This window comes from Hypanus sabinus, chromosome 5, assembly GCF_030144855.1.
Source record: "Hypanus sabinus isolate sHypSab1 chromosome 5, sHypSab1.hap1, whole genome shotgun sequence".
NCBI classification, from domain to species: Eukaryota; Metazoa; Chordata; class Chondrichthyes; order Myliobatiformes; family Dasyatidae; genus Hypanus; species Hypanus sabinus.
The window spans coordinates 13,838,946-14,088,686 of NC_082710.1; the positions used below are offsets into that span (position 1 = coordinate 13,838,946).

Below are 249,741 nucleotides of genomic sequence, written 5' to 3' on the forward strand. Positions count from 1 at the left end.
TACCCTCCTCCAATCACGCTGAAATTTTCACCCCTCATATTAGCCATTTCCACCCTGGGAAAAAATCTCTGGCTGCCCACTCGATCTGCGCCGCTTATCATTTTGTACAGCTCCATGAAGTCACCTCTCACCCTCCTTCGCTCCGAAGAGAAAGCCCTAGTTCATCAACCCTCCTTCGTGGTCAGTCCACACATTCCTCTGGCTGGACGACACTTGGAATATTGTGTTCAATTCTGGTCACTTCATGATAGGAAGCTTCAGAGAGGGTGCAGAGATCTACAAGGATTAGAGAGCATGTCTCATGTTGAGTGAGCTAGGGATTTTCTCTTTGGGGTGAAAGAGGTGACTTGATAGAGGTGTACAAGATAATAAGAAACATAGATTGAGTGGACAGCCAGACGCTTTTTCCCAGGGCAGAGATAGCTAATGCGATGGGTCGTACTTTAAGGTGTTTGCAGAAATGTATAGGGTGGATATCAAAGGCAGGTTTTTACACAAAGTAATGAGTGTATCGAATGCCCTGCCAGGGGTGGTGGTAGAGGCAGATATTCAGGCCAATCAGATAGACAAATGGATGACAGAAAAATGGGGGGATATGTAAGAGGGATGGATTCAATTGATCTCGGGGTAGGTTAAAAGATCAGCGGGCCGAAGGGCTATACTGTGCTGTATTGTCCTGGGTTCCATGATTCTACACTGTCCTGCCTGAACCAGATTCACCTGAACACCAATATGAATATCTGTGTCACTAAGGAAAATATTTTCTTCAAATTAGCAAAACAATACTGCCCTTTCGCTTCGGACAACAGCCTTTGAAGTACCTTTGTACTTTCTCAATTAAAACTACACACAGTGTTTAATTCAACAAAGCTATTTAATTAAATTACCAGAAAATTCACAAATTATGAAAATTTTGCATTCTTTTGTAAATGTGCAAAGCCTGTGAAACGATAGGTTGCCATGGAGAAAGAATAACGTTAGTGCTGGGTGGCAGAGCTGAGCGGCAGTTCGATCCAGCTCACATCACCAGAGACACGGGTTCAATCCGGACGTCGGAGGTGATGCTCTCTGAGTAGAACAGAAAGAATGCCTGAAGAACTCAGCAGGTCAGGTACAGAACTGTGCAGAAGTCTTAGGCACACATACATTTAGCTAGGGCACCTAGGACTTCGCACAGTATCTTAGTAATTTTATGTATTGCATTGTACTGCTGCAAAAAAATCATTCATGACCAGTGTGAGAGATGATAAACCTCATTCTGATACGGGTCTCTGTTGTGGACTGAGAGCGGGGAAAGGGAAATCATGGTTGAGAAAAGTCAAGGAAGTGGGAAGCACCAGTGAGACGTTCTGTAATGATCCATAAAACAATTGTTTGGAATCAAGTGACCTTGCCTGGTGCCTCAGGGCTGGGTGTGTCTGACCCACGCCACTCCCCACCCCTGGCACTCCTCTTCCACCTGACCCACACCCCTCCCGCAGCGCTCCACCCTCGCCATTCCGAACATCCTTTGCTCTCGCCAGATTTACAAACTCGTTCTCTGCTCCATGTTGACAAGTACTCTACTGTGCAAACATCTTCAAAGTTCAATGTATAACGTATACTTGAGATTCATCTCCTTCCAAGCAGCTACAGAACAAAGTAACCCAATAGTATCCATGAAAAAAAATGAAACACCCAAAGTGCAGAGAAAAAAATAATTGTGCAAACAATAAAAGTGAGCAAATAACACTGAGAACTGGAGTTCACAAAAGTGAGTCCACAGACACAAAGCCAGTCATCACTGCAACCGATTCAGGAGCCTGTTGGTTGCAGGCCACAGCCTCAGTTCAGTGCAGAGGCACCCTTACTATATATATGTGCCCAAGACCCTTGCGCAGTATTGTACCTGTTGAGACCCTACATCAGGACGAGAAGAGACTGCAGATGCTAGACTCTGGAAGACAAAAGTGACTGCTGAAGAGTCTCGACCCCATAACAGTGTCACACAACCCTGTGTTCAACCTGTTGAGTTCTTCCCTCATTGCTTTCCTACGTCGAATTCCAGCATCTACTGTCTCGTTCGTCTTCTCCCTACGACTGCATGAGCTTCCTCCAGACGTTTCAGCATCCCTCCACCCACCACCCCAAATCCCAACAGCACGCTGGTAGGTTAACTGTAAACAAAAAAATAAATTGTCTCCGTTGGTGTTACACTCTTAAAAACTTATAGCAACAAAAAGCAGCAATTAGTCTAGTGATTGATACACAAAGAATATTGCAGTTAACCAAACAGGTAAGTGCAATTACCAAGAGAGCGTAGCATTGCCTCTACTTCCTTAGGAATTTGTGACGATTCAGCATGACATCTAAAACTCTGACAAACTTCTATAGATGTGCGATGGAGAGTATACTGACTGGCTACATCACAGCCCGGTATGGAAACACCAATGCCCTTGAACAGAAAATCCTACAAAAAGAAGTGGATGGAGCCCAGTCCATCACAGGTAAAACCCTCCCCACCACTGAGCACATCTACATGGAGCGCCGTCACAGGAAAGCAGTGTCCATCATCAGGGGCCCCCACCACCCAAGCCATGCTCTCTTCTCGCTGCTGCCATCAGGAAGGAGGTACAGGAGCCTCAGGACCCACACTACCAGGTTCAGGGACAGTTATTACCCCTCAACCATCAGGCTCCTGAACCAGTGTGGATAACTTCACTCACCACAATGAGCCTCAGGACCCACACTGCCAGGTTCAGGAGCAGTTATTACCCCTCAACCACCAGGCTCCTAAACCAAAGAGGATAATTTCACTCAGCTTCACTCGCCCCCTCATTGAAATGCTCCCACAACTAATGGACTCACTTTCAAGGACTCTTCATCTCACATTCTTGATATTGATTGCTTATTTATTTATTACTATTATTTGTTTGTATTTGCACAGTTTGTGTCATTTGCCTGGACAAAAGGTTGAATGCCTAGTTGATGCAATCTTCCATTCATTCTATTATGGTTATTATTTTATTATGGATTTATTGAGTGTGCCCATGAGAAAATGAATTTCAAGGTCGTATATGGTGACATAGATGTACTTTGATAATAAATTTACTTCTAACTTTGAACTTTTGAACATTTGTGAAACTACTGCCAGTAGCTAGCGCAACACTATTACAGCTCGGGGGTTCAGAGTTCAGAGTTCAATTCCAACGCCATCTTTAAGGAGTTTGCACAATCTCTCTGTAACTACATGTTTCCCCTCTGGGTGCTCTGACTTCCTCCCGCAGCCAAAAAGACATACCAGTTCATAGGTTAATAGGACATTGTAAATTGCCCTGTTATTAGACTAGGATTAAATACGTGTGTTGCCAGGTGGCACAGGTCATTAGGTCAGAGGGTACCTCTAAACAAATAAATAAATAACACACTGCAGGCAGGAAAATAAAATTCTGAAGGACTCTTGAGGAGTGTTTGATGTCTCTGGGCCTGTACTCACCGAGATGTTCCAGTAGAATATGCAAGAACCTGACTGCAGGCAATTGCTCAAGCAACCCAACACTGTGAGGACGCACATGATAATTGCCAAGCCAATGACATACACTGGGTGCTGTTACTTACTTTAAAAGGAAAACAATTGTGCACCATTTTCTAACGTCAATATCCAATACTGTGCTGAATGTAGCCTCAAAAGGATACCAGAATCATATTATGATTTATTTTTCAGGTGTACAGTACATCAAAACATACACAATTTGCAAATTTATAGCAACACACACAAAATGCTGGAGGGACTCAGTAGGCCAGGCAGCGTCCTTGGAATAAAATACAATCGACATTTCAGGCTGAAACAGGTGAAACTGGGAGGGGGGAGGGGAGTTGATTGGTAAAAGAGATACAAGGCTGGAGAAGGGCAGTCCGATAGGAGGGAGGAGAGAGAGGCCATGGAAGAAAGAAAAGGTTAGAAGGAACACCAGAGGAAGGTGATGGGCAGGCAAGGAGATAAGGTGAGAGAGGGAAAATGGAATGGGGAATGGTGAAGGGGGGGGGTGGGGTGTGGAGATTTCCAGAAGTTCAAGAAGTCAATGTTCATGCCATCAGGTTGGGGGCTACCCAGACAGGAGGTGTTGTTCCTCCAACCAGAATGTGGGCTCATCAGGACCATAGACGAGGACATAGCTAGACATATTGGAATGGGAAGGAGAAGTGGAATTAAAATGGGTGGCCACTGGGAGATCCCGCTTTTTTAGAAGGAAAATTTATAGTAATTTTTTTATGTATTGCTGGTGATATTAAATCTGACTCTGAACAGATGCACAGTGAAATGCATCATTTGCATTAACAACCAACACACCCAAGGATGTACCGAGGGCAGCCCGCAAGTGTCACCACACACTCCGGCGCCAGGATTCAGAGCGGCCCAAACATACAACCACTCTCTGCTGAAGGGTCACAATGACCAGACGTCACCCACAACAATATTTTATGTCAACCTGTCAATCTCAGGCCATGCCATTCAGGGACTTGTGCTAATATTATTTTGTGACTGTGTGTGACTGTGTTTTGCAGCCTGGCCCCAAAGAAAAGATGTTTTGTTTAGCTGTATACACGTGTATCATTGAATGACAATAAACTTGAACTTGATTCTCTGAAGGCCCCGGGGCTTTACGCACCTTGAAGCCGTGACACTCGTCAGAAGCTTCTCCGTGTCCTCCGACAATTCCGGCGGGAGCAGAATTTCAACTGGCTGCAGACAGAGGATCCGGCTTTCCAGCTCCGACCGGGATTTACAATCACGAAAACAATCATAAAGCACGTCACCAGTGTTGGGCTGGACAGCCTGCCGAAATAAAACGGGGAAAGTCAAAATCAAAATAGGCCCTCACTCAATGTTAGTGTGTGAACTTTCCAAGATCCCAAAATAATTCTGTATTAAAAATGTCAATGTCTCTTTTTGCAAAAGTACGGATTAATCAAAATGGAGCCGATATCCTGATGATCTGAATAAATCACTGGTAGCAAGCGGTTCATTCAGACAGACGACAGAATTGGGATATTATTAGATTCGATTCAACTTTATTGCCATTGTGCCGAGTACAGATACAAAGCCAATGAAATGCAGTTAGCATCTAACCAGAAATGCAAAGAATAGTGTTATTTACAAAAGAACTGCGAATAAAAAGTGCTACAGCACACAAATATAAAAGTACTGGGACAGTACAATATAGGTGCAATACTGTGATGTGAGGTTCAGCAGGGTCACAGCCTCAGGGAAGAAGCTTTTCCTGTGGACACCGAGGAATTTGAAGCTTGATACATGCTCCACTATATCTCCCCTGATGTCGATGGGGACGCGAGTGTGGCTTCTAGCATGCCTGAAGTCCACAATGATCTCATTATTGTCATGTGTTCCAAGATATAGTGACAAAATTTGTCTTGTACACTGCTTATAGAAATCAAATCATTACACAGTGCACTGAGGCAATGTAAGACAATACAATAACAGAATTCTGCGTGCATACTTTGAAAATAAAACGAACCTCTGAACAGAATGCAGAATAAAGTGTAACAGCTACAGCCAAAGGGCAGTGCAGGTAGACAATAAGGTGTAAGGTCAAAACAAGGTAGATTGTGAGCTCAAACTGCAGATCCATTCAACAATCTTTCCAAACACAGTGAACCAAATCAAATCCAAAGTCAATCAATGTTAAGTCCTCCTCCTAATAATGAGAATGGGGAGAGAACTGTACACAGCTGTTCATAAACACAGAACAACCATAACCTGTGATGCATAAAAACAACAGAACCAACCTGAGAATTAAAGTCTACTGATGGGCCACAAGGGTGTACAGTTATAAAGCTGTGGTTACTGCCGTCTGCCCCTGTTGCAATGAGCGTTTCCTTCTCCGGGTTCTCCCTGTTGCAATTATACTGGAAGCAACGTCTGGAGTTCTGAATCTGAACTGCGGCAAGTGAGACCAAAATTCTATTCCAAGTGCAACGATTTAATCTGAATCCAAATCAGAATCATGTCGAACATCACTGTCATGAGACATGCTTTGCAGCAGCAGTACAGTGCATTTTTAATAAAACTATAAATTAGGAAAATAAATATATTCCTAAAATTATGTAAGAGAGATCAAAAATAGTGAGATGGTGTCAATGGGGTCATTGTCCATTCATAAGTCTGATGGGGGAAAGGGAAGAAGCTGTTCCTAGAACATTGAGTGAGTGTCTTCAGGCTCCTGTACTTCCTCCCTGGCGGTAGCGTAATGATGACTGATGACACTCGTTATTGTGTGTGATTCACAAACACCATCACTGAATTGTTGTATTGCATATGACGCAATGACATCAGTGTAAGGCGACTGCTTTTGTTTCTGGTCATAATGGATCTGCAGCTTTTGTTAAGCACATAAAGTAACTCCCACATAATTAAAATTCACAAAATCCTACAGTGGTAATGAGAAGAGGGTGATGGGTGTCCTTAATGATTACGTTTGTTTGCCCTAAGTTGCAATGATTTCCAGAACTTTGGATGTTCTAGAATACATGAAAGTGATTATTTGTGGGAAGTTTGCTGAGTTGATATAAAAATACTTCTAGTTATAGACTGATATCTGATTTGCAAATGTAAATTGTACTTGTAACATCTTGCAGGCTAATCGCTCTGTTACAAGGTGTGTTAGCTACTGTTTCTTAAGAGATAATTGATGAAACGGTTAGTAATAAGAAGAGAAGATGTCCTGAGTGAAGGGGGTTCTTAATGATGGACTCCACTTTTTGAAGGTAGCACCTTTTGAAGATTCAAGATTGTTTAATGTCATTTCCCGCACGGGAGTGTAAAGGAGAATGAAATAATTGTTATTTCGGATCAGATGCAACACAAAAAAAGACAAAGAACAAAATAATAGTAAAAAATACAATATCTATAAATACATAAGATAACTTATATACATAGATTGACTGTTTGTCCATAAAGTGACACTAGGCACAGGAGTGTCTGTATGTAACGTGGGTGACAGGAGATGATAAAGCAGTGATGGTGGGGGTGTGAAAGGCTGGGTTAGTGAGTGGAGGTGTTGATCAGCTTGGGGAAATGTTCATATGCTGGGGAGGTTAGTGCCCATGGTGGAACCAGCTGAGTTTACAACCCTCTGCAGCTTTTCCTGATCTTGTGCAGTGGCCTCCTCCATACCAGATGGCACAGCAACCAGTTAGAATGCTTCTCCACAATACCTCTGCAGAACTTTCCTAGAGTTTCTTGGCAAGAAACTAAATCTCCTCTACATCTGCCACGTTTTCAGAGACCATCAGCAGGAGGTCCAAAAGCGTAAAGTGCCACACCACCGCCAGGTTCAGGGACAGCGACTTCCCTTCAAACATGCGGTTCCTGAACCAACTGGCAGAGCCCATTGAGCTTAGCAACACCAGCCACTTTGCGCAAAAAACAGACATTTGTTTGCTCCAATTGTGTTATTTATTACAAAAATTGTGTACAATTTATGTTTAATTTATATTTTTCCTGCGACTTTTGTTTATCTGATGCTCTGTGCCAATGATGTTGCTGCAAATAGGTTTTTCATTGCACCTGCGCGTGCATGCACTTGTGCTGATAGCAATAAGCTCCATTTTGACTTATTTTCAATAATTACAAAGAGATTGGATTTTCTGACTGACTTAATTAATGATGCATAAAATTGACTTTGCTGGTATTTTCACCGATTACAACGGCATACTTGTTGCATGGCTCTGGGTTCCAGCAAAACAGGAAACCAAGACGGATTTGCTGTTTTAGCAATTGGAGAATCAGGTGTTGTCTTTTGCTGCCATCTTGTGGCTGCACAGCAAACATCACAAAAACTGAGCTCAGGTTAGAAGATGCTGGAGGAACTCAGCAAGTCGGGCAACATCTATGGAAAGGAATAAACAGTCAAAATTTTAGGCCAAGACCCTTCATCAGGACTGAAGAAGAGATTCCCAGCATCTTCAGAATCCCTTGTGTTTGACTTGGACGCCCAGAATATACAGTCGGCCCTCCTTATCCGCGGATCCCACATGCGCGGATTCAACCAACCGTGGATCGGGAAAATCCAGAAGTTCTCTCTCTCTCCAGCACTCGTTGTTTGAGCATGCACAGATGATTTTTTCTTGTTACTCTTCCCTAAACAATACAGTATAACAACTATTTACATAGCATTTACATTGTATTAGGTATTATAAGTAATCTAGAAATGACTTAAAAGTACAGGCAGCCCCCGGGTTATGAATGAGTTCCATTCCTGAGTCAGCCTTTAAGTCAGATTTGAGGTCAGAACAGGTACATCCGGTATTATTTAGCGCCAGTTAGTCAAACATTTGTCTTGGTATATAGTATATATTTTACCTTTCTATGCATATAAAACACTTAAGAAACATATGTATTTCAATAATTAAACCACTGCGTTGCTTAGTAATAATTGTAGCTTTCATCAGGGCAGGGCCTTTCACATGCTCCATTAAAATTGTTCCGATCGTTGACTGACTGTAGCCTAACGCTTTTCCAATGATTGATGGTGTTTCACCTCTTTCCAATTGCCTTATTACTTCCACCTTATCTTCAAACGCAATTGTGATTATTTTCATGAACAGAGACACTGCGGATTCAGAGCTGCGCCGGGTCCTAATGTCCACCGCACTCAGAATGTTAAATAAAGTCCAGGATTCCGCTGGGTCCTAAAGACCACCGTACTGATTCAGGTTAAATAAGGGACTTGAGCATCCATGTTTTTTGGTATCAGCAGGGGGTCTCAGAACTAATCCCCCACGGATAAGGAGGGCCGACTGTAGTTATTCTTGAGTTGTGATGAGATGGTAGTTATGTGCCCACATTGCAGGCCTGATTTTTTTTTTCCCCCTCAAGGGGGTGTTTTCTGTAAAGCTACAAACTTTGGTGAGATAACAGAAGGAGATTCCAGTGTGAATTCTGGAACTGTTTTCTCAGCAGTTGCAATAGTTGATGGAGAAACACACCAAACTCAGTTAAAAGAGTAATTCAGTTGGCTGCAGCACAGTCTAACAAAGGCATTACATGGATTCAGTCAAAGCAATAAGAAAGATCACTGATGGTTCTCTACAACGCACCCAAGTTCAAGAGCAGCACACTGTGCACGGTGGCACCGGAAGCTACAGTGACAACCTCGGGTGTGTTGGATGTTCGTGCAAATGTTGTATTTCACTGTACGTTTCAATGTGCATGGGGTAAGTACATCTGAATCTTGAGCAGGAAGTTGGATTTGGTTACTATCAGCAACAGAATCTCCACACGTCCCTTTCCACCGCAGGATCTAACTGGGCCAAGGTACACTGAATCTCCATAAGTGCCACGTTTTCCTTCTGTAGATTATTTTAAGAATCGGATAGCTTTAAAAACAGAGAAATGTGTCATTTGCATCAACAACCTACGCAGTCAAGGACGTGCTGAGGACAGGCGGCAAGTGCTGCCAAGCTTCCAGCACCAACATGGCATTCCCACAACTTACTAATCCCTACCCATGCATCCTTGGAATATGGGAGACAACCAGAGCACCTGGAGGAAAGCCACGCAGTCATGAGGAGAATACGTACAATCTCCTTACAGACAGCAGCAGGAATTGAACTCCAGTTGCTGATGCTGTAAACATAGAAACCAGGAGTAGGCCATTTGGCCTTTCAAGCCTGCACCGCCATTCAATATGATCATGGCTGATCATCCAACTCAGAACCCTGTACCTGCTTTCTCTCCATACCCCCTGATCCCTTTAGCCACAAGGGCCATATCTAACTCCCTCTTAAATGTAGCCAGTGAACCGGCCTCAACTGTTTCCTGTGGCAGAGAATTCCACAGATTCACCACTCTCTGTGTGAAAAAGTTTTTCCTCATCTCAGTCCTAAAAGGCTTCCCCTTTATCCTTAAACTGTGACCTGTCGTTCTGGACTTCCCCAACATCGGAAACAATCTTCCTGCATCTAGCCTGTCCAATCCCTTTAGAATTTTATACGTTTCAATAAGATCCCCCCTCAATCTTCTAAATTCCAGTGAGTACAAGCCTAGTCGATCCAGTCTTTCTTCATATGAAAGTCCTGCCATCCCAGGAATCAATCTGGTGAACCTTCTCTGTACTCCCTCTATAGCAAGAATGTCTTTCCTCAGATTAGGAGACCAAAACTGCACACAATATTCTAGGTGCGGTCTCACCAAGGCCTTGTACAACTGCAGCAGAACCTCCCTGCTCCTGTACTCAAATCCTTTTGCTATGAATGCCATCATCCCATTTGCCTTTTTCACCGTCTGCTGTACCTGCATGCCCACCTTCAATGACTGGTTTACAATGACATCCAGGTCTCGTTGCATCTCCCCTTTTCCTAATCGGCCACCGTTCAGATAATAATCTGTTTTCCTGTTCTTGCAACCAAAGTGGATAACCTCACATTTATCCACATTAAATTGCATCTGCCATGAATTTGCCCACTCACCTAACCTATCCAAGTCACTCTGCATCCTCTTAGCATCCTCCTCACAGCTAACACCACCGCCCAGCTTTGTGTCATCCGCAGACTTGGAGATGCTGCATTTAATTCCCTCGTCTAAATCATTAATATATATTGTAAAGCATTATGCTAACTGCTATGCTGCTGCAAAGTACCAGATGTAAAATCACAGAATTAAAAATAAATCTTAATCCATTTTCCCCACAAGCTTGTCCTGCAGACAGCAACCCTCACCATAAACAATAGACATATTTTGGATAAAGATCAACTTCTCAACAGATGTTCCACTTCTCTGGCGGGTATGCGTGTATTAGACGCGATTAATCTATTTGCTGTGCAGGGACACTTACCACAAATCCGATCTGAACTCCCTGCTTCTTACGGTCCTGTTTACTCCCCGCTTGTTCATAGATGCACATCAAGTAGTTGTTAGGAACGTCACCAGCTGCCTCTCCCACAGCACCCAACTCACCGTCCACGTCCGCATTCAACAAGGGATTAATATGTGACAATGATCAAGGACAAATTACTACATACCCAAGTAATTATATACCTGTCACTCCATCAGCGCGGTTAGCCCAGAAGATAAATTACAGTGATCTGGTTTTGGTCATTTGTTTCGGGGAGTGAGGGGAGTGTCTGCCTCAGACTGCATTGTGCCAGGGGAGTGGGGGCAGGTGGAGGGAGATGGGCTGGACAGCAGATCTCCATGTGAAATGCAGAGGAGGTACATTTCAATCAAAGGACCTGGAATCAAGAAGTGGAATTAAGTGAAAATATAGGATCAGCCAAGACTCATTGGCAAAGGAAATTTGAAGTATCCCATCATGATTCATTTATTGCCATTCTAGGAGCTCAGTTGGAGGCATAGCAGTGGGTCATGTGGAAAATGTTAACAGTGGAGAAATCCTTATGCTAGCACTCTGGAACCTCTGTGGAACAGATTCAAGGGATTTGAAATCAGGAAAGAGGCACTAAAGATCACCCCTAATTTTAAGGTGATTGTAGGCAAGTATAGATGGGGATGTCAGTGTTAAGTTTTTTTTAAAAAACAGAGGGTGATGGGAGCAAGAGCATAGTGTCAGGGGTGATGGTAGAGGGAGATACATTAGGGAGACTTAGACCCTCAGATGGATAGTCAAAATTGAAGGGTTATACGGGAGGGAGGGGGTAGATTGTTGGTTGGCACACTATTGTGGGCCGAAGGGCCTGTTCTGTTGTGTATTGTTCTCATTTATGTTCTTTCTAATTGAGTAATCTTACTTTACTTCAGGGGTTCCCAACCTTTTTTTTGTTCTATTGTAAATGGAAAATGCAATTTCACATAATCAATATAAAGCGTTACTTTTTTTGGGGATGTTATACCAGGACTGGTTAGACACAGTGAGTTGTAGACCTGAGAGATCAAGAGGGTGAAAGGTCATAGTTCCCTGGAGGTGACAACAGCCAGACAAGGTGGTGAACCACATTATTTTAGCTCAGTAAAACCTCTGTTAGACCACACTTGGGAGTTCTGTGTTCACATCAGGTCGCCTCATTATTGAAAGGATGTGGGAGCTTTTGAGAGGCTGCAAAGGAGACTTACCCAGGTGCTGCCTGGATTAGAGAGCATATTTTATGTGGAAAGGTTGAGCGAGCTAAGGATTTTCTCTCTGGGGTGAAACAGGACGATGGGTGTACAAGATGATAAGAGACATGGATCAAGCGGATAGCCAGAGACCTTCTCCAGGGTGGAAATATCTAATACAAGGGGGCATAATTCTAAGGTGATTGGAGGAAAGTATGGGGAGAAGTACGTGAGAATTTTCTTTATTTAATTGAGTGGTCAGAGTGTGGAACACACTGCCAGGGGTGGTGACACAGGCAGATATTTAGGGGCATTTAGAAAACTTTAGGGGCACATGGATAATAGAACAGTGGAGAGTTAGGTGGGAAGGAAGGGTTAAATTGATCATAGAATGGGTTAAAAGTTCAGCACAACATAGTGGGCTATAGAGCCCGTACTGTGATGTAATGTAATGTTCTATATTCTATGTAGATACATAGCAAGTTTTCATCTTTGAGCGGGGAACTGCGTACGAGAGTCTGCATGTCATGTTGGTGGCACCACACTTGCTTGTATTGTGTACGGTTCCAATCGCCTTACCATGCAACAGATGTGATCAAGCCAGAGAGGATGCAGAAAAGATTCACAAGGATATTGCCAGAACTGAAGGGCGTGAATTGCAAGGGAAGGCAAGATAAACTGCGTCTGTTTTCCCCAGGGGGATGGATGCGGACCTTAAAGTGGAGGTTGGTAGGTTCTTGATTAGTCAGAGTCTCAGAGGGAAGAAGGCAAGAGAACAGGGCTGAGGGGAAAAATTAGCCATGATCAAATGGTGGAGCAGACACAATGTGCTGAATGGCCTAACTCAGCTTCTATGTCTTATGGCTTTATAGAGATGTAAAAATCACAAGAGTTATAAACAAGGTGAATGGTCATAGTCTTTCATTGATTATTGTTAGTATTCTATTATAGATTTGAGTATGCTCGCAAGAAAATTTACTTTGAACTTGCTCCCAGATCCCTAAGAAGGGAGAATCTAAAACTACAGGAGATCGGTTTAAGGTGAGATGGGAAAAATTTAAAAGGGACCAGAGGGGCAAGTTTTCCCTCACAAAGGATGGTGTGTTTATGGAATGAGCTGGTAGAGCAAATAGTGGATGCTGATTTAATTATCATATTTCAAAGAGATTTGGACAGGTACACAAATAGGAAAGGTTTAGAGGGATATGGGTCAAACTGGACTGGGTCAGGTAGGCACGTTGCCTATCATAGATGAGTTCAGCCAAAAAGCCTGTTTCTCTGCTGTACACCTCCACAGGTCGCTTACTGATTTGATGTTGGACTTCTGTACCCTTATTACTTAGCTTTTATGTTCAAACCTCCTAAACTAGAAATTCCCATGCCAGGTCAGTCCAAACAGCCCAGAATCGAGAGGAAACCAGCAAGGCACGGAGCTGGTGGGAATGAAAGGATATCTTCTCCGATGAGCGTAGACTTGGTGTAGAGAGCAGTCAGCTTGCGAGTGAAAAGGCTGCCTTTGTTCTCGCCAACAGCTTTGAGAGCAGCAGTCTCGGTCTGTTTCACAACTCCTACCTGTAAGATACAGAGCCATCAGATTACACGTTCTGTACATTACCTTTACCACAAAGTAGCACCAGCCCTCATCTACCACCCTCCATCAAGACACTTTAAACGCCGTAAAACACATATGATGCGGGGTACATCATAAATATATGCTGATATTCATGTATTTATGCACATTTTATTCTAAACCCATATTTTATCCTCCAACTTATCATTATATAATTCTGGAAAGCACAACAAGGCTATTACAACAAGAAGTCACACCATCTTAAAAGCTTCCTGCCCCAGGCAGTTACTCTAATCAATCATCCTAGTGCGCCCCACAATCCCCTCCTCGATCTACTACCCCCTGCACCGTACGCACTTTAAACCACTCTTTATAATGCTGCTTACATTGTGAATACATGCTGGGACTTATGCACACTTTATTCCATATCTGTACATTAGTTTAATATAATTCTTTAGCATTGTTGTATGCTGTTTTTTGTAGCATGTCACAGCCTGACCAACACACCACTGTGAGTCCCTAATACATGTAAAAGTATATGGCCAAGAAAGCTGTTCCTTGATCTCAATGCATTTCTTACACCAAATCTTGCAGCGTAACTGAGTATCGAGGCTAAACTATGATGATGAATATAAATGCAGTGGATTTTGGTCAATTGGTCCATCGGCTAATTGGGGAAACACAAACAAGACATTGGAGGAACTCTGCAGGCCAGGCAGCATCTATGGAAGAGTAAACAGTCGACATTTTGGGCCAAGACCCTCCAGCATCTTGTGCGTGTTGCTTGGATTTCCAGCATCAGCAGATTTTCTCTTGTTTGTGGTTGATTGGGGCAGCTACTTATTTGGGCCAACTTAAAGAACAAGCACTAATCAAGAAAATATCCGGGATTACCGTTGTTTATTCGGGACCAGACACCGCTGCTGAACAGTTTCCAACTAGCATCAGTCATCGGGCACTTATGTGGCCATTGGACACTACACTGTGCTTCGAGCAGACAGTTTTTAAAAGGCATCAGTTGTGTGTGTTTGTGTTCAAAACACAGTGATTTTTGGCACTGACAGTTGTCAAGAAATAAGCAAATCAGAACTGTTTTGCTCACTGCAGTTTCAAGCATTCAAGCTTGGAGGATGCTAGAAACAGCCACAAGTGAAAATGAAATGATTTCACCGCTTCAACACGTTAGGAACTGCAAAGAATTTGACGGAATCAACAATCATCTTGAATATCAAGCAGTGGTAAATCAAGGCAACTGGACTTGCTGTGTTGTCTAGAAGACATTTCACTGCTCATCCAAGAGGCTTCTTCAGTTCTGATCCACAGTGGTTTGTTTTCCATCTTATAAATTCTGTGAGTTGTTCAAAGGTTTAGCTATCACATGAGGGTCGTTAAAGAGTCGTAGAGGTACTGAGAGGGTCATTAGTCTTATCCTTGAATGAATGAAGGTGAGAACTGTAATGGTGATGTCAGGGTAGGGATGTCAGGACAACATTGTAATTAGCTCACACACAAAATGCTGGTGGAACACAGCAAGCCAGGCAGCACCTACAGGGAGAAGCACAGTTGATGTTTCGGGCCGAGACCCTTCATCAGGACTAACTGTGAGGAAAGATAGTTCAGTTAGTCCTGACGAAGGGTCTCGGCCCGAAACGTCGACAGTGCTTCTTCCTACAGATGCTGCCTGGCCTGCTGTGTTCCACCAGCATTTTGTGTGTGTTGCTTGAATTTCCAGCATCTGCAGATTTCCTCGTGTTTGCATTGTAATTAACTGATGGATGGGGTCGTACCTCACCCCCTCCGTTCAGGGAGGCTTCAAGTGTTGCCACACATTCCAGTGCTCACACACACACACACACACCCCCTCCCCCCCCCCCCCCCCGCCCAAGTATGAAACTCTTCGCACCAGAAACAGTTTGGTCTCATTTCTGGAAAAACACAACACATCCAGAAATGACAAACATGAGGAAATCTGCAAATACTGTAAATCTAAAGGAACACACACAGAACGCTACAGGAACGCAGCAGGTCAGGCAGCGTCTATGGAAAAGAGTATAGTCGAAGTTTCGGGCTGAGACCCTTCAGCAGGACTGGAAAGGAAGGTGGAAGATGCCAGAATACTGTGCTGTAGTGTTCTATGGTTCTATTCCAATACTTGGAGGTACAGCATGAGACAGGCCCCTCCTGCATAGCCCAGCAGCCCATCTATTTGATGATGATAGCTAGTTCTTCATTTGCAAAAATCAGGAGGGAAAATCAGGGAGGGGAAAGAGGTCTAGCTAAAAGGTGATAGGCAAAGCGAGTTGGGTGGGAAAGGCCACGGGGCTGGAGAAGGAAGAATCTAATAGGAGAGGAGAGTGTGGACCATAGGAGAAAGGGAAGCAGTTAGGGGAAAGTGATAGGCAGGTGAGAAGAAGTGAAAGGTCAGAGTTGGGAATAGAGGTGGGGTGGGGGGGGGGGGGGGGGGGGTTGGATTTGCTCACTGGAATCCAGAATAGTTATCACCACATTTTAGTCACGCAACTGCATTCAAGCACATAATGCAAAAACAAATAGCAATCTTATTTCCTGTCAAATGCTTACTTAAACTGTCCATCTGTATCAGCACTTTCTTTAAAACAGGCTGCACATTTCAACAAGTATAAACACATGAGATTCTGCAGATGCTGGTGGAACTCAGCAAGTCAGGCAGCATCTACAGAGGGGAATAAACTGACTCTAAAGTCCCGATAAAGGGTCTTGGCGTGAAATGTCAACTGTTCATTCTCCTCCATAAATGCTGCCTCACCTGCTCCTCCAGTATTTTGTGTGTTTCTCTCTGGACTTTCAACAACTGCAGAATCTCTTGTGCAAAACAGTGAGGAACTGTTCGTGGGCAGTTCAGAAACCTGACTATGTCAATGAGCACTCTGATTAATCATTAAAGCACCATATTAACATTTCAATAATTTAAAAGCTCCGGTTACTGGCACTGGGAAATATTTTATACAAATAGTGACCTGCGTTTAAATAAACTCTACTGGCCTCTACAGTGAATCAGCTTGCTTATAGAATCATAGAACCTACAGCACATCACAGGGCCTTCGGCCCACAATGCTGGGCCGACCACGTAACCTACTCTACAAAATGCTTAGGATTTCACTACCGCAGAGTCCTCTACTTTTCTAAGCTCCTGTACCTATCTAAGAGTCTCTTAAAAGACCCTATTGTATCCGCCTCTACCCCTGTGCCTGGCAGTGTATTCCATGCACCCACCACCCTCTATGTGAAAAACTTACCCCTGACATCCCCTCAGTACCTATTTCCAAGCACCTTAAAAACCTTGCCCTCTCACGTTAGCCATTTCAGCCCTGGGAAAAAGCCTCTGGCTATCCAGATGATCAATTTTATACACCTCTATCAGGTCACCTCTCATCCTCCATCTCTCCAAGGAGAAAAGGCCAAGTTCACTCGACCTACTCTCACAAGGCATGCTCTCCAACCCAGGCAACACCCTTGTAAATCAAACATCAGATATATTAATCATTTCAAAGCCACTTTAGACTGGGGGGAAAATCCAGGGTCAAGCAGAAGGGGAAAGCAGGAATGGAAAAACCTGCAATGGTACGGAACAGGCTTGGGCAAAAGGCACATTAGTACCGCCACCAGTCAGGGGGACCGAGCGGGCAGGGTCTTGGGCTTCTCCTACCTGAAAGGACTTGCAAATTGACAGACACGGGGAAGGATGTTGGCAGAGGAATGGGTTCCCATGGGACAGGGGTAAAGGGAGGGGCAGGCTAGACAGCATTATGGAGGTTGAACAAGGTGATCTTGAAGCAGAACGGGACACAAGATAGGAGGGGGCAATAATGACGGGGGGGGGGAGTGAGAAGGAACCTCAGGATTACTCAGCTCAGCAGATAAAAAAAAAAGTATTGCGTCGAAGCATTTGTGAGTGCAAATGGTGACAAGTGCCAAAGCAAATGGCAGCTGGGCACTTCCCGTACTCCCCAAACTCACCCCGTTCTCCCTGCCGAAGAAATTACACTGGATATTTCAGCTCAGAAACCATTCTTACTTTCTTACTAGTACATCAAGGTTGAAAAACTGCAGATGTTGGAAATGAGAAATGAAACTTGAAAATACTGTAAACATTGAACACCTGTGGAGATCAAAGGTCCTGGATCGGAAACATTCACCACAGATACCACTCAACTATGCCTTCTTGCTAATGTTAAATACAATATCAATATTAAACAGGTTAGCACTTTGGATGTCACCTAATCAAATTAGGCATTACTTCCCTCGTGATACGAAAGCATTTGCACTTCAATCTCAATCCCCTTCACCTCTCACATTGAGGGCCCACTGCACACACAAGTATTTGACTACCAAAAATAAATAAACCATTTATAACCTGCACATATTTTAGGAGTGACAATCGTTCAGTAAATTTGAACAACATAAACCCCTGCTTTCTCCATCTCTTGTACCAACTCGCAGACACTTCTTCACTAAGAAACGGTTTTTCAAGTTCTACCAGCCTCCTTCTCCAGATGCAGTGTCTGAAGCAGGATGTCAAGCTGAAATGTGAACAATTGAGTGCCCGTGGAGAGGAAAATAACAGGTGCTTCTGATCTAAGGTCCTGGATCTGAAACATTAACTGTTTCTCTTTTCATAGATACCCAATGCTTCCAGCATCTGGCACATTTCAATGCACAGCTGATCAATGAATTGGAAGGTGAACCTGAACGGGGACCTCAATCATTTTATTTTTATTTCTTATCTCACCCTCTCAGTAGTGTCCCACTACCCATGATACCAAAGTCAGTAAGAGATAGGGGAAATTACACTCGAGCTGAATTGAGGGACATGAGTCCTAAGCCCTCATACCAAGGAGGAAGGATTTAAGGGAGTTGTGCCTCAGATTCCCATTTCCTCAACACACGAGATTCTGCAGACGCTGGAAACCTTGAGCAATTCACACACAATGCTGGAGCAACTCAGCAAGTCAGACAGCATCTTGGCTGGCACATCGTGGGCCGAAGAGCCTGCGCTGTGCTGTTGGAGGGAAATAAACAGAAAGCATATCAGGCCAAGACCTTTCAACAGGACTCCCAAGTCTCCTGATGACGGGTCTTGGCCCGAAACCTTGGCTGTCTATTCCTCTCCATTGATGATGCCTGGCCTGTTGAGCCCTCTATCATTTGTGTGCGTTACTCAGTTCTACCCCCTTTAGTGTGCTGTTTGAGGGAGACCCAAAGTGTGGCCTCAGAGGACATCTAGTTCCAAAGAGTAGCAGCACGTGTCAACATTGCTCCTACTAATCCTGCCCCATTCCTAAAACTATTCCTGCAAGCTTGGTGCAACCAAACAGCCAGAGGCTCGGGCAGCTTCACCCATCTCTGCTCTTCCAACGGGTGAAGACTGCAGAATCCCTCCACCCTTTCCTGTAAAAGGGAACAAGATTGATACCGCTTACCTTGTATCCCTTAGCAACCAGGCGCCTCACGTGGACAAAGAGCCGGTGCACTGGGATGCTGGCCGTCATGAAGTTATGGTCTGGGTGGCAGTAAATATTCAGCTCTCGAGCTGCAATCTGCAAAGGCAAGAAGTCACTACATTAAAACCTGATCCACCACTCTCCATGGAACAGACTGTCATAAGGAAAGCTCGAAGTAACACCCGGAGGTGCACTAATTCGATAACCACATTGCCTTTACCAACCCTTCAGTTTATTTCCTTTCCAAAGCATTAACACTGTCTTTCTACACGTTTTTCATTTGGCACAAGACCCTCTATCTTCCTACAAGGCATTGATTAGACTGCACCTGGAATATTGAGAGAGGTTTCGGGTCCCTAATCTAAGAAAGGATGTGCTGGTGTTGGAAAAGGTCCAGAGGAGCTTCAAGGGAATGTTTCCGAGAATGAAAGGGTTAATATACGAAGAGGGCCTCGAGGGCTCACTGAAGCTTAGAAGAATAACAGGGAACCTTATTGAAATCTACCAAATATTGAAAGGCCTAAAGTGGAGATGGAGAGCATACTTCCTATAGTGGGGGAGTCTAGGACCCAAGGCACAGCCTCAGTATGGAACGACTTACCTTTAAAACAGAGTTGAGAAGCAATTTCTTTAACTAGAGGATGGTGAATCTGTGCAATTCATTGACATAGACAACTATGGAGGCCAAGAGAGTGGGTATATTTAAAGTGGAGGTTGATAGGTTCTTGATTAGTAAAGTCAAACATCCTTATGAGAAGACCATGGGGTTGAGAAGGATAATAAATCAGCCGTGGTAGAATGGCGTAGACTCGGGCCGAATGGCTTAACTCTGCTCCTTCGTCTTGTTGGTCTGCGTGCTTAATGCAGCCACAGTGCAAGTCAGCCCCTGACTCCAGTTCCCAACAGCAGCTTTACTCCAGAGGGACTGTTAAAGATTAGCTTTATTTGTCACTTGTACATCAAAACAGACGGTGAAATGTGTCGTTTGCATCAACGACCAACACTGTCCGAGGACGTGCTGGGGAAAATCCACACGTGCCACCCTCCTTCTAACACAAACACAGCATGCCCGTACTAACCAGGCATCTTTGAAACGCAGGAGGAAACCGGAGCACCCAGAGAAAACCCAGACGGATGCCTTTTAAACCGCACCATAAATGAAATGCACAAACCAGCTCTGGGGCGCTGTTAGCCAAGGGAACAAAGGATAAGCAAAGAGAGGGCCACCCACTTCAATGGCCATCTGGCACCCCAGACAGCTGGACCGTACAGACGAGTCCTTGGGCTCCTCTGGCAGAAAGTCTTGCAAAGTAGTGGCTGAAAGCAAGAAGAGCAAGGTGATACTGTTAATTAAGAAAATGTTGTATCGCTATAGAGAGGCAGAGTACAGTAATGTAGAATCCGTTGGGATTGAAATCATTAATACAGGGAAAAGATACCATACACCAAAACATGACTTCCCGATAGGGCAGAGCACGCCCAGGTCATGTTTAAGATCAGAAGAAAATAAGGGCGGATTTAGGCCTTTCAGCCCATCTTTGTTATTCTATCACAGCTGATTTATTATCCCATTTCCTGCCTTGAAAGGGAACTTTAATTATGATGGGAGATTTTACCCTGCATATCAAACCAAAGTCGTAGATGAAGAATCTCTGGAATGCATCAGGGATTGATTCTTCAAACAACTTGCGACAGAGCCCACCTGGAACCAGGCTGATTTAGATTTGATAGTGTGCAACAAAGGAGGTTTAATAAGCAATCTCGTGATTAAAGATCCCTAGGAGGTTGAGACCACAACACGATAGAATTCCAGAAGCCACTTCAATCTGAATATCGTGGGACCAAGCTTAGTAGTTTCGACTGTAATGAGGGAAATTGCAATGGTCTAAGGTTGGACTAAAGGGAGGTTACAACTGTGCTGGGGATAAAGAAATGGAAATTCACCAGGATGTCCTGTGGATCGGAGGACTTTAGTTAAGGGGAGAGACTGTAAAATCTAAGGAAAAAAGTTAAATTTGTTTAGCGGGGTGGGGAGGGGGTGACATGCCACAGAGGCTGAAGATGTACGGGTCCAGTCACAGAACAGAAAGCATGTAGACACTGAGCAGCAGAACTACAATTGGAATGCAGCAAGAAAAGATATAGAAAACCGCCAAACTGGCACCCAAACTAGAACCAGAGACTGCAAGGCAAAATGCCCCCCCAATGTACTGGCTGCTCCTAAGTAACTAAGGTTTAGGCACACATGGTTAAAACTTCACTAGTTCCCAGAGTAAGTCACACAAGATGCTGGAGGAACTCTGCAAGTCAGGCAGTATCTATGGAGAGGAGTAAACAGTCGACGATTCGAGCCGAGGACAGGAAAGAAAGAGGGAAGAAGACAGAGGTGAGGGAGGGGAAGTACAAGCTAAAAAGTGATTGGGGGAGATCAGGTGAGGGGAAAGGTGGGTGGGTGGGGAGAGGGGAACAAAGTGAGAAACTGAGAGATGAAGGAGAAATCTAATAGGAGAGGAGAATGGACCTTGGGAGAAAGGGAAGGAGGAGGAGCGTGAGGGGGGGGGGGGGAAGAGTGATCAGCAGGTAAGGAGAAGAGAAGGGGTAAGGGGGAGCCAGAGTGATAAATGGAAAAAGAGAGCAGGGGAAGGGGCGAGAAATTACTAGAAAGATAGAAAAGTTGATGCTCATACCATCAGGCTGAAGGCTATCCAGACAGAACATGAGGTGTTGCTCCTCTACCCTGAGAGTGGCATCATGGTGGCAATAGAGGCCAAGGCCGACATTTTTTTCTGAGATACAGAAGAGGCCCTTCCAACACCTCAAGCCGTGCTGCCCAGCAATCCCTGATTTAACACCAGCCTAATCACAGGTCAATTTACAATTAACCTACCAACCGGTACGTCTTTGGACTGTGGGAGGAAACTGGAGCACCCGGAGGAAACTCACAGGGAGAACTTTCCAACTCCGGACAGGCAGTGGCAGGAATTGAACCCGGGTCATCTGCACTGTAAAGTGTTGTGCTACCCAATAGGCTACCATGCCACCCCCAAGTATCAGAATTGGAATGGGGAGTGGAAATGACAAAGCCGTCCAGTGGTAAATCCTTCCTGTTGTGGATGGAGTGAAGGTGTTTGGCAAAGCGGCCCCCTAATCTGTGCTGGGTCGCACTGGGAGCTCCGGTTACAGTAGACAACCTGAACAGACGTGCAAGTGAAGTGTTGGTTCACGTGGAAAGACTGTTTGGGGCCCTGAATGGTGGTAAGGGAGGAAGTGTAGGGGCAGGTGTAACATTTGTTCGGCTTGCAGGGACAAGCGTCAGGAGGGAGATAAGTGGACAAGGGAATCACAGAAAGGGTAATGCCGGTTAGGAATGCATTTATGAGAACGGCCTACCTCGGCATCTTCACCAAAGAACCTGTACTTGTATCCACATTCCACGCAGAGTATGGCATCTTTATGCTGCTTTTTAATCTCCAGGAACTGCAGCTCCAGCGGCGTGTACGCCATCTTCTGCCTGCGATGACTTCCCGTGTCTTCCGAACCATTCTTCACACAGGCTCCCTTGTTGGACGTTGAAAATCGGCTCCAGTCAAGGCTTGCAATTTCCTGGGAATGAGTCTGTCAGAAATAAAGCAAAGGTTCATTTCAGAGTTCAAATTTGCAAAGCTTAGGAAAGACAACTTGAGAGCAGGAGACAGGAAATGTGGGTAGCAGCACAGGTGAAAGATGGGGGAATACTTGCTTGAGAGAGATGAAAGAATGGTGGAAAGGACTTACAACACAAGAACATAAGAAATAGAAAGAGGAGTAGGCCATTTGACCCATCAAGATTCAATAAGATCTTTGACCTCAAGCATTGATCCTATCCCACAATTCCTTTAAAATTCAGAAATCTGTCAGAATCAGGATCATTATCACAGACATGTCATGAAATTTGTTGCTTTGTGGCAGCAGTACAATGCAATCCATAAGAAACTCTAAATTACATTAAGACATATATACATTGGATTCTGGTTAAATGAGCCAGTGAACAATCGGGGAAGCTGCTTATCTGGGACAACTCTTAAGAGCAAAATATAATTGGGAAAATACTCAAATCCAGTTAAGTTTATTGTCATTTAACTACATACATGTATGCTATCAAACTAGACAACATTTCTCCGGACTAGGGTGTAAAGCACAGTAGAAAAGCATAACACAAATTAACTGAGGAAAGTAAGTGTTAAATCTACAAAACAGCCGGGATTCCTTTCATTTTATTTGGGACGTTACGATGCTTAATTGGGACAGGAGGCTATTGCCAAACAGTTTCCAACTAGTGTCAGTCACGTGCACTTGCGTGGCCGTTAGACAGTACACCGTGTTTACAGTGAACAGCTTTTAAACAGCATCAGTGTTGTGTGTTTGTGTTCAAAAAGCAGTGGTGTTTTTTGTCATTGATGGTTGGTGAGAAATAAGCAGGAAGACAATTTGGAACTGTTTTACTAACTGCAGTTTCGAGTATTCAGACTTGGAGATGTCAGAGACAGCCATGAGTGAAAATGAAACCAATGCACTACTTCAATCAGTGAGAAACAACAAAGAATTTGAAGATATCAACAACCACCTTGAATGTTACAATGAAAACGAAGATTTGGAGAATGCAGTCATCAAAAGCATTGTATGAAGGCAGTGCACTAGGTGTCTGCACTGATCTTGTTCATTTAGTCAATCGAAAGAACACAGCCACATACACTAAACAAATACCTCTGTTGATAACTATTAGGAATTAATACAGTTTTGTAGCACTGTAGTACCATTGGTTGTGTTCTAATTTGTTCTGTATTTCATATAAATACATAATTTATTAGTTAAGTGGTAGTTTGTCTTTTTTATACCATTTTCCCTACCATCTTATACTTATTTAAACTTGGTTGGGCACCCCTTATCTGAAAATTCCAAATTACAAAAATTTTGGAAATTTCTTTGAGTGCTGACATGACATCACAAATGGAAAATTCTGCAAGGGACCAGGAAGGTTCCCAAGCAGTGCACAGCACCAGCAGTACTCAGCTGTGACCTTGCATACATAATAAACAGAAGTTCAAGACTCAAGTACATTTATTATCGCAGAATGATTGAATTATACAACCTTGAGATTTGCTAGCTCACAGGCAGCCACAAAGCAAAAAAACCCAAAGGAACCAAATTAAAGAAAAAAAAATAAAAGTCCAACATTCAACACACAAGAAAAAATGAAAAAAAATACAAATCATGTTAACAATTGAAGCAAATTGAATGAAAAATAGAAAAATACTGCACAACGCAAAAAAAAGCTCAAACGTGTATTGAAAAAGTGGATTTGTCACGACGGAGTGAACGAATGGTGCTTAATGGTATGCTGATCATGAAATATGCACAGATCTATCACAACGAACTGAAAATTGAAGGTAATTGTGAACCTTCAGCAGGCTGGTTGCCAAAATTTAAGAAAAGGCACGGCATTAAAATTTTAAAGACTTGGGGTGATAAAGCATCTGCTGATCATAAAGCAGCAGAAAAATTCATTGATGAGTTTGCCAAGATCGCCGCTGATGAAAATCTAGCCCGCTGAATGGCTACATCAATACATATGTGAGATGAACTGGTGCAAGGCAAGCCAATAGCACAAGCTGGCTTAGCAGTAGCATTTAAATTCAGAGTTGGGAGTGATGGCGCTGACTGTCCACCTGGGAGGCCAAGGTAGTGATAGCTTACCTTTCTGATGGTTCAATATACACATTATGGTTTCATGCACAAAATTATTGAAAATATTATATAAAACTAACTTCAGGGTATATGTATAAACTGTTTGAAGTACTGCACTCAGTTCTGGTCGCCTCACTACAGGAAGGATGTGGAAGCCATAGAAAGGGTGCAGAGGAGATTTACAAGGATGTTGCCTAGATTGGGGAACATGCCTTGTGAGAATAGATTGAGTGAACTTGGCCTTTTCTCCTTGGAGCGACAGAGGATAAGAGGTATATAAGATCATGAGGATAGTCAGAGGTTTCTTCCCAGGGCTGAATTGGCGAAAATGAGGGGACATAGTTTTAAGGTGCTTGGAAGTAGGTACCGAGGGGATGTCAGGGGTAAGTTTTTCACACAGAGAGTGGTGGGTGTGTGGAATGCACTGCCAGCGACGATGGTAAAGACGGACACAATAGGGTCTTTTAAGAGACTCTTAGATAGGTACAGGAGCTTAGAATAATAGAAGGCTTTGTGGTAGGGTAATTCTAGGCAGCTCTTAGAGTAGATCACATGGTCTGCACAACATTATGGGCTGAAGGGCTTGTAATGTGCTGTAAATTTCAATATGAATACATTTTGTGTTTAGATTTGGGTCCCATTCAAAAGCTATTTCATTATATTGATAGAAATATCTCAAAATCCCAAAAAAAATTCAAAAGCTGAAACACATCCAGCCCCAAGCATTTCCGATAAGGGATTGAATCTCATATTTCCATGAAACCGGCTAATTGGGGCAGTTGCTTAATTGGGCCAATATGTACAGATCCCAATGTGTCCCAATTAACCGCAATCCACTGTATATGCCATAAAATAAATAGTGCAAAAAGAGAGCAAAAAAAATAGTGAAGTCGAGTTCGTGGGTTGGTTTACCATCCATTCGGAAATCTGATGCCGGAGGGAAGAAGCTGTTCCTAAAATAGCTCTCCATATTAAATTCAAATCAGTGATTGAGCTTCCACAGGCTTCTGAGTAAAAATATCCTCTACTATGTTTTCCTAAATTAACCCTTACTCAGAGATCGTGAACCAGTTCGAAACTCTTTAGCCAAGACAAATACCCTCTCTGTATCTGCCTGCCACACCCTCCAAAAAAATCATACAACAATGGAGGTCACCTCCCAATGTATAAATTACCTAGCCTAGATAGAGCCTAGCCTGCTCTGTCTTAGGGGTTTAAGTTGCCTGGATTAGAGAACATCTTTTAAGAGGATAAGACTATTAGACATAGGGACAGGATTAGGCCATTCAGCCCAATGAGTCTGCTCCGTCATTCCATCAAAACTGATTTATTGTCCCTCTCAACCCCGCTTAAGGATAGGTTTGAGCGAATTAGGGCTTTTCTCTATGGAGTGAAGGAGGATGAGAGGTGACTTGATAGAGGTGTACAAGATGATAAGAAACAGAGATCGAGCGTTGACAGCCAGAATTTTCACCTCAGGGAGAAAATGGCTAATATAAGGGGATGTAATTTTAAGGTGATTGATAGTAAGTTTAGGGGGAATGTCAGAGGTAAATATTTTTATTTACACAGAGCACTGGGTGCATAGAATGCTCCTCCAGGGGTGGTGGTAAAGCCAGATATATTAAGGGCACTTAGGAGACTCTTAGGTAGCCCCATGGATGACAGAACAATGGAGGGCTATGTAGGAAAGAAGGGTTAGACTGATCTTAGAATAGGTTAAAAGGTCAACACAACATCGTGGACCAAAGGACCTGCACTCTTCTTCTAAAGTACATCCTTCTATAGGCAAGGAGTTCAAAATGACAGAGGACATAAGCACTTGACATAAGCAGAAAATGATACACCTTGGCAAGTCATTGTCTCTCTTAGACTCACGTCCTTTCACTATAATGTCCAACATGCCATTTGCCTTCTTAATATTCTCCACCACTCGCACATTGGCTTTCGGTGAACCTCGAGCATCTCCTAACCCTAACACATTCTAATCTACATTCCTCCAATCCAGCACTTTAGCGAAAAGAAATTTACTTCTGTGGATGAGCACATATTTCCACATTGTAATCCCATCTGCCAGACCAGTCCATTATTCTGAGGGACGCTGTTTCCCATGACGGCTCACAGTGCTGTCTCCTCACGACTGACATCACCACCCTATTACAGCTCATGGGCCCAGCTAATGCCACTTCATCGGAAAAACTTGGAAATATTACCAGGTCCACTCGGTCAAGATCTTTGAGACAGATTGTGAAGTGTTAGAGCAGAGTAATAACAACTATCTCACTATTCACAAAAGCAAGAGATTCTGCAAATGCAGGAAATCTAGAGCAACACACACAAAATGTTGGAGGACCTCAGCAAGTCAGGCAGCATCAATGGCAGGCCTAGATCCTTCATCAAGACTCAAACAGACAAACAGGGAGAAAACAAAAGACCTTGAGATATTGGAGCAGACTTCAGGAGAGGGTAACCAGAGGTCCATGAGCCAGTAATCATCAAAGGCTCAGAAGTGGAGAGGGTCAGCAACTTTAACTTCCTGGTGTCACTATCTTAGAGGATTGTCCTGGACCCATCATATAAATATAATTGAAAAGAAAGCACAACAGCACCTCTAATCCCTCAAAAGTCTCAAAGACTTGGCATGTCATCGAAAAACTTGCCAGACCTCTGTAGACGTGTGGTGGAAAGTGTGCTGACTGGCTGCATTCTGACCTGGCATGGGAACACAAATGCCTTTGAGCAGAGAACCCTTCAAAAGGAGTGGATTCGGCCCAGTACATCACAGGTAAAACCCCCGCAACCTTTAGCACATCTACATGAAACCATGCCACAGAAAAGCAGCACCCATCACCAGTGATCCTCAGGCCTTGCTCTTTTCTCACTGCTGCCATCGGGTAGAAGGTACAAGAGCCTCAGGACTCGCAGCATCATGTTCAGGAACAATTACTACCCCTCAGTCATCAGGCTCTTGAACAAAAGGGGATAACTAATCTCATTTAAGGACTCTTACCTTGTTATTTCATGCTCATTATTATCTGCATTTGCATAGTTTACAGTTCCTGATGTTTATGGTTTACAGTTACAGCTCTATAGATTTGCTAAGTGTGCCCACAGAAAAAGAATCTCAGGGTTGTAATGTGGTGGTATGTATATATTCTGATAATAAATTGTACTTTGAACTTTGAGATTTAGGCCATTTGGCCCAACAAGTCTCCTCCGCCATTTCATCATAGCTGATCCATTTTCCCTTTCAGCTCCAATCTCCTGCCTTCTGCCCCTATCCCTTCATGTCCTGACCAATCAAGATCTATCAACCTCTGTCCTAAATATACATACAGACTTGGCCTCTACAGCCAACTGGGGCAATGAACTCCACTCTTTGGCTAAATAAATTCCTCCTCATCTCTGTTCTAAAAGGACACCCCTCTATTCTGAGGCTGTATTCTTTGGTCTTAAGACTCTCCCACATTCTCTCCACATCCACCCTATCTAGGTTTCTCACCATTTGATAGGTTTTAGTGAGGTCACCCCTCATTCTTCTGAACTGCAGTGAATACAGGTCCAGAGCCATCAAACACACTTCATATGACAAGTTGTTCAATTCTGGAATCATTTTCATGAACCTCCTTTGAACCCTCTCTAGTTTTAGCACATCTTTTCTAAGATAAGGGGCCCAAAACTGCTCACAGTACTCCAAGTGAGGCCTCAGCAGTGCTTTATATAGTCTCAACATTACATCCTTGTTTTCCTAATAGGTTTACGAATTACATGAAGCAAGTTAAAATTCTGATAAACTGTTAGCATTTGGACAGATTAAATGAATTCTATTAAAGGCCTCAAAATGTGTTAGTGAACCCACCTGCTCCAGTTCTCTGTCTGGATCCTGCAGGAGCATTCCGTCGTGCCGTCCCGTGCCAACAGCGTCACAACTTAGATCAGCGTTGCTGCTGATTCTCTTCGTTTGGGCCTCCCCTTCCAGTGCCTGAGCGCCCGACGGTTCCCGGTGCCTGTTAACAGAAAATTCCTTCAGTCTGTCCAGGGTGCACGAAGATATCCTCGGCTGTTTACGTACTGCTGACGCATCTTAGAAGTTAAAAATAAAAAGAAATCTTTTGAATTTTAAAATAAACTGATGATTCAACTTAACAGTATTTATACATAAATAGATTCATAAAGCTCCATGTAATAGGATGGTGAAAAGATAACTATCAATGCAAGTTCATGGCACAGAAATTATCACTTTTCTTGAACAAGAGTATTCCATTTGCCATGTTACAATCCCCTTTCACCTTGCTTGTGTCGAGGAGGATTACGGTAATCTTTTCTACCTCCAACACACATTCTTCTGCAAGTCCACTGGAAAAGATGAAGCCTGGTGCCCGCGAATCCACGAATCCACTGCAGGCTGAATACGGCCTACCCTGGGCTTGGACGACTGTGTATGTCTGCGTGTGAGTGAGTGGGTGGGGCGGAGGAACATTGCTTGTTGTGCTCTGTGTAGTTCTGCTGAGCACTGTGGGCGCCAGCGTGCGTGGTGTCACTTGCACATCGTTAGGTTGTGCTGGTTCTTAACACAAACAACACATTTCACTGTATAGTACTGTGCAAAAGTCTTAGATGTATAGCTAGGGTGCCTAAGATTTTTGTACAATACTGTATTTGGCAACATGGAGTGGAGAGTGAGTTTGTAAATTTGGTGGGAACAAAGGATGTCGGGAATGGTGAAGGTGCAGTATGGGACAGGTGGCAGAGAAGGAGTGCCAGGGGTGAGGGGTGGCACAGGTGCAGACACACCCAGCCCTGAAACACCAGGCAAGGTTATTTGATTCCAAGCAATCGATTTATTGATCATTACTGAATAGCTCTTCGGTGTATCCCACTCCCCTTCCTCTCCCTTCCCCTTTTCCCAACTATGACTCCCCACTCCCTGTCCCCTTCCCACTCTCAGTCCACAATCGAGACCCATATCAGAATCAGGTTTATCATCACTCACATACATCATGAAATTTGTTTTATCTTGTGGCAGCAGTACAGTGCAAAACATAAAATTACGACAGTACGGTGCAAAAGTCATTGGCACACTAGCTAAATGTATGAGCCCAAGACTTTTGCTCAGTACTGTATGTTTCCCTGTACATGTGATTAATGAATAAGTCTGAATTTGTAGCCTCAGTGCAAGGTTTCTGAACCAAGTCAGCCACTTGCAGTGCAATATGCCTTCCCACTGCACCGATTAACCCGTCATTCCCGCTTCTAACTGTATTCTGTCAGCAATATTTTCCTTCCATGGTGCAAGCAAACATGCGACGCGCAAGCGATTTGCCAAAAGCGCGGTTTCTGCAAACAATTCTGCAAACAAACACCTAGACCTCGACCCGATTTGTGAGCCAATGCAGGCAGAATTCCTGACCACAGGCACGAAGTTCGCCACACAGCCAATCAGCAGCGAGATTTTCTCCCTACATCACAACTGAGTTTCCAAAATGACACATCATCAGGTGATTGAGAAATATATAAAGGCCAAGTATTCGGAGGACTCAACACCACACCGACGATGTCTGCTCACAGCATGGTGACAAAACGTTTGCAAGTAAATTGCCAAGACCGGAGAACAACTCAACCCAGCCATCGACAACCTGAGTTACACATCCTCCAAGTTATTTCCAATATCTTCCTTTATTACAACATACAGAGGACATATTAATTATTCTAGATTTGTCCTGTGCTTTTAAGCATCTGTTACTTCCTTTGTCCCTAAAAGATCTCACCCCACTTCTTACTTACCTTTTGAAAAGTTTCGGGTTCCCTGTTAAATGACCATTAAATCTTAATTACTCGCTTTACAGCACATCTCTCCTCCTTACTTCCTCTATTTCCTGCTTTCAAAAAAAAATCACCCAACGTATCATCCAACTTTTAAATATAATCACTACCTCCATCATCAATTATGAAACTTTGTGCGTTTTGATCAGCTCCAACTGCCCTTTTCTAGAAATATTCCCAGCACATGCCTTAAAACATGCCCTCCTTAAAGATCTCCCATTGTTTCAGCAACTCTAAATGAATAGCAATGGTGCGAGTCCTGAGACTCCTGTACCTCCTAGCTGATGGCAGCAGGAAGGAAGGAGCATGGCCTGGGTGTTGGGGATCTCTGATGATGGATGCTGCTTTCCCATGGCAGTGACTCATGTCATCGTGCTCAATGGCTGGGAGGGCTTTACCCATGACGTACTGGGCCAAACCCACCACCTTCTGCAGGACCCCAAATAGTGCGATCAGACCCTTTTTGCATCTCAGCTCCAAGCAAATGGATTCTGCTCTTCTCCTTCTCTTTCCTGCATTGCGCGTCTTCAACAGCATCACTTCTCTTCCTCACTATCATTGAATATTAGGCATTGAGTCTTCACCATGTTTAGAATCAAGAATCAAAAGAGTGGCCTATTTTGAACATAGACCATTGGAGGAAGCAATGAGGGAAGGACTGGGCAGCAGACAACTCGGTGTGGGAGAAAGCCTGGGGGCGTTCACAGCAGACCTCGTTCAGCATGGCTACCCCACCGTTCCCTCCCATGCCCAGGAAGAGTTTGGCCTCCATGCCTTTGTAAAGGCATTGATGCTGGAGCGCCTACACCAGCATCGTCGCTGGCCGAGGCGGAGAGAATGGACGCAATTTTAGCCGCCCCAGGGCATTCTAGCATCGCCTCGCACTCAGTGAGCCCGGGCTTGTGTTACCGAGGTAGAGGAGGAGCCCATGAGACAGATCTGACCGGCAGTGCGCCAACCCCACCGCGGGCCACGAAACGATCTCTGCTACCAGTGTGGTGAAGTAGACCATGTGGCCTGGGACTGCCCACACCAGCACCATCGAGAAACGCCGAGCAGGTGGTGCCGTCCGAGACCTCCAGCAGAGTCCCTCCGTTGTCGGCCCTCTGGGTGGGCCGTTTGGGTGAAGAGCAAGGCTTATACGTGGACCGTGTGGTGGGGGGCATCAAATGCCGTGCGTTGGTGGATACAGGGTCAACCATCACTATCATCCATCCCAGTGTCCTCCCCAACACGGCCAGCCATGGCGGTCCAGCTGGTTACGGTCACCGGTGAATAAGAGGGAAGAGGAGGCTGTGCATCGCAATGGGGAAAACACAGCAGAATACGGGGTGTGACTCTCTGTCATCCAAGGGTCCTGCATCATTGGCCTGGACCTGCTGTCCCACTGGGGACTCACAGGGATGTACCAGGGGCAATGCTCTATCTCGGCGCTGAAACTGTGGCTCTCCGGCAGGGCGGCTCCAGAAAGCGGACCAGGTGGGCACAGCAACAACCGCTGGTCTCACAGTGGCCCGCCGCCTTGCAGCGGCCCAACGCAACACAACACACCACGTCAAAACCTGCAATGGGGCGACGCACACCATCACCGGTCATCCCAGCACAGCTCACCGTGACCATCATCAGCAACCGCATCGGCGCAGTGACATCAGTAGCACCACGGCAACACCCTCCCTCCAGTGAGACCGTCCAGTCAGCCCGGAAGGTGTGGCCACAGAGCAGCGAGGGTTCAGACCAGGTCCAGCAGCACCTCAACATATTGCCAGCTGGAGACGAGGCCAGCAGATGCACGGGGCTGGTCGAACGCCACATTAATGCCAGGGACTCTCAGCCCATCGCCCGGCCCTCACCAAACGCCAGGCAGCAGTTCAAAGAGATGGCAGCGGCTGACATCATCGAGCCCTCCGACAGCCCGTGGGCAGCCCCAGTGGTGTCGGTCAGAAAGAAAGACGGGTCGCGGTGGTTCTGATAGACCGCCACTATCTCAGTGCCGTTTGCGGATTGTATTAATCCAGCATTTCTTCAGGATCCTGACGATTCCATAAGGAAGCTTAAATCGCAGCTCACACAGGTCAAAGATAACCTGGGGTTCAGGAAGGCTGGTGTTTACAGGATTTCCTGTAAATGCAGAGTAGCAGACATTGGCCAAACGGGGTAGAAACCCGTAATTTTGTGTGTGTTGCTTTGGTTTTCCAGCATCTGCAGAATTTCATGAGTATAATCTTTATCTAAAAATCTGGAGGCAACAAGACTGGTTGTCATGAGGAAAGCAGCCATGGGTCCACTCTAACCTACCACCATACAGAAGAGCTGGCCGTAATAAGCATCAACTAGACAGGAAAATACCCCGATGAATAGGCCTGATCATAAAGCCACATGGTTATAATGAGGTCTCTGTATGAACTAATGCAATTCCACACCTAATTGCCTCCACACCAATAACGAAGATGCCGAAGAACAGAAAGAGGAAGGACAATATAGAAACCAACAGTCTGGCTGTAACAGGACAAAGATAGATGGAATAAATGGGACGTGGACCGGATTATTATTGTAGCACTGTTAAACAGAAACAAGGCAGAAAAAATATGAGGGGAGTGAATCATGGAAACAGGAACTAACTCGGTACTGAGCCCTGGAATCAGACAGAAACCCAGGAATAGTTGTCACCAGGAGAGAACTTGGCTTTGAAACCCAGAAAACAAAGGAAAGCTACAAGGCTGACCAAGACAGGTCACCTCACATTTCTCTGTTATAGTGCTCTATGACTTGTCCTTCGACCCTCCTATTCTGTGCCGAAACGTTACTCTGCCTAGTCCCATCGACCCGCATCTGGACCAGGGCCCTCCATACCATTCCCATCCACGTACTTATCCGAACTTCTCGACAGATAGCATGCCACACAAGCTGTGATGCTAATACATCTTCTTTGCAATTACAAGTCTGAATAAAAGAAGAATATTCTCAAATATTCAAATTCAAAAACATGAGATTTAGAGGATTTTCAAGCACTGACAAATTAACAAAACTCATCTAACTTTAAAAGCACACAGATTAAAATTTGATTGGCTGCTTCTGTTACATGTGCGTCGAAACAGTGAAACAAAGAGTGAAATATGGTATTTGCATCAACGGCCAACACAGTCAAAGGATGGGTTGGGGGCAGTCTGCAAGTGTCACTACACATTCTAGCACCAACACAGCATGCCCACAACTCCCTAACGCTAACCTGTATGTCTCTTGAATGAGTAAGAAAACCCACAGTCACAGGGAGAATGTACAGTCTTTAAAGACCACGGCAGGAATTGAACCCAGCGATTCAGGATTCCCTTCTGCCATTCAATTTCTGAATGGACCTTACCTCACTACCACAAGAAAATATGCAGATGCTGGAGACCGAAATGAACATGCATAAAATGTTGGAGGAACTCAACAGGTCAGGCAGCACCTATGGAAGAGAATAAACTATCAATGTTTCAGGCTGAGATCCTTCATCACGACTAATGAAGGGTCTTGGCCTGAAACATCTATTGTACTTTTTTTCCATAGAGGCTGCCTGGCCTGCTGAGCTCCTCCAGCATTTTGTGTGTGCGACATTACCTCATTACTTCTTAAATTTCTATTTTTGCCCTACTTAATTCAACTATTTAAATATACATACTGTAATTTATGATTTTTTTCTTTTACTATGTATTTCACTGTACTGCAGTTGCAAAGACAAATTTCAGGACATATGCCAGTTATATTAAACCTGATCCTGACTCTGAACCGAGATCGCTGGGCGTTACGCTAATCACTACACAACTCTACCGCCCAGCCATATATCGCAGTACTTGCCCTCCACTTCAGCCAAATGGAGCTAAACAGCATCTGGAACATGGAGAAGTGTCACAGGGGGCAAGGAAATTAACAGACTTCGGTTATAGAGTCAGTTTGCCATTGACCAATAATAATAAAAATAGATTCCACTACATGTGTACTTACTGCAACCCATTTCAACTACATTTCCATTCTCTTCTTGGCTCGCCAACTTTCTGCGTTTTGTCGTAGGTTCCACCTGCTCCACCTCCGATTCCTTTCTCCTCTGAGAGTCCACGATCTGCCGGATGTGAATTTTCACAGTCAAACTCAGTCTGACTACGCCAAATTCTGTTACATCCAACTCACCTTTCACCATTTGAAGTTCTGGATTCACCCTAAATCAGACCAGTTAACGATTTATATGCACGAGTGAAATATAGTTTCCAAATACAAATCCTGAGAATCACTGACCCAGGTGAGAACTGCTCTCCACCCAGATGGAAACAACTCCTCAAATTAAACAGGTACTTGCTAGCTCTTAGTTCCCCTATTTCTGTACCAGGTTATATGGTCTTGAGACTCCTCACTGCAAGGCCATAAAATATTCAAAACTAAAATTTTAAATTCTTCTCATTCAAATTATCCAAAGCTTGATTTTTCTGTGGGCTGTTTCTGAGTTATGAAATTTCATTACCTGTAACAGAAACTGTACTATGAGGTATGAACTGGCTGCATCACCGTCTGGCATGGAGAAGGGGCAGGGGGTACCACACAGGATGGAAATAAGCTACAGACAATTGTAAACACAGTCAGCTCCGTCATGGGCACTAGCCTGCCCAGCATCCAGGACATCAAGGAGTGACGCCTCAAAAAGGCGGCGTCCTTTGTTAAGAATTCTCATCACCCGGGACATGCCCTCTTCCCATTGCTGCCGTCAGGGAGAAGCCTACGACAGTGCAAAGAACATAGAACAGTACAGGTCCTTCAGCCTCTAATGTGCCGGCCTTTTAACCTCTTCTGAAATCAGTCTAGCACTTCCTTCCTACGTTACCCTGAAGACCCACACTCAATGATTCAGGAATAACTTCCTCCCCTCTGCCATCAGATTTCTGAATGGACATTTAACCCATTTACACTACCTCACTCTCATTTTTGTTTCTCTTTTTGCACTACTTATTCAATTTAATACGTAAGTACTTATTGTAATTATGTTTAGTTGCCACATAACAACAAATTTCATGACATACACCAGTGAATTGAACCTGATTCTGACCCTGACCCGTTCATATGCAATCACTGAATCACAATTTCTATAGTCCATGAACACTACTTCATTATTGTAGCGGTGTGCTACACGCAGCGCTAAAATTATGACACGGAGTCGGTAACTGCAGTCGAAGGAAAAAACTTTATTCGAAATCCTTAGCCTCACTTTTAAGCCTCCCTCAACCTGCCCCCCGTGGCGCAGAGGCTCCAAAGCTCTGTGCTCGCAAACCCCCGTGGGCTATCTCCCTTAGCCGGAAAGCTGGCTAATTGTGAGCCGGTTCGGATGTGCCAGGAAATGGGTCGCCACATTATGTTCCTTTCTTTTTCCTATGTATAGTATATTTCATGTCTTTTAGAAGTGTACAAGATGCACAAATAGAGTGGACAGCCAGAGACTTTTACCACAGGGCAGAAATAGCTAATACAGGAGAACATAATGTTAAGGAGATGGTAGGAAAGTATAGGTGGTGGGTGGGGTCAGAGGTAAGGTTTTTTTTAAAAAACACAGAGTGGTGAGTACTTTCAACAGTCTGCCAAGGGTGGTGGTAGAGGGAAATACATTACAGACATTTAACGGACTCTTAGACAGGCACATGGATGAAAGAAAAATGGTGGTTAACGTAGGAAGGAAGCACTGGATTGATTTCAGAAGAGGTTAATAGGCCAGCACATTACAGGCTGAAGGACCTGTACTGTTCTCCATTCTATGTTCTTTGCACTGTCGTAGTAGTGTAATCACCCGAGTTGAGTATGATGTTCTCCTAAGGGGTTGTCTATTGGAGGGTTGTTCTGAAGTGGCTGCAGAGGCTGATCTAGGATTCACATATTCTGGTGCAGTGAGGGCAAGACAGGTAAGTGGCGGTTTGGGACTTTTGGTTGTTCAATCTATGCACTGTAGTGATGCTACAAAACAACAAATTTTCACAATATTTAGGACAGTGATAATAAACATGTTTCTGATTTGTATTAGGTAACATGTATTTGCATTGGATAGTCAAACGGATAAACACAGACTAAATGCTGGAGGTCATCAGGAGATCTGATAGCATTTCTGGAGGAAAAGGGTCTGGGCCCGGGCCCAAAACATTAACTATTTACCTCACTCCACAGATGTTGCCTGACCTGCTAAGTTCCTCCAAAATTAAAATCAGCTGTAAATATATGTAGGGAAATAGATTTTTAATTTCAAATTCATTGTCATTCAATCATACACATGTATACCGCCAAATGAGACAACATTCCTCTGGACCAAGGTACATATAACACACACATTACACATAAAGTAACATTATCACACATAAATTAAGATTTATGTGCATGTAAGATACAAGTCAAAAAGCAAATAGCATAACGCCACTGGTGCTGCATACGTGCTGAGACAGGGATTTCAGTAGTCTTACGGTCTGGGGGAAGAAGCTCTTGTCCGAATGCTGTGGTAGGGGCTCAAAGACAGACGGGAGGGATCACTGATACTATGAAGAGCCCTGACAATGCAGCACTCCTGATGAATATCTCTAATGGAGATATCTCTAATGGAGAAGAACCCCAAGGCTTTTTTGGGACTTGTGCTCAGATGCCTTATAATCCCTGTACCAGACAGTCAGGACACTCTCAATGGATAAGACCATAAGACACAGGAGCAGAATTAGGCCATTCAGCCCATCAAATTTGCACCACCATTATGGCTGATCCCAGATCCCACTCAACCCCCTGCCTTCTCACCACATCTTTCAATGCCTTGACGATCAACTTCCACCTTAAACATACGCATGTACGTGGCCTCTTCTGCAGTCCGTGGTAGAGCATTTCACAGATTCACTACTCTCTGGCTAAAAAAATCCTCCTCATCTCTGCTCTAAATGGACAATTTTGAGTCTGTGCCCTCTAGTTCTGGATACCCCCACCATAGGAAACATTCTCTCCACATCCACCCTACCTAGTCCTTTCAACATTTGGTAGGTTTCAATGAGATCCCACCTCATCTTCTAAATTCCAGTGAGTACAGGCCCAAAGCTGCCAAGTGCACCTCATATGTTAACCCCTTCATTCCCAGAATCATCCTTGTGAACCTCCTCTGGGCTCTCTCCAATGGAAACACATCCTTTCTGAGATATGGGGCCAAAACTGTTGACAATACTCCAAATGCGGGCTGACGAGTATTTTATAAAGCCTCAGCATTATCTCCTTGTTTTTTTATTCTACTCCCCTTGAAATAAATGCCAACGTAGCATTTGCCTTCTCTACCACAGACTCAACCTGTAAATTAACCTTCTGGAAGACTTGTACGAGGACTCCTAAGTCCCTCTGCATCTCTGATGTTTGAACCTTCTCCCCATTTATATAATAGTTTGCATTATTGTTGCTTTTTACCAAAACGTATTATCATACATTTCCTAACACCGTGTTCCATCTGCCACGTTTTTGCCCATTCTTCCAATTTGTCTTAGTCCTGCTGAATCCTCAGCACTACCTATCCCTCCACCTATCTAAATATCATCCGCAAACTTTGCCACAAAGCCACTAATTCCATAATCTAAATAACTGACAAACAATGTGAAAAGCAGCGGTCCCAGTACTGACCCCAGAGGAACACCACTAGTCACTGGCAGCCAACTAGAAAAGGCCCCCTTTATTCCCACTCACTGCCTCCTGCCTGTCAGCCATTCCTCTATCCATGCCAGTATCTTTCCTACAAAACAGTAAAATTTTATCTTGTTAAGCAGCCTCATGTGCAGCACCTTATCAAGCACCTTCTGAAAATCCAAGTAAATTGCAACCCCTGCCTCTCCTTTGCCTACCCTGCTTGTTACTTCCTCGAAGAACTCTAAGGAATTTGTCAGGCAAGATCCCTTTACAGAAACCATGCAGACTTTGACTTAATTTATCATTAGTCTCCAAGTAACCTGAAACCTCATCTTTAATAATAGACTCCAACACATTCCCAACCACTGAGGTGAGGCTAACTGGCCTGTAATTTCCTTTCTTTTGCTTTTCTCCCTTCTTAAAGAGAGGATGTTGATCTTTCACCAGAACTAAAGGTCTGCCTGTATACTCTGAGCAGAAAGTTTGGTTACAGGATCCACAAGGCACTGTCAAGCAAGATTTGAACACTCTTCTCCCCTTCCCTACACTCACCCAAAGCACAGATCATTCCATTTCACAGAACATGTCATCACAAATAGAACTGCTATGGGTGACTAAAAGTCACAATAACATTTCTTAATGTAAAACCTCACGATCAGGATGGAACTATGGGCATCACAGGCATGTCCTCATTCCTCAACCTCTCTTGCCTCTGCAGCGTCCACCTGTCAATGTTCTCACCCGGAGCAGCTATGTATAAAACCGTCTCACTGATGCCCAATGTCGTGTACTCACTTCCTCCAAAGATCACTCCTTCTGCCTGGTTAGCTGCCCACCAGTGCCCAAAACCCAGAGGAAAACAGTGGGGGACTTGCCTCTTCTTTCCCGACGTCTCTTTCACGTTTCATCATGATGTGGCCACCAACAGGAGCAGTATTTATCACCTTCCTAACTGCTTTTTATCAGTTTCAGCCTCGCTATTATGACCGTCATGTTTCAAATAGGGTGGCAGGGTGGTGACACATCTCTACCAAAGGAGGTGTAAGGCACTCCTTCTCCCCACTAGCCTGCAGGTCATCCATGGGTAAGGCATGGCACCTGCTTAGCCCCCCGATCAGGGTCACATGAAGCCACTGGAGCAGGTGGTGGATGGTCATCCTGATAATGTGACCACTGATGCCAAGCAGACAATCTCTGAAGAGTATTGATCATGGCTTCTTGTAAAGACACTGCCCAGAAGATGGCAATGGCAAACCACTTTTGAAGAAAAAATTGCCAGGGACAATCATGGTGATGGAAAGACCATGATGGCCTCCATCATACGACGCGGCACATAATGACGGTGATGATGTTCCAAATGCTGCATTGAACTTTGGAATCCATTACTGGGAAGTGAAAAGCAAATTTCTTGTCGAAGTACATGCATGTCACCCTATACCACCTTTCCTTCCACACTCCCTTGCAAACTGGATGTCTGGAGGACAGTCCTCAGAACATTTCATTTTCAACTATGGTGGCTTGAATCCGGTTTTCGGAATTTTCCATTGAACTTTAACCCCTTGTTGGTTATACTCAATGTTCAAAATACATAGTACAGAATACATACATATCACCACACACAACCCTGAGATACTTTTTCTGCAGGCATACACCAAATCTATAGAACAGTAACTGTAAACAATGGACAACATTCTGTGCAAATGCAGATATAAGTAAATAGCGATAAATAACAATGGGCCAAATGGCCTAACTCTCAAGGTGCAGAGTTCAAAGTAAATTTATTATCAGAGTACATGCATGTCACCACATACAACCCCGAGATTCTTTTTCTGTGGAAATACCTAGCAGATCTATAGAACAGTAACTATAAACAGGATCTGTAAACTAAACAGGAACTGTAAACTGTAAAAAGAAACTCTGCAAAAGCAGATAATAAATAAATAACGAGAATAAAAAACAAGATAAGATTCCTTAAATGAGCATAGTTAACCCCTTTTGTTCAAGAGCCTGATGGTTGAGGGGTAGTTACTGTTCATAAACCCGGTGGTGAGGATCTTTGATGATGGATGCTGTTTTTCTACAGCAATGTTTCATGTAGATATGCTCAATGCTTGGGAAGATTTTATCCATGACGTACTGGGTCAAATCCACCACCTTTTGTAGGGTTTTCCACTCAAAGGCCTTGGTGCTCCCATACCAGGCCAGAATGCAGCCACTCAGCACTCTTCCCACCACACAGCTATAGAAGTTTACCAAGATTTTTGATTAAATGCTGAACCTCTGCCGACAGTTTTTGTGCCCTTTATGCAGTCCTGGGTAGGTCTGTAGTCTAGTGTAGTTGTTGTGTTTTTTTTTAATTTTCTCTGTGTTGTTTTTTTTTACATAGCTCAGTCTAGTTTTTGTAATGTGCTATGTAACACCATGGTCCTGAAAAACTTCTCATTTTTACTGTGTACTGTACCAGCAGTTATGGTCAAACTGACAATAAGAAGTGACTTGACTTGATGATAATATTTATATGATGGGTCCTGGACAATCTTCTCAGATAGTGACACCTCTGAATTTAAAGTTGCTGACCCTCTCTACCTCAGATCCTCTGATGATTACTGGCTCAGAGACCTCTGGTTGCCCTCTCCTGAAGTCTACAATCAGTTCCTTGGTCTTATTGACATCGGGTGAGAGGTTGTTATTGTTATTACACCACTCAGTCAAATTTTCTTGTATGTTGATTCATCACCACCTTTGATACAGCCCATAACAGTGATGTCATCAGCAAACTTGGTGTTGGAGCTGTATTTAGCCGCAAAGTCATAGGTGTAAAGCGAGTAGAGCAGGGGGCTACGTACACATCCCAGTGGTGCTCGTGTGCTGATGGAGATTGTGGAGGAAATGTGGTCGCCAATGTGAACTAACTGGGCTCTACAAGTGAGGAAACCCAGTGGGGTAGTGAGGCCCAGGTCTTGAGGGGATGTTAAATGCTGAGCTGTCATCAATAAAGAGCATCCTGATGTGTGCATCTTTGCTGTTCCAGAGTTGAGTGAAGAGCCAATGAGACAGCGTCTGCTGTCGACCTGTTGCTTCGGTCGGCTAATTGGAGTGGATCCAAGTTGCCATTCAGTCAGGAGTTGATATGCTTCAACACCAGGCTCTCAAAACACTTCATCACAGTGGACGTAAGTGCCACTGGGCAATAGTCATTTAGGCAGGTTACATTGCTCTTCTTGGACACCGGTACGACTGAAGCCAGCTTGAAGCAGGTGAGTACCACACACAGACGGAGTGAGAGGTTGAAGATATCCGTGAATACACCAGCCAGTTGGTCAGCATGGATCTTCAGCCCTCGGCCAGGTACTCCGTTGTGGTAAGGTTATCATGCATTCCTCTCCGAGGACTGTAACCTCGTCACGGTGGAAAGGTCTGTGAATTCCTGAGGTGCCACCCATTGCTTACCTCCTGATAGGGTCACCCATAGCAGTTAAGTCAAGGCAGATGAAGAGCGATCCAACCAAGACCTCGATGATGGAGCTGGCTGAAGAGGATAATACATCACAGCGACAGTGAACGTGGAGGAATGCTACAGCAGTGAAGGTCCCCAGTCATCCTACATTCCATGCAGCGAGACCTTGACCCTGACCTGTCGTGGGACCTGTGGTGGCTCCCCATGACACACAGGTCTTCTCCCTCACGGAAGTGCACCCTAACATTTTGATCATGAGGACCCTGGATTGGTCTCTACAGCCACGAGGACCCACCAGCAGACAGACCCTTAGGAGAACATCACAGCAACTCCATCGATCTCAATATCACCACAATCGTTCATTGGTAGGATTATTGGGAAGATCTTTGACTTGGCATCCATGGGCCCAGAAGGAATTGGGTTTAATGAGCCAGCATTCTTCTGTCACGATTTATAATACAAAACCTCAACTCACAACCTTTCCCGGGCTGCGGGTTTTGACAATAGTTCCCTTCAGTGTAATCACAAGCATCAGTGCCAAGGTCACACACTCCCAAATTCCCGGGACAAATCAAACTGGCCCCACGTGAAAACCCGCGACCTTCCAGTAGATCTAGGCTGGAAAGCGTACCCAAAACCGGCAACAAAAGAAAGTAACAGCTCATGAACAAAGACACCTGGAAGTGGGATGTGCATCACCCACAGTACTCTACAATTTCTCTCCACGTGCCTCGGCATTCAGAATATTATATGCACATCAATCCCTTATTCATTAAATGTGCTGAAAGGAACAGAGACGCACGCTTAACGCGTCCGAGTGCTAACTGACCTGCAGCCCGGGGGCGAGGCAAGCTGCCACGGCCGCATTGTCTTCCCTCGCCTTCTGCCCCTTCCTCGCTACAGGGCGGAAGAATTTGCTGATAACAACCTGGCTCCCCGCAGCTTTCCTCCCGCGGCCTTTCGCCTGGGACATCGCGGCTGCAAGCGTCTTGCGCCCCCGGCCCCGGCCGAGTGATGGGCGGAGCGACGGCGGAGTGAGGCTGCGTCGGTCACCTCACCGGGCGGAGCGGGGCCGACCGAGGCTGCTCCCTTAAAGCGGCACGCACACTTCGGCCCGAGCACCAGGCGCGGCCGGAATGAACGGCGGAGCGTCCCGGACACTGGCCGCAAGCGTGTGCTCTCCACCTTCTGCTATCAGGCTGACAGATCAGCTGAAATTTGAAGCGGTACCGCAGGAATGACAGAGAACAGCAACATCGCCGGCATCTGGGACAAGCCCTCTTCCCCTTACTACCATCAGGGAGAAGCAACAAGAACCTGAAGCCCCACAACCGACAGTTCCTTCCCCTCCGCCACCAGATTTCTAAACGGGCCACAAACCCATGAATTTTTGTGCTAATTGCTGATATTGTAATTTGTAGCAATGTTTGTATCGCGCCATCCTGCTGCTGCAAAACATCAAATTTCAGGACCCTGTGTCAGTGACGGTAAACCTGATTTCTGACTGGTCTATGGACTCTATCTTGTTATTCCTTTTTTTGCGGTGTTTATTGTGGTTTGCAGGAAGTTTATGTCTTTGCTGCCACAAAACAATAAATGTCAGAATAAACTTGCTTCTGGACTTTGGACTAAGAGGAGAGACTGCAGTCTGAAGCAGCACATACACAGACTGCTGGACAGCTGGCTGACTGGGTGTGTGCTGCTGAAGAAGTCTAAACAATAATTATAACAAATAATAAATAAACTAATTTTTTTGTTGCTGCAGATTGATCCCTGCCGACCTGCCATTGGCTGTTTTGGCGTGACGTCACATTTTGGCGCCATTTTTCTGCGGCGCGGGTGTTTCAGAACAGTAGCTTCACTCTGCCGCTCACCATTGGATAGTTTTGTATGATGTCACTTTGGCGCCATGTTCCTGCCGCGCCAGGGGGCGGTTCGGTGGTTCACCATTGGCTAACTTGATGTGATGTCACATTGGCGCCAGTTCCGCGCGGTGCAGGGACTGGTGACATTGTTTAGCGGACGGAATGGGTCGGTTGATCAACTCCATCGTCGCCGTTTGCCCTAACATGGGCATAGGGAACAAGGGCAACTTCCCGTGGCACCCGGTCCGGCTGAGGCAAGTGATGCAGAAGCGAGACCCCTTCGAGTATGGGGAGGTTGCCCGGGTTGTCCAATACCCCCTCCCCCTTTGAGACCACCCACCGCAGACCCCAAGGATCTCCACCCCGTGTAGAGCCTAGGGAATCTCCATTGCCCCCAGGACCACCCTCCCAAGATAGAACTCAGGATATATTCACCGGATCGCCACCCACCCGGCTCGGACCCCAGAGACCCACCTTAATTCAGGAGATTCCTTTTCCTGTTCTTGAAGAGCTTCCAGCTCCTGTGAGAGGCTCTTAAAAATAAAGACCCTCCTCATCCACCTTAGTAGCACTGGGTATGGCCGTTGTTCTGTGATCCGCTCACCTGCATAATCGGTTCATATAGAGTTCGGCCTTGAACAAGAAAGTGTTGAGGGTCTAGAAACACAATACTAAATTAGACAGTACTCGAGAGTGATGCATTCAGTCTGCAAGATATTAGAACTGCTGGAATGGCTTTAGACAGGAAAGGTCACTAGCTGTCTCCGGTGAGGGGTTAGGGATGGACAATCCCGGTGAGTTCTTGGGACTCCGATGCGAGGCCTCCTTGGCGAAGGGAGACGGAGGAGATGAATTCTTGTGGTGGCCAGAGAAGGAAGGACGACTCCGATGCGTTATTGGGGCCTCCGGTGGGAAGTTTTGGTGAGGGAGGGGAAAGGGGGAGGATGGACAGCCTTAAGTGATCTCTTGACTGTGGCTGATCAAAGGTCCTTCAGCCGTTGTGCAACAAGCTGAAATGCTGTAACTTTCTAATTGTAGCAACGGCGGGTTGTTTTGTGTGTAATTTTAAACGTGGAGTTTGGAGAGTACATTTGGGAGTCAGGTTACTTCATTACGCCATGTCAAAGTGAGGGATTCGTATTTGCTTACAGGAACCCGATAGATGGCAGCGAGAGGCCATTGATCCTGCACTGCCACTCAATGATACTTTCCTGCACCAATCCATATCCTTTGTATCTGTTGGCTTTGAGCATATTTACAGCAGCCGCTTTGGATAGTGTATTCCTTAAAAATAACATTCCCGCAATGTGCCCTGAAACCCTCTTTCTCCACATCCTCCCAATTAAACATTTTTAGAAGCTCATCTCTCCTCCTGAGGCACAAGTTCCAACCACATCTCGCCAGAGTCCTCTGTAAGGGGTCTTTGAAATTGTCCCCAGGTGGGTCACCCATCTTGATCTTTCCTCTCCCAGGGATGAGGTCCTCAAAGTTTCTGTTGGTGTTTCTGTACCACTTTTTTTTATGGGATGGGGTTGCTCACCCCATGCCCCACCCTACTCCTCTCTCAGACAGTCCTAGGACCATCCATGGCAGAGTTCTGAGAGGGTAGAGGAGGCAGGTATTCTCATGACATCATTCTCATATCTGAACGGTGCTAGACTTATTTTGTCTTCCTAATTATCGCACGGACTTGACATGTAACTGTGTCTTTGCAAGAATCTGCATGTTGTGTGCTATATAAGCAGTTAAATGTAAACGTTCTTGGCTGCACTCTCTTAAAATAATTGTTTTTAAATTTGCACTTCTTAATTTTTTTTCTAGCAAAGAGTTCAGGCATTTCCAGAAGATGACATCCACCCCTTCAGTAGAAGGTATAGCAACATTTGCGAAGAATTACACTGAATATCACGCAGATTCCAGCTCCCGACCCCCTGAGTAATTCAGCTCATTGACAGTTGACAGCCTTCTCCACTTGAGGATCACAACTCGCATTCGGGAAGGTTGATTTGACTTGGTTCGTTTGAGCTTGGAGACTAAGGGATGATTTAACAGGAGTTTTAAAACTGGGTGAGGATTCTGCAGGACGGGGAAAGAGAAACCAGCACAAGGGATTGGGGATCTTCTTACAAATGGAGCCAAGCAATTCAGTGGTGAACTTGGGAAGCCTGGGACCGCCAAGAAAATTGGAACTTTAATTGTACTCAGATCAGAATCAGACTTTAATCGCCAAGTACCTGTACACGTACAAGGAATTTACTTCTGGCAGATGTTGTCTCTCTGCTCCACCTCCTCTTCTCTCTTTGTCATTCCCCTTTCTAACTCCCCTCTTACCCCTTCTCCTGACCTCCCCATCAGCTCCTTCTGGTGCCCCTCATACTGTCCCCTCTCCTCTCCTATCAGATTCCTCCTCCTTCAGCCCGTTACCTCTTCCACCAATCACCTCCCAGCTTCTTACTCCATCTTCCCTTCCCCTAGCCACCTGCCTTCTCCCTCATGTGGTCTCAACTATCACCTGCCAACCGGTACACTGTCACCTACCCTGTTTTATTCTGGCTTCTGCCCCTTCCTTTCCAGTCCTGATGAAGGGTCTCAGCCGAAATACCAACTGTTTGTTCCCATCCTTAGATGCTGCCTGACTTGCTGAGTTCCTCCCATATTTTGTGTGGGTTACTCTGGGTTTCCTGCAGAATCTGCACAATCTCTGGTCTTTAAGAGTGAGTTTGATGTTTTCTTAGCCTGGTATATTAAGGGGATCTGAAGCCATTTTAGGAAGATTAGGAGTTGTAAACAGTCTCAAAAGAGTTGTAAAAACTCCTGCTGCTCCAGTGTAATTTGATGCCTTTAGTGAGGTATTTGAAAGAGCAAGTGTTGAGCATCTGCAGTATTGATTTTCCACCACATTGTGTCACTGTTGCCCTGCACACCTATAGGTTTTAACATTCCTCTCTCCAATTCAAACCTCACTCCCACTGAAGGCACTGCTCCCCTCACCTCTCCTCTCCACACTAATCCCAACCTCACCATCAGATCTGCAGACAGTGGTAATCTAGTGGACTGACCTCTCCCTTGCTCAGGCCAGACAGCAACTCTCAATCACTTCTTACTTGCCCCTTGAACAGGACCCCGATGGGGAACACCAGGCCATTGTCTCCCACACCATCACTGACCTCATTGACCCTGGGGATCTCCCATCCACTGCCCCAACCTTGCCCCACAATTCCTGTTTCTACCTCCTACCCAAGACCCACAAACCTGTCTGTCCAGGTGGACCTAATGTCTCTGTCTGCTTCTGCCCCTCTGAACTCGTCCCCGTACCTCAACTCTATTTTATCCCCCTTGATTCAGTCCCTTCCTACTCGCTTCCTTGACAGTTCACATGCTCGCGATCTCTACAATGGCTTTAAGTTCCCTGGCCCCGATCGTCTCATTTTCACTATGGATGGCCAGTACCTACACACCTTTATCCTCCATCAGGAGGGTCTTTTGGGTCTCTGTTTCTTTCTGGACAACAGACCCAACCAGTTCCCCTCCACCACCACCACTCTCCTCTGTCTGGTGGAACTGGTCCTCACTCTTCAATAATTTCTCCTTTGGTTCCTCCCACTTCCTTCAAACCAAAGGTGTAGCCATGGGCGCTGGCATGGTTCCTAGCTATGCCTGCCTCTTTGTCGGCCACATGGAACAATCCACGTTCCGAGCCTACACAGGGATCGCTCCCCAGCTCTTCCTATGCTACGTCATTGGTGCTGCTTCCTGCACCCATGCTGAGCTCATCAACTTCATCAACTCTGCCTCCAACTTCCACCCTGCTCTCAAATTTACCTGATCCATTTCCAATACCTCCCTCCACTTTCTCAATCCCTCTGTCTCCTTTTCTGGAGACAATCTACCTCCTGGTACCTTTTATAAACCCACTGACTCTCACAGCTATCTGGGCTATACCTCTTCCCAGCCTGTCACTTGTAAAAACGCCATCCCCTTCTCTCAATTGCTCTGTCTCTGCCGCATCTGCTGTCAGGATGAGGCTTTTCAGTCCAGAACTGAGGTGTCGTCCTCTTTCAAAGAAAGGGCTTCCTTCCCTCCACTATCAACACTGCCCTCGCCCACATCTCTTCCATTTCACACGCTCATCTGCTCTCACCCCATCCTCCCGCCTACCACACCGATAGGATCCTCTTGTCCTCACCTACCACCCCACCAGCCTCCGTGTCCAGCACATAATTCTCTGTAACTTCAGCCACCTCCAACAGGATCCCACCACCAAGCACATCTTTCCCTACCCCCCCCCCAATTTTCACTTTCCACAGGGATCCCCCCCCCCAAGTGACTCCCTTGTCACTCATCCCTCCCCACTGATCTCCCTCTCAGTATTTACACTTGCAAGCAGAACAAGTGCCACACCTGCCCCCAAACCACCTCCCTCACTACCATCCAGGCCCCCAAATAAACCTTCCAAGAGAGGTGACACTTCACCTCTGAGTCTGTTGGGGTCATATACAGTATCCAGTGCTTCCAGTGTACCCTCCCGTGTGTTGGTGAGACCCGATGTGGACTGGGAGACCACTTCATCAAGCACCTTCACTCTGTACGCCACTAAAGCAGGATTTCCCGGTGACCACCCGTTCCACGGTGGTGTCCATGGCCTCCCCGACTGCCACAATGAGGTCTCACTCGGGAGGGAGGAGTGACACCTTGTATTCCGTCTGGGTGGCCTCCAACCTGATGGTCTTCTGCCCTCTCCTATCTGATTCCCTTGGGCTCCGCCAGGTTTCAGATGCCCGAGACGCGCCGTACGATGAGCAATCACCAAAAAGATCGGTGCAAAAAGCTTGTCATGACGGCGCCCGACGACTCCACCAGGAGTTAAGGGCACATGCACACTTAGATAATAAATTTACTTTGTACTTTTGAATGATCCTGAAAGGGTTAATGTATGCAGTGTGTTAGATGACTCTGGCCCTGTACTTGCTGGAGTTCAGAAAGATTGGGGGGGGGGGGGAAGGGGTGGAATAAATCCCGCAAATCACCATATCTGTGCTGATTACAATGCCAGTCCAAACAAATCCCATCTCCCTGTGCATGGCCTGTACCCATCTATTCCCTGCCTGTTTGTCTGCCTAAAATACCTCTCAGACATTGGTTTTGTACCTGCTTCTACCACCTCAACTCAAGTCAAGTCAATTCACTTTTATTGTCATTTCGACCATAACTGCTGGTACAGTACATAGTAAAAACGAGGCAACGCTTTTCAGGACCATGGTGTAACGTGACACAGTACAAAAACTAGACTGAACTACATAAAAAAACAACAGACAAAGCTACACTAGACTACAGATCTACACAGGACTGTGTAAAGTGCACAAAAACAGCGCAGGCATTGCAATAAATAATCAGTGTCAGGCCAGGCTCTGGGTATTGAGGAGTCTGATAGCTTGGGGGAAGAAACTGTTACATAGTCTGGTCGTGAGAGCCCGAATGCTTCGGAGCCTTTTCCCAGACAGCAGGAGGGAGAAGAGTTTGTATGAGGGGTGCATAGGGTCCTTCATAATGCTGTTTGCTTTGCAGATGCAGCATGTAGTGTAAATGCCACCTCCCCGGCAGCTAGTTCTAGGCACCTACCACTTAGAATGTTTTAAAAAAAATTTGCCTCATAAATCTCCTTAAAACTTCCCCCATCACCTCAAAACTGTGCCCTCTTTTGTTTAGACCACAAGACATAGAAGCAGATTTAGGCCATTTGGCCCATCAAGTCTAGCACCATTCGATCATAGCTGATTTACTTTCTCAAACCCATTCGCCTGCTTTTCCCCTGTAACCATATAACAATCACAGCACGGAAACAGGCCATCTCGGCCCTCCTAGTCCGTGCCAAACTCTTAATCTCACCTAGTCCCACCTACCCGCACTCTGCCCATAACCCTCCACTCCTTTCCTGTCCATATACCTATCCAATTTTACCTTAAGTGACACAACTGAACTGGCCTCTACTACTTCTACAGGAAGCTTATTCCACACAGCTATCACTCTCTGAGTAAAGAAATACCCCCTCGTGTTTCCCTTAAACTTCTGCCCCCTAACTCTCAAATCATGTCCTCTCGTTTGAATCTCCCCTACTCTCAATGGAAACAGCCTATTCACGTCAACTCTATCTATCCCTCTCAAAATTTTAAATACCTCGATCAAATCCCCCCTCAACGCTCCAACCTTTGACACTCTTATTAATCCAGGACCCATCAACCTACTCTTTAAATATACCCAAAGACTTGGCCCTCACAGCCACCTGTGGGAATGAATTCCAGATTCATTACCCTCTCCTGAAGAAATTGCTCCTCATCTCTGCTCTACTGACATCAATGGATCTGGGGTTGGGAGGGTAAACAGCTTCAAGTTCCTCAGCATCCACATCACTGAGGACCTCATGTGGACTGTACACACCTGCTGTGTGGTGAAAAAGGCACAACAGCTCCTCTTTTACCTCAGACAGTTGAGGATGTTTGGTATGGGCCCCCAAATCCTAAGAACTTTCTGCAGGGGCACAATTGAGAGCATCCTGACTGGCTGCATCACTGCCTGGTATGGGAACTGTACCTCCCTTAATCGCGGGACTCTACAGAGAGTGGTGCGCACAGCCCAGCGCATCTGTAGTTGTGAACTTCCCATGATTCAGGACATTTACAAGGATGGGTGTGTTTTTTTTAAAAAAAAGGGCCCGTAGGATCATTGGGAACCCAAATCATCCCAACCACAATCTAGTCCAGCTGCTACCATCCGGGCAACAGTGCCACAGCATAAAAGCCAGGACCAACAGGCGCTGGGACAGTTTCTTCCACCGGGCCATCAGACTGATAACTCATGTTGACTTGAGTGTACTCTATATTACACTGACTGTTCTATTTATTATAAATTTTTATAAATTACTATGATTGCATATTGCTCATTTAGTAGGAGACATAACATAAAAGATTTTTACTCCATGTATGTGAAGGATGAAGGAATAAAGTCAATTCAATTCTAAAGGGACATCCTTCTGTTCTGAGGCTGCACCCTCCAGTCCTAGATTTCCTACACAATAGGAAACGTCCTCTGTTTTCACTCTGTCTAGACCTTTTAATAGTCGATAGATTTCAATTAGATTTATTCCCCCCCCCACCCCCATTCTTCTAAACTCAATTGAGTACAAGACCAGAGCCATCAAACACTCCTCGTGTGTTAACCCTTTCATTCCCAGGATCACTCTCCTGAACCTCCTCTGGACCCTACTCAATTTGACATTTCAACCTTGGAATAATCTCTGGCAAAACTCTAAGTTTTTCGAGGAAGTTACCAGGAAAGTGGATGAAGGGAGGGCAGTGGATGTTGTATCCATGGACTTCAGTAAGGCCTTTGACAAGGTCCCGCATGAGAGGTTAGTTAGGAAGATTCAGTCGCTAGGTATACATGGAGAGGTAGTAAATTGGATTAGACATTGGCTCAATGGAAGAAGCCAGAGAGTGGTAGTGGAGGATTGCTACTCTAGTGGAGGCCTGTGACTAGTGGTGTGCCACAGGGGTCAGTGCTGGGTCCATTGTTATTTGTCATCTATATCAATGATCTGGATGATAATATGGCAAATTGGATCAGCAAATTTGCTGATGATACAAAGATTGGAGGTGTAGTGGACAGTGTGGAAGGTTTTCAAAGCTTGCAGAAGGATTTGGACCAGTTGGAGGAATGGGCTGAAAAATGGCAGATGGAGTTTAACGCGGACAAGTGTGAGGTATTACACTTCAGAAAGTCAAACCAAGGTAGAACATACAAGGTAAATGGTAGGATACTGAGGAGTGCAGTAGAACAGAGGGATCTGGGAGTACAGGTACATAATTCCCTAAAAGTGGCTTCACAAGTAGATAGGGTTGTAAAGAAAACTTTTGGTACATTGGCCTTTATAAATCAAAGTATTGAGTATAAGAGTTGGAATGTAATGATGAAGTTGTATAAGACAATGGTGAGACCGAATTTGGAGTATTGTGTGCCATTTTGGTCACCTAATTACAGGAAGGATATTAATAAGGTTGAAAGAGTGCAGAGAAGGTTTACAAGGATGTTGCTGGGACTTGAGAAACTGAGTTACAGAGAAAGTTTGAATAGGTTAGGACTTTATTCCCTGGAGTCTAGGAGAATGAGGGGTGATATGATCGAGGTGTATAAAATTATGATGGGTATAGATAGAGTGAATGCAAGCAGGCTTTTTCCACTGAGGCTAGGGGAGGAAAAAAACAGAGGTCATGGGTTAAGGGTGAAGGGGGAAAAGTTTAAAGGGAACATTAGGGGGGAGCTTCTTCACGCAGAGAGTGGTGTGAGTGTGGAATGAGCTGCCAGATGAAGTGAATGCGGGCTCACTTTTGACATTTAAGAAAAACTTGGACAGGTATATGGATGAGAGGGGTTTGGAGAGATATGGCCCAGGTGCAGGTCAGTGGGACTGGGCAGAAAAATGGTTGGGCACAGCCAAGAAGGGCCAAAAGGCCTGTTTCTGTGCTGTAATGTTCTATGGTTCTAATCTACCCAGTTAAACCCATTTATAATTTTATATTCTTCTGTGAAGTCTCTCCTTGGCTTCGAACTTGAGCTACAGTGTCAGGGAGCTTTCTGATTGGGCAGCAATTGACAGCAACGTTAGTTCAGAGAGAGGCTGTTTGGCAAGGGTACACTACAGTTTTAGGCTTTGTAATCTCCTATTTGTCCAATAGAAATGACTCCTGCTATATTTCTGTTGGTGACAGGAAAGTGCAACGCTGTTATTATGGGACGAAAAACCTGGTTCTCAATTCCAGAGAGAAATAGGCCACTTAAAAACAGGATCAATATTGTGCTCAGCAGAGAACTTAAGTGAGTATTTGAGAAGAAGCAGTATTGATATTGCTCTCATAAATTGTCATATGATCTATACATTATCGAACTCTTTATTCCCGATTTCAAGGTAAGAAACTATTTAAATGTTTACTTCGCTACCATTTATTTTAATACCACAATATATTTTAATGTAATTGTTTGATTTTTATAATTTAATGTTTATTTTTGTTTCATGTCACACTCTGACCAGCACACCACAACATCATCATTACATGCTGTGTCATGTGACGTGGGCAACCATGGTCTTCCATCTGTCTTTGAGAAGTTCTAATAAGCTCTTCAAAACTTTTGCCTGTCTGTCCCTTTGTGTAACTCATGAATGTTGTGCACTGCCAACTGCGGCATTTTCTTCTAAAGATTTTTCCTGTCCCTGAAAGATGTTTGAACTTCTGTTTCCTCATTACTTGTCCAAGAAATTCCAGCTGCCATTTCCTAATTGATGATATGAGCTCCCTCCTTATTCCTGTTTTTCACAACACTTCCTCGTTTGTTACTCTGTCCCTCCACGATATTTTCATCATTCTTCTTAAAAAAAACACATTTCTGCAACTTTGAGTCTTCCCTCATTTTGCTTTGAGATTGTCCGACATTCGCTTCCCCATGTTAGTGTGGAACAAACGTAGCACCACAGCACTGAGTTTCGTACCCATGGAAATTATGTTGTTATTTAGTATTCTGCTCAAACGTGCATTTGGCAATTTCTCTGGTTACAAAACACACCACAGAATATTCCTGAGACATGTAAATTTGCATATGTGGCAAGTAAGATAAATAAAGTAAATCCTCTTGCCCTCCCCCCCCCCCACCTTTTTATTCTGGTGCCCTACCCCCTTCCCAGTCCTGAAGAAGGGTCTCTACCTGAAACATCAACTGTTAATCCACTTCGACAGACGCTTCCTGACCTGCTGAATTCCTCCAGCATTCTTGGTCAGTTGCTTTGGATTTCCATCATCTGTACATTTTCTTGTGTTTAAAGTAGATCTGATGTCTTTTTCCAGGTGGTGTTTTAAATGCAGATTTTATTTTATCTTAATTTGCTTTTGTCGAAGTTGACAAGTAGAGTACTTTCCTATTTTTAGAAACTGATGTAGATTATTTGGTCAAATGATTTCAAGAGTGGTACTGTATTTTGCACCGTGCGGTGTTGTGTGCAACGTGATATTCATTCTTGTATGTTTCATATTTTCAATGCCTGTTGCTGTTTGATTTCTCTTATCTTGTTCTCTGTTGACCCTTTACTGGGTAGGTTCATGTGCTGTTTGTTTAAGACAACCAGTGATGAGGAGAACAAGGACAACCACACTCATGGGTGTGGAACTGCCCTTGTTGAATACTTCCACAGACCTAATCCAGAGATTTTGCTTCTATTTTACTTGGAGAACCCAAAACCATTTCTTCCAGTCGCCCTTCTTCCCTGCAGTGATGATGTGGAGATTAATGCTGAGCAAGCACAGATGTATGGTTAACAGCAGTTAGTCCACTGTCTGTGCTACCAGTTGTCAAAGCATTGAATCATTAGGGGTTTAAAGTTAGCTATGTGACTGTAATTTCTCACCTTTTTTTCCAGTGCATTTTTAAGCATTGTTTAGTGTGTTCATGAATCAGAATTAGCAAAAGATCACAAAAATGCTTAAGGCAACATTAATTTAGTAATTAAAATTTATAGAAATATGTTTGCTTTAATATTAATTTTAATTAAGTGAATTTGCATAAAAAAATAAACCGTGGGCACATTCAGGAAATTCTTCCCTTTGTCACATCAGGCAGTTTTATGTTGACCTTTTGCATAATTTTTCTCTGTGGAATACAGCAAATGTCTGTCATACATCTTGTGTAGTTGTTTCATATGCCAGGTGTTTTTCTCTTCACATTTCTAATTGCTTCTTGTCAAGCCTCTCCTCCAGCTTGCGGCCGCGTCGTTGGGCCACAGCAAAGCCCTCTCAGATCTTGGTGAAAGGGCATGCTTGGACCCGGTGGAGGATGCCCTGGGTTGGGGTGCTGCTGGGGCAAGCATATGTTGAAAAGTTTGGCTGGACTTATGATGAAGTGTGGTCCGGGAGGGGCAGACACGAGTCTGTCTGTTCGGGAGCCGGGGTTGGATCACCCACCCACCTTCCCCCTCACCCAGCTTCACCTATCACCTGCCAGTTTGTACCTCCGTGCTCCCCAAATCACCACCAACTGCTGTGTCATTTGCAAGTTTTAGTAATTATTCCATCTACACTCATAGCTGGAATGTTAGTAAGAGCTGAGGTCTGAGCAACAATCCTTGTGGTACACCACTGGTCACGAGATGCCAATCACAAATACAATGCCCTCTCCTCTTCCTCAGTACCTTGTTCTATCAGGTCATGCCCTGCCTGAACTCTTTTGCAAGACAATACAGCAATGCCGGTCGGGGTCGACCATGAATGTTGTATCCTAGCTGTCTACATGATACGCAGGCCAGGGCAGTATGATATGTAGAGCAAGCTGTTGCCCATGTAGCAGGCTCCCCCTCTCCACGCAGATGATGAATCCAAAGGCACGGCAGAGACAGATAAAGTTCAGCACCAGCGTCCTCACAGGAGTTGTCAGCCAGTGTTATCTCAACATAGGACTGCCTTAGGGACCAGCTCTGGGGTTTACTCCCCAAAGCCTTCCCCATGAGTGGGTATAGCCACAAGGCCGTGGAGGTTTGAGATCAGAGTTTTCCTTCTAGCTGGCCTGTCAAGCACAGCTGTTAGCTCCTTCTGCCCAAAACGATTGTTTTTAAGGCACCAGTAACCCACCTTTGCCCCTTCGCCTGTCAGTAGGAGTGGTTCCACTAGGTTAGGTAGCTAAGTCACACATGAAACCGGAGAGGTGGTCCTGGTGGTCGGAGGCTATTTGAGATGCACGCCATTGGGAGCATTTATTAGGTAGTGGGAGCTTGTCCCCGTTACCACCCCTGGCTATAACAGCGTTGAGAAACCAAAGCAGAGATAGCTTCTGTTTGTTCTTCCAATGAATACCAACACATTGCACTCAACAGTTATCAAATATCAAGCCAGAAGAAGGCCACTGACTAAGGCTGTGTGAGTAAAGAGGGTTTGGTGGGGGGAGGGGGTGTTAGAGATTAGAGCAATGAATGTGTGAATGCCAGAACAAAGTATTTGATAGCTGAAAGTGTGGCTGCCCCTGTAGGGCAGTCGTACGAGGAGTCACACAAATAGCCAGGATATGGCAAGTGTGCTCATCTCAAGGGTGGGTCGGTAATTTTGCAAATGTCATGAAGGTTAGTGGTGTTGTGGACTGTGTGAAAGGCTGTCAAGGATTACAACGGCACATTGACAAGATGCTGAGCCGGGCTGAGAAGTGGCAGCTGGAGTTCAACCCAGTAAACTGTGAAGTGATTCACTTCGGAAGATCGAATTTGAAGGCAGCGTACAGGGTTAATGGTGGAATATTTTGCAGTGTTGACTTGGGGTTTATGTCTCTAGATCTCTCGCAGTTGCTGCACAAGGTGATAGGCCCGTGGTGTGACGGCCTTCGTTAGTCGAGGAGAGAGAGTTTAAGAGACGCGAGGTAATGTTACAGGTCTATAAACCTCAGCATCCGACTGGCAACTGGAAGTCAATCTTGGCAAGCAATTAAAGTTCCCTGACTTCATCGCATCTTCCGTCACTGAGGCCTGGCATGGTCATTCTGTCAGAAACCTTGAAGCAGGTGGTCACGGTAGAACTGTCAGTTCCTTGGGAAGACTGGATTGAGGGGGCATTTGAACGCAGGAAAGCCAAATGCCAGGAGCTGGTAGACCAGTGCCAGAGACGGGGGTGAAAGGCACGATATGAGGTGCAGAGGTTTTGCTACTGCTCGCTGGACAGAACCTGCTCTCTCCTTGGCATTACGGGGGCTAAAAAGAAAGAACCGTGCAGACCGTCACAGAGGCTGCTGAGCGAGCCTCCAGATGGCTGTGGATCAAAAGAGGTGACCCGTGGACCGATGCTGCTGGGACACAAGCCGGGCCTGATCTACTCTGGCTGGGTCGCCTGGAAGAGGGTGTCTGACGTTGAAAGACCCGAGACACCAGATGACCCCAGTTTAAATTACTGTTGTGTCCCAACACATCCTAGGATGTCTCTCAGCATCTGGCTAAGCCTCAGCTGGAATATTACGTTCACTTCTGGTCAGTGGATGTCATAAGTGGGGACCAGCATAATGAGACCGTAAAAGAGACTGGGGTAAGTTTTATTTAGAGTTCAATGTAAGGTTTATTATCAGAGTGCATACATGTCACCACATGTAACCCTGAAATTCATTTTCCTGCCAGCATACTTGGCAAATCTATAGAATAGTAACTAAGCAGAATCAATGAAAGGGCAAGAGCATAGAGGTGCAAATACAAATGCACAAAGCTGTTAGCTGGGATAAGGTAGTGGAAGAGGCAGCTGGAAATCGGTTAACATGATGTGCCGTAAGTTCTGATTTTAAAGAGCATTTTCAAAAAATATGAGGTATTCAGTTAGAACAGCTTGCACTCGGATCTAAGTGGCTTTGTCAGCTTAATGGAAATAAAATGATGTGTAATCTTTAGAGTGTTTTGAGTTCGATGTGAAGTTCCATCCCACACGCTGGCTGTTGATGATGTAACTAATGTTGGTATGGTTATTCAACAGTACTCTTTTCGAAAAACATTTGCTCACACTTTGTGCCCAAATGAAAGGTGTGGATAAATAAGTCTTGGGTTTCACCTCGTGAGTTCAGTGTGGTTTTGAAAAGCCTTTTGAGTTCAGAAGTATTTTTAAATAAAACAGAATAAAAGCAAAATACTACAACAATGGTTGAGTTGATGCAGTGATGTGTAGTGGTCCAGTGATGTCCGGTGATGTGTAGTGGTCCAGTGATGTCCGGTGATGTGTAGTGGTCCAGTGATGTCCGGTGATGTGTAGTGGTCCTATGATTGCCAGTGGTGGTCCTTTGACATCCTGTAGTGGTTCTGTTGCTATTCCATCAGCAAATGGATGGAAGATCAGAAGATTGTATGTTTCAATGTAAATGTGACAAGTAAAGCTGATCTTTGAACTTCAACAATTGTACTCCAGAGTGAAGATGTTGTTTGGAGTCAGAGGCAGAAATGACATGTTATGTGGCAATTTTTTAAACACAAAGACCATAAGACATAGGAGCAGAATTAGACCATTCAGTTCATCGAGTCTGCTTCACCATTCAATCAAGGCTGCTTTATGATTCCTCTCAACTCCATTCTCCGGCCTTCACCCTATACCCATTGGCTCCCTTAGTTATCAAGATACTGTCAGCCTCTGCTTTAAATATAATCAATGACTTGACCTCCACAGCCACCTATGGCAATGATCCATCACCTTCTACCTAAATAAATTCCTCTTCATCTCAGTTCTCAAGGGAAATGCTATTCTCAGGCTGAATGCTCCAATATTGGAAATGTCCTCTGCACATCCATTCTATCTAGACCATTCAATATTTGACATTTCAATGAGATCTTCCCTCATTCTTCTTAACTCCAGTGAGTACAGGTGCTCAGCCATCAAATGCTCCTCATATGTTAACATTGTCATTCTCATGAACCTCCCCTGGACCCTCTCCAATGCCAGCACACCTTAGATAGTTTGTTCACTATGAGTTGTATGACGTGGGTGATCATGGTCTTTCCATGACTGTAGCAAATGTTTCTACTGAAGTGGTTTGTCATTGCCTCCTTCTGGGCAGTATCTTTACAAGGTAGTTGACCCCAGTCATTATCAATACTCTTCAGAGATTGTCTGCCTGGCATCAGTGGTCACATAACCAGGACTTGTGATCTGCACCGGCTGCTCATACGGCCATCCACCACCTGCACCCATGGCTTCACATGACCCTGAATGGGCGGCTAAGCATGTGCTACACCTTGCCCAAGGGTGACCTTCAGAGAAGGAGAACCTCATACCTACTTTGGCGGAGTCGTATCTCCACCCCCTCACTCATTTTCTTAGAAAGGGTAAGCCAAGGGAACACACACCTGTTCTCAGAGGGATCAGAAATGGAGGGAGTGCGCAATTTCAAATTCCTGGGTGTCAATATCTCTGAGGACCTAACCTGGTCCCAAGATAGTGATACAACTATAAAGAAGGCAAGACTGACTATACTTCAGTTGGAGTTCGAGGAGATTTGTTATGTCACTGAAACTCTTGAAAATTTCCACAGATATACTGCAGAGAGCATTCTAACTGGCTGTATCAGTGTCTGGTATGGGCGGTGGGGCTACTGCACAGGATTGAAGTAAGCTGCAGAGAGTTGTAAAATTAGTCAGCTCCATCATGGGCACCAGCCTCCATAGTATCCAGGACATCTTCAAGGAGCGGTCCCTCAAAAATGTGTTCATCATTAAGGGCATCCACACCTAGGACATGGTGTCTTCTCACTGTTACCATCAGGAAGGAGGTTCAGAAGCTTGAAGGCACATACTCAGTGATTCAGAGCAGCTTCTTCCCCTCTGCCATCCGATTCTTAAATGGAGGTTGAACCTGTAAGCGCTACTTCACTACTTTTTTCTTAATTTCTGTTTTTGCACTACTTACTGCATATATACTTCTTGTAATTCAGTTTTTTTCTATATTAGCATGTATTGCCAATTTCACAACATGTGCCGGTGATATTAAACCTGATTCTGATCCGAAACGGGCCACAATACTTCAAGTGCAATCTGACCAAAGTCTTATAAAGCATCCAAGGATGTAATGTTGCCTCTGTAGAGCAAAGCACTGTCCCTGATGGGGAGTGTTCCTGACTACATTAGACAATTGTCTCTTGGCCTTTGTTGATCAGATAAATGTGCATCTGAAACCTCTATCGAGCAAACATTGCTGCCCTTTTAAGTGGAACTTAAAGCAGCTATAAAGCTCTATAATTAGAATAAAAGTAGATACTTTGAGTGTAAGTCAATAATAGAAAGTCGCTTTACTCCTGCGAGCTCTCTCTAAATGTCATGTATTGAAAGTTTCTGAGGTGACCATAGGGAGCCACATTTGAAGTTCACATCCTGCGGTGAGGCATGGGAGACATTTCCCCTCAGTAAAGCATCTGTTGGAAATGAAAGTGAGTTGAATTTCTGATGTGAGCAATGCAACTTACAAGCAGCAGACTGCAGTCCCGTACGCTGCTAATTCTGGTTAATTTAAAAATAATTGCAAAAAAAAGGGATAGGTAATAGCTTTCTCTTCAGACATTTTTAAATCAAGAAATCAAGGGGTGGGAAACATCAAATAAGGTGGCAGGATTTGTAATACTGTGAATATAAATCCTCACCTGGTTTTATCAGGCGGTACTTGTAGGTGAGTTTGAACCTTGAAAAAAGGACTCTTTTCAGCATCATCTAGGAGATGATCTCGATTGCCCCTTTCAAGCCCATTTGTCCGTCAGTGCCGCTATTAAACATGGGTCTCAACTGCCTATTCAGAAACACGTCTTGTGTTCCCTTTGTTAAGGATGATCACACCATCAACATGACCACGAGGAGGAATTTCTTTACCAGAGGGTGGTGGATCTGTGGAAATCATTGCCACAGACAGCTGTGGAGGCCAAGTCATTGGGGATATTTAAAGCTGAGGCTGACAGTTTCTTGTTTAGTAGGGCATCAAAGATTTTGGGGAGAAGGGAGGAGAATGGAGTTAAGAGGGGCAAGAAATCCCCCGCAGTGGAATGGCAGAGCTTTCTCGATGAGCCGAATGGCCTAATTCTCTTCCTGTGTCTTATGGTTTTATAATACGAGAGAGAAAGCTACCAATGAATATTGAAAGTAAAATTCATAAATCAATTCATATCAACTTTGTGTGTGCACATCTGGCCTGGGTGTGAGTCTGGGTGCCAAGCCAATTTAGAGAAATCATGAGTGGCTTCAATCTGGGCCCGGAGCAAGTCGCTGGGCAGCGTGTTCTAGGCCCAAAGCCTTTTGCTGCAGTGGTGCCCAGGTCCTAGTGCGAGGTACAATACAATGTTTGGACAACTTAAGCAATACACTGGAAAGATAGGGTGTCAGGATTGGAGGCAAGAGCCAGTTTCACTCACCCTTCAGCGATGGGTGACCAAATGCTGTGCTCCATGCCCACTAATATAATGGACTGATACCAAGGCTTGGGCCTACTCCAGGCTGCCCTGGGGTTCGGGTCTAAAGCCTCATTTTCGTTTGGAATGTTGCTTGCTTCTATCGTTTGCATGATCTGTGTTTTTTTTCTGTACATCGGGTGTTAGTCTTCATTTTATTTTTTTATATTGGGTTCTTTTGGGTTTCTCACTTTGTGGCTGCCTGTAAGCAAACAAATCTCAAGGTTGAACACCATCTATGGAAAAGAGCACAGTTGATGTTTTGGGCCAGAACCCTTTGTCGAAACGTCAATTGTGCTTTTTTCCACAGATGCTGTCTGGCCTGCTGAGTTCCTCCAACATTTTGTGTGTGTTGCTCGGATTTCCAGCAACTGCAGGTTTTATTCTTGTTTGAACTATCAAGGTTGTATAATTTATCCATTCTTTGATAGTAAATGAGGAAACTGATTCTACTACAATTCCTTGATGCCTGATCCACATCTGTCTTTATCTGTGGGTGGTACAGTAGCAGAGCAGTTAGCACAGTGCTTGACAGCACCACGGATCACTGACCAGGGTTCAATTCCCGCCTCTCTCTGTGAGAAATTTGTACATTCTCCCTGTAACCACTTGGGTTTTCTCCCACATTCCGAAGACGTACATGTTCAAATGATTCAGCAGGAGCCATGGATAGAGCCAAGGCAGATATTTAAGGGGAAGCTGAGGGGAAACTGCTTCACTCAGAGGATGGTGAGGGTGTGGAACGAGCTGCCAGTGGAATTGGTGGATGCAGATTTGATTTCAACATGTAATAGAAGTTTGGATGGGAGGGGTATGGAGGGTTATGTTCCAGGTGCTGGTTGATGGGACTAGGTAGAATAATGGACTAAAAGGGCTAAAGAGCCTGTTTCTGTGTTGGCTGCCTCCATAATCCTGGAAAATTTGAGGTAATGCATTTTGGGATGTCTGAAGGAAAGGTCAGTGAATCGTAAGACTAAAGGATGTACCCAGAACCCCTGAAGTCAGCAGCAGTAGGTAAGGTGGTTGAGAAGGTGTACAGGATGCATGCCTTTATTGGCTGGGGTACAGAACGTAAAGATAAAGAGATTAGGGTACAACTATGTAAAACATTGGTTAGATTTATTTGTCAAGCATACTATATCAAAACACAGTGAAATGCATTGTTTGTGCTAACAATTAACACAACCCAGGGATGTGAGGTAGCAGTCTACAAGAGCCGCCACAAGTTCTGGCACCGATATAACAAGCCCACCATGTTCTGCTTCGGCTACAGACATAACGGTTAACAGCGTTGGGCACCCAACTACTGAGGTATACCAAAGATGCAGAGGCACTACTAGGAACAGCCAAGCCCTCAAGCTCCCAGGCCTCTGGTAGAGCACACAAGATTGAGGGAAAATTACACATACACACCACCCTTAAGGGGTGAGGGAAAAAAGTATATATAAAAGTAGTTCAAAAAAAAAGAGCAAGATGGACTGTTCACAACTCTGATGGTGGAGGAGAAGAAGCTGTTCCTAAAACATTGAGTGTGTCTCCAGGCTCCTGTACCTCCTCACTATTAGTAGTAATGAGAAGAGGGCATGTCCTGGATGGTGGTGGTCCTTAATGATAGATGCCACTTTCCTGAGGCATCACCTTTTAACGATGGAGCTGGCGAGGTAAGTGCCCGTGATGGAGCTGGCGAGGAAAGTGCCCGTGATGGAGCTGGCGAGGAAAGTGCCCATGAAGAAGCTGGCGAGGTAAGTGCCCATGACGGAGCTGGTTGAGTTTACAACCCTCTGCAGCTCTTTCCGATCCTGTATGGTGGCTGCTGCAGATTAGACAGTGATTCAACCTGTCAAAATGCTCTCCATACAGTATGCCTGTAGAAATCTTTGTTAAGAGCCTTTGATGACATATCCAATTGTGCTTACAACTTTTGATTTGGTGAACTAGGTTTTAAATCCTCCTTGCTTGTGGCTTAGCAGATATTGCAGTAACACTTGGCTCTCTGCTGTTCCGTTTCCCAGGGAACTGCCCGATGGAGCACATTACCTGGCACATGACTTAGACTCTGCCCTAGATCTGCTGGACTCCTCAGATCTGCAGGAAAAAGTGGATCTAGTCTGGATAATCGGGGGCAGCGCTCTCTATAAGGTACTGTGTAAAACTTGTACTGCTCTATTTATAATTATCAGATCTAGCAGAAACTACACGGTTAACTTCAACATCTTTACAGCCAGCTACATGCAAGTTATTAGTGCTGCAATTTGTTGCAGGTTTATTATTTTAGAGTTTTTTTATTATTTATCACTACAGTATGGAATAGGCCCTTCTGTCCATTCGAGCTGAGCTGCCTCAGGAAGCCTGACGACTCCAATTTAACCATGACCTAATTACAAGACAACTTACAATAACCAAAAGACATACTCAGTACGTCTTTGGACTGTGGGAGGACACCAGAGCACTGGGGGAAACCTGTGCATTCCATGGGCAGGGCATACAGAGACACCTGAGAAGATACCAGGATTATTCCAGTTGTTAATCTGATCCCTGATGTCCTAGGGGATGGGCTACTGTTGAATGGGGCAGACTAAGAAAATATGAAAATGGGACAACTCAAGGATAAAGGTGGGTGTTTGGATGAGAAGGATGTGGGTGAGGTCCTTAATGAGAACCTTACATCAGTATTCACCAATGAGAATGATATAGGAGATAGGGAGATCAGTGCTGAGCATATTAATATGCTGGGGTATTTTGAGGTAAAGGAGGAGGTAGTGTTGGGTCTCTGAAAGAGCATTAAGATAGATAAGTCCCCAGGACCTGATGTGCTATACCCCAGGTTATTGAGAGAGGCAAGTGAAGAGATTGCTGGGGCCTTGGCCAATATCTTTGAGTCCTCTCTAGCCACAGGCAAGGTCCTGAAAGACTGGTGAGTGGCTACTGTTGTTCCGTTATTCAAGAAGGGAATTGGGGATTATCCTGGGAACTGTAGACCAGTGATTCTCAGGTCAGTGGTGGGGAAGTTACTGGAAAGAATTCCTTGGGATAGAAATTATGAGCATTTGGAAGACCGTGGCCTAGCTAGGGAGAGCCAGCATAGCTTTTTGCGGGGCAAGTCATGTCTTTCTTGATGGAGTTTTTTAACATGGTGATGAGTGTGACTGATGGACGCAGAACTGCTTCTCAGTAAGGCATTTGACAAGGTCCCTCAAGGGAGGCTCATCCAGAAGATTAAAATGCATGGGATCCATGGTGAATTGGCCATTTGGATTCAGAACTGGCTTGTCCAGAGAGTACAGAAGGAGGTGGTCAAAGGGACTTATTCTTGCTAGAGGACTGATTAGTGGCATTCCGCAGGGATCTGTACTGGGACCTCGACTGTTTGTCATGTATATTAATGGCCTGAATGAAAATGTAGATCGGTTGTTTACTGTTCCGATGGCGGAGGGGAAGAAGCTGTTCCTGAAACGTTAAGTGTGTGTCTTTAGGCTCCTCTACCTTCTCCAAGAAGGAAGCAATGAGAAGAAGGCATGTCCTGGGAGTAGAGACACTTTTGTGTCTTTTTGAGGCATTTTCTTTTGAAGATGTCCTCGATGCGGAGGGGGCTAGTGCCCATGATGGGGCTGGCTAAATCTGATTGTCATTCTAACAACACTGTATGTTTACAACAGATACAAGAAAGTCTGCAGATGCTGGAAATCCAAAGCAACACACACAAAATGCTGGAGAGACTCAGCAGGTCAGTCCTGAAGAAGTGTCACAGTCCAAAACTGACTCTTTTCCATTGAAGTTGTCCCGGCCTGCTGAATTCCTCCGGCATTTTGTGTGTGTGTGTTGCTTGGTTTATCACAGGTGCTTGGTTTACCAGAGCCAAGGAGGACAGTTTTTGAAATGGAAAACACTGCCTATCGTTTAAATTTTCATTTATGCTTCCTATTAGATCTACAGTTGGCAGTGGGAACCGGCTGGAACAGTCTTTGCTGCACTTTTATGCAGTTATCTTGAACACCCATTTTCACGGTAACGCTTCTAATCGAATTGTGGCTTTAATGCTTATAAAAAACATTCATTTCAGTGAACCCTTAAAATTGTCTTTTCCCAATTTTCATATTAAGAACGTTTTATTTAAATTCCCTGGTTTTTGCATAAAGCCATCAGCCAAATGGCTACAAAGGAAAGTGACTTTTAAAGATAAAAGGATTGCATTTTGTAATTTGTTTTCTGTCTATGATCCCTTTGTCCACATCCATGACTAATCACTTTGATGTTCTCTATTGTGCTTTCCATGAGCTGGCTGCCTAATTTAAGCAGTCTATTGGATCGGATTGGTATTGAATTAAAAGATCATTGCATGCAGTCAGACCTTGCTTTTGATGAGATGAAGGCTGCTCATTTCAAAAGAAATGTATAATTGTCAAGTCATTTGGATTGCAAATGTGCAACAAAGACGGTGTGAGAAAGTATTGTACTCAAAATGCTGGGGGAAGTCAGCAGGACGGGCAGCATCCAGTGGAAAAGAGTGAGCAGCCGATGTTTCAGGCCGAGAGCCAAAACATCAACTGGGCACTCTTTTCCAGAGATGCTGCCTGACCTGCTGAGTTCCTCCAGCATTTTGCGTGCGTTGCTTTGGATTTCCAGCCTCTGCCCATTTTCTTGTGTTTGTGAGAAAACGACTCTCAGTATTGCAGTGAAAATATTCCCAGTTCCCTACTTAGTCCTTAGTTAGCAACACTACCAGTACTGTATCTCCTGTAAGTGATTTGATATACAAAAGAATCCAGAGAAATTGAACCTTCAGTGCACACAAAATGCTGTTGGAACTCAGCAGGTCAGGCAGCATGTATGGAAATGAATAAACGTTTTGGGCCGTGACCCTTCATTGGGACTAGGACTAGGAAGGATGCCAGAGTAAAAAGAGGGGAGAGGGGGGTGATAGATGAAGTCAGGTGGGTGGGAAAGTTCAAGGGCTGGAGAGGAAGGAATTTGACAAGAGGGAGCCCAGGGGACTGATAGGTGGGTCAGAGTGGGGAATAGAGTCATAGAACATTACAGAACAGAAACAGGCTCTTCAGCCCATCTAGTCCATGCTAAACTATTATCGTGCCTTGTCCCATTGCTCATTTCCTCATCTTCTGCCCCTGAGCTTTAAAGGAAAGACTTTTTTTAAAACATTGATGCCCCATCAAGGGCTATAACCTTGGCTAACTTTGGCTAAGCTCTGGTGTTTTAGGAGGAAGGAAGAGAGAAGCATCCATTCTGTATTTTTTAATCTGCAGTGTATAAGAAGTCTAGGAATATTTTATTTTGCTGCAGCAAGTTGTCTTTATTTAAACTGAGTCTACAGTACGGTTATAGAATAATCATGCTTATCTGTGAAGTTTCCTTTTATCTGGATTTGTACAACCTTGAGCAGCCACTTTTGCAGTCAGTCGCCTTTCAATCAAACATTGACAAACAATGAACTCACATACAGCAGCTTTGATTGCAACGCAGCGTCTAAAACCAGCTGGTAAAGCAGTGCTTTAACACAGAAATTCCAGTCCGTCCCAGTGTCCTTCAAAGCCTGATAATGACTCCACAACAGTGGAAACTACATTTGATTTAGTGTCACACGCGTCAGGAAACAGTGAAAAGCTTGTCTTGTATGTTCGTACAGATCAGATCATTACACAGTGTATTGGGGTAGAGCAAGATAAAATAATAAGGAAGTGTAAAAGCTACAGAGAAAGTGCACAGGAAAAGAGTGAGCAGGCCGAGACCCTTCAGCAGGACAGGAGAGAAGCTGCAGTGCTGGCAAATGATAAACTAGAAGAGGTAAAGAAAAAGTGCTTCATCTTCAGTGTTAGTTCCCTGTGGAGCAGAGACCGAGGGATACAGGTACTTGGTTCCCTGGAAGTGACAAAACAGGGTGTTGAAGGAATTGTTGGTATGTTGGCCTTCTGTCATTGGACAGAAGATTAAGTACAAGGGTTGGCATGGGTTACACTCTACAAGACGTTGGTAAAGTCCCATGTGAAGTACTGTGTGCCAGTCTAGTGGCCCTGCAGGAAGGATGTCATCAAACTGGAGAGGGTGCAAAAGAAATTTGCAAGGATGTGACCAAGACTGGAGGGTTTGCCAAAAGGACAGGCTGGGACCTTCTTCCCTGGAGTGGAAATAGCCAAATAGCTGAACCTTTTCCCCAAGGTCAGGGAATTCTAAAACCAGAGGGTACGGCTTAAAATGAGAGTGGAAAGATTTCATAAGGACTTGAGGGTCACCTTTCTCACAGAGTGGTGAATGTTTGCATCTGGAGAAAGTGATACTGGTGAGTACAGTTGCACCATTTAAAAGATAATTTGAATGGAGATGTGGATAAGAAAGGCTTAGACTCTAAGCAGGGGTTCCCAACCTTTTTTATGCCATGGACCCCTGCCATTAACCGAGGGCTCCGTAGATCCCAGGTTGGGAACCCCTGGCTTAGAGGGGTATGGCCCCAATGCAGGCAAATAGGACTAGGCAACTTGGTCAGCTTGGATGTATTGGCCCAGAGGGCTTATTTCTGTGCTGTGTGGCTCTCTGATTCATAACTTCATATTCTACTCCACTGGTTGGGGACGATCTAGAATATTTTGTGTTCGTGAATGGCTGTACACAGATTTATTTTTGCTGTAGTAGTTATTCGTCTTGCTTTTTTTTTGGGTTGATGCGGACCTTGGCCTTGACGTGTGGGCCTGGCTGGGACGATTGGCCTGCAGGTGCGAACTCAATCTCTCCCTGTGCACAGCAGCACAACTCAAAATGCTGGAGTAACTCAACAGGCCAGGCAGCATCTGTGAAAAGGAGTAGTCAACGACTTGGGGCAAGACCCTTCATCAGGGCATCTCCCAATGCAACAAGCCTCAACCCCCTGCTGAACAAAGATCTTAATGTCATAGGTTGCATAAGGGACCTTCAATTAACCAAAATGTCAGGAGGGGGCAAAAATGACTCATCCAAAAAAAGTTTTGGCGTGGAATGTAGATAGTTTTGTTACTTTAAGTAGGTTTTTTTTTTCATTTACAAGTTGAGCTGAAGACCCACTAATGTCTGGGAATTGATTATAATTTGTTTGAATGCTCTATTAATCTTATGTTTGATAAATGTTTACACCTGTAAAATGGAAACAGCAATGACAAAGAATGAAAGAGCAATGCTACTAATAAATGTCATTTGGCTGGGAGCCTTCGTGCTTCACCATGGCCTAAAAATGAGAAAGACCAATAAAAAATGAAGTATGAGTCAGAAACCAACAGTCTCCAAGGACATTAATATCAAAGGCTTCACTGCTCTCCATCCCTTTTCAAGGATATCCTGTGTAGGAGTTCAGAGAAAACAAAGATTCTAGATCCTTTTGAAGGCAGCGAGACACCAACTGCTGTTGTTAACTGCGTCATTGTCCAATTGAGCATAATGTTGCTGGAACTCAGTTTGGTTAATAGATTTCCTTTTGTAGCTCAGAGTTTGATTTTCTAGCAATTAATGGCTGTTGAAGTTTTAATAAATTGTTATTGGGCAAAATACCTCGTTCATTGTCTAATTGAAAAGCTGTTTATTGAAAGCAGTTTTACCGAAGTTCGCTTCTCCGTGGATTGTCACCTTGTCGTGGTTGAGAAGCTTGTGTGGTCCTGAGATCCCAAGAACAATGCTGTCTGGAAGTATGCTCCTGGTAGGGTCACCCATGGTGGTGAGGTCGAGGTTGAGGTCCCTGACAAAGAACAATCCATCCAAGATCTTAACGGTGGAACTGGCAGACGAAGTTACTTCATACTCAACGGCTGTGAAAGTGGATGAAGGCTGCAACAAATCCTTCAGCTCCAATCGTCGTGGTTTCCATGCCACTTGAATCAGTTGGTTGATTTGTGAAGTAACGTGAGCTTCTTGGAGTGCCACATCAAGTACACGTTAAACAAATACACGCACAGGTGTCTTCGCTTTGTGATAGATCAATGGAATGAAGACCATCATCCTCGACCTCGAGGGATAGCCACGATGACCAAAGTTCAGAGTACATACGTACCTCCTCATACAGCCGTGATTCTTTTTCCTGCGAACATACTCTGCTAATCTATAGAACGGTAACTGTAAACAGGATCAATGAAAGGGCAAGAGTAGAGAAGACAAACTGCAAATGCAAATAAATAGCAATGAATAACAAGAGCATGAAATTACAAAATAAGGAGTCCTTAATGTGAGATCATTGGCTGTGACAACATCTCAAAAGATGAGCATAGTTATGCTCTTTATTCAAGAGGCTGATGGTTGGGGGGCAGTAGCTTTACTTGATCCTGGTGGTGCGAGTTCTGAGGCACTTGTACCTTCTATCTGATAACAGCAGCGAGAAAAGAGCACGGCCTGGGCGGTGAGGATCTTTAATGATGAATACTGCTTTCCTATGACAGCATTTCATGTAGATGTGCTCCATCATTTTACTTGTGATGTACTGGGCTGAATCCACTACCTTTTATTGGATTTTCCACTCAAAAGCATTGATGTTCAAATTACAGGCCATAATGTCGCCAGTCAGTCGATACACTCTCCACCGCACATCTATGCAAGTTTGTCAAGGTTTTTGATGTCATGCCAGATCTCCATAATCCATTTCAATGGACTGAATTAACCATTTCTTATAACCCTCAGGAGGTTTGGTGTGTCCCTGCATAAATGTCCATGAACACACAAATCCCATTCTCTCTGAGACAACATTCCTCTGTGTGCATTCTGAAACAGGATCCCTGGATTACTACAGAGAAACAGCACCTCCCTGCAGTTCAGATAGAAACTGGCCCTCTGGATCTTTGCCAGTTTGCCTGGCACTCCGTGAGCAACTGGAGAATGAGATAGGCGAGTTTTAAAGGCAATTTACAATTTGAATTGGGTGCTATAAACTGAAGTTCAAAGTAAATTTATTATCAAAGTAAATATATATCGCCATGTACAACCTTAAGATTAATTTTATTACAGGCATTCACAGTAAATACCAGAAACACAATAGAACCAATGGGAGCCTACTCAACGGGACAGATAAGCAAACAATGTGCAAAAGACGACAAACTGTGGAAATACAAAAAAAAACAATAAATAGTAATAATTATCAAGAATATGAGATGAGTTCTTGAAAGTGAGTTTCTGAGAACAGTTCAGTGATGGGGTCTCCTCTGGTTTAGGAACCTAATGGTTGAGTATTAGCTGTTGCTGAAACTAGCGATGCAAGTTCTGAGGCCGCTGTACCTCTTCCATGATGGCAGCATTGGGAAGAGAGCATGTCCTAGGTGCTGGGGGACCCCAAATGATATCACTAACATGCATGCCATAAAATTTTTTGTGAAATGCATTAAAATAATTAGTTTACAATAAGAAATATATTAATTGTGCAAAATGAGAGCAAATTAGTGAGGTAGTGTCCATGAGTTCAGAAATCTGATGGCTGAGGGAAAAGAGCTGTTCCTAAAACATTAAGTGTTCATATTCCATAAGTCATGGGAGCAGAAATAGGCTATTCAGCTCATTGAGTCTGCTCTGCCATCATTCAGAAGTCAGCAGGTAAGGATGGGACAGGTCACCTCAGATACTTGAATCACCAACACCGGCGCCCCCCAGGGGTGTGTCCTCTCTCCACTGCTGTTCTCCCTCTACACCAATGACTGCACCTCCTCCAACCCCTATGTGAAGCTTTTGAAGTTTGCAGACGACACCACCATCATCGGACTCATCCAGAACAGTGATGAGTCTGCATATTGACAGCAGGTGGACCAACTGGTGCTCTGGTGCAGTCGGAACAATCTGGAGCTGAACACACTCAAGACAAAGGAGATGATAGTGGATTTCAGGAGACATCCCCCCGTTATGTCCCCCCTCACATTCCTCGGCAGCCCTGTGTCCACCATGGAGAACTTCAGGTTCCTGGGAACCACCATCTCTCAGGATCTGAAGTGAAGTGGGAGCAGAACATCAGCTCCATCCTGAAGAAGGCCCAGCAGCGGATGTACTTCCTGCGGCTCTTGAGGAAATATGGTCTGCCTCAGGAATTGCTGCTGCAGTTCTACACTGCAGTCATTGAGTCTGTCCTGTGCACCTCCTTCACTGTGTGGTTTGGAGCCGCCACCAAGCAGGATAGAACCAGACTACAGCGCACAGTGAGGACTGCCGAGCGCATCATTGGAGCCTCCCTGCCCTCTATTGTGGACCTGTACTCTTCCAGGTTGAAGAAGAGGGCGGGGAACATCATAAAGGACTCCTTTCATCCTGTGCACGGATTGTTTGAACTGCTTCCATCTGGTAGGTGCTTCAGATCCCTCCAGACTAAGACTAATAGCCACTGGAGAAGTTTTTCCCTACTGCGGTCACTTTGCTGAACAGTTAACTGTCGGCTAACTATTACTTGGATTGCACTACCTGTATGTATAATCTATATTTTCATTTATATTTATCATTATTATTGTTATGAGCAGAGAGACAACATCTGCCGGAAGTAAATTCCTTGTATGTGCACAGGTGCTTGGCGATTAAAGTCTGATTCTGATTCATGGCTGATTTATTATCTCTCTCAACTCCTTTTCCTGCTTTCTCCCCGTAACCTTTGACCCCTTACTAATCAAGAATCTATCAACCTTCGCTTTAAATATACCCAATGATTTGGTCTCCACAGCCATCTGTGTCAATGAATTCCACCAATTCACCACCCTCTGGCTAACAAAATTCCTCCTTATCTTTGTTCTGAAGGGAGGTCCCTCTATTGTGAGGCTGTGCTCTCTGCTCCTAGACTCCCCCACTATAGGAAATATCTTCTCCATGTCCACTCTATCCAGGTCTTCCAATAGATTTCAGTCATATCTCTCCTGCCCCACACCACCCCATTCTTCTAAACTCCAGTGAGTTCTAGCCCAGAGCTATCAATCATTCTTCATACGTTAACCCATTCATTCCTCAGGATCATTCTTGTGAATCTCGTTTGGATCCTCTCCACTGCCAGCACCTAATTTCTCAGGTAGGGCCCCCAATCTCTTTTACCCCCCCCCCCAATTTTCTTTAGAACTTATTCTTCTGCCCACATTCTACCACTCAGCTTATACACAAAGCAATTCACAGTGGTTCATTAACCTAACAACCTGCACATTTTTGGGACAAGGAAGGAAACTGGGATCCCTGGGGGAACCTCATCAGTTTGGCAATAACTTGTTCCCAGGATATTCCACTGTTGCATACTACGTTTTGAAGGGAACCATGTTTTAACCAGAAACAAGTTTTTTAAAAACCTGTTGTTCTTTAAAACCCCATTATTGACAGAATCCATGCATTCTAAGAATATAACAAAGGCAAGGTTTTGGGGAGTTGGGATTTGGGGTCAGTGATGTGGAGGGCAGGCTGAGTCTCTGCTCTGCATTTGAAGGTAACCAACATGGACATGGTCAGATGTTGGGTTGGTAGACCAGGAAGGACTACACCTACAATTGTTGACATGTAATAGGATCAGAGTTTCGTGCGGGCACGTGGAATGAGGGCCGGTGACGCCCTAGGTATGAAGAGGTTGAGGCCTAGATTTCAGGCCCTCAGCTGTCGTAATCGGCAAGTCCTGGGTCGATTGGAAGTCCAGAAATTGAGGCCCTATGCCTTGAGTTTTAAGCCTGCAAAGCTCTGTGTGTCCACTGGGGAAGTTGAAAACCCAATGTCTACGAATCCTCAAGTCTGCTGGAGACCAAAGACTATGTATGCACGTGGGTGGGTTGGAGGAACGGGGCTTGTTTTGCTACTGTTGCTTTGTCATTCAATGTGTTCTGAGCATTGTGCACGTGCTATGTTGAAGCCAGAATGTGTCACAATGCTTGCAGGCTGCCCCCAGAACATCCTTGGGAGTCTTGGTTGTTAACAAAGTCAGCACATTTCACTGTATGTATCAAATTTCAGCTGTACGTAAATCAGAAGTTGAATGCAACTGGCAGAAGAACTAAAAGCGTGTTCTTTTAGCACCGACAGTGTAGTAGTGGAGGCAGGTCCAGTCATAATGCTCGACAAAGAGCTTGGTTAGTACCTAAAAAGAAAGAACTGGTGAGCCTATGGGAGTAGGTGAAGGAGGGTGATTGGATAGATTGCTCAGAAAGTGGTGGATACAGCCCAGCCTATTGTAGGAAATGACTTCCTCACCATTGAGCACATCTAAATGGAGCATTACCATGAGAAAGCAGCATCCATCATCAAGGAGTCCACCAACCAGGCCATGTCCTCTTCTTGCCGCCACCATTAGGCAGGAGGGACCTAACCCACACCTCCAGATTCAGGAACAGTTATTACCCTTCGACCATCAGGCTCCTGAACCAGCGTGGATAACTCACTCGCTGCAACTCTAAACTGATTCCATGATTTATAGACTCACTTTCAAGGACTCCTGTTCTCCGTATTAGTCAATCAATCAATTCACTATTTGTTGTCTTTTGCATATTGGTTGTGTGTCTTTGCGTAGAGTTTTTCATAAATTGGTATTTATTTTACTGTAAATACCTGCAAGAAAATGAAATATTCATACTCTGGGAATAAATATATTTTGACAAATCGAGCTAGTGTGCCCTCTGGCCAGATGGCCTCCATCCATTCTGTCGTTTGCTTCTTGACCAGAATTGGAAATTTATTGTTTGTCAGTTGCTCTGCAAAGCTTCCTAACCAGTTGAATTAGCATAGCTAGCACTTGTTGATGTAAAATCTGAAGAAACGTGTATATTGAAATTCCTGTTTACTGAGTTTGTGTTCAATTGAAGTTACCATCTTCACTGTGTATGTGATAGCGGAACGTATAGGACCATGAGTAAATGAAAGCTAGTGGTTGGAAAGAGAGAACCCTTCAGTGATGCTGACTTTAAAACCACTTTTCCAGGAGGCCTTGGAAAGCCCGGCTTCACACCGGCTATTTGTGACTCGTATTCTTCAAGTCTTTGAAAGTGATACATTCATGCCTGAGATAAACTTGAATAAGTTCAAGCTGCTTCCTGAGTAAGTAATTCTGTTCCAACACTCTATCTATGATGAAGTCCTCCCTGAAATTCCAGTATCTGAGAGATTGCTGAGTGTGATTATCTAGTTTCAGGGAATCATTATTGTCTCTTGACGTAGGATTGTATCTACGTTCATCTTTACCGATTTCTGATTATGGTTTTAGACAAGACTGTAAGATACAGGAGCAGGTTTGGCCATTTGGCCCATCAAGTCTGCTCTGCCATTTTATCATGGCTGATCCATTTTCCTCTCAGCCTCAATCTCCTTGCATCCCTTCATGCCCTGACCGATCAAGAATCTATCGATCTCTGCCTTAAATATACATAAAGACTTGGCCTCCACAGCTGCCTGTGGCAACAAATTCCACACATGAATAACTCCAAGTTTAGAGTTAAGAGATACAGTTACAGAACAATATAGCACGGACAGACCCTTCAACCCATCCAGCCCTTGCTGACCACGGTACTCATCCCAATTTCCTGCATTCATTTCATATCCCTTCAATCTGCACTCACCATAAACTTGACCAAGTGCTTTTTTATTAAATAATACCATTCCATCTGCTCCAACCACTTCCTCTGCCAGCTCATTGTAGATACTCATCACCCTCTGTGAAAATAATGCCCTCAAATCCCTGAATTTATACCCCCTTAGTTTTGGATTCCCATTCCCTGGGTAAAAGACTTACTGTCTCTGCTTCTCATATTTTTAAACATATCTGTAAGGTCACCCCTCATTCTCCCACGTTCCATGGAATGCCTGGCCAACCTCTCCCTGTAACTTGCGCCCTCTAGTCCAGGCACCACCCTGCCTGTCCCCTCTGCCTTCTTTCCAATTTAACCCAGACTTTGGGTGACCAAAATTACGCATTGCTCCAAGTGTGGCCTTGCCAATGACTTGGACAAACTTGAAAGATTGTCAGAATCTCATTCACAGACGTGACTTGCCTACGAGGCAGTTTTAATTAAAACTTACTGCACCAATTGTAGTGGGTCAGTGCAGGTGTTCCTTCATTTGGTAGCATTCAATCTGCAAAAATCGATCCATTTTGCTAAAGCAAAGCCCGGAAAAATTCAGTGATAGCATCTTATCAGAGGTACACATCGCCACGTCTGTTGTTTAAGGGCTTTCTTTTCTCAGGAATCCAAATCTCGGGTCAGACAATTCTCCCTTCCCATAATCCCGAAAGTAACTGTCGGGGATTGGGGTTGTTATGGGAATGGAGAGAGAGATATCTGATGAGGCACAAGGATTTACTCTGGAGCCACTAGTGCAGGGGCTGAGACCAGTAAGTGGGTGTGTTATCTGTATTCTGGGAAATCAGTAAAAGGTTCTTTCCTTTGGAGGATGATTGAATAACAGTCAGATGTTTTTCCACTGAACTACAGAAGGGCAGTTATGCAATCAAGCACATTTAAATCTTTCTGTTAAGTGCTTCTTTGCAATGAGCTACGGAGAGCAAAATCCAGGTGCTAATTAAAATAAAGATTTAAAGAGCTTTATTTGTCACGTGTACATCAAAACACAGTCCTTCAAATCAAATTAAATCAGTGAGGAATGTGCCGGGCAGCCCGCAAATGTCGCCACGTTTCTGGCGCCAACTTAGCATGCCCACAACTTACTAACCCCCAACCCGTACAGTACTGTGCACAAGTCTTTCCATAAATGTGGCTAGATTATCTTAAACTTCCGCACAGTACCGTACATCTTTAGAATGTGGGAGGAAACCCGTGTGGCCATGGAAAGAACGTACGACTCCTTACACGCAGAAGCAAGAATCGGACCCCAGTCTTACAGCTGGTGCTGTAAAGTACTGTGCTATTGGGCACCTGTATGTGAAGATTAATGGGAGTTGTGTAGAAACCTGTTCTGTGACCTTGATGTCTTGAAACAACCTCCACTACATTGTTATTTTCAGTAATGCTTCCCTAGGGTAGAAGTATATGAGATGAGCTCCCTTTGTTCTAAAATTTAAAATGGTCTGGCCCCATCGTAGCTGTGTCTCATCGCTGAATGAAGCACTTGGGTCAGTGGTGTTGTGCACTCGCTGTTAATTCTATTACAATGTTCTGAATACTCTTCTGAATCTTATTAAGGTGTTCTGTGATTTTTACACAGGTTCCCTGATGTACCTACAGGCATTCAAGAGGAGAAAGGGATCCAGTTCAAATACGAAGTGTATGAAAGAATCATCTCTGCGTAGTGGAAAGGAAATCCATTCAGATGTGCAGATGAATGGTTGGCATTTCAAAAGTAGCTTAAGTTTTAATTTTTATGGAAATTATTAAGAATGAGTAAAATTCTCTAAGCATCTTGAAGAACAGGAACATTATTTTTGGAGACAGGAAGCATCATTTGATTTCCTCCAGCATTTCCAACTTGGACATCAGGATTGACCAGCAATGCGACAGAACCAGCCTCGTGGATTTTACAGCCGTATCGAGGGACAACTGACCCTTCATTTCTCTGTCGAGTTTCCTCACCATCTGCAGAGAATCTCCTCAGAAGAGGAGTACAATGGGGTCACATCTATATGTGTCTGGATCCCCAGCAACATGAGCTTGGTGCCAAGTGAGAAAGAGTAACCTGTCCCACCGTCCTCCAGAGCTCTAACTGCTGATAGGAGCACTTCCACTGCAGTCCACACACCAGCCCGAGCGGGAATATGCCCAAGTTCTCCCATTGCCGCAAGATCAGAGTCACGGCAGTTGTGGCTGAATAGCTTCGTTAGAGTTCTGATGACAATGTGCCCAAGATCCGCCATTACCACTGGGTCAGTCACGCACACAGGATTGAACAGCTTCGTTAGAGTTCTTATGGAACTGCTCTCCCGATGCCACAAGATCAGATTCAAGCTGGCATGAGTTGAGTTCTGGACCAGGTTGACTGCAGCATTTCAAGAAGGCAAGTTGCCATCCTCGTTGGGTTAAAGGAATTACTAATAAATCCTGTTCATGCCCTTGGCGTCCTTGTGTCAGGAATTTTGTTTTATTCTCTTACAGTGGAAATCTGTGTCTTGTTGTTGATGTGAAAATAGAGGTGATTTCCCTGACTATTTTTCCTTTCAAATGAAGTTCCTATGGTTGGATATACGATAACTTGGCTCTCTGGCCAGAGCTGTTTTCAGAGACAGCTCCTCACAGCCAGCAGTGAGTTAGTGAGCGTGACCAATTGCATCAGGCAAGGTCAGATAATTGAACAGCAATTGCTCACATATATCTAACTATAAGTGACATTTGAGTCTGTTTGACTCACCACCTTTTGGCATCATTTACGAATGAAATGGTCAAAGTTTAATTCTGTTCAACCTGCTGCTTTACTGAGAGAGGACAATAAAATTTATTCAGTGTACATTTATTATCAAAGAATGTATAAGTTATAGAACCTTGAGATTTGTTTGCATACAGTAGCCACAAAGCAAGAAACATGGTGAATGGTAGGGCATTGAAGAATGCAGTAGAACAGAGTGATCTAGGAATAATGGTGCATAGTTCCCTGAAGGTGGAATCTCATGTGGATAGGGTGGTGAAGAAAGCTTTTGGTATGCTGGCCTTTATAAATCAGAGCATAGAGTATAGGAGTTGGGACGAAATGTTAAAATTGTACAAGGCATTGGTAAGGCCAAATTTGGAGTATTGTGTACAGTTCTGGTCACCGAATTATAGGAAAGATGTCAACAAAATAGAGAGAGTACAGAGGAGATTTACTAGAATGTTACCTGGGTTTCAGCACCTAAGTTACAGAGAAAGGTTGAACAAGTTAGGTCTTTATTCTTTGGAGCATAGAAGGTTGAGGGGGGACTTGATAGAGGTATTTAAAATTATGAGGGGGATAGATAGAGTTGACGTGGATAGGCTTTTTCCATTGAGAGTAGGGGAGATTCAAACAATTGACATGAGTTGAGAGTTAGGGGGCAAATGTTTAGGGGTAACACGAGGGGGAATTACTTTACTCAGAGAGTGGTAGCTGTGTGGAACAAGCTTCCAGTAGAAGTGGTAGAGGCAGGTTCGGTATTGTCATTTAAAGTAAAATTGGATAGGTATGTGGACAGGAAAGGAATGGAGGGTTATGGGCTGAGTGCAGGTCAGTGGGACTAGGTGAGAGTAAACGTTTGGCATGGACCAAAAGAGCCGAGATGGCCTGTTTCTGTGCTGTAATTGTTATATGGTTATAAGAAAACCGAAAGAATCCAATTAATTAAAAATAAAAGGCCAACGCTTGATGCGTAAGAGAAAGGGGAGAAGCCACAAATCATGCAAACGTTTGGACAACAACATTCTGAACCACTGAGTCCTCAGATCTGAACCCCAGATTGGGCCCAAAGTCTCACTTATAGGTTCATCATAATAGCGGGCACAGAGCACAGCAGCCGGGGCAGTCTGATAGCCTCGGTGTCATGTATAGAGGGTGAGCAAAATCTACTCTCCTCCGGATCTCAACACCCTGTCATTTCTGTCTGTGCCGGTGTTTAAAAAGACCAAACAATGGATTGTATCCGGGGGCCATTGCAACTAAAGGTTCTGGTGCCTAGAAAGGAGGAGTGAATATTGCGGAGAGAGTGAGCGAACTTGGCTCTCGCCCCCTATCTGGCCCACCGTATAAATTGTCTAAACAGCGGACTCCAGGACCCAGCTGCTGCAAGAGGGCTCGGGGCCAAGACCACGCCACCCAGTGACTCACTTTGAATTGACATTCAAAGTTCAAAGTAAATTTATTATTAAAGTACATATACTCAGTGGCCACTTTATTATAGAAACAGAAACCCTACAGCACAATACAGGCCCTTCAGCCCACAAAGTTGTGCCGAACATGTCCCTACCTTAGAGATTACTAGGCTTACCTATAGCCCTCTATTTTTCTAAGCTCCATGTATCTTTTCCAAAAGTCTCTTAAAAGACACTATCGTATCCGCCTCCATCACTGTTGCCAGCAGCCCATTCCACACACTCACCACTCTCTGAGTGAAAAAATTTACCCCTGGCATCTCATCTGTACCTACTCCTGAGCACCTTAAACCTGTGTCCCCTTGTGGCAACCATTTCAGCCCTGGGGAAAAGCCTCTGACTATCTACACGATCAATGCCCCTCATCATCTTATACACCTCTATCAGGTCACCTCTCATCCTCCGTCACTCAAAGGAGAAAAGGCCGAGTTCACTCAACTTATTTTCATAAGGCATGTTCCCCAATCAAGGCAACATCCTTGTAAATCTCTGCACCCTTTCTATGGCTTCCACATCCTTCCTGTAGTGAGGCGACCAGAACTGAGCACAGTACTCCAAGTGGGGTCTGACCAGGGTCCTATATAGCTGCAACATTACCTCTCGGCTCCTGAATTCAATTCCATGATTGATGAAGGCCAATACACCGTACACCTTCTTAACCACAGAGCCAACCTGCACAGCTGCTTTGAGTGTCCTATAGACTTGGGCCCCAAGATCCCTCTGATCCTCCACACTGCCAAGGGTCTTACCATTAATACTATATTCTGCCATCATATTTGACGTACCAAAATGAACCACTTCACACTTATCTGGGTTGAATTCCATCTGTCACTTCTCAGCCCAGTTTTGCATCCTATCAATGTCCCGCTGTAATCTCTGACAGCCCTCCACACTATCCACAGCATCTCCAACCTTTGTGTCATCAGCAAACTTACTAACCCATCCCTCCACTTCCACATCCAGGTCATTTATAAAAGTCACGAAGAGTAAGGGTCCCAGAACAGATCCCTGAGGCACCCCACTGGTGACAGACCTCCATGCAGAATATAACCCGTCTACAACCACTCTTTGCCTTCTGTGGGCAAGCCAGTTCTGGATCCACAAAGCAATGTCTCCTTGGATCCCATGCCTCTTTCCCTTCTCAATAAGCCTTGGGGTACCTTATCAGATGCCTTGCTGAAATCCATATACACTACATCTACTGCTCTTCCTTCATCAATGTGTTTAGTCACATCTCCAAAAAAATTCAATCAGGCTCATAAGGCACGACCTGCCCTTGATAAAGCCATGCTGACTCCTAATCATATACCTCCTGTACCTAACAAGTGGCCGCTGGGTGAATATTTGCGGTCTTCTGCTGCTGTGGCCCATCCACTTCAAGATTTGATGTGTTGTGCATTCAGAGACGCTGTTCGGCACACCACTGTGTAACACACGATTATTTGAGTTGCTAACACATTTCTGTCAGCTTGGACCAGTCTGGCCATTCCCCGCTCTCATTAACAAGGCATTTTTGCCCACAGAAATACCACTTACTGGATTTTTTTTTGTCTTTCACACCATTCTTCTAGAGACTGTTGAGCATGAAGATCAACCTTTTTTATGCCATGGACCAATAGCATTAAGCAAGGAGTCTGTGAAGACAAGGTTGGAAATACCTGTTCTAGGGACTGTTGCATGTGAAAATCCCAGGATATCAGCAGTTTCTGTGATACTCAAATCACCCCATCTGGCACCAGCAATGATTTCTCAATCAAAGTCACTTGGATCACATTTCTTCCCCATTCTGTGTTTGGTCTGAACAACAACTGAACCTCTTGACCGTGTTTGCATACTTTCATGCGTTAAGTTTCTGCCACATGACCGGCTAACTAGATATTTGGATTAACAAGCAGGTGTGACCACTGAACGTACCTTCGGGCTGAGGAGCTGGGAGAACTTCCCACCGTGAACTTGTAACATTCATTCTCCTCACTTTACTGGGTTACACTGTATTGTCAGTGAAATGTATGAAGCAGACCTTCACATCCATAAAATCTGGAAAAGATGAAAAAATGTCTTAAATGTTTTATGAGGATAGGATGAGTGAGCTCAGACTTTTCTCTTTGGAGTGATGGAGGATAAGAGGTGACTTGACAGAGATGCACAGATGATAAGCGTAGATCAAGTGGACAATGGGCACCTTTTACTCGGAGCAGAAATGTAAATATGAGAGGACATCCTTTAAGGTGATTGGCGAAAAGTGTAAAGGGCATGTCAAAGCAACAGACACTCAGCAGGCCAGGCAGCATCTGTGGAAAAAAGGGCAATCAACATTTTGGGCTGAGACCCTTTGGCAGGACTGGAGAGAAAAAAGATGAGTAGATTTAAAAGGTGCGGGAGGGGAGAGAGGTGGGGAGCTGGATCAGTGAAACCAGAAGGGGGAGGGATGAAGTAAAGAGCTGGGAAGTTGGTGAAAGAGACACAGGGCTGGAGATGATGGAGTCTGATAGGAGAGGACAGAAGGTCATGGAAGAAAGAAGGGGGAAGGAACACCAAGGGAGACTATGGGCAAGCAGGGAGCTAAGGTGAGAGAATAGTGATGGGGGCGGCAGCATTACTGAATGTTCATGTCATCAGGTTGGAGGCTACCCAAACAGAATGTAAGGTGTTCCACCAACCTGAGTGTGGCCTCATCGCAACAGTGGAGGAGCCCATGGGTTGACATATGGGAATGGGAAGTGGAATTAAAATGGGTGGCCACTGGGAGATCCCACACCTTCTGGCGGAGCGTAGATGCTCGAAAAAGTGGTCTCGCAATCTACGTCTAGTGTCACTGATATACAGGAGGCCACACCAGGAGCACTGGACACAGTAGGTGACCCCAAGAGACTCACAGGTGAAGTGTTGCCTCACCTGCAAGGACTGTTTGGGGCCCTAAATGGTAGGGAGAGAGGAGGTGTAGGGATAGTTGTAGCAGTTGTTCTGCTTGCAAAGATAAGTGCCAGGAGGGAGATCGGTGGGGAGGGGCAAGTGGACAAGGGATTTGCGTAGGGAACAACCCTGCAGAAAGTGAAGAGAAGGGAAAGATGTCAGAGGTAGATTTTATACATTGACAGTGGTGAGTGAATGGAATACACTGCTGGGCCAGTTGATAGAGACAGGTTGATTCGGGACATTGAGATATGAAAGAAAAATGGAGGCCACTGTGGGAGGAGAGGGTAGATTGATCTTTGTAGTCAGTTAAAAGATTGACACAACATAATGAGCTTAGGGGCCTGTACTATTCTATGTTCTAAATACACCCAGTAACTTGGCCTCAACAGCCATCAGTGGCAATGAATTCCATTGACACCTGACCAACAAAATCAGGGTGGAAATGGAGGCAGGTATTGTGCTTGGGACTGACTTAAGGTGAGTGTGCAGAGGAATAAAGCTGTGGATAACATTCATCCTGGAGCCAGAATGCAGCAAATAATTTCATGCTAATTCCATGTGGAATCCTATTCTGAAAAATCCGGCTGATCTGTCTGGCCAAAGAATATGTGAACTTCCTTTAAAGGCTTGTGTGAGGAACATCTGATGGCTTTGGGCCTCTGCTCACTGGAATTCAGAAGAATGAGGGGAGATCTCATTGAAACTTACCAAATGTTGAAAGGCTGAGATAGAGTGGATGTGGAGAAGATGTTTCCTATGGTGTGGGAGTCTAACACAAGAGGACACATCCTCAAAATAGAAGGACATCCATTTAAAACAGATGAAGTGGAATTTCTTTAGCCGGAGAGTGATGAATCTGGATTTTATTGCCACAGGTGGCTGTGGAGGCCAAGTCATTTGGTATGTTTAAGGCAGAGTTTTATAGATTCTTGATGAGGCAGAGAATGAATGGATACAGGGAGAAGACAGGAGATTGGGGCTGAGAGGGAAATGAATCTGTCATTATGAGATGGGCCTATTGGCCTAATTCTACAAACGATGTCTCATGGTCTTAAAAGATAATATTAACTAAGGTCTTGGATATGAAGAGTATTGCATTTAAGAGACGATCAAGCATATGAGAGTCATAGAGAAGGACAGTACAGAAACAGGCCCTTTGGCCCATCTAGTTCATGCCAAAACCAACCAGCACCAGGTCCATAGCCCTCCGTACCCCAACTATCCATGTACCTATCCAAACATCCTTTTATCTTTGAAATCGAGCTCGTATGCACCACTTGCGCTGGCAGCTTATTCTATACCCTCACAGCACTCTGACTAAAAAAAGTTTCCCCTCATGTTCCCCTTAAACTTCTCACCTTTCACCCTTAACCCATGACCTCCAGTTATAGTCCCACTCAACCTCAGTGAAAAAATCCTGCTTGCATTTACCCTATCTATACCCCTCATTTTGAGTAAGAGGAGGGCAATGGTAACAGAGCAATAAGGTTATTTGGGTAAATCATAAAGACAGTCATGTTGTTGTGCTGTGTATCCAAATGTTTTAAATGCCATCGTTCTTCGCCTTCCTCACAGCATCCATGCACAATTTCCCAGGAAAGCTATACTGTATCAAGAAACGCTCCGCTCCCAAAACGCACAGAAGGAGAGGTGAGCTCGGGAGGAAAATGAAGGGGAAGAAAATCTGCAGGAGAGCTAGATTTCAAGAACACTAATTTCAACACCACCCACCACCACTGTCTGCTTCCTGTCACTTGTCAAGCTGTGGAAATAAAGTGACCTTTAATTAATATTCAAATAGCCCGAAATGTCAAGCCCAGTATTGACTGAGTGGGGAGAAAAATGTTTCTGAGTGGTTTAATCTGCCAGCTGTCCTATTTTGGTGTATCAGTTAATGTAATCGTTTAAATTCCTGACAGATTATATTTGCACCCATTTGAAATGAGTTAGTGCTGTAGTAAAATGGTGCAGACGAGAATTTAGTGCACAAAGACGCCCCAATACTCTAAAAGCACTGACTGAAGCATCTTAAGGTGAGTAATAAATGTATTTAATTTCAGGCATGTATATTTGATTAGTATTTTTGCATATATTTAATTGATCCCTGTTTGTGGTTCACATTTGTGTTTATAATCCACATTTATCTGATCATGTTGCTTTATGAGCGTTCCTGTAGGATCACTTCATTTGCCCAGAAGTGTCCATATTTATGTGTTGACTGTTCCTGTGCATTTGGTTGCTAATTGCTCAGGCACGTTTATTTCTTCTGAGTTCGGAGAAACAGCAGCCAGAGAGAAGTGAACTCCGAGGAGTCGTCTTTCTGTGCAAAGAGAGAATTTCCAATCATTAAAGACCAGGGTGAGATTTAAAGCAGATTTCTTTTTGAGGAAACCATGTGTGTTGCAACCGCAAACTGTTCACATTTTTTTTAAAAACGCAACAAACTAGACTCGTTCTCATGGTCTTTTTCTTGCAATTGGTTTTACGTTTTGAAGTTACAGAACATAGCAATCTGATTTAATGCTTACAATATTCAGTTCCCTTTCTATTTATGTAAAATACACTCATTAGCCACTTAATTCAGTACCTGCTTGTTAATGCAAATATCTAATTAGCCAATCATATGGTAGCAACTCAATGAATAAAAGCATGCAGACATGGTCAAAAGGTTCAGTTGTTGTTGAGACCAAACATCAAAATGGGAATGGAATGTGATCTAAGTGACTGACTGTGGAATAATTGTTGGTGCCAGATGGAGTGGTTTGAGTATCTCAGGAACTGCTCATCTCCTGGGGTTTTCATGCACAACTGTCTCTAGAGTTTACAGAGATGGTGCGAGAAACAAAAGCATTCACTGAGTGGCTGTTCTCCGGGTAATGAGAGAGAACAGAGGAGAATGGTCAGACCGGTTCCACCTGACAGGAAGGTGACAGTAACTCAAATAACCAAGGTTACAACAGTAGTGTGCAGAAGAGCGTCTCTGAACACACAACACGTACAAGTAGAAGTCCGCAAGCATACACTGAGTGGCCTCTCTATTAAGTACAGGGGGTACCTAATAATGTGGCCACTGAGTGTACGTTCTGTTTCAAGTTGTTCAGCGATTCAATCTTAAGAATGCTGCCCACATATATTTCTGTTCTTTGAAACTGGAATTACAATACTCATATCTCACAAAATAAGAAAAAATTAGCCAAGGTACCATTCAAAGCTACTCTGATATAATAGATCAGGTTGTAATCTCCACAATTCCCTTCTGAAGTAAATTGCTGGCTGTGTAGCCTAGCAATTCAAATTAACATTGAAATTTCAGATAAAAAGGAGTCCATTCATCTCAATTTAAAATCAAGATTCAATTCAGATAGTTATTCAAGTTAAGAAATAAATGTATTATCAAAGGGCATGTACATATTCTACCTTGAGATTCACTTTCTTCATGTACAAATAAATACAACAGAATTTTATGAAAAACGATACACTAACGAAGACTGACAAATGGCCGATGTGCAAAAGGAGGCAACTGTGCAAAAACTGAACTGAATAGTAGGTTCAACAGTTTGGAAAAGTGAGGATAAAGAAATCATTGAACATAGAAATCTACAGCACGCTACCCTGGACCTCCATCAGTTTGCCTATCGCACCAACAGGTCAACAGAGGATGCCATCTCCACAGCACTTCACTCTGCCCTGACCCACCTGGGCAGCCCCAACTCTTACGTCAGAATGCTGTTCATTGACTTTAGTTCGGCATTCAGTACTATGATCCCCTCCAAACTGAATTCCAAACTTGGCCAGCTTGGTATCAGCTCATCCCTCTGCAATTTGACCTTGGACTTTCTGACTAACAGACCCCAATCTGTTAAGTTAAACAACCTCTTCTCCTCCACTCTCACCCTGAACACTGGTGTGCCTCAAGGCTGTGTGCTGAGCCCTCTTCTGTACTCCCTTTTCACCTATGACTGCGTTCCTGTACCTGGTTCTAGCCCCATAATCAAGTTCACAGACGACACCACGGTGGTTGGCCTGATCAGAGGGGATGACGAGACGGCCTTTAGGGGTCAGATCCAGCACTGGGCCGCGTGATGTGCTGACAACAACCTGGCCCTTAACACCCAGAAGACCAAGGAGATCATTGTGGACTTCAGGTATGCTAGGAGCCACACTCACGTCCCCACCTACATCAACGGCGCTGTAGTGGAGCGTGTATCAAGCTTCAAATTCCTTGGTGTCCTCATTTCCAAGGATCTCACCTGGCCCCTGAACTCCTCCAGCCTGATCAAAAAGCAGCGCCTTTATTTCCTGCAGAGCATCAAGAAAGCTCACTTCTGTATAAGGATACTGGTGGACTTTTATCGCTGTACCATTGAGAGCATTTCAGTGTGGTATGGTAATTGTCCCATATCGGACCGCAAAACATTCCAGCAGGTGGTGAAAACTGCCCAGCGGATTATCGGCACCCAATTGCCCACCATTGAGAACATCTACCATAAACGCTGCCTGGGCAGGGCAAAAAGCATTATCAAGGATGCATCTCACCTAACCATGGACTTATTACTCTCCTCACATCCGGTAGTCGCTACAGGAGCCTCCGCTCCCACACCAGCAGGCACAGGAAGAGCTTCTTCCCCGAGGCTGTGACCCCGCTGAACCTCACATCACAGCGTTAAGCAGTATTGCACCCATATTGGACTGTCTCAGTACTTTTATATTTGTGTGCTGTAGCACTTACCTTTTATTCGCAGTTATTTTGTAAAAAAACACTACTCTTTTGCACTTCAGGTTAGATGCTAACTGCATTTCACTGGCTTTGTATCTGTACTCGGCACAATGACAATAAAGTTGAATCTAATCTAATCTAATTACAGGCACAATGTTGTGCCTACTCTAGAAACTGCCTAGAATTTCCCTACTGCAAAGCCTTCTTCTTAAGCTCTGTGTACCTATCTAAGATTCTCTAAAAGTCCCTATTGTATCTGCCTCCACCACCATCTCAGGCAGTGCATTCCATGCACCAACCACTCTCTTGTGTGGAAAACTTACCTCTGTCATCCTCCTTGTATGCTCTTCCAAGCGCCTTAAAACTATGCCCCCTCGTGTTAGCCATTTCAGCTCTGGGAAAAAGCCTCTGGTTATCCACATGATCAATGGGGAAAAGATAGAAGAGAAGGAATGCAGGAGAGGTTACAAAAGACTCCAAAACAAATAAAAATACCAAGTTCAGGAAGAGATGAGAATTTAACTTCTGGTAACATGAGGGCAAGATTGAAAAGGGTGATGAATACAGGACGGACGGTGTTGTACCTGAATGCTTGCTGTGTACAGAGTGATCTTGTAGCGCAGTTAAAGATTGGAATTCATTTCGAGAGGACAAGAGTATAAAAGCAAGGATGTAACGCTGGGGTCAGACAGCACATGGAGTATTGGGAGCAGTTTTGGGCCCTTTATCTATGAAAGGATGTGTTGGCGTTGGAAAGGGTCCAAGGAAGATTCACGAGAATGATCCCGGGAATGAAAGGATGAATGTACAAAGAGCATTTGATAGGTCTGGGTCTGGACTTGCTGGACTTTAGAAGAATGGGGGGGGGGGGGGTGGTCTCATTGAGACCTACAAAATATTGAAAAGTCTAGATAGAGTGCATGTGGAGAGGATGTGGGGAGTCTTAAGACCAAAGGGCACAGCCTCCGAATGCAAGGATGTCCCTTTAAAACAGATGAACAGAAATTTCATTAGCAAAATAGGCATGAATCTATGTAATTCATTGTCACTGACGGCTGTGGAGGCCAAGTTATTGGGTGTATTTAAAGTGGAGGTCAAAAGGTTCTTCATTAATAAAGGTTTGTGGGTTACAGGGAGAAGGCAGGAGTTTGAGATTGAGCGGGGTAATAAATCAGCCAAGATGGAATGGTGGAGCAGACTGAGTGGGCTGAATGGCCTAACTCTACTCTTTATGTCTTATGATCTTGCAGAATAGTCTCACAAAATGGAGGCCTCCATTCCTTCTGCCACCCAACAAGAACAAAGATATTTAGTTTGTCTACTTTCACTGTCCTTATCTCATTTCAGGGAGATGTTTACTTCCATAACTTAATTTTTTTATGGTCAACAATGCTGCCTGACCTGCTGAGTTCCTCCAGCATTTGTATGTGTGTGTGTGTTGCTTTTTAATAAAAAGTTCCTTAACAGTGTAACACACACAAAATGCTGGTGGAACACAGCAGGCCAGGCAGCATCTATAAGGAGAAGCACTGTCAACGTTTCGGGCCAAGACCCTTCGTCAGGACTCGGCCCGAAACGTCGACAGCACTTCTCCTTACAGATGCTGCCTGGCCTGCTGTGTTCCACCAGTATTTTGTGTGTGTTGCTTGAATTTCCAGCATCTGCAGATTTCATCATGTTTGTCCTTAACAGTGTATTTGTTGAGTTTTAAGTCAAAGAAAACGTCATGTCATTGAACAACATCAAGTTCACTGATCTTACCTGGAATGGAATGTGACCTTGTGTATGACTGATCTTAAAACAGAATCCTTCAGTCTGTTTTCTATTGCATAATTTAACTCTGAATGCAATGAGGTGCTTTAAAAACAATATGCAATTTTTATAAACTGCAATAAGTTATATAAGTAAGTAGCATTTACCAGGAATGTGCCATCATCGTTCAATTCAAGTCATTTGCTTTTATTTATAGGGCAAAATTTAGCATCATGTTGCATTTGCAATTTTTGACCCAGGGCTCCACATCACAGAAACAAGCCATTCAGCCCATCTGGTCTGTGCTGACCTATTAATCTCCCGAGTCCCAATGGCTAGCAGCTGGACCATAGCCCTCCATAATTCACTCATCCGTATGCTTACCTAAATTTCTCTTAAGTGTTGAAATCAAACCTGCATCCACCACTCGTGCTAGCGACTCATTCCACACTCTCACAACAGTGAAGGAGTTCTGCTCAGGGTTCCCTTCAACATCTCACCTTTCACCCCTAACCTATGACCTCTAGTTCAGGTCTCGCCCAGCCTCAGTGGAAAAACCCTGCTTGCATTTACCTCATCTGTACTCCTCATTTGATAACCAGAGTTAACTACCAATTTACCAGAAGTGCCATTAGATCACTCAAGGCCTATCGCCTTGAATACTTGGTCTGATTTCTTCATTTATTTTTGAAATCAGATAAGGTTACATTGATAACATAATAGCATTCTGACTATCATTTTAGGTATCAGATGCTAAATATAAGCAGGCTTTTTCCACAAAGTTTGGCAGAGACTAGAGCTTGAGGTCATGGGTTAAGGGTGAAAGGTGAAAAGTTTAAGGAGAACTTGATCGAGGGGGAGCTTCTTCACTCAGAAGGTAGTGAGTGTGGAACGAGCTGACATCAGAAGTGGTGGGTGTGGGTTCAATTTCAACATTTAAGAGAATTCGGATAGACATATGGCTGAGAGGGGTATGGAGGGCTACGGTCTGAATGAATGTCAATGGGACAAGGCCAGTTAATAGTTCAGCATGGAGTAGATGGGGCCAAAGGGTCTGTTTCTGTATTGTTGTGTTCTACAACTATTTTCAAAATTATTACCATTTGTTACAGATTAGTTTCAAAGTAAATATGAAAAAAGATAGGTCTGGGCTACGGCTTGAGATTCTGTATTGGAGAAAGGCCAGTTTTGATGGTATCAGGAAGTATCTGGCAAGTGTGGATTGGAACTGGCTATTTTCTGGCAAAGCTGTACTTGGTAAGTGGAAGGCCTCAAAAGTGAAACTTTGAGAGAACAAAGCTTGTATGTGCCTGTGAAAATCATGGAACTCCCTCCCTAACGGCACTGTGGGTGTACCTACACCTCAGGGACTGCAGTGATTAAGAAGGCAGCTCATCACCACCTCCTCAAGGGAAACTAGGGATGGGAAAAAAATGTTAGCTTAACCGGTGACACCCAAAAAATGAATAAATATACAGATATTGAAGTACAATACTTGTTTCCAAAAAGGTGTACAGCAGGTATAGGCAGGTAAGAACGAATGAGGTGCTCACGGAGTATAAGAAATACAAGAGAACATTTGGGAAAGAAATTAGGAGGGCTAAACGAAGGCATGAGGTTGCCCTAGCAGACAAGGCGAAGGAGAATCCTAAGGGATACTACAGATATGGTAATAATAAAAGGATTGCAAGGGACAAAATTGGTCCTCTGGAAGACCAGAATGGTAATTTATGCATGGAGCCAAGAGAGATGGGGAGATCTTAAATGGATCTTTTGCATCAGTATTTAGTCGGAAGATGGACACAGAGCCTACAGAAGTGAGGCAAAGCAGCAGTGAGGTCATGGACCCTATACAGCTTACAGAAGAGGAGGTATTTGCTGTCTTGAGGCAAATTAGGACGGATAAATCCCCAGGGTTTAACAAGGTGTTCCCTCAGACCCTGTGACAGCTATGCAACAATTACAGGGGCGCTAGCAGAGATCATCCTTAGCCCTCTCTGAGGATTGTCTGTTTCTATATTTTGATGGACGTGTGATAAATAAACCTCATCTTTAATAATCTTCTGTAGTGCAACTGACTGATAGCACCGCAGAGGCTGCCACTGGATAATGATCTAAGCTTTTTTGACGGGATCATCGCTGACTCCTGATGTAACCTGACTAGAATGAAGTTTTCTAAAAATTGCACAGCAGTTTAGATGCCTGTCATTTGCAGTTTGAGAGTTTCTGCCGGTAGTATCTTCCAGCCGCTTGATATTGTGCTATGGACCTACAGAGGGCAAACAATCCAGTTACCTGAACATCAGATTGTGATCCAGAGTGGTGTGTGAGAGGCAGATCTCAGAACGCTCCATGAACATTAACTTATTGTTCACCTTTGGCCAGACTTATTTTTATAACTATTAGTAATTTTTTAAAGTCTTGCATTGTGCTAGTGGCAGAGCGGAGATACTAAAGGAGGCGTAAGGAGCTCCTTCCTTCCACTCAACACCCTCTATGCCCGCTTTGAGAGGGAGATCCCTGCTGCACCTGATGACCCTGTGATCTCTGTCTCAGAGGCTGATGTTAGGCTGTCTTGAAAGAGAGTAAACCCTTGTAAGGCAGAAGGTCCTGATGGAGTACCTAGTAAGGCTCTGAAAACCTGTGCCAACCAAGTAGTGAGAAAGTATTCAAGGACATTTTCAACCTCTCACTGCTATGGGCGGAAATTTCCACTTGCTTCAAAAAGGCAACAATTATACCAGTGCCTAAGAAGAATTATGTGAGCTGCCTTAATGACTATCACCCAGTAGCACTCACATCGACAGTGATAAAATGCTTTGGGAAGTTAATCATGACTAGACTGAACTCCTGCCCCAGCAAGGATCTGGACCCTTTGCAATTTGCCTATCGCCACAATAGGTCAATGGCAGATGAAATCTCTATAGCTCTTCAGACGGCTTTAGACCACTTAGACAACACCAACACCTAAATCAGAATGCTGCTTATCAACTATAGCTCAGCATTTGATACCATCATTCCCACAATCCTGATTGAGAAGTTACAGAACCTGGGCCTCTATACCTCCCTCTGCAATTGGGTCCTCGACTTCCTAACCGGAAGACCACAATCTGTGCGGACTGGTGATAATATTTCCTCCTCGCTGACGATCAACACTGGCGCACCTCAGGGGTGTGTGCTTAGCCCACTGCTCTATTCTCTCTGTACTCATGACTGTGTGTCTAGGCATAGCTCAAATACCATCTATAAATTTGTTGATGCAACCATTGTTGGTAGAATCTCAGGTGGTGACAGGAGGGTGTACAGGAGTGAGATATACCAACTAGTGGAGTGGTATCACAGCAATAACCTGGGACTCAATGTCAGTAAGATGAAAGAGCTGATTGTGGACCAAGAAGGGTAAGACAAAGGAGCACATACCAATCCTCATAGAGGGATCAGAAGTGGAGAGAGTGAGCAGTTTCAAATTCCTCTGTGTCAAGATATCTGGGGACCTTACCTGGTTCCAACATGTCGATGCAGTTATAAAGAAGGCAAGGCAGTGACTATATTTCATTAGGAGTTTGAAGAGATTTGGTATGTCAACAAAAACACTCAAAGATCTCTATAGATGTACCATAGAAAGCATTCTGATAGACTGCATCACTGGTGGTGGGGTGGTGGTGGGGGGGGGGGGATGTTGTTACTGCACAGGACTGAAAGAAGCTGCAGAGGGCTGTAAATTTAGTCAGCTCCATCTTGGGTACTAGACTACAAAGTACCTAGGACACCTTCAAGGAGCAGTGTCTCAGAATGGCAGCGTCCATTGTTAAGGACCCCCAGCACCCAGGGCATGCCCTTTTCTCACTGTTACTATCAGGTAGGAGGTACAGAAGCCTGAAGGCACACACTCAGCGATTCAGGAACAGCTTCTTCCCCTCTGCCATCTGATTCCTAAATGGATATTGAACTGTTAAACACTACCTCACTTTTTAAATATATATTATTTCTGGTTTTTTTGCATGGTTTTTAATTTGTCCAATAAAATCTATTTATTTATTTATTTGTTTGTTTTCTTCTATATTACATATTGTATTGAACTGCTGCTGCTAAGTTAGCAAATTTCATGACATAAGCCAGTGATAATAAACCTGATTCTGATTCTAATCCACTGGCCTGTAGGTCACCCTTGGGCAAGGTGTAGCACCTGCTTAGCAACCCCCCCCCCCCCCCCGTGAAGCCAGGGGTGCAAGTGGTGGATATCGTATGAGGAGCTGGTGCATATCATAAGTCCTGGTTATGTGACCGCTGATGCCATGCAGACAATCTCTGGAGTATTGACAATGGCCGGGATCACTGGTCTTGTAAAGTCACTGCACAGAAGGCAGCAATGGCAAACCTCTTCTGTAGAAAAATTTACCGAGAACAATCATGGTCATGGATAGACCATGATCACCTACGCCATACGAAAAGGCACATAACAATAATGATGACTGTACTGCTGTCACAAAAAGACAAATTAATATCATACATCTGTGATAATCAACCTGATTTTATTTCTGTCTCTTCATATTTTGCCTGTGTGATCAATGTAAAAAGTCCACTATTTTTTTTCCATGGAGACAGCTAATTGAAGGACAAAACAGTATACTAATTACAAAGACATTTGTTTAAAAATGAATGGTGATTAGGCACTGCTTTTGTTCTTTGCTGTCTTTGAACAAAAAAGGATACCAGATTTTAAAGTATCAATAAAACTATCTCATTACAGGCTGCTAATTGTATGTGGAATATGTAATTATATGAAAATTAGGGGAAAAACTGAGAAGTGGCAGTTCACCACTGGATGCCATTAACTTCAATTACAGCATTTTTGTTCCCTTTCAAACATTCTATTATCTCCGATATCTCCCTAATTATTAACAGGAGCATGGAGTGTACGAGTATGAACACATTTTTCACTCCAATGAGAAAAGAAGAAAGCCAGATCTGGCATTTAGCTCAGCATGTGCACAGTGAGCACAAACGAACAGAGTACTGAAAGAAACCGCAACGGTGCAAACAAATCCAGGAAATTCAGGATCTTCAGACCAGCTTGTGTGTCAGGTCAAGTCAAGTCAAGTCACTTTTTATTGTCATTTCAACCATAATTGCTGGTACAGTACATAGTAAAAATGAGACAATATTTTTTAAGGACCCTGGTGTTACATGACACAGTACAAAAACTACACTAGACTACAGGCCTACCCAGGACTGCATAAAGTGCACAAAACAGTGCAGGCATTACAATAAATAATAAACAAGACAATAGGGCAGTAAGGTGTCAGTCCAGGCTCTGGGTATTGAGGAGTCTGATAGCTTGGGGGAAGAAATTGTTACATAATCTGGTTGTGAGAGCCCGAATGCGTCTGTGCCTTTTCCCAGACGGCAGGAGGGAGGAGAGTTTGTATGAGGGGTATGTGGGGTCCTTCATAATGCTGTTTCCTTTGCGGATGCAGCGTGTAGTGTAAATGTCTGTGATGGCAGGAAGAGAGACCCCGATGATCTTCTCAGCTGACCTCACTATCCGCTGCAGGGTCTTGCGATCCAAGATGGTGCAATTTCCGAACCAGACAGTGACGCAGCTGCCCGAGTCAAGCCAGAGATTGAATAGTGATGTGATGCCGTGAGGCATCATCCTGGTAAACCAGGATGCACTCTCTCTAAAGCTTCCACATCTTTCCTATAATGAGACAACCAGAAAGGAACGCAATACTCCATTATGGTTTCAAGTCAAACTCGAGTTTGTTATCATCTGCACCACCTCACGTGCTCACAGGCGCTTTGAGAAACTTCCCTGCAGCAGCGTCACTGGCACACAGCATCCAATAAGCAGCATTCACAAGCATCAGACGTAGACCAGAAGTTCCCAACCTCTTTTATACCATGGACCCCTGCCATTAACCAAGAGGTCCATGGTCCCAGGTTGGGAACCCCTGGCATGTATGGGTAGCTAGTGCCTTTGTTCCAGGGTGGCAAAGGTAAATACCCGAGGACACTTGTTTAAGATGATTGGAGGATAGTTAAGGGGGGGATATCAGAGGTAGGTTATTTACACAGAGAGTGGCAGGTGTGTGGAACATGCTGCCAGGGGTGGTGGTAGATGCAGAAGCATTACGGACATTTAAAGGACTCTCAGATAGGTTTGGACGATAGAACAAATGAAGGGTTATGGCTGTGTAGGAGAACATTTAGAGTGATCATGGAGTAGGTTTATATTGATCAGCACAACATTGGGGGCTGAAGTATCTATGTGACTATAAATCAAGCATAATCTATAGACGAAAGAACACAATTAGAACAAAAAAAAGAAGCCCATTGTCATGCAAAGTGGTGTTTGTGTTGCTGTACTGAGAAATCGATTACATTTCATTCAAGGACAGATTGGTTGAAGGGAAGCAGCTGTTCTGAGCCTGGTGGTGTGGGACTTAAAGCTTCTGTACCTCCTTTCCGATGGGAGCAATGAGAAGATGGCATGGCCCAGATGGTAGAGATCTTTAGGGATCCTCCAGGATAATGCTGTGTGAACGAGGTATCATTAGAGTCATCGTCATAAGCTAGAGTTCCATGTGGCTGCAAGAAAACATATCATTGATATTGTGGAAAGGGGAAGGTAGGTGGGCTCCTGAATTAGACTATAGAACTGTAAAGAACAGGAACAGGCCCTTCCACCCAGAGTGTTGTGCTGAAGCAGCTAAATTAGTAACCAAATGGCGAAGTAAACTAATTTCTTCCACCTACACAATGTCATATTCCATTTTCCTCACATTCATGTGCCTATCTAAACATTCCCTCTTTCTGCTTCTACCACCACCCCATCCAGTGCATTCTAGGCACCCACCACTCTCTGTGTAAAGAAAAAGGTTGCCCCTCACATCTCCTTTGAAATTACCCTCTCTCACCTTAAATGCATGACCTCGGGTATTAGACATTTCAAACCTGGGAAAAATATACTGTCTATCTCTGCTTCTCATAATCTTATAACCCTCTATCAGATCTCCCCTTAGCCTCAGCCAGTCCAGAGAAAACAACTTATGTTTGACCAGCCTCTCATGATACCACATGCCCTCTCATCCAGGCAGCATCCTGGTATATGTCTTCTGCAAAATCTCCAAAGCCTCAAATCATTCTTATAATGAGGTGACTGGAACTGAATGCAATTCTCTAGATGCAGACAAACAAGAGTTTTATAAATCTGCAACATACCGTACTGACTTTTGAACCATTGCCTCAATTAATAAAGGTAAGCATCGTTGCTCCCCTTCTCTCTTCCGGTATCTTCAGTGTAACGATCTCGCTGTAGGTCCTGTCCAGAAAACTCTCGCTTTCCCAGATGAACCTGAGGTAATCCAGTTGCCTCTCCAGTGCCCCAACACAGTCCTTCAGGAGCTGAACCTGGACACACTTTTCACAGTTGTAGCAGCCAGAGGCACCATCAGTGTCCCTGACCTCCCACATCATGCCCGCACCCTCAAGCACCCTAAGCTTCAGATAATTTTTCTTTTCCTTCTTGACTAAATTCATCACTTCCCTCAACAGCCAAGGTTCTCTTGACTTCCCATCCTTGTCCTTCCTTCTGACAGGAACACCCTGTCCTGGATTCTGTGCAGTTCATCCTTAAACATCCCCTGCACCCCTGCTCCACATGTCAGATGTGGATTTGCTCAAAAACAGCTTTCTCAATTGCTGCTCTCATAATTTGTTCTGCTCCAACTTAATACTCTCCCATACCTTATTAAATTTATGTACTCATTTTTGCACATGGTTCTCTGGTGGATACTATTTCTGATTGCACAGCCTGTGATCTTTATAAATTATTAGACTTTGTTTGTCTGACACAATGCCAGAACCAGAACAACACACACAAATTGTTGGAGGAATTCATCAGATCAGGCAGCATCAATGGAAAGAAATAAACGATTATTGTTTAGGGTCTTGGCTTGAAACATCAACTGTTTATTTCCCTCCATAGATGTTGCTTGACCTGCTGCATTTCTCCAGCATTTTGTGGGTGTTGCTTAAGATTTCCAGCATCTGCAGAATGTTGTGCTGCTGGAGAGATGCCAAGGTGAGCATTAGAGGCTATACTTTGTCCGGTTCATTTACTCCTTGTTCTTTAAAAAAATTGGAAGTTTCCAAAATTAAGAATTGCCTGTGACTTGTTTTGCATCTGAAAAAACCCACAAAATTTAAAAATGAAAAGCAGGGTTACCCACATAGAAAAATGCAAGCAATGGATATGAAGTGTACTTGGTATTTTAGTTATTATATATTTGTCAAAGAATACTTGGAGTATTGTCCTCAGTTCTGGTCTCCTCATTACAGGAAGGATGTAGGAGCTTTCGAGAGGATGCAGGGAATATTCAGCAGAATGCTGGCTGGATGAGAGACCATGTCTTACGAAGAAAGGTTGAGTGAGCTGGGGCTTTTCTCTTTGGAGTGAAGGAGGATGAGAGGTGACTTGATAGAGGTGTTCAGTACAGGACTACAAGGGGCATAAACAGAGTGGAGAGCCAGTGCGTTTTCCCAGGGTGACTATGCCTAATATAAGGGGCATAATTTTAGGGTGAATTTAGGAAAGTATAGGAGGGATATCAGTGGTCAGTTTTTTTTACATGGAGAGTGGTGGGTGCATGGAACACTCTGACAGGGGCTGGGGTAGAGTCAGGTACATTCTTTTCCAAGGGTCGTCAGCTTGTGGTAGAGATGCTTGTGAATTCCTGAGATCTCGAGAGCAATGCCATCTGGTCACCCATGGCGGTAAGGTCAAGGAGGAGATTCCGGACAAAGAGTGATCAAACCAAGACCTCAGCGGCGGAGCTGATGGAAGATGATGGCACATCACAGCGGCACCCACAATCAAACCCTTAAGTTAAAGAACAGTTGGCGTTTCGGGGCCACCCACACCTTTTATCAGTTCATTAAAATGATGCTCCACCCTCGCAGTGTCCCTGGCTGTCTACTCGATCTGTGCCGCTTACCATCTGGTATCCCTCTGCCAAGTCACCGCTCATCCTCCCTCACTCCAAAAAGCCGTAGCTCGCTCAACCCAACTTCCTCAGACATGCGAACCTCAAGCCGACCCTTAAGATAAGTGAATTTTAAGACAACTGGGCGGCAAGATTTCCATCTCTGCACCAGAACCGTTGATTTAATGAGTAACGTTAACGCTACTTGGCGGATCGAGCGATACGAGCGATACGAGCGACAACGTTTCAGGTCAAAGATCCTGCGGTATTTCCTCCTTTCATTAAGGGAGGGGGGGGGGGGAATAGCAGCCCTCGGTAAGTCGTTATTTTTGAACAGCAACTATCCCTCGTATTCTTAAGTTGAATTATAAGCGTGGGATCGTTACATCGCAGTATTGCGGCGTCTGAACGGGAGCTGTATGAGTGTGTGCGGGAAGCTCTCCGTCCGTTCCCCAGTGCCCCGGTGAAGGGGAATTAGTGTTCGTTCCAGCAAAACTGTTAGCTCCCGTCCTCTGTTAAATTGATCAAATTAATAACATCTTGTGGTTTTATTCTGGTGAACCTACGCGCCTATTTTTTGTTTCTTTGGCAATAGTAATTCCCGTAGACATTCTCCTTCAATATTCTTTATGGTATAAACCCAAGATGACTGGCCTCTCTTCTGTAAAAAGAAATTCCATACTGAAGTATACAAGTATCTGCCGGCGCTGAGCCGTCGCCGCTGCATCCCGTTGCAGATGTGTGTCGCTGTCCAGAGTCACCGGAACGCCTCGCTGCTGCACACCGCCCCTGCAACTCGCCGCTGAGCCAGACCGTCGCCGCCTGAAGGTTTCGTCACGAGAAAAGCGGCACAAAGTCCAACTCGGAAGCCCTGAGGTGCGATCACAGCCCTGGAAATCATTTCCACTTTGCTAATATCCCCACGACGGCAACAGTCTGTTAAAAATTAATGACCTGACATTCAGGGATAGGTTAAAACAGACCAGCCAACTGGATACTGTGGTGAATTTTGACGAGAGATGTATGAAGATTTTCTCAGATATCCAGGAATCCCAGTACTGCTGGTTTGATGGGTTGCATGAATTGACATCTTGTTGAAGATTATTTTCAGATAATTTTGTTTCTTGGATTACACCACAGGGAAAAGAAAATTCTGGGTAAGTTTTTTTTGTTATAATTTAATGTCGGGATCTGGTTTCTTCAAGGCATTTATTTAATGACGAGGATCCTGCAAAAATGAACTGTACTGGTGGTCGGTGTACCAGTGCCTTGCAAAAGTATACAGCTCCCAACCCTCTGTTGACAGAAATATTACGACCAGGCATCCTGACCCTCTTTCTATATATTTTACATTTAGACGTGGAGACTATAAAATGAGGAAATAGCTGTGGGCGCTGAATACTTTTCACTGTGTATACGGTGCACTGTGAGGTTCTGTATATTTTCTGGGGTTCTTAGAGTGCACTGTAAGGCACTGTAGATTCTCACTTCCTTCCAGACAGTTCTTTACCGTGTCTTCTCCCACTTGCTCTCATGTCCTGAAGATGCTTTTCTCCCCCAACCAAATGGAACAAGCAGCGCAAGGACAGAAAACTGTTTCCAGATCTCATTCACTGCCTGATGTTACTGCACTGGGTTAGATGCGTAGGGACCGAAAGCGGATTTCTGTTCTTACTGAACTCCTGTAACATAAACAATATACAGGAGCAGGTCTAACCACCATCACATTTAACTTTTCACGTTATCTTGTACATGAGAATAATTATGCTCCCCTTTATTTATCTTTATTAGCAGACACTGCAAAAATAACAAATGATTGGTTGTTTTAATGAAGGGTCTCGCCCGAAACGCCGACGGTTTATTCCACTTCATAGTTGCTGCCTGACTTGCTGAGTTCCTCCAGCATTTTATGTGTGTGTGTGTGTGTGTGTGTTGCTCTGGGTTTCCAGCATCCACAGAATCTCTTGTGTTTATAGTTTTAATTTCTGGCAAAGTCTCTGAAATAGGTAATTTGAAGAATTTAGATTTCATTTGGAGTTTGGGAACTGGCTGCTGGGGTGGTTTTGTACAAGTGAAGTTTGATTTTAAATCCAAGTCATTATTGTTCATTCAAAGTGTGCTAGCTGACTTGCATTTGGACAGTGGTAATGATATTTACACCGAGCAGAGAGAACAGAACAAACTGAATTCTAATTGGTGGAGGATTGAAGGTGTAGATAAGAATGGTATGGTATTGTAATAGGAAACTCACATTAATTCAATACCTGGTTATGTTCTGTAGTTGACAATTCAGTAAGGTAATAATGTTGCTCCTTTATCAAGGACGCCACAGACTTCTGTTCTCCCATGGCCAATCTGTACATTGAAATCAATAGCATAAGATATAGCACAGTGTCAACTACTGAAGGGCTTTCCTCAAGCAAATGTAACACCAGAGCAGAACAAGGGCCATTTAGCCCATGATGTTGTGGCAACCTCTATAAAACCCATTCCTTAAGTAATCTCAACCTTCTCTCCTACGCAGTTCAGTAGTGGTTAGCACGGTACAGGTGACCCATGTTCATTTCCAGCTGCAGTCTGTGAGGAGTTTGTACATTCTCCCCGTGACTGTGGGGGTTTCCTCCAGGTGCTCCAGTTTCCTCCCACAGTCCCACAGTTAGTAGATTTACAATGGGTCATTGTAAATTGTCCTGTGGTTAGGCTAGACATAAATAGGTGAGTTGCTGGGCAGCACAGCATGAGGGGCCGTTGTATCTCAAAAAAGTAAAATAAAACCCACCAATTTTTTTATAATCCATGTGCCTATCGAAGAATCCCTTAAATTAAAGTAAATAAAACAACTAATAGTCAAGGGTTTGAACTGAATTGGTTACAGAAGGATCTAAGAACAACTTTAATATTGAGAGAAAGGAAAAGAGAAGGGCACCGATGCACAGTTTTAGAATGATACGAAAACTCAGCACTGAAACAGGCCCTTCGGTCCATCTAATCTATGCCAAACCGTTTAAACTGCCTTCTCCCACTCGCCTGCACCGGGACCATTAGCCTCCATTCCCCTACCATCCATGTACCTATCCAAACTTCCCTTAAAGGTTGAAATCAAGATGGCATGCATCACTCGCGCCAGCAGCTCATTCCACACTCATGGCCCTCTGAGTGAAGAAGTTTCTTTTCACGTTCCCTTTAAAATTTTCGCTTTTCGCCCTGAATCCATGACCTCTAGTTGTAGTCCCACCCAACCTCAGTGGTAAAAGCCTGCTTGCATTATGCCCTATCTATACCCCTCATAATTTTGTATTCCTCAATATTCTATGTTCCACGGAATAAAGTCCTAATCTGTTCAATCTTCCCTTATAACTCAGGTCCTCCAATCCCAGCAACATCCTTGTAAATTTCCTTTGTAGTCTTTCAATCTTATTTACAGCTTTTCTGTAGATATGTGACCAATACTACAAACAATGCTCCAAATTAGGCCCCACCAATGTCTTATACAACTTCAACATAACATCCCATCTCCTGTACTCAATACTTTTGATTTCTGAAGGCTAAAAGTTTTCTTTGTGACTCTATCTACCGTGACACCACCTTCAATGAATTATGGACCAGTATTCCTAGATCCCTTTGTTCTGTAGCATTCATAAGTGCCCTACCATCCACTATGTGAGACCTATGCTAGTTGGTCCTATCAAACTGCAATACCTCACACTTTCTGCGTTACATTTCATCTGCCATTTTCCTAGCTGGTCCAGATCCCACTGCAACTTCTGATAGTCTTCCTTGCTGTTGACTACACCCTCAATCTTGGTATCATCTGAACATTTGCTGATCCAGTTGCTGACATTATCATCTAGATTGTTGATATAAATGGCAAACAAGGGACACAGCACCAATCCCTGCAGCACACTACTAGTCACAGGTCTACAAGAAACATTTCTAAAAAGTAGTGTTGAACCAAGACAGATACATGCAATCAAGAAGATGCCTTGTTTTACAAAAATGGTCCATAAAGAATTGGAATTGGTTTGTTGTTGTCACATGTACTGAAATACAATGAAAAGCTTGTCTTCCACACTGTTCACAGAGATCAATTAATTACACAATGCATTGAGGTAGAACAAGGTAAAAAAAAATAGAATGCAGGATAAATTGCAACAACTACAGAGAAACTGCTCTGTAGGTAGACAATAAGGTGAAAGATCATAACCAGGTAGATTGTGAGATCAACAACCCATCTTACTAGGGGACCATTCAAGTCTTACAACAGTGGGGTAGTAGCTGTCCTTGAGCATGATGGTGTGTGCTTTCAGGCTTTTGTATTGTCTATCTAACAGAAGAGGGGGAAGACAGAATGTCTGGAGCATGGAGGAGTCTTTGATTATGATGGCTGCTTTACTGAGCCAGTGAGAAGTGTAGACAGAGTCCATGGAGGGGAGGCCGGTTTCCAGCCCCTCTATCATATCTCTGTAATCCTTTTGTTCTCTTCTTTTATATTAGAAAATAGCTTACCTTCATACTCTCCTACCCCCACCGATGACCCCTTCTCCCGACTTCAACACTCCTCCTCTTCATGGACACCCCGCTCTGGTCTTCTGCCTGCTCTGGATCTCTTTATTGCTAATTGCCGACGGGACATCAACCGTCTTGACTTCACCACACCCTGTTCCAATTCCAACCTCACTCCTTCCGAACGCTCTGCTCTCCGCTCCCTCTGCACCAATCCCAACCTCACTATAAAACCTGCTGATAAGAGGGGAGCTGTTGTTGTCTGGTGTACTGACCTCTACCTGGCCGAGGCACAGCGACAACTCTCTGATACCTCCTCTTATTTACCCCTTGATCATGACCCCACTAAGCAGCACCAGGCCATTGTCTCCTATACCATCATCAACCTTATCAGCTCTGAGGATCTCCCATCCACTGCCACCAACCTCATAGTTCCCACACCCCGTACTTCCCATTTCTACCTCCTACCCAAGATCCACAAACCTGCCTGTCCATGTAGACCTATTGTCTCAGCTTGCTCCTGCCCCATTGAACTCATTTCTGCATACCTTGACACTGTCTTATCCCCCCTTGTTCAATCTCTTCCCACCTATGTTCGTGACACTTCTCATGCTTTGAATTTTTTCAATGATTTTAAGTTCCCTGGCCCCCACCATCTTATTTTCACCATGGACATCCAGTCCCTATATACCTCCATCCCCCACCAAGATGGTCTCAAAACTCTTTGCTTTTTTTTGGATTCCAGACCTAACCAATTCCCCTCTACCACCACTCTCCTCCGTCTAGCAGAATTAGTTCTTACTCTCAATAACTTCTCCTTTGGCTCCCCCCACTTCCTCCAAACCAAGGGTGTAGCCATGGGCACCCGTATGGGTCCCAGTTATACCTGCCTTTTTGTTGGCTTTGTGGAACAGTCCATGTTCCAAGTCTATACCGGTATCCATCCCCCTCTTTTCCTTCACTACATTGACGACTGCATTGGCGCTGCCTCTTGCACGCATGCTGAGCTCGTCGACTTCACTAAATTTGCCTCCAACTTTCACCCTGTCCTCAAATTTACCTGGTCCATTTCTGACACCTTCCTCCCCTTTCTTGAGCTTTCTGTCTCCATCTCTGGAGATGGCCTATCTACTATAAGCCGACAGACTCTCACAGTTACCTGGACTATTCCTCTTCCCACCCTGTCTCTTGCAAAAATGCTATCCCCTTCTCACAATTCCTCTGTCTCCGCTGCATCTACTCTCAGGATGAGGCTTTTCATTCCAGGACGAAGGAGATGTCTTCCTTTTTTAAACAAAGAGGCTTCCCTTCGTCTACCATCAACTCTGCTCTCAAACACATCTCTCCCATTTCCCACACATCTGCCCTCTCCCCATCCACCCGCCACCCCACTCGGGATAGGATTCCCCTTGTCCTTACCTACCACCCCACCAGCCTCCAGGTCCAACGTAGAATTCTCCGTAACTTCCGCCACCTCCAACGGGATCCCACTACCAAACACATTTTTCCCTCCCCCCCTCTTTCTGCTTTTCGCAGGGGTTGCCCGCTACGTGACTCCCTTGTCCACTCGTCCCCCCCCCATCCCTTCCCACCGATCTCCCTCCTGGCACTTATCCTTGTAAATGGAACAAGTGCTACACCTGCCCTTACACTTCCTCCCTCACCACCATTCAGGGCCCCAGACAGTCCTTCCAGGTGAGGCGACACTTCACCTGTGAGTCGGCTGGTGTGCTATACTGCGTCTGGTGCTCCCGGTGTGGCCTTTTATATATTGGTGAGACCCAAAGCAGACTGGGAGACCGTTTCACTGAACACCTACGCTCAGTCTGCCAGAGAAAGCAGGATCTCCCAGTGGCCACACATTTTAATTCCACGTCCCATTCCCATTCTGATATGTCTATCCATGGCTCCTCTACTGTCAAAATTAATACAAACTCAGGTTGGAGGAACAACACCTTATATACCGGCTGGGTAGCCTCCAACTTGATGGCATGAACATTGACTTCTCTAACTTCCGTTAATGCCCCTCCTCCCCTTCTTACCCCATCCCTGACATATTTAGTTGTTTGCCTGATCTCCATCTCCCACTGGTGCTTCCCCCCCCCCTTTCTTTCTTCTGAGGCCTCCCATCCCATGATCCTTTCCCTTCTCCAGCTCAGTATCACTTTCGCCAATCACCTTTCCAGCTCTTAGCTTCATCCCACCCACTCTGGTCTTCTCCTATCATTTCACATTTCCCCCTCCCCCCACTACTTTCAAATCTCTTACTATCTTTCCTTTCAGTTAGTCTTGACGAAGGGTCTCAGCCCGAAACGTCGACAACACTTCTCCCTATAGATGCTGCCTGGCCTGCTGTGTTCCACCAGCATTTTGTGTGTGTTGTTGTTATCTTCATATTACATCTTATCTCACTTTATGGGATTTTACTTGCCTTTTGTTGGTTTCTGAAGCTTCCTTAATCCTCTACCTTCCTGCTGATAGCCATTGCTCTCCTGCTGTCATCCCTGTTAATATCTCCTTCCAATCAACTTTGGCAGCTCCTCTCTCATACCTCTGTAATATCCTTTACTCCACTGTAATACTGAAACATCTGAATCCACTGGAATACTGATACATCTGACTTTAGCTTCTTAGTCTCTAACTGCAGGGTGAATTCTATCATATTATGATCACTGTCTCCTAAGGGTTCCTTGGCCTCAAGATCCCTTATCCAATATAGTTCATTGCACAACATCCAACCCAGAATTGCCTTTTCCCTAGTGGGTTCAACCACAAATTGATCTAAAAAGCAATCTTGTTGGCAGTCTACAAATTCCATCTCTTGCGATCCAGCACAAACTTAATTTTCACAACCAACACGTACCTGCGTATTGAAATTTGTCATGACTATCCCTTTTTACATGCCTTTTTTATCCCCCATTATAACTTGTATAACTTGTACCACACTGTTCAGAGGCCTGAATATGACAAGGGTCTTTTTATTCTTGCAGTTTCTTAACTCTACCCCCAAGGATTCTACATCTTCTGATCAAATGTCACCTCTTTCTAAGGATTTGATTTCATGTTTTACTACAGGGCCACCCCACTCCCTCTGCCTGTCTACCTGTCTTTTGATGCAATGTGTATCCTTGGATGTTAAGCTCCCAACTATGATCTTCTTTTAGTCACGACTCAGTGATGCCCACAACGTCACACCTGCCGGTCTCTAACTGCGCTACAAGATCGTCCACCTTATTCCATATACTACATGCATCCAAATATAACACCTCCAGTCCTGTAATCATCACCCCTTTTGAAGGGTGCAAAGCCATGCTGCTTCCAGATATGATGCTTCCTATGGTGCATTGGTAAAAATCGGAAATGATTGATGGGGACATTCCAAACTTCTTTAGCCTCCTAAGGAAGAAGAGGGGTCAGTGAGTTTTCCTGAGTGTGGCATCTATGTGGTTGAACTAGGACAGGTTCAATTTCTGGAACTCGAAGCCCTCAACCCTTTGATCTTCAGCACTGTTGATGTAAGACCATGAGATGTACGAGAAGATATAGGGTCACTTGGCCCATTGAGTCTGCTCCACCATTCCATCATGGCTGATTTGTTATCCCTCCCAAGCCCATTCTCCTGCCTTCTCCCTGTACCCTTTGACACCCTGATTAGATAAGAATCTATCAACATCTCTTTAAATATACTTTATGACTTGTGTTCCAAACCCACCTGTGGCAGCGAACTCCACAGACTCACCACCCTCAAACTAAAGAACTTCCTCATCATCTCTGTTCTAAATGGACGTCCTTCTACTCTGAGACTGGTGACGTAGACAGGAGTGTGTGTATGCCCCCTCTCCTGAAGTCAATAACCAGCTCTTTTGCTTTGCTGACGTTGTTGGACAGGTTGTCATAACCCGGTGTTACTGAGCTCTTTATCTCCTTCCTCTTCTCTGACTCATCGTTATTTGAGACATGGCCACTGCAGTGGTATCATCTGCAAAATGATATGTGAAGTTAGAGCAGAGCCTGGCCACATGGTCAGGCGTGTACGGGCAGTAGAGCAGAGGGCCGACGATGCAACTTTGTCGAGCTCCAGTGTTTGGAGTGATCGTGCTGGAGGTGCTGCCGGCCCCTTACAGAATCCAGTCTGTGGTCCAAAAGTCGGAATCCAGTTGCCAAGGGAGCTGATGACTCCCACGGTCTGGAGTTTGGTGATGGGTTTGCTTGGAATTATGTTACTGAAGATGGAGCTAGAGTCAGTAAACAATAGTCTAACATAGTGATCCAGAGATGAGTGTAGAGCCAGGGTGATGGTGCCCACCTCTCTCAGCTGTAAGAGAATTGCAGTGGGTGGAGATTGTCTGGGAGGCTGGAGTTAACGTATGCCATGGCCAGCCTCTCAAAGCACTTGATGATGTCAGAGCCACTGGACAGTAGTTGTTAAGGCATGTAAATCTCTTGGTCTTGTTTCGATATGCCTGAGGTCTAAAAAGTAACAGCGATCTCAAACCTTACAAAGGTGAATTAAGCGATAGCAAATGACTGGAGGATCACAACTGTTACTAGTATGAACAGAGTAGAACAGATCCAAAAGTAGAGATAGGTTTCTTATCTTTGAGTAACTCCATGAATGTCATGTGCATGAACCTTCAAGAGGCCTTTTGTAAGACCGGCACAGACTCATAACTAGAGGAAACAGAGGTAACTTGGCCCCCAAGCCATTCAATCAGATTGTGGCTGCCTTGAGCTCCATATTTCTGCCTGTTCCCCATTACTCTCAACTGTCCTCTAGACCAAAACTCCAATCAGTCACCGTCAGGAAATTCAGAAGAGATTACAAACGTCAGGGGCAATCTCCCACATGGAACTACTGAGGCAAAAGTGTCAACATATTCAACAGGAAGATAAACAAGTACAGGAGGGAGGGAGAAACTGAAGCATATTTTAATAATGCAGGAAGAAGAGGGTGGAGAGAAAGTCGTGTGAAGCATTAACTCTGATACTAACTGGTTAATGTAATAACATGTAAGATCTAAGTAATTTTCATAGAGACAGGTGGTAAATGTGTAAGGAATTATAGTGATCTCTGAAGATACAAACTTCTTGATGTGTTCTTACAAGCCCTTCCTTGCTCCCTCTGGAACTTACACGGCTTTCAAATTGCATAATGAAATCTCCGAAATCCCAATTCAATTATGTCCAGTTGCTGGCAGCTCAGAGCTCCAATAAACAAGGTTTCCCACTACACAAACACATTAAATTAGTGCAATTAATCATTGAAACTGCAGTTGTTAAGTTATTTTCATATATGCAGCAACTTTATACAGCAGAGCTCTGTTGCTGGCAGTGTGTGTAGATTGGTACATTGGTATGTGTCTCTTCATTTTTCGATTGGACATTCCCATTCCTCAGGCCACCAGTGAATTATCAGAAGATAATTTCATTAGGGTCTGTGCTGTTTCAACCACCTAGACGTTTTGCTGTGTCAAGACATTTTTCTCTTACATAGAGCACTGCAGCACAGAAACAGGCCCTTTGGCCCATCTAATCCATGCATTATTCTGCCTAGTCATATTGACCTGCATCTGGACTATAGCCATCCATACTGTTCCCATCCATGTACCCATCCAAATTTCTTTTAAATGTTGAAATCAAAACCACATCTCCCACTTCTCCTGGCAGCTCATTCCACACTCTCAGAGTGAATAACATTTCATCTTTCATCCTTAACCTATGACTTCTAGTCTTGGTTTCATCTAACATAATTTAGTAAGCCTCCATCAAATCTCCTCTCATTCTCCTACGCTCTAGGGAATAAAATCCTAATCTGTTCAATTTCCCTATATCTCAAGTCCTCAAGTATTGGCAGCATCCTTGTAAACTTCCTCTGCACTCTGTCAATATTATTTACATCTTTCCTGTAGGTAGGTGGCTAAAACTGCACACAATACTCCAAATTAGGTCTCACCGACATCTTATACAATTTCAATATAACGTCCCAACTCCTGTATTCAGTACTTTGATTTATGAAGGCCAATGTGCCAAAGGCTTTCTTTACAACCCTATATATCTGTGACGCCACTTTCAAGGAATTATGGATCTGTATTCCCTGATCCCTTAGTTCTACCGCACTCATCTGTGCCCTTCTTCCCAGTGTCCTTGTTGGTCCTCTCAAAGAGCAACACCACACACTTGTCTACACTAAATTCCAACTGCCATTTTTCAGTCCATTTTTCCAGTTGGTCCAGATCCCACTGCAAGCTTTGATATATTTCAGCCAATTACATCTTAATATAATGTAGGTATCTATGTCAGAACCTTTCAGTGAAGGGATTTTATCAGTATTGTGTTGCTGTTAAGTGAAACCAGGCCAGGAGTTGTCAGGGCCTTGGAAAGTAGAACAGTGGCTAGAGCTATAGGTACATGGTTCCCTAAAAGTGGAGACAGAGGTAAATAGGGTGGTGAGAAAGATACTTGGCAGAATTGTCTTCTTTGATCAGGACTCTGGGTACAATAGCTGGGGCGTCATGTTACAGCTGTCACGCATGGTTCTGGTCACTTGAGTCCAGGAAGGCATCGTTAAGCTGCAGAAAAGTTCCACAACGACGGAACTTTTCCAGGACTGGAGGATTTGAGTCCTAAGTTGAGTCCAGACAGGCTGGGACTATTTTTCTCCCTGGAGCAAAGGAGACAGAGCGGTGAGCTGACAGAGATTCATGAAAATCTGAAGGGGCATAGATAAGGTGGATGGTCAGTCTCTTCCTCAGGGTAGGGGTGTTTAAAGGTAGAGGGCATGAGTGTTCCAGGTGTAAGGGAATCATTTAAAAGGAAGATTTCTCCACACAGAGGGTGGCAGGTGCATGGAATGTGCTGCCAGATGGAGTGGGTGGGGGAGAGGGACAATTACAGGATTTAAAAGACATCTGGACAGGTAAATGGATAGAAATGGCTGCAAGGAATCTGGGCCAAAGACAGGGAAACGGGACCGTTTGATGTAGATAACTTCGATCAGGATGGACAAGATGGGCCGAATGACTCTAGATTCTAAATCTCTTTTTATAACTCAAGCCTTACAGCGTAGTAACATCCTACACCCTTTCCAGCTTAATGGGTGGGCAGAACTGCACACAACAATAAATAAATAAATACTGTGAATGGGGTCTTGTCAGCGATTTGTACGTTTTAACATGATGTTTCCATGACTGATGAAGGCCAGGCACTCCTGACAACCCTGCCCACTGTGCCACCACTTTCGTGGTGAATTTTACCGATGCCATTTTGTATTTTGCTAGTTAAAACTGAATTTATAATTTTAAACTGTCACAATGTGACTTGAGATTCCTGGCTGGCTTACTTAGAACTTAGAGCAGTCCAGCACAGTGCAGGCCCCTCAGCCAACCTTCTAACCTATTAACACCACCTCACTACTTCTTTATTTCTATTTTTGCACCACCTCTCTAATTTAACTATTCTACTTACTGTAATTAATTCAGTTTTTTCTCTATTATTATGCATTGCATTGTACTGCTGCCACAAAGGACAACAAATTTCCCGACATACGCCAGTGATATTAAATCTGATTCAGATACTCTAATGATCAATCTAACCCTCCCCTCCAACACAGCCCTCCACTTTCCATCATCAATATGCCTATCTAAGAGTCTCTTAAATGCCCCTAATGTACCTGCCTCTACCCCCACCCCTGGCAGCATGTTCCACACACCCACGACCTTTAGTCTTTTCCTCAGGAATATAACTATCGTAGTACAACTGGCGCACACCCTCTACTAAATTCCAGCCACCATACCAGATATTTTCTCTTTCTTTGCACAGCATTACCATTAACCAGACAACAGAAATTTGTCAGCCTCAGAAGACTGCAAAATTCAGTTTGATTTGTATGACTCAGTAACACACTTTATGGTGGTAACCCATTATCATTTCTGCCTGCTTTTTTAAAAAAAAATCATTATTGAGGTTGGAAGTTGAAACGAACACTGAACAATTTAGTCAGGTTGGTAAGCAAATATTCAAAAGGTCAGTGGAAATGTATGAAAGCAAGCCCATTAACATGGTTGTTGCTGCTTTTCATTGTGCACTGTGTCATAATGATAGGCTGATATTGCAGTAACATTTACCTAGGTGCAAAAAAAATGGGAAAGGATACAGTTTGGAAAGAGGAATGGGAGTAGTGAGAGTTTTGCGTACAGAAAGCTTCTGGCATGTTGGCCTTCATAAATCTAAGTTCTGAGCATGGGAGATGGGACGTTACACTGGAGTTGCATAAGACATTGCTGAGGCCTAATTTGGAGTATTTGTGCAGTTTTGGTCACTTACTATACCAATAAGTACAGTAGGTATCAATAAGTTCTAATAATATCTAGTAATAGTTATCAATAAGGTTGAAAGTGTGCAGAGAAAATTTACAAGGATGTTGCCAGGTCTGGAGAGTTATAAGGAAAGACTGAATAGGTTAGGACTTTATTCCTCAGAATGTAGAAGACTGATGTAACCCCCTGGGTCACCTCAGGCTCGCTCAGCTCGTTCTCGTCTAGGGGGAGCAGCCTTCGGCCCTGCCAAACTGGGTAATCAGCTGGTGTGGATGCTGTGTGATGTCCCCGCCTCACCCAGAAACAGACAGTAAACCATAAGCGATTAAATGAGTACAATTTATAAAGGTTACTATAACTAAGTGATTAATAACGATACAGTATATATGAAGAGAAAAAATAAAGAAAAGGCGCCAAACTTATCAAAGTCCAAACCACCGTGCACAACCGTTGGAGCTCAATTACTGAAGTCTTCTGGCCACTATTCGATCCCCTCCGAACTCCTCGACTCGCAGCTCAGGACCCTCCGAGTGGTCAACCAAGCACATCTAGCTTCATCCCCCCTCCTCGGAGTCCCTCCTGGCCTCGGACCCCCGCTTGGGGTCCGTTCCTCGCCCAGCTTACAGCATTGCGTCCTCTCTCTCGACCCCCTCGCGCCGATCTCCCCAAAAGCCCGCTTACAGATTCAGAAGCAAGAACATTAATCCCCATTTGGTTTACAAAGGAATACCATTCTCCCAGCACTCTCTCGCAACAAAGAAGCATTCGGGCTAGTTAACAAAACAAAGCCCTTTTGATTACATTCACAGTAACAAAGAAAAAAGAGGAAACCCCGCTTCACACTGAGAAGAGTTTTGATAGAAGTACACAAAATTATGAGGGGTATAGATAGGGAAAATACAAGCAGGCTTTTTCCACCGAGGTTGAATGGGGCTACAACTAGAGGTCATGGGTTAAGGGTGAAAGGTGAAAAGTTCTAGGCATACACGAAGGGAAACTTCTTCACTCAGAGGGTCCTGTGAGTGTGGATTAAGCTGCCAGCATAAGTGGCGCGTGTGAGCAAAGTTTGGATACAGGGAGGGTAAGGATATGGAGGGCTATGATCCCGGTGCAGGTCAATGGGAGTAGGCTGTTTGCATGGTTTGTCATGGACTAGATGGGCTGAAGGGTCTGTTCCTGTGCTGTACTTTTCTATGACTCTATAATCTTTGAAGGAGACAGGGCATACTGAGAAAGCAATTTAAACAGCAAACAGGTGCCCAAACTACACAGACCAAGGTACAAAGGTGAGAAGGTGATGATTAATACTGGTTTGTCCGTACCTAAGGGAGTCTAAGACCAGAGGACACAGCCTCAGAATAGAAGGATGTCCCTTCAGAATGGATATGTGGAATTTCTTTCGCCAGAGGGTGGTGAATATGGAATTCATTGCCATAGACAGCAGCAGCAGTCAAGTTATTGGGTGTATTTAAAGAGGAGTTTCTTCATTAGTCAGGGTGTCAAAGGTTACAGCGATAAGGCAAGAGAATGTGGTTGAAAGGATTAATAAATTAGCCGTAGTGGAATGGCAGAGCAGACTCAATGGGCCACTCTGCTTCTATGGTCTTATTTTGAGGAAATAACATCTTGCACAGTTTTTGGTGCTGCTATTGGTTGATTATTATCACATGTGCAGGTGTAGGTCAACGGGACTAGGCAGTTTGACACAGACTAGGTGGGCCAAAGGAATTGTACTTCTGAATGACTGTATTTAGCGAGATAATGGATGGAATCCCACCAACATGCTTTACAGAGATACTGGAATAAACTGCTAAAAATATCACACTATCAGCCTCCGAACATCCAGCTGATTTGGCTCTTTCTGCAAACATGCTTACACTGGGAGATTGGCTGAGTTGCAGTTGTTTTCCAAAAGTGTTTTAAGGGTGGAGAGCCGGGCTGTGTGTGCAAACAGTTGCAGAAGGTCCCTTTGAAACTTTGATTGTTCTTACTGTATATCACAGTGAGCAGGCTCCACTTAGCAAAGCCGGAGAAAATCTAGCAGGTCCACAGAGAGTTTATGTGAGTCGTTAAGGAGAGCTAAATTGGCTGAGTGTGCTGAGCTGTGATAAATTTTCCACTGTTGGTTTAACAGGATTACCCATAATGGGGGCTGACAACCAAATATTCAAAGGCAAATGACAAGTGGTAACATTCGTCACCAGATTTTCCAAGATGGCTTGTCAATCATCAACAGTTCCTTGGAATAACCTGGCACTGCTTCAAGATTATGCCACCTGGCAAAATGGAATTGCTTTGGGACGTTTGTTTACATTGACCATACAAGACTCCCTTGCCTCTCTACAAGAGAGGGAAACAAAATTACAGCTTGAAATGTGCTTATTTTTGGCAACTAGACACTACACGATAGTAACGGTGGGTGGCGGGATGCTGATGTTTCATGCTAGAATAAGTGAGGGAGGGGAAGGATGATGCCGCTTGTGCATGGGAGGGGTCAGGGAGCTTTGGGGTTCTTCCATTTTTTTCTGTCATTCTTTGGGGGATCTCTTCGGTTTTGAGGATGTCTGCGGAATGTAAGATTTTCAGGTTGTATATTGTATACATTCTCTGATATTAAATGGAACTATTGAACCATTGAAGCCTATTCTGAAGCATATTGAAATTACCTATTAAATTTTTGTGGAAGTTTCATGCTCATTTTAAGTCTTATATTTGTGGATCACCATTTATCTATGCACTCAGTGGCCACTTTATTAGATATACCTGTGCATATGCTCATTAATGCAAATACCTAATCATCCATTTATTTATTTATTGAGATATAGCATGAATAGGCCCTTCTGGCACTTTGAGACAGGGCGGTTGGGGTTTCTCAGAAACTGGTGATTGGCTGGGTTTTTATGTGCAACAGTCTCTAGAATTTACAGAGAACGGTGTGCAAAACATAAAACTTGCAGTGAGCTGCAGTTCTGTGGATGAAAACTCCTTGTTAATGAGAGAGGTCAGAGGAGATTGGCCAGTCTGGTTCAAGCTGACAGGAAGACAACAGTGACTCAAATAACCACACGTTACAACAGCGATATGCAAAAGAGCATCTCTGAATGCTCAACACATTGAACTTTGAAGTGAACAGGCTACAGCAGCAAAACACCAATGTGCTAAAAGCTCTCACACACACTGTGACCACAGGAGATACTAATAAAGTGGCAACTGAGTGTATATTTTTCAAAATATGTCAAACTTATTTTTAAAAAAATTATAAAATTAGGTAATTTAACCCTCTTAAAAGCAGAAAATTGAGTTGCTTTCTAATAATAACCAGTGACATTTCTAATTTGCCCATAGTCAGCTTGTACAGTACATGTTTTCAATATAAATCACATGGCAGTTACCAACATCTTCGTACATTTAAAAACATTTTATTTCATTTTTAATTTTTGCAATATTACATGTCTTCTCTTTTGCTTTTCTCATGACTTTGACTTCTCTTGTCAGCCACAATTGCCTCACTCTCTCTTTAGAATATTTCTTCATCTTTGGGACGTATCTATTCTATGCCTTCCAAATTGCTCCCTGAAACTCCAGCCATTGTGTTCTGCCACCATCCCTGGAATTATCTCCTTCTAATCAATTTTGGCCAGCTCTGCTCTCATGGCTCTGTAATTCCATTTACTCGACTGTGATACTGATACATCTGACTTTAGCTTATCCTTCAAGAACATTAGGGTGAACTCTATCATTTTATAGGACTATAAAACATAAGAGCAGAATTCGGCCATTTGGCCCATCAAGTCTGCTCCACCATTTCATCATGGCTGATCTATTTCTCCTCACAGCTCCAATCTCCTGCCTTCTCCCCATATCCCTCCATGCCCTGACCAATCTATCAAACTCTTCCTTAAATATACATACAGAATTGGCCACCACAGCTGCCTGTGGTAACTAATTCCATAGATTCATTCATCTCTGGCTCAAGAAATTCTTCCTCATCTCTGTTCTAAAAGGACACCCCTCTATTCTGAGGTTGTGTCTTCTGGTCTTAGACACAATAGGAAACATCCCCTCCACATCCACTCTATCAAGGCCTTTCACTGTTTGATAGGTTTCAATGAGTCACCCCTCATTCTTTTGAATTGCAGTGAATACAGGCCCAGAGCCATCAAACACTCCTCATACGATAAGCCATTCATACCTGAAATCATTTTTGTGAACCTCCTCTGAACCCTCCCCAGTTTCAGCACATCCTTTCTAAGATAAGGGGCCCAAACCTGCTCACAATACTCCAAGTGTGGCCTGACCAGTGTTTTTTTAAATTCTCAGCATTACATCCTCGTCCTCTTGAAATGATGCTAACATTGCATTTGCCTTCCTCACCACAGACTCAATCTGTAAGTTAACCTTTAGGGATCCTGCACAAGCATTTCCAAGTCACTTTGCGCCTCTTTTATTTTGTATTTTCATTGTAGCCTCACGTGTGGCACCTTGGCAAAGGCCTTCTGAAAATCCAAGCACACACCATCAACTGATTTTCCTTTGTCTATTCTGCTTGTTATTTCTTCTAAGAATTCCAACAGGTTTGTCAGACAAGATTTTCCCTTGAGGAAACCATGCTGACCACAGCCTATTTTATCATGTGCCTCTATGTACCCAGAGACCTCATCCTTAATAATCAACTCCTACGCTTTCCCAACCACTGAGGTCTGACTAACTGGCCTATAGTTTCCTTTCTTCTGCCTCTCTCCCATCTTGAAAAGTGGAGTGACATTTGCAATTTTCTAATCTTCTGGAACAATTCCAGAATCGAGTGATTCTTGAAAGATTATACTAATGCCTCCACAAATTCTTTAGCCACCTCTTTCAGAACCCTGAACAAATAACAAGCAGAATAGACAAAGGAGAATCGGTTGGTGTTGTGTAATTGGATTTTTAGAAGGCCTTTGACATGGTGCTGCTTAACAAGTTATGAGTTCATGGTATTACAGGGAAGATTCTAGAATGAATAAAGCGGTGACTGACTGGCAGGAGGCAAAGACTGGGAATAAGGAGAGCCTTTACAGGTTGGCTGCCAGTGACTAGAGGTGTTTCACAGGGGTCTGTACTGGGACCGACTCTTTTTACACTATATGATAATGATTTAGGTATGATGGAATTGGTGGCTTTCTTGCAAAGTTTGCAGATGATATGTAGATAGGCAGAAGAGCAGGTAGTGTGAGAAAGTGGAGAGGCTACAGAAGGGTTTAGACAGATTAGAATGGGCAAAGAAATGGCAGATGGAATACAATTTCCAGGTTGAGTCTGTGGTGAGGAGTAGAGTGTTTGATGGCTCTGCACCTGTATTCATTGTAATTCAGAAGAATGAGGGGTGACCTCATTGAAACCTATCAAACATTGAAAGGCCTTAATAGAGTGGATGTTTCCTATGCTGGGGGAGTCGAAGATCAGAGGACCGTCTCAGAATAGAGGGGTGTCCTTTTGAAGCGAAGATGAGGAAGGTTTTCTTTAGCCAGAGATCAGTGAATCTGTGGAATTCTTTGCCACAGGCAGCTCTGGAGGGCAAGTCTTTATATATATTTAAGGCTGATGTTGATATATTCTTGACTGGTCAGGACATGAAAGGTTACAAAGAGAAGGCAGGAAATTTAGGTTGAGAAGAAAATTAGATCAGCTGTATTGAAATGACTGAGCAGATTTGATGGGCCAAATTCTGTTCCTATATCTTATGGTCTTATTCTCTCTTCAGGGCCTCATCCTTTTTCCTACTTATGCCATAGGTTCCAATATGTACCATGACTACCAACTGTTCACCCTCCACCTCTATAATGCTGTGGACCCAATCTGAGACATAACTGTCCCTGGTACCTGGGAGGCAACATACCATTTGGGTGTCCCTTTCACATTCATAGAATCTCCTGTCTGCTCCTCTAACTATGGAATCCCTTATCAATACTGCACTCCTCTTTGACCCTCTCCCCTTCCCTTCTGAACCACAGAACCAGACTCAGTGCCAGAGACCAAAAATATCATGTATTCCAAAAATGAAGGAATACTCGAATGGTAAAATAGTACAACCGTGGCTGACAAGGGAAGTCAAAGCTATTGTAAAAGCAAATGAAAGGGCAAAAAAAAAGCAAAAATTAATAGGAAGATAGAGGATTGGGAAGTTTTTAAAAACCTACAGAGAGCAACTAAAAAAAATCATTAGAAGGGAAAAGAGAAAATATGAAAGCAAGCTAGCAAATAATTTCAAAGTGGATAGTAAGAAGTTTTTTCAAGTATGTTAAAAATAAAAGAGAAATGAGAATGGATATAGGACCACTAGAAAATGAGGCATGAGAAATAATAATGGGAAACAAGGAATTGGCTGATGAACTAAATGAGTATTTTGCATCAGTCGTCACTGTGGAAGACACTAGCAATATGTCTGATGTAGTATGTGAAGGAAGAGAAGTGGGTGCAGTTACTATTACAAGAAAGAAGGTGCTCAAAAAGCTTAATGACCTAAGGTACATAAGTGACCCTGACCAGATGAACTCCACCCTTGAGTTTTGAAAGAGGTAACGTTAGAGATTGTGGGGGCAATAGAAATGATCTTTCCAAAAATCAATGGACTCTGGCATGGTGCCAGAGGACTGGAAAATTGCAAACGTTACTCCACTCTTTAAGAAAGGAGGAAGGCAGCAGAAAGGAAATTAGAGACCAGTTAGCCTGACCTCAGTAGTTGGGAGGATGTTAGAGTCAATTGTTAAGGATGAGATAATGGAGTATTTGGTGACACAGGACAAGATGGTACAAAGCTAGCATGGTTTCCTTCAGGGAAAATCATGCCTGATGAACCTGTTGGAATTCATTGAGGAGATTACAAGTAGGATAGATAAAGGGGATGCAGTGGATGTTGTATATTTGGACTTTCAGAAGGCCTTTGACAAGGTGCCACACATGAGGCTGCTTACAGGAAACTTAGAGCATTGGCTGATTAGAAGCAGTGAGTGAGAATAAGAGGATTCTTTTCTGGTTGGTTGCCAGTGAGTAGTGGTGTTCTGCAGGTGTGAGTGTTGGGACCGCTTCTTTTTATGCTGTATATCAATGATTTAGATGATGGAATAGATGGCTTTGTAACCAAGTTTGCAGATGATACAAAGATTGCAAAAGTTGGTGGAGGGGCAGGTAGTGTTGAGGAAACAGGTAGGATGCAGAAGGACTTAAACAGATTAGGAGAATGGGCAAGAAAGTGGCAAATGAAATACAATGTTGGAAAATGCATGGTCATGAACTTTAGTAGTAGAAATAATTGTGCAGACTATTTTCTAAACAGGAATAAAATCCAAAAACTCGAAATGCAAAGGGACTTGGGAGTCTTTGTGCAGAACACCCTAAAGGTTAACTTGAAGGTTGAGTCAGTGGTGAGGAAGGCAAATGCAATGTTCGCATTCATTTGAAGAGGTCTAGAATACAACAGCAGGGATGTGATGCTGAGGCTCTATAAGGCACTGGTGAGGCCTCACCTTGAATATTGTGAACAGTTTTGTGCCCCTTATCTTAGAAAAGATGTGCTGGCATTGAAGAGGATCCAGAGGAGGTTCACAAGGATGATTCCAGGAATGAAAGGGTTATCATATGAGAAACGCTTGATGGCTCTGGGTCTGTACTCACTGGAATTCAGAAAGTTGAGGGGGGGTCTCATTGAAACCTTTCAAATGTTGAAAGGGCTCGACAGAACAGATGTGGGAAGGATGTTTTCTATGACGGGGGAGTCTAGGACAAGTGGGCACAGCCTCAGAATAGAAGGGCGCCCTTTCAAAACAGAGATGCGGAGAAATTTCTTTAGCCAAAGGGTGGTGAAGTTGTGGAATTTGTTGCCACATGCAGCTGTGGAGGACAGGTCATTGGGTGTATTTAAGACAGGAGATTGATAGATTCTTGATTGGACATGGCATCAAAGGTTATGGGGAGAAGGCCGGGAACTGGGGTTGAGGAGGAGATTGATTGACTGTTGGAGCAGACTTGATCGGCCAGATTCTGCTCCTATGTATTACAGTCTTATGGACCCAGTCGCTGTGGCATCCCCCTTATAGCCCCCTCCTCCCGGCAATAGTACACAAAACAGTATACTTATTATTGAGAGGTACTCTGCACTGACTATCATATCCTTTCCCTCTCCTGACAGTCACCCAGCAATTTAGAGGTGTCTACCTCCCTGTAACTCCTATCACCTCCTCAGTCTCCCGTATGAGCCAAAGGTCACTGAGCTGCAGCTCCAGTTCCTTAACCCAGTCTCTAAGGAGCAGCTTGATGCATTTCATGCAGATGTATTTGTCTGGGAGACTCGAGGTTGCTCAGAGTTCCCACATCTCACACGAGGTACACACCACTAACCCTGGACCTATTCTCAATGCACTATCTCTGTACTAATAGATAAAAGAAAGAGAAAACTTAGTAGAAACTTACTTAGCACCTCTGCCTATTCTCGCCCATGTCTGTTGAGTCAAAGCCAGTCCAGGCTAAGCTGTCCACTCCAACAATGGCCACTCCATGTACACCTCACTTCTTTTTATTGGCCTGTGCCTGAAGGCCCTGAGCTCTTTTTAAACTCACGCTGCCTCAGCCAACTGCAGCCTGTCAAATTACAACTTTTATTCCTGATTGGACTGATTATTCCTTTCCACACACGCTATCTGGCCTGCTGAGTTTTCTGGCATTGTGTGTGTGTGTGTTAACATTATTCTTCTCATTTCATACACAGTGAGTTTAATTACTTCACTGATATTCTGGTTTTCGACGGTAAAGAACTGCCCCAGTTGTTCTGAGAAAGTTGCCTTGTTGACATACTTTTCCTTTTATTATTGCAGAGCCACCAAGTATCAGATCTGGAGAACATTAATCCATGAGTGACCCCTGGATCACAGAGAAAGCCATGGAAGATGGTAACTCCCTACTGAAAGCTGTCTACCTGAGCAGACTGCGCCTCACCCGACTGTTATTGGAAGGTGGGGCTTATGTCAACGAGAGCAATGAACGAGGTGAAACTCCACTCATGATTGCCTGCAAAACCAAACACGTCGACCAGCAGAGCGTCGGCAAAACAAAGATGGTGAAATATCTTCTGGAAAATCATGCTGATCCCAACATCCAAGACAAGTCGGGGAAGACGGCTTTAATGCACGCGTGCCTGGAGCGGGCTGGCGTTGAGATTGTCACGTTACTGCTAAGAGGCGGAGCTGACCCCAGCCTGGTGGACCACTCGGGCAGCTCTGCCCTGGTCTACGCCATAAATGCCGACGATAAGGAGACCCTTAAAGTCCTTTTGGATACCTGCAAGGCAAGAGGGAAGGAAGTAATTATCATTACCAAGGATAAGTCACCCTCTGGCAGGCAGACGACCAAGCAATATCTGAATGTAGTTCCTCCTAAAGATAATGACGGTCAAACTTCACCAGGCCCTTGCACCTCACCCTCCGAAATCGAGCTGAGAACAACCCCGCCCCGCCCCACGCCCAATGCCGTTGAAGATAAGCGCATTTTCTCCTTCAAAGAGCCGGTCCACGTCGGCGATGACAGGGGTTCGTTGGAGCCAGGCTCTCCCACACGGAGCTCAGGCCAGCCCCAGCCAGGAGGCAGACTGCCGCAGCTGCAGCGGCTGCACTCTGAGCCGTGGCTGGCCATTTCCACACCGCTCCTCTCCCAGCATAAAACATCCTCCTTTCCGGAAGATGTGCGCAACCTGACCGTGGAAGAAGGCCTTTCTCTTAAAATCAACGGCCTGAATTTACCCAAGAGAGTCTTCACCAGGCACCAAAGTATCGAGGTGAAAGACCCAGCAGCTTTGTTAAGGTCCTTAAATCAGGCTTCGGCTCTAACAGCACCAAGGAAGTTCTCCTGTGGAGAGATACACTCGCAATCTCTTCCCTCCGGCCTGTGCCATAACCCCACCGTTCCCGTGGACACAGATCCAGATCCAATACCATCAATTTCTGTTTCTAGTTTACGGAACATTGTAGAGAGAAGAAACTTGGGCATTGATCATTACAATTCCGACTCACAACTCACAATCCGTTTAAAGCAAATGCCGGCTGACGAATGCAAGCCAGTCCTGGAGAGGAAGAAGGTATTCTCTTCGCCTTTGTCTGCAGTCACGAGTTGCAGAAGTTCCCTGGACAATTTGCGAATTAGTTCTCTGGGCACCGCGGGCAAGAGGCACGCTGGCATTCTGGAGAGAAGGGGCTCGGGGACGCTGCTGTTAGACCATGTTTCACAAACAAGGCCAGGCTACCTCCCGCCCTTGAAGATGAATTCCCAGCGCACGGTTCCTGATATTGGAACCAGTGACAAATGCGCGGTGGCACTCTCCGGTCCCGCAAAGCCTCGGGTACCAGCCGCCCCGAACAGTCAAAAAGCAACAAACATCAAAAGCAAAAAGGTCCTGCTGAGGAGGCACTCGGCCCAGGTGGAACAAATGAAGCAGCTGGCCAACTTTGAGGAGATCTTTGGACAGTGACGCCGTTCTCGGTGGAAAGGCGATAGAAGATACGTGAGACTTGAGAAAGCATTAATCACCTGTTAGAATAGAAAACAAGGTTTCCCACTCATCAATCCCCTGAAGCGACGTTCTGTAGGTTTGGTGCCGCGGGCATGCTCAATCACAAGTGCTTATCCTTTTGGGGGAATGTGACAAACAGCAAATAACAATTTCCGGCTACAGAATTGCTCAAAACGAGGCAGATTATACCTCGAAAATGGAAGATAAAGGTCAGATCAATAAAAGGCCAATTTCACATTCTGTAAGGTTGGTCTAAAGAGGCAACAGAGGTTGAATCGAAGCTGGAAGCTCCAGCACTCGCGCTTAGGCGGCAACTCTGTGCTGTCTGTTCGGTTGGGTCTCTCTGTGGGATTGAATGAATGTTCCCCATTGTTCACATGTACAAGCTAACAGCATATGGTTTCATATTATTTTAATGTTGGTATAATTAATTATTGCAAGAAACATTTGTATTTTAGAATGACGTTAAAGAACATTTGTGGTAGACTGAAGAAATGTTAAAGGAAATAAGATATAAAAACAAAATATCGATATTCTAGTTATTAAGACTTTTGCGAAGTGCAGAGGCCCCAGTGTGGTCGGAGTCGGTCATGGATGTTGCGTCCTGCATTGTTGACACGCAAGCCAGGACAGAACGAAGTGGAGAACAAGTTGTTGCCCGTGTAGCGGGCTCCCACTCTCCAGGCGGGGGATGAATCCAAAGGAACGGCAAAAACTGATGTAGTTTGGCACTCGCGGCGCCATGGGAGTTGCCAGTCATCATTGGACTCAATATAGGACCGCCTTAGGGGCTCCAGCTCCAGAATTTTTCTCAGGGTTTACTCCTGAAGCCTCCGCCGTGAGTGGGAATAACCACATAGAGCAGAGATTTAAGATAAGACTTTTCTTTCTAGATGAGCTGCCAACCATGGCTGGTTAGCCCCGTCTGGCCACCGCGGCCTGTTTTAAGGCGCCAGTAACCCGCCTTTGCCCATTCTCCTGTTAGTGGAAATGGTTCGGTCGGGGTTAGTAGCTGGCAGGTGAAGGCCAGGAACTGGACAGTCGCCAGAGGCTGTTTGAGACGCACACCATTGGGAGCATTTAATAGGCAGTGGGAGTTTAACCCCACTAAACCGCACTCCCCACCCCACACCAGCTATCACAGCTTTAAGGAATCTTTGCGACGTATTTACATGTTATTGGGTAAGGCTTGACCTCCAACCAACACACAAAATGCTGGAGGAGCTCAGCAGGTCAGCCAGCACCCATATACTGTACAGGAACAAAGAGTGGACAATTCGGGCGGACAATACCCAGGGGTGTCGGATTTACTTCGGATTTCCAGCTTCTGCAAAATCTTTTGCGTTTATGCCAAAATGTACCTTTTTGCCTTTGTTGCCAAATGGATGCCAAATTCTGACCAATTCTCCCCAGTCTGTGGGATCGTGTGTACGAAACGGGACCCTAGGGTGTTGTTTTGGCGAATGTATGGTTCGGCAGAGGGCAGAGTCCCGTATAAAACTGACAATGGGTCATCTGCTGGAGCCATCAGCGCGGAAAGGCTCCCAGCTTCATGCTGATCTTAATTCCTTCAGTGTGAGATTTACAAATTCTGTTTGCATAAGGTCATAGAGCACTACAACATCGAAACAGGCCGTTCGGCCTATCTAGTGGCACTGGTCTACCAAGTCCCATCGTGCTGCCCCTGGACCATAGTCCTCCATACCCCTCCCATCCATGTATCTGCCCAAATTTGTCTTAAAATTTGAAATCAAACCTATATCTACTACTTCATTCCAAACTCTCACCCGCCTGAGTGGAGGTCCTCCCTCATGTTCCCTTTTAACATTTTATCTTTCACTCCAATTCCAATCTCAAGCAAACTCAGCCTTTATCCTACCTCTGCCCCTCATCATTTTGTCTACCTCTATCACCCCCCCCCCCACACACACACACACACACACACACACACACACACACACTTCTCCTATGTTTCAGGGAATAAAGTTCCAAACTATTCAACCTTTCCCTATACATCAGGCCCTCAAGACCCAGAAACATCCTTGTAAATTTTATCTGTAATCTCAATATTATTAATCAGAACATGTATGGTCTGAGGTTCGAAAGTGTTGAACTACATCAAACTATAATGTAAACTTTAAACACTGCATGTTTTTAAAAAAAATTCCGTACTTTATTGCTTTTGGTTAGTTCCTGCATTTGTAGTTATAAACTAGAAGTAATTCCCCATTGAAGGAAAATTTCCTAAAGGTGTATCAGGACGTTCGCTGTCTCGCTCAAATGAGACAGTCCTGTTCCCTGGTTAGCCGGTTGGCAAATCAATCAATAAACAGAGCAAAACTCTCAAAACGATGCCAGACAACACCTGATAATCTCAGTGGTATGTCAAATTGTGTTTCATGAGTGTATTTAGTTAGCCGAATCCTGTTTTCTGGGCACAGTTGGGAGAGCGCACACCCTTCTCCCAAAGTAAAATGACTGGATCATTTATGAAAAGTCTCTGGGCTTGGTTTCCCTCCTGTCAGGTATGATACACCAGAATTACCCGCTGTCCGATACAAAAGAGAATGAAGATGACCAAGAATCAAATGTAGGTGTCAAGCGGTTCTAACTTATTCACAAAACATACCGTAGTTCATCGCATTGCACGTTTACAAGCAGCCAGGCACGACGAAGTAAAAAGCCAGTGAAATGAATGCTGTGTGGACCAACGTGCACTGGGAGGTGCGGGTGTGTGGACCGCACTGTCGGGGGGGCGGGGGAGGGTGCGTTGGTAGCTGCAGACACATTAGGGGCATTAAGAGACTCTAGATGCACATGGATGAAAGAAAAATGGAGGGCTATGTGGGAGGGTTACTCTGTGCAGAGTAGTTGAAAAGGTCGGCACAACATTGCGGGCTGAAGGGTCTCTACTGCGCTGTACTGTTCTGTGTTCTATGTTAATTGCATGCAGGACCCGGCACCAGGCGGACCACCGCAGCTTCTCCTTGTCTTATTTGCACAAAGACAGCTCCTGCAGACAGTGCTCATCACTCTTCGCTGCTCGTTCCCTGGGCATCTCCTGTCATAAGAGGAAACTCTTCTGTGTACACAATTTCAAATTCTTTCATTGTTCAGCAATTTGTACCCGCTCGCCGCCCCCCAACTTCCTGTTATTTCAGAAAGAATCCAGCCTGCTTACACTCAGATATCCTCCCCAGCGTCCAATTTCTTTTACGCACGCAAAATGCTGGATGAACTCAGTAGACTCGGGCCCAGACACTTAATCAACCTCTGATACCCTCTCAGCACTGCCCTTCTGGCGGGCTTTCTTTGCGCAAAAATAGCGTTTTATGATATTAATATTTAATTAATCTTCCCTGCTTTTCAGTTCCGTTATCTCTGGCATAAACAGAAGTTTTCCTTTTCCATTTATGGTCTTGAGAACCAAAGCAGTAAATTGCGCAACAGAATGGAAAATTCCTTATCAGCGTATTTCCTCCTACGGTATCAGTGGACAGGAAGTTCAGCTCTGCTCTGCTCGAGTGGAGAAGTTCAGCGCCGCACTGTAAGACTACGAACGGAAGTAGTGCGAGATACCCTGAGGTGAAAATGGACTTGAATGTGTTTGCAAGGACGGAGCGACTCGAGGGGCCTCTGCAAGAATATTACCAAACAAACGTCAAGAAAGAGTCAGGCAAACGCGAAGTGAAAAACACTTTGCAGTCCACGATAAAAGACCTTCTTGAATTCATCCACGGCCGGGACAAGCTGTTTGCAAATAACTTCATCCAGGTGGGGAGTATTGCGGACCGAACCAAGGCGGAGGCACTGAATGAACTGGACGTGCTCGTTCCTCTCCAGAAGGACATATTTCGCGTCGCTGCCATTGATGAGCATTTGGACATGTTTGAAGTCGACGAGTATGTTGGTGCTTCGTGGAGATGCCTTTCTCACGATGAAACCATTATGAGGTTGTTTAATCTGGTAAAGGAATATAAAGACATTTACTACAAAGATAATCATCGCTTTCAAGGTAAAAACGTACAAAACTTAATATTATTTAGGACCAGAGAAAAGAGCCTCGAAATATAAGGACACCCCTTTAGAACGAGATGGGGAGGAATTTCTTTAGCCAGAGGGTGGTGAAGCTGTGGAATTCCTTGGCACAGACGGCTGTGATGTTAAGTTATTGGGTATAGTTAAAGTGGAGGTTGATAGATTCTTGATTAGTTAGAGTGTCCACGGTTAGGGGAGAAGGCAGGAAAATGGGGGCGAGAGGGATAATAAATCAGCCACCATGGAATGGCGGAGCAACATCGATGGGCCGGATGGCCTTACTCTGCTCTTATGTCGGAATCAGAATCAAGTTTATTATCAGCGGCATGTGATGTGAAATTTGTCAACTTAGCAGCAGCAGTTCAATGCAATGCATATCTAGCAGAGAGAGAAAATAATAAATATAATAAAACATAATAATAAAAAACAAGTAAATTAATTACGTATATTGAATAGATTATTTAAAAGTGCTAAAACAGAAATACTGCATATTAAAGAAAGTGAGGTAGTCTCCAAAGCAAAGTCCATTTAGGAATCGGATGGCAGAGGGGAAGAAGCTGTTCCTGAATCGCTGAGTGTGTGTCTTCAGGCTTCTGTATCTCCTACCTGATGGTAACAGTGAGAAAAGGGCATGCCCTGGGTGCTGGAGGTCAATAATAATGGACGCTGCCTTTCCGAGACACCGCTTCCTAAAGATGTCCTGAGTACTTCGTAGGCTAGTCCCCAAGATGCTCTTATTATCTAAACAACGTTAGCCAATCAGTTTGAACATTAGTAAAATAAATGAACTGATCCAAACAGTGTTAGAGTAAAAACCACCCCTTCACATGTTGTCATTATTCAGCTGAAACAGTTCCCTTGGTTTGATGATGGTGTATCTCCCTGCCAGATTCTGCCTTTAGCTGCTGTTACACGCAATCGGAGTCAGTGGCTTCAGACTCAGAGCTCAGGCTGTGTGTGATAGTTTATACGTGGCGTCCAACACTTGGACCTGAAGACACTGTGATTGCAATTGTGGTTCAGTTGTCTGGACAGCCCTGAAAAATCAAATTCCTAAACTCAAAGACTTCAAGTTGATCGATGACGTAAACGACGCATTTCACTGTATGTTTCCAGGGACATGTGACAAATACTGTAAAGCTAATCTTTTAAATTATTCTCTGTTTAACCTTTGGCGCCCAAGCCTGCATACCAGCAACGTTTATCAAGATCGGGTTCGTGAGTGCACTCAATATGACCCTGTCGGTTTGTGTTTGTGTTACAGAAAGACTGTGAACAGGAGAATGACACCTGTAGCAGTCGGAATCAGAACCACTGACATATGTCGTGAAATGTGTTAACTTAGCGGCATGATAAATATAGGGGGAATGAATTACAGTAAATACACAGTGCCTATAGAAAGTATTCACCCACCCTGGAAATTTTCATCTTTTATTGAATAGACAATAGACAATAGACAATAGGTGCAGAAGTAGACCATTCGGCCCCTCGAGTCTGCACCGCCATTCTGAGATCATGGCTGATCATTCACTATCAATACCCAGTCCCTGCCTTGTCCCCATATCCCTTGATTCCCCTATCCATCAGATATCTATCCAGCTCCTTCTTGAAAGCATCCAGAGAATTGGCCTCCACCGTCTTCCGAGGCAGTGCATTCCACACCTCCACAACTCTCTGCGAGAAGAAGCTCTTCCTCAACTCTGTTTTAAATAACTGACCTCTTATTCTCAATCCATGCCCTCTGGTACTGGACTCTCCCAACATCTGGAACATATTTCCTGCCTCAATTCTATCAAATCCTTTAATTATCTTAAACGTTTCAATCAGATCCCCTCTCAATCTCCTCAATTCCAGCGTGTACAAGCCCAATCTCTCCAATCTCTCTGCGTAAGACAGCCCTGCCATCCCAGGAATCAACCTAGTGAATCTACGCTGCACTTCCTCAATTGCCAGAATGTCCTTCCTTAAACCTGGAGACCAAAACTGTACACAATATTCCAGGTGTGGTCTCACCAGGGCCCTGTACAAATGCAAAAGAACATCCTTGCTCTTGTATTCAATTCCCCTTGTAACAAAGGCCCACATTCCATTTGCCCTCTTCACTGCCTGTTGCACTTGCTCATTCACCTTCATTGACTGGTGAACTAGGACTCCTAGGTCTTTTTGCATTTCTCCCTTACCCAACTCGACACCGTTCAGACAATACTCTGCCCTCTTGTTCCTGCTTCCAAAGTGGATAACTTCACATTTATTCACATTGAATGACATCTGCCAAGTATCTGCCCACTCACTCAGCCTATCCAAGTCTCCCTGTATTCTCCTAATGTCCTCTTCGCATGTCACACTGCCACCCAGTTTAGTATCGTCAGCAAACTTGCTGATATAGTTTTCAACGCCCTCATCTAAATCATTGACATAAATCGTAAAGAGCTGTGGTCCCAATACAGAGCCCTGTGGTACCCCACTAGTCACCTCCAGCCAGTCTGAGAAACACCCATTCACTGCTACCCTTTGCTTTCTATCTGCCAACCAGTTTTCTATCCATGTTGAAACCCTGCCCCCAATACCATGAGCTCTGATTTTACTCACCAATCTCCTATTTGGCACCTTATCGAATGCCTTCTGAAAATCTAGGTACACAACATCTACTGGCTTACCCTCGTCTAACATCCTTGTTACACCCTCAAAAAACTCCAACAGATTAGTCAAGCATGATTTGCCCTTGGTAAATCCATGCTGGCTCGGCCTAATCCTATTTCTGCCATCTAGATGTGCCACTATTTCGTCCTTAATAATGGACTCAAGCATCTTCCCCACGACTGACGTTAGGCTAACAGGGCGATAGTTCTCCATTTTCTCCTTCCCTCCCTTCTTGAAAAGTGGGACAACATTAGCCACTCTCCAATCTTCAGGAACTGATCCTGAATCTAAGGAACATTGGAAAATGAATCACAATGGATTTAATTTGGCTTTTTTTTGGACATTGATCCTCAATCAGGATACACAGAAGAACTCGGTCAGAGTTTCACCAGACAAGGATCCACAATAACCAAACAAAACAGGTTTGGCAAGCCCCTCTGAAATGCACCTGGAGCATGCAGGAATTCAGAAATAAGACAGCCCTGCCTGTCCAGACAAAGCAATAACCCCCGATTATAACAACTACAAGTCACTGAAAATCCAGTGCTCATTCAATCACCCCAAATTGAATAAAAGTGATAAATACAAAGAGAGTTTAACAATCCCCATGATCCCAAATGAAACACTTGCAACGCAAAGTGAAAAACCAGAGCCAGTCCGAAGACAAACAAGCAGACATAAAAGGTAGGCTATCCAAGCAACTCTGCCGACACACAAGATTACACGGAGAAACTACAATCCAAATACTAATTTTTTTTTTTTTTAAATTTCTTTTTAAAACAACCCATGGTTGTGACACTGCTCCTACTCACACAGGGAATGGATACATTTATCCCCATGCACATGCTGGTTTTACCCCAGCGGAGACATCACCCTGTCCCTACCAATCCAGCAATTTAAATGAGCTTTCTTTGGCAAACACGAGGAAATCTGCAGATGCTGGAAATTCAAGCAACACACACACACAAACTGCTGATGGAACGCAGCAGGCCAGGAAGCATCCGTAGGGAGAAGTACGTGTCTCGGCCCAAAACGTCGACTGTACTTCTTCCTATAGATGCTGCCTGGCCTGCTGCGTTCCACCAGCATTTTGTGTGTGGAGCTTTCTTTGGAGTTGGAGAATACAGGTCAGCACAACACTATGGGCCGAAAGGCCTGTACAGTGCTGTAATTTTCTTTGTTCTATGTTTCCTTCACACGTCAACCTGAAAACTTTACCTTTCTTGGTTTGGATTTAAGAGTATCTCTAGCATTTTTAGTTTTCTTTAAATTTTAGAATTTCTGCAGCCATAGGGGGTTTTGTTTTCACTGTGGAGACTTGTCCACTGAGCATTTCCAAGTAGAGATGAACATGTTTTGAGATAGTAGAGGGAGGAAGGGACATGTGGTCAGTGCAGGGAAGAGGCACTGAGCTCAAATATCAGCCTCAATATAACTGCGTAACAGAGCAGGCACCTGTCCCTGCTCCTGTTTCTTATACATTCACTGTCACCACAGAAGAGTTGGACATCAACTAGAAAGCATAACCACCCCCACCAACATTTCCCTTGCGGAGACACTCTGGAGGTCACCATTGGGCAGAAGCTCTCTTAGAACTGCCACATTAATCCAGTGACACACATGCGGAGCGGAGACTAGTGTTCTGTGACCCATCTCCAAAGACTTTGCATCACCTCAGAGTCACAGATCGGGAGTATGAGGGAATACTATCCACCGAATGAGCACTCCTCCAATAAATGTAAAGGAATTGAACTCCATCCTGGACCCTGCAGTCCATTTGCCCTGCCCACCGCTCACCCACTCACCAAAACATCAGAGCTTTCTGACCGCAGTTTGTGCTCTCAACAGAATTCATTCCACATCACCTCCCAGATGGAAAATCCATACCATCAGGAAGGACATGGGAATGCTACTCTTCAAATTTTTTTTATATATGACATCTGATAACACAATCTCTTGCTGTTCCTTTGGAAGGCTGCAAATACCCAGCCATCAGGCAGCATCCGTGGAGAGAGAGAGAAACAGAGTTAATGTTTCAGACTGGGAACTGTCTGTAAGAACTTACCAGCTGTGAAACAAACAGGAAAAGCTGTGTTTCTGAAATTATTGGTTCAGTATTCAGAGGGTGACATTGTAGTATTGTGGTTAGCAGAGCATTTTATAGCATGAGCAACCCAGGTTCAATTCCAACCACTGTCTGTAAGGATGTATGCTCTCTGTGTCCCACCACTGTGAGGATGTATGATCTCCATGTCCCACCACTGTCGGTGAGGATGTATGATCTCCATGTCCCACCACTGCTGGTGAAGATGTATGATCTCCATGTCCCACTACTGTCGGTGAAGATGTATGCTCTCTGTATCCCACCACTGTTGGTGAGGATGTATGATCTCCATGTCCCACCACTGCTGGTGAAGATGTATGATCTCCATGTCCCACTACTGTTGGTGAAGATGTATGATCTTTATGTCCCACTACTGTCTGTGAGGATGTATGCTCTCTGTGTCCCACCACTGTGAGGATGTATGATCTCCATGTCCCACCACTGTTGGTGAGGATGTTGATCTCCATGTCCCACCACTGTTGGTGAGGATGTATGATCTCCATGTCCCATTACTGTTGGTGAAGATGTATGCTCTCTGTATCCCACCACTGTGAGGATGTATGATCTTCATGTCCCACCACTGTTGGTGAGGATGTATGATCTCCATGTGATCACATTCCAAAGACTTACAGATTAGGATTTAAGAGTTGTGGGCAGAAGTATGTCGATCCCCTAGCCCCTCCTCGCACTGTGTTGGTCATTGACACAAATGACGCATTTCACTGTATGTTTTGATGTACATGTGACAAATAAAACCAATCTTTATCTTATCTTTAAGTCCTGAGAACTGTAAAGTTCCAAGTCAAAAGCAAAACATCCTTTTTAATTCTATGATTTTATTTAAAATAGACTATGCTTCTGTATTGGAGACCCATCATGTATGAGTTTCTGGCATATTCACAGATAATAATGGTCACTGATCACTGATCACTGCTGCATATTGGCTTTATTTTACACTTTATTTTACACTTTTGTTGGAAATCACCATTGTCATTTACAGTATTTCGTTTTGTCCCCAGGGAAATGGAATTAATTTTCAGCTTTCCAGTGTATCAATTTGTTTAACTATAGGACCATACGACATGGGAGAAGAATTAGCCATTCAGTCCGTTGAATCTGCTCTGCCATCGTGGCTGATCTATTATCCCTTTCAAACCTTCTCCAGCCTTCTCCCCTTAACCTTTAATGCCCTTACCAATCAAGAGCCCATCAGTCTCCACTTTAAATATACCCAATGACTTGGCCTCCACAGCTGCCTGTGACAATGAGTTCCACAGATTCATTACCTTCCAGCTCATTCCTCTTTCTCTCTGTTCTAAAGGGAACTTTAGAAATGGACACTGGTCCTTATCTTCTGGGGCTGTGCCCTTTGGACCTAGATTTTCCTACCATAGAAAACATCCTTTGCACGCCCACTATTCTAGACCTTTCAATGAGATCCCCCCCCCTCCAGCAGGTGGTGCAGGTCCAGAGCCATCAAATGCTCCTCATACATAAATCTTTTCATTCCTGGGATCATTCTCGTGAACTGCTTCTAGACCCTCCCCATTGCCACTTCATGAGAAGGGGCACAAAATTGTTCACAATACTCTAATTAATGACCAACCCTTGTTTACAGTTAGAAAGAAGAAGGTAACAGCTTCAGCTCTGCCTCTGACGATCAACTGGATAGATGTGGATATGGTGCTTTGTATCGAAAATGCTCTCTCATTCTCAGATGTGAAATGGCTTTACCCAAGTTGGTTCAATGGCAGGTCCAGATGGTTGAGCTATGAACAACAGGAGCGAGTGAAGAACTTTGGGATAGATTTGACGTGTCAGGGAATATACTGGAGGTAAACAAGATCGTCATGTGTTTGTGGCATTAAATATTTGTTTAATTGAGACCCTGGATAAACCAGTGTGTCTACAGGCTTATTGTATCCAATGTAGTTTAATTTTTCTGCAAGGATTTCAGTAAAAATAAATATGTAATGTCTTCCTTCCAAGTCCATTTAACCATGGAAAATAGCCCAGAGGATCATTGTGTTTCAGATGTAGGCTGTCTCATCAGAGAGAATTTGTCTGAATTAACCGTGTTACAGGTCTGTTACAGATAGAAGTGGTGATTTGATTAAATACCTTGAGACATCATACAAATATAAACACTCATTAAATTAATGTAGTTTAAAAAGATTGTCTTAAAAAGTTATAACATACTAGCAACTAGTATTTAATGTAGAAAACTATTACAAGATACTTTACAAAAGCATAAGCAAAAACACATTCATATTATGCCCAGAAAAGTATTTGGTGGTGGGGGGGAGAGCACATAAAAATTGGTCAAACTAACATAACAGAACAAATAAAATGAAAATTAACTAGTGATTGAGTGCACTGCCAGAGATGGTGGCAGAGCCAGATACATTAGGGACAGTTAAGAAAGTCTTAGATAGAAAAATTGAGGGCTATTGGTGGGAGGCTAGATTGATCTTAGAATAGGTCAAAGGGTCAACAGATGGGCTGAAGGGCCTGTACTGTTCTAAACTCTGACTGATTGTATTGCTGTTGGATTAAAATGTTTTCGGCCTGTTGCGCCGTTGACATTTAGGGCCACAATGAAGGTCCTCCATCTCTGCTGGTGTTCAGGGTTTCCTTCATTGTGTTAGTAACTTGGGGTTTTTTATGACTGTTAGTCATGCAAATTCTAGGGGGAGACTCAGGAATACTGTCGCGCTCAGATGTAGGATTCTTCATTGCTTTTTTAATAACAATTTTGTTTTACTAGTCAAGAGTTGTTAGCCCGGAGCTAAACCCCCCAAACCTAGATGACCAGTGGACCACTGCTAGTCTGACCTCTACCCTTTGAACTGTTTAGCATAGGTGATACTACTGAGAGCCAAAGCATAAAGCCTTGACTCCAGCCAACATAGCTCTCCAGGTCATTGAGGCATGCAAGCCTCCAAACCATGATAAGGTTGTGGTTCTCTAGAAGGTTTCAGAAGATTGTTTGTATGTACTGTATATGTACAGTAGAACTCACAGCACTAACAAACCAGATTTACACTTATTTTGAGTTGATTCCCGATACCAGCTGCTTTGTGTGCAAATAACTGGCTGCTTGAGCAATCCAGAAAGGTAGCTGAGAACACAGAGAAGAAAAATGAAAACTAATTGTGTAGATTTAGTACTCTTACCAGATGAAAGTATGTAGAATCTCTCATTTCTGATTAGATGATTGGCTGAGGAGAATTATTGAACAAGACAGTGCTGGACTGTGTGCAGCTTTGGGCTGAGGCACACTGCTCTGGGTGGGTTACTGATGCAACGACAGAATGCGGTCCTGCTGTCAAAACAGGCCAAGAGTTATTGTCATTGATAAGTGACGGAAACGCTGGCAAAATTACGACTCTCCGTTACTGTTCTCAAAGGCCTTCCTTCTCAAGGATCGATGCCTTTTTATTTGGTGAAGTAGATGGGAAAGGTGGCTACCGTAAAAAGGCCTTCAAAATCTTCAAGTCTCTCAATAATTACTATTGGACTGTGGATCAATTGTGTGAGGGCTACAAAGGGAAGCCAAAACCGTTTCTCAACTCCTTTTTTATGAAGGTAAGTTTTTGTCAATATTTTCTAATTATATTGACTTTACAAGCTCGTTCAAATGTGTCTCACCTTTCCTTTCCTCGGTAGTTTCTGTACCTACACACCAGAGAAAAATATCCAGAGCCTCATCACTGGGATTCACTGGCAAAGTCATTCTGCAACTTCTTGGATGTTTTAAATGACTGCTGTAACCAGAAGTGTCTGTATCACTATTACCAAGCTAATGTTAACCTTTTTGAGCGTGTTGCCGATAAAACCTTCAAATGGTTGCAAGAAAAGATACACGATATCTTGGAAGATCCAGAAAATGAGATCGAATGATCTGATTGAGAGAAGGAAGAAGAAAAAAGACATTGTAGTTTCATTCAATTCCTTCGTGATGTATTTGGAAATTGATACAATTAATATTTCTAATTTATATCTGGAATTATTTGGCTTCCCATAACTTCAGAACTGCAGGAGAAATTTCACATTTATTACGGGGTGCCATGGCAACATAGTGGTTAGTGCAATGCTAGTGGTTAGTGCCCGGGACATTTTGGGAGTTCCGAGTTCAACTCCGGTGGTGTCTGGAAGGAGTTTGTACGTTCTCCCTGTGACTGCGTGTGTTTCCTCCGGGTGTTCCAGTTTTCTCTCACATTCCAGACATGAATGGGTTAGTAGGTTAGGTGATCATTGTAAACTGTCCTGTGATTCAGTTAATGTTAAATAGATGGGTTGCAGGGTGGGGTGGCTCACTGGGCTGGAAGGGTCCGTTCCATACTGTATCTCCAAACAAATACATAAATAATTTGCAAAATGCCTGTATTTATGGTGAATCATCAGGAGAGTCTCATTACTCAAATCATGCTTTGTATATTGAATACCAGTTGCAGAGGTAATTACTCATTTCCATAGAAATATTGCACTATTTGTGTACATATATCCCTCAGAAATTCAAAGTTCACTTTTGTCATTCAACTATACCTGAATACTGATGAATACAGCTAAACAGCATTACTCCAAAGTCAAGGTGCAAAACACAGTACCAACAGTCTTACACAGCAGAAGTTACATATAAGATATCAGTATGGACACACAAAAAATATATATAGTTCAAGTCCCTGAGTCCCATGAATCTTGCAGCAGTCAGCAGTCAAAACACAATACTGCTTGTCCTCTACCGAATGAACACTGGAGAGCAGCAATGACTCCAGCTTGGGCACCGCCTCCAGTGGAGTGCACCAACTCCAGACACCTTTCTCCTGGGCGGCAGTAAACAGGCGACAACGTGGTTTGAGGCCTAGTTCTCGCTATGACGTCCACCAATAAATCAGTGAATCTGACTTGCAGCATTCCACATTAACAATGTCCAACAGGGTCTTGCAATCATAAGTCAGCCAAGTAAGATGATCAGTCGCTGTTAGACTGCATACTGCTTTCGCGCACCAACTCCTCTGACACCTCTCTGTCGCGGGCAGCAGCACGATCTGCACCAAGTTCAACTCCGTCAGTTTCTCCACCAACGAAAAACTCGCCGATGAGGTAGACCAGCAGTACTTCAAGTTCTTCATATACAGCTGGGCCTTGCCATTGTAAAACAGACACTTTAAAAAGACAGTAACACCTCTGGTTGACATCGTAGAAGCTGCTGTAATTGAGTACGCCATCATCCAATGAAATGTCACATTTAACACACAGTAAACGTAAAATTCAAATTATTGGGTTCATATTTCAAATTTCTTCAATTGAGAGTGAAATTCCACTTTCAGAAATAAGGAGCAAACTTTCATAATTATGGCCAGATAGAAATTCTGTTGAGTGCCTTACATGGTTAGTAACATGTTCCATGAATAGTTCTGAGATAAAGTTGTTAGTGGAGAGTAATGCAGCTAAACAGAAACATAAAAACACGGTCATCCAGAAAATTAGAACAGTTATATATTTTTTTAAACTTCTACTTTGTACTTTAAAGCCCATTAGGAAAACTTGATATTTCTAACTCTAGTTAATATAACACTCCAGGACTTGCACAACCAGGTTCAAGAACAGTTGGGGCAGCGGGGTAGCATAGCGAGTAGCACAACTGTTTACAGTACAGCCACCTGGTTTCAGTTCCCAATGCTGCCTGTAAGAAGTTTGTATGTTTTCCCTTTGAGTGCATGGGTTTCCTCCCACGTTACAAAGACATACTGATTAGTAGGTTAATTGGTCATTGTAAATTGTCACATGATTAAGCTAGGATTAAATTGGGAGATTGCTGGGTGGAACGGCTCAAAGGGCTGTAAGTCCGATTCTGTGCTGTATGTCAACAAAAAAAAATGAAAACTGTTTCTAAGTTTGAAAATGGAGGGCAGGTTGTCTGCAGGCAAGATTAACCAATTAATTCTCTAAGATAGAATCGTTTTAGGGTTCTAAAGTGCATGTTGAAATCTGCATTGTCAAAGGCTCTGCAATTACATAGGTGGTTTATAACAAATTGTTCCATACAATAATCAAGAATCTGATAACAGTGGGGTAAAAGCTGCCCCTGTGCCTGGTGGAACGTGCTATAATGCTTTTGTATCTCCTGTCCAATGGGAGAGGGGAGAAGAGAGAATGTTTTGGGTGGGAGCAGTCTTTGTGCTGACTGCTTTACTGAGGTAGAGAGAATTGTTCATAGAGGGGAGGCTAGTTCCCGTGATGTGTTAAGCTGTGTCCACAGCTTCTGTTTTGTGGTGTTTTAGCCCACAGAGTGAAGCTGCACATGAAGCAGCAGAGCAGATGCTGGGAGACCATCGGCTGTGCGTAATGCTGGGTGCGGCTTCTTGGGCTAGCTCGTGAGTCAGTAGAACTTTGCACAGATGTTTGCTAACGGATGTTTGGTCACGAGCCTCTGCAGAAACAGTTTCACCTTGCCAAGGCTGAATTTTATCAGTATTTCTCAGTACAGTACAGAGTCTTCTTACCAAATAGGTCAAAGGTCCTGTTCAGACTCCTTTGCCCAAGACAACAAATAAAAAAAAATTATACACACAGAGTGTTCTTCATCCTAAAACATCTGTGTACCTGTTTTTACCTTTTCAAGGAACCTTCTTCTTGTCCCAAGAGTTCCTGCATGAAAAGATTTCTTCCGATTGCCTCTCTAGATATTTTCCCAGTCATTCTGAATCTATGACATTGGGTAATGACCCATTTACCAGAGGCTAGTTTTTCCTCTAACAAAGCCCATTTCAAAACCTCCACAGGACAGCTCCTTAACCCTTTCAAAATCTGTATAAAACACTGTAAATACAGATAACTTGCATCATTGTAGGCTCACAATATGCAATCACTAATGTTCCCCAGACTGCAATATACACGGTAGCACTTTGCAATTTATTTAAGCAATCCTCAGATGGGTGATATGACTTTAAAATGGATGGTCCCATTCATATTTATATGTAAATAGCTTAGATGTAAATCCAAGATACTCCACCCACCTTTGCATAACTTTGCAAATGATATTCTTACAACTCACAAGGAATGTGACTTCAGCCAGATAAAAGTGTGTTTTGGCAGTGTATAAAAAGTTAAATTTTCCCAACTCTTTTTCTCTGTGGTCCTTTTGCAGATTTGAACTTTGAATAATGTTGAGTGGCCACTTTATTAGGTACACCAGCTTGTTAATGCAGATATCCAACCAGCGAATTGTGTGGTAGTAACTCAATGCATAAAAGCATCCAGACTTGTTCAGTAGGTTCAGTTGTTGATCAGACCAAACATCAGATTGGGGAAGAACTGTGATCCAAGTGCCTTTGACCATGGAGTGATTGTTGGTGCCAGACAGGGTAGTTTGAGTATCTCAGAAACTGCTTATGCACTGGGATATTCATGTACATCTTTAGAATTTACAGACAATGGTACGAAAAACAAATAAAAAAGTGAGCAGCAGTTCTGTGACGAAATTCCTTGTTGGTGAGAGGCCAGGGGAGAATGGCCAGACTGGTTCGAGTTGACAGAAAGGTGCCATTAGTTTAACCTCACTTTACAACAGTGGTGTGCAGAACAGCATCTCTCAATGCACATGTTGAACCCTGAAGTGGATGGGCCACAACAGCAGATGACCACACTGGTTTCCACCCTTGCACCTAATAAAATAGTCAAAGAGTGACTATTTCAGGAAGAATGCTGAATGAAGCAGAGGCCACAGCATCAGAAACTGGGAGGGGGTGGGCAAGAAGATTCATTTATTTATCACACAAACATCAAGACATACCAGAAAATGTGTCATTTGCTTTGACAACCAACACAACCTAGTGATGTGCTGAAGCAGCCCGTAAGCGTTACCACACATTCCAGTGCCAACACAACATGCCCACAGTGCTTGAAAGAACCACACAGAACACCACAAGTAATAAAAGAAGCCCCTTTCCTGACACACACACTCACTCTCTCACTCCAGCCTCCAGGTTTCAGGCTTCGCTTTCAGGACTTCCGATCAATCTTTGGGTCTGAACTTCAGTATTGACCCCAAGACCCTGGTAACTTGTATGGGTGTGCATCCAGCCCAGGTGTTCCTGTACCATTGCTGGCTTATACCCCACAGTGAGGAAAATGACTAGTGAGGAAAATGACTGCCCCACAAGCATACTATCAGAAGGCTAGATTAGTCCATTAGTTCACAAAATGGACTAATCCAACCTTCTGATAGTATGCTTGTGGGGCATTCATTCTCTCAATCACGAGAGTACGACTGCCCTACTCACAGTGATGGAAGTTAGATCTTTGACAGTGCTTTAAACTGGCTGGTTGGGTCAGGACCAAAGGAGAGGTAAGGCACTTCCCGTCTCTGCTAGCCTGCACGTCACCCTTGGGCAAGGTGTAGCACATGCCTAGCCCTCCGATTAGTCATGTGAAGCTATGAAAAGGGGTGGTGGATGTTTGTATAAGCAGCTGGTGCATATCACAGCCCCTGGTTATGCAACCACTGACGCCAGGCAGACAATCTCTGAAGAATATTGATAATGGCTGGGGTCACCTGTCTTTGCAAAGACACAGCCCAGAAGGCAAAGGTAAGCCACTTCTGTAGAAAAATTTGCAAGAGCACTCATGATCATGGATAAATCATGATCACCCATGCCGTACAACACAGAGTTTATTGAATGAATTATCAACGAATGTTGTCTCACTGACACCCAGTTTGGGTTTTCACAATGATCATTGTCCAGATCTGATCATAGATCTCCTCAAACCTGGACCAAACAGCTGAATTTGAGAATAAGAGGGTTTGCTGTTGACATGAAAGTACCCCAGCAAACTGAAGAGCATGGGTTTCAATGGGAGAAAACTCCAGTATCTAAAATCATCGCTCATATAAAGCAAGGCAGCTGTGATGAGTGGGATTCTCTATGTGTGAGTCTAACTATTCTCTTCAAAGACACTTCAAGAGAGCTGTCCTAATAGTTCCTGTTGTATTCTTATCACCACAATCCCTCGAATCTTTCTGACTCTTCATTTCAGTCACTTGTGCGTCTCCAGTTTTAATCATACCATCGTTTGTTGATGCTTCAGCTTTGGAACTTCCCCTAAAATGCTTCTTGAAATCTGCCTTGTACCTGACATATTTTCTAACTTGGTATCAATCTGAATTTGAGTTACTCTTTGAATTAGCGAGTGAGTGAACAGCATTGTTGCGGGGGCAGGAGCAATTTGAAAGTATTAGGTCTCGTCGGAGTGAGTATTTTTTGAGACAATATACAAAAGGAAGGTGCAATGAGAGTGGCCATTGTGTGAGTGAGCCAGTGTTAGAGTGCTCAGGCTTTGGTGAGAACAGGTGGAGACAAAGGGTCACACACAAAATGCTAGAGGAACTCAGCAGCCAGGCGGTATCTATGGAAAAGAGTAAACAGTCAACATTTCAGGCCAAGACTTCATCAGTCCTCATGAAGGTTCTTAGGCTGAAACATCAACTTCTAGCATCTGTAGATTTTCTCTTGTTTGTGGAGACTGAGGGTACCGAGCTGTCGCTTATTGTTTATTCCTGATTCTGGAGCTTGGGCTTCAAATGTTGGAGCCAAATGTGAGGAAAATGGAAAAGTATGGACATTGTGTAGGTAGAAGAAAGGAGTTTAGTTAGCCATATTAATTTAATTGGTTCCATGAAGGGCCTGTTCCTGTGCTGTGTTCAAGGTCTTACTCCATGTTACTATGTTAAAAGTACTGCAAAAATACGAAGTCTATTTTGTGTTAACTTGCTGTTATACATGGTCTTTAATCTTCTTCTTTACTGCATGCCTTAATTCACTCATTTGAGGTTCAAAAAGATCGTAGTAGATCCTTGATTTGTCAAAGTCCTCTCTGATGGATGACATATCCTGGAGGGAGTAAGAATCTTCTCTCGCTGTCCATACGGTCAGACTGTATCTGCATTAGAAAACACTCTGGATAAAGTGATGATGTAGGGTCAAACCGTCAACGAAACACATCCAGATAATGAACGCTTATTATAACATAGATCAGTACAGGCTCCCTGGCCCAAGATGTTGTGCTGATTCTTTAATCTCCTCTCAGATTAACCTAACCCTTCCTTCCCACATAGCCTTCTATCATTAAAATACAGAAGCTGGAGCATAGTCCCTTCAAACTTGGTCTGCCATCCGATCACAGAGGGTGGTGGCTGGACACAAGAAAGTCTGCAGATGCTGGAAATCCAAAGCATCACACACAAAATGTTGGAGGAAGTCAGCAGGTCAGGCAGTATCTATGGAAGTGAATGTTTCAGGGCAGACCCTTCATCAGGACCTGTTGTCCTGGTGGTGGCTGAAGGCTGTTTCTCAGAATGGAGACCAGTGACTAGTGATGTGCCACAGAGGTCAGTGTTGTGATCCTTGTAATTCGTTATTTATATACAGGATTTCGAGGTGAATGCACCAGGCTTGATTACTACCTTTGTAGTTAATATGAAACAGTGACAGAAGTTATCGTAGATTCCGGGGGGGGGGGGGGGGGGGATCTTGATCAGTTTGGGAAGTGGGCCGAGGGGTGGCAAATGGATTCCAATACAGGTAAGTGTGAGGTGATGCATTTTGGAAACTCAAACCTGTGTAAATCTTATACTGTGAATGGTGGGGCACTTGGGAGTGCAATGGAACAGCAGGACCTAGGTATACAAGGGCATAGTTTGAGGAGAGGGGAAGGATTTAAAAGGAACCTAAGAAGGAAAGTTTTTCAGGCAAGCAGAGGGTGGTGAGTATCTGGAACGAGCTGCCAGAGGAAGTGGTTGAGATAGGTTTACTAGTATCATTTTAAAAACACTTGGACAGGCACATGGAGGGAAGGGGCTTCGAGGGATACAGGCCAAGGACAGAAACTTGGGACTAGCTGTGTGGGCTAGCATGGTCAGTTCAGACTGAGTGGGCTGAAGGGCCTGTATCTGTGCTGTATTGCTCTATAGCTCTAAGAATAGGTTTCATTCAAAGTGAGCCAACTGCTGGCAGAAGAATCCTCCTACCTTTCCGACTGCTGTAATAACCAGTGTAGCTGAGGCCAGGAGGGTGCAACCAGTGCGGCTCTGACAGGGAATGTAACTGGCTGGCACAGCGCCCGACAAACCTCTTCCATCTCCTTCACCATCTCCCAGGTGTAGCCATGATTACCTGTGTTTTCAACAAGACAATTTGGGAGATGTTAAAAAATTCAAGTTTAATCATCATGGGGCAAAAGAGATTGGGCATCAGTTTCCCCAGACAAAGAACAAAGTTACGCTGCTCGACACCTCCTAATGCCACAATGGATGGTCCGAAGGCTGGCTGTGAAAGGAGGACGGTTGGACATGGGGCTAACAACCCCATCCTGTTAAAAACGCAGAACTGCAGAAACGCCAACAGAAGCTCCAAAGACGTCTCTCTTGGGAGGAGGAGGATCTTTGCCTAGAAGATGTATGAAAGCAGAAGCCACAGGGCCGATCAGCCTTCGGCCCAGGTCCGAGGTCTCTGGTGAGCGGCCTATGCCCCAGTAGGGGGGATGAGCTTAAGAAAAGGGATATGACACCCTCCAGGCAGCAGCCGATGACTGGACAAGAACAATCTGAGCAGAACATACACCACCCACTTCCTTTAAAAATATGAATGTATAAATTTATTGCAGTAAAACATTCAAGGACGTGTGCAAATATTTTGATTAATCACAGAAAATGGAAGTTTTTATTATAGAAAAATGTATGGATGTATTTGCATATTTCACTGTGAATACAGTTTGATTAATAAAGTGAGACTTGGCAAAGGTAACGTGTTTCAGATGCTCAATATATAAAACAATATTGAAGCCATGCATTGTTATCGTGGTAAATAAACATAAGCCCCATGTTAACCTAACAATCATCTCTACAACAGTCAATAAACATTCCCTTTTTACTTTGGCTAATTCGTACATTACTGATCACATTTCTGAGCTCTACAAAACCCGGTCTGGCGGTTAGAGGCCCGTCACGCTGGAGGTTCAAAGGTTCATTTATTATCAAAATACACAACTCTGAAATTCTTCTTCTTCAAATAGCCATGAAACCAAGAAAAAAAAAGAAAGGGAGCACGATATCAACCCCCAAATCCCTTTTCCCCACAAAAACGATCAGGCACATTGACCCCCAAAACCCACCCCCCCATTGCACACAAAAGAAAAACTGAGAAAGATCAGGCGAAAAACACAGAATACAAAAAACACCATTAGACTGAAAAAAAGTCCACAGTCCAAAATACCAAGGCAACAGGTTCTCCCTCTCTGTAACAGAGCGATCTCACCAGTGATAAAAGACAGTCTCCCCTCTCTGTAACAGAGCGATCTCACCAGTGATAAAAGACAGTCTCCCCTCTCTGTAACAGAGCGATCTCACCAGTGATAAAAGACAGTCTCCCCTCTCTGTAACAGAGCGATCTCACCAGTGATAAAAGACAGTCTCCCCTCTCTGTAACAGAGCGATCTCACCAGTGATAATAGACAGTCTCTACTCTCTGTAACAGAGCGATCTCACCAGTGATAATAGACAGTCTCCCCTCTCTGTAACAGAGCGATCTCACCAGTGATAATAGACAGTCTCCCCTCTCTGTAACAGGGCGATCTCACCAGTGATAATAGACAGTCTCCCCTCTCTGTATCAGAACAATCTCACCAGTGATAATAGACAGAGCAATCTCACCAGTGATAATAGACAGTCTCCTCTCTCTGTAACAGAGCGATCTCACCAGAGATAAAAGACAGTCTCCTCTCTCTGTAACAGAGCGATCTCACCAGTGATAAAAGACAGTCTCCCCTCTCTGTAACAGAGCGATCTCACCAGTGATAAAAGACAGTCTCCTCTCTCTGTAACAGAGCGATCTCACCAGTGATAAAAGACAGTCTCCCCTCTCTGTAACAGAGCGATCTCACCAGTGATAAAAGACAGTCTCCCCTCTCTGTAACAGAGCGATCTCACCAGTGATAATAGACAGTCTCCCCTCTCTGTAACAGGGCGATCTCACCAGTGATAATAGACAGTCTCCCCTCTCTGTAGCAGAGCGATCTCAGCAGTGATAATAGACAGTCTCCCCTCTCTGTATCAGAACAATCTCACCAGTGATAATAGACAGAGCAATCTCACCAGTGATAAAAGACAGTCTCCTCTCTGTGTAACAGAGCGATCTCACCAGTGATAAAAGACAGTCTCCTCTCTCTGTAACAGAGCGATCTCACCAGTGATAAAAGACAGTCTCCCCTCTCTGTAACAGAGCGATCTCACCAGTGATAAAAGACAGTCTCCCCTCTCTGTAACAGAGCGATCTCACCAGTGATAATAGACAGTCTCCCCTCTCTGTAACAGGGCGATCTCACCAGTGATAATAGACAGTCTCCCCTCTCTGTAGCAGAGCGATCTCAGCAGTGATAATAGACAGTCTCCCCTCTCTGTATCAGAACAATCTCACCAGTGATAATAGACAGAGCAATCTCACCAGTGATAAAAGACAGTCTCCTCTCTGTGTAACAGAGCGATCTCAGCAGTGATAAAAGACAGTCTCCTCTCTCTGTAACAGAGCGATCTCACCAGTGATAAAAGACAGTCTCCTCTCTGTGTAACAGAGCGATCTCACCAGTGATAATAGACAGTCTCCTCTCTCTGTAACAGAGCGATCTCACCAGTGATAATAGACAGTCTCCTCTCTCTGTAACAGGGCGATCTCACCAGAGATAAAAGACAGTCTCCCCTCTCTGTAGCAGAGCAATCTCACCAGTGATAATAGACAGTCTCCTCTCTCTGTAGCAGAGCGATCTCAGCAGTGATAAAAGACAGTCTCCTCTCTCTGTAACAGGGCGATCTCACCAGAGATAAAAGACAGTCTCCTCTCTCTGTAACAGAGCGATCTCACCAGTGATAAAAGACAGTCTCCTCTCTCCGTAGCAGAGCAATCTCACCAGTGATAAAAGACAGTCTCCCCTCTCTGTAACAGGGCGATCTCACCAGAGATAAAAGACAGTCTCCCCTCTCTGTAACAGAGCGATCTCACCAGTGATAATAGACAGTCTCCTCTCTCTGTAGCAGAGCAATCTCACCAGTGATAAAAGACAGTCTCCCCTCTCTGTAACAGAGCGATATCACCAGTGATAATAGACAGTCTCCTCTCTCTGTAACAGGGCGATCTCACCAGAGATAAAAGACAGTCTCCTCTCTCTGTAACAGAGCGATCTCACCAGAGATAAAAAGGCAAGCAGTCGGCATTTCAATCTCCCATATCATTTAATCAGCGAACAATGAAAGCTTTAATAGGTGAAATGGAGTCAAACATTGACTCACAGCCCTCTCACCACGAGGTTCCCACATGCTGCCTCTGCCACCCGGAATCCTCTCTGAAATCGCAGATCGCTGAAACACCCAAACCATCTCCAAGCTGCAAATCACAGGCTTCAACGGCTCCAGAATCATTCAAGACAAAGACCAATTAACCGACCAAACAGAACATCTTTGGAATGTGGGAGGAAACGCATGGACTCACTGCAAGGCCATGCAAACTTCTTACAGACAGCGTCGGAATTGAACTCTGAACTGCGACGCTTTGAGCTGTAATGGTGTCACGCTAAACACTCCACTGGTTGTATGCTGGCTACGTGTTGTTCTGCTGAACGTTGTGGGCATGCTATGTTGATGCAGGGAGGAGGTATAGTGGCCTGAAGATCCACACTCAGAATTTTAAGAACAGCTCTTCCCCTCCACCATCAGATTTCCAAATGGCCCAAGAACACGACCTCATTATTCCTCTTTTGAACTGTTTTATCGTAACTTACAGTAAATTATGCAGTATATACCTGCACTACGCTGCTGCCACAAAACAACAAATTTTGCGACTAACATCAGTGACAATAAACCTGATTCCGATTCTGACAGAGGCTTGATCTGTGGATTTATCTGCGTGAAATTATTGGTATAACCCTTCACAAAGTTTACCTTGATTTTGAACAACTGGCAAGGTGGTTGTCCATCCCAGGGACAGGGTTACATCTGTCAAGTGTGAAGTCACTATGTGCAGAAACTCACTTGCGATTCTTTCAGAACTGTTCCCACCTGGTCCAGGGAGCACATCCGCATTGATCCAGACAGGACGGGCGAGACAGTGTTTCATTGACAGTAACGTTTTCATAGCTGGTTCCACTGCTGATAAACTTCAAATATAATAAAGTATTGATTTGAATAAACTTCAAAAATAACAACATATTGCATATTAATACAAAGTGGTTTCATTTTACACAAACATAGACAATAACATAAATAAGTCTAATAAAATTGTAGCTAATGTTGGCTGAGATAACTACTGTTCCCTATTTACCTGCCTTTGATACTCTTTGGCTTGTCAAGAAGCAATGCCTTAGCAACTTATAGACTCTTCCTACACCCACCTTTCACTTGCTATTCACTATTTCCACCCAAAGCAATTCCACAACGCCATCCATTGCATCCATTTCACTACTGATTCTGGTGTCATCCCCCTTTCCCATTTTCTACCTCTCACTGCTATGGTTGGAAGTTCCCACCTGTTTCAAAAAGGCAACAATTATACACCTACGTAAGAAAAGCAGTGTAAGCTGCTTTAATAGCTATTGCCCGGTAACATTCACATCTATGGTGATGAAGTGCTTTGAGGGTTGGTCATAACTAGACCGAGCTCCTGCCTCAGCAAGGACCTGGACCCACTGCAATTTACCTATCACCACAATAGGTCAATGGCAGACACAATCTCAATGGCTCTTCACATGGCCTGAGACCACCTGGACAATGTAAACACCTATGTCAGGATTCTGTTCGTTGACTATTATTCCCACAGTCCTGATTGAGAAGTTACAGAACCTGGGCCTCTGTACCTCCCTCAGCAAATGGATCCCCGACTTCCTAACCAGAAGACCACAATCTGTGCGGATTAATGATAATATCTCCTCCTCGCTGACGATCAACACTGGTGCACCTCAGGGGTGTGTGTTTAGTCTATTACTCTTCTCCCTCCATACCCATGATTCTGTGGCTAGGTATAGCTCAAATGCCATCTATAAATTTGCTGATGGGATACAATCTACTGATGATTGGTAGAATCTCAGATGGAGACAAGAGGGCATACAGGGGCGAGATATACCAGCTAGCTAAGCGGTGTCACAGCAAAACCTTGCACTCAATATCAGTAAGATGAAAGAGCTGATTGTGGACTTCAGGAAGGGCAAGATGTGGGAACATGAACCAATCCTCACAGAGGGATCAGAAGTGGAGAGAGTGAGCAACTTGGGTGTCAAGATTTCTGAGGATCTAACCTGGTCGTAACATATCGATGTAGCTATAAAGAAGGTAAGACAGCGGCTAAATTTCACTAGGAGTTTCAAGAAGTTTGGTTTGTCCAACTAAAACACTCAAAAACTATTATAGATGTACGGATGCTGCTTGTAGATGTGCCTGTGATGGACTGGGCTGTATCCACCCACTTTCCACAGACTTCTCCATTCCTGGGCATTGGTATTTCCATACCAGGCCATGATACTGCACACAATACTTTCCACTGTGCATCTATAGTGCTTGTCAAAGTTTGTGGTGTCTAGGCAAAGAAACTATGTCTGTGTTGTAGCTGTTAGGTCATACACCTCTGTTACTATCTGTGTTATAAGTGTACATTCACTTAAGAGAGCTTTAAGCTTTGAATTTCTACAGTTTTTACTTAGTCCAGTTTATTTTCTGCTGTATAACCTTGCTTATCGAAGCTGTCCTTTTTCTGTCAGACTGTGATCTTCAGTTCTCTCTCACTATCCTATATCACTACTCCCCCACTTCCTTCTGACTTATTAAATGTCCCATCACTGGATCCTCTCTATGACTCATTAAAGCACTATTTAAAATTGCACTTCATTGCTAACCACCAATTGAACTGATCAGCATTCATTCAATAGATATCAAAACCAAGCTCCCAACAAAAAGAGTGAAAAGAGCACACCAGGCCCTTTGGCCCATCTTGTCTGCGCTGAACTACTAATCTGCCGAGTCCCATTGACCTGCACCCAAACTATAGCTCTTCATACACTTGGCATCCATGTACCCATCCAACTTTCTCCTAAATGGTGAAATAAAACCACATCTACCACTTCGGCTGGCAGCTGGATCCACACTCTCACCAGCCTCTGGGTGAAGAGCTTCCCCCTTGTGTTCTCCTGAAATATTTTGCCTTTCACCTACTTATTTATGTATTTGGTGATGCAGCACGTATTAGGCCCTTCTGGCCCTACCAGCCATGCTACCCCCGCAACCCAATAAACCCTAACCTAATCACAGGACAAGTTACAGTTACCAATTAACCTATCCAGTACATCTTTGGATTATAGGAGGAAACCAGAGGACCCAGTGAAAACACACAGATTCCACTGCGAGGATAAACTGACCCTCACCAACGCTCTGTACAACTTCAACATAAATCCCATCTCCTGTACTCAATTCTTTGATTTATGAAACCCTAAGTGCCAGAAGGTTTGGTATGGGCCCCCAGAAAGTTGTGCCGAACATGTCCCTACCTTAGAAATTACTATGCTTACCTACAGCCCTCTATTTTTCTAAGCTCCATGTACCTATCCAAAAGTCTCTTAAAAGACCCTATTGTATCTGCCTCTACCACCGTTGCCAGCAGCCCATTCCACGCACTCACCACTTTGAGTAAAAAGCTTAACCCTGACATCACTTAAGAATCCTAAGAATGTTTTATAGGGGCACAATTGAGAGCATCCTGACTGGCTGCATCACTGCCTGGTATGGGAACTGTACCTCCCTCAATTACAGGACTCTGCAGAGAGTGGTGCGGACAGCCCAGTGCATCAGTAGCTGTAAACTTCCCATGATTCAGGACATTTACAAGGACAGGTGTGTAAAAAGGGCCCATAGGATCACTGGGGACCCAAGCTATTTCAACCACAATCTATTCCAGCTGTTACCATCCGGGAAATGGTACGGCAGCATAAAAGCCAGGACCAACAGGCTCCGGGACAGCTTCTTCCACCAGGACATCAGACTGATGAACTCACACTGCCTTGAGTGCACTCTATATTACATTGACTGTTCTATTTATTATAAATTACTATGATTGTACATTGCACATTTAGACAGAGACGTAACATAAAGATTTTTACTCCTCATGTACATGAAGGATGTAAGTAATAAAGTTAATTCAATTCAAAAATATCTACCTGTCACACCACTTTCAAAGAATTATGAATTTGCCCATTCCCAGTTCCCTCTGTTCAACCACACTCTCTTGTATCCTCCCGCTCACCATGTGTCCTACCCTGGTTTGTCCTTGGAAAGTGCAACACCTCACACTGGTCTCCATTAAATCATATCTAACATTTTCCAGTCCATTTTTATAGTCAGTCTACATTAAAGTTCAAGTTGAAGTTGAAGTTTAATTGTCAGTCACCATACATGAGAAAGAACATTCCTCAGGGTCAAGATGCAAAGCGCAGTACATAGCCACACACAGCACATATAACACATAGAGTTATGATGGCAGAAAAACAACAGCCCAGGTCTCTGAGTCTCATTGTGTGTAGACTGATGGTGCAGCAGTCATGTGCTAGTGCAGCCGCAGTCAAATGCAATCCAACTTGTCTTCCACTGAGTGACAACTAGAGGGCAGCACTAACAGGAGGGCCAGCCCCAACCTAGCATGGAGTCCATGTCACTCCCACACCAGACCCGGCATCTCCTTCCCTGGGCAACCCCCCACGACATGAGGGCCTGGTCTGCAGAACAACCGAAGCCGCACAGCTCCCACGCCATCGGTCTCGTCAGTAAATCGGTTAACCAGACTTGCAGTATTCTACATTTACATCTAACAGGGTCATGTAATCACAAGAAAATGCCCCAAGACAATTATTTCCATCAATTGTTGGACCGAGGACCGTCTCTGCGCATTGCCACTCATGCCTTTAATAAGAACATAAGAAATAGGACCAGGAGTACGCCATCTAGCCCGTTGAGCCTGCTCCGCCATTCAATAAGATCATGGTTAATCTGGCCATGGACTCATCTCCACTTACCTGCCTTTTCCCCATAGCCCTTAATTCCCCTACTATGCAAAAATCTATCCAACCTTATCTGAAATATATTTACTGAGGTAGCCTCCACTGCTTCAACTGGCAGAGCATTCCACAGGTTCGCCACTCTCTGGGAAAAGCAGTTCATCCTCATCTCCGTCCTAAATCTACCCCACCCCCTGAATCTTGAGGCTATGTCCCCTAGTTCTAGTAGCCCCCTTGTTTTCCCTCCTTGAGTGGCTGAAGTCGGCAGTAACTCAGTAGCAACAAGCCCAGCTCCAGCACCACCAAGCAACTCACTAGTAGGACAAACCTACAGCAGTTGTTCTCAATATCCAGCAGTGCCTTGTGATCGCACAAAAGATGCAAAGGACAAACAACTACACCTTTGTTTGGACCCAGAGAGGCTGCAGCAACTGAGTGCCTTAACGGCAGTCCCACTGCAAGCTTAGTCGAGATTTGGTGGTTGTACCTCTTAAAATCCAGCTTGATGCCTTTATCTGACTGTAGCACCTCATTCAACCAGTTTTGCAATGTGTTGTCACTGTCGGTTTCAGGAGGATGGGCCATAATTGGCCCTTGGCTTCCAAAAACAACATCTGCTTCGATCATGTGTGCATCACCTATGTTAATGTAAAAATAAGGATCTGTTAGTGATGGTCATCTAATGTTTCTGGTCTTCATTGCAAAGCACAAATTTCATTTCACTTCCAAGAACATTAGATCACCGGCCTGTTAAATCATCTTTGAATGTAATGAGGACCTACCCAAACGTTACAGGAAAGCCAGCTTCCACCTATCATAAACTAATGTGCAATGTAGCATCTTTCAGACCTAAAGTAGAAAGTTGCCCTGAAAATGCTTTAAGCACCAGTGATCAGAAACTTAATTATTGTGCATTACACCACTGGTGTTTAGGGCAGCAATGAAGGTCCTCCATCTCCCGCGGTGTTCAGGGCTTCCTTCATCGTGTCTGTAGCTTCCTCTCGGTTTTCACTACTGTCAGTCATGCAAGTCCCGGTTGGAGACTCAGGAATACCATCGCACTCTGATGTAGAAAGATTCTTCATTGCTGTCCCTGCGACGATTTGTTTGACCCATCAGGGTTGTTAGCCCTGAGCTGAACCCCTGAACCTGGAGGACCGGTGGACCGCTCTTAGTCTGACCTCTACCCTTTGACCTGTTTGGCATGGGTGACTCTACCAAGAGCCAAAGCATAACACCCTGACTCCAACCAACATAGCTCTCTGGGTCATTGAGGCCCACAAGCCTCCAAACCCAGTGATCATGTTGTGGTTCTCTTGGAGGAGTGATCAGAAAATCAAGGTTCAATTCCCACCACTGTCTGTAAGGAGCTTATACATTTCCCCCGTGACAGTGTGGGTTTCCTCCCATATTCCAAAAGGCAGCCTAGTCAGGGTTAGTGGGTTATGGGCATGCTATGTTGGTCCCGGAAGCACCATACTGGCTGTTGATGAAAATGACACAGTTCAGTGTATGCTTCATTGTGCACACAACTAACAAAAGTTAATCTTTAATCATTGAATGTTGCTCCATTTTACCCCTTTCTCTCTAGGGAAGTAATGGTACACTGAAGGAATACATTTCCCAGCCAAGAGGCTAAGAATTCTGTGGAAATTCAGTCTGCTTCTGGAACTTAATGAAATTCTGACAGTGCAGAGTCATTACCAACTCAGTGGTCTGGGTCTTCCGTTTGCAATTCAGTTGTAATACTTGTAAGGTAAACTGTCAGCCTCAGGACTGAAATTCCAGTTGATATCAATGCCTATGAAAAACTTCCAGTCCGAAACAGCAGAATGTGTGACCTCCCACTAATGCATAAACTACGCCTTAAATTCCATCAGCCAGCTGGTATCTTGCCTCCCTTTCCGTCTACCATAATCTAACACATCTAAATCGAAATAAGACGGCACCAATGAACCCTTAAGAGCCAAAGAAACGCGAGCCAATAGAATTCAGAAGTCAACTGCCAATCAACATCAAGACAAGCGAATGGGGTTCTACATAAACGCAAGCACTCCCAGAGAGAAACACCAACAACTGCACACAGAAGATGTCACCTCAACTGGTGATGAAATGTCTGAAAGTTAATTATCAAACTTGGTGAACACCGCAACATCAAATATCTAAATCCCTCTGTAACAGAGGGTTTGGGTAGCGGGGTGGAGATACATCTCTACCAAAGGGGTGTAAGGCTCTCCTTCCCTTGCTAGCCTGAAGGCTATCCTTGGGCAAGGTGTAGTACCTGCTGAACTCCTCGATCAGGGTCACATGAAGTCATGGGAGCAGGTTGTGACGATCGTATGATCAGCTGGTGTAGAACACAAGTCCTGTTTATGTGACCACTAACACCAGGCGGTCAATCTCTGAACAGTATTCATAATGGCTGAGGTCACCCATCTTGTAAAGACACTGCCCAGAAGGCAATGGCAAACCATTTCTGTAGAAAAAATTGCCAAGAACAGTCATGGAAAGACCATGATTGCCCATGACACACAACAAAAAAAAGTAGAGAATTATAAAGATGTAAACATCACCGTGTAATGATATTTCCCTCTTTCTAGTACTAAATGGTCAACTACTTATTCTGATATTCCACCCTATCCATTTCAGTCCTCTAGCGAGGAAAATCAGCCTGCCAGCATGAGTGTCGGTCTCTCTCATTTCAATGGTATCATCTTGTATCCTTCTAAATCCAGTCAATATAATTCAGGCTTACTGTCATGTAAATAAAATTGTTCCTCTGGGGCCAAGATGCAAAACACACTACATATAGTCAAACACAGCACATACAGTTCCCAAGTAATATTAGCACAAGTCCCTGAGTTGCATGGCCTGAAGATTGACAGGTTGACAGAGTGTGAGTTGCATGATTAAGTAAGACAATATAATGTTACTGGCACCATTATAATAAAAAAAAGCAGCTGTGTAAATATGTGAAACAGCAACAATAAAAGATGAAAAGTGACCAGTGCAGGATGAGAGTGTGTCTGTGAGTTGGGGAGTGGGGAGGGACTGGCAGGGCATTCAGACAAGTTTAAGTATTTACATATTGATCAGTTTGACTCAATCTCTCTTCAGTCGACAATTCTCTATTCTAGAAATTAATCAATTGAATTTGCATCATACTCCCTTCTTTGGTGAAGAATAGAAATGAAGTCTACCAATGTTTAGTGAAGATGTTTTGTAATTTTGGCCTCCAATCCACTTACAATAAAGGCTGACATACCATCTCCTTTAAGTAAAATCAGAGTCCCCTGTTTATCTCTCCGCAGATGCTGCCTGACTTGCTGAGTGCTTCTAGCACTTTCTTTTTACTTCAGATTTCCAGCACATGCAGTGTTTTATCTCTCAATCCATTTCAAAGTTCAAAATAAATTTATTATCAAAGTAAATATACCATATACAACCCAGAGATTCATTTTCTTGCGGGCAGCCACAGCAAAAAATAAAGAAATACAACAGAATCGATAAAAAAAACCACACATAATAAAGACCAATAAATATCCGATGTGCAAAAGAGGAAATATCACTCAAATAATAAAAAACTAAACATATAATACTGAGGACATAGCTGCAGAGTTTACAGGCCACAGAGTCAGTTCAGTGTTGAGGCAAGTGAAGCGATCCGCCCCAGTCCAGGAGCCCGATCGCTGTTTAGCAACAATTGTTCCTGAAGATAGGCCAGGAACATGGCCCGTAGATTGATGGTACATGGATGGTGTTCTGGAACCACAATTCTGCAAGAACAAGCAGCCCCATGTAGGGGACCTTGTCAAAGGCCTTCTGAAAATCCAAGTATACAACTTCAACCAACACTCCTTTGTCTATCCTGTTAGCTATTTCCTCAAAGAATTCCAACAGATTTGTTAGACAAGATTTCTCCTCTAAGGCTACTAAGCTGATTTTGGTCTATTTTATCATTGCCTCCAAGCACTCTGAAACCTCATCCTTCATAATGGATCCCAACACAGAGGTCAGGCTAACTGGCCGATAATTCCTTTCTTCTGCCTCCTTTCCTTCTTGAGAAGTTGAGTCACATTTGCAGTTTTCTAGATACCATTCCAGTATCTAGTGATTTTAGAAAGACCATTATTCATACCTCCACAATCCCTTCAGCCACCTCTTTCAGCACCTAGACCAACTGATCTAAGTGACTTATCTAGCTTCAAACCTTTCAGCTCCCCATGCACCTTGTCCTTAGTAATAACAACTACACACACTTCTGCCCACTGACACTCTTGAATTTCTGGCATAGTTTGTTCTACCTAGATATTTACTTTCTACACCTTTTCCTTTACACACAGATGATTGCATCCCTGCTGTCATTATAATATCTTACTGTTCAGTGCTTCTTTCATTCGAGCTTTTCTGTTTGCAGCGTGATACCAGATGATTTCCAGGGCATCCTTTGAGTGTATTCTTCTTTTCTTAAAGAAGTACTCCACTGCATCTTCTCCTCCACCTAACCAATAGAACAGTTTTAGGGTTGTTACCATTGGGGAAAATACATTTCAAGTCAAATCGAGTCACTTTATTGTCATTTCGACCATAACTGCTGGTTCAGTACATAGTAAAAATGAGACATTTTTTCAGGACTATGGTGTTACATGATACAGTACAAAAACTGGACTGAACTATGTAAAAAAAACCAACACAGAATAAAACTACACTAGACTACAGACCTACCCAGGACTGCATAAAGTGCACAAAACAGTGCAGGCATTACAATAAATAATAAACAAGAAACAGGGCAGTAAGGTGTCAGTCCAGGCTCTGAGCATTGAGGAGTCTGATAGCTTGGAGGAAGAAACTATTACATAGTTTGGTCATGAGAGCCCAAATGCTTCGGTGCCTTTTCCCAGACGGCAGGAGGGAGAAGAGTTTATATGAGGGGTGTCTGGAGTCCTTCATAATGCTGTTTGCACTGATCTTTCAAACACAGAATGGGTTCCATACCCACGTTAAAGGGAACCGCTGAGATATTCACAAGGGTCATTAGTGGAAAGGATTTCAGATGTTTTTGAGGTAATCTCTAATCGAGTTCAAACAGAAATGCATTAATCATTTTAAAACATTTGCTGGGCTTCTGTTCAGCGGGGGATCCATTCACCTTGGCTCTGGGCAGGAATTGGTGAGTCCCACAACACATTGACCAGGGGAAGGTGGGTCTAGGATGCAGTGACCATCACCGGGGGAGGGGCAGCGTAGGTTGTGTGGGGTTTGGAGCCCCGGACACATGTCCGGGGGTGGAGGGTCCTGGCCAGCTCTGTCTGCGGCCTGCTGACTGAAGACTCGCTCCGCGCTGCCGATTACTGACTCGCACCACTCCCTCTCCCTGCTTTCGAGTTCACACCGTCCCTCGTCCCCCTGGGCTGCGGCCTCCTACCCTCCCCCCTTCCTTCCAAGGGCCTTCGAGCCCCGTCCCCCCGAGATCAACACAACCTGCATCGGTTTCCATGCTCTCTCTGTTCCCGGCGCCTTCTGCTGCCTCTACCGGTGACCCGGTTTATCCGGAGCCGTCCCTGCGCGGCAGACAGCGGAGACACCAGCATCTGTGGGGCTTTTCAGCCGAGACCCTTCATCTGCGCTGGGAAGGTGGTGTTGGGGGGCTGAGGGAAGAGGGACTGGCGGGTGACAAGTGAGTCCTGGCGAGGGAACGGCTAGCGAGCGGTGAAGGATGATGCCAGAAACTGGAAGTGATGGTGGGGAAGGCAACAGCCTGGAGAAGATAGAATCTGGTATAGACACTGAGCCATGGAATAAAGGGAAGGGAGAAAGAGGAGTGGTGAGGGGGGCACAGATAAACATTTGGGGGGGGGGATTAGGGAAATGGTTACCCAAAGATAGAGACATTGATGTTGATGCCGTCAGGGTGGAGGCCACCAAGCAGGAATACCAATTGTTATTGCTTTAACCTGCATCTGGCATCAAAACGGCAGTGGTGGAAGTCGCGAATAGACACATCAATGTACTAACAAGATGAAGGGTTTCAGCCCAAAACATTGACAGTCCATCTTCCTGCACAGATGCTGCCCAACCAGCTGTGTACCAATACACACCATATCATGCTCTATGCCAACCCACTTAACTCCTAGCCTCTTTCCTTAGCTGTAATGCTAGATTCTGTATTTTTAACTACTAGGAATTTTTTAAAGAGTTGATATTTGAGGAAATTAAATACGTCACCAAAGACTACACAAAATTTATACAGATTCAAGATTGTTTAATACCACTTTCAGTGCACAAGAGTAAAGGAGAACAAAATTATGTTACTCTGGATCCAAAGCAGCTTATAAACAAACACAAAAGATTAAGAACACAATAATTAAAAACACAAATATAAATACATCAAATAGATAATATATAGTGCTTATAGAACGTTTTCACCACCTTGGAAGTTTTCATGTTTTATTATTTTACAACATTGAATCAGTAGATTTAATTTGGCTCTTTTTGACTGATCAACTGAAAAGAATTCTTCATGTCAAAGTGAAAACAGATCTCTACAAAGTGATCTAAATTAATTCATATATTTGGCAGCAATTACAGCCTTGAGTCTCTATGGATAGCTCTCTACCAGCTTTGCACATTTGGACACTGCTATTTTTCCTCGTACTTTACAAGACTGCTCAAGCTCTGTCAGATTGCATGGGGATTGTGAGTGAATACCCTTTTCAAGCCCAGCCACAAATTCTCAATTGGATTGAGGTCTGCACTCTGACTTGGCCATTCAGGCTTCTTTTTAAGCAACTCCTATGTAGCTTTGGCTTTATGCTTGAGGTCATTGTCTTGCTGGAAAACAAATCATTTCCCAAGTCACAGTTCTCTTGCAGACTGCATCAGGTTTTCTTCCAGGATTTCCCTGTATTTTCCTGCATTCATTTGACCCTCTATCTTCCAGGGCCTGATGCAGTGTAGGATCCCTACAGCATGATGCAGCCATCACCATGCTTCATGGTAGGGATGTTTTTGATGATGTGCAGTGTTTGGCTTATGCTAAATATAGCATTTAAGCTGGCCAGAAGGCTCAATTTTGGTTTCATCAGCTGACTTCAGAGTCTCCCACATGCCTTCTGGCAAACTCCAGCCAGGATTTCATATGAGTTTTTTTCAACAGTGGCTTTCTCTTTGCCACTCTTATAACTCCTCCAGAGTTGCTGTAGGTTTGTTTTCACTTTGACACAAGAGTTTTTTTCTCTTGATCAGTGTCAAAAAGCCCAAATAAATCCACTGTGATTCAATGTTGTAAAACAATAAAATATGATAACTTCTAAAGGCGGGGGGTGAATACTTTTTATAGGCACCATAGGTATCATTGGTGGTGAGTAAGCCAGTGATGCGTTGAGCAGTTTTGACCACCCTATATAGATGTACCATGGACAACATTCTGACTAGTTGCATCACAGCATCCCCCTCGCCTCCAAAAGACACAGTACTGATCTTTCTCAGTCCCAGTTTACAAATGTTCTCTTCTATTGCTTTTGTTCTTATCCACTTTAATACCACAATAACAATGACTGAATAACATTGTTTAATTTTTCAGTGATTTATTTTCATCATAAATATACAATGATACATATAAATAAAAATATGTAGGAAATTAATAGTTTCCCATTTACAAGCTTGAGGTCAATGTATTTTAAACCCTTTACATTTAAGGAGACTCCAGCTTGACTGTTTTAGAAAAATGCTGCCCAATGCATATACGTACATATCAGCAGCACAATTGACTTTGAAGAGGTCCGAAGGCAAAGTGCCGACGCATCTATTACCATGTTTCAGTAAAAAGCCAAACATTACACCTGGCAAAATAGGAATTAGTAATTCTACATACATGTTATTTTATACAAAGCTTATATGAAATTAGGTAAATTATACATAATTTAACACTTTTCATAGATGCAAATTGGAATAGATCCACAGGTCCTATAGTAGAAAAATTGCACATTTCTATCTGTAGTGAAGCATTAATAATAGGCTTAAGGACTCTGCATCCTCATGCCTAAGTATTGTTTTAGTTTAAATATTACCTGTTTATCAATCTCAAAACTTTAAGTTGATTTAACTTGTTTATAACACTTAATTGAAATTATAATTTTTACATTTAATAAAAAATGGTAAGAAAGATAATTTCAAATGATTGAAGCATTTCTGAAATTTTAAACCCCAGTCATAGAGATGCTGTTATTATGCTGATATATTGGTATAAATCTTGTGTAAACAAGTCTATGAAAACATTTATATTTGTTGCTTTTATAAGAAAAATAGTCCCTATAGAGAAAGGTTATTCAAAAGCATAAATAAATCTTTTAACAGGGTCAGATCTTCACAAATATCAGAATTATGAAATATGCCAGAGAACATAATTTGCCTCAGCATTCCTATTTTGACTTCCTGAATGGTTCATACCTCAAGAAAGAAGCCCGACAAATCAAGAAGGACGTTATTGGTAAATCTCTTTTCGTTAATTGAAAACTACTGCAGAGTGAGCCTCATTATTTTACCAAATGAAGGAGGAATGAAGGAAGAAATTACTTAAATCATTAACATTTGCCCTTTTCTGATGAAAACATTATCAAAAGCAGAACTGATTTTTCATATATAGAACATTCAGTGTTTGGAGGGCTGTTAAACACTCTGACATTCCATCCACCAGGACTTGGATTAAAAATTTGCATATGCTTGTGCTCCTCACTTTTTAATAATTACCTTAGATAACTTTAGCAGCCCTAATAAAATAGAATCAAAATTCTGATTGTGGTTACATGTTTTCTTTACACAAACTTCAGTTTTATAAAATAAGCTTTGTGCAAGAGTTTGTTTCTTTTGTATTTCATCAATTTTTGGCGATGTGACATTTAGGAATGCTTAAAGTATCATTACAAATCTCAGCACATAAACCAAAAATTGCATAAACCATTGCATTCAAAATTTATAATGCTGTTTCTTTCTGTTACTACACAACATATATTAAAAATATTACCTTTAATTGAAAATGTCCTGAACAGTACTGCACCAGTTAACTGTTGAATTTATTCTCAGTCTTTTGCTAACCTCAGCAACAACTTTGCTTTGTTAAGATAATAGACATTAATTACTGAAGGCTTTAACATACAATTGCAACAGCACCAGACATCCTCATGGTCTCCATTTGTACATGAAATTGTGGTACTACAAATATCCAAACTGGGGGCTCCTGTAACTCAGGAGATCTCATGACTGAAATTCTCAAAAGACATTGATTGCACCATTACACTCGGACTGGTTTTGTGGATGGGCCATAGCCATTTTGCTGAAGGGACTGATCCTTGCATCCCTGAGAAAATTCAGAGCAGACAGGCAGTTTGCAAGTTTTGTGCATTTTTCAATACTACTTCAGGCTATTGGGATCCAGGAAGGTTATGCTTTCCTCTTCAGATAAGTTGTTCCAGAATGAAGAAGAATAACTCCATCTCCAAAGGGCCACTGCTAGTGTAGGAGTTTCCATTGTGAATAACTGGAATTAAAGCACTATCCAGATCATTCATATAGTGTTGTGGAAGAAGCAGGCCCCTTGACCCTACTTGGTATTCAACCTGCGAAACAGACAAAAATACACCAGCATCATATACTCAAAAATCTCGTTATTTTTATGCTGAATTCAACTGGCTTTGTGGAAGATTTGCTTGAGGAGGTCCAACTGGTGGAACCTGTGCTATGCAGAATTGAATGCTACAGTTCATTTGTGGCTCAGCCAGTGTGTTTCAAAGATTTCATCCTAACCTTTTTGCTGCTGTATTCCATGGCACTTTTGAACAGCATTTTCAACCAGTTTTGCAGCTTGCCCTATTACTTTTACATCCGTACTTCTCCGTTCTTCGGTGCTGGAATTCTGCCCTCACCTTCTCATTCTTCCTATCAAAATATTTCTGATTTCAACTTCTGCTACCCATTCTACCAGTGAAACCTCAAGTAAACCGTCCACAAACAGCCAAAGTTATAAATTCATCAACAGTGCATGGAAATATCCAAACTTTTCCATTCTTCCTTACTGGATGAATAGATGGAAAGGATGCAGAAGAGAGGTACAATACTGTATTTGTCAACATGGAGCAGAGGGCGAGTTAGTAAATCTGGGTAGGAGCAAAAGATGTTGGTGAAGCACCGCAGGAGAGGTTGGGGCAGGTGGCAGAGAAAGAGTGCCAGGGTGGGAGAGAGAATGGCATAGGTGCAGACACACTCAACCCTGAGTCACCAAACATGTGTTTATTGATCACTACAGACCATCTCTCTGGTGCTTCCCGAACCCTCACTTCTCCCATCCCTTTTCCCTGCCCCCTTCCCTCTCTCAGTCCACAACAGAGACCCATATCAGAATCGGGTTTATCGTCACTCACCTATTATGAAATATGTTTTTTTTTGTGGTGCAGCAGTACTTTGCAAAAGTCTTAGGCACCTTAGCTATATGTGCCTAAGAGTTTTGCACAGTACTGTAGATAAAAAACAAAAAACAGCACAGCACAGAAGTGTGCCAACCTTTTAACTAAAAGGTACTGAAATTATTGCATGTAAAAGGCAGTTTGACAGAGACATGAAATGGAAAAGGTTTTTGAGATAATGAGCCAAATGTCAGCAAATGAGATTAGCTTGGATGGCTGGTACCTTGGTCGACATGGACCACTTGGGCCGAGGAGCCAGTTTCCATTCTCTATGACTGTATGATGAGGTACTTCAGCAATGGATAGCTTGAGAAGCTCAGTTTGTTTCCCTGGAAAAGGGAATCAGAGGTATTTGGAATTTGGAGGACAGGCAAGGAAGGTGTGGAGAACCTCTCTCTACCTTTTGGAGGAAATATCAAAAAACAGGAGGTACAGAATAAACATGAGATTCTGCAGATGCTGGAAATCTTGAGCAACAAACATGACACTATTACAGCATGGGGCATCAGAGTTTAGAGTTTAATTCCAGCACGGTGTGTAAGGAGTTTATGCAGAGATCGCATGTGTTTTCTCTGGTTTCCTCCCACAGTCCAAAGATGTACATTAATTGGTCATTGTAAATTGTCCCGTGACTAGGGTAGTGTTGGTTGCTGGGTGGTGTGGCTCATTGGGCTGGAAGGGCCTCTTTTGCGCTGTAACACTAAATAAACAAATAAGTGCTGGAGGAACTCAGCAAGTTAGGCAAAACCTACGGAGGAGAATGAACAGTCAACGTTTTGGGTCAAAACCTTTCATCAGAACTGGAAAGAGTTAGCAGCCAAAATAAGAAAGTGAGGGGAAGGGAAGGAGAACAAGCTGGCAGGTGGAAGGTGAGACCAGGAGAAGGTGGGAGGGTGGGTGAGGAGGTATGAAGTAAGAAGCTGAGATGAGATGGGTGGAAGAGAAAGGCTGAAGAAGGAACCTAATAGGAGAGTACAGTGGACCATAGAAAAAAGGGAAGCTGTTAGGGAACCAGAACAGGGAATGGAAAATGAGAAAAGGGGGAGGGGGAAGAAATTATTGGAAGGTAGAGTAATTGATGTTCATGGCATCAGGCTGGAGGCTATCCATATGGAATACGAGGTGTTGCTCCTCCAACCTAAGTGTGGCCTATTAGAGTTATAGAACACAGAATCAAGCCCATTGCTGAACTATTACTCTGCCTAGTCTCACCAACCTTCACCCAGACCATAGCTCTCCAAACCCCTTCCCATCCACAAATCTATTCAAATTTCTCTTTAATATAGAAACTGAACCTGTACCCATCAAGTCCCCTGGCAGTTTGTTCCACACTTTCACTGCCCTCTAAGGGGAGAAGTTCCCAGTGCTCCCCTTAAACATTTCACTTTTATCATGGCAGCAGAGGAGGAAATTGACATAGAATGAAGGTGTTAACAAAACTATCCAAGGTGGGTAAGGGATAGGACTGCAGTTACCATTGTTCAAGAGGGAGATGGATAAATATCTGAAAACAAAGAATTTCATAGTCTGTTGAGGACTTGATCTGTGACATTCAAGACTAATGATCCAGAACTATACAAAAAGTCCAGGTATGACCTACACAAGATATTTTAAAGGTGAAAAAACAATTCCATAAGATATAGGAGCAGAATTAGGCAATTTGGCTCATTGAGTCTGCTCCGCCATTTCATATGACCGATCCAATTTTCCTCTCAGACCCAATCTCTTGCTTCTCCCCGTATCCCACATGCCCTGACTGATCAAAAATTTATCAACCTTAGATATACATAAAGACTTGGCCACCACAGCTGCCTATGGCAAATAATTCCACAGATTCACCACTCTCCGGCTAAAGAAATCCCTCCTCATCTCTGTTCTAAAAGGATGCCCCTCTATTCTGAGGTTATGTCCTCTGGTCTTAAGACTCTCCCACCATAGGAAACATCCTTTTTACATCTAGTCTATCAAGGCCTTTCACTATTCACTAGGTTTTAATTAAGTCACCCCTCATTCTTCTGAATTCCAGTACAATCGGCTCTCCTTATCTGCAAATTCTGCATACGCGAATTCAACCAACCGCGAATCGCGAAAACCCAGAAGTACTCTTCCAGCACTTGTTGTTTGAGCATGTACAGACTTTTTTTCTTGTCATTATTCCCTAAACAATGCAGTATAACAACTATTCTACATAGCATTTACATTGTATTAGGTATTATAAGTAACCTCGAGATGATTTAAAGTTTACGGGAGGATGTGCATGGGTTATTGTGGATAGGGATCGAAAAAAATCGTAAGTTCTCTCACTCAGTAAGTCGGAACAGGTACATCTGGTATTATTTAATGTCAGGTAGTCAAATGTTTGTCTTAGTATGTGATATATATTTTACCTTTCTATGCATATAAAACACTTAAGAACGTATGTTTCAGCGCTGGGCTCGGGAAGTTCCTGAGTTCGATCCAGTGACAGACCGTTATCGACTGTGCTCTCCACCGTGCCAGGTTGATGTGGAGGATCACAAACCCAATAATTAAACCACTGCGTTGTTTAGTAATAATTGTAGCTTTCATCCAGGCACAGCCTTTCTCACTTTATCCATTAAAATTGTTCCGATCGTCGACCGACTGTAGCCTCTTTTCCAATGACCGATGGCGTTTCAGCTCTTGCTGATCGCTTTATTATTTCCACTTTATTTTCAATCGCGATCGTGATTATTTTCGTGAACAGAAACACTGTGGATTCAGATCTCTACCACTGGGTCCTAAGATCCACCGCATTAAGACAGGTTGAATAAGAGACTTGAGCAGCCACGAGGGGTCCTGGAACCAATCCCTCGCGGTTAAGGAGGGCCAACTGTACATGCAAGCTCAGAGCCTTCGAACACTTTTCATATGACAAGCCATTCAATCCTGGAATAATTTTCATGAACCTCCTTTGAACCCTCCAGTTTCAGCACTTCCTTTCAAAGGGCCAAAAACTGCTCACAATACTCCAAGTAAGGCCTCATTAGCGCTTTATAAAGTCTCAACATTACACCCTCGCTTTTATATTCTAGTCCTCTTGAAAATGAATGCTAACATTGCATTTGCCTTCCTCACCACAGACTCAATCTGCAAATTAAACTTTAGGGAATCCTGCACAAGGACTCCCAAGTCCCTTTGCACTTCAGGCTTTATATTTTCTTTCCATTTAGAAAACAGTTAACCCTTTCATTTCTTCTACCATAGTGCATGACCAGACACTTGCCAGCACTGTATTCCATCTGCCACTTCCTTGTTCATTCTCATTTGTTTTAAGTCTTTCTGTAGTCTCTCTACTTTCTCAAATCTACCCATCCATCCACCTATCTTTATATCATCTGCAAACTTTGCAACAAAGCCATCTATTCCAAATCATTGATAGATAATGTAAAAAGTACTGGTTCCAAAACAGACCCCTGCGGAACACCACTAGTCACCTGCAGCCAATCAGAAAAGATTCCCTTTATTCCCACTCTTTGCCTCCTGCCAATCAGCCACTGCTTTATTCATGCTAGAATCTTTCCTGTAATATCATGGGCTCATAGCTTGATAAGCAGCCTCATGTGTGGAACCTTGTCAAGGCCTTGTGAAAATCCAAGTACACCAGATTAATCGATTCTCCTTTGTCTATCCTGCTTGTTATACGTTCAAAGAATTCCAACAGATTTGTCGGGCAAGATTTTCCCTTGAGGAAACCAAGCTGACTAAAGCCTCCAAGTACCCTCAGACCTCATCCTGGAATAATTGATTCCAACATTAACTGAGGTCAGACTAACTGGTCCTTTCTTCTGCCTCTCTCTTGTCTTGAAAAGAGGAGTGACAGTTACAATTTTCCAGTCTTCTGGAACCATTCCCAAAACTAATGATTCTTGAAAGATCATTACTAATAGCTCCACAATCTCATCACCCACCTCTTTCAAACCCTGGGGCGTACACCATCTGGTCCAGGTGACTTATTCACCTTCAGACCTTTCAATTTCCCAAGAACTTTCTCTCTAGTAATAACTTTATACACTTCATAATCCCTGACACCTGGACTGAAGTTTGAGATGGAATTGGATGTATGTCAGCTCTGGCAAGGCTTTTAGGCCACTACTTTCTACAAAGCACAGACTAATATCATGAATGGCAGTGATGCTTCACTCCCAGATAATCTCAATGCTTTTTATGCATGGGAGATTAAAATTACACCACTACACCTGTGCAGATCTCTGTAGTATCCAGTCCCCTGTGAAATCTGCCTCAGAGACTGACATCAGAACATTTTTCAAAGTGCAAGGTGTCAGGCCCTGATAGTGTACCTGGTAGGGCTCTGAAAACTTGTGCCAACCAACTGGCTGGAGTGTTCAAGGACATCTTCAATCTCACTACTGCAGTTGGAGGTTCCTATCTACTTCAAAAGGGGGACAATCATACCAGTGCCCAAGAACAGCAGGGTGAGCTGCCTCAACAATTATTGCTCAGTGGCACTCATTTCTATGGTGACAAAGTGCTGCGAGAGGCTGGTCAACTCCTGCCCAAGCAAGAACCTAGAGCCACTGCAATTTGCCTATCGCCACAACAGGTCTAGCAATCTCACTGGCTCCACTCAGCTTCGGATCACCTAAACCACCAGGTTCAGGAACAGATTCTACACCTCAACCATGAGGCTCGTGAACCTGCGGGGATAACTTCATTCAACTTCACTCGCGCCCCTATCACACAGTGCACTCAATTTCAAGGATGGATTCCATCTGATTTTCTTGATAATTATTACTTATTTTTTGTATTTGCACAATTTGTTGCCTTTTGCACATTGACTGCCCTGTTGCATGTGGTCTTTCATCAATTCTATTATGGTTCTTGGATTACTAATCATGCCCGAAAGCAAACAAATCTCAGGGATGTATATGGTGACATATACGTACATTATACATGTCTACTCTACATGCAAGATTTCAATGAAACTCAGAGCAATTATATGAGATAAAAAGTGGGGAAAGAATAAAGGACCAAGGAACAGGAAGGCAATAGGGAAGTATTCTTTCTAAAAGGAAAAACTAAGTGGACAAAGCATTAAACTATTCATTATCCTCATTCGTTTGATACTCAGGTGACCACAGGATGCATCATGAATATGTGCCTGCGAAACCTTGAATCTACAGTGAGTAGTAAAGCCATGTTTTACATTACACACACACACACACTTGTTGAAAACATACACTTCTTCTGAGAAAAGCACAATTGCAACGTGTTTTAGTCTGGTTTACCTTGTCAGTTTCTAAAGAGACCCTGAGACTCAATTTGTTTATTCCAATCTCTTTCAGGCCTCTGAGGTGAGGACAGAGAGCCGCACAACAAGCTGCAGCAATCTCCTTGCTCAGGTGGCTCTGTGCCGCAGGAATGGTCGTATTGTGTGGATCAGGATTTCTTTGCAAATAGAATACCTGGAATAACATGAATGGCATTCATCAATTTTAATAATGATAGCTACACTTGGGTTACATAATTATGGAACAAAATGAATTTTGCAAATTTTCTAGTTTCACTGGCATTGTCTGTTTCACTACAGCGAAGTTCATTTAGAAACATAGAAAACCTACAGCACAATACAGGCCAATCAGCCCACAAAGCTGTGCTGAACATGTCCTTACCTTAGAAATTACCTTGTGTTACCAATGGCCTTCAATTTTTCTAAGTTCCATGTACCTATCCAGGAGTTTTGTAAAAGACCCTATCGTATCTGCCTCCACCACTGTCACCGGGAGCCCATTCCCTGCACTCACCACTCTCTGTGTAAAAAACAACTTACCCCTGACATCTCCTCTGTACCTGCTTCCAAGCACCTTAAAACCGTGCCCTCTCGTGCTAGTCATTTCAGCCCTGGGAAAAAGCCTCTGACTATCCACATGACAAATGCCTATCATCATCTTGTACACCTCTATCAGGTCACTTCTCATTCTCCATCGCACCAAGGAGAAAAGGCCAAGTTCACTCAACCTATTCTCATAAGGCATGCTCCCCAATCCAGGCATCATCCTTATAAATCTCCTCTGCACCCTTTCTATGGCTTCCACATCCTTCCTGTAGTGAGGCAACCAGAACTGAGCACAGTACTCCAAGTGGGGTCTGGCCAGGGTCCTATGTAGCTGCAACATTACCTCTCGGCTCTTAAACTCAATCCCACGATTGATGAAGGCCTTCTTAACCACAGAGTCAACCTGCGCAGTCCTATGGACTTGGACCCCAAGATCCCTCTGATCCTCCACCACACTGCCAAGAGTCTTACTATTAATACTATATTCTGCCATCATATTTGATCTACCAAAATGAACCACCTCACACTTATCTGGGTTAAACTCCATCTGCAACTTCTCAGCCAGTTTTGCACCCTATCAATGTCCCACTGTAACCTTTGACAGCCCTCCACGCTATCCACAACAGCCTCAACCTTGTTTCATCAACAAATTTACTGACCCATTTCTTTCATTTATGGTCAAGAAGTGATGAAAAGATTTCTGTAGCCAGGGCTCTGCATGGGCATAATTGCACAACCCTGGAATGTTCCATGTAAGATGTTAACTAAATATATTTTGCTGCAAATTTTTAACCTTGTCATGAAAGAAGTTTTATATGAGAACCATTACAATTTTCATCCATTTATCACAGGAGGGCCAACTATTACTTCACCTACGTCATCTGTATTTAAAATGGAGAGTTGATTTTAATAGACAAAATGCAAAGTATTTACATTAATATAAGCTTTAATTTTTATTTTACTTAGTGATACAGCACGGTAACGGGCCTCTCCGGTCCAAAGAGCCAACCATTAAATACATCCACGTGACCAATTAACCTGTACATCTTCGTAATGTGGGAGGAAACCAGAGCAGCCAGAGTAATTCACATGATCATGGGGAAAACATACAACTCCTTACCATATAACCATTACAGCACAGAAACAGGCCATCTCAGCCCTTCTAGTCCATGCCGAACGCTTACTCTCACCTTGTCCCACCTACCTGCACTCAGCCCATAGCCCTCCATTCCTTTCCTGTCCATATATCTATCCAATTTTTTTTGAAATGACAACATCGAACTTGCCTCTACCACTTCTACTGGAAGCCTGTTCCACACAAGCTACCATTCTCTGAATAAAGAAGTTCCCCCTCGTGTTACCCCTAAACTTTTGCCTCTCAACTCTCAACTCATGTCCTCTTGTTTGAATCTCCCCTACTCTCAATGGAAAAAGCCTATCCACGTCAACTCTATCTATCCCCCTCATAATTTTAAATACCTCTATCAAGTCCCCCCTCAACCTTCTACACTCCAAAGAATAAAGACCTAGCTTGTTCAAACTTTCTTTGTAACTCAGGTGCTGAAACCTAGGTAACATTCCAGTAAATCTCCTCTGTACTCTATTTTGTTGACATCTTTTCTATAATTCGGTGACTAGAACTGTACACAATACTTCACTCCCTCTGAGTGTCAGACACCCCGAGCCAATAGGCTGGTCCTGGACTTAATTCCACTTGGCATGATTAACTTATTATTATTTAATTATTTACGGTTTTATATTGCTATATTACTTCACTATTCTTGGTATGGCTGTAACGAAACCCAATTTCCCTTGGGATCAATAAATTATATCTGTCTGTCAAATTTGGCCTCACCAATGCCTTGTGCAATTTTAACATTACATCCCAACTTCTGTACTCAATGCTCTGATTTATAAAGGCCAGCATACCAAAAGCTTTCTTCACCACCCTATCCACACGAGATTCCACCTTCAGGGAACTATGCACCATTATTCCTAGATCACTCTGTTCTACTGCATTCCTCAATGCCCTACCATTCACCATGTATACCCTATTTTGATTAGTCCTACTACCAAAATGTAGCACCTCACACTTATCAGCATTAAACTCCATCTGCCATCTTTCAGCCCACTCTAACTGGCCTAAATCTCTCTGCAAGCTTTGAAAACCTACTTCATTATCCACAATGCCACCTATCTTAGTATCATCTGCATACTTACTAATCCAATTTACCACCCCATCATCCAGATCATTAATATACATGACAAACATTGGACCCAATACAGATCCCTGAGACGCACCACTAGTCACCGGCCTCCAACCTGACAAACAGTTATCCACCACTACTCTCTGGCATCTCCCATCCAGCCACTGTTGAATCCATTTTACTACTTCATTATTAATCCCGAACGATTGAACCTTCCTAACTAACCTTCCGTGCGGAACCTTGTCAAAGGCCTTACTGAAGTCCAGATGTAGATGTTCTACATTGCTGCATTGTGACGGCCACTGGCATTTATTTTGCCTCAAACCATTGCTTAATATTTGATGGCAAGTGGTGCACAAGAGCTCAATTTAATAATTTTAGAGTAAGTACATGATGGTAGGGGTATGGAGAGCTATGGTCCGGATGCAGGTTGATGGGAGTAGGCAGTTTAAATGGTTCAGCATGGGTTAAATGGGCTGAAGGGTCTGTTTCTGTGCTACACTTTTCTATGACCATCATAAGCACCCCACAGCACATTAAATGTTTAAATGTCTATCAGACTGCGCAGTATCAGATTAATGACAATTTTTTCTTATTGATTATGCAAATTATAACAATCATAATTCACATCATAATATTGAGGATTTCCTTAAAATTTATGAAATTGATTGAGCTTTACAAAATTCCTTAACCACATTACATGACAGTAATACGTGGTCACATCCTTGATCTAGACTTTCTTCTCTCAAGGGTAAAAATACTCCAAAATGCTTCCGAGTATTTAGTAATTTGATAATACAATTGCTCTGAGAGTGGAGGCTTAAAAAAGATATTGATTGCTTTACTGTGTATTCTCAAAGTGAAACTTGTCACAAAGTTCAAAACAACATAACTGACCTCAGTGCACTTTACAACAACGCCATCGTTTTCAAATTCATCTTCCTGTGAGATTTTATTGCTAGGAATATTTTCCATGGACCGTCCATCAAGAGGACTTAGAACACTGGAAGTGAAATAGGAACAGTTTAAGAATGTAATAATCATTGAAAATAGAGTCCATGAAAATTTACAGCAAAAAAGTCCAAAAAATTAACTCATTGCAAATTACACATGTATATAAATAAACATGAAACAAATCTAACTGAATCAAAGAATGGGAGAAATTCAGCACCTCCCTTAGTGTTCTGGTTACATTTTGGCTATGTTCTTTGTAGCAGGGCTTGTAGTAACTAACCTATAAAGGGCTGGCCTTTTTCTTTTATCTCTTTACTTTCACTTGTTATATTGTACCATGTACAAATTCCATCTTATCTTTTCCACTTTATCAGTTTGTTTAACAGATAGTGGCCCACCTGACATCTACATAAATCTCATTTATTACTTGCCTCTTCCAGAACAGCAAACCTCCAATCTCCCACTTTCTAGATAGATCCCCAGCCAGCAATGGAACCCTAAATTTATACAATCAGCTCCTCAGGGGAGGCCACCTCATTCACATTCCCATGCCAGACTTTCAAAACACATACTCTGTTCCAAGTTTTGCCATGGTAAGGGATTACTAGGTGGACAAGGAAAGAGATGTTCATTCAACTCCACCAACCCCTGGTAATTTCTGATCCATGATAGCTTCAGATGAAGGGCTAACATTTGGGCTGGTACCAAGAACCTCCAGTTCATGCACAGGAGTGTGAAATCTCTGGGCATAAATGATGGTTGGTTACACCACTTTACCAATGTCCACCCAGTCGGGCCTCTACCTCTCCCATGCAGTGAAGTTACTCTTAGAATACCAATCAAATGTTATTTTGATATTTTACAGGCTGAGTATTTTACTATTCAAAGGATGATTGATATCAAAAATCATACCCTTTATTTACAGGTTTGTCATCATCGACCCACTGAATATTTACAAATTCTCTTCTGTCATCAGAATCCAATTTTCCACAAATTATTTGAAAGTCTCTCTTCTCTTTTAGAGCACACTTTAAACCATCCATGGTCTCTGGGGTTACCTGAACCATCAGTCCATCTGAAATTTTGAATTGCTCTCATTAAAAGATAACAAAAGTTATAAATATTTCTCAACTGTAGACTAGGAAGTGGAGACTAGGAGCATGAAGTTGAACCAAAACTACAATGCAACTTTTTAAACAAATAGAACACAGCATAAACCTTTTCTGGAGGAATTTATGGTTTTAAATTTTTCTTGTAACAGTAATTGCTGGACAGTAATCAGCTGTTGGATTTAATCTTTTAAGATATTAGCAATGTTTTATATCAATTATAAATCACAGTTTAATTAGCCTTATATTGTAATTAACTGCATGTTTGACAATATTCCCAGGGATAGTCTGGGAAGGTAAAATTAAATTCAGAACCGTCATAAGCATCTGAGTTTATTCAGCATCGGCTGCTTACAGCACCTAAATAAGTTAACATTTAAAACATTTATATTTTTCATTACTCTAGGTAGCTCTCTGTATCATTCTCAGTACTCAGAAAAAAAATTACATTAGCTTTAACTAAGAATTTAATTTTTAGTGAGATGTGTAAATCCATCTAATCTTGCAACATGCAAATGACGTTTTTGTTGAGGGGAAAGACTGACGAACCAAATCACTTTTGAGGACCATTTATAATAAATATACTTTATTTTAACAACGTGTAACCAGATACTGACAGTTATAGCCATGTACATGGTAAAGAATGAGTGTTATGAGTTAATTACCTGTCTCGATTCTTTCCAATTGCTTTCAAGCAACAATCCAATAGTAGTTTTATTTAAAATGCAGAAATTTTGTCTGTTATTTTTATGTGCTAGATCGTATAATTTGCTTGAAATCATTTTGGAAGTTCAGGTTGAATAACAGCCTGTGTTTTTGATACAGCCGGGCATCTCATTACTTATTTTATGACAGCCACTGCCTAACAGACTAAGTCATTATTTATAAAGCATTTTCATGTTAATGATCTATGATTTCCTTAGAGAGCATTTGTGATAATATTGGCAAAATGTAATTTTGTCCAGTACTTGCAAACTTTAAAACTTCTAATGAAAGATTTCCTTCTTTTATTTCTTATATTCAGATCCTCTATACAAGTTGTCAGTGTAAAGTTAACCTCTACTCAATTTATGTTCCAAGACATTAATGTCAGGAAAAGCAGTAGCCAAAAACCAAATACAGTTTAATATGATGGCAACTTACATAGGAATGATCTTTTCTGAAATTGATTCGCTGATGTTCTGAAATGCTATCAACTTTGTATTCTTTTCTTTCTCTTACCTTCTACTAAACTGGATTTAGCGATAAATCCCGAAGTTGTTTTCAGAGCTCCATTAAACACTACAAAAGAGGCTCCTGTAACTACAGCACAAGAAGAAATGTAAATTGGTTTATTATTGTCACACATACTGAGGTACTATGAAGAGCTTGTCTTGCACGCCATATATACTGATCGATTCATTACAACAACGCGATGAGGTAGTACAAGGAAAACATAATACAGTATAAGATAAAGTGCTACAGTAGCAGAGAAAGTGTAATACAAGTAGACAACAAGGTGCAAGGGCATAACAAGTTAGCTTGTGAAGTCAAGAGTCCATCTTATCGTACTGGGGATTCTCTTGTGCTTCCTAATCTCGTCACTTGAGATTCAGTGTCAAGCAACCCTGCCACTTTGATTTGGCCCATGCCTTCAATAACCAGGTCCAACATTTTGCTTTATTGGGATCTTCTTACTCCTTACCCAAATTTTAAGGTTTACGGTTATGAATTTGCTAAAGCGATGGAGTTATTACTTATGATTAATGCGGGGAGGGGTGATGCTGGATTGTAGGGAATGAGTGTTGAGATGTGGGGGTGGCCAGGTAAGGGTCTGTGGGGATGTTAAACCCAAGGATTATGGGGATGTGTGGGCCAGCTTTAAGTTTAGGGTTAGCGTGCAATCATGTGGACAGTGAGAAAATTGTCCCTCTTGATCTTGTTACTGAAGATTCACTGTCACTTGTTCCTGCCATTTTGATCTGGCCTATGCCTTTTATTACTCTGGTCCAACACCATTTGGCTTAATTAACCAGATGTGCAATGGGACACATAATCAGTAATGTAACCTGGGGTCTTCAGGAGTTTTGGGTCTTTGACCACTAAGAATTGGTCAATTTTTCCCAACAGCAGGATAGAAGCTGCCCTTGAGCCTGGTGGTATGTGCTTTTAGGCTTTTGTATCTTCTATTCGATGGGAGGTGGAGGAGAAGAGAGAACTTCTGGAGTGGGAAGGGTGTATGATTATGCTGGCTGCTTTTCCGAGGCAGTGAGAAGTGTAACAGAGTCCATGGAAGGGAGGCTAGTTTCCGTGATGTGCTGAGTTGCATTCACAACTCCTTACCACTTCTTGTGGTCATGGGCAGAGTTACCACATCAAGCCAAGATTCATTCAGATTGAATGTTTTCAATGGTGTACTGATAAAAATTGATGAGAATCTAGGGAACACACCAAATTTCTTAAGCTTCCTGTGGAAGTACAGAGCTTTCTTGGACGTGACATCAACAAGGTTGGATCAGGACAGGCTGTTTGGTAAGTCCTAGGAACTTGAAGCTCACAACCCTTTCAACCTGAACACCATCAATGTATACCGCACCCTCTCCCCAACCTTCCTGAAGGCAATGACCCGTTCTTTTGTTCTGTTGACTTTGAGGGCAGGTTGTTGACTTGACCCCAAGTCACTAAGCTCTTTCGCTCCTTTGGTACTCTGACTCAGCATAATTTGAGATAGACCACTACGTTGGTTCATCTGCTATCAAACTTGTAGATGAAATCAGAGCAGAATCTGTCCACACAGAGTGTACAGGGAATAGAAATAGGGGGCTGAGGACATACCCTTGTGGAGCACCAATGTTGAGAATAGTCATACAACAATGAATTCTGCAGAATTCCACAACCAAAACAGAAAACAAAATACAAAGTTACCTTTTCTGGTCTTCCCAGCAACAGTGTTAGCATGTGTTTGATAATTTTTATCCTCATTTTGTATGCAGACCAGGTGTGAATCAGCATCTGAACTGAAACTTGTTGCCATAGCAACCACATGTTCATTTGAAGAGGTTACTACTTTCATGACCTGAGACACAGAAACAGGCAATCATGAAACGACAGCCAAAAAAATAAAAAAAAAAATGCAAACTCAGCCAACTCCATCACGGACACCAGCCGGACCCACAGAGGACATCCTCAAAAGGAGATGCCTCAGAGAAGTGTCACTTGTCACTCAGGACCCCCACCACCCAGGACATACCCTCTTCTCTTTGCTACTATCAAGGAGGATGTACAGGAGCCTGAAACATGTACTCCATGTCTCAAGAAGAGCTTCTTCCCCATCACCATCGATTTATAAATGGACAATGAACCATAAACACTACCTCAGTATTTTTTTCCATTCTTTCTGCACTGCTTATTTAATTTCTATAGATACACACACAAACACATATTTCTTATTGTAATTTATATTGGTATAATGTTTTGCAATGTACTGCTGCCATAAAACAACACATTGTATGCAATTCATGACACATGCCAGTGATACTAAACTTGATTCTGATTAGTATGTATTTTCATTAGTATCGATGCACTAACCCAATACAAATGAGATGATTTACTTCATTATCAGTAGAGTTTAGAGTGATAAGGAATAAAAATTAAAAAGATGTACAACAAATACAGTTAAGGTTCCAAAATAGTCTGATTAAATTAATGAGATTATTAAAAAAACTAGGTGAGATTTTATTGTGTATTAAATTTACAGTTACAAAGCTGGCAATTATTAATTTTAAAGGATGAAAGACACAAACATCAAATGTATATATGGAATCAGGAAGTCTGTGGACATGCATATTTGGCAGGACAGAACGGGGTTTGTTTTGCTTGTGTTGCTTTGTCGTTTAGTATGTCTGTTTTGTTGTGTTCAATGTTGTTCTGCCGAGCAGGGTGGACATGCATGTTGGCACCAGAACCCTTCAGTTGTGTTGGTTATTAACATAGACAATGCATTTCAATGTATGTTTTGATGCATGTTTCAATACGTTCATCCTCCACCTAACAACAGTTATAAATGAGTCTCTGACAGAAAACATTACCTGGTAACCAGTTTAATTTCATTACTAACCTCACTGTATCTCCTCTTAGGGATTTTAATTGAACTTTTGCCCATCTCCAGATGAAGCACCAATCCCTCAATTGTCGGCAAAGTATACTGATAATTTCGAAGATCCTACAAAGGAGAATAATCCAAGGACAAACGGCAGCATTTCAACAGGGAAATAATCAAACTAAGTTTTCAGGTTATATACGAAGTATCACAGCGACATAAAATATCTTGAAATATTTTCAACAATTCGTCTATTGACACAACCAATCGACAGATGACGCAATAGCCATAGCTCTATGCACTGTCTGTACACATCTGGAGAAGAGGGATGCTTATGTGAGAATGCTGTTCTTGGACTACAGTTCAGCATTCAACACCATAGTTCCCTCCAGGTTCAACAAGAAGCTCAGAGACCTCGGCCTTCACCCTGCCTTGTGTAGCTGGATCCTGGACTTCCTGTCAGATCACCAGCAGGTGGTAAGAGTGGGCTCCATCACCCCTGCCCCTCTGACTCTCAGCCCAGGAGCCCCTCAGGGCTGTGTACTAAGCCCCCTCCTTTACTTTCTGTATACCCATGACTGTGTCATCACCCACAGCTCCAATCTGCTAATTAAATTTGCTGATGACACTACATTGATTGGCCTAATCTCAACTAATAATGAGGCAGCTTACAGAGAAGAAGTCATTACCCTGAGATAGTTGTGTCAAGAAAACAACCTCGCCCTCATGTCACAAAGACAAAGGAGCTAGTTGTATACTACAGGAGGAATGGAGACAGGCTAACCCCTACAGACATCAATGGATCTGGAGTCGAGAGGGTGAACATTTTTAAGTTCCTTGGCATAAACATCACCAAGGATCTCACGTGGTCTGTACATACCGGCTGTGTGGTGAAAAAGGCACAACACGTCTCTTACTTCAGACCATTGAAGTTGTTTGGTATGGCCCCCCAAATTCTAAGAACTTTCTATAGGGGCACAATTGAGAGCATCCTGACTGGGTGCATCACTGCCTGGTATGGAAACTATACTTCCCTCAATTACAGGACTCTGCAGAGTGTGGTGTGGACAGCCCAGCACGTCTGTAGATGTGAACTTCCCACTATTTAGGACATTTACAAAGACAGTTGTATAAAAAGAGCCCAAAGGATCATTAGAGACTTGAGTCACCCCAACCACAAGCTGTTCCAGCTGCTACCATCCGGGAAATGGTTCCGCAGCATAAAAGCCAGGACCAACAGGATCTAGGACAGTTTCTTCCACCAGGCCATCAGGTTGATTAATTCATGCTGATGTTTCTATTTACAACATTTCTGTGTATTTATATGTTATATTGACTATCCTGTTGTACATATTTATCATAAATTACTATAATTGCACATTTCAACAGAGACAAAGATTTTTACTCCTCATGTATTTGAAGGATGTAAGTAATAAAATCAATTCAATTCAGTTGGTTAATGGATGCCTAAACTGCAAATTGAAAGTCCATAGCCATTTTCTGAATTAAAGTGAATTGGTCAATAGGAGTATAATGAATTGTCAATTAATGGTGGTAATGTGCAGCATTGAGTTCAAGAGCCGCAAGGTAATGTTGCATAGTTCAAAGTACAATTTATTATCAGAGTACATACATGTCACCACATACAACCCTGAGATTCTTTTTTTCTGTGGACATACTTAGCAAATCTAAAGAACAGTAACTGTAAACATCAGGAACTGTTAACTATAAACAAACTGTGCAAAAGCAGGTATAAATAGCATTAAATAACAATATAACACTTTAAATGAATGTAGCAATGATTACTGGCTCATGAACTACTGGTTTCCCTCTCCTAAAGTTTATAATCAGTTCCTTGGTCTTATTGACCTTGAGTGAGAGGTTGTCATTACACCACTCAGCTAAATTTTCAGTCTCCCTCCTATATGCTGATTCATGACCCCCTTTGATACAACTCACGACAGTGATGTCATTAGCAAACTTGTATATGGTACTGGAGCTGTACTTAGCCACGCAGTCATAGGTGTAAAACAAGCAGAGCAGGGGGCTAAGTACACATCTCTGTGATGCTCCAGTGCTGAAAGAAATTGTGGAGGAGATGTTTTTGCTAATTCGAACTGACTAGGCTCTACAACTGAGGAAATCCATGGTCCAATTGCACAAAGGGGTACAGAGACCAGGAAACTGATTAGTTTTAAGGGGACGATAGAGTTAAAATACCGAGCTGTAATTGATAAAGAGCTAAAGCCTCTACCCAAGGCACCAATGGCTAATACCAGAGGGCATCCATTTTAGGGGAGTGGGGGAAAGCTTAGAGGATGCGTCAGAGGTGTTTTTACACAGAGCGGTAAGTGTCAATGCTGGAGGTGGTGGTAGACGCTGATACATTAAAGACATTTCAAAGACTCTTAAAGAGGTGCAGGGATGTAAGAAAAATGAAGGGTTGTGGCTGTGCAGGAGGGAAGAGTCAGATTAATTGTACAGTAGGTTTATATAGGTTGGTACAACTTCGTGGAGTGAAAAGCCAAAACTGTTCTGTACTGTACTATGCTTCTATGTTGAAATACATCCTTGGATCTGACCCAAGTTACTTATCTACTTCTGAGTTCAGAAAACTTCCATACTATCAACATCTAAACTAATACTCCCATTTCCGTTCAGAAGAATGAAAGGAGATTTGATAGAAGTATACAAAATTACAAGGGGTACAGATCAGATGAATGCATGGAGGCTTTTCCCTCTCAGGTTGGGTGAGACTAGAACTAGAGGTCATAGGTTTAGGGTGAAAGGTGAAACATTTAAGGAAAAACTACTTCACTTAGGTTGCGAATGTGGAATGAGCCACCAACAGATGCAGATTCATTTGTAACATTTAAGAGTTTGGGTAGGTTCATGGATGGGAGGGGTATGGAGGGCTATGGTCTGGGTGTGGGTAGATGGGACTAGGCAGAGAAATAATTTGGCATGAACTAGATGGGCTGTATGACCTATTTCTATGCTGTAGTGCTCTGTGACCTTCTTTGTGACAAGACTTACAAATGGCTCCATTACCTTAATAAGTACCTTCACATTTACTTCCATTCGCTTATTGAATGCTGTAATCTGGATTTGTCAATACCAGAAGCAGGAATGCTCCTAAACATTTGTGTCAGGAAAATAAGTAGGATTGAAACACATGCAAAAATGGCAGAAAGATATAAACTATAAATACTTACAGCTAGCAAATTCATGATGGTATGACCTACATCTCCAAAGAATGCTTTACGGAATCGAACACTCATTAAGGGACAAGGATAAACTGTGAATGAAAACACAGACCAATCAATACCTCCACTGCTGGGTGGGACAAATGGAAACAAATTAGAAGCAGCAACTTCAAGGCTCGCATGTCATTACTTGCAGATTTGAAATTAGAAACAAAGATTTATTTCAAGCCACAAACATTCGGCAACCTAAATAAAGGTACTCTAATCAACAGATAAAATAGGTCCATATCCCACTGTAAAATACTACAGAAGCTTTCTGTGAAGATTTTAATTTTACATGACATTTCCTTCTTGAATATTATGACAATTATTGGCATCACATATGATTATTATCATTAATCCTCAAGAAAATAAAAAAGAACTGCAAATGGTGGAAATAAAAAAAGAAAACACTGGAAAAATTTGGTCAGTTAGGCAGCATAAAGAGACCTCAAACAAAGGAGCTTCATCCTTTGTCCCAAGTAGAGCAACACAAGCCCCTCCAGAAGACTATAAGACAAAGGTTTAATTGCGGGGCATTATACCCATTTATTAATGATACATTTATTAAAGGAGATTAAGAGATTTAATAGAGGTATACAAAGTTACGATAGGGTAAATTCAAGTTGTCTTTTTCCACTGAGGTTGTGTGGGACTACAATCAGAGGTCACGGATTAAAAGTGAACTGTTTAAGGGAAACATGAGGGGTAACTTCTTCACTCAGAGTGTGGAATGAGCTATCAGTGCAAGTGGTGCACTCAAGCTCGATTTCAATGTGTAAGAGAAATTTGGATAGGTACATGGATGGCAGGGGTATGGAGGGTTATGGTACAGGTGCAGGCTGAAGGGAGTAGGCAGATTAAATGGTTCAACACAGACTAGATGGGTCAAAGGGCCTGTTTCTATGCTGTACTCTTCTATGACTCTATTGAATGATAGAGGCAAACTGTGTCTTATTTTGCTAAATCTACATTTAATTCTGTTCACTACTCCAAAGTAACTCATAATTCTATTTTCTCATCCCAGCAAGTTAAAATTCTGTACCATCTTTCTATCTCACTCAAGTCTTACTCAAATAAACAGAAATAATGCAGAATCTAATGGAATTAATCCCAGAAATAATGCATCAGTCCCTAGTCAGACAGGTTAGAATTATAAACGTGCGAGATTCTGCAGATAGCTGGAAACCCAGAGCAACACCCATAAAATGCTGGAAGAACTCAGCAGGTCAGGCAGCATCTAGATGAATAACGGTCATAAAGGGTCTTGGCCCAAAACAACTACCCTAGATCAGAATTAGTTTACTTTACTGGCAAACAGGTTAAAACTCACCATTGTATTCTGCTCCTAATCTTAGCATGAGTCGAATGGGAAACACTTTTGCCCAAGGTATTTCTAATTTCTGAATGAGAATTCCAAACAAAAATGGGCTAGTAGGAATCAGAAGATTTGCTAGTGTCTGAAATGTTGGCATAACAAAAAGGAATCCACCATGATCTTTACTACCTAGAAAACTTTCTGTGAAGGAAAACATTCCTAAATTTCCAATGGTTTTTCCTGTTGGAATAAAGACAGAACAATTAGCAAGTTGTTTTCAAGTGATCAAATTCTAGCAGATTTAGAAACTTAAATTGCCTTAAAATCATATGACAAAGGAGCAGAATTAGGCCATTTGGCCCATCAAGTCTGCTCCACCACTCCATCATAACTGATTTAATTTCCTTCTCAATCCCATTCTCCAATTTTCTGTCCATAACCTTCAATGACCTTAATAATCAACCTCCACTTTAAATATACCCAATGACTTGGCCTCCACAGTTGTCTGTGGCAATGAATTCCACAGATTCACCAAACTCTGGCTAAAGAAATTACTCCTCATCTTTTTTCTAAAGGGATGTCGTATTCTGAGGCTGTGTCTCATTACCTAATCAAATAACTAGAACAGATTGTTTAAACTGAGATTAGAATTACTTATCTGTAATGTTAAAACTTACTGAAATACATTTTAAGACCCAAATTAACAAACATTCAGGGTAGGACCACATGAAAAAAACCCAACTGTTTGCTAGGATTAAAGTATATCTTAATTAATTAGTTACAATGATGGGATGTTAAATTCATACCTTTGGATGCATCCTGATATAGATTAATATAAAATTTAAGGATGTCTTTTGGAATTGCGCTTTCTTCAGATAAACACGACAACAAAATGACTACTTCGGCCTGGCCTACACCGTGTAATCCATTAGATACAAAGCACCAGCATTTATTTGAAGCATCTAGGTATATGAAAGAAAGAAAAATCATATCAAAAATCATGATTTAAATATTGATTAAAATTATAATAATTTTTGGAAAATAAACACAGTGGATTCCAGTTAATTCGGGCACATCGGGACCACAGCATTTTGGCTCAATTAAGTGGCTACCCTAATTAACCGAAATTTCATGGAAATAATTAAAAGTGAAATAAAAGATAAACTACTGTTTAACTGAGTAACAATTTATGTAGTTAAATGAAATACACATCAGAACACTACCAATACCTCTACAGTACTATAAAACTGTGGATTAGTTCCTAGCAGTTATTGATAAGAGGAATTTATCTGCCGTGTTCTTTTTGACTGTATGTAAATGAACAAAACCAGTAGTGATCTCCTAGTGGAGATAATGGATTGCCTTCATATAGTATTTTAGACAATTGCATCCTCCAAATTTTCATTTTCTTTGTAACATTCAAGATGATTGTTGATACTTTCATAATTCCTAACTTGTTTTCCCAACCGTTTTTGGCATCTCCAAGCATGAATACTTGAAACTGTGGTTGACAACTCCAAATTCTCTTACTGCTTATTTCTCGCCAACCATCAGTGACAAAAATCACTGCTTTTTAAACACAAAAACAAATATCTAACGTTATTCAAAAACTGATTACTCTAAGCACAGTGTAGTTTCTAATAGCCATGCAAGTGCACACTACCAACGTAAGTTAGAAATTTGTTTGCCAACAGTCTCTTGTGCCAACTAAGCAGCATGGTATTCCAAATAAATTAAGGGAATTCTGGCATTTTTTTCGATTTAGTTTTTGTTCTTTATGAGTTGACGACTGTCTCGTTTAACCAATCACCGAATTAAATGGAATCCACTGTACTTAATAGTGTTAATGCCTTTGAAAAATCATGTGTATCGAAACACTGCCTGCCATAAGATCTCTCAGAATGTTCTGTACTGAAAGGCGGTGTAGGTAAAAATGCAAGTGGTGTTTTAAAAGCTCGAAATGACAAGGGATCAGTGGGAGATTAGTGCAAGTATTATTGCTGGTCATTCTGTGAGTGGAAGATCCAAAGAGATGAAAGAAAGGTGGGAAAAGTTGTTAAGTATTAAAAGGAGTTTAAAAACACATTATTGGTGATTGGAAATGGTGACAGGCCTATAGTTAGGGCAAAAGGTGACCAAATTTAAATACTAATTTTTTTCTGTTTTCCTGAAGGAAACAACATCTTGAATTATTAAGGTACAAGCCACAACATTTTAATCTACATGACTCCCCTCAGATAGAAATCAGGACAGAACCAAACAAAATTTTGAAGAAGAATTTTACATCAGGAAAGGAGTGATAACTGAAAGATGAGCCATGTTAAAGTCTTCTAAAATGGCAGAAAATGTACCAATCATGACAGAAGCTCTTTTGACTGTGGCAACTTCTTTCTTTTGGGCGATTGGAAAGCTGATTCAAAAAGTTGTAAGGAAAACAGTTACAGGTTTGAGAGTACACACATTCAAGAGGGAAAGGTGTACATGGAAATATCAGCTGAACAGACACGATTTTTTGAGAAAACAATACTGGACAATTTGAAACTCCAGGTGAATTAAAGGTTAGAGAACTTTAGCAAGGTTTGACTAAGGGCGACCAGCAAAGGAAAATTGGTCTTTCACAGATTAATATCGACAAGATTATGACAGCAAGACATTGCCATGTGAATCACCAAGAAAGAAGGTAAAGAGAAACACCTATCTTTAGGAAGTCTAAAAGGGAGCAGCAGCAACTGATCAGTTAATTCTAATTCCAGTCTGTTCAATAGTTGTTCTGGTTATTGGAAGGCTCATTACAATAGGTTTCTAATCAGTTTTCAAGGGCTGCTACATACCATGAAATAAAGGACTCAGTGATTTAGATTTAAAGTAGAAGATAATGATTTTGTAAATGATGAAGTATTTGTCTGTCTGGTGAATATGAGAAAAAATCTGTATAGCAGCAGAAGGTATTGAATTAACTGGCCAGGTGGAAAAGGGCTAAATAACACTGTTTGCTTGAAAGTAAGATTAACACATTTTCAGGAGAGCAAATAAGGCAAAGGAAAATACGCTCAGTGGTCTCCTGATTGGGTACATCTGCTCGATAATGCAAATACCTAATCAGCCAGTTGTTATTTGGACCAAACATCAGAATGGGGAAGAAATGTGATTTAAGTGACTTTGACCATAGAATGGTTGCTGGTGCCAGCCAGCGTGGTTTGAGTATCTCAGAAAGTGCTGCCCTCCTAGGATTTTCGCACACAAGTCTCTAGAGTTTACAGAGAATGGTGAAGAAAACAAAACATCTAATAAGCAGCAATTCTGTCAGCGGAAACACCTTGTTAATGAGAAGTCAGAGGAGAATGGTCAAACTGGTACAACAATAATATGCAGAAGAGCATTTCTGAACTCACAACATGTCGATCCTTGTAGTGAATGGGCTACAGCAGCAGAAGACTATGAACATATACTCAGATACCTAATAAAGTGACCACTGAGTGTACAATATTTTCTTTTTATTGAGACACAGTGCAGAGTAGACCCTTCTGGCCCTTTGAGCCACGCTGCTCAATTAAAAAGTAGTTTCTGTTTACTGCAGCAAAGGAAAAACCAATAAAAGGCAACAAGTGTAAATGGATGACCACAGTTAGTATTCCATACTGATCTTTCTAGTGCAGAGGAGAGGTCACTGACCTGGAACTGTAGAAACCTGACACCTGAAACCTGTGTGTATCCTAGATGGTGTTCACAAAGAAGTGTTGAACTTTTAATCCCAAACTGACTTCCAACCATACTGGCCACTTTAACTGAGGTGCTTGAAAGAGTTAATTACCTGAGTGGCTGCTTTGTGGCAAAAGCAAAGGATCCTTAAACAATATCATCTGGGAAAACTAATCTCTAGATTAGCATAATGAATGAAAATACAATATTTAAAAACAAAATTCTGGCCACAGATCTAAATTTCTATATAACTGCAGAAGGAAATGACTTCAATATCACAAATAAAGGAAGATAACTAATCTTTTAATCTCAGTTTTAAAGAGACTGTGTTATTTGGTGGATCTACTCACAATTCACAAATTTCACGTTTACAATAAGATTGGCATTCAGCACAAAGGTCAAAGGATTTGCCCCTCCATCTTCCAGCCGTAACAATGCCTGGCTCTGAGTTGGATGCTCCTCCACCACTGCTCGGCCTCCACAGTAAGTGCACAGGGAATAAAGCAAAGAGTGATTGTGAATACTGAAGATATTTCTACAGAATAACCACTCCATCAATATCATCTTTAAGAAATCCAGCCATAGAACCTTCACATGTCAACCATGATATAAGAGACAACAGACAATAGGTGCAGAGGTAGACCATTCAGCCCTTCGAACCTGCATCACCATTCTAAGATCATGGCTGATCATCTACTATCAATACCCAGTTCCTGCATTGTCCCCATATCCCTATCCATTAGATACCTATCTAGCTCCTTCTTGAAAGCATCCAGAGAATTGGCCTCCAATGCCTTCCGAGGCAGTGCATTCCAGACCCCCACAACTCTCTGGGAGAAGAAGTTTTTCCTTAACTCTGTCCTAAATGACCTACCCCTTATTCTCAAACCATGCCCTCTGGTACTGGACTCTCCCAGCATCTGGAACATATTTCCTGCCTCTATCTTGTCCAATCCCTTAATAATCTTATATGTTGCAATCAGATCCCCTCTCATTCTCCTTAATTCCAGTGTGTACAAGCCCAGTCTTTCTAACCTCTCTGCGTAAGACAGCCCAGGAATTAACCTCGTGAATCTACGCTGCACTTCCTCTATAGCCAGGATGTCCTTCCTTAACCCTGGTGACCAAAACTGTACACAATACTCCAGGTGCAGTCTCACCAGGGCCCTGTACAAATGCAAAAGGATTTTCTTGCTCTTGTACTCAATTCCCTTTGTAATAAAGGCCAACATTCCATTAGCCTTCTTCACTGCCTGCTGCACTTGCTCATTCACCTTCAGTGACTGATGAACAAGGACTCCTAGATCTCTTTGTATTTCTCCCTTACCTAACTCTACACCGTTCAGATAATAATCTGCCTTCCTGTTCTTACTCCCAAAGTGGATAACCTCACACTTATTCACATTAAACGTCATCTGCCAACTCACTCAGCCTATCCAAGTCACCCTGAATTCTAACATCCTCATCACATGTCACACTGCCACCCAGCTTAGTAACATCAGCAAACTTGCTGATGTTATTCTCAATGCCTTCATCTAAATCGTTGTTGTAAATCATAAACAGCTGTGGTCCCAATACCGAGCCCTGTGGCACCCCACTAGTCTCCACCTGCCATTCCGAGAAACACCCATTCACTGTTACCCTTTGCTTTCTATCTGCCAACCAGTTTTCTATCCATGTCAATATCTTCCCCCCAATGCCATGAGCTCTGATTTTACCCACCAATCTCCTATGTGGGACCTTATCAAATGCCTTCTGAAAATTGAGGTACACTAACTGGATCTCCCTTGTCTAACTTCCTGGTTACATCCTCAAAAAAACTCCAATAGATTAGTCAAGCATGATTTGCCCTTGGTAAATCCATGCTGGCGTGGCCCAATCCTATCACTGCTGTCTAGATATGCCACTATCTTTAATAATGGACTCTAGCATCTTCCCCACTACTGATGTTAGGCTGACAGGATGATAGTTCTGTTTTCTCCCTCCCTCCTTTCTTAAAAAGTGGGATAACATTAGCCATTCTCCAATCCTCAGGAACTGATCCTGAATCTAAGGAACATTGGAAAATGATTACCAATGCATCCGCAATTTCCAGGGCCACCTCCTTTCGTACCCTAGGATGCAGACCATCTGGACCTGGGGATTTGTCAGCCTTCAGTCCCATCAGTCTACTCATCACTGTTTCCTTCCTAATGTCAATTTGTTTCATTTCCTTTGTTACCCTATGTCCTTGGCCCATCCATACATCTGGGAGATTGCTTGTGTCTTCCCTAGTGAAGACAGATCTAAAGTACTTATTAAATTATTCTGCCATTTCTCTGTTTCCCATAACAATTTCACCCAATTCATTCTTCGGGCCCAACATTGTTCTTAACTATCTTCTTTCTCTTCACACACCTAAAAAATCTTTTGCTATCCTCTTTTATATTCAAGACTAGCTTGCGTTTGTACCTCATTTTTTCTCCCCGTATTGCTTTTTTAGTTAAGTTCTGTTGTTCCTTAAAAATTTCCCAATCATCTGTCCTCCCACTCACCTTAGCTCTGTCATATTTCCTTTTTTTTAATGCTATGCAATCTCTGACTTCCTTTGTCAACCACTGTGGCCCCTTCCCCCTTTTGAATCCTTCCTTCCCCAGGGGATTAACTGATTTTGCACCTTGTGCATTATTCCCAAGAATACCTGCCACTGCTGTTCCACTGTCTTTTCTGCTAGGACATCCGTCCAGTTAACTTTGGCCAGCTCCTCCCTCATGGCTCCATAGTTTCCCCTGTTCAACTGCAACACTGACACCTCCGATCTGCCCTTATCCTTCTCAAATTGCAGATAAAAACTTACCATGTTATGGTCACTACCTCCTAATGGCTCCTTTACTTCAAGATCACTTATCAAATCCTGTTCATTACACAAGACTAAATCCAGAATAGCCTTGTCCCTGGTCGGCTCTCGTACAAGCTGTTCCAAGAATGCATCCTGTAGGCACTCTACAAACTCCCTATCCTGGGGTCCAGCACCAACCTGATTCTCCCAGTTCACCTGGATGTTGCAATCCCCCATAACTACTGCAACATTACCTTTGCCACATGCCAATGTTAACTCCCTATTCAACTTGCACCCAATATCCATGCTACTGTTCGGCTATAAAAGCTATAAAATAAAAAGCTATAAGAGCTATAAAATGCTACTGCAATGTTCACTAATGCATTATTATTTCAATCCAGATTGCACTCTTAATTTTCAGATAACATGACTGACCTTCCAACCTTATGATCAGAAACATGAGAGTTCTATCTTTGAATTAAGAGGCCATACATGACACACTATTAGTAGATACAAGCAAAATATGCCAGTTGAATTAAACATGCCATATACCTAATGTTGTTGGTTTTTATAAACATCAAATAACCATTTATATGAAAAGCATCGACTAGCAAAACTACAATGTGAAGTGGTTTACTACCCAAAAATGAGAATGAAGACCTGCCCAGAAGTAACACAGGGCACATGAAAGGTAACAGGATTCTAGTCTGATGTTACTCCCTATTGTTAGAAACATCGCTCAAAATTGAGATTCATTTAAAGTTAAAATTTGGTTTTTAAGAAATATTCAGTTAACTGCTATTTGACTTTGCTATGGATACGATTGCCACAAATGCCAACATATAAATAGCCAATATGTCGAAGTTATTTTAAAGAAAAGTACAATTATACTTTGGGAAACACAGCATTTTAAATTGTACATATTTTGTAAAAGTAACAGCATTTTACATGTAACAGTTAACTCTGATTTTATTTCTGAATAATTTGAATGGAATGTATGAAATAATGTTAATAAGCATTTTAGACATCGAGCATTACCTTCTTTCTCTCCTGTTGCTACGACAACTGGTGGAAGACCATTCTCATTATCTGGAATGAGGCTCATAACCTTTGGAACAGACTTCCCAATGGCAGTCAGTGCTCTATAGTCTGTTCGAGAAATGTCAGCCTTGACACCATGAACATTTGCTAAACCTGTTGTTACAGCCAAATCAGTCTTCAAGGCATCAACTTGACTTGTATAATCAGAAAGTACTTTATCTCCTGCCCCATGTGATGTAGGCTATACATTGGAGGAAAAACAAAACATTGAACTTACAGTGATTCAGGACTCTCCAGAATTAAATGGAAATACACTTCAGTCTATCTAAATATAATACATCACAAATATGTAGGTTTGCTGTTTAAGGGGAAGACAACTCAGCATTCAATGATACCATTTTTGTCTCTTGAGGGATGTTGGGTACACCTTCTGTTGTTCCTGTGCCAGTGCCAACCGGTGGATTTGCCGTCATTGTTGTTGAGTCTGCCACTTCTCCATTTGGCAGAATACCATCTGCGAACCAAACCCTTCTGTGCTCTCTGGGAAAGGTGCCTGTAGAAGAAGAAAAGCCCTTAGAGCTCATACATACCACACAGAGCCACAAATAAATCAGGGTTATTGCCTCAATTCTGGGTTTGGAATCACAATTTAAACAGGTTTACCTATCAAAAACAGTTTAACATAAAAAACCAGAAATATCAAAATAGAATTGTTCAAAACCGAGCGTAATTATCAACACTATACTCATTTGCGGTGTTCAAAGATCCAGTAAAACACACAAACCCAACTGCAATTAATAATCTAAGCACCACAAATGTTCAAATAGTTTGTGTACACACCTTAAACATTTCATTAAAGACAACTTTCTTTGCATACGCAGTGAAGTAACAATTTTCTTGCTTGAGAATTGGTTTAAACCACACATGGAATATCAGTTAACCTGATAAAAAGATCAAAAGGCACTGGAGAGGATGCAAATTATTTGTATCACACCAGAACTGGCAAGTTACACTGTCAGGAAAGGATTATACATTTTCATTTCTTATCTTCAAGGTGACCCAACAGAAGGGCTTTAAATTATGAAAAACCTTCAAAGAGAAGAAACAGAAAAGATGTTTCCCAGAAGAGGAAAACCAGAGACCACTGATATGATAGTGACCAAAATAAAAATCGGAAGCTGAAAGGAATCTCTACCAAGCATGGGAAGAATGCAAATTCAGCCCCATGGGCACTACTTGAGACAAAGGTACAAAGAAGGAAATAAAAGGTTATACTAATAGAATAAAAAATATTAACAGTTCTGACTATTAACAACAGCACATACTGGTTGGGTCAAATGGCCTATTTCTTGTCTGTAAATTCTAATAATTCCATGTTTTATCCACTCAGGATCACATCCAAGTACATTAGTATCAGATACAATCATACACCTTAAAATATTAAGCATATCACTGACAAATATTATGCATTAAAAATACAACTTCTAAAGTACAAGAAAATTTACATGTGTTGGTTCCTTAAATGCCAACAGTTTCATTATGAAATAATTATATACAAGTTCTTCATTTACGTCAAAATGCAAAACATTTCATTAGTCACACAATTAGCAAAACTAGAGAAATAGGCAATTAGTGCACAACATAAGAGTTCTCCTCAATGTTAAGTAAACTGCTCGGGATTCTGGTGAGGGGTGGGGAAATGACCTATCGGGGAAAGCTGCAGCGACCAAGCCTCTGGCACGGAGTCTGGCTCTGTATCTCAGAAGAGAAAGGGGGAGAAGAGGAGTACAGTACTGATAGAAGATTCCATAGTTAAAGGAGCAAATAGGAGATTCTGTGGATGTGAAAGAGACACCCAGATTGTAACATGCCTCCTAGGTGCCAAATGATAGATAAAGGACAGTCAGTGGATGACATTTACTTGGATTTTCAGGCCTTTGATAATGTGCCAAATAAGTGGCTGATTAACAAGAGTCTATGGTATTAAAGGGAAGATAACTAACATGGATAGAAGATTGGCTGATTGGCAGGAGGCAAAGAGTGGGAATGCAGGGGTGCACTGATAAGTGGTAATGTTTTGTGTGCAACTACGACAGAAATCATCAAATATTCTCATTTAGGACTACTGCACTGAAATTCACAGTCACAGCTATAAGCTGCAGTAAGCAGATTAATTAATCCTCAAAACTGGTGCACCCTAGATGGCAGACTCATATCGCAAGAGTACTTCCCCTTTAAGAAAACAGAGGATTAGAAAGCTGGCCAGTCTGCATGTATGACTGAAACACAAAGGCTTTAGAATCCCAACTTCAGATGATACTGCTGGCAAATGTAGACTCTTGAAAATATATCTGAAAACCTCACAGCAAAATCTCAGTATCAAAGGGACATCACAGACTGCTGTATACTTTGCCTCACAAAAACATGCTTAAACCCTGCCACACTGGATGCAGCGCTGCAGCCCAAAGGTTTCAACAGCCACCAAAAAGACATGACAGTTGATTCTTTTAAAGTTAGAGGTGGAGTATGTTTCATGCTTAACTCATCATGGTGCACAGACGGAAGCTGCCTCAATCCTACTCACCCAGCCTGGAACATCCAGTGCCATCATTTTGTCTAAGGACTTTTTCCACTGTCATCCTGGTGTACATTCCACCTCCGGCCAACATAAGTCAGGCACTAGAGGACCTGATAACCATGCTCAGCAGTCATGAAGCAACACGCGCTAATCCTTCCTAATCAATGCAGGAGTTTTCAACCAGGCCAACTAGAAGAAGTCTCTGAACAACTACCACTAACCTATCACCTGCGGAGCCAGACGCACCAACATACTTGATAGTGGTACAGTAGTTATACCACTATCAAGAACATTTACCATGCCATCTCACACCTGTACTTTAGAAAGTCCAATCACCTGGCTGTACCTCCTCCCGGCATATAAGCAGAGACTAAAGACCATAGCATCAACAGTGAGGACCAAGAAGGTATGGTCAAGGGAGACGGAGGAGCACTTACAGTCAGTGCTTTAAGTCGGTGGATGGACAATATTCAGGGATTTATCTTCAGATCTGAATGAATATGCCACAGTTGTCACTGACTTCATCAACACCTATGTGGATGAGTGTGTGCCTTTGAGAATATACTAGACCAGGGGTCAGCAACCTTTACCACTGAGCCACTTGGACCTGTTTCCCACAGAAAAGAAAACACTGGGAGCCGCAAAACCCGTTTGACATTTAAAATGAAATAACACTGCATACAACGTTTTTTTTGCCTTTATGCTATGTATAAACAAACTATAATGTGTTGCATTTATGAAATTGATGAACTCCTGCAGAGAAAACGAAATTACATTTCTGCATGCAACAAAAACATTTTGAACTCCGAAAAAAAGACGTTGGGTTGAAAGTTACTTTTAAGTAAAATACTCAATGTCTATTTGAGTCCTTCTTGTATTTATGAAAAACGCCGAACTTAAATTTTCCGCCAGCAGCAAACCAAAAATAACATCAGCCAGCTGTCAGCCTGAAAAATAAAAGGACTATTTCACTGAACAATGAAAAAATATGAATATACATAAAATAATAGGCAATTAAAATATTTATCATACTTGGTTAATGGGATTTCTGCTCCTGGACCTCAGCGCACAGCGTCTGCACATCAGGGCTGTATGACGTCACCTTCATCTTTACACAGGATCGCAAGCTGTCATCTGTGAGGCGTGCGCGATGTTTGTTTTTAATAAAGTTCATGTTGGAGAACACCTGCTCACTTACATATGTGGATCCAAAGATCGACAGGACTCAAAGCGCATACTTTTTAATGTTTACATAAATGTCGGGCATAGCATTCCATGTTTCGAACACAAGTTTGTCCGGTTTTGGAAGGTTTTCAATATCACTCCATTTGTGTTTCTGAGCAAGAACGGCCTTCTGACGGGCAACATCTTCAAGGTCTGCTGTCAAGCGTCTAAACTTGGACACCCATATGTCTTTGTCGGCTATGTCGGCCAGTTCCATCTCAAGATCAGGTTGACTCACACCTGCCAATGCAGTCGTATTCAGTAGGGAAGGATCGATGCTTAAGGGAGTGACCGGGAAGGATAATGTGTTTTTTTCCTCTCTGAACTCACAGAAGCGTTTCCCAAACGATGTTTGCATTGCGATGATTGCAGAATGTAAATACTCCGAATTTATCATGTCGTGACCTTGTTTGAACTCTCTCAAATTGGGGAAGTGAGACAAAGTGCCTTTCTGTAAATCTCTGGCAAGCACTGTCAACTTGCGCTCGAATGCCAAAATATCCTCCAACACGTGCAGGGCTGTGCGTCCTTTCCCCTGAAGAGCTGTGTTCAGCGTGTTCAGGTGCGCTGTCATGTCTACCATGAAGTGTAGCTTTTCCAGCCACTCTGGCTGTTCCAGCTCAGGAAAGGTGAGCCCTTTGCTGCCCAGGAAAGTTTTCACTTCTTCCAGACACGCGACAAAGCGTTTCAGCACCTTCCGTCTGGACAGCCAGCGATAAAAACACGTTGTAGCGGTGTCAGTAAACTGCAGTCAAAGATAGCTTTATTCGAACTAAACAGCCTTGCTTTTAAGCCTCCCTCAACCCAGCCCCCATGGACGCAGATGCTGCAAAAGACGCGTACTCACAAACCCCCGTAGGCTATCTCCCTTAGCCGGAATGCTGGCTAATTGTGAGCCGTTTCGGATGTGCCAGGAAATGTGTCGCCACACTTAGATTGTACAAGATCACCATAATCTTCAAATTTAGAATTACATTTCAAAAGCTAACAAACTAACATAAAATACATTTTAATTAAATACTGACCAATTATTTCCCAAAGCCACAGGGAGCCGCAGCACAGAGGTGAAAGAGCCACAAATGGCTCGGGAGCCGCAGGTTGCCGACCCCCGTACTAGACGTACCCAAACCAGAAGCCGTGGATGAACCAGGCGATTTGCAGTCTCCTGAGGGCTTGATCTGCAGCATTAACTTCCAGCAGCGGCCTCTTGGGGGCCAATCAAAGGTGTTTTTATCTTTGTTAAACGTCATTTTTATAATTGCAAGACCATACTGGTCTCCAAGAACTTTGCGTACTGCAAGTCTACCCCATCAGTGTCTGTTTGATGATTGAAGTACCTGGAATGGGTGTCAGAGGAGCTGGACTGGGTGCAGACCATATTGCTGCCTGTTGCAGGAAGATATTGAAGACACAGGAGTTGCTGTGCATAGGCTGCGTGCAATGTAACTGTAGATGATTATCTTGAATGTTTCTCTGGCGAATGCAAGATCCTGTTGGATAATGATAATAAAAGATGCTGCAGGCCTATTTCCTTTGTTTGGTGGTGCGACAGACAGCAGGGGAACTACGTGGCCTCAACTGTAGCAAGGACTAGGCCTCAAGTTGCAGGCGCGTCTGCTGTTGCAGTCCAGGAGAGGACTGCAGCAGAGGTAGTATAACATGACGTCCATGCTCGGTTGGGAGCTAGCCAAATATATATATATCAGAATCAGGTTTATCATCACCGGCATGTGACATGAAATTTGTTAACTTAGCAGCAGCAGTTCAATGCTCGCTGTTTTGAATGTGCTGTGTAAGTTTTGCACCTTGGCCCCAGAGGAACGCTGTTTCATATGGCTGTATTCATTTATGGTTAAATGATAATTAAATTTGAATTTGATTATCTATAACTATGCAAGAAGTCCAGGTATGACCTACAGAAGGTTATTTTAAGAGCAAAAAAAAATTCTGATTGAAATCAGAGGTGGAATCAGATGCATGCCAGCCCTTGCAGGGTTTGCAGGTCATTATTTCTTACAAGGTTGATCATGGGCAGAATCAACTTCTGCCTAGGCAAGGAGCTGAACCCGCTGCAATTTGTCTATTGCCAGAATAGGTATACAGCGGATGTAATCTCATTGGTTCTCCACTCGGCCTTGGATCACCTGGACAACAGCAATACCAACATCAGGCTGTTCTTTGTTGATTACAACGCAACGTTCAACAGCATCATACCCTCAGTACTAATAACGGGTTCCAAAACCTGGGCCTCTGTGCCTCTCTCTGCAAATGGATCCTTGACTTCTTCATTGGAAGACCAGAGTCAGTGCAGATCAGAAATAACATCTCCTTGCTGACAATCAACAATGCATGCTCAGGCCACTACTCTACTCTCTCTACACCCACAACTATATGGTTAGGTGCAGCTCAAGCACCATCTATAAATTTGTCAAGGACACAACAATTGTTGGGAAAATTTCAGATGGTGACAAGAAAATGTATAGGAGTGCGACAGATAAGCCGGTTGAGTAATGTTGTAACAACAACCTTGAACTTAAGACCAATGTATTGATTGTGGACTTCAGGAAGAGGAAGTTAAGGAAACACACACCAGTCCTGGATCAGCAGAAGAAAGAGTGAGCATTTCAAGTTTCTGTGTGTCAACATCTATAAGGAATTATCCTGGGTCCAACATATTGATGCAATTACAAAGAAGGCATGACAGAGGCTATATTTCATCAGGAGCTTGAGGAGACTTTGTATATCACCAAAGGCTCTAGCAAACTTCTACAGATGCACCATGGAGAGCATTCTAACTGGTTGCATCACTATTTGGTATGGAGAAGCCACTGCACAGGATCAGAGCACTTGTTTTGGTTAATGATTTGGATGATGGAATTGTTGGCTTTGTGGTCAAGTTTGCGGAAATACAAAGACTGGTGCAGTAGCAGGTAGTTTTGCGGAAGTAGGGAGTGTGCATAAAGACCAAGTCAGATTAGGAGAATGAGTAAAGAAATGTCAGATCGAATATAGTGTAGGAAGTACATGGTCATGCACTTTGGTAGAAAGAATAAAAGCATAGACTACTTTCAAAACAGAGAGAAAATTCAGAAATCAGAGATGCAACAGGACTTCGAAGACTTTGTGCAGGATTCTCTGAAGGTTAACTTTCAGGTTGAATTGGTGGTAAGGAAGGCAAATGCAATGTTAGCCTCAGAATAGAGGAACACCCATTTTACTGAACAGACAAGGAAGAGAACAACGCTACCATATATAAAGGGAATATTTTTGAAATGACAGCAAGACTGCTCCAACTGCGTGAAATAATGGTAGCAGACAAACCCAGCACAACCATCAGAACACTCATTTTGAGACCCAAAAATCCAACAAACCACTTGGAGAACAGATGTAATATACCAAATCCAATGCCCCGAACACCATGAAGGATAGATGAGGAGAAAATTATCCATGAGTCTATATGAACATCAGGTATCCATATGAAGACACAATCCTCTGTCACTCATTTCAGTACTTGAAGACCAAGAAGGATACAAGTTCATTTGGAAACTACAAAAATTCTGGCATAAGTACAAATTAGTAAGGGTGTCAAAGGTTATGGGGACAAGGCAAGAGAATGGGGCTTAGAGGGATAATAAATAAGCCATAATGGAATAAACTAGAAGGGCTAAATGGCCTAATTCCACTCCTGCATCTTATGGTCTTATCATTTTAAGGCCTCCCAAAGTGACTTTCTGGGTGATTGCATCTTAGATAATGTGCTCTCCAGAAGATTTCACTTCTTTTCTCTATAGCATTACTTAAACTCTTTTCTAGCATCCGAATTAAGTTCTACTTCTGGACTCAGTCCATCTGATCCAAGCTGAGACACAAAGGAGTGTGCAGATTCCTGCTCTCTATTCTGATTCAGTGGTTCCTTTAGGAACATGCATGCATAGATAATCACAGGAAGACACGAAGCTGGGCTGTGATGCACCCCACCATTGTGACTTGTCTCCAAACGAGTGGGATATACAGATTTCCCCCCACTATCCGAAAGTAGAGTGTTCCTATGAAACCATCTGTAAGCTGAAACATTGTAAAGTGAAGAAGCAATTACCATTAATTTATATGGGAAAAAATTTTGAGCGTTCCCAGACCCAAAAAATAACCTACTAAATCATACCAAATAACATACAAAACCTAAAATAACACCCACATATAGTAAAATAACTACCTTTAAATTCCACTTTCACAACACTTTCACCACCATCAAACATTGCTTTCTGTTTCAGCTTGTTAAAAACACTGACTGATTTCTCCTTAAGTATAAGATAACTTAAGGGAACACCACGCTTTGTACGACCATCAATCCACTCAAGCAAGTTCAAAGCTATGGCAGCTTGATGCTGAGTGTAGTTCCCGGGGAAGAAGCTTGGCGGCACCACTCTCGCTGCTCGGAGTGCGTGCTGCCTCTATAACAGCTTGCTGCAAAAGAAACGCTGAATGCTATTTTTGCTTTTTGCCTTTTTTCGTAAAAGCGAAAATCCTCCGGATATCTTTCGGTTAGCGAAAACAGGTACTAATAGAGGTCTTTCGTAAAAGCGAAGTGGTGTAAAGTGAACTTTTGAAAAGCGAGGGATACCTGTAACAATGGGTAACTTATGCTTCTGCTGTAGAAAAGGCAAAATAGCACAAAGATTAGCATTACTTGTCTCATGTACATTGAAACATACAGTGAAATGTATCATTTGTTTTAAATCAAACCAGCGAGGATTGCGCTGGGCTGCCACACTTCTGATGCCTAACCCTAACCATAGGTCTTTGGAATATGGGAAGAAACTGAAGCACATGGAGAAAATGCACATAGTCACAGCAAGAATGTACAAATCCCTTACAACGGTGGAGATCTCACCTCAATCTTACTGCTGGCGCTGTTAAGTGTTGCAGTAACTGTTATGTTACCATGCCACCACTTTAACAGAGCTGTTATACAAGAGCTCAGGGTATTTGGGGAAAGCCTGAAACATGGATTAAAGACCAGTTATCATGAAGGTATCATTGTAATAAATTGGTCTTTATCAAGCTGAGACATCTGCCAGTAGAGTGACTCAGACATCAGTTACTGAACCTCTTATTTGAGCTATTTGAAAGAGGAGGCATCGTGTACGGAATTCAGGGGTGTCGGTGCCAGGGATGGGAGCAGTAGGGCATGCTACAATCAGCATTTATACCTTACAGCAAGATAAAGGTTTAGTGAGTGAGTGAGCTAAAACCTGTCAAATGGAGTTTAATGTGAGAATGTTGGAAGTTATACACTTCAGTAAGTGCATGAGGCAGACTTTTATTTATATGAGAGATCATAGAAGAGCAAACAGGGATTTGTGTGATCCGTGTGTGAATTGCAAAAGGTTAGCAAGCAAGTGCAGCAAGGAAGGCAAATAATATATTGGTTTTTATAACACTAAATAGACTAATTGCTACAAATGTACGGGTGCTGCATGAAGAGTACCGTGTACAGATATGGCCTTATTTAAAAATGGATACAAGCATTGGAGACATTCTGGAAGAGATTCACTTAGCTAATTCCTGGGATGAGAGCGTGCTCCTATCACAAATTGCTGAAGATGGCTGTTGGAAGATTGAGGGGTGATTTATATAAGAAAAGATGCTATGTACAACAGAGCACTGAGCCCAATAAAGGTCCATGATGAGAGGTGGGAAACACAGATGGCTTTATATATGTTGAAGCCAAAGGCAAAACCATCCTTAATGAAGTCCTGCACTGTCTTCACCATGCGGCAACAATCTTTGGCGATTTGGAACACTGCATATTTTAAGATTAAGACCTTGAACCAAGTAGAAAGTTCACAATCTACTGTATAGCAGTGGTTCCTGCCATTCTAAATGTTTCTGAGAAACTTATTACTCACACAGTCATCTCAAGGCATTGGAGAGGTACAACCAATACTACCCCCATAAACACACATACAGTATTGTGACTAATAAGGCTCAGTCAGCTGCAAAGGACAAGCCCATTCATTCATTTATTCACAGTCAGACTCGGGAAAACAAGCACTCGGAGCAGCATCACAGATGCATCAGGTATACAGAGCTTAATATTCAAAGATGTTCTTAACATCTCCTTGAAAAATACTTCGAAAATAAATTTTGCCCACACCCAAAGAACACAAGATAATTACATTTAACCTACTACAAAGAGCCTAACTATTCAATTTTGTGGTGCGGATAGTGCATCTTCTTTGAGATTTAATTGAAGTTAATTGATGCATGGTTCCATATCAAAATAAAACTTTAATGTTCATATTCATTATGAAATCGCAACCTTAAATGCTGTTGTAGCTTTATTGCTCCGTTCAAGAATTTGTTTATATCTTAGTGATATCCGTCAGCACTACGACACCTGCAGCAAGATTAAGGAAATTGCACATCAATACCGCAAATTTACAAACTGCTGTCAAACAGGGAACCACTACGTCACAAGTTGGAGTTAATGTGATGAGTTACAGAAAGTACACAACTCGGCTTTGCAATGGGTACAACATGTGTGTGACTTATAATCCATCAGTAAAATGCCATAACTTTGTAGGGGAAAACCAACTTAAAAAAAACAAGTATTAAAATTGAATTATGTTCCTGATGCCCAGGTTATCAGTTTTTAGTGTAATCCAGACTCTATAAACCAAATACTGTTAAAGAGATACTTTCTGTGCATCAATTATCCAAGCTTTCCAAGAAAGTTAGCAAAGCATTCTGGATTTCTTAGAGCAAACGCGAGGAAATCTGCAGATGCTGGAAATTCAAACAACAACACACACACAAAATGCTGGTGGAACACAGCAGGCTAGGCAGCACCTATAGTGAGAAGCGCTGTCGATGTTTCGGGCCGAGCTGAGTCTCGGCCCGAAACATCGACAGCGCTTCTCACTATAGGTGCTGCCTGGCCTGCTGTGTTCCACCAGCATTTTGTCTGGATTTCTTAACCAACTTGTTCAGTTATTCTGCTCTCAAGTGCTCTCAACTATTTCCTCTTTTAAAACCTCTTGCTATTATTGAGATTTGAACACTCACTCTTATCTCAAATATAGTTTGATACCATAATGATAATCACACTCCAAAGCAGTGAAACTAATGTACTGAAGTATAAACAACTTGAGCTCTCAATCTTCTAACTTGGTCCACTGAGAACTTTAACTAATCAGATTAAAGGAAAGAAGTAGAATTCACACTGAAATTCCAGGCTTGGTATCTTGCCTTTACCGACTCAGCAGAAAAGCAACCAGGAAAAGTTAGATTCTTGTGTCTTTAGGTTAGTGATGCCCATTGATTAAATAGTATCAGCAGTAGTTGATAACCACTATACAGTAAACCTTGATGAAGTGCTTCTACATTGTGTCTCCTGACAAGGACATCCGTTTAAGGTAAGTGGAGGAAAGTTGAGGGGAGGTGTCAAAGGCAGGCTCTTTAACTCTGAGAATGGTGGGTGCCTGGAGCGTACTGCCGGGGGTGCTGGTAGAGGCTGATACAATAGGAACATCCAAGAAACTCTTGGATGGGTACACAGGTGAAAGGAAAATGAAGGGTTGTGGGCTATGTTAGAGGGAAGAGTTATACTGATTGTGGAGTAGATTTATAAAGGTTGACATAACATCATGGGCTGAAGGGCACAAACAGCGCTGCACTGTTCTATGCCAACATTCTGCCTCAGCTAGACACTATTAGACTACGCTGCCTTTGAATGAAAATAGGTCGAATGAAAAACCAACATAGAAAATACTTCTAGAGGCAAAGAATACCAGTGAAAGTAAATTTTTAAAAAAGTTTGCCAACTCAGTGGCATGGCCAGTGAAGCTGCTGTTTCCCAAAGGAGTTAAATCCTGACTTCTGGGCCAATCTGTCTGAAGACTCACACGTGAATCTCCCTCGAGTGCTCCGATTTCCCTCCACATGCCAAAGAAATGCAGGTTGGTAGTTCAATTGGCTGCACGTTTGTTGATGAGTTCTTTAATCTTTGGGGTGTAAATGGGAATGTAGAGACAGTAAAATGGGATCTTGTAGGATCAGTATAAGTGGGTGCCTGATAGTTGGCACAACCTCGGGGGGGGGGGGGTGGGAGGAGAAGGGCCATTTGTGTTGTATGACTGTGACAGTAATTTAGATATTGACCTTCACAAGCAGCAAAGCTAAACGTGATCAAAATCACCTGCTTTTTTGGTTATTACTAAACACCTACTAAACCCAATCCCAAATGCACATCAGCCTAAAGCACAAGACTACTTGTAAATGACAATTTAACCCAGGCCACAGGATGGCTGATGAAAGAAGCAGAAAAAGTCACCGCACTACAATAAGAGTTCATTCTTCTAATACCTTATATTAAAGCTGACTGAATTATACTGCATTTCCTGGTCAGATGAAGCTCTGATACAAAGATAGATGGAGGTGCCGGTAGTGCTGAGGAAACAGAGAGTCTGCAGAGAGACTTGGATAGACTGGGGGAATAGGCAAAGAAGTGGCAAATGAATTACAATGTCTGAAAGTGAACGGTCATGCACTTTGGTAGAAGAAATAAACGGGCAGACTATTATTTAAATGGGGAGAGAATTCAAAGTTCTGAGATGCAACGGGACTTGGGGGTCCTCGTGCAGGATACCCTTAAGGTTAACCTCCAGGTTGAGTCGGTGGTGAAGAAGGCGAATGCAATGTTGGCATTCATTTCTAGAGAAATAGAGTATAGGAGCAGGGATGTGATGTTGAGGCTCTATAAGGCACTGGTAAGACCTCACTTGGAATACTGTGTGCAGTTCTGGGCTCCTTATTTAAGAAAGGATGTGCTGACATTGGAGAGGGTTCACAGAAGATTCACTAGAATGATTCCGAGAATGAGAAGGTTAACATATGAGGAACATTTGACCGCTCTTGGACTGTACTCCTTGGAGCTTAGAAGAATGAGGGAGGACCTCATAGAACCATTTCAAATGTTGAAAGGCATGGACAGAGTGGATGTGGCAAAGTTGTTTCCCATGGTGGGGGAGTCTAGTACGAGAGGACATGACTTGAGGATTGCAGGGCGCCCATTCAGAACAGAGATGCGAAAAAAAAATTTTAGCCAGAGTGTGGTGAATCTATGGAATTTGTTGCCACGGGCTTCAGTGGAAGCCAAATCATTGGGTGTATTTAAGGCAGAGATTGATAGGTATCTGAGTAGTCAGGGCATCAAAGTTATGGGGAGAAGGAGCTCGAGCTCGAGCACAGTTCTGAGTTCAGAGTTCAACTCTGGTGGCGTCTGTAAGGAGTTTGTACATTCTCCCTGTGACTGTGTGGGTTTCCTCCCACAGTCCAAAGACATACCGGTGAGTAGGTTAATTGGTCATTGTAAATTGTCCTGTGTTTAGGTTAGGGTTAAATAGGTGGGTTGCTGGGCAGCACGGCTCATCGGGCTGGAAAGGCCTGTTCCCCGCTGTATCTCTAAATAAAAACATAAAATGAAATAGCTTCACCTTTCAATGTACAAGCTTTCAACACACCAATAGCTGTTGGTGTAATAAGCAGCTATTCAAGAAATCCAATTCTAACCTTTCTTTCTTTTTAAATCTTTTTATTAATTTTAAACAAACGTAAATGAAACACGAATACAAAAAGCTTGAGAGTACATAATAGGTTAAGGTATAAATATACATAGATGATAATCCATATATAATACCTCCCAAATTCATAGTAGTTACAAAAAATGGAGAAATAAGAACCCCCCCCCCACAAAAAAAGAAAAAACCTAACCAACATGGGCCATTGCATTATATCAAATATACACAGTAGCGTCAATAACTCCACACCTCCATCCAAATAATTAAGGATAATAAAAGTAAGGTTTAGAAAAAGTCAGCAATTCTAACCTTAACAAAAATATTAATATTTCCTCTCTTTATTCTGAAAGTTCTTGGTAAGCTGTATACAGAGGACCTGCAATCATACTGAGGAATATACTGGGCAGATGTTTATTAGGAAGGGAGATACTGGGACAGAAAATATATTTAAGATTGTTTAATGTCATTTCCATTACACAAATGTAAAAGAGAATGAAATAATTGTTACCTGGATCTGATGCAGCACAAAAAAAGATAAAGAACACAATAATAATAAAAGATACAATAAATATAAATGCAGAAGATAGATCATTACATAGACTGACTGTATATTCATAAAGTGGCACTAGGCACAGGTGCATCTGTATACAAGGTGACTGACAGGAAATGGTAAAGTAGTGGTGATTGACAGTGCGGAGTGTGGGTTAGTGGCTGAAGGTATTACAAACTCGAGAAAGTCTGCAGATGCTGGGAATCCAAGCAACACACACAGAATGCTGGAGAAACTCAGCAGGCCAGACAGTATCTATGAAACAGAGTACAGTCAATGTTTTGGGCCAAGACCCGTCATCAGGGCTGGAAAAGAAAAATGGGAAATCAGAGTAAGAAGGTGGGGAGATGGCAGGAAGTACCACCTTGTACTTCTTTGTCCCCTCCCCCACCTTCTTACTCTTACTTCTTACTTGATGTTTCGGGTCTAGGCCCGAAACATCAATTGTTTACTCTTTTCCATAGATACTGCCTAGCCTCCTGAGTTCCTCCAGTGTTTTGCGTGTGTTGGCTGGAGGTGTTGATCAGCTTTACTAATGAAGCTTAATTTTCAATTATTTTTCTTGGAATAGCAGAAACTATCATTATGTGCATAAACCAGATATATCTACAATTCTAAGTTATGTAGTCATGGTACAGAGCAGAACATTTGTATAACTTACATCGTGCTTTACAACATCAAGCAGGTATAGCACTCTAGCTCTCCTTGACGTTCATTACTTTACGCCTCTACTGGACGTCATACCTCATGGCTGCCATTGTGAAAGTTATCCTTTCAAAACTGGATTCAAATCTAAATCAGATTAGCTGAATCAAGACTTTATTAATTCATTGAGATACAGCACAGAATAGGCCTTTCTTACCCTTCAAGCCATACCACCCAACTATCCTAGTCTAATCATGGCACAATTTATAATCATCAATTAACCTACAAACCAGTACGTCTTTGGACGGTGGAAGGAAACCAGAGCACCCGGAGGAAACTGATGCAGTCACAGGGAGAACGTACAAACTCCTTCCAGGCAGGGCTGGGAATTGAACACCTGTATTGTAAACTGTTGGGATAACCACTACGCTCTTGTGCCACCTTTCTTGACACCAAGCATCCCAGCAATAATGTATTCAACTGGCTCAGTACACAATCCAGAAGGCATGAATCCAAAGATAATGAGAACAACCCAAGGACATGAGAAGAATCAAAGAGTGAACCTTACATATGTGCATTGGTGAAACAAAAGGCCAGAGCTGAACAACATCTGTTAGATTAGGGATTCATTTATTCTGAATCTCGCTGACTGTGGAAGTACTTTAGCTGACAATGAAGAAAATAAGTTGTTCTGTGATTCCGTACCAACATGTAAATAACCACTAAAGTAAATACAATATTTCTGTATAAAACTCAATGAAGATGTCAATGGTACTATGAAATTAAAACCTGAATTTCTTTTAATAGAACACAAATTTTCATATATTTGTTTTTACGAGATGAACAAAGTAAAATCAAATAAAACCAAAAGAAATACCTGAGCTTTCGTCTCTCGGGTGTTTTAGTACCGAAACAGGTACCATGACAGTGGGGGGAGGGGAGTTGAGGGTGCCAGATGCCTGAGCTTGTTGTAGAGGTGGAACAGTGGAACAGTATTCTGATGGAATATTAGGGTTAGGGCTTGGACCAGTTGGACTCATCATTGTCTTAAATGCGTGAGCTGCAAAAGACCAAATAGTTTATTGGTATTGGCATTGGTTTATTATCGTTACATGTACCAAGATAGTGAAAAGTAGCTGGTCTGAACTCTTCACAAAATTACTAAGTGAAATGTTCTGAAAAGTTGTTCATGTTAGTTGAAGCACAATCCCATCATACAAGTCTAGTATTCAGAACTTGTGCCAAAAGGAAAATACACCCTTTAGACGTCTTATTGCATTGCTTCCTTCCAACTAAAATATAAACTTCATACAAAAATTTAAATCTATATCAATAACATCAAACTGAATTGAGAATTATTTGGATAAAGGATTTGTAAACTGTTACTTGAAAGTGAAAACTTAGACCAAGAGTAGTATCCCATGTCATAGTTTGCAAGATTTGTGATTAGATTTGTCCATCTAGCTGATATAGTTAAGCTATAATAATCATAATTTTAATTTACCTTGTGTACTTTTATTATCTATCACTGTGTGGTCCTTGGTAACTCTTCATTTTCATATACAGAACTGAATATATCACATTCAAACATATTGCACAGATTTTTCTCTGCAAAGCAATGAAGGAAATGTGGAGAGCAGAGCTTACCAAGATTTATAAAACTTATGAAGCCCATTTTCTGTATTTTTTTCCTCAAGGAATAAGGGGAAAATGGTGAACTAACTTCATGACTGATTGTCATGTTTTTTTTTTCCATTTCTTCCTCTGTCTTCCATGAAAATGGGCTCAACGATGGAACACAGCTCCAGGAGAAGGAGAGGCTAATGGCTGTTCAAATCATGGGAAGGTTTTTCCACTGTCACTGCCTTGGTCTGATAAAAGATTATTGATCCTAAAGCATCTGCCCCTACCGAATAATATGTCTTCACAGGCATTGTCTGACCAATTGAGTGCTTCCAACATTTTGTTAATCATAGCCATCATTGAACAGATGAGTAATTATTTCTCCTAGACAACATCAAGGGGCAATGGCATTGAGCCAAATGCCATTCCAATTTGTATCAGCTAACAGTGCAGATGTAGAATAAACATAGGTTAAATTTTCATGTTAAGCCATTATACAATAGAACAAGAAATAAACATCCTGAATTTATTAGTCTTTGCCAGTTACCTAATACAAATCAGTGTAAAAAGCAGCCATTTTGATAACATACACTTAAAAAATATTGTTTATAATTTGTGCTTGGAGTCAAACCTAACATACCACAGTGCAATCCATTTATGATTTCTACATCATTGAGAGCATAGGATTGAAAGCTTAATTCAATTTTTAATGATGGAATAATTTAGAATCACTTTTTTATGTTGCAAGTATTTACCAAGCTTCAACAGTTCTGTAAGTGTAGTCAACACTTGACAATGCAAATTCTTTGATTATGCATATAATTCTTGTTAATAATGACAGTCATTTAAATAAATGCATTTAAAATGACATATTTTAGGCAAGTCATTACTTTAAAGCCGAAACTAAATAGTAACACTGATATGGTAACACTCTGGCCAAGTAAACATTGGAAGGTCTGATGATCGATAAGTCACCTGGACTAGATAGACTACAACTCAGAATTCTGAAAAAGGTAGCTGAAGAGATCATGGGGGCATTTGTTGTGATCTTCAAAGAATCACTAGATTCTGGAATGGTTCCGGAGGACTAAAAAATGGCAAATGTTACTCCACTCTTTAAGAAGGGAAGCAGAAGAAAGGAAATTAAAGGCTAGGTAGTCTAACCTCAGATATTGGAATCCAATATTAAGGATGAAGTTTCAGGATACTTGGAGGCATATGATAAAATAGGCTAAAATCAATATGGCTTCCTTCAGGACAAATCTTGCCTGAAAAATCTATTGGAATTATTTGAGGAAATAACAAGCAAAATAGACAAAGGAGAGTCAGTGGATGTTATTTACTTCAATTTTCAGAATGCCTTTGACAAGGTGCTGCTTAACAAGATAATTACAGGAATGATTCTAGCATGGTCAGATCGGTTGACTGGCAGGGGGCAAAGAGTGGGAATAAAGGGGACCTGTGGTTGGCTGTCAGTGACTAGTGATGTTCCACGAGGATCTGTGAAGGACTTAAGGCAGATTAAGAAAATAGGCAAAGAAGGAGCAGATGAAATATAGTGTAGGGAAATGTATGATCATGCACTTCAATAGAAGGAATAACACAGACTATTTCCTAAACGAAGAAAAAATTCAAAAATCAGAGGCACGAAGGGACTTAGGAGTCATCATTCAGGGTTCCCTAAAGGCTAACTTGCAGGCAAGTGCAATGTTACACTTATTTCAGAGGACTAGAATATAAAAGCAAGGTGGTTTTATAAGGCATTGGTCAGACCACTCTCGGAATATTGTGAGCAGTTTTGGGCTCCTTATCTAAGAAAAGATGTGCTAGAATTGGACAGTGTACAGATTCACGAGAATGATTCTTGAAATGAAAGGATCAGCGTTTGAGGACTGCTTGAAGGGTCTGGAGCTGTACTTGTGGAGTTTAGGAGAACTGAGACCTATTGAATACTGACAGCTAGTCAAAGTGGAAATGGAGAGGATGTTTCCTATAGTGGGGAGCCTATGACCAGAGAGCACAGCCCCAGAATAGAGAGGCATTTAGAACAGAGATGAGGAGGGATTTTGTTAGCCAGAGGGTAGTGGATCTGTGGAATTCATTACCACAGATGGCTGTGGAGGCCACGTCATTGGATATGTATCTATAAAGCGGAGGTTGATAGCTTCTTGATTAGTCAGGGCATCAAAGGCTATGGGAGAAGGCAGGAGAATGAGATTGAGAGGGATAATAAATCAGCTATGAATGAACAGTGCAGCAAACTCAAAGGGCTGAATGACCTTATTCTGCTCCTATGTGCCGTTGTCTAAATTTGACTTTGATGCTCACCTTTAAAGTTCAACTATAGGCATTCAAATAGAACAAGATAACAACTTAAATAAAATGCATTCAAAATAAAAATCTTTTCTTGCCAGTTGACAATAATTTGGGATGATAGCAGTAACGTAAGATTATTGTGGACAACTGATGGCTGGCACAGACTCGCTATTTGATGTGTTGTATCTTTCTGCGACACCATGCCAATTCCCATTTACAATACTGTGTAAAAGTCTTAAGCACTTGTAAAAAAGTTATGTAAAGCAAAGATGCTTTTAAAAATGTGAAAAGTTTCTAAAAATCAAAAAAATCACTAGCAGTAAAATAAAAACTAAGTCAAATTAATATTTGATGTGACCACCCTTTGTCTTTAATACTGCATCAATTATCTTAAGCACAATGCAGTGCAGTTTTATGAGAAAATTGGCTGGTAGGTTGTTCCAAGCATCTTGGAGAACCTGCCACAGTTCTTCTACAGACTTTGGCTGTCTCGCTTGCTTCTGTCTTTCCAGGTAATCCCAGACAGCCTCAATGATGTTGAGATCAGGGCTGTATGGAGGCCATAACACCTGTAACCATATAAAAAATCTAGGGTGCTTAATACTTTTGCACAGTACTGTATCTGAGCCTGGATCATAGCCCTTCATAAAGGTAGAATAAAACTAACTACATAGCTGAAATGCGATAAAGCTTTCCTAAAACATTTAAAGCCTGATCTTCATGTTAATACATTATAAAGTTCATAACTAGTAAATGAAAAACAGTACATTTTGGTGTAGGTCTGTACACAGCTTCAAGTCATCTTTTACATTTCAATATAAAGATAGCCTAAATGCATGTGAAAAAGAGCATATCAATGCATCCAAACAGAGCTACCTACATAAAGAAAAATACACACATTTTAAAGAACTCGGTGTTAACTGGACAACAAAGATTTTGTTTACTGAATATCTTTGAGTGTATCTTATGGATTTTGGACTGTGGATCATGAAAATCACCATGAACTTTCCCTATCACGCATCATTTAAAAAAAAATTGCCTGTATTTGTTATTTCAATTCATAATTCAAGTCAGAATAACTGATGCCAAGATTAAGAAATATGTGCAGCTGGTTGACAACATGCTTCAAGCATACAAAATCATGAAGTGCAACATATCACTAAAGATTCATTTTCTGCATTCCTATTTAGACTTCTTCCCTGAAAATCTGTCAGTGACAAGCATGGTGAAAATATTGTAGTCATAGAGAAACTGTATCAGGGCAACTGGAATCCATCACTGCTGGCTGATTATTGTTGGACAATTAAGCAAGAGGTCTCACACACTGAGTACAAATGAAAATCATGAACATTAATTAACAAATTTCACAACACATGCTGGTGATAATAAAACTGATTCTAATTCTAAATCTGATTCATTTTTAACTTAAACTATTGCCAAAATGTCAATTAAACATATTATATTCAATAAAAGTTATTTTGTTTCTTTGAATGCCTATGTGATACAAGTAATCTGAAATTATATTTGTGTTCAGCTTCAAGTGGTCTATCACAAACAAAAAAATTATTGAGGAAGCAACTCTTGAAATAATTTGTTGTCCAGTGTAATTAGACATTTCATATCTGTGAAATGGATTCATAATTATTTCAAAGAAATGAAATGATGGTTTCCATTTTAAATCAACTATGGTTTGTCTATATTAAGCATCACCATATTCAATTAACTCTGAATGTCAGAAAATCATCCCAAATTCAGTTCTAAACTCTCAATCCTTTACTCAAATGTCAATGGCATTCTAGGTTGGCATTAAAGTGAACAATTTTGTGCAATTTTGTACTTTAGTACAAAGAACTGTTCTAATATTAACAATGGAAAACTCCACTTTGCAACGCGAGCATTCCTCACCTAAAATGACCACTTACAGCTTGTGCAACAACATGCACAATGAACCCACAATAACTGAGTGCTAAGTATGAAAATATCTGGAGATAAAAGTAACGAAAGATTAGAAAAACACAAGTTTCATCTCTTGGATTCAATTGCTGTACCTGTGTCCTACTGCCTCTGTTTTAACCAACTTTCAGAAATCCCAAGTATTTAATCTCAAACGTGGCACCCGCCAGGGATGCCCCTTAAGTCCCTTTCTCTTTGATTTGGCTATGGAACCTCTGGCGATAGCATTTCGAAACTGCCCTGAATTGACTGGGATTTGGAGAGGGGGTGTTGAGCATAAAGTTTCTCTCTATGCTGATGACTTATTACTCTTTCTCTCAAATCCGTCTACATCCTTACCTCTAATGTTTTCACTTCTTGACCAGTTTAGCCAGATCTCTGGCTATAAACTTAATTTACATAAGAGTGAACTTCTCCCAATTAATAAAGAAGCACAAGAACTAACATTTCATTATCTCCCTTTTAAAGTAGTCCATAATCAATTTACTTATCTTGGAATTACAGTCACAAGGAAGTTTAAAGATCTCTTTCGTGAAAACTTTGCCAATCTTTCATATGCTATAAAACAGAGTCTGGTACAATGGTCACCTCTATCTATGTCTTTGGTAGGTCGTATTAATGTTGTCAAAATGTATGTCCTCCCCAAATTTTTATACCTATTTCAATCTATCCCAATTTTTATTCCTAAATCCCTTTTTGATTCCTTAGACTCTATTATTTTGTCATATCTGTGGCAGAATAAGCGCTCTAGAATTAATAAAATCCATCTCCAAAAATCTAAAAAAGAGGGTGGCATGGCTTTACCTAACTTTCGTTTATATTATTGGGCAGCTAATATACATTGTGCTACCTTCTGGTCTTTCTTCCATGGCCAACCCGAGTGCCCTAACTGGGTGGCGATGGAGCTGAGCTCCACTAAAGAATTATCTATCTCTGCACTTCTTGACTCTGCACTCCCTAGTAGTCTGCCCAGATCAATAGCTAATCCTCTTGTTAGACACACTTTGCGTATATGGGCTCAGATCAGGAAATGCTATGGTTTCCAGGGGTTTTCCGTTTCCAGCCCTGTTGCTCATAATCACCTTTTTTAACCTACTACATACGATTCAGCATTCCAGGTTTGGTATAGGAAGGGCATTAGACACTTTGAAGATCGTTTCATTGATAATCGCTTCGCTTCTTTTCAGCAGCTCTCTGTTAAGTTTAATCTGCCCAATGCTCATTTTTTCAGATATCTCCAAATCCGACACTTTATTGCTCCTTTAATTCCCAACTTTCCTGAAATGCCTGCGAAAAATGTTATGGACCTACTTCTTTCCATGAATCCACTAGGTAAAGGCTTAATATCAACCATCCGAGATAAACTAGCAGCCTTACAACGGGCCCCCATGGATAAAATCAAAATGGCCTGGGAGCAGGATTTAAATATCTCCTTATCTGAGGAGAGCTGGGATTCAGTTCTCAAATCGGTTAACTCAACCTCTCTTTGTGCTCGCCACTGCCTTTTACAGTTTAAGATTGTTCATAGAGCCCATATGTCTAAATCTAAACTATCTCGATTCTACCCTAGCGTTAGTCCGTTCTGTGATAAATGCAAGAGGGGCGTGGCCTCTCTCATCCATATGTACTGGTTCTGTCCTAGCTTGGAGAAATTCTGAAAAGGCGTCTTCACTACGTTATCGTGTATTCTGAATCAGCACCTAGAACCAAACCCCTTATTTGCTCTGTTCGGTTTTTGGGGCGAGACAGATTTATGTCTGGGTCCGACCAAATGCCGAATATTATCCTTTGCCTCTCTCCTGGCTAGACGCTTGATCCTCCTCAGATGGAGAGATGTTGCCCCGCCCACTCATGCTCAATGGCTTAACGACATTATGGCCTGTTTGGACCTCGAAAAAATTCATTATTCAGTTCTCAATTCGGATCTAAAGTTCCATAAGGTCTGGGGACCTTTTATCGAGTACTTTCATAACCTTCCTCTTGACTAGGGTTTTTTTTCTTTTCGGTCCCTTGCTTTCAGCTCCTTTTTTTTCTGGTAGAAGGCATTATTATCCTCTGTTGCTGAGTATATTCACAGTCTGGGAGTTTGGCTGTCCTGACTGATACTCTCTATATTGTGTTGTGGTTGGTCTGGAGTTGCTGTTGTTTTTTCTTGTGTTGTGGGGCTTGGGGAGGACACTAAGTTTACTTGTCTTTAATTTAGGTGCTTTTTTTGTGAAATTCTCTTCCTTTGTAGCATACTGTTATTGTATGCTTAATTTTGCACTGTGTTAATGTTCCCCATTGGGATTTGGGGTTTTTAATTTGTAAAATGTTTTGAAAAACTAATAAAAAATTTTTTAAAAGATTAGAAAAACATGCTTTCTTACTGTATAACTCTACATTAATTTTCCCTATAAAGAAAATACTCATCTGCATGCTGAATTGAGGGTCAAGGCCTGCAACTAACAGCTCCTGAATCAGCTGCGGTGATGACTGGTTTTGTGGCAGTGGACAAACTTTCATGAATTTCAGTTCTTAATGGTATTTGCTTACTTTTATAATCTGTACGATTTATTTTTCTAAAAATTGGGTGTTTGACGGGCTTCTTTTTAATAGGTGCTACTGGGTTTCTTTGATTTATGGCTGTCTGAAAGGAGACAAATCTCAAGGTTGTATAGAGTATGCATACTTTGATAATAAATGTACTTTGAACTTTGAAGAACAAATTGGCTTGGACTGCCTTGTTTAGAGAGAACAAATTAAGAACAAAATGGTAACTCTTTTGTTGATAATATAAACACTATGAATTCAAGAAACTTACTTTTAAGACTGAATCTTAATTTCAATAATCAACTTGTTTATGGACGAGCTTTTACCACACAGCATTCTCATATTCCTTATCATCTGAAACTCGAAACCTGTGCAAAATATAGATCATAGAACACTATAGCACAATACAGGCCCTTCAGCCCAAATGTTGTGTCCACTATTAATCAATTCTAAGATCAAACTCTGAATAGTTCTCTCCTACGTAGACCTCCATTTTTCTAACATCCATGTGCCCATCTAAGAATCTCTTAAATGTCCTGAATGTATCTGCCTCTACCACCACCCCCGGCAGCGTGTTCCATGCACACATACCACTGTCTGTCTGGGTACCATATCCGATGCAGACGTTGGTGACCGTGGTTTTCCATACAGATCTATCCCTTGTTCTTTGGATGACTTCCATTTCCTCGATGTGTAGCCACCTGGCTAGGCTTTTGATGTACTTAAGCCGAGGTCTCCCTCAATCTTTCCAGAGAGTATGTTTTCTTAGTTCATCTTTCTGCATGATGTGCCCTAGGAATCTGAGTTGTCTTTCTCTTATTGTTGTTATGAGTGATCTAACTGCTTGGGCACTTCTGAGAACTTCTTCATTTGATGTGTGTGTAGTCCATGACATTTTTAAGTGTCCTGTAGAACTATTATTCAGCTGCTTCTAGTCTCTTTTCCATTGCTGGGGAAATGGTCCAGCATTCACTTCCATAAGTCAGGATAGAATAAATGTAGCACTGCCGTATTCTGTTTTTAGTGTACATGCTCATCTTCCTGTCTGTTAATATGGTCTTCATTTTCTGGAAAGCTTCTTTCGCCATTGCTATTCTGTATTTGATATCTGTGTTGCATCTGCCATCACTTGTTATTTGGCTGCCAAGATATTTGAATTTGTTGACTTGTTTGATGTTTTTTTATTTCCGATCTTGATCACACATTGTGGGATGTTTGTCTTTCTGGAGATGACCATGCTTTCTGTCTTCTTGATGTTGATTGAGAGGCCTCTGCGATTACTTTCTGCTGCCACTTTAGTGGGTAGTTCTTGAAGTTTTGTTTCTAAGTCAGCTATTAGTACGATGTCATCAGCATATCTGATGTTATTTATATTATGGCCTCCAATTGTGAGTCCTTTGATGCCTTTGATATTCTCAAGATATTTTCACTAGACAGGTTGAATAAGTCGGGTGAAAAGATACAATCTTGTCTGACTCCTCTCATGCTCCTGGGTATGAGGATAAACTACGTTTGGCTGTGGAGCATTTGCTTTGGGTAATGAGGTTATCATTAACCACAGCAACCTCCAGGTCACCCTTAGGCACCTGTTAGCCTCCCTACTTGGGTTACAGTGAAGCTACAGAATGCAGGTGGTGGATGAAGCAGAAGGCAAGTTGTGGGTAACACAATCAATGGTTCCTGCTTCTCAGACACTGAGCAGAAGATCCTTTTAATAGGACAATGGTCAGGGTCACCTGTCTTGTAAAGACACTGCATCAGAAGCAAGCAAGAGGAAGCTACTTCTTGTATTTTATCCCTAGTACAACCATGGTTAATACATACACACCACTATTTTCTTTTAAAAAATTCAGTTCAGTACCTATATTTTAAAATTAGTATGAAGGAGTGTGTAATGCTAATATATTTTAAGTGAAAACTACAATGGAAAATTTAAAAAGGCCTGCTGCAAATATTCTTTGTAATCATCTTCCGGTGTAATCAACATTCTCATGACCCAAGGAGGCTGTGGTCAGGATACATATAATACAACTGAATTGTAGCAGTTCAGATATCCCTGTGATCCAAAGGGAAAAAATACCTGGGAAAACTTCAATAACAATTTAATAAAAATTTACAAGAATGTTGCTGGGACTTGAGGTCCTGAGTTATAGGGAAAGGTTGAATAATTAGAACTTGATTTCCTACAGCATAGGAGGATGAGGCATACACAATTATGAAAGGCAATGATGGGTAAATACATGTAGGTTTTTCCCTCTGATTTTAGGTGAGACTAGTGCTGGAGGAAACCAGAAACTTCACTCAGAGGGTGCTGAGAGTGTGTGGAACTAGCTGCCTTAGTTAGTGGTGGATGCAAGTTCAATTTCAACATTTAAGAGAAGTTTGGGTAGGTACATGGGTGGAAGAGGTATGGAGGGTTATGGTTCAGGTGCAGGTAGATGAGATTTGGCATGGACTAGAAGGCTGAAGGGTTTTATGACTTTATAACATATTGGATCTATTGCCAGAATGTGGCAAGTGCACATGCAGCCTATTGAGCACACTGTGAATCAACTGAGCCTCCCGTAGGAAGATCTCTCTTTTTGCGCAAACTTTGGAGTGCACGTTTTTGTCTCATCGGTCCAGTTCTTGCTGAGATACTGTCAATTGCCCACTCTGCTAACATGATTCAGTAAAAAACATTTAATTCTACTACTCTGCTATTGTTCTTGCGCTGTAGAGACAAACAGACTCTAACACATACACGTGCAAGAAAAAGTTTGTGAACCCTTTGCAATTACCTGGTTTTCTGCAATAATTACTCTTAAAATGTGGCTTGATCCTCAGCTGTCACAATAGTACACAAAATCTGCCTAAACTATAAACACGCAAACAATTGTACTTCTTCTCATCAGTACTGAGTACACCATTTAAACAACCACAGTCTACGTTCAAAAGAAGTATGAGAGCCTTTGGGGTAATGCCCTTAACAAAAGCTATTTGGAGTCAGGTGTTCCAATCAATGAGATGAGATTGGAGGTGTGGGTTGTAGAGGTGCCCTGAATTATAAAGACACACAAAGTCAGGTTACTGACAAAGCCTACTCTTCTCAACAAAGATCTGTTTATGTGCACCATACTTTGATCAAAACAATTTTCAGAGGGCCTTAAAGGTACTATAGAGATGCATGAAACTGGAAAAGGCTACAAAAACATTTCTAAAGACCCAAGTGTTCGTCAGTCCACTGTGACTAAATGAAGGAAATGTAGTACTGTTGCTACTCTCCTAAGAGTGGGCAACCTGCAAAGATCACACCAAGAGCACAACGTGCAATGCTGGAGTTGAAAGAGTACCCAAGGGTAACTGCAAAAGATACCAGAAATGTCTAGGATGTGCTAAAGTCTCTGTTCATGTGTCCACTGTAAGAAAAATACTGAACAAGAAAGGTGTTCATGGAAGGACACCACGGAAGAAACCACTGCTCTCTGAAACATTCCTGCATGACTCAAGTTTGCAAAAGACCACCTGGATGTTCTACAATGCTTCTGGGACAATGTTCTGTGGCAGATGAGACAAAAGTTGAACTTTTTTGCAGAAATGTGCACCAATGTTAGGAGGAAACAGGGTACTGCACATCAATGCCAATACCTCATCCCAACTGTGAAGCATGGTGGAAGGAACATCATGGTTTGGGGCTGTTTTGCTGCCTCAGGGCCTGGACAGCTTGCAATCATTGAGGGAACAATGAATTCTGAGTTGTATCAAGACATTTTACAGGAAAATGTCAGGGTGGCAGTCTGTCACCTGAAACTTAATAGAAGTTGGATGATGCAACAAGACAATGACCAAAAGAGTAAATCAACAACAGAATGGTTGAAATGAAGAAAATTTATGTTTTGGAATGGCCAAGTCAGAGTCCAGACCTTAACCCAATTGAGATGCTGTGGCATAACCTGGGGCTGTTCATGCAAGTGTAAAGGGGGTTTCTTCTTTTTTCTTTGTTACTGTGTATGTAATCAAAAGGGCTTCTTTGTTTTGTTAACTAGCAGGAATGCTTCTTTGTTGCGAGAGAGTGCTGGAAGCTTGTCTGGGTTAAAATTTACTGATAACGAGAATTGTATTCCTTTGTAAACCAAATGGTGATTAATGTTGTTCTTTCTTCTGAGTCTGTAAGCGGTTGTTGACAGGCTTTTGGGCAGATCGGCACGAGGGGGCGAGAGAGAGAGGACGCAATGCTGTAAGTTGGGCGAGGAATGGACCCCAAGCGGGGGTCCGAGGCCAGGAGGTACTCCGAGGAGTGGGGATCAAGCTAGATGTGCTTGGTTGACCACTCGGAGGGTCCTGAGCTGCGAGTTGAGGACTTCGGAGGGGATCGAATGGTGGCCAGAAGACTTCAGTAATTGAGCTCCAACGGTTGTGCATGAAGTGGTTTGGACTTCGATAAGTTTGGTGCCTTTTCTTTATTTTTTCTCTTCATATATACTGTATCGTTATTAATCACTTAGTTATAGTAACCTTTATAAATTGTACTCATTTAATCGCTTATGGTGTACTGTCTGTTTTTGGGCGAGGCAGGGACACAACACAGCATCCACACCAGCTGATTATCCAGTTTGGTGGGGCCGAAGGCTGCTCCCCCTAGACGAGATCGAGCTGAGTGAGCCTGAGGTGACCCAGGGGGTTACACAAAGTATCCCAGAAATACTGATAAACTGAAACAGTTTTGTATGGAAGATTGGTCTAAAATTCCTCCTTGCTGTTGTGCAAATCTGATCAGCAGCTACAAGAAACGCTTGGTAGAGTTAACTGCTGCTAAAGGAGGTTCTAACAGTTATTGAACACAAGGATTCACATACTTTTTCCAGCCTGGACTGTGAACGATTAAACAACGTGCTCAATAAAGACATGAAAAGTACAATTGTTTGTGTTATTTGTTTAGGCAGATTGTGTTTGCCTATTGTGACTTAGATGAAGATCAGACCACATTTTATATAACCATATAACCATATAACAATCACAGCACGGAAACAGGCCATCTTGGCCCTCCTAGTCCGTGCCGAACCCTTAATCTCACCTAGTACCACCTACCCGCACTCAGCCCATAACCCTCCACTCCTTTCCTGTCCATATACCTATCCAATTTTACCTTAAATGACACAACTGAACTGGCCTCTACTACTTCTACATGAAGCTCATTCCACACAGCTATCACTCTTTGAGTAAAGAAATACCCCCTCGTGTTTCCCTTAAACTTCTGCCCCCTAACTCTCAAATCATGTCCTCTAGTTTGAATCTCCCCTACTCTCAATGGAAAGAGCCTGTTCACGTCAACTCTATCTATCCCTCTCAAAATTTTAAATACCTCAATCAAATCCCCCCTCAACCTTCTACGCTCCAATGAATAGAGACCTAACTTGTTCAACCTTTCTCTGTAACTTAATTGCTGAAACCCAGGTAACATCCTAGTAAATCGTCTCTGCACTCTCTCTAATTTATTGATATCTTTCCTATAATTCGGTGACCAGAACTGCACACAATATTCCAAATTTGGCCTTACCAATGCCTTGTACAACTTTAGCATTACATCCCAACTTCTGTACTCAATGCTTTGATTTATAAAGGCCAGCGTTCCAAAAGACCTCTTCACCACCCTATCTACATGAGACTCCACTTTCAGGGAACTATGCACAGTTATTCCTAGATCTCTCTGTTCCTCTGCATTCCTCAATGCCCTACCATTTACTCTGTATGTTCTATTTGGATTATTCCTGCCAAAATGTAGAACCTCACACTTCTCAGCACTAAACTCCATCTGCCAACGTTCAGCCCATTCTTCTAACCGGCATAAATCTCCCTGCAAGCTTTGAAAACCCACCTCATTATCCACAACACCTCCTACCTTAGTATCATCGGCATACTTACTAATCCAATTTACCACCCCATCATCCAGATCATTTATGTATATTACAAACAACATTGGGCCCAAAACAGATCCCTGAGGCACCCCGCTAGTCACCGGCCTCCATCCCGATAAACAATTATTCACCACTACTCTCTGGCATCTCCCATCTAGCCACTATTGAATCCATTTTATTACTCCAGCATTAATACCTAACGACTGAATCTTCTTAACTAACCTTCCATGTGGAACTTTGTCAAAGGCTTTGCTGAAGTCCATATAGACTACATCCACTGCCTTACCCTCGTCAACATTCCTCGTAACTTCTTCAAAAAATTCAATAAGGTTTGTCAAACATGACCTTCCACGCACAAATCCATGCTGGCTACTTCTAATCAGATCCCGTCTATCCAGATAATTATAAATACTATCTCTAAGAATACTTTCCATTAATTTACCCACCACTGATGTCAAACTGACAGGTCTATAATTGCTAGGCTTACTTCTAGAACACTTTTTAAACAATGGAACCACATGAGCAATACGCCAATCCTCTGGCACAATCCCCGTTTCTAATGACATATTAAAGATCTCCGTCAGAGCTCCTGCTATTTCTACACAAACTTCCCTCAAGGTCCTGGGGAATATCCTGTTAAGACCCGGAGATTTATCCACTTTTAAATTTCTTAAAAGCGCCAGTACCTCCACCTCTTTAATTGTCATAGGTTCCATAACTTCCTTACTTGTTTCCCACACCTTAGACAATTCAATATCCTTCTTCTTAGTGAATACCGAAGAGAAGAAATCATTCAAAATCTCTCCCATCTCCTTCGGTTCCACACATAGCTGACCACTCTGATTCTCTAAGGGGCCAATTTTATCCCTCACTATCCTCTTGCTTTTAATATAACTGTAGAAACCTTTCGGATTTACTTTCACCTTATTTGCCAAACCAACCTCGTATCTTCTTTTAGCTTTTCTAATCTCTTTCTTAAGATTCCTTTTACATTCTTTATATTCCTCGAGCAATTCCTTTACTCCATGCTGCCTATATCTATTGTAGACATCCCTCTTTTTCTGAACCAAATTTCTAATATCCCTTGAAAACCATGGTGCTCTCAAACCTTTAACCTTTCCTTTCACCCTAACAGGAACATAAAGATTCTGTACCCTCATAATTTCACCCTTAAATGACCTCCATTTCTCTATTACATCCTTCCCATAAAACAACTTGACCCAATCCACTCTCTCTAAATCCCTTCGTATCCCCTCAAAGTTAGCCTTTCTCCAATCAAAAATCTCAACTCTAGGTCCAGTCCTGTCCTTCTCCATAATTATATTGAAGCTAATGCTATTGTGATCACTGGACCCGAAGTGCTCCCCAACACATACATCTGTCAGCTGACCTATCGCATTCCCTAACAGGAGATCCAACACTGCCCCATCTCTAGTCGGTACTTCTATGTATTGTTGCAAAAAACTATCCTGCACACATTTCACAAACTCTAAACCATCCAGCCCTTTTACAGAATGAGCTTCCCAGTCTACGTGTGGAAAATTAAAATCTCCCACAATCACCACCTTGTGTTTACTACAAATATCTGCTATCTCCTTACACATTTGCTCTTCCAACTCACGCGCCCCATTAGGTGGCCTATAATACACTCCTATCAGTGTTACTGCACCTTTCCCATTCTTCAATTCCACCCAAATGGCCTCCCTAGAGTATTAATTATGAGTAATTAATACAGAAAACCAGATAGTTTTTCCTTGCCTGCTTCTGCATCTTGTGATTTATATTGAAACTGTTACCTTTTCTACTTTATAGTAGACCATTAGAGCCTCAAAAAGTGATTGTACCCTGTACATGGGAAACTGAATGTTAAAGCTTAATTCTTTGCAGGTTTTTGTGTTAAACATTCGACTTTTGACATTAAACCATTGGGAGGACATTTTTGTAAGAATTCTTTTAAAGTTATAATCTCCATTGCTAGCTGATCAACAGAGAACCTACTGCATCTTTTTTCTGGTACAGTGCCTGAACACAGGACTAGATTATGCAGTCACTAGCGTGAATCAAGAAGAAAGATGCCCATAAAGATCAAGAATCCTTTTGGTGTGAGTGCCTCCTTTACAATGGGGAATTCTCAATACCCTGTAACAGCAATGTCAACAGACAAGCTGGGCAGTAATCATAAAGCTAACCAAACATAAAATATTTTGAACGGTTTACAGAATGCAAAATGAAGTAGAAGTAATAAAATTTGGATTTTAAAATATGAATGTTGAGCAAAAAACCCTCACATAAAATTAGTGTTTATCAAATAGGTTAAGTAAAAATTATAACACCATGCAATTAAGAAAAACACTTTATGCAACAGGAATTATTTGAAATGTTGATAAAATCACTTCTCTTTGGAAGTTATGCTGCAGAAGGGTCAACGCTGCATTCCTTGTGGGAATAAGGAGTTACTGACATAAGGATGTAATGGCTGCAGTTACTCATTCACCATGAATGTGGCTGGTTAGTAAATGTTAACGATATATTTTTCCCAGAAGTAAAATCCATGTTCATCCTCATCCTGCATTCACTTCTTGTCCACAGGAGTATTTTAAAAAGTATTAGTCTTCAAGAGTAGGAAACGTTGATGCTTGTCTCTCCTCCATAAACATACAAATATGAAAACTAGCACTCAAGCCTATCCAGTAAATGAGCACACACAATGATTTGAGTTTTGGACTTTATGACAAGGCTCAGTAACATACTGCCTTGACTAATCCAATTAATAAGTTATCACAATACTATATATTGGTCCAGTGGTATGAGCAGGTTCTCAGGCCAACTATAGCACAATCAGTATGTGAAAACTGGAGATAGTATTTGTGTTATTTGTCAATAACTTTGCAGATTCATCTCTGTGAATATTATTCCAAGCTTCAGCAAATAAAATGGTACCTTGCATAAGAACTACAAAAAAAAATCAAAATCTCAAGATCCACTGAACTGAGTCATCCACTGCACTTGAGAGGCGTGCGTGAAAGAAGGTACATCTGAAATGCAAATCAAACATCTATTACTTTTGATATCCTACCAGCATGTTCAGGACAAATGTGTCAACTTCAGAAACAAGGGTGTTATTCAAATCAAGTGCACTAACATAACGAATCAGTCTGCTGAATTCTGAAGGCTACTGTCAGAGCACCTTGGTGAAAATATCTCTCCATTGCTCACTACAAAGGGTTTTGTTAAATTGAAGAGTAGCTTTGATTTTTTGTCTCTCATTAACTAACATTCTCTATAAAAGGAAAACAATGATTCAAGCTTTTTGAAATAGTAAGTAATTGTGCTTCACAATATGAGAATATATTGAAAAAGTGGACCAACTGAGAGTTACTTAAATAGCTTACCTTTCTGGATGGTAGAATAACAGTCAGCACAAACACGGGCTTCTTTGTTTTCCAGATATTGAAGTTTACACTTTTGATAACAACAGGCAGCACAGAAAACCTAAGCGAGGGATCATAATGCTAATAAATAGCATAGTGGAAACAATATTATACTCATTATGCAGCTTTCAAGAAAGTGGTCTCCAATACAGCATTTTCAGCTTATAATAATGTATATAAAAGAAAGAGGTAGGAGGAGTTTAGAAGGTACAAAAACGATTCCAAAAATATATTATACTACGTAAAAGATATATACAAAACCAAATAATGAATTTTGAAAGTACAGCTTTTTATGAAAATAATCACAAATTAATTTCTGGCAGAATATAAATGTGACAACTGAGAAATATTTTTAAAATATTTAGACCAGCTGTGAAAGTGCAAAACCATTAAAATGAGGGACAATGTAGGATCAGCCACAAAATAGAAACACTAAGTATTTTTAATAGGGAGACATGATTAGAATTGATTTATTACAGTCAATTCTATAATAAATAGAATTACAGAATTCTATTTATAATTCTGTTATAAATTAATAGAATTTATAATTATGTTATAGAATTCTAGAGAATTCTATATGAGAATTCTATTATAGAATTCCAGTGGAGAGCGGCAGTGAGTGAGTGGGCCAGTGACGGTGTGGAACTTTGAGGCTTTGGCTCAAGAGGTTTTGGTGGGAAGAGGCAGAGGACGAGCTTGATCCCAGTAAGGCCTGGTAAGTTTCTTTAATTTATTTAATTAACTTAGGAGTTGGTAATGGAGGCAGTAGATAGGGCAGTCCAGTGTTCCGATTGTAGGATGTGGGAAGTCAGGGTCAGCACAATTGTCTCTCATGACTACACCTGCAAAAGGTGCATCCAGCTGCAGGTCCTGTCAAACTGAGGTAGGATACTGGAGCTGGAGCTGGATGAATTTCGCATCATTCGGGAGGCACAGGCAGTAATAGATCAGAGTTTCAGGGACCCCTAAAAATCAGGAGACAGGTAACTGGGTGACTGTCAGGAAAGGGAAGGGGAATAGACAGAAAGAGCAGAGCACCCCTGTGTCTGTTCCCATCAACAATAAGTATACTGTTTTGGATACTGTTGGTGGGGACGACCTACCTGGGACAAGCTGTAGTGGTCGCATCTCTGGCACCGAGACTGGACTCTCAGCTCAGAAAGGAAGGAGGGAAAAGAGGACAGCAGCAGTGATAGGAGATTCGATAGTTAGGGGGACAGATAAGAGGTTCTGTGAGAGAGATCAAGAATCCCGGATGGTCTGGTGTCTTCCCTGGTGCCAGGGTCCGTGATAGTTCTCGGTATTCTGAGGAAAGAGGGTGAGCAGCCAGATGTCATGGGGCCAATGACATAGATAGGAGTAGGGATGAGGTCCTGAAGAAGGAATATAGGGAGTTAGGAAAGAAGTTAAAAAGCAGGACCTCAAGGGTGGTAATCTCGGGATTGCTGCCTGTCCAACAAAACAAAGTGAGTATAAACAGGAAGTTATGGCAGATGAATGCGTGGCTGAAGAGTTGCTGCAGGGGGCAGGGGTTCAGATTTCTGGATCATTGTGATCTCTTCTAGGGAAGGTCTGACCTGTATAAATAGGACGGGCTGCACCTGAACTGGAAAGGGACCAATAGCCTGGCAGGCAGGTTTGCTAGAGCTGTTGGGGAGGGTTTATTCTAGTCTGGCAGGGGGGTGGGAATCAGAATATGAGTACAGAGATTAGGGTAGAAGGACAAGGGCATGATGCTATGTGTTCTGAGTTGGTGAAGAAGGACAGGCAGGCAACAAAACAGAAATGTAGCCAGTTAGATGGGTTGAAATGTGTCTATTTCAATGCTAGGAGCATTAGGAATAAAGGGAATGAACATAGAGCATGGATCAGTACGTGGAACTACGATGTTATGGCCATTACTGAAACTTGGCTGGAGGAAGGGCAGGATTGGCTGATGCAGGTACCAAGGTTTAGGTGTTTTAAAAGGAACAGGATGGGAGGTAAAAAAAAAAGGGAGGGGCAGAGAGTAGCATTACTGGTCAGGGATAGTATCACAGCTATAGAAAGGGAGGACACTGCAGAGGGAGTGTCCACTGAGTTGGTGTGGGTGTAAGTGAGAAATAGAAAGGGATCAATCACCGTGCTGGGAGTAGTCTATAGGCCCCCAAATGGCCCTTGGGACACCAAGGGGCAGATAGGCAGATTTTAGAACGGTGCAGGAAATACAGGGTTGTAGTTATGGGTGATTTCAACTTCCCTCATATTGACTGGCACCTCCTGACTGCAAGGGGGATAGATGGGGCTAAATTTGACAGATTGTTCAAGGATTCCTGACACAGTATGTGGACCGGCTGAGAGGAGAGGCCATACTGGATCTAGTTCTGGGTAATGAACCCGGTCAAGTGGCAGACCTTTTGGTGGAGGAGCATTTTGGTGAAAGTGACCACAACTCCCTTAGTTTTAGCATAGCTACGGAAAAGGATAAAAACAGAAAAGGATAAAAAATAGAAAAGTGCTTACCAGGGGAAGGGCTAACTATGAAGGGATGAGGCAGAAACTAGCAAGAGTAAATTGCAAACAGATGTTCAAGAGTGAAAGCACAGAAGTAATGTGGAGGAAGTTTAGGGACCTCTTGTGATGGGTTCAGGATAGGTTTGTCCCACTGAGAAAAGGAAAAAAATGGTAGGAAGAGGGAACCGTGGCTGATGAAACACGTGAGGCAACTCGTCGACAGACATACTTTATTGATCCCGAGGGAAATTGGGTTTTGTTACAATCAGAATAGTGTAGAAATATAGCAATATAAAACCATAACTAATTAAATAATAATAACTAAATTATGCCAGGTGGAAATTAGTCCAGGATCAGCCTATTGGCTCAGGGTGTCTAACACTCCGAGGGAAGATGTGTAAAGTTTGATGGCTACAGGCAGGAATGACTTCCTATGACGCTATGAAGCTTCCTATGTTGCATCTCGGTGGAATGAGTCTCTGGCTGAATGTACTCCTGTGCCTAACCAGTACATTATGGAGTGGATGGGAGACATTGTCCAAGATGGCATGCAACTTGGACAGCATCCTCTTTTCACACACCACCATCAGAGGAAGAAGGAAGCATATGTAAGATATAAGAAGCAGGAAGCAGGAGGGGCTCATGAGAAATATAGGGTAGCCAGAAAGGAGCTTAAAGAAAGGACTTAGGAGAGCTCAAGGGGGGCATGAGAAGACCTTGGCATGTAGGATTAAGGAGAACCCCAAGGCATTCTATGCGTATGTGAAGAACAGAAGGATAACAAGAACGAAGGTGGAGCCACTAAAGGATAAAGAAGGCAACACGTGCCTGGAGGCGGAGGAGGTTGGGGAGGTCCTAAATGAACACTTTGCTTCAGTACTCACAAGTAAAAAGGACTTTGATCAGGGTGAGGTCGAAATAGAACAAATCTGTGTGCTGGACAATGTGGAGATTAAGGAAGTAGTGGTGTTGGATCTTCTTAAAAACATCAAGATTGATAAGACCCGAGGGCCGGACGTAATATACCCCAGGTTGCTGTGGGAAGTGAGAGGAGATCGCAGGAGCAGTAGCTATGATCTCTTGAATCCTCTTTGGCTGCAGGGGAGGTGCCAGAGGATTGGAGGATGGCAAATGTAGTTCCCTTGTTTAAAAAAGGTAATATGGAGAATCCTGGGAACTATAGACCGGCAAGTCTTACGCTGGTGGTCTGCAAACTATTAGAAAGGATTCTTAAGGATAGGATCTACGAGCATTTGGAGAGGTACAGTCTACTCAAGGATAGTCAACATGGTTTTGTGAAGGGAAGCTCGTACCTCACAATCCTAATTGAGTTTTTTGAAGAGGTAACAAAAGAAATTGACGAGGGTAGGATGGTAGATGCGGTCTACATGGATTTTAGCAAAGCATTTGACAAGGCCCCCCACAACAAACTCATCCAGAAAGTCATGAGCCATGGGATAAGTGGAACCTTGGCTGTTTGGATAAAAAAAATGGCTTACAGGAAGAAAGCAGAGGGTAGTAGTGGAAGGAAATTATTCTGCCTGGAGGTCAGTGACTAATGGAGTGCTGCAAGGATCTGTCCTGAGACCCCTGCTCTTTGTGATTTTTATAAATGACCCAAGTTTGCGGATGGCATGAAGATTGGAGAAGTTGTGGATGGAGCTGTAGGTTGTCTAAGGTTATAAGAGGATATAGAGTTGGGCAGAAAAGTGACAGATGGAGTTCAATCCGGGTGAGTGTGAGGTGATGCATTTTGGAAGGACAAACCAGAAGGCTGAGTACAGGGTTAATGGTCGGTTATTTAAAGAGTGTGGATGAACAGAGGGAACTTGGGGTTCAAATTCATACATCGCTCAAGGTTGCTGCACAGGTTCATAGGATAGTTAAGAAGGCCTATGGGATGCTAGGCTTCATTAATAGGGGGACTGAGTTCAAGAGTAGAGAGGTCATGTTGCAACTCTACAATCTCTGCTGAGACCACACTTACAGAGTATTGTGTTCAGTTCTAGTCACCTCATTATAGGAAGGATGTGGAAGCTATGGAGAGGGTGCAGAGGAGATTTACCAGGATGTTGCCTGGATTGGAAAGCAAGTGTTATGAGGCAAGGTTAGCAGAGCTGGGACTTTTCTCTTTGGAGCGTAGACGAATGAGAGGGGACTTGATAGAGGTCTAAAAGATTACGAGAGGCATAGATAGGATGGATAGTCAGTACCTGTTTCCCAGGGCACAAATAGCAAACACCACAGGGCATATGCACAAAGTTAAGGGAGGGAAGTTTAGAGGAGACATCAGGGGTAAGTTTTTTTACAGGGTTGTGGGTGCCTGCAATGACTTGCCAGGGATGGTGGTAGAGGCTAAAGCATTAGGGGTATTTAAGAGCCTCTTGGACAGGTACATGGATGAAAGAAAAATAGAGGGTTATGGGGTAGTGTGGGTTTAGTACTTTTTTAAAGGAATATATGGGTCAGCACAACATTGAGGGCTGAAGGGTCTGTACTATGCTGTAGTATTCTAGTTCTAGTCACATGTAGCAAGATACAGCAAAAAGCTTGTCTTGAATAATGGTTATACAGATCAAATCATTACAGTGCATTCAGGTAGCATAAGGTGAAACAATAAAATGATAAAGCCAGTTACAAAGACAATGCAGTACAGGTAGACAATAAGGTGCAAGATCATAATGAGAGAGAATGGCAAGGTCAAAGTCCATCTTATCAGTCTAAGGAACTTTTCATTAGTCTAATAACAGGAGGGTAGAAACCATATTTGAGCGTAGTGTTAAGTGCTTTCAGATTTTCATATCTTTTGCCTGATGGAAAATGGAAGAGAGAGAATGTCCAGGGTGTGTGGGGTCTTTGATTATGTTTGCTATTTTACTGAGGAAGTGAGAAGTGTAAACAGAGTCTATGGAGAGGCTGGTTTCTGTCATGTACTGAGCTACTTCCACAATTCTCTGCAGCTTCTTGCGATTATGTGCAATACTAAGCCATGATGAATCTGGATAAGATGCTCTCTGTGATGATAAAAATTGGTAGAGGTGAACGGGGAAATGCCAAATTTCTTTAGCCTTCTTATATACAGTGCCTATAAAAAGTATTCAAACCACCCCCACCACCCCAAAAGTTTTCATGTTTTATTGTTTTACAGCATTGAATCATGGTGGATTTAATTTGGCATTTTTGATACTGATCAACAGAAAAACACTTCATGTCAAAGTGAAAACAGATCTCTACAAAGATCTAAATTAATTCCAAATACAGTCGGCCCTCCTTATCTGTGGGGCATTGGTTCCGGGTCCCCACGCGGATACCAAAAAACATGGATGCTCAAGTCTCTTATTTAACCTGTCACAGTGCGGGTGGACTTCAGGACCCAGGGGAGCTCTGAACCACCGCCCATGGCTGCTGCTGAATCCGCAGTGTTTCTGTTCCATTGACGGAAAACGATCACAATTTTAAATTAAATGGAAATAATAAAGCGATCAGAGAGAGGTGAAACGCCATCGATCATTGGAAAAGCATTAGGCTACAGTCGGTCAATGATTGGAACAATTTTAAAGGATAAAGTGAGATAATGGAGCATGTGAAAGGCCCTGCCCCAATGAAAGCTACAATTATTACTAAACAACGCAGTGGTTTAATTATTGAAATACATATGTTTCTTAAGTGTTTTATATGCTTAGAAAGGTAAAATCTATACTATATACCAAGACAAACGTTTGACTAACTGATGCTAAATAATACCAGATGTACCTGTTCCAACTTACATACAAATCCGACTTAAAGACTGCCTGTACTTTAAATCATCTCTAGATTACTTATTGTACTTAATACAATGTAAATGTTATGTAAATAGTTGTTATACTGTACTATTTAGGGAATAATGACAAGAAAAAATGTCTGTACATGCTCAAACGAGTGCTGGAGAGTGAACTTCTGGGTTTTCCCGATCTGTGGTTGGTTGAATCCGCGCATATGCAACCACGGATAAGGAGGGCTGACTGTATAAAACACAAAATAATTGATTGTATAACTATTCGCCCTCTTTGATATGGCACACAAAATCATCACTGGTGTAGCCAATTGCTTTTAGTTAAATGGAGATCTGTTTTTGGAGATCTGTGTGCAATCAAGGTGTTTCAACTGATTGTAGTAAAAATACACCTATATCTGGAAGGTCCATCTGCCAGTGAATCAGTATCCTGGCAAAAACTACACCATGAAGACAAAAGAACACTCCAAGCAACTCCGCAAAAGTTATTGAAAAGCACAAGTCAGGAGATGGATACCAGAAAATTCCCAAGTCAATGAATAGCACTTAGAGTACAATTAATCATCAAGAAATGAAAAGAATATGGCACAGCTGTAAATTTGCCTAGAGCAGGCTGTTCTCAAATACTGAGTGACCATGTAAGAAGGGGACTAGTGAGGGAAGCTATGAAGAGACTATGACAATTCTGGGAGAGTTACAAGCTTCAGTGGCTGAGATGGGAGAGACTACATACAACCACCTGGGTGATTTACCAGCTGCAGCTTTATGTGAGAGTGGTAAAAAGAAAGCCACTGTTGAAAAAAAACTCACATGAAATCACGGATAGAATTTCCCAGAATGCTTGTGGAAGACTCTGAAGTCAGCTGGAAGGTTCTGCGGTCTGGTGAAACCAAAACGGAGCTTTTTGGCCATCAGACTAAACGCCGTGTTTGGCATTAGCCAAACAGCATACAGTTGGCCCTCCTTATCTGTGGATTCCGCATCTGTGAATTCAACCAACCGCGAATCAGGAAAACCCGGAAGTGCTCTTCCAGCACTTGTTATTTGAGCATGTACAGACATATTTTTCTTGTCATTATTCCCTAAACAATGCAGTGTAACAACTATTTTACATAGCATTTATGTTGTATTAGGTATTATAAGTAATCAAGAGATGATTTAAAGTATACAGGAGGATGTGCATGGGTTATCGTAGATCAGAATCGAAAAAATCGGAAAGACTAAGTAATTTGGAACAGGTACATCCAGTATTATTTAGCATCAGTTAGTCAAACGTTTGTCTTAGTATATAGTATATATTTTACCTTTCTATGCATATAAAACACTTAAGAATGTATGTTTCAGCACCAGGCTCCAGAGCCAGTAACAGACCACTTTCGAGTGCGCTCTCCATCCGTGCTGGGTTGATGTGGAGGATCAAAAACTCAAAACCCAAAAACCCAATAAGTAAACCACTGTGTTGCTTAGTAATAATTGTAGCTTTCATCGCGGCAGGACCTTTCTCACTTTATCCTTCAAAATTGTTCCGATCGTTGACCGATATAGCCTAATGCTCTTACAATGACCGATGGCGTTTCACCTTTTTCCGATCGCTTTATTATTTCCACTTTATTTTCAATTGTGATCGTGATTATTTTCATGAACAGAAACACTGCGGATTCAGAGCTCCGCCGCTGAGTCCTAATGTCCACTGTACTGAGACAGGTTAAATAGGGTCTGGGGTTCTGCTGGGTTCTAAGGTCCACCACATTGAAACAGGTTGAATAAGGGACTTGAGCATCTGTGGTTTTTGGTATCCGCAAGGGGTCCCGGAACCAATCCCTTGCAGATACGGAGGGCCGACTATACATCAAAAACACACCATCCCTACCATGAAGCATGGTGGTGGCTGTATCATGCTGTGGGGATGCTTCACTGCAGCAGGCCCTGGAAGGCTGATGCAGGTAGAGTGTAAAATTAATGCAGCAAAATACAGGGAAATCCTGGAGGAAAATCTGATGCAGTCTGCAAGAGAACTATGATTTGGGAGAAGATTTGTTTTCCAGCAAGACAATGACCTAAGCATAAAGCTAAAGCTACACAGGAATAGCTTAAAAGCAACAAAATTAATGTCCTGGACTGGCCAAATCAGATTAGGATTCATTCCAATTGAGAATTCGTGGCTGGACCTGAAAAGGGCTGTTCACTCATGATCCCTATGAAATCTGACAGAGCTCGAGCAGTCTTATAAAGGAGAATGGGGGAAAATTGCATTGTCCTGATGAGCAAAGCTGATAGAGACCTATCCACACAGACATAAGGCTGTAATTGCTGCCAAAGGAGCATTTACTAAATACCAAACTGAAGGGGTGAATAATTATGCAATTATTTTGTTTAATAATTGTAATAAATTTAGACCAATTTGTAGAAATTCGTTTTCACTTTGACACAAAAATCTTTTCTGTTGATCAGAAAAAGCCAAATTAAATCCACTGTGATTCAATGTTGTAAAACAATAAATTATTCACAAGATCTTGAGCCTCCACGAAAATCCAACATGCAGATGTGGTGGGTGATTAGGAAAGCAAAAATATTTTTGATTCTGTTGCCAAAGGATTTGAGTACAAGAATAAAGCAACACACACAAAATGCTGGAGGAACTCAGCAGGCCAGGCAGCATCTATGGTAAAAAGTACAGTTGAGACCCTTCTGCTGGTCTCTTTTTTGTGATTTGCAGGGATGCCTACCCTAAAGAAGTTTAAATCTTCCTTTTGACAGGAATTCAGTGAAACCCACTCTCACTGCTCCTCCCATGATCTTTGCTGCTCTCCACTGTTCTGCTGAAGATTCTCCGCCCAAAACATCGACTGTACTTTTTCTATAGGTGCTACCTGGCCTGTTGAGTTCCTCCAGCATTTTGTATGTGTTGCTTAGATTTCCAACATCTGCAGATTTTCTCTTGTTTGTGACAAGAAGAAAGATGCCTTCCTACAATTATTGGCTATGTACAATTCTGGTCCCCATACTAAAAAAAAAGATATACTTGCTGTACAGTTTTGTATCAAAAATTCACCAGACTGGTCCTAAGATGCAGATCTAATCTCCAGAATTTAGAATAATAAGTGGGTAACTTTGTTGAAATAAATCAGGAAAGGAGGACGTTTTCTCTTGACAAAAGTCTGAAACTAGAGTTCACAATATGAAAGTAAGGAACAACCACTTAGGGCTAAGGTGAAGATCGTTTGGAATTCTCCATCCTGCTCTCCAGAGATCCACATGGATCACTGACTGTATTGAAAACAGCTCTAGTTTTTAAACAAATCCACAGACAGATGTGTATAAGATGCTAAGAGGCATATATCGAGTAGACAGCCGGCAGCTTTTTCCCAGGGTGGAAATGGTTAATAGAAGGCCTAATTTTAAAGTGATTGGAGGCAAGTCTGATGTGGGGGGGGAGAGGTTATTGTCAGAGGTTGGATTTTTCTTTACACAGAAAGTGAGTGGTAAGTGTGTAGAACACACTGCACCGGTGAGGAGTAGTGGCAAACATTTTAGGGACACTTAACAGGCTCTCAGTTAGGCACATACATGATGGGGAAATGGACAGTTATGTGGGAGGGAAGGGTTAAGTTAATCCTGGATCAGGCTAAAAGGTCAGCATAACATTATGGGCCAAAGGCCTGTATTGCTGCTGTTCTATATTCTAGTTTCTATTGGGGGACCTGCAGGAGATGAGGTCTGATTGTGTTTAATGCAAGAATGAATAACTATTCCTATTTTGATCTCATATGTAAGTTGTGACAATACTTACTCTTCCACATGCTCTGCAGTGATGCCGCCGCTTGGTGAAAGTGAACTTAGCGTGGCAACGTGCACAGTTTGGAGCTTCACAATCCGGTATCCATTGTGGCTGGTTCTGTCCAAGTACAGCTGCTTCTTTGCTAGACGGTTCAACAGCACAAGTACTTTCTTCTGCACTTCTGCTATCATCGCATATGATGGAATCATATGACGGTCCAAATACTTGGGTCCCATCTTCTGTACCACTAAAGTTATATGTAGAGCTTGAAATGGATGCAGCTTGGTCTGATTCAGAAACAGTGCCTTTTGTATCAACATACGTTTTACACTGATCACCAACAACCTCAACATTATCATTTATCGAGTTGTTTTGATCTTGTTTTGGTATTACTTTTGCTTGAGGATTGAAGAGTTTGGGTCTAGCTCCTCCAAAATTAATTTGATTATTAAGGGTATCATTAACTACCCGAGTGTTGTCAGTGGAGGACACTGGATGGCTATCTTTGATTGGCTTATAAGTTACCTCAACCTGCATATCCTGTATAGGATGATGTACTGAAGCACTTTCTGTTGTAGGTGGAATGCTTTGTATATCTGCCATCAAAGACTCTTTGTCATGATCAACTAGTCCAAGAGTTTCTCTCTCCTGGGGATCAGGATTCAATTCAGCCACAATAGCTTCAGAAACATTCGGAAAATCATGTGTCTTGGGCAGATCTGTTTGGCCTGCATGATGAGGTTCTGGAAAACTATTAGCCAAAGGATCTTCTTTCAAATTACAGTTTTCATTTTGCTCCATTAAGAATGCATCAAGCTCAGCATCACTAACCAAAACATCATCCGTATCATATCCATCCTCATGGATGTCTTCAAATGAAATCTCAGCCGCAAATCCTTTGCAAGTCAACACTGCTTCTGCATCACTTGTATAGTTCTGTATTTCTTCAGATGGTTTTACCGCAGCTTCTGTGATAGCATCCGATGTTGCCAAAGTTCTGTTCCGTTGATTCCACTCTATATTGGAGCAATTTTCATCGTTCTCATCAATATTCTCTTCACCTTCAGAACATATGTGTTTCTCTAAAGATTTATCACTATTATGCTCAAAATTCTGTTTGGCATTGTCCACTAGAGATACTTCTTCATTGCATGGTTCAGAGTCTAACTCATCAGAGTTCATAACTAAGCACTTAGCCAAGTCACAGTCTACACTCATTTTATGCTCATTCTGAGCTGGTTTGTGCTCTAAATCCTGCTCTGGATCTACTGAGTTTATCGTGGAATCTGCTCCAGAATACAGATTCAAAGAAGAATTAGCACAGCTGATAGAACTACATGGGTGGTCAACCTTATTAACATGTTTTGTTGAGGAAACACTACACGTATATCTGACTTTTAAAGATTCCTTTTCAACTTCTAGTCCAGTTTCCACATCACCTAACTCACACAATGCCACAGTTCTGACACTGTTCAAATCTGCACCCAGAGACAATTTTACATTGTCAGACGGCTCCTGTACTTTGCAATCATTGAATGTAACTGCATCTTCAGTTGCCAAACAGATTTCTTTGCTTTGCTGTGAAACAACAGAGATCTCTTCTCTTTGTTCACACTGGGACAATTTATCAAGATTGTCTTCTTCTTTCAGAGATTCGTCTTGTTTAAGCACATCAGAATTCTCAGGTTGGATTGAAGTTTCCTGGTTCCTTACTCCTCCATTAAAATGTCCTGAATTCTGTGGCTCATTTTCTGTAGCATTGTGAAAAGGAATGTCCAGCTCTAACAAGCTCAAGAGTCCAAAACTGCCTTCACCTGAACATTCAAATTTTCCAGCATGAACTGGTGGTGAGGGCTGGTTAAAATCAATCAGCAGTGAGCCACTGGCCTGGTCTTCAGTCAATTTAATTTCATCATCAACCTCTTGATCATTTGTTTCATGTGTCACACTTTCAGTGTCACTAATTAAGTCACAGATGGGTCTACTACCTCTACCATTATTAAGCTGTTCTGTGCAATCAGATGTTCTATTATCAACAGTAGATAGCAAGTCCAGTCCTGTAAGAGTATTTTGAGATTGTTGTAAGGGCTCTTTAGCATCAACATTACTTGGCAACAGTGAATCAACCCCAACTGCGGCAGTCTGAGCATTGGCTTCAGGCAAGTCTGCGGAGTACTTTGAGTGACGAGGTGGATAATCTGCAGATATGGTCCTTCCTCCAGGGGTTCTGCAAAAAGCGCTTTCATCTAAAGAGAGCAAAATGTTTAATGTGGAAAATGAAAAAATCTGCAAATGCTGGAAATCCAAGCAATACACACAAGATTCTGGAGGAACTTAGGAAGCCAGGCAGCATACATGGAAAAGAGTACAGTCCATATTTCATGCTGAGACCATTCAGCAGGACTGGAGAAAAAAGATTAGGAGTAGATTTAAAAGATGAGGGAAGGGGAGGGAGAAACACAATGTGATAGGTGAAACTGGGAGGGGGAGGGGTGGTAAAGAGCTGGGAAGTTGATTTGTGAAAGAGATACAGGGCTGGAGAAGGAGAAATCTAATAGGAGAGAAGGCCATGGAAGACAGAAAAGGGGAGAAGAACACCAGAGGAAGGCAATGGGCAGGCAAGGAGATAAGGTGAGAGAGGAAAAAGGCAAGGCAGAATGGTGAAGGAGAGGACATTACCAGAAGTTTAAGAAGTCGATGTTCCTGCCATCAAGTTGGAAGCTACCCAGGCAGAATATAAGGTGTTGTTCCTCCAACCCGAGTGTGGCCTCATCACGACAGTAGAGGGGGCCATGGATTAATATATCAAAATGGGAATGGGAAGTGGAATTAAAATGGGTGGCCACTGGGAGATCCCGCTTCTTCTAGCGGAGGGATTATAAGTGCTCGGCAATCTATGTTGTGTCTCACCAATATGCAGGAGGCCACACCAAGAGCACTGGATACAGTATATGACCCCAACAGGCTCAAAGGTGCATGATGTTAGACTCCAGATTCTATGAAATCCATTAACAACAGAATGGAATTTTACAGAACATGCATGGTGAAATGTGGTACAGCAGTACTGATTACTGATATCCTAATTAGGCACAATTTCACAGAGATAGCTGAACTGCCCAGGATAATAATTACTGAATTCAACTGCCAAATGCTAGAAGTACTTTTGTTTGAAGAAGAGACTGCAGAATACAGACCACTCCCAGTTTTCATCTTGTGAAAATACATAAACAGGGAGCTATGGCGAATCCTTGATTTTTGTAGGGAGTAGCAGCTCTCATGAATGGTGAGAGAAGTCTGAAGCTAGTCAGTTAGTTAAATCAAAAGCAAACTGTGCTTGGTTTGACAACCTGACACTTCGAAAATCATTCACCCGATGGCCATTGCCACCAGATGAAAGGAACAGGTGCTCAAAAGAAGGTTTTTTTTTAAAGCTGTTTATTTCACGGGCTCCCTAATACTAATCTGATCAACAAGGCACAAATTCTGATGGACCTGTGATTGAAGTACACCTCCACATATGTTCTTTGCCCTTCACTGAAGACAATCAAACCTTTGTATTAAGAGAATGTTCACTAATACAAGATCTATCATTAATTGCTGTGCAGTTAAGAAAAAATAGCTAGGCTTACTATTAAAAATCAAATGTGGTGGTAGTAACAGCCTAACAAAGTTAAGGTTTCCATGTTACACTGTGTATGTGTATATATATATATACATATATAAAAACACACAAATACACACAGTGGCATCCAGAAGCTTGGGCACCCCTGGTCAAAATTTCTGTTACTGTGAATAGCTGAGTAAAAGATGACCTGATTTCCAAAAGGCATAAAGTTAAAGATGACATTTCTTTAATATTTTAAGCAAGATTACTTTTTTATTTCCATCTTTTAGTTTCAAAATAACAAAAAAGGAAAAAGGCCCGAAGCAAAAATTTGGTCACCCTGCATGATCAATACTTAGTAACACCCCCTTTGGCAAGTATCACAGCTTGTAAACGCCTTCTGCAGCTAGCTAAGAGTCTTTCAATTCTTGGTTGGGGGATTTTCGCCCATTCTTCCTTGCAAAAGGCTTCTAGTTCTGTGAGATTCTTGCGCCATCTTCCATGCACTGCTCTCTTGAGGTCTATCCACAGATTTTTGATGATGTTCAGGTTGGGGGACTGTGTGGGCCATGGCAAAACCTTCAGCTTGTGCCTCTTGAGGTAGTCCATTGTGGATTTTGAGGTGTGTTTAGGGTCATTATCCTGTTGTAAAAGCCATCCTCTTTTCACCTTCAGCTCTTTTTACAGGCGGTGTGATGTCTGCTTCCAGAATTTGCTGGTGTTTAATTGAATTAATTCTTCCCTCTACCAGTGAAATGTTCCCCGTGCCACTGGCTGCAACACAAGCTCAAAGCATGACTGATCCACCCCTATGGACAAGGGAGAGCCAGTGGATGCAGTGTACCTGGACTTCCAGAAAGCTTTTGATAAAGTCCCACATAGGAGATTAGTGGGCAAAATTAGGGCACATGGTATTGGGGGCAGAGTACTGATATGGATTGAAAATTGGCTGGCTGACAGGAAACAAAGAGTAGTGATTAATGGGTCCCTTTCGGAATGGCAGGCTGTGACCAGTGGGATACCGCAAGATTCGGTGCTGGGACCACAGCTGTTTATAATATACATTAATGATTTAGATGAAGGGATTAAAAGTAACATTAGCAAATTTGCTGATGACACAAAGCTGGGTGGCAGTGTGAAATGTCAGGAGGATGTTATAAGAATGCAGGGTGACTTGGACAGGTTGGGTGAGTGGGCAAATGTATGGCAGATGCAGTTTAATGTGGATAAATGTGAGGTTATCCACTTTGGTGGCAAGAACAAGGAGGCAGATAACTATCTAAATGGAGTCAAGTTAGGAAAAGGGGAAGTACAACGAGATCTAGGTGTTCTTGTACATCAGTCAATGGAAGTAAGTATGCAGGTACAACAGTCAGTGAAGAAAGCTAATGGCATGCTGGCTTTTATAACAAGAAGAATTGAGTATAGGAGTAAAGAGGTCCTTCTGCAGCTGTACAGGGCCCTGGTGAGACCCCACCTGGAGTATTGTGTGCAGTTTTGGTCTCCAAATTTGAGGAAGGACATTCTTGCTATTGAGGGAGTGCAGCGTAGGTTCACAAGGTTAATTCCTGGAATGGCAGGACTGTCATATGTTGAAAGATTGGAGCGACTGGGCTAGTATACACTGGAATTTAGAAGGATGAGAGGGGATCTGATTGAAACATATAAGATTATTAAGGGATTGGACACACTGGAGGCAGGAAGCATGTTCCTGCTGATGGGTGAGTCCAGAACTAGAGGCCACAGTTTAAGAATACGGGGTAGGCCATTTAGAACAGAGATGCGGAAAAACTTTTTCACCCAGAGAGTGGTGGATATGTGGAATGCTCTGCCCCAGAAGGCAGTGGAGGCCAAGTCTCTGGATGCATTCAAGAAAGAGTTAGATAGAGCTCTTATAGATAGTGGGGTCAAGGGATATGGGGAGAGGGCAGGAACGGGGTACTGATTGTGTATGATCAGCCATGATCACAGTGAATGGCGGTGCTGGCTAGAAGGGCTGAATGGCCTACTCCTGCACCTACTGTCTATTGTCTATGCTTAACAGTTGGAGAGGTGTTCTTTTCATGAAATTCTGTAGCCCTTTTTCTCCAAACATACCTTTGCTCATTGCGGCCAAAAAGTTCTATTTTAACTTCATCAGTCCACAGGACTTGTTTCCAAACTGCATCAGGCTTGTTTAGATGCTCCTTTGCAAACTTCTGATGCTGAATTTTGTGGTGAGGATGCAGGAAAGTTTTTCTTCTGATGACTCTTCCATGAAGGTCATATTTGTGCAGATGTTGCTGCACAGTAGAACAGTGCACCACCACTCCAGAGTCTGCTAAATCTTCCTGAAGGTCTTTTGCAGTCAAACGGGGGTTTTGATTTGCCTTTCTAGCAATCCTACGAGCAGCTCTCTCAGAAAGTTTTCTTGGTCTTCCAGACCTCAACTTGACCTCCACCATTCCTGTTAACTGCCATTTCTTAACTACATTACGAACCGAGGAAACAGCTACCTAAAAATGCTATCTTCTTATAGCCTTCTCCTGCTTTGTGGGCATCATTTATCTTAATTTTCAGAGTGCTAGACAGCTGCTTAGAGGAGCCCATGGCTACTGATTGGTGGGACAAGGTTTGAGGAGTCAGGGTATTTATAAAGCTTTGAAATTTGCATCACTTGGCCTTTGCTAACAACGACTGTGAACAAGCCATAGCCCTAACAAGCTAATTGAGGTCTGAGAACTTGGTAAAAGTTATCTGAGAGTTCAAATCTCTTGGGATGCCCAAACCTTTGCATGGTGCTCCTTTCCGTTTTTTCACTCTAAAATTGCACAAAACAAAAATAATACACTAATCTGCTTAAAATGTTAAAAAGAATGTTTCATCTTTAACTTTGACTTCTGGAGATCAGTTCACTTTCTACTCACTTAACTATTCACAGTAACAGAAAATTTGACCAAGGGTACCCAAACTTTTGCATGCCACTATATGTATGTATATGTGTGTGTATATATATTCATACATATACACACACACACACAGTATACATAATGGTATATTAAGCAACAAGCAAGCATTGTTTAGAATTGAAATGAATAAAAGGAAAAATTCCACTCGTGAACAAAATAGCTTCAACTGACCTGGATTTTGCTCAAATTCATCCAGTAGCTTGTCCAGGTCACAAACAGCTGATTTAAAGTAGCTGTCCATTTTGAGAACTTCTAAACAAAGCAACAAGCCTTCTGGACCTGGGAAAATTAAGAAGGTAGACTCTGTATATAATTATATCAATTTATTCAGTGATGATTCAGGTAAAAAAGTTACCAGATATTTTATCCTCATTGTACTTACACCATTCTCTATACGGTTACGTACAAATAATATGGACATGTACAATTTACTGATATTTTCCTTAATAACTAGTATGTATGCAGGAAGCAACTCAAATCGTTTAAAGAAATTAGACCATTTCATAACACCATAATTTCTACCAAGATACCTACAAGCAAACCATTAGGGGACCACAACTGAAGACGAAAGATGCTCGTGAGAACAGTCAATAATTAACTAATTTTTTGAACAAATATAGCAGCAGACAACATTAATTAGTGTGAATGCTAAAGGACAGTATTGAAGAAACTTAAAAAGCAAAAAGCTGGAATTTAAAAAACAGTTAAGTAAAACTGCAACTGAAAATTAAGTAACAAATAATGTGCAAAACCAGTAATTAATCTAAACAATCTAATGCTGAACAGCTGAGGGCATGGACAACATTCTTTTCTCAAAGGTGAGACAAGGAGTGTACAGAGTACTAAAATGAGAAAAATGACGAATAGAGGAAGTCAAGAATAATTCCAAGAATGACGTATGAGGAGCATTTGATGGGTCTGGGCCTGTACTTGCTGGAGCTTAGAAGAATTGGGGGGAGGGGCTCACATGGAAACCTAATGAATATTGAAAGCCCTAGATAGAGTGGATGTGGAGAGGTTGTTTTCTCTAATGGGGTAAGTATAAGACCAGAGGGCACAGCCTCAGAATAGAAGGATGTCTACTTAGAACAGAGGCATATTTAAGGCAGAGGTTGATAAGACTCCTGATTGGTCAGGGCACAAAGGGATACGGGGAGAAAGCAGGAGATTAGGGTTGAGAGGAATATTGGATCAGCCATGGTTAAATGGCAGAGCAGACTTTATGGGCCAAATGGCCTAATTCTGCTCCTATATCTTATAGTATCCCTTCATGCCCTGACCAATCAAGAATCTATCAACTTCTACCCTAAATACACAGCTGTAAGAAAAAGTTTGCGATCCCTAGTTTTCTGTATTAATTACTCATAAAATGTGGTCTGATTTTCATCTGAGTCGCAATAGTAGAGCAACACAATCTGCATAAACTAATAACACACAAACAATTGTACTTTTCCTATCTTTGTTTAATCATTCACAGTCAATAGTGTCTACCTGCACCCCTGGCAGGGCATTCAGTCCATTCACTACTTGTGTAAAAAAAACTTAATTCTGACATCCCCCTATACTTTCCTCCAATCACCTTAAAACCCCTCATATTAGCAAGGTCCACCCCAGGAAAGGTCAGTGGCTGTCCACTATGCCTCTTATCATCAAGATAAAGTTAAAGATGATAGGATGCAGAAGTAGGCTGAGAAGTGGCAGATGGAGTTCAACCCGGAGAAGTGTGAGGTGGTACATTTTGAAAGGACAAACTCCAAGTCAGAGTATAAAGTAAATGGCAGGATACTTGGTAGTGTGGAGGAGCAGAGGGATCAGGGGGTACATGTCCACAGATCCCTGGAAGTTGCCTCACAGGTAGATAGGGTAGCTAAGAAAGCTTATGGGGTGTTAGCTTTCATAAGTCGAGGGATAGAGTTTAAGAGATGCGGTGTAATGATGCAGCTCTATAAAACTTTAGTTAGGCCACATTTGGAGTACTGTGTCCAGTTCTGGTTGCCTCAGTATAGGAAGGATGTGGAACCATTAGAAAGGGAACAAAGGAGATTTACCAGGATGCTGCCTGGGTTAGAGAGTATGGATTATCATCAGAGATTAAGGGAGCTAGGGCTTTACTCTTTGGAGAGGAGGAGGATGAGAGGAGATATGATAGAGGTGTACAAGATATTAAGAGGAATAGACAGAGTGGACAGCCAGCGCGTCTTCCCCAGGGCACCACTGCTCAGTACAAGAGGACATGACTTTAAGGTAAGGGGAGGGAAGTTCAGGGGGGATATTAGAGGAAGGTTTTTCACTCAGAGAGTGGTTCGTGCATGGAATGCACTGCCTGAGTCAGTGGCGGAGGCATATACACTAGTGAAGTTTAAGAGACTACTAGACAGGTATATGGAGGAATTTAAGGTAGGGGGTTATATGGGAGGCAGGGTTTGAGGGTGGACACAACATTGTGGGCCGAAGGGCCTGTACTGTTCTATGTTAAAGTCTGTCCCGAGCCTTATAGGCTCATCAGGCCGGTGCTAAACAACGTGTGAAGCAACATGGTGTGAAGCAACTGAGAGTACAAGGCTCACCCCCCCCCCCCACCCCCCAGATAGGATCTATTGCGAGGTTAACCCCCAGTACCCATTTTTAGCTGTGTGGACTGGAGCAGTATGTAGTTAAGTGCCTTACTCAAAGACACACGCTGCCTCGGCTGGGGCTCAAACTCACGATCTTCAGATTGCTAGTCCAACGCCTTAACCACTTGGCCATGTGCCACACTAGATTCAAATCAAGTGTTTTCTATTTTCTCAATGGCTTATGATGATGTTTCAAACCTAGACAGTTATGATATCCTGCCCAATACTTATCCTTCAACCAACAATGGGAAGAGTTCAATCATAACGACTATGCAGTTTGTGAGATCTTCACGTGTGCAAGTTAACAGTTTAACATCAATAGCTACATTTCACAAACACATCAATGGATTTGAAATGCTTTCAGAGAAGCTAAGTTGTGAATGTTTTCCCCCACACTTGCCAACAGAACAAACCATAAAGCAGTTAAAGGTTTTGTGCTCTTAATCCCTACTAATAATCAAGATTCTGGCCAATCAATAATAATTCCACCAAGTACTGCAGGTGTACTTAGCCCAGGTATTTAAACAAAGAGAGTACCACGGAAAGGAGGGTTTATAGAATTTGACTTCAATATTCTTTTGCTTGGTGAGTTTCCACTTCTTAGTTTTATCTCAAGGGGTGAAATTGCAATTCAGACTACTAATTAACAGATTCAAGCTTGTGACTAAACAACATCTACAGGGTGAAGACGTGAAGATAGTTACTACAGAGTGAACTGCACAACAACAAATTCTGCAAATCACCAAGACATTTCTCACAATCAGAAAATAATTAGTGGCTCCATCAACTATGTTTCAGGTCAAGACACTTAATGAGGATGAAAGGTCAACTGCTTAATCCTCTCCGTAGATGCTGCCTGACCTGCTGAGTTCCTCCAGCATTTTGTGTTGTGTTGCTCTGGATTCCAGCATCTGTAGAATCTCATGTTTGAGTGGCTTCAATATCCAAATTTGTTACATCTCCATAAATTTATGGTTTAACTCTCATCTGGATAATTTTGCCCAATTCTGGAGATTACATTCTGGAAAATTTTCAGAAACCAAAAGCGGTTTATTGAATTTTTCACTTCACATTTATTCTTTTTTTTAAACCTTCTATATCTGATGTAGTTTTTAAAGATCGGAATAGAATGGGTATTAAATGTTTCCATGATTTGTTTGTTGGGTGATAGTCTCTCTTCATTTGAACAACTGTCAGTTTAGTATACCGAGAACTCACTTTTTTTGATATTTACAGATTAGAGACTTTTTGCTTTCTCAAGTACATACATTTCCTAAAAGTCCAGATAAAATTTTACTTGATATAATTTTTAATTTGAAACACTTCTAAAATGCATCTATATCTAATATTTATGGTATGTTGTTGGGAATGAGAAATATTCCTTTAGATAAAATTAAAAATCTTTGGGAACAAGATTTACAGATTTCACTTTCTGAGGACACTTGGAATGAAATTTTTAAATTGGTTAATACCTCATCATATGTGCCCGTCACTCCCTTCTACAATTTAAAGTGGTTCATAGAGCCCACATGTCTAAAGATAAGTTGTCTCGTTTTTATTCGGATCTATCTCCCTATTGTGATCGATGTAATAATGGAGAAGCTTCACTAATCCATATGTTTCTGACTTATCCGAGTCTTGAAAAATATTGGAAGTATTTCAAACTTCTTTGGTACTTGTTAAAGTAAATTTTAAACCTAATCCTTTGACTGCCTTATTTGGTATTGTTGGAGGAAATGATACTATTTTGGAGACACGATTTGCATATTTTGGCCTTTATTTCTCTTATAGCCAGGAGGGCATTGTTGCTTAAGTGGAAGGATGCCACTCTGCCTATTCATTGGTTACATGATGTTATGTCTTGCTTAAATTTAGAGAAGATTCGCTGTTCAATTTCTGAACCTAAACAAGATTTTTTAACATTGTGGGGACCTTTTCTGAAATACTTGCAAAATTTTTGATTTGCTATTAAGATATTGGCTAATAATATGTTTTACTATATGTTAAGGATTTTTTCTTTTTTTTTTAACCAAACACCTGTTTTTTGTTTCTGGTCATGGGTTTAGAATTTTTGAATAATTATTTCTTTTCAATTTTATGTTTAAATTTAATCTATATGGATATGGAACTGTGATTTCAATATATTGTAATCAATATATATTATATATCATATATTCATCTTACTGTACCCTGCATTCTTTTATGTAAGAAATTAATAAAAATATTGAAAAAGAAAGAAACCAAAAGCAAGATTGATTGGATAATTCTTTCAAAGTGTGCCAAAGTCCCATGGACTAACCAGCCACCTCCTACCCTCCTGTAGCTGTTTGCCCATCGAAGTAAAGCATATATCTAACTTTACATATAGATACCAAAGATCAAAGCCTTAAGGTCAATTCATTTTCCAGAACTCATACCCAATGACCAAAGCCTGGAGGTCCAGAGGCCTGTCTTGGAGTTGGAGGACTGTCTGCGTGTGGGTGAGATTGAGGAAAGATGGTTGCTTTATTGTTGTTTTGTGGTATTCTATGTTGTTCTGTCGCTCACTGTTGTTGTCATAAACTGTGTGGCAACACGCTTGCGGGCTACTCCCGACACATCCTTAGATATTTTGGTTGTTAACACAAACAATTCACTTCACTGCATGTTACAAAGTACACGCAATAAGATATCAAAGAACATTCTCATACCTGGTCTCCAAGTGAAGTCTCTCAGCCCCAAGTTTCAACATCTGCCTTGTGACACACTTGCATTATCACTGGAAATCTCAAATAAATAGCTAACAAGGTCTTGACCAAAGTGTTGAAATAATGGAATTCAAAGGAGACTGTTGCCAAGTCTTCAAAAACTGTATTAATTATCTGCATGAAAAATTTCAGAATTCCTGAGGATACAAGAAGATGGCACGGATTTATCAGGGGAACTGGCTATATTTTGGATGTCATTTAATACTGAAAACAATTGTGTAATGCTTTATCAAAGTGTCCATGGCAAACTCTGTACATCACCTGGTGGATGAGGAACAATATCAGCTTCCAAAAATATGAGTACAAAACTCTCAATTATCTCTCAAGTAGGAGATTTTTTTTTTAATTTTCGGAGATGCTAAGTCTCAGCAAGCGCGTTTTATTCATATTCTTACTGCTCTCTTAGGGAGATGTAAAAGTTTTCCAAGTAAGAATGGGGAAGAGGCGGTTATCCCTAATATTCTAAAGAAATTGTCCAGTCAGTAATCATATTAACGCTCCTGTTTGTAAGAACCTGCTCCATTTTCGATATTTCAAAAGTGTACCATTGGCAGCAGAATATTTTGGAGTGCCCCATCGACGGGGGTGGGAAGGGATGAGGATGGGAGACACTTATCCGAGTCACGGACGCGGGTATTGCCAAGGGGGGCGGGACTGTGCCGACAGAGGAAGGGGGCAGGTTACCGGGGCTCCACAATGACTTCTGCGGGAGCGACCGGGAGAAAACAACCGTAGACTCCGACCTGACGTCGCAGCTCGGCCTGTGGAGACGCCTATGACCCGGGGCCTGGCACAGACTTGCGCACCTAAGGCCACAGACCTGCTGATTTGACTGTAGCCGCTGCTCACTGGGCGCGGAGAGGATCGGTAACCAGAAACTGATAAGTACCCGCGCCGTGGCCCCGCTCCGAAGCCGGTCACCGAACGGAAGTCGTCGCAGCCCCGCCGCCCACACTCACCGAGTCCCGGGCCGGACCATGCGCATGCGCGCTCCCAGCTGACCCCCGAGGGAGGGAGGGGCGGTAACTATGGAGACCGGGCCGGGCTGGGAACACGTTTGCTTCTCCCCGACACTGCCATGGTTTGATTAATTATGGTCACGTGTACCGAGGTACAGTAAAGAGCTTGTTTTGCATACTGTCCCTACAGATCACATCAATGCACTGAGGTAGAGCAAGGTGAAACAGTAAAAGATTTGCAATTGGTGTATTATTGTCCCTCTTATGATAGGTACAGTGCAAAGCTTCTCTTGCTTACTGTTCACATAGATACTTTATAGTGCATTAAGGTAGACCGAAACAATAACAGAATTGGAAACTGTTTATTATTGTCACACGTGCCGAGGTACAGTGCAAAACCTGTCAAGCATACTGTTTATATAGATCAAATCAGTGCACAGTCATTGAGCTATCAAAGTACACATATGTCACCAAATCTTGAGATTCATTCTCTTGCAGTCATTTACAGGAGAATAAGGAAATGCAATGTAATCTATGGAAAACTATTCATAAACCAAGACGGACAAACAGCCAACGTGCAAATGAAGGCAGAATCAAAATCAGAGTTGAAATCAAGTTTAATATCACTAGAATATGTCCTGAAAATTGTTGTTTTGCGACAGACGGTGCAAATAGAAAAGGTTAAATAATATTAAGATCAACCAATAACCGAATTGGCATTGGTTTATCATTCTAATATTCACCAAGGTACAGTGCCAAGTTTATCTTGCATATGGTTCAGACAGATCGGATCATTACACAGTGCACTAAGGTAAAACAATAACAATGCAGAACAAAGTGTAACAGTTATAGAGAAAGCGTAGTGCAGGTAAACATTGAGCTGCAAGATCATGACGAGGTGGATGTGAGATTCAGAGTACAGTTTACCGTATTAGAGGACTATTCAAGAGACTTATATCTGCGGGGTAGAAACTACCCTTGACCCAGATTTAACCCGCCCGGTTTAAACGGGCTCCAAACAGACTGGATGCAACTTAATGCACAGACTATGGATATAATAATGAAAAGGCATTGCACGGTTTATTCTTGTAAACATTTTATTATATATAAATCTTATTTTGATTTAATAAGCAATCAAGCAGAACAGCAACCCGGTCCGGAGGCAGCTTTGCATTGCCAGTCTGTCGGCTATAAGGTTAAATCAAGACAGTCTTCCGCAGTCGCAGAGTGCTGAAAGTCTCAGCGGGTCAAGCAGCGACTGGTGGGGGAACAACTGTCAACGCTCCCCACACAAATCCTGCTCGACGCCCTGAGCTCCTGCAGCACTGCGCGTTTCTCCAGATTCCAGTGCCTTACTTAATCCTCCGTGTAAACGACGGCGAGATCCCAGGGCGCGTCTCCAAGACATTGGCACAAGCTGTTTGTGCGACTACTGAGTCATCTGTCTTAATGTACTGGAGGAAGTCAGCGGGTCATGCAGCATCTGTGAGAAGAGAAATATTGTTAACATACTCTGGAGGCTGAAGAGATAAAGGGTCATCATCTGTCTTGCTGAAGGGTCCAAAATGTCGACTGTCCATTTCCCTCCATAAATCTCCATCTCCAAAGTGATGCTACCACCAAAAATATCTTTACCCCTCCCCCCCGCTTTCCGCAGGGATTGGTCTCTCCGTGATTCCTTTGATTAGTCATCCCTCCCCATTAATCTCCCTCCCGCACTTATCCCTGCACATTCCATTCAGGGTCTCAAAAACAGTCAATATTTCACCTGCGAATCTGCCAGGGTTGTCTTTTGTGTCTGGTGCTCCCAATGCTGCCTCCTCCACATTGGTGAGACCCTTGGTAGATTGGGGGGGGGGGGGCACTTCGTGGAGCACCTCTGCTCTATCTGTCAAAAGTGGAACTTCCCGGTGGCCAAACATTTTAATTCCCATTCCAAGTCTATGGCCTCCTCTTGTGCCATGCTGAGGCCACCCTCAAGGTGGAGGAACAGCACCTTATATTCCGCCTGGGATATATTCCAACCTGAAAGCATGAATATAATTTCTATATCCTGTAAAAAAAAATCCCTCCTCCTCTCCTCTTCCTCTAGTCCCCACTCTGGCCTCTAATCTCTTCTCACCTGCTTATCTCCTCTCGCTGGTGCCCCTCCTCGTTCCTTTTCTCCTATGGTCCATTCTCCTCTCCTATCAGATTCCTTCTAGGCCTAGGGGCATTAATCCTGTGGGTAGCCAGAGGCTTTTCCCAGGGCTGAAATGGCTAGAATGAGGGGGCATAGTTTTAAAGTGCTTAGAAATAGGTATGGAGGGGATATCAGGAGTAAGTTTTTCACACAGAGATTGTCGGGTGCGTGGAATACACTGCCGGCAGCGGTGGTGGAAGCAGATACAATCGGGTCTTTTAAGAGCCTTTTAGATAGGTACATGGAGCTTGGAAAAATAGTGGGCTGGGCACTGGGAAATTACAGGCAGTATCTAGAGTAGGTTACATGGTCGGCACAACATTGTGGGCCGAAGGGCCTGTTATCTGTTCTAGCTATGTTATCTATGTTCTCCAGCCCTTTACCTATCCCCCTCACCTGGCTTCACCTATCACCTTTCAGCTATCCTCCTTCTCCTCCTCTCACCTTTTTATTCTGGCCCTGCTTTCCAGTCCCAAAGAAGAGTCTTGTCCCAAAACATTGACTGTTTATTCATTTCCACAGATGCTGCTTGACCTGCTGAGTTCCTCCAGCATTTTGTGTGTGTCAGTTGGTCAAATATCACCTGATTATTAACTGAACACTTTAGTGACTTGCTAATTTTATTTTATTTGTTCATAAACTGTGGGTGTTGTTGAAAAAACACTGCATTTGTTGCCCTTAAGTTGAGCAGTTTGCTCGCTCACACCTCTCTAATTTCAAATAGAACCTCAGTGATGGGCCCAATAAACACACTCCTTCCTTTTTATCATTCTCAACTGACCACTGTTAATAAACGCAGTCGTTATAAATAATCTGCCTTACTTATCAGTGGGATTAAGCCACTGTACCCCACAAGCCTTGTCTGCCATTTAAGAGGCATTTGGATAGGTACATAGAGTGGAGGGTCTTGGTGAGTAATGGGCCTAATGCAAGCAACTGGGACTGGCAGGGAGGATGCCTTAGCCAGCAAGGAATAGCTGGGCTGAAGGGCGAGTTTCCATGCTGTGCTATTCTCTGGCTCTATGACTAGTTTGGTTGTAACATCATCATACAATCCTTTCCAACAATTACCCACCGCTGTCTGCAAAGATTTTCTCATTCTCCCAGTGACAACATGGGCTTCCTCCCACATTCCAAAGACCAACACAGCCCACTATTTTTCTAAGCTCTGTGTACCTATCTAAGAGGCTCTTAAAAGACTATACTTGAGAGCTGTCCTCCGTACATTCTTGGACTATTTTGGTTGTTGATGCAAACAACACATTTCACTGTATGTTTCCCTGTTTCGATAGACATGTGACAAATAAAGCTAATCTTTAATCTGTAATCTCCACCCTATTTATTTAGTAATGCCTTCAAAATTTGACTTTTTTTTATAAAGAATGTATGTCCAGACATAATATGAAGCTAACTACCTTGCAAAGTTAACTACAGAACTGCCCTGAGCAGGGGTCAATGCCTTCAGCAAAAGTATGGAGGGTAATTTATTTTAAGGACTCCTACACAAGAGACAGCATTGCCCATGCTCACAAAACTGCCAGTGCAAGGATGACATGGTAAATAATGTAAATAAGGTTGAAAGAGTACAGAGAAAATTTACAAGAATGTTGCCGTGTCTGGAGGACCTGAGTTGTATGGAAAGTTTGACTAGGTTAGGATTTTATTTCTTGGAATGTAGAAGATTGAGGGGAGATTTTATAGAGCTATTCAAGATTAAGAGGAGTATAAGAGCATAAGATATAGGAACAAAATTAGGCCATTTGCCTAAGTCTGTTCTGTATAGATAGGGTAAATGCAAGCGGGCATTTTGCACTGAGGTGGGGGGGGGGGATTACAATTAGAGGTCATAGGTTAAGAGTTAAAGGTGAAAAGTTTAAGGGGAACACATGGGGAAACTTCTTCACTCAGAGGGTCTTGAGAGCGTGGAATGAGCTGCCAGTGCAAGTGGTGTACATAAGTTCAATTTCAATGTTTAAGAGAAGTTTGGATAAGTACATAGATGGCAGGGGTATGGAGGGCTGTGGTCCCAGTGTGAGTCTATGAGAGTAGGCAGTTTAAATGGTTCAGCATGGACTAGATGGGCTGAAGAGCCTGTTTCTGTGCTGTACTTTTCTGTGACTCCATTTCTTCCCTGCTGCAACTATGAGGAAATTGATCATTAATTCACTAATCAGATTATTGCTGGTCTCCAAATAGCATCCTACAAAAAAACGTCAACATCTATTGCATTGTATCCTTCTCAGGCACAAGTCGTATCAGCCATTGCACAGTGGGAGCACAAAAGGAAAATACTGTAAACACTAAAAATCTGAAAACAGTTCAGACACAACATGTGAACAAAGAAACAATTATATTTTTTTCAAATTAATGACGATGTGCGAGTACCAGTAATAAAATTTAGGAAAGCCTCTACTTTCTCTGGAGGCTAAAGAAATTCAACATGTCCCCACTGACTCCTCCATTTTTTATTAAAGCACCATGGGAATTATTCTTCCCTTTCCCATAGGGCAGAAGATACAAAAGCCGGGCACACCACCAAGCTCAAGGACATTTCTATCCCACTTTTAGGAAACTATAGTTCAAATCCCTGGTGTCTTAAGATAGACTCTTGGTCTCACATGCTACTTTGTTATGGCCTTGCATCTCTAGAGACTGAAAGCACGTACCACCAGGCTCAAGGACAGCTTCTATCCCATCGTTAGGAACTCTTGTATGATAAGATGGACTCTTGGCGTCGGCTTCTACCTTTTCATGATTTTATACTTTATCGTCTACCTGTATGGTGCTTTCTCACTTTATTCTGCCTTGTTTTTGTTGTTCCTTCATCGACCTCAATGCACTGTGTGATGATCTGATCTGTATGAATAGTGTGCAAGACAAGTTTTTCACTGTGTCTTGGTACATGCAACAGTAATAAACCAAATCCAGTAACAATAGCAAAAATAAAAATAAAGTTCTTTATAATAGGAAGGGAAGAGAAATGAAATAATAGAAGAGAGGAGAACAGGAGGAAGTAAATCATAAATTTGGCATAGGAAAAAGAAGAAACCAACTGTCAGAGAGTCAAAAATAAAAATTGGAATTGGAGGCTTTGGTCCACTTGGAACTAAATTGTATCAGCCGGCAATACTCCACAAACATATAACATTGATGCCGATAAGAGCTTATTGTGGGCAAACTAGCTGTCATGTACATTTCAAAAGTAGTTGATTAACCGAAACTTAATGTAACACCTAATGAAAAGTGAAAGTAACTTTTTGAATGCACATCTCTTTTCTTCTTGTAAGTGACACTAAGAACTGTAAATTCGTGGGAGTCGACTTTAAAAATTTCTCAATGCATAAACACGTGGCCAAGTGGTTAAGGCTTTGGGCTGGTGGTCTGAAGGTCATTAGTCTGAGCCTCAGACGAGGCAGTGTGTGTGTCCTTGAGCAAGGCACTTAACCATACATTGCTCCTACACGTTTATAGCCCAGTGGCAGCACTTGGTGCAGTATGGACAAGACAGGACAGGACAAGGCCTTCCTACTATTTTGGATTAGCCATGCAAGATGTAAAGTTTCAAACTAATTTTCTTCAGTCACTTGTCCATGCCCTGAGCAACGCTGTCCCTAGCAGATCCTAGCATGAACGCAGCACAAGACTGATGTTTGGTTCTGTCTCGTGCATCCTCACCAAGATATCTTCTGGTAGTTGGCTTCAGTCCTGCGGGGCACCAGTGATGCCGGATAACAAGGTGAGGCACCTCAGGCAACGGGATTCAACAAGTAAAGTCATAAACATAAGAAAGTCTGCAGATGCTGGAAATCCAGAGCAACACACAAAAAATGCTGGAGGAACTCAGCAGGTCAGACAGCTGTTACGTACCTTGTCCCGTGACTGAGGTTGAAGCTATATTGGACGAGGTAATGGTCTTGCGATGGTGGAGTGATGTCATTTTATCTGCCAGTAGAGGTCATGTGACAGGTTTTTTTTACAGGGTATAAAAGGAGGACCCCTCCCTGTGAGGAGGGGCAGTTCGTGGCTGGATTTGCCATGTTGACTTCATGCCACTGCATGATTTAATGTTATGATGCAGTTTAGTTGAAAGATGAAGTTTTATCTAATGCCTAAAGTTTAAAAGGTCATTGCCAGCAGTTTCTTTACAATACTGCTAGTTGAGAATCAGTGGAGAGTGAAGATCGGAGTTAAAAGATAGAGGAGAATCGATTTCGACAGTGAAACAGGTTCGACCTTGTTTGATCCTCATTTGGAAGGAATTTGTTGACTGTTCTCGTGTTAATCCCTGTGAATAATAGCAGAAAGGATTGGGAACAGTTTTCTAAAGGAAAGGTCAGTGCCTTTAAGCCGTTACATTTCATCTTCGTAAATTCTCCATGGGAAAAGTAGTTTGACTGGGGATCGCAACAACACGACGTGAAAGAGAATTTAAATCATCTTAAAAAGTCTATCCCTTAAATGGACTGTAAGCATTTTGAGCTTTTGCAATACTACTTTGAAGAACTGTTTTTGCAACATCGCTTTAAGAACTGTTTAAGCTGCCGCACAGCAGCTGATTTCCAGTTATGTTGCTGATTTGTTTACTTTTGGGGGGGTTTGTTTTCAGTGTTTAATAAATGTGTTGTTTGTTATGAAAACCCCAGCCTCACTCATATATTTATTGTTGCTGAGTCCGTAACACAGCGTCTATGGAAATGAATAGAGTGTCGATGTTTTGGGCCAAGAACTTTCTCTAGGAGTGAGAAGGAAGGGGGAAGATGCCAGAATAAAAAAGTGGGGGTAAGGAAAGGAGGTTAGCTGGAAAGTGAAAGGTGAAGCCAGGTGAGTGGGAAAGGCAAAGGACTGCAGAGGAAGGATTCTGATAGGAGAGAAGTATCGACTGTTGGATAAAGAGAAGGAAGAAGGGACCCAGGTGAAGTGATAAGTAGGTGAGGTAAAAGCTCAGAATGGGGATGGGAGGGGAAGAGAATTTGTTTACCATAAGGCATAGGAGCAGAATTAAGCCATTTGGCCCATCGAGTCTGCCCCTCCAATCATGACTGAGCCTTTTTTTCCCCTCCTCAACCCCATTCCCTAGCCTTCTCCCCATAACCTTTGATGCCATGCCCAATCAAGAACCCATCAATCTCTGCCTTAATACACCCAGCAACTTGGCCTCCACAGCTGCCTATGGTAATAAATTCCACAAATACACCACCTTCTGGCTAAAGACATTACTCTGGATCTCTGTTTTAAACGGATACCCCACTGTCCTAGACTCCCCCACCATGGGAAACATACTTTCTACATCTACTCTGTCTCTTAACATTTGAAATGGTTCAATGAGATCCCCCCTCACACTTCTAAATTCCAGCAAGTCCAGACCCAGGGCCATCAAATGCTCCTCGTATGATAACCCTTTCATTCCCTGAATCATTCTTGTAAACCTCCGCTGGACCCTGTTCAATGCCAGCACATCTTTTTTTAGATGAGAAACATGATATTCACATCATCAGGTTGGAGGTTGCCCAGACAGAATAAGGATGCTTCTCCACGGCTCTGATTATTTTAGCTATTATGGAACTGATGTTGAGTGCCAGACTTTACCACTGGCAGAACATTCACTTAAGCGAATCCAACACCACTTGCTGAATGAGAGGAATGATACTGTCATTGAGCTCATCTGAGCTCTACAGAAGTAAGGCATAGGATTTAAAATAGCACAGGGACATGGAACAACTAATGTGACCAAACTTACTTTAATAAAATGGTTAAAAGCAAATAATAAAATAGGTAGCTGGATTTAGGAGAAATATACAACCAAGGGAACTTCATATCAACTCTCAGAAAATCATAAGTAAAACTTGCAAGTGGAAGCACAAGTGTTGCTGAATTGCCGCTGCCAATATTTGTCCTTCAATAGCATAAAAACATAGTTATTTCCACATTGCAGTTTGTGGGACTCTCCTGTGGATAAAAGAGCTCATACACATTATAGACATGTGCATATCCCAACTGCTTACTTAATACTGCCCATTATGCCTGCTGTCCATCTGTCTGACCTTGGCCACTCAGATATGGAAGGATTCTTCATTGCTGTTTCTGTAACAACTTTGTTTTACCAGTCAGGATTGTTAGCCCTGAGCTGAACCCATGAACTCGAAAGACAAGTAGACAACTGGCCTCTACCCTTTGACCAGTTTGACAATAGGTGACCCTAGTATGAGCCAAAGCACAGTGCCCTGACAATCTTAGTTATATATTTATTTTTCTGTTTTTCATTTGGGTAAATTCTTCAGGTTTTTCAAGTTTTGAGAAGCTTGATCTACAAAAAAACACTGCTAAACAAATGTTAACTTGTATTAAAAAGTAAGGGTAGAACAAAAGTAGTCCAGTTACCTCTTCGATTCTTTTTCTGCTGTTTAATACCATGACTGATCCAAATTTCAATCCCCTTAACTGTAAGTTCACCTATAAACCAAAAATATTGCTCAGTCTTCACAGCACTCTGGGGTAAAGAATTCCAGAGGTTGATAAACCTGAGAACAAATTCCATCTCATCTGTGCCTTCAATGGGTAACCTCTTATTCTGAAACTACCTCTGTGGTTCGATTTTCCTTTCAAGAAAGGCCAACATTCTATTTGCCTTTCTAATTACTTTCCGTGCCTGTATGCCAATTTCAGTGTTTATAATATTATGACACACAGACTGTAATCTCACACCATTTAGACAATATTCTGTTTGATTATGGCTTCTGTCCCCTTCTTTCCCAGTTCTGTTGAAGGGGCTCTGCCTGAAACATCGACTGTCTATTCCCCTTCATAGATGCTGCCTGTCCTGCTGAGTTCCTTCAGCATTTTGTGCAGTATGTGTTGCTCAAGATTTCCAGCATCTGTAGAACCTCTCATCCCCAATACTTTGCTTTTACTTTCTCCTGACCACATTCTTGTTTCTGCACGTATATTCCATCAGACAAATTTATGCCCTCTTGCTTTGCACATCTCTACTTTGCAGAATCTATGTTCTTCACATTCAAATGATCAGATCTGATTATTGATCTGAGAAGTGAAGGAGGGGGCAATAAGTATATTTCTTCAATATGCTGAGAACTCTACAGAATCTAGGAAGGCATGGAAGCTCATAATCAATGCATCACTATCTCTGAAAATGATTCTAAGAAGTAAAATTCAAGGGAATTGTCAGCCTTTAAATCCACTTGCTTACCCAGTTCTTTTCCACCACTGATGATGATATGGCAATAAGTTTCTCCCTCTCTTCTGCCACATGATCTTTCAATAAATATCTGCAACTGGAAATTTATTGCTGAAATAGCATTTACAAAACAACTATAATATCATGAACAAAAAAAAAATCAGACCATAACTTGTTGGAAGTAGAGCAGATTAACAGGTCATTTATTCCATTACTATTTGTGTGTCTTTGGTATAAAGGTAAAAGCTATAAGGAGAGAAAACACGAAATGTGAAGGTAAGCTAGTCATAATAAAGAAGACAATGCCAAACTTTTTTCAGAGATACAGTATGAAGAGTAAAAGATAGTTGAGAGTGGATATCAGGTCCCTGGAAAATGACACTGAAGAAGTAATAATGGGGGAGGAAAAGAAATGGTAAACAAAATAAATAGTTTGCACCAGTCTTCATTGCAAAAGACAGTAGCAGAGAAAAAGATGAAATATAAAGATAAGCTAGTCA

General features: G+C 42.6%; 6 protein-coding genes across 11 annotated transcripts in view; 3 read left to right on the forward strand and 3 right to left on the reverse strand.

Moving 5' to 3' along the window:
• msh3 (mutS homolog 3 (E. coli)) overlaps positions 1-42,849 on the reverse strand; it is a 258,875-nt gene extending 216,026 nt beyond the window's left edge. The window contains exons 1-8 of the mRNA XM_059969397.1: positions 42,583-42,849; positions 34,631-34,745; positions 28,686-28,909; positions 22,493-22,717; positions 19,082-19,198; positions 13,503-13,624; positions 10,836-10,986; positions 4,650-4,816 (exon numbers count right to left, since the gene is read on the reverse strand). Of these exons, the coding sequence (XP_059825380.1) occupies positions 4,650-4,816; positions 10,836-10,986; positions 13,503-13,624; positions 19,082-19,198; positions 22,493-22,717; positions 28,686-28,909; positions 34,631-34,745; positions 42,583-42,726 (1,265 nt within the window). The 5' untranslated portion in view covers positions 42,727-42,849. The remainder of the gene's footprint in view (positions 1-4,649; positions 4,817-10,835; positions 10,987-13,502; positions 13,625-19,081; positions 19,199-22,492; positions 22,718-28,685; positions 28,910-34,630; positions 34,746-42,582) is intronic.
• Positions 42,850-42,874: 25 nt separating this feature from the next.
• On the forward strand, positions 42,875-76,828 carry dhfr (dihydrofolate reductase). Its single transcript, XM_059969398.1, has 7 exons — positions 42,875-43,240; positions 43,519-43,872; positions 45,440-45,489; positions 52,381-52,486; positions 62,599-62,725; positions 73,455-73,570; positions 75,692-76,828. Exons 2-7 carry the CDS (start codon positions 43,781-43,783, stop codon positions 75,774-75,776), a joined length of 576 nt encoding a protein of 191 aa, XP_059825381.1. The 5' UTR covers positions 42,875-43,240; positions 43,519-43,780; the 3' UTR covers positions 75,777-76,828.
• Positions 76,829-97,695: 20,867 nt separating this feature from the next.
• ankrd34bb (ankyrin repeat domain 34Bb) lies at positions 97,696-120,036 on the forward strand. The gene is made up of 2 exons (XM_059969059.1): positions 97,696-97,826; positions 118,334-120,036. Exon 2 carries the CDS (start codon positions 118,369-118,371, stop codon positions 119,977-119,979), a length of 1,611 nt encoding a protein of 536 aa, XP_059825042.1. The 5' UTR covers positions 97,696-97,826; positions 118,334-118,368; the 3' UTR covers positions 119,980-120,036.
• A 2,834-nt stretch (positions 120,037-122,870) lies between these two features.
• Positions 122,871-132,746, forward strand: LOC132393938 (uncharacterized). 2 transcript variants are annotated; one of them, XM_059969407.1, is made up of 4 exons: positions 122,871-124,036; positions 130,521-130,638; positions 132,214-132,391; positions 132,473-132,746. In XM_059969407.1, exons 1-4 carry the CDS (start codon positions 123,613-123,615, stop codon positions 132,704-132,706), a joined length of 954 nt encoding a protein of 317 aa, XP_059825390.1. In that variant the 5' UTR covers positions 122,871-123,612; the 3' UTR covers positions 132,707-132,746. The 2 variants fall into 2 exon arrangements, with proteins under 2 accessions (XP_059825390.1, XP_059825389.1); XM_059969406.1 differs by having other exon boundaries at positions 122,873-124,036; positions 130,422-130,638.
• A 151-nt stretch (positions 132,747-132,897) lies between these two features.
• Positions 132,898-153,595, reverse strand: fam151b (family with sequence similarity 151 member B). 2 transcript variants are annotated; one of them, XM_059969410.1, is made up of 6 exons: positions 153,365-153,595; positions 152,262-152,384; positions 148,371-148,521; positions 143,883-144,007; positions 139,836-139,980; positions 132,898-138,748 (listed from the first exon to the last, which is right to left on the reverse strand). In XM_059969410.1, the coding sequence occupies exons 1-6, from the start codon at positions 153,378-153,380 to the stop codon at positions 138,583-138,585; spliced, it is 726 nt and encodes a 241-aa protein (XP_059825393.1). In that variant the 5' UTR covers positions 153,381-153,595; the 3' UTR covers positions 132,898-138,582. The 2 variants fall into 2 exon arrangements, with proteins under 2 accessions (XP_059825393.1, XP_059825392.1); XM_059969409.1 differs by having other exon boundaries at positions 143,793-144,007; positions 153,365-153,591.
• Positions 153,596-154,139: 544 nt separating this feature from the next.
• Positions 154,140-239,971, reverse strand: zfyve16 (zinc finger, FYVE domain containing 16). 4 transcript variants are annotated; one of them, XM_059969402.1, is made up of 19 exons: positions 239,868-239,971; positions 238,852-239,045; positions 233,718-233,825; positions 227,007-229,240; positions 216,913-217,012; positions 200,080-200,262; positions 185,020-185,177; positions 184,622-184,865; positions 181,116-181,241; positions 177,873-178,028; positions 177,082-177,306; positions 175,719-175,801; positions 172,522-172,626; positions 171,330-171,480; positions 169,647-169,727; positions 168,229-168,391; positions 167,260-167,365; positions 163,608-163,784; positions 154,140-157,497 (listed from the first exon to the last, which is right to left on the reverse strand). In XM_059969402.1, the coding sequence occupies exons 3-19, from the start codon at positions 233,785-233,787 to the stop codon at positions 157,336-157,338; spliced, it is 4,524 nt and encodes a 1,507-aa protein (XP_059825385.1). In that variant the 5' UTR covers positions 233,788-233,825; positions 238,852-239,045; positions 239,868-239,971; the 3' UTR covers positions 154,140-157,335. The 4 variants fall into 4 exon arrangements, with proteins under 4 accessions (XP_059825385.1, XP_059825383.1, XP_059825384.1 ...); XM_059969400.1 differs by having other exon boundaries at positions 239,798-239,883; XM_059969401.1 differs by lacking the exon at positions 239,868-239,971 and adding an exon at positions 239,729-239,858.
• Between the last annotated feature and the right edge of the window lie 9,770 nt (positions 239,972-249,741).

Bases quoted from the DNA above. Each gene is read 5' to 3' on its own strand.
- ankrd34bb (XM_059969059.1), top strand. From the start codon at position 118,369: ATGAGTGACCCCTGGATCACAGAGAAAGCCATGGAAGATGGTAACTCC.
- LOC132393938 (XM_059969406.1), top strand. From the start codon at position 123,613: ATGGACTTGAATGTGTTTGCAAGGACGGAGCGACTCGAGGGGCCTCTG. The intron at 124,037-130,421 runs GTAAAAACGTAC...CCTTGTTTACAG, and splicing joins AGATAATCATCGCTTTCAAG to TTAGAAAGAAGAAGGTAACA. The intron at 132,392-132,472 runs GTAAGTTTTTGT...TTTCCTCGGTAG, and splicing joins TCAACTCCTTTTTTATGAAG to TTTCTGTACCTACACACCAG.
- zfyve16 (XM_059969402.1), bottom strand. From the start codon at position 233,787: ATGGACAGCTACTTTAAATCAGCTGTTTGTGACCTGGACAAGCTACTG. The intron at 217,013-227,006 runs GTAAGTATTGTC...TCCCTCGCTTAG, and splicing joins ACTGCAGAGCATGTGGAAGA to GTTTTCTGTGCTGCCTGTTG. The intron at 168,392-169,646 runs GTAAGAGAAAGA...TCAAAATTTCAG, and splicing joins TAAATCCAGTTTAGTAGAAG to ATGGACTGATGGTTCAGGTA.
- fam151b (XM_059969409.1), bottom strand. The intron at 148,522-152,261 runs GTAAGATATTAT...ACATTAACATAG, and splicing joins AATGAAAGAAGCACTGAACA to GTGATGCACACATGATCGAA. The intron at 139,981-143,792 runs GTAAACTTTGTG...TTGAAAACACAG, and splicing joins GCCAGTTGTTCAAAATCAAG to GTAATCATGGCTACACCTGG.
- dhfr (XM_059969398.1), top strand. From the start codon at position 43,781: ATGGGTCGGTTGATCAACTCCATCGTCGCCGTTTGCCCTAACATGGGC. The intron at 62,726-73,454 runs GTACTGTGTAAA...CCACTTTTCCAG, and splicing joins GGGGCAGCGCTCTCTATAAG to GAGGCCTTGGAAAGCCCGGC. The intron at 73,571-75,691 runs GTAAGTAATTCT...ATTTTTACACAG, and splicing joins AAGTTCAAGCTGCTTCCTGA to GTTCCCTGATGTACCTACAG.